We start from the raw sequence: 245,277 nt of genomic DNA, 5'->3' as shown, positions 1-245,277 counted from the left end.
GCTGTTTTAGGTGCAGGAAGTACATCCTTTGCTGCATTTTCTTCCTATGTAGGTTGTCCCTTTACCCAAAAGATACTTACTCTCAGAGTGTTCTAATTTATGGAATCGTGGTCCAGAGTTTATCAAAGTTCTTTCCTCTTTCAGGCTTTGAAGATGTCAGTATGAAATATTCTTTCAAAGAATGAATAGGCAACAGCGTGATATCATGAAAACAGCATGATATCATGGAAATAAGTGGTATGGTATAAGCATGGAAAACTCTGGAGCTCGGTACCTTAACTGCAGGTTTGCATTCTGCCCTGAGGCAGTTATAGCATCTTGGGCAAGTTGTGTAAACTTCTCTGGGAAAATCTGCCTCAATTTCCTTCTCTGGGAAGGATATTTCCTACCTCACTGGGTAGTTGCATAGGTTAAGTGAGATAAAGTCTGTGGAAGTACTTTGTAAACTATAAAAATGGTACTTAGCATTTGATTTTGTTATTTTCCCAATCTGGAAGAGCTTCTTTATCTACCTTAGATCGATTCATATGATAGTCAGATGGGAGTAGAACTCAAAAGTAAGTTTTGCTCTGGGCGTGGAGAAAATGCTTTGGGGACTACACATCCCTCTTTACCATGACATATCTTTCTTGGTATCTTACAGGTGTGGATGTAGGGCAGCTCACAATGTGATGGGTATAGAGTGCATCATGGCAGGTCCTGAAGTGAGGCCAAAGTGTACTGTGTGTGTTTCATGCCACTAACATAACTTGTCCTTGTTGTCAGAGTTAGTAGATGAATTTCAGTGGTCCGGAGCAACTTTCTTTCCCTGCGGGGGCCATCACTTTAGTGACCCAGCATTGTACTTCCCAGGAGGAGGCCCAGCCTCGTGATGAGGAATAGCAAAGAGAGAATTCAGCTCCAGTTCAAAAGCCCACAAAATCTGAGACTGTCACTGCTCTTGTAAGGTAAGTTGATCTAGCCATGCACACAAAGCAGTGGTGGGTCTCATGCCCAGCCACACTGTAAAGCAAAAGGCATGTATTGAATCCATTTGTGACTGTCTTGGAAGAAGGGCATTTTAAATTATACCCTCTCTCTGTCCTTGAATCATCTCATAGTGATTCTGTCTGGAGTTAGGTTTCATTATGCAAGAAATCTTGACATAATATTATTTAACTTATCTCTAGATTATTTTAGAGAAACTCTAAACCATAAAGGTTTCTAACATAATACTGTATAACCAGGAAGGCGGTTTTCTTTTAGATCTCTATGAAATTTTCTAGAGCTCTGTAAATTATCTCTAAAAGATCCTATCTTGAATCTCATAGTATATTTTTTAAGACTGATACATGAAAAGATAGTGCTGTTTGAGCCTTGGTTGGCATGGAGAGGATCAGGGGCTTTTTAAAAAAGCAAAACCAAGAGTCTGTTTACGAGCAAATGAACTTAAAACTTCTTAGCAAGAAAGTATTGTTTCTTAAAAAATAATCGCTTAGATGTTTTAGATTTTATAATATTCAGAGTTTCTTTAAAATTAGAATCTCAAATTACACTCCTTTTAATTTGGATAGAAGGAGTCTATAGAATGTAACTTATTAAAGTAAATTGTATTATTGTTGATATTGTATTGAAGTTTTCTCTCTGAGCTACCATATCCTATCGGCTGAAATTTCCGGCATCCCTGGGGGAGAGGAGGCCATCAGGGCAGACCTGCTATGGACCTGAAAGATTCGTCCCCAGGTCAGCCCTCCACCCCCACCTCCCCATGATTTGAGAATGAGAGGGAATAGCAGTCAGGAACAGGAGTGTAGGCCCCATTAGACTCGTAGTAATGTTGGACATCATCATGATTTGCTAAAATGTTGTGTAGATGTTTTTAAACTAATGCCACATAAGATTACTGCACCAACCCAAGAGTACTACAGTATTAGAAACATCTGTAGGGACTTCCCTGGTGGTCCAGTGGTTAAGACTCCGTGCTTCCACTGCAGGGAGCATGGGTTCAATCCTTGGTCGGGTAACTAAGATCCTGCATGCCGCATGGGGCAGCCAAAACAAAACAAAACATACAAACGAACAAAAAAATCTGTAAGTGTGAGTTGGAGTGTTTTTTAAAACAAAATTGTTAAACCAGAGGTGTTACTTATTTGTGTGTGTGTGTGTGTGTGTGTGTGTGTGTGTGTGTTTAAGTCTCAAGGTATATTCCTCAGTTAAATGTACTAATGAGCAAAATGCAGCAAAATTTTTGGCCAGCAGTTGAACCTTAACTTAATATTTGTTATTTCATAGAGACTCCGCCATGAAAAGCTTTTTATTTTGAATCACTCTACAGTTACTCTTTGATACTCTCAGTCAAGTCCCATTCCTAGGGGCTTGACTAGGTTTTATGAAAGCCCAGTACACCAGTTTGTTCATAAGGCAATCATCAGTCCCATTTCCTGACGCCACATGAAAAAAGGGGTCCATGTAGGATTTCATTTCTTCCTACACGTCCCAGGATAACTGCAAGTATTGTGATGAGGTGGAAATATATGTCTCTCACGATGGAATGCATCCCTTTCTGTTTAGCAGGGATCAGGGATTTAGGACAGAGAAAAGAAGAAAGCTCTCAATTAGAAACAGAGACATGTAATTACTTTGTAGTGGAGATGGCCCTTCCATCCTTAAGACTGGGAGCAGTTGGGGCTCATTAGTGAAGAGCTTCATTTTTCTTGTCTTCTGGACAGTGCTGTCTGTGTTATTGAAATCTTCTCTGTGGGTTCCTGGACCATGAATATTAACCATTGTCTCTCGGCCCTCCTTCTTCTTAGGATTCCAGCTTTCCCTCCTGGCCAGAAATGTTCAGCCTGGACTCATTCAGAAAAGGTAAGAATGTAATTGTGCTTGTGGCCTCAGGCCCTTCCTCCCTGTGACAGGCAGCTATGAAGGCTGTGAAGGTCCCTCACCAGTGTGTAGTCCTTGGACGCCCCTCTTTGGATGACTTTCCAAAGTCCTTTCTTAGCCTTCCTCTTGCGTGGTGTTTATAACCCTTGCCACCCCTTGTCTAGGCCTTTGTGTACATTAGCCACCCCTCTCCCTGAATACCCTCTCCTGCATATTCGCTGCTTATTGAAATCCTACTATTTTTCTGGGCCAGTGTTTTACACCATTTCCTCCGTGAGCCATTCTTGATTCTGTCAACCAAAGACCATTTCTCTTCTCTCTGATGTCCTCAGCACCACATCTGTACTTTCTCGTGCTTAGTCTATCTGAATTACTCATTGCATCACTATATTAGGAGCTCCCCACAGCCGGGGCCTGTTGTGCTCTTCTATCATCCATGGTACCTGGCATAGCATTTTGCACACGATAGAACTCAGTAAAAGCTGGTGGAAATGGATTGAGTCATTGTTTTATATTAGTGGTTAGAGAAATTGTGGCAAGTCTTGAAATCAGTACCCTCCAGCAGCTGAGGTGAGAGGATTGCGTAAGCAGTAGCAGAATTGAGACATGGCAGGGTGAGAGGGTAGCATTCAAGGGCTGCTTACAGGAAGAGATATAGGTGGTGAAGACTTGAAGGGGCCAGATCCCAAGAGCATTGTATATCTTAGATAGGAGCAGGACTTTTCTTCTTTAAGGGAATAAAGAGTAAAAGGCCTGTGTCACCTGTATTGAAGCTGACTGTGAGCCTCCTAAGCTGGGCACATTTTACAAATAAATGAGGACCATAACAGGCCATCCTGTTATGGTTCTGACGGATGGTCATATGGCCACAGTTATGGTCATAACTGCTGATGAAAAAGATCCTTCCAGTTGTGTCTCCTCTCCAACTTATGTTCGTAGAGGCCTGGAAAACCTTGGCCAGATGGTGCCCTGTGTAACCCACTGAATGGGGCCAGAAGGAGGCTGGATGTTCCAGGTCTCAGAGCAGCCTCTTCCTGTCTCCCTGTTTGTCTTCAGCCACTCGATCTGTTTACATATTGCATGAAAAAATTAATCTGTCATCCTCGTTGTATTGGTTAACTGTGTCTGAAAAGGGAAACATTGAACTTGAGTTTAGTGTGGATAGCACATTTTGAGCTGAAAATTAAGTACATTTAATTGCTCTGTGTTTATCTCCTCATCAGTGGGCTTTGTTGTCCACCCAGTTGTAAAAGGATGAAGACAGATTCTCTCCTGGTGGGAGAGTCTGAATTAACAGTACTGATTTCATAAAGAGATGGAGAGCCCAATAAAATCACAGTCCTCCTCCTCCCTGTGATAGGGAAATGGTATCAGATGAGAGAGTTTTCAGGGCAAAATTCCTTTCTAGCATTTGTGATTTTGCTTTCTAGGCTGGAAATTGATTTTTTCAAGAGGTTTTCCTTCAGGGGTGACACTGTCAGCACTCAGCTTAGTGGGAGGCAGCAGGACCTCCCTGAGCCAAAGATGCAGACCCAGATGCCTGGTTCACATCTCACTTCTGCCTCTCGCTGGCCAAGGAGGCTTGGGTGGTGCCTGAGCCTCGCTGTGCGTCCTTCCTTACTATTTAAGTGGGCATAGGGTTGCTCCAAGGATCAGATGAGTTACTATGTGTAAAGAGCTTAGAACAGGGCCTGACACCTGGTAAATTCACAAATCCATGGTATTAAGTAGCTTCAGGACATAATAATCGGACAGAGTCTGATTTGGGACCTCGCTTTCCACACAGGTAAATGTTTTGTGTTTCTACCAAGAACCGTTTTATGCTTGAAGGTCTCTGGGAAAACCATTAATCAGAAAGAGTTGCTGATTTGAATATTTTCCTTCAGGCAAACCTGTCTTTTCATGGCTGTAAGGCTGAATGCCTTCTCCTGTCTTATGAATGCTGGTCTCATTTGTGGTTTGCATCATGACCTTGGCAATTGGTCATGGGTGGCCTTGTGACACTTTATTGTTGTATAGGACTTCTTTATCTCTTATGGAGTTTTTATGTATTTCTTTGTTCCTCATGGTGAAATTATGAGCTCCCTAGGGCATTGTGAATCTTGAGAGAAAATTTAACATGGTATAAAGCTTGATTCAGACTGGCTAGGGTTCGAATCTGGTCCCCACTAACACTAACAAGGTGTTAACTTACCTGTTTCCCAGCCCCTGTCTTCAGGGGTATAGTGAAGTTTAGAGATGATATAGGAAAAGCACTTGGCTGTAGTCTGTCCCCAGCCCTTAGCCATGGGTTGGCAGGCCTTTAATAAATGATAGTAGGTTGATCTATTTGGGGTACAGCCCTGTAGTCCATGTTTTTCTGGAGAGTGACAGCCTGGCCTCAACATGCAGTGTGCTGTGTGGCTGCAAAATTGAGCACCTGCTGTGTACAAGCCACTAGGGTGGAGATAGTTGTGTTTCAGAGATGCTTTCTGGCACTCAGGGCTTTACGATCTTAATGGAATGGGCCATTTGATGGTTCTGAAGGTAATGGCCCTAGCAATTCCCTGCAGCGTTGTGGACGGTGGCCCACTGGGTCTTGGGGCTACCATCTTTCCTATTATGTAGTTAAACAGAGCTGCCAACGCCTCCCAACTAGAACACTTGTGTGCCTGGTAAGTTACCTGTTATTGCCTTCGCCAGCATCTTAACACAGGTTTCTTGTCTCTCAGCTGTAATGCCATCAGAATCAGGCCACAAAGAGCGAGCTGAGTCTTTTACAGTCGGCACAAAACTTTGAAAAATACTGTATCAACCATAAGAATGTGCAATTTTTCTCCAGCTCCAGTGGTCAGAAGTGGGCTCAGTGATGTTGTTGTGGAATTGTATCAACCTTCCCCCAGTTACTGAAAATGCTTAATGAAATAAAATAATCATCAAATCATTTATTCTCTTATTTTTCAAGCCAGCATCCTTGGATATGAATGAAGACCTTCCTCAAACAGGAAAGGAGAGGTTGAGCTGGTCATTTACAACCTTAGCTTCAAGGCAAAGCTGGAATTAGTTCCAAGATAACCTTGATCTTAGGCACTTTGTTCCAGAAGTAGCAACATTTCTGCTGTAACAGTACATACGTTTTCTGCAGAATCACACACCTGCAATGTTTTAAGAGGGCTTATGAGAAAAATAGAGTTGAGGCTGTACACCTGCAACTTTATGACCAGAAGATGACAAAAACAGTCATTGGTACCTGGGAAGGAGCTTTGGACCACCAAAGCAGGCAGCTCAGTGTGATGCTACAAGTGTACATTGAGCCTTCTAATGAGAATGGAGCTGGCAGTTGCTGAGACAGCGCAGGTGGAGGTGGAGCTCTGAGCCCGTGGGGCAGCCATTAATGAGTGTGTGCCGCTGGGAATGTGGGGGAAGGGGACCTGAGTGCAAGTACCTGCTTTCCCCTAACGTTTTATTATGAAAAAATTTCAGAAATACTGAAATGTTGAAGAAGTTGTATAGTGACCACCCATGTATCTACCACCTCGATTCCCTACAGGCACTTGATTTTAATTTTTAAAAAATACAGCTGAAGGGGCTTTTTCTTTTCCTGCTGAAAATTTTCATTCCACTCCTGCTTTTTAGTTCCCTTGCCTTAGAAAAATCAGATTTGAACCAAGGGTTCTTATGTTTACTGATATTGTTCCCCCATTTACCAATTGTACATGAGCTAATTTGCATTATAGAAAAGGGCATCATTTTAGCACTACAGGCTGTTGCTCAAGTGTGTAGAGTGTGTCTGACTGTCTCTCCCTGCTCCTCTCCTGCCCCATTTATTATACCAGAACGTGGGGCAGAGAGAGCAGAGAGCTCTTGCACCTTTTCCCCCAGACCAGTGATTATCTGATGTTTTCACCATTTCAGTGCTTTTAAAGACCTTAAACCTTTCTTAGTCATACATTTCCACCTTCCCATGGAACACTCAGTGAGTGTCTTAATTTTAGTTCATGTATATCAAAATTTTGGAACTCCTTAAAAATGTACTTTATGTACCCGCTGATGGGTAGTATTTAGTCTCCAAATGAATGGAAATATTTGGAATAGTAAATCATTAACTTTTAGAAAGAAGGAGAAGTCTGGTAAGGGTGGATCTGATACTGGCTCTTGGGGAGGACACCAGCAGTCAATTAGTCCCTCTCTCACCAGTTCTTAGAGGGAGAGAATAATTTGAGATCTGATGGCTTATCTGGGGAACCCATAGCAGATACAGGGGTAGCTTACGTAAGTGGAGGAAAGATAAGTGGAAGAACCCCAGTGATGTGCATGGTACCATGAGACTGTAGAGAAGCACATGGAATGGGCATTACACTCATGGAGGGTGGCTAAAAGAACAGGGAGAGTTTGAGGGCTTTTTTGAGAGCCAAGAAGGGATCTGTACGAGGCTGTCACGTATCATGTCTGTATAAGACAATGCCTTCTTTCTGTGTGGCATTGGTGGCACTGTTTCTCAGAACCTGTGACTGGCTCCAGATATGGTCCAGCAGCTCTGCTGCCCAGAGCTCCTCACGGGTGCTCTGGGGTGAGTCAATCCAGGTGTCTGTAACTGTGAGGGGTGAGAACATGTCACCCTGATGCCCTTTCTCTTTCCCCAGATCGGGCCCAGCACAGGCAGCGTCAGTGCAAACTTCCCCCACCACGTCTTCCACCCATGTGTGTCAACCCTTCCCCTGGAGGGACCATTTCTCGAGGTAAGGGAGGAGCCATGCCTCAATCACCAGGTTGGTCCAGGGACTCTGGGGAGGCGGGTGGCAGCAGGACCCCGGGTGCCAGGGCCATAGGCCTCTGGAAAGTGGGTGAGGAGTAGTGGGGTTAGCAGAGCTCTCGGAGCCCTCAGGGAGACATCATTTGGAAAGGTCTGGGTTTTTTCATGATGCTTGGCCGCTTGGCTTAGACCCTTCAGTCTCGTCGGGCCTCCTGGTGTGACCAGGAATAAAGCCTAGGCTCAGTCTGGGTGTCTGGCACCAGTGTGGAGAATCAGAGGGCTTGGACCTTCTAGGCAGTCTCTGGCTCAGGTGTCTCAGGAAGTTCAGGGCGCTTGCAGCAGGGCCAGAACAGAGAGCCCAACTCGGCCTAGTGCCCTCCATCTTGGAGGCTTTAGGGATGCCCGACAAATCACTTCCCTATCTCCCCCAGCACCTCAAAGCACTTTACTGACATTAGAATCTGTCTCTCAATCCATTTGGCAAGGTAGGCTCTCCTTTTGATTGGGGAGAATGTCAAAGCTCCCCGACAGGTGACAGCTGACCTCAGATCCCACTGGTACCCAGGGATGGGGCCAGTAATAGGACCCAGGGAAGCATCTCTGCCCGTGAGTGTCTCTTCTCTTCCCTCAAACTTAGATCTTTTCCAGGTCTGCTAAGACCAGTGCTCCTGGCGGCCTCTTGTCCTGACAGCTGCTCTTCCCAACTCCATTGGCCACCTGTTCACACGCCTCCCTCAGTTTTTTAGTGGAAGAACACTATTATAGTTCATAGTCTTTCCCTTATTTGGAGACAGCATGTCCACTTTAGGCTCTGTCTGTAAAGTGCTTTGAAGGTCAAGAGCTCAGGAAGGGTGCGGGGAACACACAGCACCTCAGTTTCTGCAGCACACACTGCTGCCGTGTTCCCATGTGGTTTCTACATGCACTGTCCTCCTGCCGCAGTGGCCCTGACTGTAGACAGCAGTATAGAAATAAGTACTTCTGGCCCCTGTGACCATTTGACTTAGGTATTAAAGAAATGCCACCCCCTACCGTTGCCAAGACAAGAGTTGATTGCCCTTTTTTCTTTCTTTCTTAAAATGCCCTGTAACTCGAAAAGGCTGAACGTTAACATTTCCAACATGGCAGGTGAGTGGCTCTGAGAGTGTCAGATGTGCTTTGGCTAAGCTTAAAGATGGTTAGTTGGGATTAACCAGGCAGCATGGCTAGGCAGTGCCTCCTTGAGCACATGCAGAGGAGAAGGCCGCTGCTCTTGGAAGGGGCAGCTGCTCCCTGTGGGGCAGCCCAACAGGCCTGCACTGTCTTCCCCAGAGGAAGACAGACACCCCTCACCCCCTGCCCCCCAGCCTGATTGTCTCCTTACAGCTCCACCTCCAGAAGGTATCTGGGTATATGCATCTTTGCCTTCTCTTTCTTTTTTAAGCTATAAAGCGTTCTTGCCTCTGTTCCTTTATCACAGAAGCAACAATCTCTTAGTCCACGTGACTCTTGGACCTTTCTGCCATGCTTTCTGATTCCCTGCAGGCTTTGCTGGTACCTCTGTCCAGAAGAAGGAAGTGCAGGGCAGAAACAATGTCTCCGGTGTTCAAATAGGAAAACAATGCTCAGAAAATAGTGGCCACTTAAATAGGTTACAGTGCCCATCAGAGTCAGATTTGGAATTGGAAAAAAATATCACCTCCTTTCCCAGTCTACCCTTCCCTCTACGGCCAACCTCTTACCAAGGCCACATTCCAAAGTAAAGGGTGAATAAATTAAGAAACTTGCCCCCAACCGTCCCCTGCGAATCTTCCCCACCCATGCAGATCTGAGATGTAGAGCAGCTAGAAAGCAACATGGGATAACACGCCTTCTGGCAGGATTCTGGGGACCACAGGACTGGTCCTGTCCTTTCCCTGATATAGACGTATCACCTCTTGGTGTGGTGGTTTACCTCAAGGGACCTTGGGGCTATACATACATGGATGGGAGAGCCTTGAGAATGTGTCGGGTGGTCAGGGTGGCCACCCAGCCCCTGCAGGTCCCCTTACCTTTCTTTTTCTTTTTTCTTTCTTTTTTTTTGTTCCCCTTACCTTTCTCGTTGCCAACCAGGTGGACCATTTCTTGCCATTTTGACCATCCATAAAATGTCTAACTATGATTAAGTTGACAGAACTTTGGCTGAGACGTCTGGTTTTTTCAGCTGTCAGTGGTCCCTCTCACTTTCCCTCCAGAAGTTCTCTGGTCTGCCCAAAGTCCATACTGTCTTGGGCTTCCTCCTGTTGCTTTTTCCTGGGGCCTCCAAAGTTTAGAATACTACAACATCCTCCTGTGTATTCAGAAGATCCTTTAACCTAATTCCATGCTTCTAGATGTCATTGTTTAGCACTTTGAGTACCAGACATTGTGCTTGATCCAGAAGTGATGGCGAGATCTCTGAGCCAGTAAACCCTTCCTTTTTTCAGAACTTCCCTTCTTTTTCACAGGCAGAGGAGTCAACTTTCTCTCCCCAAAGAATGGAGAGTGGAAGAGAAAGCTTAATGTTGGTGGAAAGGAACCAGGGGCATGCCTGAGCCTCTTTAACTTTCTTCAAGGTCCTCTAAAGCAGGAGTCAGCAAGCTTTCTTTAAGGATCGGAGAGTACACATTCCAGGCTTTGCAGGCCATATGGTTTCCCTTGCAGCTACTTAACTCTGCCATTATAGCATGAAAGCAGTAATAGATAATACAGAAACAAGTGAGCAGGGCTATGTTCCAATAAAACTTTATTTTTAAAAACAGGCAGTGGGTGGGTTTGGTCTTCAGGCTACACTTTGGCCACCCCTGCTGTAGACCAATGGGGAGATCACAGAACCAGAATGGTTCCAAGAGCTGGTCTAAGAGTTGCCCTCATTTTACAAAAGGCAATGAGGTTTGCGGAGGTGAAATATATGCTCAAGGTGACACCAGCTGTTAGAACCCAGATGAAGTAAATGAAATAGGAAAAGGGGACAAAGAGCGCCCAGAGAACCAATTAGTCGGTTGGCATCACCTGACCTTTTTTTTAATACATAAAATCTCAAATATCTGTTTGAAATATGTTTTCTAAAATAGAGAAAATAGTATAGTAAATCCCTATGTACCTATCACCTGGCTTGAACAATGAACAGCTCATGGACAATCTTACTTTGTGTGTATCTTTCCACTTTGGCCCCTTTGGAAGCAAATCCATGAAACCATAGCATTTCAGCCTTAGCCTAAGTGGCTGTCAGAGCAGAGTGCTATTCTGAGGGCTTCCTGAAACACCAAGATAGACCCAGGCCCTGCTTTCCAGATGAGGTTTAGGCTGTTGCCTCCTTCAGCTTTCAGACACCATAATTTTCAAAATTTGGCCTCAGCTACTGCTGCCACTCCCAAGCTTGCTGTTTCTGGATTCTTTTGAGGGAATTTGGGCTGCTAACAATCCTTGAAAAGTACTCCTGAAGCTGGGTGGATGCCTTAGGTTTTGGCAAATTAAAGTGCCACTTGGCCAAATTCAAAGCCTTTGTAAATCATGTTCTGCCCCAAGGGTTTTGCCATCCCTATATGGATGATCTGGGTAGGGGTGTTTGACATGGATGGTGATGTCCCTTTGTGACGTCAGACCATTGCTGCCAGGGCCACCTTCCCTTTTTTGCCCTTTCCTGGTTAAAAACCCACTGAGGAGGGAATGGAGGAGCAGGAGTTGAAGCTGCCCCATTTTGCTCTGGGTCTGCTTCTAAGGGACCTGTCCCCTGTTGTCTCAGATCTCAGAGGGCAGAGGCGTCTCTATCAGAGCACTCTGCAAAGCCCCCTTCCAAACATTCCGATTTTATATTAACCACAGCCATACCAAATGAGTAGAGCAAGTTTGTCCTAATTTCCCCCAGTGATAAAATGGCCCAAGGTTCACAGCTGGCACGTGGTAGACTTGGGTCTAAGCCCAAGTGTTATGACTCAAATCCCATGTTCTTGCCATAGGCCAGCAGTTCTGTGTGTGATCCCAGACCAGCAACCTCAGTATTATCTGGAAACTTGTTAAAAATGCAGATCTTGGGCCCTATTCCAGACCTAATGACTAAGAAACTCTGGGGGGGGGGTGGCTCCCAGTAATGTTTTAATAAGCTCTTCATGGGATCATCGGAATCACATCTAGAATTATAAAACAAACAACAAACAGCCCCCCACTGCCAGCTGCACCCCAACTGCACTGCCAACCTCTGACCAAGACCTCCTTCCAAGGGATTGAGACCTTGAGGCCCTTGCTGTCACCGCCGCTGCCCCAACACGCAGATCCAGTCTGATTCCCACCTGACCCAAAACCCTGCTCCTCAGTGCCAGAAGAGGAAGAGGAATGAGCCTGGCCAGAACCCAGGTGTAGTAGTTTGGAAGCAGAATTCCATCTGGCTTTCAAACAAGCATGGAACAGCAGCTTCAGACTTTCACTGCAGGAACAGCTCAATTCTTGGGCACAGTGTCCAAGTTGGGTACTTTACATCTTTGACTCCAGCTCTGGAGAGTAAACCTGGTTTGCTTATGTTCAAGAGGTCTTCTCTGTCCTGGCTCCAGATTCTTCACCAGGTTTACTTTGTAAGCCATTAAATGAGGTGGCTGTGCCCCAGCTTAGCAATGATCGTACGCTCTGCTGGCTGGGAGTGCAGACCAATTTGCAAGGGCATGTGGGAGGTATTTACCCGCAATGGGTAGGACCTAGAGGGAACTTCAAGTTCATTTCCTTGGATGGACATTAAGCTAAGGCCTGTACTATTTCCCAAGAAACCCCACTCTCTCTTCCTGCCTCAGCTTCAGATGACGAGTCTGTGGGTTGGATTTACTGGGGGAGTGATTTCGGCAGGGTTCCAGCCCTGGTCTGGTCGGCCTACCGGTTGACTGGAGCGTGCAGCGCTGGAGGCCCTGGGCTGCGTGGGGCGGGAGCCATCTCGGCTCGGTCCCGGGTCCGCCCATCCGGCAGGGGGAGCGCGGCGCCCGGGCCGCTCGCTCCTGTCCTTCTATCCTGTCCCTGCCGGGCTCCGGAGTCGCGGGGGCGGGCGGGAGCGAGATGGCGGCCGCCAGGAGACTCATGGCGCTGGCCGCCGGCGTCTCTCCGCGCCTGCGGCCGCTGGCTCCCTACACCCCCGGGCCACAGGGACGCCCGTGCGGCCTCTCGACAGGCTGCATCCACCCCGACCGCACGAAGGCGGCCGCTGAGGCTGAGGCGGGGGCGGCCCCCGACGGGCCTGGGGAAGGCGACGGAAGCATGGTGAACGGTGAGGGCAGAGGCAGCCAGGCTGCGACGCCCTTGACTTCGGGGGATAACAGAGCTAGGGGCGCGGGCTGGGGTCGGGCCCTCTCTTGTATGGCTGAGACCGCCATTCAGTGGCGGGCTGGAGCCCTGCAGTTGTAAAGCTCAGTGTGGCTCAGGCCCAAATGGTCCCCAAGCGCGGAGGTTCTGGGACTGGAGCGCTTGCACCTTGCAACAATAGGTGATAGGTGCGTACCACAAGGGAGTTGGGGAAAACAGGTAAACGTCCAGTTCCTGCCAGGTCGGTGGTCAAGGGTTAGAGCATCAAGGTTAAGCACATCCTCGCTGTTGTGAGAAAGGCAAAGAGCTCAAAATACACCTGAGACTTCAGAATCTCGAATAGAGACAGAATGATTGCTCTAGTGGACCCCAGCGCGGTGCCTCCTGAATGGTGCAGGAAATGAAACTGGTAAGAGCATCCCTGCCCATCAAGGATGGACAGAGAGAGCCAGCCTCTGCCCTATAGAGCTGGAGGGGGTACCAGGGCACGTCTGCTGTTATATGTGTGTCTAGTGGGCTACTTAAAGTTGGGTCGTCCTGTGGGATGGAACCCCTTGGAGTCTACTTACATACTGTTTCTCGACTACTCGATTCTCAGTTGCTTTACGAGTTAACATTTAGAGGGAGACAGGGCCAGGCAGACTCCTCCCTCTTGGCCAGTTGACACAGGAGTCTGCTCCAAGGAAATAGCCTCAACCCAGGCAGCAGAGCTACAGCAGAACTCCTGGAGGAGCTTTTTCAAAAAACAGACTTGCCTAACATCATTGCCATTCTCAAGTGCCCTGTGGGGATCAGGGTGGGCAGTGTTGTGAAGAAGCTCCCCAGGTGACTTATGATTGATGCATGCAGGTGCACAGGTGCATATATGTACCCCCTACAAAATTACTTTTTGGAGCTGAATTATAATGCTAGAGACTGGGGGTGGAGAATGAAAAGGCTTCCCATCCCTTCTGCTGGTCTCTGACTCTGCATCTCTTGAAGGTCCACTCTGCATCTCTTGAAGGTCCACTCTGGTGCTTTGGGGCTCTTCCTTTAGTTTTCAGCCACTCTCAGCAGGCTTCTTCATGGTCTAAGTCCTGTGTTTGGCACAAGCTGCTTCTAGGTGGACACCTCACCCATTTGTGCTCTGGGATTGATCCAAAGTGCAATCAACTTCTCACGGTGTTTGATGCATCCTGCCTCCACTTGGTTCACTGCAGTGAACTCCTGGGAGGAATATCTCATGCCCGTGTCTAAGCTAAGGAGGTCTCTAATCAGTGTCCCTACACATAATCTGGCTCTTGGGTGGCCTTTTGCATGGTGTTGAGGTAGAATTGAGGACTGGGGCCTGGTATTCAGACTCCGAAGCCAATCCTCCCTGTTGTGTGTCTGTTATTTTAGGAGGGGCCTTGCATTGTCTTGATCTCCACTGTGTGTGTGTGGTTGATTTTGTTTTTTGTTTAGTGCGTTCTTTCAGACATCAGATTGGTGGGGGGGTTGTTGCCATGTAGGCTTCTGTAGCTGATGTGTTAAGTCGGGAGCTTGGGTGGGGAAGAGGATCCTGGCTGGTTCCCCTCTGTGGTGTGGGGGCGTTGGCCCTTCTCTTTCAGGAGATGATCGTGCATTGGCTCTAGCCCCACTGTCCCCTGTAAACCCTGAAGTCATTCTCCCTCCTTTTTAAGATGCTCCTGGGTGGTTTGGGATCATGAGCCAACATCCTCAGTATCCAGTCCAGGGTTGTCCTGATACACACCCCATGGAGTTTTTAGAAGAAAAAGCACAACTATAATGCTTTTGTTCTTATTCTCTTAGCTTCTAGGGACCTATTAAAAGAGTTTCCACAGCCCAAAAATCTTCTCAACAGTGTGATTGGAAGAGCCCTTGGCATCTCACATGCAAAAGACAAATTGGTCTACGTGCACACAAATGGACCAAAGAAAAAGGTAACTCTGCCGGTGGCAAGGAGACATGTTGGTCTGATTCTCTGGAAGGAGACTGGCTGCTCCTTTCTCAGATTTCTTGTCAGGGAGGCCATAGAGTGGGTTTTCTGAATTGAGAATGGTCAGCAGAGAATCTCAGAGCAAAGCTAAGTCTGGAGAAGAGCCTGGTTTAGGGAAGGGGAACACGGGCAAGTGAAGTGAGATGTTCTCATCTTGTGTAAGATAGGCCTCTATACTGGGCCCTGGATTTGGTCCCTTCCAACTAACTGGAACTGTAGAGGGTTAGAGTTGATGATAATTCCTGCTCCTAGAGCCGTGTAGGTCCTGGGATCCACAGGAAGCATGCAGGCAAACCATTCTGAATGAAAAATTTTAAGGATAAAGATGGGTCCCACCTTGCCCTCTGGCTAGAACATGGCACTTTGAAGAAGCAAAACAGCTTGAGGTGGGACAATGGCTTGAGGGTGGGGGAGTCTGAGCCTTCCAAGGAGTTAATGATGGGATTGGGGTTCTGTCTTGCACTCAGGCCTGCTGCCATGAGGTCTCCAGCTTTGCTGTTGATTCTCCATGTGGTTTGTTATACCTTTGTAGTCTAGAGAGGCAGCGGTCCTGATTCTCTCTTCTCTTCCTCAGAAAGTCACCCTCCACATAAAGTGGCCCAAGAGCGTGGAGGTAGAAGGCTATGGCAGCAAGAAGATCGACGCTGAGAGGCAGGCTGCGGCTGCGGCCTGCCAGCTGTTCAAGGTGACCCTCCCCTAGTGAAAACCATGCAAACCTCCCTCCTGAGAGCTTCCTGAAGTGAGGTCTTTCTGGTGTCAGCTGCACCTAGGTTTAGGTTGGCAGGGTGTTCAACCACTCACCTGTCCTAAGCCCTTCCCACCTTGTGGTTCCTTTTTTGCTTCAGCCAGTGATGGAATAGATTAATATTATTTTCTTGCCACTGTAGTTATCTACTTTCTGTGGTTTCAAAAACCACAGAGAAGAACCCCTTTATGGAGAACACTCCCTCTGTACAGCACCATGGTGAGACTTCTATTTTGGTTTCTGTTTTTCTTTCCCTGTTATTTCATGTATTTAGGTTTTTCCTTGTAGCCACATAGTCCTCTCTTACTTACAACGGAAGAATAATAGTCACTTCTCTCACTTCCCAGTGGTTGGACGTGGGTTGCTTTGAGTTCTTGATTGCGCAGCATTTCTTAGACCTTCATTGTTGTTCCCAGCCTTTCTTTCCATCCCTAATTGGCTCCCTTCATGGCTGTGCCAACCTTGAATCTTCCTCACATTCCTAGGTCTTTGCTCTTGACAAGGACAAAGCTGTATTCCTTCAGCTTCTCTCCCACTCATGGTCTGCAGACCTTCATTGTCACTGCCCCTCCTGGGTCTGAGGAGGCAAGGTTCCTCTTCCTGTCCTGGTCTCCCACACGACCCTTCTCTTTTCTCTGTCCTCTCTGTCTCCTCCATCTTGTCTCCCACGCTTTTATTTAATTTTCAGATCTTTCCTCATCTGATTCTTTTCTGTAAGCATCAAAAATTCTTCAGTGTTGGGGAATTCCCTGGCGGTGCAGTGGTTAGGATGCCACACTTTCACTGCCGAGGGCACAGGTTCGATCCTTGGTTGGGGGAACTAGGATCCCGCAAGCGGTGTGGCACAGCCAAAAAAAATTCTTCAGTGTTCTAACCCCTTCCGCAGGCCCTGCTTCCCTGCACACAGCTCTCCGTGCTTGTGGTTTGCATTCTTTCCACTCCAGCATCATAGCCCATGCCATGGTTGCTGGTTCCCTTCACATCCTCATAGCGCCTGGTGATTGTTGACTGACTGGGGCAGCTTTGCCAGGCTCACCAGCCTCTCCTCAGTCCTTGCTCTGCTTGAATGGTCTGTGGCTTTGGCACTGCGGGGCATCTTTTCCTCAGCCCCTGGGTTATACCTGCTTTCCTTGTCTCTGGGTCACTCCAGGCTTCTCTTCCTCTCCCACTCTCTATAAACATCTCCTTTTTCTGTACTCCTTCTGCCTGGGGAAACCTTCTCTCTCAGAAATTCAACCATCCTTTCTGTGTTGAATGTCTTGGAAACCGCCGTCTCCCTTAGAGCACCTCTACCTCAGGGGTTCTCAATTTCAGGGGGATTTTGCCCCCCAGAGGACATTTGGTAATGTCTAGAGACATTTTTGGCGGCCACAAGGAGAAGAGTGCTACCTGGTATGATGCCAGGGATGCTGCTAAACGTCCCACGATGCACAGGCCAGCGCCTCACAGCAAAGAATTATCTGGTCCAAAATGTCTCTAGTGCCGAGGGTGAGGATGCTTTTCTGCCTGGATGTAGAAGTCACTTTAAACCAAGACCATGTGCAGCAAGTTGTGATCACATTCCTCCCCAGCCCGTTCTCTGTTCTCTATCTATGCTCATAGCCTTTTTTGTTTGTATGTTTGTTTAATTGTGGTAAAATACACAAAATATAAAATTTAGCATCTTAGCCACTTTTAAGTGTACAGTTCAGCATTAAGTGCAGCCACGTTGTTGAGCACCCAGTCTCTAGAACTTCTTCATCTTGGAAAACTGAATCTCTATACCCAGTAAACAACTCCCCATCCTCCCTTCCCCCCAGCCCCTGGCAACCACCATTCTACTTTCTATTTCTGCGAATTTGACTACTCGTCACATAAGTGAAATCACACAGTGTCCTTTTGTGACTGGTTTATGTCACTTAGCATAACGTCCTCAAGGTTCATTCATGTTGTAGCAAGTGTCAGAGTTTCTCTCTTTGTAAAGGCCGATAATATTCAATTGTATGTATATATCACATTTTGTTTATCCATTCATCCATTGATGGACTCTTGGGTCCACTTTTTGGCCATTGTGAAATAAGGCTGCAGTGAAAAAATATCTCTTCAAGACCCTGCTTTTAATCCCCAGAATTGGAATTACTAGATCATATGGTAATTCTATTCTTAATTTTTTGAGGAACTGCCACACTGTTTCCATAGTGTACTATTATACATTCCCACCAACAGTGCACAAGTGTTCTAATTTCTCCACAGCCTCACTAACACTTGTTATTTTCTTTCATTTTATTTATTTATTTTATAGTAGTCATCCTAATGGGTATGAGGTGGTATCTCATTGTGGTTTTGATTTGCATTTCCCTAATGATTAGTGATGTTGAGCATCTTTTCTTGTGCTTATTGGCCATTTATGTATCTTCTTTGTAGAAATGTCTTTTTAAGTCCTTTGCCCATTTTTTAGTCAAATCTTTTTGTTGTTGAGTTATGGGAGTTCTTTATATATTCTGGAGTGTGTAGCCCATTCATTCCTCAATATTTGTACTCAAATTTGTTCAGCTTTTTTCCTCCCAAACTAGATGTGTTTCTTAAGCATTGCCCTCAGGCTTGTTGTGAGGTGCTGGCAGCACAGAGGTGACTGAAGGTGCTCTTGGGGCAGCCACAGCCCAGAGAGGAAGCACCCATATGAGGGGAGAGGTGCACCTCAGCCTCCTGAATAAAGCAGGCTATTCTTGAAGAGTGAGTAGAAGTTTTCCAGGGACAGGGATGGAGAGGGCACTCCAGATAGAGGGCACAGAGGCATGGAACCAGGGTGCACGCGAGCAACTAGAGGATTGTGAACATGGGTCTGAGTGCTTGGCGATGGTGCGAACAGGTGGGCAGGAGCCAGAACATCAAGCCCTTAGGTGTCTCAGGTAGGAGTCTTGATTGATCCTGTGGATTCTAGGTCTGCTGACTGATGGTAATTGGTGGAATGACACAGCTGAGTTTGCCTTTAGGAATAGTCCCCAAAAGCAGTGGGGTCAGGCAAGACCAGAGATGGGGGCACAGGATAGGTGAGAATGCCAGTAGCAGCAGTGCAGGAGCTTTCTTCTGGGGATATTAAAGAGCTGGAAAAGACAGTGACTGGTCAGATGGAGGAGGGAGGAAGAGCGGGTTGGTGGGGAAGCATGAGCCAGCATGGGGAGCCCTGGAAGGGAAGCGGGTTGGGTGGGTGTTCATCATCAGGAACACCTCATGGCCTTGGGGGGCGGGTGTGAGTGGGAGGCAGGGAGGTAAAGCATGCTGGCGTCCTGGGGAAGGCCAAGGGGGAGGGTGCTGTATGTGTTTTCTGTATAATCAGATCGTCCTTGTAAGCAGGCGGTGACGTGACGCAGAAGCGTGGAGGCTGAGCCTTGGGCCAGGCACCCGTACTGCCCTGCCCTGAGTGACTGTGCTTTCATGCGTGTGGATGTGTGTGGCGTGCCCTTTTCACATTCTCTGTCACAGAATCCTACTGTTCTCATGCATCTGTGCTTCCACACAGATTTGACAATTTGTCAAGTGCCCAAAAAGTCTGTCCAGACTTTGATTGGAGTTATGTTACATGGGTTAATTTAGGAGGCTTTTGTCTCTTTACGCAAAAAAGTTTCATCATCAGGAATTCCCATATTTTGTGTCCTTTTACCAAGTTTTATACTTTTAAAAAATATGTAAATCTATTCCTTTAAGTTCATTTTAGGTAGGCTATGGTTATTGTTGCTGTTGTGAATAGAATTTTCCTGATTACATTTTTTTTTTTTTTTAGATTTTTTTGATGTGGACCATTTTTAATGTCTTTATTGAATTTGTTACAATATTGCTTCTGTTTTATGTTTTGGTTTTTTGGCTGCGAGGCATGTGGGATCTTAGCTCCCCGACCAGGGATCAAACCCACATCCCCTGCATTGGAAGGCGAAGTCTTAACCACTGGACCTCCAGGGAAGTCCCTTCCTGATTACTTTTTTTTTTTTAACATCTTTATTGGAGTATAATTGCTTTACAATGTTGTGTTAGTTTCTGCTGTATAACAAAGTGAATCAGCTATATGTATACATATATCCCCGTATCTCCTCCCTCTTGTGTTTCCCTTCGACCCTCCCTATCCCACCACTCTAGGTGGACACAAAGCACCGAGCTGATCTCCCTGTGCTATGTGGCTGCTTCCCACTAGCTACCTGATTACATTTTAAATTTTAGTTGGTTCAAAAAAAAAAAAATTACAGTTGGTTCTTTCAGAAATCTGAGGAGAGAGTTGTTGTTGTTTTTTAAAGATTTAATTTTATTTATTTTTGGCTGTGTTGTGTCTTCGTTGCTGCACGCGGGCTTTCTCTAGTTGTGACGAGCAGGGGCTACTCTTTGTTGCAGTGCATGGGCTTCTTGTGGTGGCTTCTCTTGTTGCGGAGCACGGGCTCTAGGTGTGCGGGCTTCAGTAGTTGTAGCACATGGGCTCAGTAGTTGTGGGTCTTGGGCTCTAGAGCGCCGGCTCAGTAGTTGTGGCTCATGGGCTTATTTGCTCCGCGGCATGTAGGATCTTCCCAGACCAGGGATCGAACGCGTGTCCCCTGCATTGGCAGGCGGATTCTTAACCACTGAGCCACCAGGGAAGTCCCTGAGGAGAGAGTTTTAAGAAGCGAGTGGTCACTCCTCAGCTTGTTACAAGTCAGTTGTGGCTGAAGCCGCACTGTGGCGCGGTGCCTGGATTCTGGCGCCTGCCGTCCACTGTCACATGGCTGTAATGTCTGAAACCCTCTTGATGCGCCTGGCTTACCCATGTTGTCTTTACCACTCCCAACTTGAATTTCTTGACCTTATGCTCTATTCACGTGCTACTCCTGTTCTAGCTTCTTGCCTATTTTTTTGTTCTTTAGACTCTGTTTTTCTGCATTTTTCTCCTCCCTCTTAGATTCTGAGCTTCTTGAGGGCAGAGACCAGGTCTCATCCCTCCTGATGGTGCCCAGGGTGGCAAGCATGTTGCTTTGTACATGCTAGAGACTCGGCAAATGTCTTATTTGATTTTCTCTAGAAAAGAATGAAACTGTAATATATTTTAAAATAATATTTTTGTATAATTGGCTTTAAAAACGTTTGGTGTGATTTCTAGAGTATGTTCCCAGCATAGGATTCTTGTGTCAGAGGTATATCTGTTTTATGGTGTAGACGACATATTTCCTAATTGCTACACTCACTGAAGCTTTCTAGATCACTTTGTGAATGCATCTGCTTCCTGTTGCCCTGTGGGGTTTTTCTTTGTTTTGTTTTGTTCCTTTGGTCTTTTGTCTTAATAGCTGTAAGAATTTACCTTGTCACTTTCATCTGTTGAAGCTAGACATGTTAAGTGCTCTCTCTGTGCCCAGTTCTGGACTAGGGCCTGAGGTGAGTAGACAGGTGAAAAAGCATGGCTCCCACACATGAGGGACTTATGGTGTAACTGGGCAGGTTCCGAGCAGCCTGAGGTGTGAGGGTGGTTTGGGCCCTCACAACGCCCCTTTTTTCCCCAGGGCTGGGGTCTGCTGGGTCCCCGGAATGAGCTGTTTGATGCAGCCAAATACCGCGTGCTAGCTGATCGCTTTGGCTCTCCGGCTGACAGCTGGTGGCGCCCAGAACCCACCATGCCACCTACTTCCTGGCGGCAGCTGAATCCTGAGAGCATCCGACCAGGGGGACCTGGGGGCCTATCCCGCTCCTTGGGCCGGGAGGAAGAGGAGGATGAGGAGGAAGAGCTAGAAGAGGGGACCATTGATGTCACTGAATTTCTGTCTATGGCCCAGCAGGACTCCCACACCCCACTCAGGGATTCGAGGTACAGCCAGGGGCAGGGAATACAGGGGAAGCTGGCTGCACCTTGACATGGGGTGGGGCGTGTTCCCAGGGAGTCTTCTCTGAGATGGGAGGGCCCCTGCCCCACATCTCAGTCCGTGTCTCTGTTATTCATTGGTACATCTACCTGTTCTTGGGGAAAGCCACTTGTGGCCATGTACTGTATGGCTGGGCTTTTGTGAAGCAGCAGCACGGACCCTCTCTCCAGCTCACACTTGGGTCCTTCAGAGGCCCAGTAACTACTCTGCCTGCCCCCTGCCGCTACCCTCCTATCTGTTTGGGGGAACTGAGGGAGTGCCAGGTGTGCTTTGTGTCTGTGAGAGGATCACAGGCCAAGTGGAAATGCCCCAGCTTCCTGCAACTATGCAGTATCCTAGCCCCTGGGTCTCAGAGCAGGTGAAATTGGCCCAGGAAGAGAGAGTGCTTTTTCACCTAAACTTTCGGTCCTCCCAGGGGGGGTTCCTTTGAAATGACAGATGACGACAGTGCTATTAGGGCTCTGACCCAGTTTCCGCTTCCCAAGAACCTTCTGGCCAAGGTGATTCAGATAGCGACATCGTCCTCCACAGCCAAGGTGAGCTGGGTCTCCTATAAGTATGTGTGACTGGGGAGCTGGCTTGGTCAAGTCTGGTTTTCCTCCAGACCAGGTGGGAGGGAGACTACAGGTGTATGGGAGGGCCGAAGATGCCCATTTTCCAAGCCCAGCCTGGGTCAGCTGGGGGAACTCCGGGTCCTTGGAGGGTTGAAGCAGCAGGGACAGATTGGAAGTCAGAACACTGGAGCACAGGGAGGGGGCTGGGGACTGTAGAAGTGGAAGACCTATATCTGTTCAAGGGTTGCGGGCAGGAAAGGAGGGTTTGGGGAGGGGGTGGCTGACTTGCTGAGGTTTTCATCTTTGTTGTCAGGCTGAGGGGCTTTGGTTAAGCACAGCTTCTCTCCAGGTACAAGGCCTTTTTGATCCCCCGGGATGTGCTTGGTTCTTAGCTTGTGTTGACAGCTTCACCCCGCAGCTGCCATCACACCTGTTTGCTTTGAAAGTGCTGAGAGGACAGTGGGCTAGGAGGGCAGGTAGTGGCATTGCCCAGATGCCGTTTCCTGCTGTGAAATCGTGGTACCACAGGAGAAGCAAGGCCAGGATCCGGGAGCTGCAGCCCCACAGAGCTGGCTTCTGCCTGTCCAGTGGCACTTCTTTTGTGGCTGATGCTTGGTACCTGCTCAGATGGGGGTTAAATCCATCTCTGTATCCCTTGGCATTCTGAGAACTCCTGGATGTTTTCATTCCCTGCCTTTTTGTAACCATCTCTCTTGCCCTTTGTGTAGAACCTCATGCAGTTCCATACTGTGGGCACCAAGACCAAGCTATCCACCCTCACCCTACTCTGGCCCTGTCCCATGACCTTTGTCGCCAAAGGGCGTCGCAAAGCAGAGGCAGAGAATAAGGCGGCAGCCCTGGCTTGTAAGAAACTGAAGGTGAGTGCAAGGTCCTTAGTGTGATGCATGAGATGTCTTGGAGCTCTCTGCTACCCTTGGCAAATGGTCCACTTTTCCAGGAAATGAAATCTACCACTGCCAGGCTTTTGGCCTGGGCACATAAGTATCTGGTGTCCCAGCCTTGCTTGTCAGGCTGTGGGGTGCTGTTTCCAGGGCTTCTCGACAGTCCCTGTGGAGGTGCTTTGCCCATGAGCTCAGCCGTTTCAGCACTGTTGGCTGGAACCTGGGTGAAGCCAGGAGGAGACATGCTCATCATTCTCAATGGTATGGAGCTGGAGAAATGATGTCTCTGTTGAGGGACAGACTTGGTATCTAGAAAGATCTTGATAACTTGGGCTTTGTGGCCAAAACAAACCATGCGACGTTCATCTAGGATGAATATTGAAGGGATCAACATCCAGGTGAAGGCAGTGGGGCTTACAGCTAGCAGTCATTTTGAAGTGGCTTTGGAGGTCAGCTGATAGCCCAGTTGTGGGAGTTACCTGAACCCGTGGGGGTCTGGTTTGCAGAATAAGAGAGGAAGGAGCCCCTGTTTACTCTGAATGGTCGGATATACCTTTGGTGTACATTTGGCTCTGGGAACTGAATTTTAGATAGAGCTGATAGTGAGGGGTAACAAGATCCTGGAGAACTGAAGAGGGATGGGCTCAGGTAAGTGGTGAGAGGGAATGGATGTGTCATTACCTGTGGCTCAAGAGGACAGAACTAGGGCTAATTGGGAGAACTTTGAGGAAGCCTGAATTTTAATTTGATAGACAAAAACAGTGATGAACTTGTTCCCAAGAACTCTTGTTTTAGGAGGGTATTTCCACTGTCCTGGGAGCATTTAATTCAAATTTGTGAAAACTAACGTTGGAATAAGATTGCACCTGTCACCATTGTTCAATCTGCTAAAGTCTGCATTTGCCCCCAAAAAATCACTTTTCGTTGACTGATTTTATGAAGCAACCGTTACAGATTGAAACTGAAAAATAAATGCATTGACAAAAAACAAAAACAAACAGACAAAAAAGTGATGAGAAGAAGACCCTCAGCATGTTAGAGGCCTGTCTCAGGAAGGAGCAAGCTTCTAGGTGGCAGCAGTGTTCTGAGAGCAGCTGACTGCCCCCGGTCAGAGAGGCTGTAGGTAAATTCTCACAGTCCCAGGAAAGGACAGAGGCCTCCCCTGCAGCAAGGTGGCCCGGTTGGCACCTCTTCTGTTCTGGCACGAGGAGGCGGGGGAGGCGGATTGGTCCCTGTGCAGGTAGACTTCTTAAAGGAGGGAGTGTTTGCTCTGGGTTTTGGAGGGTGTGCGGAATCCGGACATGACAGACTATAGGGGAAAATGACTGGTTTTCCACATTTGCCCAATGTGTTGGAATGCTTTGTCTTATTTCTGGTGGGGTGGCTTTGGGCATATAGGGAAATAAAACAGAGTTTCCCTTCCAGTGGTTTATTTTATCAAGTTGCATAAGTAGGTATTTCTGGGAACTTGCATGTACGTTTGTACGGTGGACTGGGTGTCATGCAGAGACAGGTGGAGGTGTGGCAGCTGGACGTGAAATGTGTCAGGGATGGCTGGGGTGGGTGGGCAGTGAAGGCACAGGAGCCTGCGACTGGGTTCCGGGGTGGCTCAGGGCCTGGCCTGCCTGTCTCAGGTGGGGATTCATGGAGGTGAGCCTGGGCTGCTGTGGGGACTCCGGCTGCTCAGGAGAGGATTCTTTGTGGCGCCCGTCTGCATGGGTGGGGGCTGTAACACTCAGACACTCCAGTTCTGGTTTTGCTTGAATCATTTTTAACAATTTTTTTTTTTTTTTTTTTTTTTGGTGGAGACCTAACATTTTCCTGGTTCCTAATTTCTCCCTCTTGCACCATATCGGCCCAAACCCAAAAATGTCTTAGAAAAGAGGTTGCTCTGCACGACTTCTCTCAAGCTCCTGAGCAGGTCTGGGTCAGTTCTGGAGAGATAGGCATAGACCAGCCGCCCGTGTCCCCTCTGCAGAGCCTGGGCCTGGTGGACCGGAACAACGAGCCGCTCACCCACGCCATGTATAACCTGGCCTCCTTGCGCGAGCTGGGTGAGACCCAGCGCCGGCCGTGTACCATCCAGGTGCCTGAACCCATCCTCCGCAAGATAGAGACCTTCCTGAACCACGTAAGAGAATCCCCACATTCCTCCTCACCTGCCCGCCTTCATCTACCCAGACCAAAAGCTTTCACCTGCAGCAGGTGGTAGTGACTCCCCGCTTTCCCCACTGGGGATGGAGCCTGGGCGCACCCTTGCCCTGAGCAGTCCTGTCTTGCCCACAAGGGTCCCAGGGCAGTTGAGGACTGAGTCCTGCCCAGCGGGTGGGCCATAGCTTCTGGCCAAGGTGAATTATGTGGAGGGGCTGGCTGGCTGTGGGTAAATGAGAAGAAGGTATTTCTCTTCACCATTTTGTTTGCCTCTCCCGTCCCCCAGTACCCCATGGACAGTTCATGGATCTCCCCAGAGCTCCGGCTGCAGAGTGATGACATCTTGCCCTTGGGCAAGGACTCGGGGCCGCTGGGTGACCCTATCACAGGCAAGCCCTACGTGCCCCTGTCAGAAACAGAGGAGCTGCGTCTGAGCCAGAGCCTGCTGGAGCTGTGGCGGCGGCGAGGGCCGGTCTGGCAGGAGGCCCCCCAGCTCCCTGTGGACCCTCATCGGGACACCATCCTCAGTGCCATCGAGCAGCACCCGGTGGTGGTCATCGCCGGGGACACGGGCTGTGGGAAGACCACGCGCATCCCCCAGCTGCTGCTGGAGCGCTACGTGACCGAGGGCCGAGGTGCTCGCTGCAACGTGATCATCACTCAGCCGCGCCGCATCTCGGCTGTGTCCGTGGCACAGCGGGTCAGCCACGAACTGGGCCCCTCCCTGCGCCGGAACGTGGGCTTCCAGGTGCGGTTGGAAAGCAAGCCTCCAGCCCGAGGCGGGGCTCTGCTCTTCTGTACAGTGGGCATCCTGCTACGGAAGCTGCAGAGCAACCCCAGCCTGGAGGGTGTGAGCCACGTCATCGTGGACGAGGTGCACGAGCGGGACGTGAACACGGACTTCCTGCTGATTCTGCTCAAGGGCCTGCAGCGGCTCAACCCGGCCCTGCGGCTGGTGCTCATGAGTGCCACAGGCGATAATGAGCGTTTCTCCCGCTACTTTGGTGGCTGCCCTGTCATCAAGGTGCCCGGCTTCATGTACCCTGTCAAGGAGCACTACCTGGAGGATATCCTGGCCAAGCTGGGCAAGCACCAGTACCCACACCGGCATCGGCACCACGAGGTGAGGGGATACGCCCGCCCCGTCCTGCCCACAGCTCCTGGGCTTTTCTCCATGGATTCCCCTCCTCCTTCCCAAGCCTTGGTTTCCTTGCTAGAAATGGGAATGATCAGGCCTGCTTGACAAGGGTGTGGTGAGGGTTGGAGGTGATGTGTCACGTGCCTTGACCTCACCGAGTCACGGTGGCCGTGTCCTGTGCACGACCCCTGGCCCCGGGGCTGTGACTGGCCTCTCTTCCCCCACCCCAGTCTGAGGATGAATGTGCTCTCGATTTGGACCTCGTGACTGATCTGGTTCTGCACATTGATGCCCGCGGGGAACCAGGTGGGTGCTTTCTCCTCTGCCCCGTGCCCACCCTGCTCTCCATCTGCCGGGAGCCACTAGCTCACACCTGCAGGGCCTTTTACAGGTGGGATCCTCTGCTTCCTGCCTGGGTGGCAGGAGATCAAAGGAGTGCAGCAACGCCTCCAGGAGGCCCTGGGCATGCATGAGAGCAAGTACCTCATCCTGCCAGGTGAGAGCATGTGTGCAAGGATGGTGGCCCCTGACACCAGGCTTGCCCTCTGTCCTGGGGAGTGACTCACCTGGGCTCAGGGCTTTGGGTTTCTTAACAGGCTGCACTACTTCTTTGCTGGCTCTGTGACCTCTACTGGGCATATTACTGATCTGTACTTCAGTTTCATCAAAATAGGGTCAAAATCCTTGCCTGCCCTCATATGGGGAGGTTTTGGCCAGAGCAGTGCCCGTAACCAGTGTGTTCTTGCTGCCTGCCAGTGCACTCCAACATCCCCATGATGGACCAGAAGGCCATATTCCAGCAGCCTCCCGTTGGGGTGCGCAAGATTGTCTTGGCTACCAACATTGCTGAGACCTCCATCACAATCAATGACATTGTGCACGTGGTGGACAGCGGTCTGCACAAGGAGGAACGCTACGACCTGAAGACCAAGGTGGCACCCATCTCCTGGCCCCGCCCCAGCCCAGATCTACCCTGGGCCTGTGTGTCTGGAGAAGGCCACACCTGTGGGATCTCAGTGTCCCTGCTGTGGGGGGCAGTTGAGGAGCTGAGTGAGGTGAAGGCCAGGCGCAGGGGAGCATGAAGGAAGGCGTGTGGTCTGTGTGGCTGCTCACCTGCCCCCTCCCCCAGGTGTCCTGCCTGGAGACCGTGTGGGTGTCACGAGCCAACGTGATCCAGCGCCGGGGCCGGGCGGGCCGCTGCCAGTCAGGCTTTGCCTATCACCTTTTCCCACGGAGCCGGCTGGAGAAGATGGCCCCTTTCCAGGTGCCGGAGATCCTGCGCACGCCCCTTGAGAACCTGGTGCTGCAAGCCAAGATCCACATGCCAGAGAAAACGGTGTGGCGGAGGTGGGCGGGGTGGGCCCTGGGAACATGCAGGTGGGGTGCGGGCTAACAGGCTCTGCCTCGTTCGTGCTGTAGGCAGTGGAGTTCCTCTCCAAGGCCGTGGACAGTCCAAACATCAAGGCGGTGGACGAGGCCGTGATCTTGCTCCAGGAGATCGGTGAGTGGGGCCGGGCTGGGCTGGGCTGCGGAATGGCTGTCAGGGGCGGGACTGACAGCTGAGCTTGCAGGGGTGCTGGACCAGCGGGAGTACCTGACCACTCTGGGGCAGCGCCTGGCCCACATCTCCACTGACCCACGGCTGGCCAAGGCCATAGTGTTGGCTGCCATCTTCCGTTGCCTGCACCCACTGCTAGTGGTCGTTTCCTGCCTCACCCGGGACCCCTTCAGCAGCAGCCTGCAGAACCGGGCGGAGGTGGACAAGGTCAGACCCAGTGCCTTTGCGTGGTCCTCTGCTCTCCCTTCCGGCCCTCCGGTCCCGAGGTGGCTTCCTCTGGTCCCTGCCCTCTGACCCTGGCACCCTCCTCCCCTCCCAGGTGAAGGCACTGTTGAGCCACGACAGTGGCAGTGACCACCTGGCGTTCGTGCGGGCTGTGTCCGGCTGGGAGGAGGTGCTGCGCTGGCAGGACCGCAGCTCTCGAGAGAACTACCTGGAGGAAAACCTGCTCTATGCGCCCAGCCTGCGCTTCATCCACGGTCAGCGGGTCCCGAGCTGCCCTGAGCCCCTCCACCCTTCCCACTCGCACTGGGCCGGTGCACCGTGAGCTGTGAACCAGGGGCCCTAGGTTCACCCTGACTTTGCCTCCCCAGGACTCATCAAGCAGTTCTCAGAGAACATTTATGAGGCTTTCCTGGTGGGGAAGCCCTCGGACTGCACCCTGGCCTCTGCCCAGTGCAACGAGTACAGTGAGGAGGAGGAGCTGGTGAAGGGTGTGCTGATGGCGGGTCTCTACCCCAACCTCATCCAGGTGCTGCCCTGGGGAGGGGGCCCCAGGCCACGACCTCTCCTTCCATCCCAGCTCCTTGCTCAACCCACCCACTTTCTCCTTCATCGTTGCAGGTGAGGCAGGGCAAGGTGACCCGGCAGGGCAAGTTCAAGCCCAACAGTGTCACGTATAGGACCAAATCCGGCAACATCTTGCTGCACAAGTCGACCATTAACAGGTGGAGGAACTGTCAGGCTGGGGCGGGGCAGCTCGGGTGGTTCAGCAGGGGGCCTCACCCAGCTCTTCGTTCCCTAGGGAGGCCACACGGCTACGGAGCCGATGGCTGACGTATTTCATGGCTGTCAAGTCCAACGGCAGCGTCTTTGTCCGGGACTCCTCCCAGGTGCACCCACTAGCTGTGCTGCTACTGACCGACGGGGACGTCCACATCCGTGGTGGGTACCTGCACACCTCCCGCCCCGCCGCTCCTCCTGCTGCTCTGTCTCCTCAGGGGTCCGGCCTCACTCACCCGGGCTCCCCGCGTCTCTCCCTTCCTCCAGATGATGGGCGCCGGGCCACCATCTCCCTTAGTGACAGCGACCTGCTGCGGCTGGAGGGCGACTCACGCACCGTGCGGCTGCTGCGGGAGCTGCGCCGGGCCCTGGGCCGCATGGTGGAGCGGAGCCTGCGCAGCGAGCTGGCTGCACTGCCGCCCTGCGTGCAGGAGGAGCACGGGCAGCTGCTTGCGCTGCTGGCGGAGCTGCTGCGCGGGCCCTGTGGCAGCTTTGACGTGCGCAAGACAGCTGACGACTAAGCCCTGTCTCCGCTGGGGCCATGTACAGAGTGCAAATGTTTATTTAAAATAAAGTTCTATTTATCCCTTGTGAGCATCGCTATCCGCTGGGGCTCCCCAAACCAAGAGGAAGAGTGAAGGCTCAGAAGGGAGGGCCCCAAAGTCTTAGGAGAGCAAGGGGCTTAGAACCCAGCCCTCAGGAGCTTGAACCACTCATGCGGGTTCTTGGCTTGTGCTGCTTGGCTCAGTCTAGTTGTCTTTGTCACAGCCGCGGTGGGAGGCAGTGTCCTTGCGTGTGCGGCAGGGCCCGCAGCGTGGATCCTCTCTGGCTGGCTGCCACCTGCTAACCCAGGCAAACGGGGGAGGGAAAGTTCCACAAGCAGCCTTAATCTTTGGTCACAGCCACAGATTCACAGACGAGGGGCTGAGGTCAAGACTGCACGCTGCACCCCAGTCCCTCGATGCGAGAGGACAAGCTGGGGGCTGTGGGGGCCTCGGATGCTGAAGACGTAGACAACCAGGATGTATACAGAAGACAGGGCCTGCGTGGTGGGACATACAAGCTTTATTTGTTCTGGAAATTGTAACAACAATCACAGATCAACATGGTTAACGGCTGAGCCATAAGCAAATGGGGAAGTACAGAAACGTTCCAGCCCCAACGGCTGCAGAATAGAGCACAGCACACACGGCCTCTGGTCCCACCTGTCAGGGCGGCCGCCTCAGCTTCTCTGGCTTGTGGGACCCTTCAAGGGAGCTGTGACCAAACCACCTTTCAGAACACTGACCACTCCAGCGCCCCCTAGAGTGCTCTCCGCCGGGGTCACCTCTCCCACCCCTACCTTTTGGCCAACGGAGTAAAAGGACCGAGAGCTTGTCCACCCCAGCATCAACACAGGTGCAGGTACCTTTAGGCCCAGCACTGTCACCCCACTGCATCTGGCACCCCACCTCCCACTGCTCCTCCCAGTTTCATCTCGCCCTTTCTTGCAGACAAAACACGGATGCCTTGATGTCCCTGGCGCCGTTGAAGCACTGTGTGGACAGTCTCTGGCCCTGGGAGCGCTTTTTCCACAAGACCCCTGCAATTTCTTGGTATGTGCTTGGGGAGCTGGTGTCGAACCTCCCTGGAGAAAATGCTACCTCAGAAAGGGAGAACACCTGCCCAGCCCAGACACCCTCCCTCTACATGGACTTCGAATCTGATCCTAGGTCAACAGCTCCCACCTTCTCAGTGCCAAGGGATGCCAGAGGAGGAGGTGGGGAGTGTGAGGGGCCAAGTCTGCACTGCAGAAAATGCTCTTCCAGAGGAGAAGCCTTGGAGACTCCCAGGCCATTTCACTACAAACTGTTAGGTTTTAATCCTTTATTAGAAACCATGCAAACTTTAATACAAAAAATACAAGTGCAATAAGAATCTTCGTGTCAATACAATTCCCGGGACTTATCATTGCAGCCACCCCAAGACCAGGCCTAACCAGGACACACCCCTTAGGCTGGCCTCGCCTCTCCTCTCTCCCCTCTCCAGTCAGGCCGTAAGGGAGCCTGGATGGCCCATCTCATGTACTTATTTTTAAATTTCCAGACTTGATTCCCCACTATCCACATGAGTTCTGAACACATCGGGCTCCCTGGCAACTGAGGGCTCGAGTGTCCTAGGTTGGAGGCTAGGAGGAATTTGACCTCCATGGCCCTTTCCAGCCCAACCTTGTCTCCCACCAGATCCCAGGGAATGAGACAGACATAGATGCCAAAACCAGCCTCTTGGTTAGAAAAGAAAAGCAGCATACACACAAAATGCCAGAACCACCAGTCCACACTCTGACCAGCCCCTAGCGGTCCCTGCCTGCCCTCTAGCCCACAGCCCCCCACTGCGCCTGCCCTGCCCACACCACCTCCGGGGCCGGGGGCCCCGAGCTGCCCAAGCCAGGGCAGCCTCCAATGCCTCACCTCCCGGTTGGAGGCTTCAGGATCTCCCCTCCCTGTTTCCTTTAACACCTACCAACGACTTTCATTCAGACATGGCTTCAACCTGCAAAACTACTCCACCGGTTTTCAGGTTATTAAAAAAAAAAAAAAAAAAGATAAAGTGTGACAGCAGCTAGGTAGGTATGGGAAGCAGCGGGGACAGGCAGCATTGCCCCTGACTAACTTGGGGGAGGGCAGCAAGAGGTGCCTGGCGCCACCTGCGAGGTGGGCACCACTGTGGGGTCAAAGGAAGAGGCAGTGGCTTAGCAGGCTCTAGGGTACGCAGTCAGCACCCAGCCATCACGTGGACATCCACTTCCACTCTTCCCTCCAGATGGACCAGCGAAGAGGGAGGGTATGTCAGTTTCTCTTGGGTTTGGTCCAAAAAACCCAAACAAATGAAGAGGAGGTTGGACTCCGGCTCCCCCCCACCCAGATCCCAGGAGGTCCTGAACTAGCCTCCCCCACCCCACTTTCCACCCAACCTTCTCCGCGGAGCAGCGGCGCAATGGTGAGGACAGGGAGCCAAGCAGGGAGCCGGGTCTGGGGCTGGGAGTGGAGGGAGCATGGGGATGGGGCTGCTGCCACCCTGGGCAAGTGAGGCAGGAGGGAGGGAGGGAGGGGTCTAGAGGGCAGCCCCGGAGAGGGAGCTAGGGGCCCAGGTGCCTGAGCTGGGGCCGCCAGGGAAGTGGAGGGGGGCGGGAGACAATGTCGGCCCCGTGGTCGGTGCGGGCCCTGGCGTTTGCCCGGAACGTCAGCCTGTAGGTCTCAATCTGCAGTGACACAGGAGGAGGGAAGGGAGAGGGTGACGGGGGAGACAAGAGGGGGAACACGGGGGACGGAAGACGAGACCAGAATGTCATCATTAGATGCCTGGAAAATAAAAGGTTGCTTCGTTAAAATTCAGGCCACACTCCGGTCAGAAAACAAAGGAGCTTCAATCTGCAGCCAGTGGCAGGGCCCCTGGCTGGCCCTTAGGCCGAGCCCAGCCACTTACTTGTCTCCTGGATCTGGCTGTCCAAGGTCTGGGCCTCCCTTTGGTCACCACCCCCTGCCAGGGTGGTGTGGCCACTGAGGCCAGTGGCTGAAGTGGGGGCGCCAGCTTCGGGCGCTGCCTCAGGGACGGCCAGCTCCTCCCCAGCTGGGGGGCCCGGACACGGAGGGGCCTCGCTGCCACCGCCCTCAGTCTACAAATGAAACAGTGGGGGAGACAGTGCAGGGTCAGTCGGGGAGGGCGTGGGATGGTGATGGTGGTGGGTTTCACACACAGTCCCCACCCCCGCTGCTGCGGCTCCCCATTGGCTCAAGGTACAGTCACCTGGGAGTCTAGACCAGGTGCCCCCGCCGCCACCGCCAGACCAACTCCTGGCCTGGGTGGCAGGGTGCTGGGTAAGAACTCAGGCTCTGGGGCAGTAGAGCAGTGCAGCCTGGCTAGTGACACGCTCTGAGAGCCTCCTCTGGGAGACGAAAGGCTTCGTGAAGCCTCTGACATGAGAGGTGAAAGGTGCCTGGCTTCTCAACAAGGCTGATGCCAGATCAAAACACTTATGACAGCAGATTGTTAGCAAAAAAACTAAGGAATGATCTCAAATTGTGGGTCTGGAGCCACTAGGGCTAGGGAGCTCCGGGAGCTTGAACCAGTTCCTGAGGGGTGCAGGCCGCCACCTCAGACCTAATGGATCCCAGGGCACTCCCTGCACATGCGAGTGTTCGGAGAGGCTTTCTCGGCCATTCCTGGGGCAGCGCTGCCCGTGTATCCATCATTCATGCGCCCCTGACACAGGCCTCCTCTGTGCTGGGCACCTTTCTGGGGCCTGGGGACACAGGAGGGAAGAAGGTGTCCAAGGAGGCGTGAGGGAGACTGTGGGGGCCTGGCGAGGAAGACCTTGTGGTGGCCGTGGACACCCAGTGTGAGTCCAGAGCACAAGAGGGAGGGCTGCTGGGAGGCACTGGCGAGCTGGCACACCCGTGCCGGGAACGCCCAAAGGCGACAACAGGAGAAATCAGAGCAGTGAAAGAAATGGGCCTCTGTGTTAGAAAAATAGTTCCAGAAGTGATAAGAAAGGGAGGTGATGTGAGTAAAGAAAAGACTTGCGGTCAGAAAGGCCCAGGCGTGAGCCCTGGTCTGCGTGCGCGTGTGGCCGGGGACAAGTGACTACACCCAAGTTAACGCCCCGGGGGTGCTGACCAGAGAACGGCCCCTCACAAGGTGTGGAGCATGTCCTGAGAGGCTGCGACAGAGGGAGCTAGTCCGGGCTTGAATGGAGCACTGAGGGGGGCGGGACAAAGTGCGGGCTGGGATGGAGCCTCGCTGCGGTCAGATGCAGGGGGAAGGCCCGGAGCACTGCTCACGTCCCCTCTCCCTCGCCCACCCCTCCCTGAGCAGCTGCAGCCACCCTCAGGCTTGGAAGCAGGCAAGGCGCTGCCCCCACGACCCCCACTACCCGATGACACTGAACAAAGGACAGACAGCATCTTGGCAGACAAAAGGTCTCACGGTACTGTGGAAGGAGCTCGGAGGGAAGAGGGGGAGGGGAGGGAGGAGAGGCCCAACCAGGATGGGAAGCCCGCCGCCCAAGTGCGCACAGGCCTCCAGAGGGGGTGGATGCCGGGCCTGCCTTCACAGGCAGCTAAAAATGCGCCATCCCGCTCCCAGGCCTGGAACAGAGCCTGACACAGAGCAGGTACCGAACACTCCCGTCTCAGGAGGTGCTGCGAGAACCGTACCACACAGAACCCGGCCTTGTGGGGACCTGCACTCCAGCCCTGTCCCTCTGAACATGGCTGAGATGGGCTCAAAAAGGCAGGCCACGGCTCTCAGGAGAACATTCTGTCTCCAGCTGGACAGGTGAGAGGTGACCGGGCTGGGGCCTCTTCACCTCTCCGGCCTTGCTCAGGACTGATGACAGACGATGGAAACAGCAATGGTGTGGTTGAAACATGACCCCTGAAGAGACTGAGGGGCGGTGACAGGTGCCCACCTGCTGGGACCCAGACTCCAGCCGCACAACCCCACCCCCCAGCTGTGTCCCCACCAGGACCCACTCACTACCTTCACGGCACCTCCTGCGGGCAGGTGGCCCACGTTATCAAGGGATCCCACCTTCGCCTGGGCCTTCTCCTTGAAGTTCAGCTTCTGACTTTCAATCTTGACATCTCCTCCACCTGGAATGAAACAGAAATGGGTCACTGTGGGTGGCAGAGAAATACCCCTACAGGCAAAGCCAGGAGGCTGGCCAAGGACTGGGATGTGCCCAGTATAGAAATAGGGAAAAAGTGACCTGCTCTGAGGACAAAGGAAGAGGCACAGTGAACACATGCTTTCAGCCTCATAAACACCCTGTTGGTCAGGGTCAGGATCCTGGAATCCTGGTTTTCCAGCTGCCAGCACTGATACTGGAGGAGAGGAGTGACTTGCCCAAAGTCACCAGCGAGCCAGTGACTCACAGGATGGAGTATGGTCTAGGTGAGCAGTTTAACTGAATCTCACTGTCATGAAAAGAAGGGAAGGCAAGAGGCGGGAACAGAGGGGAGGCAGTCTGTACACAGGCAACATTCAGAGCTCAGCCAGAGTGAAGCCACGGGATCAAGGACAAAAGCACTGTCACTGGCCAACTGGGCCCTCAGCTTGGCTTTCCCTTGAGCCCTTCTTCATTCTCCCATCTCCTCTTGGCTCATATCACCGACCTCAACACCTAGCTTCCTGCCAAATTCTCCAGGTATCCTACCCACTGGATTTCTGGCCCCTTACAAAAACTGGACCTCAAGTCACTCAGTGTCACTAGGGAAGGAGGTATCTCACAAGAGTGGATTTTCCAGATAGAAGGAAAAATGAAGGTTAGTTAAGGGCCAAAGTGTTTTGATCCTTTTAAACAGAACACCTTCTAAAATGGATGACACTTTTTGCTGAGAGGGAAGGGAGTTTCCTTTGCCTTCGCCTTAACTGGCCCGTGGCGTGGAGACTGATCTCTGAGACACCAGACCTGTCAGCCAGTGTGCCTGCCGCTACAGATACGGCCCTGCCCCAAATCTGCTGCTGACCCAGGGTCCAGGACACACGAGGCTCTTAGGGTACAGCCGAGGCAAGAACGCAGGCCCTGCTCAGACAACATTGCCAGCGGCTCACAGGCCTCCGCGGGGGTGCCAGGCCACCTGTGCTGCTGGCAGGAGAGTCTTCATTGCTGTAGTGGCAAGATCCACATGGGCAGGCCAAGGCGGCATTATTGAATGGCTCCCTATCTCCTGCTGGAGCTGGTGGTGGATGCTTCACTGCTCGGGAATACCCTTTGCTCCTGAGTCTGACAGGCAAGGCCCGGCCACCACTCTCCAGAGCTCCTTCAGCACCAGCTCCTGAACGCTTGCCTGGGAGGCCGAGAAGAGTTCTTAGCCCATAGCGCACCTTTCCCCTAGGCCTAGGTCAACAGTGCCATATGCACACGGCAGGTCCTCAAGATGCTGCTGGTGCAAATGGCAAACCTTACACACTGTTCCTCCTCCAACTAAAAGGTTAGTGCCCAGAATACCCCCTCCCTGACAGGGACTGAGGACTACGTTGTTTCTACTGCTGTGCCCTGGGTGTGTGGCTCCAGGAATCTTCATGGAAGGACAGAGACATAGGGGTGAAACCTGGGACAAGGGAGGCACCACTCACCAGGCTTGTGCTTAATGTTAGCCTTGGACCCACACTTGGAGGAGACCTTAGAGATGTCCACCTTCTTGTTCTGAATCTGAACCTGAGGAGAAAAACACATAAAAAAATGACTGCCTCAGAGAGAGAGGGTGTACTGCCAGGTCCAAACCCATGCTCTCTTTATAGTCTCCAAACCCAAGGTCAGAGGCAGCCTTCTCCAAAGCCTTCCCTGGCTCTAACCTCACTCCATCTCTTCTTCATACCACCTCTTGGAGGGACCTCACCATCAGCTGTACACTAATCACTTCATGTGCTCAATCATCATCTATAGCGTACCTACTACCATCAAAACAGCAGCCTCTACTCTGGCTCATCTTTCCAACAAGGCTGCAATTCTTCCTAAACAGGAGCTTGGGGAAATGCACTTTTCCCAGCCACAGATCTGGCAGCTGCTAAAGCAAGCCACCACGTGTCCTCGGCAACGGTGACAGGCTCATCTTGCACCATCCCTGAGATGACCTGTGAGGAGTCAACAGAGGTCACTCGCCACGGCTGGGCTCTTGCCAGGGTGTGTAGCCCACACACCTGTTGACAGTGTGCCCCAGCTGAACCTAGTCCTCAAAAATAGAATAGTTGATGAGGGGAAGTTCCGCCTTATAGATGTATTCCAGCCAATAAATGAAGAAGGGACAGCAGAATTAGAGTCTCACCACAGTGCACCTTCACTGAACTCATGGTTTTGGGCATCAACAGCCGCCAGCATCACGAGGAGCGAGACGACGAGAAGAGTGAGACATTATGTTTCCTGACAGAAACACCACTGCCTATGAACGTCTTGCAAAAATGTGGGGAAAAAAATCAAGTCTGAATCAATCTAAAGAAAACTGTGGGACTAACGAATATGTTAAGTGAAACCATGGGGACATCCTCAGCAGAATCCAAATTCTAGGACAAACCACTCGGTTTACTCTTGAAAAATATTACTGTGAAAAAAGAAAAAATGAACAGGGAACTTGTAGAGTAAGAGAAACCTAAGATCATAAGATGCAAATCAACCAATCACAACTTATGGACCTTACTTGTTTCCTGATTAAGCAAACCTGTTTAACATGCTATGGGATTTTATATTATATACATATGTATATTAGAGTTCTTAAAGTTACATATTAGAATATTTGCAGATAAAAGATATAACTAGAACTGGCTTCAAAATAACTGGGGTGGGCATTTATAGATAAGACTGGCCACAAAGATAATAAATGAAGCTGGGTAAAAAAGTACATCCAGTTCATGTTACCATTTTTTCTACTTTTGTATATGTTTGAAAATTTCTATAATTAAAAGTTTTAGGGACTTCCCTGGTGGCGCAGTGGTTAAGAATCCGCCTGTCAATGCAGGGGACACGGGTTTGAGCCCTGGGCCGGAAGATCCCACATGCCGTGGAGCAACTAAGCCCGTGCACCACAACTACTGAGCCTGCGCTCTAGAGCCCGTAAGCCACAACTACTGAAGCCTGCGTGGCCTAGAGCCCGCACACCACAACGAAGAGTAGCCCCCGCTCGCCGCAACTAGAGAAAGCCCGCGTGCAGCAACGAAGACCCAAGTCAGCCATAAGTAAATAAATAGATAAATAGATAAATATATATATATATATATATATATATATATATATATATATATATATATAAAGTTTTAAAAAGCTTAATTGCATCTCACTAAGTTAACAAAGCCTCTGAGACAAGCTCTGCCTTCCCAGGCTGGTACATAGAAGAGCCACAATCCGCTTCCAAAAGCCAAAAGATATCCCCAACCCGCTCCCCTAGCCACCAGCCTCCACTGATGGCTTCGGCTTTAGGGAGCCACGTGCTGCTGCTCTGGCCTAGGACGTGTGTTTCTCGTGCTAGCCCCAAAGTCGCCTGCAGTGACGCCTGGCAGCCAGCACCAGCCTGTTCACCACCAACCAGGCATTCCCGCACCTCGCTCCAGCCGTGTGCTCACGTGATCTGCCCCTGGCCTGCAGGCCACTGCAGGTGTCAATACTGCTGCTGAAGTGACACTGCCAACAGGTCTCAGAATCCATTAACATACACACCCCTCCTTGCAAGGGTGAAATGGAACTAAAACTGCTGCAACATTTAAACTGGGACCAGCCACAGAAGTAGCTGCTATGTTCTCACCCGATGGCCTCTCAGTTCTCAACAAGAGGCATGTTTATGTGTACGTGGGGACATGTGGGGAGTACTGACCAGTATCCTGTTCCAAGCCACGAATCCCTGTGGTAACCCCAGAATTTCTCTCTGGGGGGAAGGGGGGCCCTGTGGGGGAATGGGGTTAGACGCGTACGGCTGGCGGCCACCCTTCCTATACACAGGTATATTTATGGTGGCTTTATGGAGGGGCTGATGGAAGGCACGACAGTGCCTTAGTCCAGGCTGTTTACCCTCATCTTCCCACTGGAAACACTGTCACAGGCATTTTCCTAATGCTCTGCTGTTTAAGGAAACCTCCTAAAATGAAAACTCTTTTAAAAAGTATATTCCCTCACCAAAAAAATCTTGTTTGAAGTCATGTGTAGGCAGTGTGGGAAGACCATACTAGGTGACAGATAAACGAGGACTATTTTCAGAGCTCTGCCATACACCACACAACATATAGAAATGCATTTCTGTGTCACACAGACACACACACACACACACACACACACACACACACACACACACACACGCAACCCAATTCCCTCAGAATCCCTGTTCACCTTCTGTTTGCATCTAGGCCAAAGCCTGAGAGGAAAAGGTAGGGCCAGTGCCTACCTGCGCCCTTCACGGGTTGGATCTTTCTCACCTTAACCAGACACTGCCTTTAAAAGCTTCACCCACCTCTGCCTTTCCACACTGGGGTGGCTGATCTCTGGCCAACTTCCAAGTTGGCCAAGAACCGGCCACCCGAGTGCCAAGGATGCAGTTTCTGCCCACGCCAGGAAGAGCCAGTGGTGGGGAGATGACCAGGGAGGACGTGCAGTAGGGGAGTTGTGTGGGGGGAAGAAAGAGGGGTTCTATGTTTGCACCCTCACAGCAGAACTGCAGGGTCAGGCCCTCTGTAAGCCATGGGCAGGACGACATGACCACCGAGGGGGCGGGGGGACAGAGCCTAAAAATGAAGAGGGTAAGCAGAGCGGGACTTAATCCAGGTCAGGAAAGAGAGGAGAAGGAACTGAATGAACCCAAGGGAGACCAGGACAGGGCAGCTCTCTCCCTCTTGGGGTGGGAGAGAAGCGAGGGGAGAGGCGGTGAGGGCAGGGCTCTGTCACAGGGACGTGGCAAATGCAAGTGTGTTCTCCACATGCCGGATGACAGTGGTGACCTACCCCATCTCTCCCTAGACCAGGACCTCCCTGTGAGCTCCAGTCACCCGTGTCCCTAGCACAGATCTTAGGGGTGGCACAGAGTAGCAGCATGATAAACAGGATGTCTGGAGGGGAGAGGGAAAGAGCCAAAAAGAAAAGGAAATAGGAGGGAGGGGTTGGAAAAGGGAAAGAGTGGGGGAAGGAGAGCAGAAGGAAAAGAGGGGGAAGGAAGCAGGGAGAGGAGAGGAGAAAGAGCAGAGTCACAGAGATGAAGGGAGGGCACAGGAGGGGTGGGAGCACGTGGAACACAAACTCCCTGCTCTACAACAGCAAGGACTCAAGGATGGGCTCTGGACAAGTCCGGACACCTGTCTCCAGGTGAGGACCACTGCATCCCCAACAGCGGACTCGAGACAGACCACGTCCCTCAGACCAGGTCTCTGAACCCCTAAGGCCTCCCACCCACAGGGGCAAAAGATGCCAAGTGGGTGTCACCCAGCTGTCGTTTAGGGCTCACCAGAAACACTCAGTCTGAACACATTTGAGCATCGGGGTCCCCCCGACTCCGCTCGCCCGCCAGCGCGGGGCGGCCCTCTTTCCAGGGTGCCTCAGACGCCAGCGGCCCCGAGCGCATACTTACATTACCACCTCCAGGGACATGCTTAATATTGTCCTTGGAACCACACTTGGACTGAATATGGCTGTAGCTCACTTTTTTGGAGACTATCTGGACCTGGAGTGTTAGAGAACAGAAAAAACAACACAAAGGGAGAGGGCTGGTTAGAACCGACACGGGGCGGGCAGTGAGTACACACGTGACCACGATGAGCGGCAGGGAGTGCTGTTAAAACCCCACCTTCAGCAGAACAGCTGTGGAAAAGCACAGGCCAAGGAACTGGAAGGAGCAGGAAAGAGAGTGAAAACACGAACAAACAACACAAGGACAGAAGATGTCGCCAGAGCGCTACATGGGCATCCTCACTGCTCCTGGGGGCCGGCTGCAGTTCGCAGGGTGCAGACAGCAGTGGCCCCAATGCCCACTCAGCCACGGCCCACCCCCCGCCTGCTCTCTCCCCGACGCTCCTCTCTGCAAGGGTCCTGCTCATCCGGACCTGTCCTCACCCAAGGATGGCACTTCCCTTAAATCTGGGGCCTGGAATCCCTGCAGCCAGACCTGCTCTAGGAAGCAAAGGCTGTGTGGAGAAGCCCGGGGCCGCTGGCTCACGGCCCAGATCTGACGCTGATGGGAAGGAAGGGACCAGAGGCCGCTGGACCTGCTATGCAGAACCCTGGGCACCAGGGGGCACAGGCCGAAGCCACACTTCCACGCAGAGCCCACTTGTCTCAGGACTCAAGAAAGCACAGTGCAATTGAGGTTTAAGTCTAGTCTTCTTTTTGATTCCAGGGTAAAACCCCTTCCACAATCCTCCAGATGTCCAATCCTGTGCCCTGTTTCATATGTGAAGAGACTAGGCTTTGGGCAGGGCTGCAGTGAGGCACAATCTGGGGGGGGCACCTGCACACTGTGTTGCATATAAACAGCTCCCCCTGGAACGGAGCAACACAAAGGCTCAGGATCCAAGATCTGGGACAAAGAATTCTTTTTGAGCCTTCTCAAGAAGGAATAGTTGCCAGCGTCCTTCCTTCCTTTTCTTAGAGCACTTCACAAATGATGTCGCCCCCAAACTGAAGGGTTCTCCCCAGAGTAATCTACCCTGAGAAACTCCAACTGTTCTTGCCTTCTTTACAAAGTCAATGATGAACAACTGGTGAGCAAACCACTTTCCTAATGAACCAGAGACCTACAGGACCTCTAGAAGCTCTCAGGAACCATGGCGCAGCCTTCTCCACCTGCCAACCATACAAAGTCCTTGCCCTGGCCACCTATCTGCCACAGATAAGGGCAGAAGGTTCCCAGGGCAAGAGGAGGGCCCTGGCTCCAGGGTGTGGAGACAAGGGGAAAGAACCTAGTATTTCCCTGCTGCATCCAGGTGACGGTGCAATCCCTATGCTGAGTGGGTTTTTGCTGGGAATCAGCATCCTAACTTTCAGTACAGAGGTCCTTGGAGAACCAGGACAAATGAAGCTATCTCCACACCCAGAGGTGTTGAGAGGGGCCTTCAGTTGAACTTGAAGCACAGGGGCTCCAGGGTTCCTATTGCTGGAAGGTTACCAGTGCCATGTCTTACCGAGGAAGAAGCTGGGTACTCTGTGTGTGTTTGTGTACATAATGGGTGTGTTTCAGATCAAGGTCAGAGTGAAGGAAGTGACTGAAAGTGTTTGGATCCATTTTATCCAGCTAAATAAATATTCCCTAAAGGGCTAGTGGGCTCCTAGCTCTGTTAACTCTCAGGTTAATAGAGAATATTTTGTGATGCCTGAGTCATCAAACACAGAGGAAGGAACATGGGGAGAAGCAGAAACTAGTTAAGGATAGGAAAAAAGTGCAATAGAAGGGAAAGTGACTGAGGCTGGAAGAAACAGTTGACCAGCTTTTACCTTCAAGAGGTAAAAGTCTAAATAAAACTCACTTTCCCAGCAGGCGGTTTCTGTGCACTGCCAATTGGGCCGGCTGCTTTAGTGACTGCGTTAGGTTCAGGCTTTCGAGCTGGAGCAGCTGCCTCTGTTTTTTTCTCTACTTTGGCCTAGATGGAGATAAAGGGAGGGCAAATTTCAAACCAAGAGGACAAGAGCCCAGATACTAAGAAGGGAAGAAGGCTGAAGGGGACTCGCATCCAGGCCAGGCCACCATGCAGAAACAGGTCACCCTTGCTCCTAGAAAAAAACCACCGATTTGCCAGGGCAGACCAAGCTGGAGGGAGAGGGGCTACAGACCAGACTTGAGACACGAGGAAGAGTTCAAGACACCATTCGTGGAGAAGAGGCAAGAAGGAGGCTAAGTGAGCGATTCTCTTCTGAGTGTGTACTGGGGTTTTCAAATCACAATGTCCCACCCCCCTGCCCCATGTTCTGATATGCCCCAAGCAAGCTGCCATGGTTACAGGGAGCCACTACTCATGATGGGAAGTGCCACACCCTCAGGTACGTTGGAACAGAAAATACTTTCATCACCAGACTGAGTTACTCAACTCTTCACCAAGACCTCCTGCAACTTTTGCACCATGAAAACATAAGAAAAGCATGGGCTGGGTGGGGAACGGGCAGGCCATCAGCACCACAGCCCCAGATGCCTGGCTGGGTACGTTAGAGCCATAAGCTCTTGTCAAAAGCAACTCTTGGGCCCTTATCCCAGTTTTCCATCAGTGTCTTTCAACAGCACCAGGATTCTGCTTCATTTTGGACCCTCTTCAATTTTTTAGCAGCTCTGGATTGAAGCAATTTAAGTATCCTATCCTGAGTGGCGGGGGCGCGGGGGGAGGCGCACGCTGGTGGTGGTGGTTTAAGTGCTAGAGAATGAGGCAGGAGGTGAGAAGGTTGCTGCTCCCGGGACTTTGAACTTGGACTTTTGCCACCACCTTTTCACACATAAAATCCCCGTGGTTGCTAATAGTTAACAAATAATTCTGGGGTGGATGCACCCAGAAAGTCCTTAAAGTGAAGCGCTGTGGCCAGCCATGCTTCTCCATCTCAACACTCTATCAAGGTCCTTTGTTTAGGAAAGCCAGGGGCTTGCAGCAAGTCACCCTGGCCACAAGAGGACACTAGTCCTCGTTCAGACAGACTCTCCACCCAAGACACAGCTTAGAGAACAAAGAGGCGGTCCATCTTCTTTCTGCCTATCCTGCTGTTCACAGTGCAGGGGTAAGAAACAGAACAAACCAGGTTCCCGCCCAGTGTCTCTCACCTGTTCAAGGCTCAGAGGCCTCCTCTGTTTGTTTTGTAAAGCAGAACACTTTTTCCTCCAAAAATGTAAGCCTAAACCCCAAAATGCAGAACAGGAGAGGAGAAGAGAAAGCTCAGAGCCACCTGCTTGCTGCTGCTGGGAGGCGGAGCCCAGGATGAAATTCCCTGACACTGAATGCAACGTCCTGACTGCTCCCTGCATGGTGGGCCCCTTGAGCCGATGCAAGGACATGCCTGGGAACGGTGCTTAGATGTGGCAGGGGAAGAAGCAGGGGCCAGCCTGCCGAGGACCCCAAGCTCCCTGGACTCACCCGGCCTCCTCCAGGCTGATGCTTGATGTTTTCCGTGGAGCCAACCTTGGAACGGACATTCTTCAGATCAGGGGCAGAAGCATTGGTAGCCACGCGGCCCAGCCTTGGGGCAGAGGAGCTGGGCTTGGCTGACGTGGGCTTCTTGTCCACGGAAGGAGTCCCAGAGGGCCGGGGAGGCGTGGCTGTGGGCTTGACGCGGCTGGGAGTCACCCCTGCTGGGGGTGCCGCCCCAGGGATGGTGGCGCTTTTCTTCATGGAACTGGTGGAGGTGCTCTTTGGGCGACTCACGTCAGCTGCAAAGGTGGGAGTGAGAGATAACAGGTGTGCAGGGGAGACAGCAAAGGGAGCCTTAAAGCCATGGACGAGGTGGGGGTTTAAATCTGGGATCCATGAAGCGGCGGATGGAGTCTTACCTGGTGCAGACTTCGTAGCCATCTTCTTGATGTCTGCAGGTTTCCCCTCAGTCTTGACCGCTGCACAAATGTATACTTTTTAACATCACGATTAACAAAATAACCTACTGAATGGCTCATCCAAAACTGAGGTTCATGCATTCATTCAACAATTACTAAACTGTCTGAGCCAGGGGCTGTGCTAGTATCTGAGAACAAACTAGTAAATCAGACAGCCAAGTAAAGACCACGCCCTGATGGAACGTCCATGGTCAAGCACTGTGTCTTACTTTTTTCTGCAGTCGATAATGCCTTCCCTTCTACGTGGCCTTTCTCTGAATGGCCTATTTCTTATCATGAAAGTCCACGAACACAACGTGCTGGGTGCTGTGGCGTTACTAAGAAAGGAATAGTAAATTCTACCTTGGAATTCATGAGAATCCCCTTCACTCAGGATTTTTCTGGATACACATACTTACTAACCTCACATGGAGATCGAGGCTATTACTTTTCAACAGACCTCATTAAGGACTGGTGCACAAGCAGGTCTGCATAGCTGTCTGTGATGCCGGCTGGCGCTACGGCTGGAGCAAAAAGCCAAGGCCCCACCCTCCTCCCCACTGGTTCCTGTGGGAGGGAAGCGCAGTACTCACCAGTGGGCCTCTTGGGCAGGGGTGTAGAGGGGCTCCTACTGCTTGGCCCAGCTGAGGCAAGAGTGGCAGCTGCTGTGGCTTTTGGAACAGTCTGGGTGCTCTTGGAGCCAGGCCTACTGGCCAGGGCAGAGGACAACTTGGATGGCGAGGCTGGCTTGGATGGTGAGGCCCGCTTCTCAGGAATCTTTGCCTCTGCAACAGGCTGCTAATAGGAAAGTGGGAATAAGAGCTGCAGGTCAGCAATAGGCCGAGGAAGTCACGCCAAAGGATGGTTCCATATAAGCTTATGCCAGAAAGCAGGGGTACTGTGGGTTTGGCAGCCACTGATAGGAAATATATGTGGCTATATGATCAAAGTCCTCCACACAACATGAGAAATGGCCATGTAGGGTGTCGTGTGATTGGGGATCAGGAAACAGGGAGTCAAACCACCTGAATCCAACCTGAACCAGTGAGAATGAACAGCCCTGAAAATACCCCACACCACAAAGTATGTCTGCCTCAGGATCCACTGCATTAAATACTTATGTATTTAAGGTATTAATATTTGACCAGAGATCAAACAAATACATAAAACAAAAAATTTAAAATGTTCAGTCAAATTCAGCCATTCTTTTGGCTAAGATGCACCCAGTGAATTCCGAACAGGATGGAGCTGCAGCTGGAAACTGCATTGGCCAAATCAGTCAGGTCTAAGTTCCAGCCCCAGGCAGGCCTCCAACTCACAGTGTGATCTTGGGCAAATCACTGAGCCTCTCTGGGTTTTATTTCCTCATCTGGACAAAGGAGGCTGGAACAAAGGATCGCTACGGACCAGCCTTGATAATAAGTGATGTTAGGGATGGGAGGATGAGGATTCTGTAAGAGCACAGGGACAGTGAGAAGCGGCAGTGGAGGGTGCAGGCCTGACCAACAGGGGGAATGAGGAGGCCAATGCCACAGTTCTGACTGAAAGCAAAAGGGAAAAGCCTCTCAAGTGCAGACACAGGCCATCTGGGTCACTCTAGCTCCTCTTCCATGGAGGCTGGGCATGTAGTCACTATCAAGGAAGGGAAGGAATCAATACAGCCTGGTTTCTACAGGAATAGGCAATGAACAGACTGTTTTGATAAGCAAATATACCATGTTACTCAAGAGAGTAAGCCAAACAACAGACAAAGGGGATCCAGCTCTTATACTCCAAGAGAAATGGCCACACAGAGGGTAGTATGTTGGTGGCGACAAGCAGGATACTGCTTAAACGGAAAATCAGCTAAGGAGGTTCTCAGAAATTAAGGGCTGGCAGCCATTTAAATAAAATCTAACCCTGCAAATGCAGGGTAGTGACCATTCCTACAAACGAAGGGCCCAAGCATGGTGTTAAAGAACCCCAAGGTTGGAATCAGGGGAAGTGGTCCAGCTACCAGCTCTGTCTCGAGCATGTCGTGGGATTCCGTGCAGAGGGACTCCTGCTCTGTTTACTCTAAAATGTAAAGACTAAACCAGATGCTCTCTGGGGTCTCCTTCAAATTTTCAATACTATGAGTCAGAATAATCGGGCGGGGTCTTATATTTTGCTAGTAAGAGTAATAATAAAATAAGTTAGAAAAAAGTTGCTTGAGATAGAAATCTCTAAAGGATGTGATGTTCTTTAGACATCAGGCTTTTGGCCTCAGCAGGCTGCAGAACCAGCCTGCTCTCAGAGTTGGAGTCACTCTCCTGTTTTCTCAATTATATTTTCTCCTCTGCCAGAATCACAGATCTTGTTTTTTCTGAATAGTTTTTTCCCCTTTGTTTGCTCCTATAAATCTTTCTACCAAATAAGGAAAAAAACAAATTTCATTAGGCTTTAGTTTTATCCATCTCTCAAAATGTTTCCATCTGTTTCTTATCTAAAAGATAAACAACGGTAATCATTATGAGGCACATCACCTCTTCAGGTCAGCAGTATCTCAAAATGCTGTCTAAAAGCTGCATGGCAAAAAGACAGGAAACAAGAGTGTGGATAGAGGCCTTGCGCACCAGTGTTGGAGTTAGACCCAAGTTCAAATACGGGCTCTGCCGCTTATTAGCACTGGACTACAGAAATGTTATTTAACTGAGCTCTGAAATGAGGATACTAAAATCCACATTATGGGTTGTTGAGAGAGAGAATTAAAAGAGTTAATGTCTATAAAGAAACCACTACAGTATGCTTCATTTTTGTTATTATTACAGAGTGAACTTCACTAGACAGTACCCCCTCCTTCCCATGGCCTCCTCTGTCTCCCCCAGGATTTGTGTCAGGGAGGAGCTGCTGCCACGGCTCCAGCCACCTTCCCTCTGCCCTCTTATTCAAATAAATTGTTTTCTAAACATCAAGAAAAGCAGTGTCAACTGGGTAAATGAGGATCAGAAAGCTTTATGAGATTTTATAATTCCTAGTCTATACTAGGATTTCTCAGTTTCTTGGCCAGGGTTTCAACCTAGCCTACAATTCCTAGGTTCCACCAGTTTGCTTTACAAGATTAAATGAAAACACTGACATTTCAACATGGTAAACTATTCCTCATCATGATTTTAAAGAGTAATATCGGGGCTTCCCTGGTGGCGCAGTGGTTGAGGGTCCGCCTGCCAATGCAGGGGACGCGGGTTTGTGCCCTGGTCCAGGAGGATCCCACGTGCCGCCGAGCGGCTGGGCCCGTAAGCCATGGCCGCTGAGCCTGCGCTTCGCAGCGGGAGAGGCCGCAGCGGTGAGAGGCCCGCGTACCGCAAAAAAAAAAAAAAAAAAAAAAAAAAAAAAGAGTAATATCAGGCTGACCTAAAAGGCCCTTCTCAAAGAAAACAAGATGTTAGAAAAGGCAGTCACAGATTCCACCCACCCTCTCCTCCAAGAACAAACCTGTGAAGCTACTGCTGTTCCAAACTGACCCGTTTCTAAGCAATAATAACGTGTGGGTGACCCGGAAAACTGAAGAACTGCAGAAGGAGCCCAGTGAGAGGTAGCCTAATGCCAAAAGCAAAGTAAGTTACCACCTGATGCTGGAATCTGCTGGAAGATAAGCTGGAAGAGCTAATCACGAATCAACTAATGGAGGAAATTCACTTCTGCGGGATGATTAAGAAGAAAGACAAAGCATTGAATTTGACTGGGAATTTGATGGCGGAATTACACCAAAAATGAGTATATGATTGGCATGTGGAGTGGGGAAACTGGTTAACCAGTATGTAAACAGACGAAGAGTGAGGAGGAGCTGGGAGAAAGGAGGAGCCAGAGCAGAGGCAAGAGTGCCTCCAGCCAGGGCAGAAAAGGCACAAAGGAAAACAGGCCACCGAATTTCATGTCGGCATCAAGAGCTTCCAAAATGATCTGAGTTACCCTTCCCCCTTTGCCCTCTCCTTTCCTCTAGTTCCACCAGCCTGCTTCCATGTCTGGAAGCAACAGAGCCTGACTACCTGACACTCGGAGGGGAAAACTTTTCCCTGGCACGGTGCTCAGGTGACTACTTACCTTGGGCTTCCCGTCTTTTGAAGGTAAGGTGGAAGGCCTGGCAGTGGCAGCAGCTGGGCGTTTGGGTGGGGCAGCCGGTGCTGAGCCTGAAGCAAGGCTCATGGGTTTTTTATTCGACCCACCAAAGGTGGTGGGAGCTGGCTGCTTAGGGAGAGAAGTGGGCTGTGTTTTGGCTTTCGATGTTGAAGTCTTTGCAGGTTGAGTGGTGGCCAAAGGCTTTAAGTTGATTTGTTGTTTTTTTTTTAAAGGCCAACATCAAACACACAGACAAGAATAAAAACAAATTTAAAAAAAAGTATAAATTGCACAATTCAAAGCAAAATTATAAGCAATGAGGATAGATGCAACTGAAAATTAGCACTCCTTTCTTCTGAGCTCAGTAAATAGTGGAAAGATGCCAGGATGCAGATAAAGAAAACTGGGAATTGTTTCTTAATGACAGTGTCATAAATTCCAGCAGTTTGGCACCTGAAGATTTAAATTCAGTCATAACTTTAAACAATTAACTAACTTTTGAAGCCTGCAATAATTCTGTGAAGAAAGTCACCAACAGGTGATTAGGCTATTTAGTATCTGCACCTCTATGAGGCAATATCAACGTCCTGTTTTAAGCCCACACTAAAATGTGGTATTTGTACTTTGCAATAAGTACCAATAAATGTCTGGAGCTATGATCCACCTTAAAAATCTGTGCTCCTTTTTCATTAACAGAGACTTCAGAATGGATTTCTGAATAATTCTGTAATTCCCTTTATTATTGTTTTTAAGGGAAGCAGAAACAACATCTACAGAACAGATATTCAAGATAATATGGTCAAAAGCAAAGATTTAAAGGTTTGAGTTAGGCCACCATGGTAAAATGGGAATATAAAATATTTTCTAAGCATGTCCAAACTTGAGGAAGGACTCATAATAGCTCAGAAAAAAGAAATTTCATTTGCATGACTCAAGCAATAATAAGCAGAAGATAGTTTTTAAAAATTACAGCAGAAGACAACCCACCATTCTGGCACCTACCTTTGTTTTCTTCTCTGGGCTTGGTGGGAGCTCCTTGTTTGGAGGGGCGGTGATGTCATTTCCGGTCACACTCCCAGTAAGCCGTCCTTCTTCTAGTTTGGCTATTCCTAAAGGGGGAAAAGTTATGCTAAGCAAATGTTTTTCACACCCATTGCGAAAACACAAGTCTTTGCAGAGACACACCACTAACTAGCACTTCATTCTGAGAAAATCCAGAGCTATGCTGCTGAAAGTGGACAAGACTCCCAAGTCCCCCTCACTGTGACAAAGGACAGTTTTAGACTCCAGGGATTCAAGCAGCCTGTCCCTGTGGAAAAGCAACTTAACTAGGATTTGCACAAATGCTCAGTGGAAGGAAATGGCCCTTGAAGTTTCGTTTCCCTTCCCTGGAGACTGGCAAAGGGGTTCTGTCACCCAACCACTAACTCCCAGAGCACATAGGGGACAAAAACCACTTCTACTAGAGTTTATCTCTTGGAATAAAGGTTGCTGAGAGATGGGATAAGAGCCAGAAGATCATCCAATGTCCTCCCCTTCCTTCCTTTCCCTGTAAAGCACCACTTTATGGAGGATGTGAGAGGAACTTGATCTGGTTCTAGCAGTGACCCAGATTTCCAACAAGGCCGAGGAGACCCATGAAATCAGATCCAGGGCCAGAAATAAAGTCTACAGCCTAAGGCTACGCCCAGCAGCACCACTGTGGGGAGGTGACTCCAGATTTCAATAGGGCTATACCAGAAAGCATTAAAATACCATGAAATTTATAACCTGGGTGTGGAGAACATCTTTCTAACTGGCACAAAATCTAGAAGCCACAAAAGATAAGTTGGACTACAGAAAAATAAAAAGCTTCCACGTGCCCCAAAAAACAATACGAAAAGTCAAAAGGCAAATGATAAACAGGAAAAAAGTATTGAACCTCACATCAAAGACACAGAGCTTATTACATAAACTACTCCTACAAATCAACCAACTCCTATAAAGGCCAAAAAGAAAATGAACAGGAAAAATGGCTGAAAGAATATGAACACCGTTTACAGAAAAAGAAATACAAATCACTTTTGAAAATATGAAAAGATACCATTTCTAACCTAACATATTGTCAAAAAGTCCTAAAATCTCAAAGTAGCTACTGGGGATAATGTGAGGACATACGCTGCTGGAAGTGTGTGAAATGGTACAAATCAGATGCAGGGCAGTCTAGCAGTATCTCCGAAAATTACAAGTACAAATAAATTCTAATCCAGAATTACAACTTCTGGCAATTTATCTTAGAGATATATTCACATACCTGCAAAATAGCAAATGTGTATGGTCTTTCACCAGAGCATTGTTCCTAAAAGCAAAGGACTGAACCCAGAAGTCTGTTAACTGAAAACTGGTTAAAGCATATGGCAGAAGTATCAATGTTATCTCTGAATTTGAAAAAATAAACCATGACTGATAGGGAACGATCTCTACTCAGTGAAAAGAAAAGCAAGGCACAGAACAGTAGGTATAACATGAAACCATTGTCTAGAAAAGACAATACACTTCTATTGCAAATATACTTGTATGTGCATTTTTAAAAAGTCTTTGGAAGAACGACGATGAAACAAAACAATGGTGACTTAATTTTGGGATGGGGTGGAGGACCAGGCACAAAACTAGGGAGCGTTAGGAGGCTTTATTTTATTTTATTTTATTTTTTATTTTTTATTTTTTTTGCGGTATGCAGGCCTCTCACTGTTGTGGCCTCTCCCGTTGCGGAGGACAGGCTCCGGACGCGCAGGCTCAGCGGCCACGGCTCACGGGCCCAGCCGCTCCGCGGCACGTGGGATCCTCCCGGACCGGGGCACGAACCCGCGTCCCCTGCATCGGCAGGCGGACTCTCAACCACTGCGCCACCAGGGAAGCCCAGGAGGCTTTATTTTAAAACTTTTTGTTTTGAAGTAAAGATTCACAGGAAGTTACAAAGAAATGTACAGGGAGGTTCTGTGTACCCTTTACCCAGTCTCCCCCAATGACACCCTGCATAAAACTATAGTACACCGGGAAACTGATATTGGTACAATCTAGAGAGCTTATCAGACTTTTCCAGTTTTACATACATTCATTTGTGTGTGTGTGTGCGCGTATGTAAGCAGTTCTATGTCATTTTATCACATGTGTAGCTTTATGTAACCACTACTAAGAATCAAAACACATTAATTGTTCCATCACCACAGAGCTCCCTCATGTTACCCTTTTTTTTTTATAGCCACCCCACTCCCTCTGCCTTTCCAATCCCTTAATCTCTGGCAGCTATTAATCTGCTTGTCATCTCTAAAATATTATTTCAAGAATATTATATAAGTGGAATCACACAGTGTCCTACTTTTTGTAGCTGGCCTCTTTCACCCAGCAACACGCTTCTGAGGTGCATCTGTGTTGTACATGAGAAGTCCATGGTGTGGCTGTACCACAGGTTAACCGTTCACCTACTGTAGGACATTTTGGTTGTTTCTGGCTGTTTGCTATTATAAGTAAAGCTGCTACGAATATTTATTACAGGATTTTGAATAAAATAGGTTCATTGTTACTAAATGGAAATGCAATTAATGGTTTCTTACATGTTGATAGTGTATCCTGTGACACTGATAAACTCACTAATTAGTTCTAGGGGTTGTGAGGGTAGATTCCTTGGAATTTTCTACATAAACAATCATATCATCTACAAACACAGCCAGATTTTTTTCTTCCTTTCCAATCTATATGTCTTGTATTTCCTTCTCTTGCTTTACTGTGCTAACCAGGACCTCCAGTACTATGTTAAATAAGAGTGATGACAGCAAGTATCCTTGCCTTGTTCCCAACTTTAGGGTGAAAACATGTAGTCTTTCATTATTAACTATGATGTCAGCTGTAGGTTTTTTGTAGATGCTCCTTCTCAAGTTGAGGAAGTTCTCCCTCTATTCTTTGATGACAGTTTATCATAAATGGGTGTTGGATTTTGTTGAATGAATTTTATGTGTTTACGATTTTTCTTCTTTAGACTTTTGATATGGATTACACTGATTGGTTTTTGATTATTGAACCAGCCTTGCATACCTGGAATAAACTCCACTTGGCTGTTGTGTATAATCATCTTAATATACTGCTGGGTGTGATTTGTTAGTACTTTGTTAAAAATTGTTGCATCTAAGTTCATGGGAGATATCAGTCTGTAGTTTGTTCAGTACTGTCTTTGCCTGATTTTGGTTATCAGGATAATACAGACATCATATAATGAGTTAGGAAGTGCTCCTTCCTCTTATATTTTCTGGCAAAGAACGTGTAAAATTGGTGTTAATTATCCTTTAAATATGTGGTAAAATTCTCCACTGAAACCATCAGAAGCTTTTTAATTAAAAATTCAATTTCCTGGGCATATACCCAGACGAAACTATAATTTGAAAAGATATATGCACCCTTATGTTCATAGCAGCACTACTTACAATAGCCAAGACATGGAAACAACCTATATGTCCATCAACAGATGAATGGATAAAGAAGATGTGGTGTGTATATATACAACAGAATATTACTCAGCCATAAAAAAGAATGAAATAATGCCATTTGCAGCAACATGGATGGACCTAGAGATAATCATACTAAGTGAAGTCAGTCATAAAGAGAACGACAAATATATGACATCACTTATATGTGAAATCTAAAATATGACCCAAATGAACATATCTACAAAATATAAACAGACTCACAAACACAGAGAACAGACTTGTGACGGCTAAAGGGGAGGGAAGGATTGGGAATTTGGGATTAGCAGATGCAAACTCATGTATTTGGGATGAATAAACAAGGCCCTACTGTATAGCACAGGGAACTATATTCAATATCCTCTGATAAACCATAACGGAAAAGAATATTAAAAAAAGAATATATGTATATATGTATAATGGAATCACTTTGCTGACAGCAGAAATTAAAACAACATTATAAATCAACTATACTTCAATAAAATAAAAAATTTCAGTTTCTTTAACGGCTCTTCAGGTTACCTATTTCATCGTGGTTGAGTTATGGTAATTTGTGGGATTTAAGGAATTGGTACATTTCTTCGAAGTTATTGAATTTGTGAGGATAAACGTGCTCCTAGTATTCCCCTATTATGCTTCTAATGTCTGTAGTGATATCCCCTGTTCCTGTTATTGGTTGGTTGTGTCTCTTTTTCACCTTTGTCAGTTTTGTTAAAAGTTTATCAGTTGTGCTGGTTTTCTTTAAGAACCAGCTTTTGGTTTAATAAATTTTCTTTTCTGTTTTATTGTTTATAATTTCACTGATCTCTGCTTGTTTTGGATTTATTTCATTCTTTTTTTAGTTTCAGAGTGTTGATCTGAGACCTTTTCTCTTTTCTAATGTAAGCACTTAGTGCCACAAATTCCCCTCTCAGTACTGCTATAGCTACATTCAACAGATTTTGACATGTTCCTTATTCTTTTTCTTTGGCTGCTCCACAAGGCTTGTGGGATCATCCCCCAACCAGGGATGGAACCCTGGCCCCGGCAGTGAAATCGCCGAGTCCTAACCACTGTACCGCCAGGGAACTCCTGATACATTCATTTTCATTCAGTTCACTGTATTTTTAAAATGTCCTCTGAAAACTTCCTCTCTGACCCATGGATTATTTAGAAGTATACTGTTTAATTTCTTAGTGATTGAAGATTTTCCTGTGGTCTATTATTGGTTTCTCATTTGTTCCATTATGGTCAGACAATATATTCTGCATGATTTCAATCGTTTAAATGTATTGAAGTTTGTTTTATGACCCAGGATCCATCTTGGTGCATGTTCCACGGGCACTTGAAAAGAATCTACAAACAATAAATGTCGGGCTTCCCTGGTGGCGCAGTGGTTGAGAGTCAGCCTGCTGATGCAGGGGACACGGGTTGGTGCCCCGGTCTGGGAAGATACCACATGCCGTGGAGCGGCTGGGCCCGTGAGCCATGGCCGTTGAGCCTGCGTGCCCGGAGCCTGTGCTCCGCAACAGGAAAGGCCACAACAGTGAGAGGCCCACATACCGCAAAAAAAAAAAAAAAAAAACAATAAATGCCAGAGAGGGTGTGGAGAAGAGGGAACCCTCTTGCACTGTTGGTTGGAATGTAAATTGATACAGCCATAATGGAGAACAGTATGGACGTTCATTAAAAAACTAAAAGTAGAATTACCGTATGACCCAGCAAGCCTACTACGGGGCACGTACCCTGAAAAAACCATAATTCAAAAAGACACATGGGGCTTTCCTGGTGGCGCAGTGGTTAAGAATCTGCCTGCCAACGCAGGGGACACGGGTTTGAGCCCTGGTCCAGGAAGATCCCACATGCTGCGGAGCAACTAAGCCCGTGTGCCACAACTATTGAGCCTGCGCTCTAGAGCTCGCGTGCCACAACTACTGAAGCCCATGCACCTAGAGCCGGTGCTCCACAACAAGAGAAGCCCACACACCACAATGAAGAGTAGCCTCCGCTTGCCACAACTAGAGAAAAGCCTGTGCACAGCAACGAAGACCCAACGCAGCCAAAAATAAAAAATAAATAAATTTTTTAAAAAAAGAAAAAAAAGGGCTTCCCTGGTGGCGCAGTGGTTGAGAGTCCGCCTGCCGATGCAGGGGACACGGGTTCGTGCCCCGGTCCGGGAAGATCCCACGTGCCGTGGAACGGCTGGGTCCGTGAGCCATGGCCACTGAGCCTGCGTGTCCGGAGCCTGTGCTCCACAACGGGAGAGGCCACAACGAGAGGCCCGCGTACCAAAAAACAAACAAACAAAAAAAAAAAAAGAAAAGAAAAAAAAGACACATGTACCCAAATGTTCACTGCAGCTCTATTCACAACAGCCAGGACATGGAAGCATCCTAAATGTCCACTGACAGATGAATGGATAAAGAAGATGTGGTACATACATCACACACTGTGGTACATATATACCACATCCATATATGGCTGGAATATTACTCAGCCATAAAAAGGAATGAAATTGGCTCATTTGTAGAGATGTGGATGGACCTAGAGTCTGTCATACAGAGTGAAGTAAGTCAGAAAGAGAAAAACAAATATTGTATATTAACGCATATATGTGGTATCTAGAAAAATGGTACAGATGAACGTATTTGCGGGGCAGGAATAGAGAACGGGAGGGTGGGATGACCTGGGAGATTAGGATGGACATATATACACTACCATGTGTAAAACAGATAGCTAGTGGGAACCTGCTGTATAGCACAGGGAGCTCAGCTCGGTGCCCTGTAATGACCTGAATGGGTAGGAAGGGTGGGGCGGGGGGGGGTTGGGAGGGAGGTCCAAAAGGGAGGGGATACATGTATACGTATGGCTGATTCACTTTGTTGTACAGCAGAAACTAACACAACACTGTAAAGCAATTATACTCTAATTAAAAAAAAAAGAATATTCTGCTGTTGTTAGGTGGAATTTCTATAAATGTCAATTGGATGCTGTTGTGTGATGTTACTGTTAAATTCTTCTTTACCTTTACTAATATTCTGTCCAGTAGTTCTATCAATTGCTTAGAGTGGGATGTAGAAGCCCCCAACTACAACTGTGGATTTGTCTATTTCTCCTTTCAGCTCTACCAGTTTTTATTCATTGTATTTTGTGTGTGTGTGTGTGTGTGTGTGTGTGTGTGTGTGTGTGTATGTGCTGCATTGGGTCTTCGTTGTGGTGAGCAGGCTTCTCATTGCAGTGGCTTCTCTTGTTGCGGGGCATGGGCTCTAGCGTGCACGGGCTTCAGTAGTTGCAGCAGGCGGGCTCAGTAGTTGTGGCTCACAGACTCTAGAGCGCAGGCTCAGTAGTTGTGGCACATGGGCTTAGTTGCTTCACGGCATGTGGGATCTTCCGGGACCAGGGCTCGAACCCATGTCCCCTGCATTGGCAGACAGATTCTTAACCACTGCACCACCAGGGAAGCCCATAACTTCTATTTCTTTGCTGAGATTTTCTAGTTCCATTTATTTCAAGAGAATTCATAACTTCTTGAAATAATTTTATGATGGATTTTAAGAAGGGATTTTAAAATCCTTTTTGTATATTAGCAGGTAATCACTGTTTAAATTTAGTGTGCAGGTAGTTTCAATAACAATTTAGTTCCCAGGGTCCTTGTAGTGCAATACAGGCCTGCTGTGTTTTTCTGGTTCCATGAGGCTGTCACTCAATCCCTGTTGGTATTGCCTGCAAGGGCTCAAGGCACTTCCGTGGGACAGATGGTTTCATTGGGTGGGGGATGAGTGATGCTGGACCCATGGAATGCAGACTTTCTCCTGGCCTGATTTCTGGCTGCCTGATGCTGGTGGACTTCCTGTTTTGAAGCCACTGGGAGCAGGAAGCACCTAACTAGCCTGATGATGGAGGAAAGAGTGTTGGAGGAAAGAGTGTAGCAGGAAACCTACCTACCTTTCCTTCTGCTACTGGGTAGAAGGCTGGTGCCGCTGGTGCTGTCACCTAGTGGGGACGGGATGAGCTTCCCTGCCACTGTGGGTGGATCAGGCCTGCAAGTGCTGCCAGGTGTGAAGTGCACAACAGGTAGGCCCTGATGACCTCTGCTGACACTGTACGTGCAAGAAGATTGAGTCCACCAACACTGCTGGATATGGGGAGGGAAATAGGGCTTCCCCGTTCCTGGTCTTTGGTCAAAAGAGAGCAGGTTTTTCTTTCTTTCTTTTTGCCTTTTCTTCTTCTTTTTATCTATGCTTGTTGGTGATTCCAGGTTGTAGACACTCTCCAGTGCCCAGACCAGGACACATGGAAGATTAAAAAGAAAAGCCAGGGAACTCACTGCACTGTCCTTCCTCAAGGCCTGAGCCCTATCCAGCCTGCCCTCTCCCTTCTACCTTTCAGATTCCTTTTCTGATTATCTGGCGCATTCTTTCCAGAGTATCTAGCTGTATTTAGAAGAGAGGAACAGGAAACAGTGAATCAATGTCACCTTCCCTTGGAAGGAGATTTTCTAATGTATAGCATCTTGTACTTTTTGATGCTTGAAACTATATGCATTTCTAGTTGAAAATGGAATTTTTTTAGTTTTAAAAATATGAAGAAAGAAAACCACCCCCACCTTGCAAGGTATTGGTAACGCCTCTGTTCTACAGCAAGCTGAAAGAATATCTCACCAAATGTCTGACTTGCTGCCACTGGCCACTGGCCTCAGACCACCATGAACATTTTTCAATAAGCACAGGATTTTTCAGCAAACAACATGAACACTTCATGAAGTCTCACTGCTTATGATATAAACATGCAACATCTCAACCTGCACAAGTTAAGTGTCACCCAGTGAAAAACGCCTGACCACCACATAAGCAGAAACCATAGTCTTCCTCCCAGATAGTGCTTCTCACCATGACCCTCCTCCTTTGCTTCCGGGGTATATACCAGCCAACTGCTAGAGACCACCACCCAAATATCCCTACAGTTGCACAGAAGAATGTTCAAAAAGAACACAAAACTGCTCCCTTCTGTTGCATCTTTCCATTATTTGTACTACTACTCGCTGGAAAACCCAGGCTCAAAATCACAGCATCATTTTCAACTCCCCCCCCGCCCCCCACCCCCTCTCACCTTCCACACCCAGTTTTCAAGTCCAGTTGATTTCGCTTCTGGTATACTTCCCCTATCATGTCCTCAGTAGTTCACCTTTTACTACTACATGAATCCAACTGTCATCATGGGATTTTTTTGCCTTCAATCCTCTGTCTTCCAGTTTATCTTTTCTACTGAGAACAGGTGAATCTTCTCAAAGCCAAATTTGGGCCACTTTATTTATTGTCATAGGCAGTCAGGACAGTTTTTTGAACATGGGAGTAAGGTTTAAACAACCCAGGGAACAACTAAGCTTGGGTTCCAAACAACTTTCTAGATTTGTTATCCCATTATTTCTTGCCACAGATGTACAGATGGCTTTGGCATATTTGCTCAACCCATATCCTTCTCCAGAGGAGCCCCAGATGAAGTGGGCAGCTCAAAATGGCCAAGACTGGTGAAGGAGGCTTTGGTTCCTGGCACACAGGTGACTGGACCAAGCTGAGACAATAAGATATATTTATTCATTCTTTCCCTAAAAGAAAGAAAATATGAAAACTATAGCCAAGCAACCTTGGGTTCCTGAGATATAAAGTAGGGCACAGAACCCAAAACCATGGCAACCAATGTCCTGTACAGACCAGAGACACAAAAGAAGCAAAAAGTAAGAGACGGCAGAGAACAGTTTCCAGAAGGGAAGAGAATGGAACACATGTTCAGGGCAAAGCAGAGGTCCTAAGTGAGACACACAATGGCTGTAGCTGGGCTACACTTCCTGCAATAGGATTCCCTGAGATTGTCAACAAATAGCTTTTTATAAATTTGAGTTCCTATGAGCGTGTTTCTGTTCTTTGAAACTAAATAATAATTAAGAGAAGCCCCACAAATACTCGTCATTGTTCTTTTACCTAATATGAGCTGTCTGAGCTTCATACCTTTGCCTGGAAGGCTTTCCCTCCACGTTGTTAGGCTTCCAAGGCCACCTCCTCCCAAAAGTTTTCATGATTCACAATCCTCTCATACAACCCCCACCCCCTGACCCCTGCCACCCCAACTAGATCACAAGTCGCTCGAGGGTAAGGACAATATCCAGGGCCTAGGTAGTGGCATATGATAGGTATGGTGAACAATGAATCCTTATATAGCTTTATCTACATAGAGTTTAGCAGTCAGCATTCAAACATTTATTAGGTGAACAGATCAGGGAGGTTTGTCAGTCATCTGACATTTTTTTCCTACCAGCGTGAACTTCTCTTAGTGTGAACTAGGACAAACTTGTTCTGAAATCAACAAAAATCTTCACTCATTACCACCTAGAAGGTATACGGCACTGAACTGGGCACCTGGGGATCAAGCAAAAAAAGATGAGACAGTCCTATCCAGGAGGCCCTTACAGTTCCGCTACAGTTAGAAGGAAGCGACAGCATAGAACACCTGAGTCTTACCATCTTGGAGTCATAAGAAATCATGGAGGAAATATGATGCTTTTTTGCCCACCTCTATTTAAAAAAACAAACAAACAAAAAAAAACACATCACACACCTGCCAGTCTTCAAGGGTCCTTTCCACTTACCCTTACCCCTAGAAAATACCACTTCTAATATTAAGAAAAAATGAGTAAAACATTTTTGTAAATATGTACTGAGAGGTATAAATACTAGAGGGAACGGTTCCTAGGAAGAGAGGCTATTTTTATAACAAACAAAACACATATTGTAAATCTCCATTAACTAGCTTGTGAATCACGGTCCTTTGTGCACAAACTGGACTCAGGAAAACAAGCTTTTGTAAGACCACCAACAATAAGACCCGTGGAGGGCTGGGGGTGGGGAAGAGAAGAAAGGGCCAGGAAAAAAGACAAAGCGGCAGCCACAAGGACCGCAACATTTAGCTGTTTATTAACCACAAGTCTCTCCACTGTCCACTTTCCCCTTCTCCCCACAAATCCTCCTAACACACATACACAGAGAGAAAACTAGAAGCAAGACCGGGTCAAACATGAAGAACAGGAAAAGAATATTAAATAGCCAGCTTTAAAAGGCTCTTTTTCAGCTTGAACAAAAGCAAAACGTTCTCAAAAGCAAAACGGAAAACAGAGCTTGTACCCAGACTGCGCTACTTAATGAGAGGAGGTTAGTGCTGATAAAGCCATTGTGAATCCACAGTGACAGATTTTCAAGCAAGGAAATCAATCAGTTGTGATTGGATGATTTAGGGCTCGGGAATCATCTGGTTCAAACCAACAGGGAGCTGAGGGGTGGGAGGATGGGGGGAGGGATGGGCAGGGTGACATGAGGTCAAGTAAGGGGCTCTATGTCTTATGCCCACCCCTCTCTGATGGGATTCGGCCCACGCCCTCAGTCCACACCATCTGTCACACCAAGAGACGTGCAGGTTGACCCAGCTAGAGTCACTTTGTGCACTCTCTCGCTTCACTCTCCCCAACCTTCCGATGCAAGGGAATTCAGCTTTCCCTGGGTAGTCACAGGCTCCAAGCAGGAACGAGCCGCCTAACGCTCCTGCCGGTAATCTGTCACTTTGGTTCCTTCCTTGCTGTCTGCTTGTTCCCCATGGAGGCAAAATTTAGAAACATACCATCACGTGGGGTCTCTTCACACAGGAACGATGGAGTGCTCTGGGTTGTGGTGACCTCAATTTCCTTCTTCCCTGCCAGAACTGTCTGTCCTGGCCGTTTCTCACCTCCCCGGCAGACTTGGAAGCATGAATCTGCTCTAGTTTCACTAGTATCTTCTTGTCCTTTTTCCTTGCTGCTTACTTCAGGAATCTGCTCCAGCTTACCATGGAGATAGAACCCAGCAGTGCCCAGTTCCCTCTTCCCAGAGCTGCTGCTGCTGTTGTTGAAGTGGGTCAGTTCTTCTCTCCTCTTGGCCACTGGTTCCTCGCAGTTGAGAGGAGGTATCTCTTCAGTAGACAGAATGGGCAGTTCTCCAGGGTTCAGTTTGTGGCTGGCTGTCTGTTCCTCAGCCACCGTCATGGAGCGCCTGATGGCAGGAGCCCCCAGTTTTTTGGGTGTGGGACTCAGCATTGGGCTACTGGTGAGGGGTAGCAGGCCAGAAGAAAGCTCTTCTTGGGCGGGAAGTTCAGGATACTTATCTGCAAGGTTGACAGCTGGGGGGACTGAGAGATGAGAGCACTCAGACAGGGCCCGGCGCATTGCCTTTTTCTGCTGGGGGGCTTGGTCAAGCAAAGCCCCCCCCTCAGTAGAACTCAATTTCTCCAACTCCTTATCATGGTCTTTGATATGAGAGCTGGCATTCACATAGTCCGGGGTGAACTCGACCCTAGTGATTGGTGGAATGGCAGCGGGTGAGTGCGCAACAGTGGAGGCTGGGTGGGCTACAGCCACCGCTAAGGAGGACTCATATTCGAGCTGCCCAGAGCTATCACTCACCACCCCAATCACCCGGCAGCCAGCAGGGATGCCATTCTCCTTTCCTGGAGTTCCTTCCCTTGAGTGCTGAGGGTCTTGAGCCACTGACACTGGATGAAAGTTGGGGTTCCAAACACTGGTTTCCTGCTCCTTAACATACTGGGTGGGCATGTCAGCAGCCCCAGGGAAATCCAGATCTGGCTGGCTCTCTGTCTCCGGCACATTCTTCCCTGCCACCGTCCCTGGAACTATAGTGGCTTTGTTTTTGTCTGGCCCCTCTCTGGGTCCCAGATGTAACTCGGCCGTCTTCTGGTGCACCGAGTTCCCCTCCAAGGGATGGCAGCTGTCTGCAATCACATACCTGCTCGCAAGGTGACCCGAGGTGGCTTGATACTCCTTGTCCTGTGCTTCAATGCCGAGCTCTTTGTCTAGCTTCCCCTCAAAGAAGCAGTGCTTATTCTGCTCCAGGAAGCTGGCATTCTTCACAAGCCCGTCTTTCAGCTGCCCGTCCATGCTGACATTCAGCCCGATCTCATTCAGCTTGCCCTCTGTCCTCTGCCACTCAAACCCAGCTTGGCTCATTTCTTTTGTGGAATCCACCCAGCACTGTGTAGGCTGGCCCTGACAGAGCTGGCCGGGAGTGGCAGTGCGTGAGGCTGGCTGCCTGTGTGAGAGCGACATCGCCTCTTCCACGGCTCTCCCCGCCGCTCCTGGAGCTCTAACACCACCTATGATCACAGAGCTGGCAGTGACATCACACCAAGTCCCCAGCATTCATGACTAAACCTGTCTATCACCCAACACTCCTCTCTCCTCAAGCAGTTGGATGATAAATGTATTTACTAGTGTGAAAGGAACGAAGGAAGAAGGAAGGAATGAATGAAAAAGAAAGAGAAAGCAAGGAAACTGCTCCTTTCTGCACAATCGAATGCCACTGTTAAACTGAAAATGTAATTTCCTGTTAACTGGCACTCTGTTTAGATCTGCAATTTAAAACACGGGATGGTGCTAATCTGGGTACTGAGGATAGTAATGCTGCCGGCTTTCACCGTGTGTACCCACACACTCGCTTATGTGACACTATGCCCACACTTCCACTGTCACCTACTCAAAAAACTGTTTTAAAAATAAGACTCATTTGCCAATCCTAAGCCATAACCCTTAAAGAACAAAGACTCCAAAAAATTGCTGAAAATTTCACTTTAAAAAAGGAAACTTAATGTAATGTCAAAATTGGAGGCATTCATTTCTCAGAGGAAGAGTAGTTTTGCTGTCATAACAACTTATCAAATTCACTTGAAAACTGACATGAGTGAGTCCCCAAAGCCCAGTGAGAGCTCCATCTTGTAGCTCTGCATTGTGCAAGCATCTAATAAGCGGTTCATTTAAAGGTTTCAGTGATCAGCACTTTGGGGACATGTATCCAAGCTGTAAGACACTTGTGTGACAATACATGCTCGTACTTTTACTCCTGCCCCGATCCCTCTTAGTTTCTTGGACAAGATGTGTCTCTCCCTCCTGCACCAGCCCTGCCTGCTCTTTCCAGCCTGCTGATCACTTAGTTGCCACGGGAACACACTGCAGCAGTTCATCTTCCTCCAAACTCTAGGACTTAGGGACCTTGGCTATCTGTGGCTTAGGGTTTTAGCCGCCCACCAGAGCCCACTGCCCCCATTTAATTCAGCATAGTCCTTTGCTGCCCTGAGCTTTGAGTTTACAAACTGTACTTTCAGGATTGAGGGACCCACGAGAGAAAATTCTTGAAAAAAAAGTTACACTGAAAGGATAGGAAAAACTCTGCCTTGGACAAAGCTGATTTTTGTTGCCTAGCCTGTAAGTCACTAATTGAAGTAACATAGGATATTGTGAAATAGTCTATCAAGAATACAAGAGGTGGACTTCCCTGGTGGCACAGTGGTTAAGAATCCGCCTGCCAATGCAGGGGACACAGGTTCGAGCCCTGGTCCAGGAAGATCCCACATGCCGCGGAGCAACTAAGCCCATGTGCCACAATTACTGAGCCCGCGAGCCACAACTACTGAAGCCCACGTGCCTAGAGCCCGTGCTCCGCAACAAGAGAAGCCACTGGAATGAGAAGCCCACACACCTTGCCACAACTAGAGAAAGTCTGCGTGCAGCAATGAAGACCCAATGCAGCCAAAAAAAAGTGAAGAGATTACCAAGGCCCAGCCCAAGACAGCTTCCTTAACTGGAGCCTCTGTCCCCATTACTCAACTCCTCTACTTGCTATTCATACCCTTCACATAATTTTCTCAATTCCCAACTAGAGCGCAAGAACCAACCCTAATATGTTTCCTGCATTAGCATCAGTACCTAACACAGAGCTATGTTCATGGTCAGGAGTGGCAGTGTTGCAATGATGGAAAAAATGTGAACTTAACCTCTGTCCTGAACATTAAATGAACTCGTATACACCTCTCCTTCCCCTTGACCTTAAGTAGCTTAGCAGCAATACATGCGAAAGCACAATAAAGGTTCATAAGCAAGAAACTAGGGTCACCTTACTCTACAGCAAAGCTCTCACCAAGGAAAAGCAAGGAAGGATGTATAATAAAATGAAAAATGAAGGTGGTGCCAGGAGGGTCATGATTCTAATTAGTAATGGGAAAAAATAAGAGATGAGTCTTGGGTATATAAAGGCTTGGTGATAAAACATGGTCAAATTCTGGCTTTCAAAGAATGAGGAAGGTGTGTCTTATTCCTTAGCAATTGTCTGCTACTATTTTCCATTCTCAAATGGACTTACATTTATGTTGGTGTCCTGTTACAGTGCTCAGTGCTGTGAGCATCCCTTCACTGCTGCTTCTGAGTGGGCAAGCAGGTCCTCCAGCTTCACTAAGAAAACATGGAGATCCAGAGGCTTTTACAGAGGGGAGGGGACAGAGTGGCTTATAGTTTGATTACACGATTGCTTTGCAACACGTACCAAGGAAGAGATCACACGGAACAAGAATTAATGTGTTTATTTCTCTCCCAATGAGGTGACTGCTACCTGGATGGCAAACAATGAGAAAAATCTAGTACAGCATAATTAGTAAAACCTGAGGATGACCCTGTCAGTGCCCTAGTCCAATTCAGAATTACAAACACAATCTCACTCAGGAATGCACATTCACCCATGGGAGAGAGCTGCATCAAGGAACTCAATCCCCCCCCAGTCACTGTGATATTTTATCAAGTTGGCGGATGAGGAACTTACATGAAGTCTTAGAAAGCTGAGCGTGCCCAGGTAAAAAGAAATGTACTTAAGAACCTGAAGACTTAAATTCTAGACTCAGCTGCCACTAGAATTCCTTGCCTCTGGGTTCTGCTTCTACTCATTCAGAACTCACAGAAATGTCACCTCCTCTGTAAAGTCTCCTAGACCCCCAACTCCTGAACTGAATCCTTAATGTTTACACAGAACTGTACTTGTTCTACTCCTTCTTAGGATTTGGAAACTACACCATAATCTTTTCTGTATGTGCCTTTCCTGGAAGCTTCTAGAAGGCAGGAATAAGACCTGTCCACCTCTGCTATGCAGGTGCCCAGCACAGTGCTTGATACAGTGCTTAAGTAGGCTCTCAAAAAAGTTCTGCTCAAGGAGGAATGGACGGATTCCTTTCACGGACTTCTATCATTTGACCTGATCTCTCCCATCGTTAAACTCATGTAGACAGGTGCTGATTTGGAATGTCCTTTGGGCTGAAGGTTTTAAAGTTCCATTCTGTCTGAGTCTGAGGAAAGTGTATGGACTCCCATGTGTCTGGTCAGAAGGCGACCTCTCTTTTATCAGACTGTATAACAACTTGTCAAGCTTTCAAGGGCTCTGGCACAGCTTGCAGGTCTCTGATCTCAGCAGATGCACTGGCAGATGTTTCTGTTTTTGCCTTGTGCCTTGAGCTAGTACTCAACCTGTTCAGGGCCTTGGTTTTGATACCTCCACAACTGGTTTCTCTGCATTCTTTCACTTACCAAGGCAACAAAACTACTTTCCAGATTGACCAAATGTTCCCTGTTACTGTCTCCAGGAAACAATTTCTAATAAATTATCATTACAATGAAAGTCCATAAGTCTACTGATTACAATGATGGATGACACTCTACTAATAAAAGCTGAAGACTGTGAAGCTGCAATCTAGTTTCTTACCTGGAAGAAAATGATGTTTGTTTATACATAAATATACATGTATGCAAAAACATTTCAAAACCGTATTCTACTAAATCTTAGAAAAATTTCTAAGTACATGTTTAACTCAAGAAAATCGTGATTCTTCCTGATTAACTTTCAAAAGTTGGGAGGCAGACAGAATGAAAAAACTGAAGCTAGTAATCTGATTTACGTGACCCTTGATAAAGGTAATTCATTTACCAGGACCCACAAAATGGAGGCCGCCCCAGTGGCTTGGCCCACAAATCTAAATCTAAGTCAGCCTGTACTTCACTGTCAAGGAAAGCACCTCACTGTCAAGGAAACCTAAAACACACCAAACAATCCTACGACTCAGCTTCAGTTAGCTCACCTTACCCTAAAAAATTGGACCTGTTAGCCTTATAAGGAAACCCCAGGCCTCCTAGCCAGTCATGCCCTATTTCTCCCAGTTGCCGCTTATAATGCTCCATAAAACTCGCTCTTGCCCAGAATCCCTCGGTAAGGGCGGTCCACTGTTGTCTGCTGTACTCCCCTAATCCATGGATTGTTCTCCCTTAAGTAAAGGACATCACACTCATTACTAAATTGCATTATTTTTGTCATTTAACAGGCAAAAGCATTAAAATGCTTACAGATGAAAAGTCCCCCAAGAAGTACAACTTGGAAATTCCAGGCCTTTTGAGCACTGAACCTAGCATAGCCTCCCTGAAAAAGAAAAGAGATTCATGCAAGGAAACTAGGTAAAAGCCCAACTCCCTCCACCAATTACCTCCAGTGTAAAGTTTAAGATCCTCTGCTCATGGAGGTACACACGACTCTCAGGACCCTTGAAGAGCTTACCTTCTTTTCTCCCCAATCTTGTCTCAGAATGTTTCTCCCTGCTCCCCACATGATGTATATACCAGTCACACCCAAATGTTTGCTAGTCCTCAAATATTCCATGCACTTGCACTTCACTATGCCTCTATACAGTCTATCCCCTAGAATGCCTTACCCTGCTTATCAGCTCTTCAAACTTCCAGACCCATCAAATGTCACCTCCTCCGGTAAGCTTTCTTTTGCTCTCCTAAGAGGACTTACTTTCTGCTCTGTATTCCCATGGCATATAGCTCATCCTTCTATTATAGAACTTCTCTCACTAGAGTAAAATTATCTGTTTATGTGTTTATCTCCCCACTTTGGAATCCTTGAGGAGTAAAAGCTGTGGCTTCTTGATTGACCCTTAGAATGTGGGAATAATGTTACCTGGTGTTTGCTGAATGAATTAATGAACTAAATATTAAAAAATCCAAATCATGTTGAGTGTTCACTATCTGCAGAGCAATAGAAAATGTTTATATGACAATCAGCTTTTTGTCTAAACTTATACAAATTACATCATTGTTGAACAGTTTAAAAACTAGCAGTTTCAATCTGCTTATAGCTGAGATGACTTACTCAATGTCACAGGTAAAAATAAGCATGGATGTCCCCTCTACTGTCCACTTCATATTTTAAAGGAGTAAAAATTTCTGCAACACCAAAAGTAAGAAGCAAGTTGCTTTTGCTTTTCATTTGCTTTCTTTTTTTTTTTTTTTTTTTTTTTTTTTGCGGTACGCGGGCCTCTCACAGTTGCGGCCTCTCTCGTTGCGGAGCACAGGCTCCGGACGCGCAGGCCCAGCGGCCATGGCTCACGGGCCCAGCCGCTCCGCGGCACGTGGGATCTTCCCGGACCGGGGCACAAACCCGCGTCCCCTGCATCGGCAGGGGGACTCTCAACCACTGCACCACCAGGGAAGCCCCATTTGCTTTCTTAATCTTCCAGTGCTGTCAGCCAGAAGGTAAAAGTGAGGGAGTGTGAGGGGAAGAAATTCCTTTTAAAGTAGAACAACCAATATTTGCTGGACTTGTTTCACAGAACATTTAGACGCTCTGGCTCAAATAAGGTGAACAGTAGCACAGAACTGTTTGAGGGTTAAGAGTTTAAGAGAGTGCTGAGCATAGAGTAAGTTTCAATAAACAATAACTGTTTTTAGTTATTGAACATATAGAATCTCCCAATAAATTTCATTAATATACAGCTAGTAAGAAGAAAACAAGCCAGAGAACGAGAGGGTAAGTGGGAAGAAAGCGATTAGGAAACTTCACAAATGGCACTACATTTAAGATGTGGCGCAGTGGGTAAGAATCCGCCTGCCAATGCAGGGGACATGGGTTCGAGCCCTGGTCCGGGAAGATCCCACATGCCACGGAACAACTAAGCCCAAGCACCATAACTACGGAGCCTGCGCTCTAGTGCCCACGCACCTAGAGCCCGAGCTCCACAACAAGAGAAGCCACCACAATGAGAAGCCCACGCACCACAACGAAGAGTAGCCCCTGCCCGCGTGCAGAAACGAAGACCCAACACAGCCAAGAATAAATTAAAAAAAAAAAAAAAAAAAAAAGATATTACCAAATGGGCACTTCTCCAGTTGTAAGATTGTAGTGAGCTCTAAGATTACAAATGATTTTTTCATCTGCTGAGCATATTTTATTTATGTACAAGGGCCTTGAAACTGTTAGGATTTGAGGTTTATAAATTACTCCAAGTTTCACACCAAAAGAATTTCCCACCATAAACTGACATTCCCAGCTGTTGGAAGACTGTTGATGGGCTCAAGAAAACTGAAGAAAAAGAAATGAAGCCAGATAAAAGGGAGAAATGGCTCTCACTATGGCAAAGGGAAGGGCCTATCTATGGAGACCCATGATAACTGTCCCTCTCACAGAACAACATGCCAAGTGCACTGCCACTCACAGCTCTCCTTGGCTTCCTTCCAGGGGAGCGACTACTGTGGAGCCATCGCATATACCAGAGTCCAGTAAGGATCGCCCTTTCAACCTTGCTCTTCCCTGCACAAAACACACGGTCCCAAAAGAAGTCCTTTTCGGAGAAGTTGAGCTCAGATTTCCTGAAGTATCTCAATGTTCCCTACTTAGAACAATATGCATAATATGTGAAGAAACCTTCTGCTAAAGTTTCCCTAAACTTTAGACATGAAAAAATAACAGGAGAGGAATCATTAAGCTAGAAGAGACTTTAGCAGTATATTCACTTTCCCTACTTCCAAAGAAGATAAGCGTAGCAAAAGGTAACTCAATTATAATTTAAAAACTGTCATTAGACATCATATACAGTAAAGCTCTATGCTGGGTGGTAGGGAGAACACAGGAATAAATCAAACACAGTCTCTGCCTAGAGAATAAAATGCTAGACAGACTTAAAAGACCTAGATTCTAATCCTAAATTAGCCTCTGATTAGTTTTCTTTCTTTTTTTTTTTTTTTTGGCGGTACGCGGGCCTCTCACTGTTGTGGCCTCTCCTGTTGCGGGGCACAGGCTCCGGATGCGCAGGCTCAGCGGCCATGGCTCACAGGCCCATCCGCTCCGCAGCATGTGGGATCTTCCCGGACCGGGGCACGAACCCATGTCCCCTGCATCGGTAGGCGGACTCTCAACCACTACGCCACCAGGGAAGCCCCATCTTTTTATTTTTAAGAACCTAAAACTTCTGGAAGGTTCCTCTGAGGCAAGAATGAGGAAAGCATGGGCCTTAGAGTCAGAAAGACTTGGGTTTAAATTCTATTTCTGCCACTTCACTATCAGTGTGGAGAGCCTCCATTTCCTCACATGTAAAATGGAGAGAATCCTTCAAAGTACTGGTGTGTGTGTGTGTGTGTGTGTGTGTGTGTGCGCGCACGTGTGTGTGTGTACACGACTATCCACCTACCTATCTACAGACAACTAGACACTTAGTATTCACTCAATAGGTGGCAGATGCTATTATTTTTATGGACACCACTAATAATATCTTTACTGTCCAAACACTGAAAACCATGGGTAACACCATCCGACCACAGGAGAGTTAACATGAATGATTCGAAGTGAGGAACAAAAATAAAGTTTACCAAGGCCAGGTCTATTACCAGTCATGCATGAAACATCAGAGCCCATATGAACCCATAAGGGGTTACCCTGCCTAGTTCCCTATCACAAATCCAGGCACTCCCCACTGCACTCAGTCCCCTGCCTCAGAGCCCAGGCTTGCCTAAAGCTCTGCATCTGCACATTCGCCTGCTTTCTGAACATCTCTGAATAAGCATTATTAGAAACATACACGATCTTGGGAATTCCCTGGCAGTCCAGTGGTTATGACTCCGCACTTTCACTCCCAAGGGTGGGGGTTCAATCCCTAGTCAGGGAACTAAGACCCCACAAGCCGTGAGGCCAAAGAAAAGAGAACATACAAGATCTGCACAAAGAAAACACCAGCGAGGGACTAAGACACGTAAACCTGAACACGTGATGTTACTGAATATGGCATGTATTACATGTTGGACAGAAAAACTCAACATACGCAACAACTCTCCCTAGGGTAATCTATACATTTAATGTGATTTCAAGAACAAGACTGACTGGATTTTCCCCCCACAAACCTATGAGCCAATTGTCAAGTTCATATGAAATAATAAACAAGCAAGAATAGTCAGGAAAACTCTGAAAAATAGGGTGACATGTGGGGCTAGACCTATTAGATATTAAAATATATTATTAAGTCACACTGTGTTACTTAGAGCATGACAAAGGTGGCATTTCAGAGGGAGACAGAATATACAAATATAGTGAGACAACCAAGTAATCGTATCTCATATTTCATAAACAAAATACACACACACACACAGAAACAAATTAGCAAATTCTAGACTGATCAAAGATTAAAAATGTGAAAATTTTAAAATATTTTTATAAACTCAGAGCAGGGATGGCTTTTATAAACTGGATAATAAAGGAAGTCATTTAAGAAGTAAAACACAAAATACATTTATACCAAGTAATAATTTTTTACCTATTAGATCGGCACACCGTAACAAAAAAGAAAAACCACACTAGTAGGAGAAAGTACAGGGGAACAGGTACTGGTCTACGCTCAGGGTGGGAGTATAGTTCTGGTGCATCTCTGTGCCCCTGTGAGGAACAATTTGGCAACACCTACCAAAAAGATAAACATATATTCTTCAAATCAGAGGTTCTAACCCAGAGCCCCTTTTTATTATACAGATGTATTTGTATAAGTATGTACGTACGTAAGTATGACATTCTGTATATACAAGATTAGTTTACGCACCTTGTTTCTAATAGAAAAAAAAGGAAAACACCTCCACATCCATCAATAAAGAAGTGGTAAAATACGTTAGGGTATCTCCATACAATGAAATACTATACAGCTATTTAAAAAGACTGAGGCCCCTTTCTTTGTACTGATTTGTAAAGAGCTCTAAAATAATTAGGTTTACAAATCAAGGTACACATCAGTATGCATGATATGTCTCACTTTTATAAAATCAGGAAATATATATATCATTGATTCTTTATGCGTAAATTGTCTGGAAGGACTGTAAGACATTGTTAACACTGGTTGCTTGTGGAGAGGGAAACTTGGATGGGGGTTAACAGAGGGAGGCAGACTTACATTTTACTGCATATCCTGTTCTACCATGTGAATGTATTAACCTATTCAAAAGTTAATTTTTGAAAATCTTAATTTTACCTACCAAAATAAAAAAAGTATAGATTGTTCTTAGGGAAGGGGTGTGATAGAATTTAGAGAAGATATTTTGTCCAAGATACATCACTCCCTCCTCAGCCACTCTACAAGGTTACTCCTAACACATGTCGCTGAGGGTGGCCTGGTCAAGGTAGGAGCCCAAAAGTTCTACAGCACCTGGCTTGCCTCCTCAAGAATCAGAATAAATCCTCTTTCTACATTTTTCAGTAATACTGAGCTAAAAGAGATGCCTAAGTTTCAGAAAACTTACATGTTATCCTTTAATTACCACTGAAACCAAAGAACTGGTCTAGAACCTACAACTAATGAACTGGAGAGGGCTGGGAATCTTAATGAAAGCTGGAAAGCACCTTACATACAACATCATTTTCTGCCTTGGCAACAGGGTAGCTAATGGAAGATAAAAACCGAAAAGATCAGAATGTCTTACGCAAATAATAGCTTCTAGCATTCTCTACTCACACGACACACGTTCCTTACTGGGTACATATTCATGCATAGCACAAGCTTTACCCAAAACAAGTCCATACCATGCAGAACACCATCTCATGATGAAGCCTCTCCAAAAGCCTAACTGGCTACACCAAGGCCAACCAGTGTTTTTTCATTTCTGGAGTTAGTAGCTGCATCATGCAAGCTGGGAAACAGTGATTAAGTAATAGCATCATTTTTAGGCTGTGAACAACCTCAAAGGCCATGATTAGATGTATACTTTTCAGGGGAAAAAAAAACCTTAACATTTCTAAATCTTAAAGGAATCATCATCTTCTCAGTCTCCTCTCAATTACTTCAGTGATTAGAGGCAAAAAGGGCAAAATTATGAGGAATCCTATATGGGCAAGTTTTACAGACTTGCCCATGGATATGGACTATGTTTCATGGACATAGGCTATGCCCAAACTCTAACCCCTGTGAAACCGTGGGCCAATGGCTGTAAGCAACAAACTGGTAAAAGATAGAGCTGCATCACTGAGAGATCATTTCCCACTTCTAGAAACACAAATAAAGTCTGTGCCTACCAATCTGGGTGGAGGCTACCAAAAGGGGTTCATTTTCATTCAATCCAAAAGCAATTTGGATATTTAGTCCCACCAGCACAAGTTACATATGTATACTGGAAAAGAAAAAATCCCCCCCACACAGCTGGACATGAAATGTTTTCTTTCCTCTTGTGAATCCTTATACAAAATAATAATATGATTAAAATTTGGCTGTAAACTTTACACATAGGAGGCACACTTTTTTTTTTTAAATTTAAGAATATTGTGGATGGTGATAGGCTTTCTGCTAAACAATTTATTGTTTGAAATTCAACTTCCCCTGAAAGTCAAGGTTCAGTGCTGGGTAAAAAGGCATGCAACCAAGTCACCAGCCTCCCAAGCTGGACACAAGGCATGCCTTCGCTGCAGAAAACACATAATTAGCAGTTACAGGTCTTCATGCCAACAAACCAATGGTTAACAAGAATGATTAGAGTCTGGATGGAACCAAAGCACAAGCTCTTTGCCTTTCTGATGCTGACCAAAAGCCACAAGCACACACATTTCCCCACGGCAGGTTCATACCACTGGACTTGAGTTGCTTGGATCGCTCTCGTTCCTGGACTGTAGATTTTGGTAAAAGTGGAGTGAGTCCTCGGGACTTGGTGGGTCTCATGTAGCCTTTCATGGGTTCTGCTGCTCTGCTTTTATCTTCCTTCTTCCCTTGTCCCAGTGCCTTTGGTTCAGATTTTTCTGTCATTTTCTCAGGTGCCTCCAAGATCTTGTCTTTGGGTTCTGGGAGTTGAAGAGCCTTGGAAGCAGTCACTACTAACTCATCTACCACCCTTGAAGGAGTCACTTCAACTTTGCCATCTAAGACACCTGACTGGAGTTCTGGTGGTGCCAAGCAAACACAGGCCATTTCTCTGATTTCAGAATCCAGACTGATTTCTTCCAATTTATCCTTTTCACTTTCTGGAGGCAAAAGAGTCGTATCTACCTCCTTATTCAAACTATCTGGGCCCTGGGAATCTCTATTTTCAGCACGTTGGTCCTCACAGAAACTGGGCTTTTGTGCTTTGTCTCCCATTAGGTCAAGAATTGGAACTGGAGCAGAACCTTCCTCAGACTCTTTCTGTTTGTTTACTGGACATGTTGGAAGATTACTGCTATCTGCACATGCTTCTAGGACTCTGACCCCACCTGCCAGGCTTTGGTCTTCTATGAGCACGCCAGAAAGAAGGTGCCCCCCTGCTGGCTCTGTGGTTTCCTCTACTGAGTGTTTTGATGCACCACTGGGCACTGACTCAGATTCTCCTATCACATGCCCTTCGTCTACCCCTGCTTCATTTTTCATGGGACCAGCAAGCTCACCTTTATTCTGAAGACAGCTAACTCCATGGTTGTTAACTGTTTCTATGGCTGCTGTCAGAGTTAGGGCAACTCCTCCTGTGCTCGTAGAGGGCACAACAGCACAGGGAGCCTTGGGTCTTTCTTCATCTGGGACTCCAACTTTGCTGCAATTATCTACCTCTAATAATTTGGAAATCTGGGCTGGAGCTGTCTCTTGCCCGCTTTCTGCCAAGGTGTCTGGAAATGAATCACTTTCCTTTACTACCTGAAAAGTAGAAGGGGGCAGTTTTTCACAGGCTGCTGACTCCTGAGCCTCTAGGGGGACTGTCTTATTCATCAACCCTGGTGGTGTTCTAGGGCAGGTAAATGTAATATTTCTATTTTCATCCACATAGCCCATTCCTTCAATTCTGTGGTTCCCTATGGTTTCCATGGGAACATGTATTTTTGTTGCATCTATCTTATTCTCCAGAATGTGCTTCTCAGGGAAACTATTTTTAATCTTTTTGCTTTTTCCATCATTACTCCTTTTATTTGGTTTGTCAGCAACTGCAGTATGTCCCTTGGCCACACCTGTCTTATTCTCCTCAGATGGTACTGAAGGAACAAATCCTGCCCCCTGGATTTGGTCTTGGCAGCTCACATCTGTCACCTTGGTAGCTGGTTCAGTAACAGCAAAATCCTTGCCTGCGTTTGTTTTGTTCCTGCCAAGAGCCCCAAGCTTAGAAGAATTAACCTCAACATTTCTACCCTTTTGGTCAACTCCTTCCACTGTGGGTGTATCTGATATACGTGAGAACAAAGGGTCATGATTTATGGGGAAAGTAAGTTCTAATTCTCTGTTTTGATGGGGAGTACTACCAATATCCCCACCCTTCCCTACAAAAGGTGGGTTGAGGATTTCTTCCTTCCTCTCCATTCTAGCAGGCTGTGTGGAATAACTATTTTTAAACTTTTTGTTTTTGTCTTCACTGCCTCTTTTTGTAGGCTTTTCAGAAATCCAAGGAGCTGCCTCATGATCCACCCAAGGACATTTTTCCTCCTCGCTCTGGTTGCCGACACGCATGTCTATGGCTACAGTTCCTCTTTCTGTTCTAGCACCGGAAGTCTGAATCATGCCTGACCCATCTCCCAAAGGAATCAACGCCTGCAAGGTGCCTGCCATCCTCAGGTCAGTCATCTCCTTAGGGTCCCGCATCACCACTGCCTCAGTGAGCTCAGCCACGGTCCCTGGTTGCTCTGAAGAACCCAGCCCCAGCTCCTCGCTTTTATCCATTCTTTCCGTTTTAGGCGCTGGCTCACTTGGCACAAGAACAGCTCTGCTGTCCTTCTGGCTGTCCGCAAGCAACAGCAGCTCAGACCTTGCTCTCACCTTCCCAGAACTTGCTCTCATCTTCCCAGAACTTCCCTTTCCCTTCCTGCTTTTGCCATCACCTGCCATTCTCTTAAATGGTTCATTCCCTAGTCCAGGAACCTGAGCTAACACCGTGTCCTGCAGCTGCTCAGAAGCAAAGATGCTGTTCTCCTGTCTTTCCTTGAGAATACTTTCCTTTTTTAGTTCTTTAACCTCTTCAGCTCCCTCAGAAAACTCTTTCTGTTTGTCATTCTGCAGTTTAGTCATTTTACTTTCATCATTCCCTTCTTTTAGACTACTTACTAATGGATTACCTGCTGTCAAAGTGGGTATGGAATTAGGCAGTTCTTTTGCTGCTTTGGGTTTTGAAACTCCACCCACAGCCTCTTGGTCCAAGACAGGAGAGGAACCCTCTTTGGGTCTGATCTCCAAAGGAATTTCTACTTTGTGTGAAAAAACTTCTGTCAGGGGTCCTTTCAGATTGAGGGAGCCTACTGTCTGGTTTTTATCCACAGGAGTCTTGAGGTGGGGTGCAGGCTGTGGTTTGCACTCATCTTGCTGCAGCAATTTCTTGTCTTGGCTCTGTGGTGCTGACTTGTTACCTCTCACCTCTGCCTCTACTCTCAGTTTGGGCTGAGAATTTACTGCAGTTTTCGGGGGTTCTTCCAAAGGACACAAAGGAATGCTGAGACCCTGTGAGACAAAGTTCTCAGCTACCAGTTTGGCTGCTCTGGAGTCAATTTCACATCCCTTTTTCAAGTTTTCTCTGGATACCAGTCCATGTTCTGTGCCCACAGTGGTAGGCTGGCTGGGGGGAACACCTGACTTTTGTGGGTCAGTGGCAAAGGGATGACCTTTAGGCTCATCTGCATTGTCATCATCCCAAGGTCCCCCAGCCTGGGGCTGAGAGTATCTCTTTTGCTTTGGTTTCTTCTTTTTTTTCTTCATCATCATTGGTGTTCTTTCTATATCCCAGGACTCCCTGCCAAGATCCCTCTGGGGTTCAAGGAAGTCACCATGAATAGTTTTCCTCTGGTTCCCAGGCTCACCACAGGAAGACGAACCAGAAACCCAACCCAACTCAGACAAAGGGCAGGGGCCCAGCCCAGGATCAAGAGTCTTCCGTGGAGAAGAGCCTCCCAGCAGCTCAGGAGGGACCCTGGCAAGCCTGGGCCGGGCGGGCCGGGCGGACCTGCGATCACTGGGTCTGCATGCTTTTTTGGCTTGCGTGGGAAGGGTACCTGCAATACATGAAGTTGGCCAAAATTCCAAACAGAAAACCCCTTGTTATTGTTTCTTTAAGAAAGTGTCCATTTAGTGACTCATTTAAGTAGTCTATTTTCACCAACCCACATACCGATTCATTTAGGAAAACAGTTTTTTTCCAAAACATTTCTCACTCTTAACTGGGATTAGTAAATATTTAACAAAAATCAAAGATCATCATCTTGGGTAAAGACTTTTTTTTTTACAAAATGTATTTACAAAATATTCGAAACTTGATAAAAGAAATTCAAACAGAGATCTTCTAATCTGTATAATAAGCACCTACTGCCTATAAATCTCCTCTGATACTTATTTATATTTGTTATTATTTTTAATAAGTACATAATTCCCAGGATAGTAACAAGATGGTAAGCTCCTCTTTTTGGTGACATTGATTAATTGATTGAGTATGATTTTACAATTCTAAGAGTCTGTCACCAATACTATACTAATTACTTATCAGTATTATACCGATTGCTTGTTAAACAGACCAGAAGGACAGAATTATACTTCTTTTTTAAAAAAAAAGAAAGAAAAGATACTGAATTAGTATTTTGTCCAGAGAAAAAGTCACATTATTTCAGAACCAGAGCCTCCTACTTTGAAACACAAATGTACTAGATTTCAATGTTCTGTTGCTAAAGGTACTTCCCAAAAGACAGAGATATATACATAATGCCAAGTATAGGGTAATGAATTAAAACAATTAGGATGAGCACCCTCGGAAAAGTTTCAGGAAGTCAATTAGTCCAACCTCCTGCCTCTAAGTCAATGAATGCAGTATGGATCCAAGATCCTGGAAAGAGACCCGGTGAGAGCAGGTCTAGGACAACTCTTGTCAAGTTTGATGCAATAAATGACCTCACAGAATATTAAAATACTCAAATAGTGACTTCTGTCCTTATCTTTATCCCTCCAATGTCCTCCAAATCCTACCCTTTACTTAATACCTCAGGCCAATTTTTTTTTTTCCTGAAAAATTGCTAGGCTTTAGCAACCCACAGCATTTATAACATTTAACTTGGCAATTAATCAGCAGCTATTTGGTGCCATTTCTAATACTATTTAATTCAATTATTATATAAATCTTTGGTTTCAGAGTTCACGCCTGGGAACTTCTCTCACTATGCAGGCTAGAAAAGGACCAGGACCCAGGCCTAAGTATCTGTGTGCCTTAGCATGGTGTATACACAATAAGGACTTGAGAAATCTTTAATGATATGTTGAGTCACTAAAACAACATTTTAAAAATCATACATTTATTTAGCTCCCACTTGGTGCTAGACAGTGTTCAAAGCAGTAGAGATTCCAAGTGTAGTAAATCTTGGTCCCTGCCCTCAAGTTCACGATCTCACCACAATCACAGAAAAGGAGGCAGAGAATCACTAAGTTGATAATCACGTGCACGTGCTTCTGGCTTACCATCAAAAATGTATAAAGCTCACTGAAATCTGTTTAAGAAAGAGAGCTGTCTTCGTAAACGGTCCTGCTGATCACCACCTTATAACCAGGAACAATGTCTTCCACCATCTCCCCATCTTTCCCAGTTTAAGCGTTTTCAAACAGGCCACCTGGTTTTCCTGACATACCTGAGGTCTCTGAAGGAAGTTCAGAAGGTTGACTACTGAACGGTTTCTTTTGCTCTAGTTCCTCTGGCACAGAATCCTCATCTGTTGGCAAGTTGTGCTTTTGGCCCATGGCTGTGACTGCTTCTAAAGGTAAAAGTAAAAACCACACAGGTTTCAGAGAAGCACCATTTCAGCTACTTCTCCACCTTCCGGAAATTGGAAACGGACACAGTTTTTGAGGAATGAGGGACGCTCCTATGAGGGCAGGAGAGAAATGGAGTGGCATTTGGAAGGGGGAGTTGGGAGGGTTGGGTTTTTTTTTTAAAAGAAGGGAAAAATAACAAATGTTTTTATGGTGGTGGGAATGATCCAATGTAAAGGGGGAAAAACATGGTGAGAGGCAAGAAAAGAGAATGGCCAGGGCAATGTGTGTAAGCAGACAAGAGAAGACGGGATCTAGTGCAAGACAAAGATGCTGCCCCTCATGACTAGGAGCAGGGACTGTTTGCTGATGGCAACAGGAGGGAAGGCAGAGTCTATGGATAAAGATACAAGTAGTTAGGTAGATGAGCGAGTGGAAGTTTGTGAATGTTCTCTTTTATTGCTTCAATCATCTATAAGAAAAACAGGAAGATGAGCACAGAACAAGGATGGAGAAGGTGTTGGCGGTTGGAGGAGGGTAAAGGTGAGAAAGAACTGTTTAGGGGAGCAGGAATGTGTATAGACTTACGAAGTACAGTGTGACTGACTGTCTTTATTTTACCTGGCATGACGTTTGTCCCTTACCCTTCTGGAGATTACACCCTTGTAGACAAATACTGCAAGTAAGTGTAAGCCCATACCTGCTGAAATCATGAGAGGAGGTACAGCTGACTGTCCTTCATCCTGGAGAGATTCTAACTGGGAATCCTCACTTGTTTCTTCCTGTGTCCGTGCAGTTTCCACGTCCTTAACAGGAACTGGTGCCACCTCTGCTTCTGAGGATGCTGCAACATCCTTGGCTGGAGCCACATTGTTGGCCAGGGTCACATCCGTTTGTAGGGGTAGAGCCACATTCTTGCCCAGGGCCATCTCTGTTTCTGGAGATGAAACCATGTGCTTGCCCAGGGCCACCTCTGTTTCTTGAGGTGGAGCCACGTCCTTGCTCAGGGCCATCTCTACTTCTGGGGGTGGAGCCATGTCCTTGACTGGGGTGACTTCTGTTTCTGGAGGTGCAGCCATGTCCTTGACTAGGGCCACCTCTGTTTCTGGGGGTAGTACCATATCCCCAGTCAGGGCCACCTCTGTTTCTGAGGACAGGGCTACCTCCTTGGCTGAGGATATTTCTGTGGATGACACAACGTCCTCATCCAGTGGCGCCTCTATTTCTGAAAGTGATTCTACACCCTTGGGTGGGGCCATCTCTCGGTCTGTAGGTGGTATCATGCCCTCAGCTGGGGCCAAATCCATTTTTACAGGTGGTGTCCTCTCTGTTTCTCTGAACAGTAGTATGTCCTTGGCTGGGGTTACCTCTGTTTCTGTGGGCAGTACCATGTCCTTGGCCAAAGACACATTTGTTTCTGTGGGCAACACATTGTCCTTAACTGGGGTTGCCTCTGTTTCTAGGGGTAGTACCACGTCCTTTACTAAGGCCATATCTGGTTCGATGGATGATTCCATGTCCTTGGCCAGGGCCACATCTGGTTCGGTAGGTGGTTCCGTGTCTTTAGGCAATGCCACCTCTGTTTCTGTGGCTGGTGCCACATCCTTGGCCAGGACCATCTCTGACTCTCGAGATGGTGCCATGTTAGCAGGCTTCAGTCCCATCATCATTTCCAATGCTTTTGCTGGTGCTCTCTCTTCTGCTGATGCCATTTCTACCTCCTCAGCAGGCTCTAAGGGAAATAAATTGGACATTTAGGATCCATCATTGTCTGCTCATAGCTCTTCATTCAAAACTTACTTTCTTAGGGCATGAGAGTATCTGGCTTTTGTGACCATAACATCCTAAACATAACTAAAAAGCTGTCCACTTAATGCATTTGTGCCTACTCTTCGACAGTCCTGATACTTAGAAGAATAGAATACTGGCAGAACAAAGAGTGGAGGAGGAAAGGCAAAGGAGAGAAAAAAACACAGGTCCAAAAAACCAACACAGGTACACAATTAGTGTCAGGAAGGGAACCTGTGGGATATCAAGAAAACCCCCCAGAGTTCTAAATCTGCCCTGAATTACAGAGGGATTGTCTTTGCCCATTGGCCCTAAGTGTTATATTTCAACTACAACTTAATTCCTCCAGCTTTGAAATCAGTAATTTAAGTTTAGAAACATCTGTGACAGTTGTGAAAATTCTACCTGCCTATACTGCTGCACAAGGCTCAAAAATGTCTGATGCTTTATATTGATTATTGATACTGTAACTATTAAGTGATAAACAGGGATCCTAATAATGTACCTGCTGTAGGCTGCAAAGGCTGTGTAATGGCCTCAGGGGAAATGAAGGATTCTGAACGTGGAGGGTTTGGAGCTTCCACAGACCACCCCTGAGGAACAACAGCTGCAGGAGCAAATGTGTCACAGGGAAACACACCTAATATTGAAACACAAATACATTTTTCAGACTCAGTCAACACTGGGGAAAAAAGACATTTGATATTTAAAACCAGCTTTATATATTGCCATAAAGACATAGGCCAGGGCTTCCCTGGTGGCGCAGTAGTTGAGGGTCCGTCTGCCGATGCGGGGGACACGGGTTCGTGCCCCATTCCGGGAGGATCCCACATGCCGCGGAGTGGCTGGGCCCGTGAGCCATGGCCGCTGAGCCTGTGCGTCTGGAGCCTGTGCTCCGCAGCGGGAGAGGCCACGGCAGTGAGAGGCCCGCGTACTGCAAAAAAAAAAAAAAAAAAAAAAAAAAAAAAAAGACATAGGCCAAAAGGACCAACAAGAAACAAAGCAAGAAAGTTTTGAAGTAAAAACCGCTGACATTCTCCAGGTTTTGGTTAATTGTTAGGCTGTTGCGCTGCTGATTGACATTGACTGGCCACCTTCTACAATGTTTTACAAAGATTCAAAAACACCAAAGAATAGGGAGGGTGGGAGGGAGACGCAAGAGGGAGGAGATATGGGGATATATGTATTTGTATAGCTGATTCACTTTGTTATAAAGCAGAAACTAACACACCATTGTAAAGCAATTATACTCCAATAAAGATATTTAAAAAAAAATAAATAAAAAATAGCAAAGGAGAGCTCTTGCTCCTACATCACAACTGATAGAATGTAACATACAGTAAGGGACAGTGAATCAGTTTCCTCATCTGTACAGTGAGATTAACATACAACCCTTTCCAACATTAGAAGACACTTTTGTGAAAATGCTTTGTAAATTATTAAGAACTAGACAGATGTAAAAGCATTATTATTATGCTGTCCTCTGCCAGACCTAATATCACATGGGATTTAGTATCGCCTGGTCCTTGCCATCAAGATTATTACAATTTAGTAGAGAGGCAAGACAGACATATATCAAATAAGGTAAACTGTGTAGTATGGACTAAATGCTGTAAGAATTTCAAAAGAACCATGAGACCAGCACAGTCACAGAAGGCTTCAGAGAAGAAGCAAGAGCAGGAAGAAAGGAGAGAGTAGTCAATTTCAAGGATGGAGAGCTCACTGAGCAAAGAAAAGAACGAGGATGCCAACAGGACAAGAATGTTTCTGGCACTATGAGATTAGTCTGATTCAAACAGATCTTGTATACCAGAGAGGGAAAATGGGATTAGAACAAACAGTAGAAGAAAGAATCCAGAAAACCAGAGAATTTAAAGACAAAAAAGTGTGTGTGGGGGGGGTGCTGTCTTAAGGTCTTAAACATAAAAATGAGACAATGAATACAAAACAGGGAGTCAGATGATCAGGTATATTCAGATTTAATTTTAAAGGGGAGCAGGAAGCCTGATAGGTGACTACTGAGGTGGTCTAGGTATGAAGTGATAGGGGCTTGCACTGGGGTAAAGCAGAGGGAGCACAAAGGAAGAGAAGAAAGATGCTGTAAAGAAAGAAGTCAGTGCAACTAAGTGACTGCCTAGGTAGTGAGCTGAAAAAACAGGAGTCAAAGCCAAAATCAAATCAGGAGACTAGATGGATAGCATCAAAGTCAACTCATTTAACATCCCTCTTGCAAGAGATCATCAGGCCAAAGAAAAGCATAAGTGAAACATATAACTACTAGCCAGGATCTTTACAAATACAAAATTATATGCATTATTTGAAGTGGGACTTACTGATGATGGGTACTGAAGGAAACCAGAACATGTTACCCCAAAATATGCCCCTTTGACATAAAAATTTTGAGCTGAAGGCAATTAAGCAAACAGCAAATTGAGAAAAAGCTCCTCCCTTTCTGCCTAAAGGCAGGACATAAATTTTCCTTTCACTGGCAAGAGACACTTATCAGGCCAGACAGGGCACCAAAGGAATATGCAAACAAACCTGACTCCATTAGTTCCCTCCCATATACTTACCTTCCCGAAGTATGACTCTTGGAAGTATAAAATTGCTTTCCTTTATCCTGTCATTTCTCTACAAATTTAATATTCTTTGTTGAGGATGCTACACAAACTGAATTTCTTTCATTAAATAAATTTATTTATTTTGTTTTTTTATTTATATATTTTTGACTGTGTTGGGTCTTCGTTGCTGCACACGGACTTTCTCTAGTTGCAGCGAGCAGAGGCTACTCTTCGTTGAGGTGCGCCGGCTTTTCCTTGTGAAGCATGAGCTCTAGGCCCGTGGGCTTCAGTAGTTGTGGCACACGGGCTCAGTAGTTGTGGCTCGCAGGCTCTAGAGCGCAGGGTCAGTGATTCTGGCGCAAGGGCTTAGCTCCTCCGCGGCATGTGGGATCTTCCCAGACCAGGGCTCGAACCCATGTCCCCTGCATTGGCAGGCGGATTCTCAACCACTGTGCCACCAGGGAAGTCCCAAACTGAATTTCTAAGCTACACCTTTGAGTTACTTTCCTCCCATGTGATGTATGTTGCATGCGTTAATAAACTATTTGTTTTTTTTCTTATTAACCTGTCTATAGAGTCTCAACTGAACACCAAAGATGGGTAGAAGTAAAGTTTTGCCTGCCCTACAGTACCTTGGCCACATTCATGTCAAGTTATACAAAACCAGGAATGAGGAAACTACTAATTGATAACTAAGATCTGTTTAACGTTTAGTTTACCATGTACCAGAAACTATGCGAAGTACTTTTACATAAATTTTATTTCATCAACACCACATCTTTAAGGTAAGAACAAGTGGTGGCCCCATTTTATAAAGAAACCAAAGTTTAGGGAGGACATAACTTGCGGAAGGCCATGAACTAATAAAAATGTGGAGACAGAACCTGGCCCTAGGATATAGGATTCAAGATCCCATGAGAGGAGGTGAGCTGACCCTGAGCAGCCCAACTGTGAATTCTCTGTGACTAATCTAGAAGGAGCCTTGTCAGAGCCAGAGCCCCTAAACATGACTTTGCCTAGTGATTCACTTCAAAGGTGATGGGTGAAAAGCCAAATTAATTGATGGAGTTAAGAAATAAATCCAGCTGGAGAAGTCATACCATAACTGTCTTTCAGGGGATCATTTTGTTCTGCAGATGCTGAAGCACTGGTTGTTCCACTGGGGAGAAAGAGCAAATCTTCCAGGCTGTCATCATGGTGCATCTTAAAGGGATCTGGAATAAAGAAGGAATTTAAAACTCATTCCCAATGAACACAACTAGAAAGATTATCATTCCTTATTATCCTCTGATGAATACTGATTAGCTACATGTGTGTCGTCAACAGTGAGTTAAATATGTTGAGATAATATGTGACTGAATGTGGTAGGGAATCAAATATTCATTAATTCATTTGTGACAGGTTAAAAATACATAATCTCATATTCTCTAAGATTTAATTATCTAAATCAGACAGCCAACAAATACATAAAACTAAAACTACAACTAATGCTCCAGTCTATAATATATTAGGAGGTGAGAGTACAAATATAATTAAACTTTCAATATGTATTTACAGAGCAGACATTCATTTTAGGTTATTAAAAAAAAAAAAAAACACAGAACAAGTAAAAGAGACATTTTCACCTCCTGTGGAGAGCATGAAGAAAACTGCATTTCAAAAGCTGTCTGAGGGCTTCCCTGGTGGCGCAGTGGTTGAGAGTCCGCCTGCCGATGCAGGGGACGCGGGTTTGTGCCTTGGTCCGGGAAGATCCCACATGCCACGGAGCGGCTGGGCCCGTGAGCCATGGCCGCTGAGTCTGCGCGTCCAGAGCCTGTGCTCCGTACCGGGAGAGGCCACAACAGTGAGAGGCCCACGTACCGCAAAAAAAAAAAAAAAAAAAAAAAAAACCTGTCTGAATGAGACAAGGTGAACTGCTGGCACCTGGAAAGAATGAACTCTAGACTCAGGAGTTGGCATGAGTAAAGGCACTGAAAACATCAGGTAAACTCTGTACCTTCTTACATGAAAAAAGAGCAAAGCCATTCAGGCCAAGCAAGAATTCTGCTCTCCAAGGAGGCCATCTTGAAATGCAACACACATCTGAATTAGCGTGAAAGCTTATAAAAACCCACTGCTGGGCCCTAAGAATCTGCATTTCTAACTAGTTTCTCAGGGAATGCTAATTCCCTTTAGGCACTTCCACTGTCAGAGGCAGCTGCACTGAAGTCCAGGCTTTAAGTGAATGTTCATTCCTGTGGCTCTGAGGCAGCTGCCCCTCCCTCTTCTAGTAAGGGATTTCAGGCTTAGGGGAGAGCGTGGCACTGCAGAATATGAACGAGCAGAAAGGAAACTGAGAAACTGCTGGGGCTGGAGGAGGCCCCAGTGCTGCTGCTTCAGAACAGCAGAGGAGCTAGAATCTAGACAGATTAGAAAGCTTCATTCTCCCCAGTCTTAACTTGGTTTGGGGTACCTGCTACTTGCTCTGCCTCTCACACTTCTGCTGAAGGAAAACAGGACACTTAAACCAGCAATGAGAATAACTGTTGTATGGTTCGCACATTAGGAGGGGAAGAATGCTAAATCACATGTAAAAATCAAAGATTTCTACAAAGTTCTGTGATTTATTCATTACTATTTTACTAGGTGCATATGATATGGCAGACCCTGTGTGCTCTAAAAACCCAAAGATGTACAAGATCAGGGTTGAAAACATTTAGGAGATGGATATACTTTAGTTCAAGTCAAGGAAGGTCTTCACTTGACAAATACTTAATCTGAGCACTAAAGAACTGAGTGGTTGCAGGACAGAGGAAGACCTTTTCTTTTTCTACCTACATACATTCCCTCTCTTAGTGATCTCATCCATCTCACAGTTTAAGATTCCATCTATAAGATGATGACACTCAAATTTGTATCTCCAGTCATCTCAACCTCTCCCTTTATTTCCTGACTTCTGTATCAAACTGCCAACACTTAATGTATAAAATAAAGCCAAAATGTAACCTGTTTCCCCAATCACTCCTCCTACAGTCTTCCCATCTCTGATGGCATTCTATCTTTTTGGTCCAAAACCCTGGAGTCATCCTTGATTTCTCTCTTTCATACACCACATCCAAGTCGTCAGGAAATCCAGCTGACTTGACCTTCAAAATGTCCCCCAGGGGGCTTCCCTGGTGGTGCAGTGGATAAGAATCTGCCTGCCAATGCAGGGGACACAGGTTCGAGCCCTGGTCCAGGAAGATCCTACATGCCACGGAGCAACTAAGCCTGTGCGCCACAACTACTGAGCCTGCGCTCTAGAGCCCACGAGCCACAACTACTGAGCCCGCATGCCACAACTACTGAAGCCTGAGCTCCGCAACAAGAGAAGCCACCGCAATGAGAAGCCCGCACACCGCAACGAAGAGTAGCCCCCGCTCGCCGCAACTAGAGAAAGCCCGTGTGCGGCAACGAAGACCCAACACAGCCAAAAAATAAATAAATAAAATGAAAAAAAAAAGTCTCCCAGAATTTGTTTCTTCCCCACCTCCACTACAGTTTCTCACAAGGCTGCAGTGAAGGCACTGTCCAGGGCTGCGATCATTTGGAGACTTGACTGGGGCTGGAGAACCTGCCTACATGATGATGGCTTACTTACATGGCTGTTAACTGGAGGCTTCTGTTCCTCCCCACGTGTGCCTCTCCACAGCAGCAGCTATCGCCAGGGTGAGTAAACCCAGTGTGACCAAGACAGAAACTGTAGTGTCTTTTGTAATCTAATCTTAGAAATGGCATACCATTATTTCTGCCATCTATTCTATTGGTCACATAGCCCAAGCATGGTACAATGTGGAAGGTGACTACACAAGGGTGTGACTACTAGGAGGTGGGGATCACTGGAGCCATCGCCCTGAATTAGTAATTAAAAACTACTCACAAAGAAACGCCCTGGCTGAGATGGCTTCCCTGATGAAATCTACCAAACATTTAAAGAAGCATGAAAATGAGTTCTTCACAAACACTTCCAAAAATATGAAAGAGAGGAGGATACTTCCCAACTCATTGTATGAGACCAATATAAAACTAGACAAAGACATCTCAAGAAAGTAAAACTACTGACCAGTATCTTTTCTGAACATGGATGGAAAAATCCTCAACAAATGTTTACATATGTGCCAGCATATAAAACTCATTATATACCATGACCAAATGGGATCCATCTCAGGAATGCAACATTGGTTTAACATCCAAAAATCAATTAATGGAATACATACATAACAACAGAATTAAAAAATAAAACCACATGATCATCAACAGATGCAGAAAAATCACTTGGCAAAATCCAACACCCTTTCACGATAAATCAAACACTCAACAAATTAGGAATAGAAGGCATTTTCCTTAATCTCATGAACGACATCAACAAAAACCGCACAGCTAAGACCATGCTTAATGGTAAAAGACTGGATGTTTTTCCCTAACTAAGACCAGGAACAAACAAGGAAGTCTGCTCTTGCCACTTCTATTTAACATTGTACTGAAGGTTCTAGTCAGGACAATTAAGCAAGGACAAGAAAAAAAAGGCAGCCTGATTAGAAAGGAAGAAGTAAAACTTTATTGTAGAGGACATGATCTTATATGCAGAAAATCCTATGGAATCAACTAAAATACCATTAGAACTAATGAGTTCAGCAAGGTTGGAAGATACAAGATCAATATACAAAAACCAATTCAGATTCAGAACAATCTGAAAATGAAATTAAGAAAACAATTTCATTCATAAGAATAAAGAAGAATAAAATATTAGGAATAAATTTTACAAAAGGGAGTATAAAACTTACACTCTGAAAACTACAAAAATATTGCTGAAAGAAGTAAGATATAAACACATGGAAAAACATTCTAAGTTTAAGGATTGGAAGACTTAATATTGTTGAGATGGCAAAACTCCCCAGATTGATCTACAGATTTAACAAAATTCCTATCAAAAATCCCAGCTGATTTATTTTTCTTTTAATTAATTAATGTATTTATTTATTTTTGGCTGCATTGGGTCTTCGTTGCTGCATGCGGGTTTTCTCTAGTTGCGGCGAGCGGGGTCTACTCTTTGCAGTGGTTCGCAGGCTTCTCATTGTGGTGGCTTCTCTTTTGCAGAGCACAGGCTCTAGGTGTGTGGGCTTCAGTAGTTGTGGCACGAGGGCTCAGTAGTTGTAGGGCTCAGTAGTTGTGGCTCACGGGCTCCAGAGCGCAGGCTCAATAATTGTGGTGCACAGGCTTAGTCCTCCATGGCATGTGGGATCTTCCCAGACCAGGGATCGAACCCATGTCCCCTGAATTGCCAGACAGGTTCTTAACCACTGCGCCACAGAGAAGTCCCCCAGCTGATTTCTTTACAGAAATTCACAAGCTGACTCTAAAATTAATATGGAATTGCAAAGGATACAAAATAGCCAAAACAATCATCAAAAAGAAGACCAAAGTAGGTAGACTCGGGCTTCCCTGGTGGCGCAGTGGTTGAGAGTTCGCCTGCCAATGCAGGGGATGCGGGTTTGTGCCCCGGTCTGGGAGGATCCCACATGCCACAGAGCGGCTGGGCCCATGAGCCATGGCCACTGAGCCTGTGCGTCTGGAGCCTGTGCTCCACAACGGGAGAGGCCACAACAGTGAGAAGCCCGTGTACCACAAAAAAAAAAAAAAAAAAAAAAAAAAAGTAAGTAGACTCATACTACCCAATTGCAAAACTTACCACAAAGCCAACAGTAACCCTGACAGTGTAGTACTGGCATAAGGACAGACATACAGAACAATGGAACAAAACTAAGAGCTGAGAAACAAAACTGTATATCTATGGTCAACAAATTTTCAACAAGGATGCCAAGACAATTCAATGAGGAAAGAATAGACTTTTCAAAAAATGGAGCTGGGACAACTGGATATCCACATGAAGAACAATGAAGCTGGACCCCTACACCTTTCACCATACACAAAAATTAACCCACAGTGGATCAAAGACCTCAATATAAGAGCTAAAACTATATAAAATTTTTAGAAGAAAACATAAGGATAAATCTTCATGACATCAGATTTGGCGATGGAATCTTATATATGACACCAAAGCTTGAGCAACAAAAGAAAAACTAGATAAACTGGACATCATCAAAATTAAAAACTGGGCTTCCCTGCTGGCTCAGTGGTTGAGAATCCGCCTGCCGATGCAGGGGACATGGGTTGGAGCCCTGGTCCGGGAGAATCCCATGTCCCGCGGAGCAGCTGAGCCCATGCGCCACAACTACTGAGCCCACGTGCCACACCTGCTGAGGCCCGTGCACCTGGAGCCCGTGCTCCGCAACGGGAGAAGCCACCGCAATGAGAGGCCTCCGCACCACAGCGAGGAGCAGCCCCCGCTTGCCGCAGCTGGAGAAGGCCCATGTGCAGCAACAAAGACCCAACGCAGCCAAAAATAAATGAATTTAATTAATTATTAAAAACTTTTGTGCTCCAAGGACACTACCAAGAAAATCAGAAGACAACCCACAAAATGGGAGAAAATATTTGCAATCATAAATCTGATAAGCATCTAGTATATGGAATATATAAAGAATTCTTACAGCACAACAAAAAGATCAACCAATTAGAAAATGGTCAAAGGATCTGAATACACATTTCTCCAAGGAAGATATACAAATAGCCAATAAGCATATGAAAAGATAAAAAGATAATCAACATCATCAGCCATTAGGAAAATGCAAATCAAAATCACCACAAGATACCATTTCACACCCATTAGGTTAGCTACAGTTGTTTAAAAAGGGAAAACAAGTGTTGTCAAGGATGTAGTGATTACAAACCTCATACGTTACTGGTGGGAATATAAAATGTTGCAGTTGCTTTGGAAAACAGCTTGGCAATTCCTTAAATGATTAAACAGAGTTACCATATGATCAGCAATTCCAATCCAGGTTACATTCCTTCATCTACACAAAATCTTGTACACAAATGCTTTAGAAAGCATTATTTACAATAGTTTGAAAAAAAAAGGGGGAGACCAACCCAAATGTCCGTCAACTGATGAATAAACAAAATGCAGTGTATCCATACAAAATATTACATGCCCATTTAAAGAATGAAGTTCTAATCCATGCCAAAAAAAGCATGTACCTTGAAAACACTGGGCCAAATGAAAAAAGCCAGTCACAAAAGACCACATATTAACATGATGATTCCATTCATACAAAATGTCCTGAATAGGTAAATTTATAGAGACAGAAAGTAGATTTAGTGGTTGCTTAGGGCTGGGGTGGATAAGGAGATGGGGGTGAAATCTAAGGAGTACTAAGTTTCTTTATGAGGTGACAAAAAATATTCTAAAATGGACTCTGGTGATGGGTGTACATATATGTAAATATACTAAAATCCACTCAATTGTACATTTTAAATAGGTGAATTGTATGGTATGTGAATTACATCTCATTAAAGCTTTCTTCAAAAATTACGTATATCTGGGACAGCCAATGACTGGAGAGTGGTACAGAACATCAAGCACTAGATCATCTGGAACCAGTTATGGGCACCTTATAAGTTAGATAGCAAAAAAGAAACCATATATAAGTGGAAACAAATAACTTGAGCTCTCAATCTGATTAACTCTGGCGTGGAGGTATCGACTACTGCTTTGAGGTGCTTCTGCAGTCCGTCCCTCCCACCACTTCCAGCTCTAGGCAACTACAGGTAGGCTTTTTTTGTCTCTATAAATTAGTTTGAATTTTATACAAATTGGGTATAAGTTTTAGTTTTCTTTTTTTTGTCAAATGAGGATAATATATACTTGGCAGAGTTAGGTAAGAAACGCAGATAATATGTATATTGAGGCTCTAGTACTGTGCCTGGCACAAAATAGGCATTTGACAAATGGTGCTATTAGTGCTATAATAATGCCTTTTGGAAGAACTAAGGTTCTAAGGTACTATTGATCGTTTAGTCCTCAATGAATATGAATTTCAGCTTTTTACTCAAAACAGGTTTTGAAGGGGTACCTGCCTCAGAAGAAGGGATAAATAGAGAGGAGAAAGGGTCAACTAAATGTTCAGGGGAAATAATTATACCTTGGTTGTGCTTTACAAGCTATATTTAGGCTGAAATGTTTTATCTCATTTACTGGTGGGAATATAAAATGTTGCAGTTGCTTTGGAAAACAGCTTAAACAGTGGTGATTGTGGCTTTTCCATGTTTATGTCATAGTTCACATTCAGCAGTCACAAGCAAGCCTTGCACTTACCAGTCTGGATAGGATTCACCACTTGCTCGGGTTCAAAGCAAAAGTTTGTATTTTCTGGCCAGTTCTGGCTGTTCTGATATCCCTGGTAGGCCATTTTCTCTTCAAGGAATTCAGTTGGAGACCCTTCAAATAGAAACAGGAAACAAAAGTTATAAGGTACCACTGTTGACATCTGATTATTTTTGGCTTTTGTAAATGATGCTGCTATGAACATTCAAGTACAGGTTTTTGTGTGGACATACGTTTTCAATTCTATTGGGTATATATGCTCAGCAGTTGAACTGCTAGGTGATACAGCAATTCTATGTTTAACATTTTGAGGATCTGCCAAACTTTTCCATAAATGTATATAAATGGCTGTACCAGTTTATAATCTCACCAGTAATGTCTGAGGGCTTCAATTTCTCCACATCTTCACTAACACCTGCTATTATCTTTTTTTATTTTAGCCATTCTAGATATGGGTGTGAAGTGGTATCTCATCATGGTTTTGATTTGCATTTCCTGGATGACTAATGATGTTATGTATTATTTCATGCGCTTATCTAAGGTCACTTTTATGTTTTTCTTTCCCCAAAGAAAGGTTTATTCAAATAATTTACCCAATTTTAGATTAAGCTACTTGGTTTTTTCACTTTCTTTTTTTTTTTTGTGGTATGCGGGCCTCTCACTGTTGTGGCCTCTCCCACTGCAGAACACAGGCTCAGGACGTGCAGGCTCAGCGGCCACGGCTCACAGGCCCAGCCGCTCCGCGGTATGTGGGATCTTCCCGGACCGGGGCACGAACCCGTGTCCCCTGCATCGGCAGGCGGACTCTCAACCGCTGCGCCACCAGGGAAGCCCTACTTGGTTTTTTTATTATTGAAATGTAAGATTCACTTTCTTGATGATGTCCTTGGAACACAAAAGTTTTTAATTTCAACGAAGTCCAGTTTATCTACTTTTTTGGTCATCTGTGCTTTCGGTGTCGTATCTAAGAAACCATTGACTAATCTAAGGTTACAAAGATTTATGCCCATGTTTTCTTGTAAGAGGTCTTATAGTTTTACCTCTTACATATACGTATATGATCTATTTTGGGTTAATTTTTTATATGGTGTTAGGTAGGGGTCTTAACTTCACTCCTTTGCATGCAGCTATCCAGTTTTCCCAGCACCATTTCTTGAAAAGACTGTGCTTCCCCCATTAACTTATCTTGGCACCCTTGCTGAAAAATGTAAGAGTTTACATCTAGACTTTGCCAGTTTCTTAAACTGTTAAACTTAGACTTATCACATGACCCAGCAATTCCACTCCTAGGTGTCTACCCGAGAGAAATGAAAACAAATATCTATACAAAGACAATATATGAATGTTCACAGCCATGTTATTCATAATAGCTAAAGACTGGAAACAAACACAAAATTCATCAGCTGATGAATGGATCAACAAAATATGGTACATATATTGGAATATTATTCAGCTGTAAATGGGAATGAAATACTGATAAACACCTCAACATGGATGGATGAACTTCACAAGCATTAATAAGCTAAGTGAGAAAAGCACGACATGAAAGACTATATGCTGTATGATTCTGTTCATATGAGTTTTCTAGAAAAGATGACTATAAAGATAAGAAGCAAATCAGTGGTTGCCTAGACTGTAAATAGAGATGGGGATTGAGTGTAAGTGGACTCAAGATAACTTTAAGGGTGGTAAAAAATTTTTTTGAAAAATGGATTGTGGTGATGAATGCACAGCTCTGTAAATTTACAATGGGTGAATTTTATAGTATGTAAATTATATCTCAATAAAGTGGTTTAAAAAAAATCTAGGACTCCCAGGTATGTGCCTTTAGCATATACTTCCCTTGTTGGGGGCTATGAATTTTTGTGGAGAAGGGTATGGAAGTGAGTGAGGAAAGAAGTTTTGAAAGGCTGAATAGCTACAGTACGAACATGGTTGAAGCTTCCCTACTGCCCTGCTTCTGGAAAAAAGACTAGGACTTTAAAAAGATGTACCTGGGGGGCTTCCCTGGTGGCGCAGTGGTTGAGAGTCCACCTGCCGATGCAGGGGACGCGGGTTCGTGCCCCGGTCCGGGGAAATCCCACATGCCGCGGAGCGACTGGGCCCGTGAGCCATGGCCGCTGAGCCTGTGCGTCCGGAGCCTGTGCTCCGCAATGGGAGAGGCCACAACAGTGAGAGGCCTGCATACCGCAAAAAAAAAAAAAAAGATGTACCTGGGAGAAGGAGAAGGCTCAGCCACAGGGTACTTCAAAAAGATCCACATACCTGCTGCTAGTCTCAAGACAAACTTCGAGGGTAAGTGGCAGAACTGCCCCTCCTTTATTACTAGCTAACTCATCAGGTTGCCTTGAAGTGCAAATTTTCCCCTTCATGATTGTCCTTTATTTTCATGTTTCATAGAATCACCTAAATCTGATTTCAACTACATGAAGCGTTTGAGGAAAGAGGAGGAAGAGGAATGAAAAAAAAATTTTATCCTAGATTACATTCCCTGAAATGTTCCTTCAGGAACACATCCCAAGAGAATGTTAGATATCTGAGGCTATTTTTTTTTCTCTAAACATTTTTACTTAAGCATAATAAATCTGTGGACTTTAAGTTATCTTCCATGCCTGCAAGAATGGAAGGGGGATAATATACTGTATTTTTACTTAAGATATTTCAATTATAATTTTATAATTAAAACTCTTCTTATGTAAGTGAAATGCCTAATCTCTGAGAAACTTATCTGCTGAAGGTAGACTGTACATGACAAAGCCTCCCAAGTTCCACCTGGCAAAGAGAGCTTCTGGCAGTTGTTCTTCTCTGAAGGTTCCAGGCCTCCAGACCTGCATACAACTAAGAAACTTCTGCTATAAGTTATAAGAGAAGGAAGCAAATCAATTCTTCAGGAGAGACTTTTTCTAAAATTTAGGCAGTATCTGTCATGAATATCTTTTTAAGATGGAAACTGATCATCATAATCATCTTTCATCAATAACAGTTTACAATGGATGTAGAGGATGTTCCACACATAGCTATTCCCTAGGTCAACTATCAATAAATGACAAAGGTACAGAAGTAAATACACCATTAGTTATGGTACAACCTGGGGACAGGGATTAGAGAAAAACTCAGCAATACAGCTCAGCTATGGCATCTACCAGAAGGGACTTAAAACATCCTGCAATGTGGCCCTGGCAAACTCATGTCTAAGACCTCCAGAGGTTGAAATGCAACCTCTCCATCCCCTCAAAGCACTCCCTCCCTCCCCCTTTTGGTCTCTCCCCAGGATTCTTTCTCTTTTCTGTCCCTCCTTTGGCTTTAAGAGAGCCAAATTTAAATGGCATTTCAACACAAGGAAGTTCTCCATAGCTGACTATAGTCCAACTGGGTTAACTGTGTGATTTAATATTCGTAGTAGCTTATATGTACTCATCATTATTTCAGCAGATATATATATAGGTCCAGTTTGATATCTGCCACATTCTGATTTTTAGATGGTGCTGGAGAAAAAGTCGCAAGGCTGATGGAAACAAAAGACGTAAAATCCTCAGGAGAGCAATAAGACAGCAAGAACCAATCAACTGGTAATTACACAGCTCTGAATTAACAGCACCAAGAAATATGAAATATTGAAAAAAACAGAGATTGAGGTTCTTCACTTCAGTTTTCCCCAGGCAAACTTCCCACCTTTTCAATACTTTTTGATCTCTTTCCCTATCTGCTGTACACTGCTGGTGTACATGATTTGGGTTATTTACAGGGAGTTCAAAAAAAGAAACAGAAAAACAAGAAGCACCAATAAGAATTATTTTACTCTGAATTATTAATTGACAGATAGATTTCTTATAAACAGTATTAGTGGTCATAATTTGCATATTACTAACAAAAAAACAAATCTGTGACCACTTCTATTTCATGTCCTTGGCTCTTTCCTTATCCGTCCCCCCTCCCCTGCCCTAGCGGCAACCTTAGAATTTTAGAGAAGAAGGCACCTAGGAGATCACCTAGTCCAAGCCCCTGAAGTTTAAACCATATCTCATTCAATTATCTATTTAAGCACCTGCTATATGCCAGTCACTGTTCTAGGTATTAGTGATACAGCAGCAAACCAAACAGTGAAAGGTCCTGCTCTCACAGACACTGATCACTATCATCACCATTACACCATTACTTGGGCACTATGGAAACCGAGCAGCAAGTATTAGTCTAGCTGAGGGTTTAAGATATACCCAACAATGCAAACCTCTGCAAGCCTCAGTTTTCACATCTGGTACCTGCCTTACTTACTTCATAAGGCTGAGGGAGGATATGTGAAAGTGCTTAGAAAACTATGAAGAACATGATAGTCCCACAACTATAATGGGTCATATAGGATAAGTGTCTACAATAACACGTATTAAGTGTTGCTACTGGAGTTTAAAGGTCACATAATATGGTCATGGGATCATCTGGAATATTTTCCACAGGAGATTAGAATTTAACTGGACCTGGAAGGATAGTTAGGAGGATATAATTAAATGGAGCTGGGAGACTGAGAAAGAGACAAAGTGGAGAAGATATCCAGCAGAGGAAAATATGAGTTAAGACCACGGGCAAGAATGGGAAAGTAAGGAGCACACTAATTTGGCTGGAACACACTTACTGGGGGCAGCAGTTCTCCATAGACGGCAGCTACAGAATAGCTAGGGTGTCAAATGCCAAACAGTGGCATCCAAGAGTTGTCTGCCTGTATCCCATCTAAAGGGAACCACCCCAGTCCCTTCCAGGTGATCCTGGTATGGCTGTCCATCGTGGTACTTTGCTTTCCTGGCCAAACGAGTATACTTGTGATTCAGGCAGTCCCAAAGTCCTTTGGGGAAATCTGATATACAGACATTTTAGAACTTGAGCCATAAGGCTACACTACACCTGGGCTGCCAGTAATCATTCTTCCCACCTTGAAAGAATCTGCCTGAGAATGAAGCCAAAGAGGGGGCAGGGACGACAGAGGGAGAGAAGGAAGAATGGAAAAGAGGGAGGAAGAGAGGTAGAAGAAGAGAGAAAAAAGGGGGAGGTGAGAAAAGTAAGAGAGAAGAAAGAGACTTTTGAGCCAAATATGTTATTCTAAAAACTTTACATGTTTAAAAAAACCAAAAAACTAGCTGTAGGCAGCCAACAAAGATGAAAATGCAATGCCCAGTTCCTTTAATTGAGGAAAAGTCTAAAAAGTAAAAAATATGTATTTTGCCTAGAGCTGTCTAAAGGTTTCTTCACATGCTAGAAATCTAAATCAGAAAGAAATATGATATTAAAGAAAGAAAACTGGACTGCAAATCAGGAGATCTAGATTCCAGTCCTGGCTCTCCCACTTAACTTTGGGTGTGACCTTGAGACTTTTAGAACCACAAACCATTCATCTATAGTAAAACACCAAACCAAACCAAACCAAATCCACAAAAAAAACATGAAACACAATAGGGTTGTGCTATATATATAATTTTCTTTTTTTTTTTTTTTGCTGTACGCAGGCCTCTCACTGTTGTGGCCTCTCCCGTTGTGGAGCACAGGCTCCAGATGCGCAGGCTCAGCGGGCATGGCTCACGGGCCCAGCCGCTCCACGGCATGTGGGATCTTCCCGGACCGGGGCACGAACCTGTGAAGCCCTATAATCTTTAAAATGCATTTTAATTCTAAAATTAAATTTTAAGACCTTTGATTTATCTATTCATTTTTATATCCCCCCAAAACCTGGCAAGATACAATTTGCGCAAAAGTACTCAGCAGGAAGTACTGGTCATTTGCTTAAGCCAGAAAAATTACAATGAATCAAAGAACAAACCACAGTGTCACTGGGAAGGTTCACAAGCATATGGAGGAGGGAAGAAGAAAAAGTGGTAAAAACTTGGATAAATAAAGGGGAAGGGGGGGAGGGATAAATTAGGAGGTTGGGATTAACATATACACGTTACTGTATAGCACAGGGAGCCATACTTAGTATTTTGTAATAAACTATAAGGGAAAAGAATCTGAAAAAGAATATATACCTGTGTGTGTGTGTGTGTGTGTGTATATACACACACACACACACACACACATATATATATATATACACACACACAAACACACATATGTATAAACTGAATCACTGTGCTGTACGCTGGAAACTAACACAACACTGTAAATCAACTATACTTCAATTAAAAAAAAGAAAAGAAGATTGTCTGTCGGTTGGATTTCTACCAGGTCCCTGGTGTTTTAATAGAATATGCGCTTAATAATTCTCTTTGGAAACAAAAACGTGGAGAAATAAATAGCTCTTAAAATTAGTAAAAGTGGGACTTCCCTGGTGGCGCAGTGGTTGGGAGTCTGCCTGCCGGTGCGGGGGACGTGGGGGTTCGAGCCCTGGTGCGGGAGGATCCCACATGCCGCGGAGCAACTGGGCCCATGCGCCACAGCGGCTGAGCCTGTGCTCTAGAGCCTGAGAGCCACAACTGCTGAGCCCACGTGCCACGACTGCTGAAGCCCGTGCACATGGAGCCCAGTGTTCCGCAGGGGGAGAGGCCACCGCAATGAGAGGCCCGTGCACCGCAACGAGAGGCCTGCACACCTCAACAAAGAGTAGTGCCGCGGCTGGAGTGAGCCCGTGCGCAGCAATGGGGGCCCAGTGCAGCCATAAATAAATAAATAAATTTATTTAAAAAAAATTGGTAAAAGTGCTGTGGATAAGAATCCACATGCCGGGGCTTCCCTGGTGGCGCAGTGGTTGAGAGTCTGCCTGCCGATGCAGGGGACACGGGTTCGTGCCCTGGTCTGGGAAGATCCCACATGCCGCGGAGCAACTGGGCCCGTGAGCCAAAATTACTGAGCCTGCGCGTCTGGAGCCTGTGCTCCGCAACAAGAGAGGCCGCGATAGTGAGAGGCCCGCGCACCGCGATGAAGAGTGGCCCCCGCTCTCCACAACTAGAGAAAGCCCTCGCACAGAAACGAAGACCCAACACAGCCAAAAATAAATAAATAAATAAAGCAAACTGTCAACAAGTAAAAATAAACACTATTATATTTAAAAAAAAAAAAAAAAGAATCCACATGCCAACGCAGGGGACACGGGTTCGATCCCTGGTCCGAGAAGATCCCACATGCCGTGGAGCAACTAAGCCCGTGCGCCACAGCCACTGAGTCTGCGCTCTACTGCCTGCGAGCCACAACTACTGAGCCCACGTGCCACAACTACTGAAGCCCACGTGCCTAGAGCTCATGCTTCGCAACAAGAGACGCCAATGCAATGAGAAGCCCGCGTGCCACAACGAAGAGTAGCCCTCGCTCACCACAACTAGAGAAAGTCTGTGTGCAGCAGTGAAGACCCAACGCAGCCACAAATAAATAAAAAAATATATTTATTTTTAAAACTTTAAAAAAATTAGTAAAAATATTTTAAAAACAGTAATATTTCATAGGATTAATTTATCTCAGTTCTAAAATAAACTTTAAAAGGCTGTGATTCTTCTTACATTTCTTAACCTTTTGGAGAAAAGTAGTTTTTAATCAGAGAAGTGGGTACATTTTGCCTGCACATTCTGGAGAAGGAACATGCAACTCTGGTTATCTCCCCTCCATATCGGTGCCACAGCACAGCTTAGAGAGGCTCTCCTGGGAGCAGCATTCAGAACAGCCTCTGGCCAACAGTGTTATTAAACAGCATGTTTGACAGAGGCTCACTCCCACATCTTCATTCAGTGTTACTGACCTAGATTTCCTTCTTAAAACTCAAGCAAAAGCAGGAAAACTCCCTTGCAGGAACAACAGCCTTCAGAATAAATGTGGTGGGTTTTTTTTTTTTTTAGCATAATTGCAATCTACTCAGAGAGTCTATTTCAGTAAAAGAATGAAAAATGAAATTCAAAAAAAGAAGCAATTTACTTAACGCACTGGAAACAACCCTAGATACCCTGGTTCTCCTATAAATGTAGAATGGGAAAAAATAGTGGCCAGTTTCTATTTCTGTGAATTGGAAGCATTTAACAGAAGGGGCAAATGGCTAAATTTTTTTTTTTTTTTTTTTTTTTTTTTTTTTTTTTTGCGGTACGCGGGCCTCTCACTGTTGTGGCCTCTCCCGTTGCGGAGCACAGGCTCCGGACGCTCAAGCTCAGCGGCCATGGCTCAAGGGCCCAGCCACTCCGCGGCATGTGGGATCTTCCCGAACTGGGGCACGAACCCGTGTCCCCTGCATCGGCAGGCGGACTCTCAACCACTGCGCCACCAGGGAAGCCCTGGCTAAATATTTAAAAAGTATCAATTAATCAAGTAGTAATATCTGTATATATATCAAAGCCAGAATAATTCTATCAGGTAACACCCATTCCAAGTCTAAGACAGACCAAGAGATCTTAATATTTAAGAGAATATAAAAAGTTCATTGATATGGTTTCAGATTCTACATTGCAAATAACCTTTAAGAAACTACCACTTGTCCAGTTTTGATGTCAAATCAAAGAATATCCACAGTTATCGGGAAAAAAAACTATCAAAATACCCTTTCTCTTAGCTTACATATATATGTGAAATGGATTTTCTTCATATACTTCAACTCAAACAACATATTGTGACAGATTGAATGCAGCTGTCTTCTATTAAACCAGACAGTTCACCAGAACTAAACTTTTTAAAAGAAGTATACTTACTAAACTTTTTAAAAGAAGTATACTTATTGAACTTACTAAACTTTTACTAAAGTTTTACTTACTAACTTTAAGTTAGTAAACTTTTACTAAACTTTTTTTTTAAGAAGTATACTTATTAAAAACATTGGGGGGGGAATGTTAACATTAACGTATAATGAATTTATTGTTATTTTAACGAATACTTTTTTAAAGTCTCTCAGTTGTAATATCTAATTTGAAAAATATTGATAGATATAACCCATATAAACAAAAGCTCTTTGGGGTCCTTAAAAATTCTGTAAATAGATTTACTGAGGTACAATTAACATACAATAAGCTCCACATATTTAAACTGTATATTTTGATTAACCTTGACTATGTATGCCATCACCACAAGAGAGAGAACCTATTCGTCACCCTCCAAAGTTTCCCAATTTTTAAGAGTGAAAAGTGGTCTTGATAACAAAAAGTTTGAGAGCTGATGCCTTAAGAGTATTTAGAGACATTGTCCCGCTGGAGAATTCTGCTATTTACTTGGAGAGTCAAGTAAAAAGATAAAGAAGCAAAAAAGAGCATAGATTGGGGCAGCAGACTAAGGTTCTAGTCCAGCTCTTTGGAGAGACCTTAGTTATTAACTCATTTAATTCCTTCAAACCTCGATGTTCTCACCCACATCATCAAAACATTGCACCAATATCTGGTATCTAAGCTCCCTTCCACTTATAAAAGTCTATTATATTAGTCCACACCTCTCCATACTACACTGTAGGCTTATGTATTCCCACTATCATTCTTCTAGCCCCCTCCCCCAACACCTCCCCTGTCTCCCCCTGGAGTCAAGAAGTCGAAGACAAAGTTCAGGCTTCACTATGTTCTGTGATAGAAATTTAGCCATCTTAGAAATGAGAAAATAATACAATATCTCACTAAGGGCTAAACTGTACGATGGAGATGTTTAAAGTACACACGTAAAGAGAAGTAAGAAAATTAATGCTGGCAAGAGGGCTTCACAGATAAGACAGGAGGCAATCTTTGAACGTGATATTTTCAATTATTGTTGACACTATAATACATGTGAGAATGCCTTAGATTATTATTACAAATATAAAACAAAATTGGCCAGGGAAATAACGTGTATATCCATACACACATTGATTGTAGAAAGACAAAGCAGTTGTGGCAAAATGCTATTTATTGATTGGTGAATCTGGAAAAACACACAAAAGTTCTTTGTTTTATTTGTTCTTTTCTTTCATTTGTCTGTATATTTGCAATTATTTCAAAATAAAAATTTAAGTACTTCTATTTTCTAAAAACAGAAAAAAGAGTGACAGAAGAAAGCTAACTCCTTTCTCAGATTTTCCACCAACTCTACTTTCTTTAATAGATTTAAATGCTCATATCCAACTATATTAGGATGTCTTTCTCCTTTGTACTAAACAGGCAAAAAGCTCACCAACCTTCCTGATTTGAATAATATTTGACCATCCCTAAAATGGCCGGAGACTTTTTTTAAAGACTTCCAGAGCTCTAACAATATTTGAAAACAATGAAGCATTGAAGGTCTCAAGCAGGAAAGAGATGATGACTTTGAGTTAACAGTTTCTTTTCGGTTTGCTGTAAAACAAACCAGCATGCTTGTCTTGGAAATGTCATAAAAAAAAAAAAAAAAAAAAAAACCACAGTATGCTCGTTTTGCTTAAACAAGAAATCCTGCAGGATGCTCCCCAGAGTGGGCTCAGGTGAAGGATGCCACCATGAGGCCACAATACACCTTAAGTTAGCAACAGTTTAGCTATAAACACTACATTGTTTTCAGCTGTTCCTTTTACCTCCCATGACACTCGACTATCATACTGAATGTACACTGTTCCTATAAAAACATGTATCTCTACACAACTTCCTTTCTTGTTCTCCAAAGAGGTTGTTACATATACTCTCTTCTCCAGCATTTTCCATCCCAACATATAAACTTTTACTTTATAGAAAATAATATTCTTCCACTGCCCTGTCCTCTATTGAAAACTTACCTACATGAGTCCACCATTACTCCTTTCCTTCCTATTTATGAGAGGTATAATCTTCCACCTTTTTTTTTAATAATTAAAAAAACCCCTGCCCAACTAGAGAATATAAGAAATGCATTCTTATATTCTCCTTTCCAAGGACAGCATTTATGCAAGTATGCCCTTCATACTGTCCCTTGCCATTCAGTCCTCCAGCCCCCTAGACTTGCTTTTTAATCTCTATTCTCCTCCTCTGGTTATAAGCACAATTAAATCTCAAGCATCTTTAAAACATAAACAAAATCCAAACTGTGTTAAAGAAAAAAAATCCCTATAGAAGAATCTATGGATTAAAAGAACTTTAGATTCTAATTCTAACAAACCAGTTATTAAAAAACAAACAAGTGAGATAACTGGAGGAAATACTGGTGAATTGAATACTGACTGGACATCTGATATTATGAATTGGGGTGTGTGTGTGAATGGGTAATTATGTTTTAAAAAGGAATCGATTTTGAGAGATACAGACAGGTATAAAGATAGGATAATATGATGCCTGGAATTTGCTTCCAAAAAACATCTAGGGTTGGGTGAGGGACAGATTGCCCATCTGTTTGAAAAGTTAAACAACCAACTAAAGAGTCTCTGCCTCTAGTCTGACGCTCCTCTTCTTAGCATAAAACATGTTCATATTAGTCCCTGGTTTAAAACCCTTTAATGTTTCCCCATAACCTAGAGATTACAGAGCAAATTTATCACATAAGATCCTATATAAGCCAGTCTTAATGTTTCAGTGTCGTTCCCAGCTAACCATACTATTCCTTACCCACATCCCTCTACTCTTTCACATGAGCTGCTCTATCCATCTAGAATACTTTACTTTGCTCCCCCATACTGTCTGCCTGCCCTAAGCTTACTCATCCTCCCAGGGTCACCCTCTAGGAAACATCTGCGTGTACCACTCCTCTTAAACACAGGGACTTCTTTCCTCAGTGTTTGCATGGCAGCCTGTGCTTACACGTAAACACGTGATATAAGACATTGCTCAATGGCTCTCTGGCTGGCCAACTGAGAGCAAGGAGTGTGTCTTCCCATTCAGTATTCCCAGCCCCATATGCTGTGCCTGACACCTAGATGGTGCCCAATAAATGGTTGTTGAATGAACAAATTACTGCAATTTGGAGGGGAAAAAATTAATCTGGACATAAAAATACTGGTAACTCTGGTGGGCTTTTCTTAGAGATACAACCTTCAAATTAAGATTCTACTTTTTGCAATACCTTTGTTCCATTTAATTTTATTCACATTATATTTTTTGCTGAATACTAAAATATAATCAGTATATAACTTACTTTTTCTAAATGTTCAGGGCTATTAAACAATAGAAATTTATGTTAAACTAAATCAGCCTATTCAAAGACTTAAGTCTGCCTGGTCAGAGCAGATTAATACACTTGAGAGTAAAAACAGTACAATTAATAATTATGTCAGGGCAACAGACATCATAAACCATGACTGTTGTGTACCTGTGACATGATAGACAGCTATCCTAAGTAGAGAGAGATAAAAACTAGGCTCTTTCTTCAGACAAAATAGGAATTAAAATATTCCCTCAAAATAGCAATAACTCATAATAAGCCCCATTTCTATCTTCACATTCTGCTAAACAGGGTATATAAATGGAAGTATTTAAATTATTTTGGTTTAACGCCAGAAAACATTTTACAAGTAGCCATAATCAAAATTCAACTGTGGTAGAAATCACATGTGAACATTAAACTGCATTCATGTCCACAGTCCATATTTCACTGACTTCTACTCATCCTGCCAATTTGTTCCAGACAATTATGGATACTTGACATTCCAGCTCTAAACTGAGAATGAAAAAACACTTTCCCAAGTAGGGCAAATTATTCATGGATATTTAACATTCTCATTATAGAATATGATCTGGAACACTAAAACACACACAAATCAAGAAGGAAATTATCTTTTTTTTTTTTTTTTTTTTTCTGTACGCCGGCCTCTCACTGTTGTGGCCTCTCCCGCTGCGGAGCACAGGCTCCGGACGCACAGGCTCAGCGGCCATGGGTCACGGGCCTAGCCGCTCCGCAGCATGTAGGATCTTCCCAGACCGGGGCACGAACCCGTGTCCCCTGCATGGGCAGGCGGACTCTCAACCACTGTGCCACCAGGGAAGCCCAAGAAGGAAATTAATGTCCAAACAATTTACTCTCACTGTTGCTGGTTCCCTCAGATTCAAAAAGATTTCTTCACACTCTGATAACAAGTCTGTCAGCAGTGTGGGGTCTTGGAAGGGTTTGGTTTCCCACGACTTTTGTACCCCTTCCTCCTCCGGACATAGAGCTAACATGTAGTGAGACCTTCTATTGGGGCAGCACAGAGAGGCAGCCAGCTAGGTGCAGGATGAGGTGTCAATCCCCCTCCTCTCCACACACAACCGGAGGCACGTTTCTTTCCTACTCTGCCTAACTACCATACAACGACGAAGACAAGGGAGGCAAGGCCAAATAATCTGCCAGAATCCTCCTAGACCCAACACACCTCTGTTTCTTTGGTTTACTAATGCCTGATAAAAGGATTATCACTGCAGGCACCTGATGCGGTAGCTTCCTCTCTGCTCTGAAAAAAAATGCAACGAAAACTCACTTTTGTGCCCTCAGGTTGTAACTGTGGCCCATTCTTCTAAAGAAGGGTGTGTTAACAGTGCATGCAAACACACACCAAATCTTCAGAAGAGGGGTCCATCAGTGCCCTAGCAGGTGATCAATTTTCTTTAAGCCAAATGAAGGTATCCTTTAACTCAGCCATTCAGAATTTCACATTTAACCATTTCAATTGGTGGACCAGGTCAAATTACAGTTTTTCTTTAAGTGGAATGACTCAAACATAACAAAGATACCAACAATCTAATGTTATCTTGAGCTGTACTCGTTTATTCCTTCAACAACCATTTAAGTATCCATACTATGTTCCATGTTCCGGGGATAAAGCAATGAATAAAATGTGCCTGGTTCCAATGTGTTTTCTTCTCTTTTTGTTCCCGCAGTGCTCTGCTGCTGTGTGGGACACCGAATGGTGCTCACCCCCACGAGTTTCAGTGTCACCCCACAGGTGACCTTGCGTTAGTTCAGCTGTCACCCTGGCCAACTCCTAGTGAGTTTCCTAGAGAGTTTTGTTGGTACCCCAGCAAGTGGTAGTCCTCAGCCTGTGGCATCTCAGGAACTTCTCCACACTCCAGTGGACTTCAAAGATGTCTGAATCTCAGCCTTGGGTGGGCTCTCTTTTACATATATCCCTTTCTTATATACCCTGCCTCAGTTCCCATATCTGCTATTCCTCTATTCTTCAGAGTTCTCTTTACCCTTTAGTGGGTAATCTCTATGTGTTAGTAATTCTTCATATTAACTTTCCCTTGTTCAAATTACTATGTTTCTGTTTCCTGACTGGACCCAACACAGAATTGGTACCAAAAGCAGGGTGATTCCAGAAGACAGACTTACAAACATGGGATGTGGGGACTGATTTTTGTCACACCTTTGGGTTTAAATGCAATGCTAACGAGCACCTTACCAATGGGAAATAGGATGCTAAGTAATCCATGGCACACAGTGGCAATACAATTAGTTGAGCTATCAACTGTGATTGTGTTGAAGTGTAAACTAAAGCAAGTACCTGGGGAGCCCAACCAGCTGTTGTACTTGAATGTTATGGTGGCAACAATGACTACAATAACTGTAGTATGGATAGATCCTACTGCACACACTGAGTGCTCACAGAAAGAAAATGACAAACTCAGGTCTCTCAAGCCCTGAGAGTTAGCCTGAAAACCAGGCAGTGTATATCACAGCCCCAAAGAATCTCTTATTTCCTGTAGCCACAGGTCTAAAATTGTTAACAATAAATTTTTTTTCCTTACAAAATTTGTTGAACTCACAGTCTCACCAAGTTTCTCATGTGAAATTAGGACACTGACTGGAAAAGAATGGAATAATGACACTTGGAATGGAGACAACTAGTTATAGCTAGATGAAATTTATCACCTTGATGCCCCAAGTCACTCTGGGCCACACCAGAGAAGGAGCTGGCCCTTTGGTGCCTCGGATACTAGCCTTCCTGATTAAAATCCCTGAGAAAACTTCACCCGGGGCAGATGCTTTCAAAGAGGACGCTCATTTCCCTCGTCGCCCACCACAACCACCCTCTGTTGCCGGAGACCCATAACCAGGTCAAATCTCAGCATGCTCTAGGGCAGGGTTTGGTAAGCTACAGTCCATGGGCCAAATCCACCCAGCCACCTGTTTTTGTACAGCCCACAACCCAAGACTTTAAACTAGTTTTAGGTTCACAGCAAAACTGAACAGAAGGTACACAGATTTCCCAAATACCCCCTGTACCACCATCCACCCCCCTGCATCAACATCCACACCACTGTGGTACACTTTGTTACAATCAATGAACCTACACTAACATCATTATCACCCGAAGTCCATAGGGTTATTACATTTTTTAATGGTCTAAAAAATTAAAAGAGGAAAGAAAATTTGTGAAATTCACATTTCAGTGTCCACAAACAAATGGACACAGACACACTCATTTGCTTACGTACTGTCTAGGGCTGCTTTGGTGCTACAGCAGCAGAGTTGAGTATTTGTGACAGAGACCAAATGCCAACCCAGGACTAGGGAAACAGGTACACACTATGATCCTGAAGGAAATAGCTTGCACAGCAAAAAAAGACTCTGGTAATAATATATTGGCAGAAACCTGGGGAACATGTGTAGAAATAGATTCTAAGGACATTTGACCAAGGAGGGTAGAATATAATTCTATATTGGGCCTACTTTATTGATACAGGTTCACCTACTAGATATTCCAAATTTAATTAACTTATGCAGCTAGAAGTGGCTCTAACAGCTCACTCAGTTGGCTGACTAAAATTTGGACTTAACAGTGACCTACGTTTAATGAGAGAGAGATGCCAAAGTTTCCACGGCAGAGAATCCAAAGGCTTAGGAAGATGGAAATGTTCAATAGATTTTTCATCTGTGATCTAAGTTGCACAAGAATTCCCAGAAGGCACTGAGAAATACATTAGTCAGGGGGACCACCTGCATCCTTGAAAAGCTCTGTGGTTGTTCTCCTGTGTAGTATGTACCTGGTTCCCCTAGACCTGGGTTGGCAAACTTTATCTGTAAAGGGCCAGATGTAAGTATTTATGCTTTGCAGGCCATACAGGCGCTGTCACAACCCCCAGGTATGACCATGGGGGATGTCATCACTGAAGTGGATTCTCTGATTCCAATAGGGATCATGGGATCCTAGAATAGCAGAGGCCAAGTGGCAGCACTTACTTGCCAAAGACAAGGTGGGTACATCTGCCATAAAAGGCAGCAGGGCTGTATTAGTAATCAGAATGCCTTGGCCCACCAGGAGCTTTAGTGGTAGTTAATTGATTTCAGTGTTCCATAGGGAGCCTGCTAAAAAGTTTTTTCCTGTTGTATATAGATCGATCTGTATAATAGGAAAAAACTTTACCCCTGGTAGTAAAAACTGTTCTTGATAAGTCAGGATCAAGATCTCTCATCCAGTTTCCAGACCCAAGTCAATTCACAAACCCAGGACCCCTTAAGGAAGGATCCTGCATTGTTCCCACAAGTGCATACTGTGAATCCTGCCTCTACGCTTCCCCAAAGGCCACTTACAAGAGTGACTATTGATTAGGGAAAAGGAAATACCCGGACCTTTTAGGGATAACTAATTCCTGAGGTTCCAAAGTGCCACTGTGGCCAACCAGTCAAAGTGAGGGCTTATGGTAGTCAGGTAACAGATGGAGTGCTTAACTCAAGTCCAACTCACAGTGGACCCAATTGTTCCATGGACCCATTTTACGGTTATTTCCTTAGTTCCTAGATGAATAATTGAGAACAGACATAATTGACAAGGGTCTTTAAAATAGGGAGAGCTGAGTGGGAATCACCCAGAACATCCCCTCCCTACTAAGATATTAAACCAGAAGCAATACTCTGTACCTAGGAGATTTAAAGAGATTAATGTCACTATCACAGACCTGAAAGAAACAAAGGTGGGTGATATCTACCACATTCCCATTTAACTCATCAGTTTGGCCAGTGCAGAAGTTGGATGGATCTTGGAGAATGACTATGGATAATCCTAAACTAATTAGATTTTTCCATCTGGCAGCTGATACACCAGCACCTCTACTGGAGTAAATTAACATGGTCCCGGCACTTGGCATACTGCTACTGACCCGGCTAGTGTCTTTTTTTTCTATACTCATTTGCAAGGACCACCAGAAGCACTTTGCTTTTACCGGCCCTTTATATGCCTCTGAGTCTTGCCTCAGGCCTACCTCAGTTCTCCTATAATATAGCCCACAGTGATGCTGAACAAAAAATATCACACAGGCCCACTATATATTGGCATTATGCTAATTGGGTCTGATTAGTAGGACACAGCAAATATATGATCCAGTAGGTCCAATGATAGTTGAAGTGTCCATGGCAAATAGGGATGCTGAATGGGGTGTCTAGCAAGCAAAAATAACAGAATTCGAGAGCCCAAACCTCTACATTTTGGGAGAAAATCTATATTCTGCAGACAACTATTCACCTTTAAAAAAAAATAGCTTCATGCTTGCTATTGGGCCTTGCTAGAGACTAAATGCCTAACCATGGGGCATAATGTGATCACACGACCATGAGCTACTCATCATGAACTAGATGTTGTCTAACTCATGCAACCATAATGGTGGGCATGTGCAGTACCAACCCATCATGAGGAGGAAACATGTAAGAGACTAAATTCAAGCAGGTCCAAAGATATGAGTAAGTTACCTAAGCAGGTGGCTCAGACTCCCTCAACTCTGACTCCTGTTGCAAAGCCCCCTCTCCCTTAACCCACGCCAAGAGCCTCCTAAGAGTTCCATATGACCAGCTGAATGGGGAAGTCTGGTTTACACATGGATCTGCACAATATGCTGGTACAGATGCAGCACTACAGCCCCACTTAAAGGTAACCCTGGGGCTTCCCTGGTGGTGCAGTGGTTAAGAATCTGCCTGCCAATGCAGGGGACACAGGTTCGAGCCCTGGTCCGGGAAGATCCCACATGCCACGGAGCAACTAAGCCCTCGCGCCACAACTACTGAGCCTGCGAGCCACAACTGCTGAAGCCCGTGTGCCTAGAGCCCATGCTCCGCAACAAGAAAAGCCACCACAATGAGAAGCCTGCGCACCACAATGAAGAGTAGCCCCTGCTCACTGCAACTAGAGAAAGCCCGCACGCAGCAGCAAAGATCCAACGTAGCCAAAAATAAATAAATAAAATAAATAAAACATAAAAAAAAAAAAAAAAGCTACCTTCTAAAAAAAAAAAAAAAAAAAAAGGTAACCCTGAAGGACAGTGTAGAGAGAAAATCCTCCAAGCGGGTGGAACTTTGAGCAGCACATCTGGTTGCCCCTCTGCCTGCAGTGAGAGATGGTCAGAGCACAGATTTACATTGTTTATACTAACATATTTGTGCCCCAAGTGACTAATCATTAAAGGGCACTCATTGTAAAGGAAGCCCTTAATAACCAGGTTGACAGAATGACATGCTCTATGGATATCAGTCAGCCTCTTGCCCCAGCCACCAGTGCTTCCTCAATGGTAGGGAGAGAGGCTATGTATTGGATCAACATGGACTTCCCCTAAACCAGGCTGACCTGGCTAAAGTTACTGCCAGGTGTGTCTAATCTGCCAATAGCACAGACCCAAACTCAGCCTCCTATAGGGTACCATTCCCAGGGAGACCAGCTAGTTGATTACACTAAACTTATATCATGGGGGGGACTGTGGGAGCAGTTAGGGAGGGGCAGAGATTTGTCCTCAGTGGACTAGACATGTATTCTGGATATAGATTTGCCTTCTCTGCCTACCTTGCTTCTGCCAGTGCTCATAAAATGCCTGATCCACCATCATAACGTTTCACACAGCACTGCTTTCAATCAATAAAGTCATTTCACAACAAATCGAAAAAAAAAAAAAAAGGACTCAAGCCCATGGAATTAACTGGTATTGTCACACCCCATCACCCAGGACGGCTGGCCTAATTAAAAGATAGAATAATCACCTACTGAAGACTCAGTTACAGTTTCAGCTGGGAGACAACACCCTAAAAGAATGGGGTAATGCTTTGCATCAGAGACCCTTATAGAGTGCTGTCTCCCCAACAGCCATAATATGTGGGTCTGGGAATCAAGAGGAATAGTACTATATCCAATAACCCACTCATCGAATTTTCACTTCAACTCCTGGCAACTTTGAGTTCTGTTAGTTTGAAGGTCTTAGTCCCCAAGGAGGAAATATACCTACCAGCATATATAACGGTTCAACCAAATTAGAAAATGAGACTCCTACATGGCCATTTGGGACTCCTTATTCCACTGAACCAACAGGCAGAAAAAAGAGGGTTACTTTACTGGCTGGAATGATTGAGCCTCATTATCAAGGGAAAACTGGGTTGCTGCAACACAATAAAAGCAAAGAGGACTATGTCTGGAACCCAAGGGATTCTCTGAGGTACCTCTTAATACTTCCATGCCAATAATAAAGGTTCATGGAAAACTAGGGCAACTAAAAAAAGGGCCAGACTACTGAAGAAATGAAAATTTGAAATTCTGGATCATTTCACCAGGTAAAGAATTTCTACCAGCTGAGGTTCTGGCTGAGGGCAAAGGGAAACATAAAATGGGCAGCTGAAGAAAGAACTCACAGATATCAATTCTGGTCTCGTGACTAATTACAGAAATGAGAACTCTGATGGCTTTGTATATTTTCTCTTTGTTATATTCTGTTTATTTGTACATTCTAACCATTTTCTTCTTTTCTTCCTTCTTCCCATTATTATAAGTTGTCAAAGGTTAACTTTTCAATCAGTCTCTTGACAAAAGAATATTCAGTGGAACTGTGATTTGAGGAGTGATTAATATATCCAGCAATGAATACCATGACTACTGGTACTGAGCATCTCATTTTGGGGAAAGGATGAAAGCTGCTTCATCATATGAGAGACAGCTATATCTTGTTAGATGCAAACAAAAGAGTTGTTCTGTTGATATGTGAAAGCTCAAACATATGTAGACAAGTACATATGGATGCTAAGTAGCCAAAGGGGTAGATTGTGCCAGTTATCAATTTATTGCTTCTCAGCTCCAAATTGCCCCTTCACTACCCTGCTTGTGATAATGGAGCTGGACCCTGTAAACGTTTCTCCTTTGCCAGTTGGCATGATACTAAGGTTACTAGAAGGTGATGGAAGCAGGGGCTTCTCTTCCTGCTTCCAGCGTGCTTTTCCATCTTCTTGCTCCTGTGGTGCTCTGCTGGTACCCAATGGTACTCATCCCAACATGTTTTAGTGGGCACTCCTGTGAGCATCTTCTCAGGCAAGTTCTGCCAGTGACCCAAGCTGGCTTCCTGGTGATTCAGCAGCACCTCCATGTACAGTTTCCCGTTTGCCAACCTTGGTCTACATCTCCTCAGCAAACATCCAGTGAAGATATCCAAGATAAGAAACTGGCTTTGGAGGAGGAGGGTATTCTTCCAAATTTTTCTTTCCTTTGTACTCTGCCTCAGTCCTGGGGTAGTAACTGCTCCCCTGCCATTCTTGTATTCTTTAGAGTTCTCTCTACCCCTCAGTAGTTAATTCCCTGTTCAAACTACTGTGTGGTTTCTGTCTCCTGACTAGGCCCTGATTGATACAGATACTGAGAATTAAATCAGCGAGAGGGCTAAAAGAGTAAAAAGTTCTCATCACAAGGGGAAAAAAAAAAACTTTGTAACTAAGTGTGGTGATGGATATTAACTAGACTTTTTGTGGTGATCATTTCACAACATGTACAAATACCAAATCATTATGTTGTACACCTGAAACTAATAGTGTTTTATGTCAATTATACCTCAATAATAAATAAATAAATAAATAACCAACCTGTGAGATGACTTAAATCCACATTATAGGAAAAAATGGGGGAAAGAACGAGCGACGTTTAACGCAAAGAAAATAAATCATAGGGCACATGCTAAGCTCTAGTTAAAAGGCTATCGTGTGCATGAGAGAACACACTGCATCTTTGCTGCTCACGACCAACAACTACAGCAGCTGCAACAGCAGACTAGCTCTTTATTTTACATGGAAAAGCAAAGACCAGAAATATTAACTTTTACTAAACAGAGAGCAGAACTCTTCAGTGAAGACCTCTAAGAAGTCTAATGTCAATACTTAAATTTGTAATTTACACATCTTTGCATCTTCTCAGCTCATTTCAAGTTGTTGTAATCCCCACTGGAGGATCAGATGTCCCAGGTTTTTGCAGTAACAAAGTCCTAAATTAATTTTCTCACAAGGAACAAAACAAAGGCTCTTCCTTCAGTTTGCCTGGAATCCTTTAAAGTTTCGCCTTCAATTCTGTCCTCTAGAAATAGAGAATCTCCAAAGACAAAGGACACCAAACGCGCTCTAGTTACATCCAATTAAAATACTGTTATACACTCATTTAAATAGGAAAAGGGGCTGACGGCCATAAATAGGAAAAGGGGCTGACGGCCAAAGAATGATTTACTGGCAGAACTATATACTAGGTTGAACCCGTAAGAACTTTCTATGTGGACATTAATCATTATCCCAATATCATTTTACATTTATTAACCCCTTCAACCAGGTTACAAAGCACTGAAAATATTTTCTGTCCCTTAACACAAACAATTCTTTTATTACTCGTTCTCATTTTATAGAGGAAGAACTTTGGGCTTAAAGAGGGCAAATAACTTGCCTAAGAGACCAAAGCTATCAGGTGGTAGATCTAGGCCTGCTCTTTACACAGCTTTCTCAAATTTAAACAAACCACTAAGGGGATTTATTTCCAGAAAGACATGTACCAATAACCTGTCAAAAATTATTGCAATTATATCTGACCTTGCTCTTAACGTTCTTTGCCTACATGAGGCCTGAAACAAACAGAAAGAACCACCTACTCAGAGAAAAATGCTGGTGAAGAGAAAGGAAGAAAACATAATCAAACTGCTCAGGCAACTTCACAATATACAAAAATTTAAGCTAGATAATCTGTTTATACACAAGACAGCAAGGTGGCCCACTCCTCTTCAACGTTAAACAAAACAGCTGTTATGGTCTAGGACAAAAGTTTGTAATTTTCTCAATAGCACAGAAAGATCATAGCGCAAGTCTTTATTACTTTAAAAAGTTGTTTGTTTGTTTTTTTACCTCAGTGACAATGTTATAGCCATGAAAATGTATTAGGTAAAGAGGGAGATGGAAAACCATAACAGACTTAACATTGTCAGGGATACGAGAGTAACATCAGAGCAAATGGGCTGAATGGCACATGCTCAGGCTCTGCCACGGGAGAGGGGAAAGGATATGTCTGTTTCAAGGACAAATGTAAAATTCCCTGCCACGTCTCTTAAATGCTACAGAAACACAGCAAGGGATCTATGGGCCAAAGTCTTTTTTTTTTTTTTATAAATTTATTTACTTATTTATTTGTTTGTTTTATTTTTGGCTGCATTGGGTCTTTGTTGCTGCGTGCAGGCTTTCTCTAGTTGTGGCGAGCGGGGGCTACTCTTCGTTGCGGTGCGCGGGCTTCTCATTGTGGAGGCTTCTCTTGTTGCAGAGCACAGGCTCTAGGCGCACAGGCTTCAGTAGTTGTGGCACACAGGCTCAGTAGTTGTGGCTCGCGGGCTCTAGAGCACAAGCTCAGTAGTTGTGGTGCACGGGCTTAGTTGCTCTGCGGCATGTGGGATCTTCCCGGACCAGGGATCGAACTCGTGTCCCCTGCATTGGCAGGCGGATTCTCAACCACTGAGCCACCAGGGAAGCCCTGGGCCAAAGTCTTGATATGCTTTAGAATGACCCAGAAATCCCCTCCTTCACTGCTAGAGGGGCTCTGCCGTGGCTCCTCCCCCAGAGCTCCCCTCTCTGCTCCCATCAGTGCCTCCTCCCAGCCTTTCGCCTACCTAACTTCCATCTTAGGAGACATAACACTGCCAGTTTAGAACAGACTCCTTCCTTAGGACCACATTTCTTTCCTCCACCTTTTTTTTTAAAAAAAACAATTCAACAAGATTATTCATTCAATAGCTACTGTGCACCTACTCTATGCCAGACACTGGTCTAGGTGCTGGGCCACAGCAGTGACCAAAACAAAAGCCCCACCATCTCATAACATTTATCTTCTAGTGGGGAAAGTCAGACAATAAACAATATAAATAATTAATGTGTACAAATAATAAAGCGACAGGTGCCATGGAGAAAAATTAAAGCAGAGAAGTAGGGGAGAAAACTGGAAGGGGTACAATTTTAGGTAAGATAGAAAAGACCTCGCTGAGAAGGTGGAGAGCGAACTACGAGTATATATGAGGGAAGAGTATTCCAGACAGAGAAAACAGCTAGTGCTCAGAGCCCAAGGCAGGGGCCCACCTGGCTTGTCCAGGAACAGTGGTGAGAATACCAGTGAAGCAAAGTTAGCAAAGGGGAAAATCAGGAGACGGGGTCAGAGAGGTGACAGGGGTCACCTGTCCCATGGCCTTATGGTATCTGGTAAGGACTTTGGCTTTTACTCTGAAATAGGAAACTACTGGAAGACTCTGAGCAAAAGAATAACATGATCTATGTGCAGGACCACTCTGGGTGCTTTTGAGAATATACTATAAGGAGCAAATGAATGCAAGGAGGGAGACTAATTTGGGAGGTTACTGCAATAGTCACAGTGAGAGCTGGTGGCTCAAATCAGAGAAGAGCAGGAGGTTGGTGAGGAGTGGTCAGGTTCCAGATCTATTTTTCTGACAAAATAGATGCGGGATGCAAGATAGGGGAAGGCAAACATTCAGCCTGAGCAACTAGAAGAACATTCTATTTCTATTTAAAGAGCTGGAGAAGGTTTTAGTTTTTTTGTTTGTTTTAGTTGCAGGGGTGGGATCAGAAGTACAGTTTAGGACACCTCAAATTTGAGATGCCAACTCTACATCTAAATGGAGATTTCAAGCTCTAATTTCAAATTTTCTTAGTTCTCATCCAACCTCCTCACGGAATTTAGCTAATATTACATATGTTCTTACAAAATGTTCCTTTAAACTCTGGTTAGCATTTAAATAATGTTTATAAATTTGTGCATTTCTCCCTGCAACGGGAAAAATTAGAACAAACCCACAAGGCAGCTAACATATAAAGCAACACTTTAATTCTAAAGAGGTCTGTACGTACACGATGGTTAATTTGAAAGTCACCTTTTATTTTAAATGAGCTAGCTTTATTTATTTATGTCTACCATTTTAAACGTGCAGTTCAGTGGCATTAGGTACATTCACACTGTTAGGCAAACATCACGGCCATCCATCTCCAGAACATTTTTTTCATCTTGCAAAACTGAAATTCTGTACCCATTGAAAAATAACTTCCCATTCCCCCCCTCTAATTCCTGTCAACCACCATTCTACTTTCTGTCTCTATGAATTTGATTACTTATAGGCAGTACCTCATATAAATGGAATCATATTAAGTGGCATCAGCATTTGTCCTTTTGTGACTGGCTTATTTCAGTTAGCATAATGTCTTCAAGGCTCATCCAGGTTGGAGCACATGTTGGAATTTCCTTCCTTTTTAAGGCTGAATAACACTCCATTGTATGTATATATAACTTAGGTTGCTTCCACCTTTTGACTATTGTGAATAATGCTGCTATAAACAACGTTGTACAAAATCCCTGCTTTCATTTGGGTACATATCCAAAAGTGGGACTACTGGATCATACAGTAATTCTATTTTTAATTTTTTGAGGACCTCCCATACTGTTTCCTATAATGGTTGCACCATTTTACATTCCTACCAGCAGTGCGCAAGAGTTCCAACTTTTCCACATCCTCACCAATACTTGTTATTTTCTGTTTGTTTGCTTTAAAATAATAGCCTAGATCCTAATGGGTGTGAAGTAGTATCTCATTGTGCTTTTGATTTGCATTTTCCTAATGATTAGTGATGTTAAGCATCTTTTCATGTGCTTACTGGCTTATATATCTTCTTTGGAGAAGTATCTATTGAAGTCCCTTGCTCTTTTTAAATCAAGTTGTTTGTTTTCATGTGGTTGAAATGTAGGAGTGCTTTATATATTCTGGATATTAACCCCTTGTCAGATGTATGTTTTGTAAATATCTTTTCCCATTCCATGAGTTGCCTTTTTACTCTATTGATAGTGTCTTTTGATGCACAAAAGTTTTTAACTTTGGTGGAGTCCAATTTATCTATTTTTACTTTTCTTGCCTGTGCTTTTGGTGTCACATCCAACAAATCATTGCCGAATCTAATTTCATGAAGATTTTGCCCTATGTTGTCTTCTAAGAGTTTTACAGTTTTAGCACTTACATTTAGGTCCTTGATCCATTTTGAGTTAATTTTTGTATACGGTGTAAAGTAAGGATCCACCTTCATCCCAACACCAAGACTATCTTTTCACCATTGGACGGTCTTAGCACCTTTGTCTAAAATCATTTGACCATATATACAAGGGTTTATTTCTGGGCTCCCTGTTCTATTCCTTAGACTATATGTCTGTCGTTATGCCAGTACCACCACTGTTTTAATTACTGTAGCATTTTGTAAATTCTGAAATCAGGAAGACTGAGAGCTCTAACTTTATCTTTTTCAAGATTGCTTTGACTATTCAGGATCCTTTGAGATTCCATGAGTTTTAGGACAGATTTTTCTATTTCTACAAAAAAAAGGTAGTTGATATTTTAAGGGAAAAAATCCTTTGAAAAAGCACTTTTTTTCTTTTCCATAATGGTTCATTATAGGATATTGAATATAGTTCCCTGTGCTATACAGTAGGACCTTGTTGTTTATCCATCCTATATATAATAGTTTGCATCTGTTAATCCCAAACTCCCAATCCATCCCTTCCCCCGCCCCCCCCCCCTTGGCAACCATAGTCTGTTCTCTATGTCTGTGAGTCTGTTTCTATTTCATAGGTAAGTTCATTTGTGTGATATTTTAGATTCCACACATAAATGAGATCATATGGTATTTGTCTTTCTCTTTCTGACTTACTTCACTTACTATGATCATCTCTAGGTCCATCCATGTTGCTGCAAATGGCATGATTTCGTTCTTTTTTATGGCTCAGTAATATTCCATTGTATATATGTACCACATCTTTATCCATTCATCTGTCAATGGACATTTAGGTTGTTTCCATGTCTTGGCTATTGTAAACAGTGCTGCTATAAACACAGGGGTGCATGTATCTTTTTGAATTACAGTTTTGTCTGGATACATGCCCAGGAGTGGGACTGCTGGATCATATGGCAACTCCATTTTTAGTTTTTTAAGGAACCTCCATACTGTTTTCCATAGTGGCTGCAACTTACATTCCCACCAACAGTGTAGGAAGGTTCCCTTTTCCCCCATACCCTCCCTCTCCGGCATTTGTTATTTTTTGACTTTTCATCGATGGCCATTCTGACCAATGGGAGGTGGTAACCTCACTGTAGTTTTGATTTGTGATAATTAGCAATGATGAGCATCCTGAAAAAGCACTTTGAATCTTCTACCAGTGACTGATATTTCCCTACTGTTGCTGGAAGCTCATAGTTGGAATAATCATTTGTATACATCCTCTTATCCACACCCCAGAATTTTTCACAAGGCATTAATCCTTGAACAATGTAAAAAGCATATAAAAATTAGTATTATTCAAATTTCTCCTTAAAACATTACGATGGGAGCCCTAAAATATATGAAGCAAAAACTAACAAAATTGAGAAATAGATAATTCATCAATGATTGTTGTTGAAGACTTCAGTGCACCACTTTTAATACTGGATAGAACAACTAGGAAGAATACCAACAAGAAACAGAAGACCTGAACAATATTATAAACCAAGCAGACCTACCAGACATTTATAGAACACTCCACCCAACAACAGAAGAACATACATACACATGGAACATTCTCTAGGACAGACCATATGTTAGGCAATAAAACAAGCCTGAATATATTCAAAAGGATTGAAATTACACAAAGTTCTCCAACCCCATGAAATGAAATTAGGAAATGACAACAGTAAGTAATTTGGGAAATTCCTAAATATGTGGAAATTAACAACACCCTCCTAAATCACCAATAGGTCAAAGAAATCACAAAGGATATTAGAAAATACTTTGAGACGAATGAAAGTGGAAACACAACACTTAGGAAAACCAAAACTTATGAGATGCAGCTAAAGCACTGCTCAGAGGGAAATTTATACCTGTAAATACCTACAATAACAGGGAAGGAAAAAAAAAAAATCTCAAGTCAACAACATAACCTTCCACCTTAAAGAATTAGAAAAAGAAGAGCAAACCAAACCCAAAGCAAGCAGAAGGAAAGAAATAACACAGATTGGAGAGGAAATAAATGAAACAGAGAAATGAAATAAAAAAGAGAAAAACAGAGAAAACCAAAGTTGACTCTTTGAAAAGCTCAATGAAACTGACAAATCTTTAGCTAGACCAATCAAGAAAAAGAGAGATGACTCAAATTACTCAATTCAGGAATAAAAGAGAAGACATCAACGCCAATGTTACAGAAATAAAAAGGTTTCTAAAGGAACACCAAGAACTATGGTATGTCAACAAAATACATAACCTAATTGAAATGGACATTCTAGAAAGATAGAAATTACTGAAACTGATTCATAAAGAAAACATTAGGATGGAAAATTCCAAAACTAAAATTGTGGTTAGTTACACAGTCTCTAACAATTAGGCTTGGAAATTAGTTCCATGATAGATGGAGTTGAGTCAAATTTCCCAGTATAGAAATCAAAGATCTCATATTCCATGATAAAGTACAGGCAGACAAATCTTTTGTTGAATTAACCTCTTGGTTAATTGGACACCACTTGTGCCCCCCGCCTCTCACCCTTTAAATCCCATCCAACAGGACTAAGCTGTCTTTGTCCACAGCAGTGACTAAGTTAGTAATACTTTACTGTATTGGTCTTTCATCTTTCCGTTTTCACTTTTTGCAGTCTCCCACTCTTGTTTCCTGAGATCACTTCTCAAAATAAACTACCTACATGCAAAACCCTTGCCTCAGCCTAGATTTTCTCCCAGAAAATAGTGCCTAAGAAAGGCTTTAAATAGGCCTTCAAACTTCCGTTCCTTCCAACTACCTTTCTGATGATTAGTTAGCACTTAAGAAGATCCACTGAGACATGACACTGTGGTAGAAAGAGCACAGCACTTCTTCCCAGACTGGGTACAGCCTGGAGCTCTCTTATTAACCTAAGTTCAACCTCTTCAAATGAAAAATGGATACTGTTATCCATTCAAAAGCACTTTACAAACTCTAATGTGTTATACAAATGACAGTTACCCTTATTACTAACGAGATGTATCAGACAGAAGAATCTGTTCATGTCTAGATTCAGATAAAAATACAAGATCAACTTATAGTAGCTGTGTGTGAATGTTAGTTCTATGAGTAAAAATCTTCTGGACTCTGATAGAGTGTGGCTCTATCTACAATGCTTTAGTTTTTCTGAGAAAGGAGAATGTATTCATATATTACTTACCGAATTACAAATAAAGTATTTTACAAATGCCTTTTACATATTTACAAATGCCTTTTGACATAGGGTAGAGTATCATTCCACAAAGAGAAGCAAATTATATAAACGAGGTAACAGTTTAAAAAGTATTTCAGAATTATGGACTCACTCAAAGCTCAGGAAGAAGCTGTTTTGTTTCATTTAACACAAAACTCCAACAGAAATAGAAATCGAATGGCTCACAGTATAATTAAATGCTTTGCTTAGATGAAGGTTCTTAAGCTCAGTCCCTGAGCTGGTTTCAAGGGAGTCCTAAACGCCCTAGAAGTAAATATAACATGTGTGTTAATGGGTACATGTGGATTTTTCTGAGAAGTTTTATATTTTTACCAGAAAACAATAAACCAAAAAAGAAAAACTTTAAGAAACATTAGATGTTGGTATTTTACTGGTGTGTTTCCAAAATGCAACGCATATCTGAAAAAAGAAAGGAAAAAAAAAACTAAAGCTTTGTTTTCAGGATTTGAGGAGGGGCGGTGGGAATGGCTGCCTTGCTGTGTCTACATCTAGGAACACAGTGTGCAGCTTTATGTTCAGGCTTCATTTATGAGCTATAATGCCAGCATATGGGTTGGTTACAATAGCTGTTCAGAAACTCTAACATTACAGATTTTTCTGTTAAGATTTCACATTTTTGATGCCTTAAATTCTATCTAATACAAAATCCTTTGCATTCCATCTGATGATACAAGTGACAGGGATGAAACACCTAGGATACTTTCTGTGTCATGACATTCTAACAAAGCAGTTTTACTGTTTCACTGCTGTGCTGACCTGAGGGAATGATAACACATCCCATTCAGAAGAGTTATCACAATAAAAAGCCATGACTCTGATCACAATGGAAACCACCAGTAACGCTGCCATTTGTGGAGCACTTAGTGTACTGCATCTAGCCCCAGTGTAAATAACAGTAATTTGGCTCCATGGCAGCAGAGATGTTTATTTGTGGTTAAGTCTTGTTAAGCCTTCATTGTAATGAAAACAGCATCAAAATAAAATGGAGGATAATCCAGTTTTACGCATGACTTAGAAATAAAACTAACACTCTGTTCCTGCCCCACCAGTCCTGTGTCTTTGTCCAGAACACTCTCTAGTCTCCCAGCCCCACCATATTACCAGGCCAACAAGGAGGAAGAATCCACCTGAAGCCGGGTTTCATCTCACTTTCATCAAAATGAATACACTAATAAAACCCAACAGTTGTTCCCATCACCAAAAGTTTAATCCTAGGGTACCTATAAGGTTAGTCAAGATTGAGGATTATTCTTTACAGTACTTAAATTATTGTGCTTCAAACCTAAGAACAGATTATTGAGCTCTCTTAATGCAAAGAAACCTAAGAACATTAAATTGAGCTTTCTTAATAAAAAGAAATGTTTGCCAAGCTAAAAAAGTTCTTTATGCCATGCAAATTACCTTAGGTATTCAGTCTTTTAACGTCTTAATTCAGTCAACATACTGCGTTTGCAAATCTATCTACTGTAAAGACACACTAACCCACAATGGCTAGGAAATTGGGCATTCCATTGAATTCTTCCCAGATACAGCCTACTAGATTATCAAACAATAAGGTTACAAAATTAAAATGTTATTGAATGTAACACGTTTTATATATTAATTCAAAAGGCATTTTAGGAAGACTGTGAATGTGAATTTTAATTGGACTAAACAAAACATAAGTATAGTGTTAGAAAGTATCTAACAGTAATTGATACACCATGGAAACTGTCTTTTGGAATAACTTCTTATTGCTACTCTGCCAACTGTCTTTCTCATCAGATGCTATAAAATATCAAATAGTCATTTGGGCTTCTTAACTCTTATAGATTCCGGATAAAAGGGAGTTCACTCTGATAATCCAAAATGACAACGTAAGTGAAGGTGCCTGGCAAAAAGTAAAAAGCCCATATAATTATGGAATTACTATGAATCGGATTAGAAGCTTTGTCAGACCAAGAGCTCATGTCTCAAGGGTCTTTAATTACAAAACTCATGTTCTGGCCACATTATACTTCAATAATTAAGACCCCAACCAAAATCCAGTCCATACGGTGTTGGTGTAAGATGTTTATTAGTGTAATTTATTTAGCACAATGATCACATTAAAATGTCCCAATATACAAAACTGTTGAAATCTAAAGTCACAAAAAATACAAACTTAGGTGAGTGAATAAAGTTATAAAAATATTATTTAAAAACAAAGTTCTACATCTTCAACACTGGGCCAAAGAAGGAAAAAAACAAGAGAGAGAGAGAGAGAAAGAGAAAGAGAGAGATTGCACATAAGAAACAACACATTTCAACAGAGCAACCCTGACAGGTCTTGGCTACCTCACCAGTGAGATCCTGGGCCACTGGGTGTGACCATGATGGCAATACAGCATTTCATTGCAGGACTGGCTACTTCATATGAAGCTATATGTGAAACGTTACATTTATTTCCTTCAAAATGAAACATCCAAGTGAAACAGAGCTAACAATATACACTAAATTTTAGCTGGCTGATAGTAGAAATGTTCAACAATTCCATAAATTCAAAGAGAAACATTTGGAAAAAAACAAATTTCAAAGAGAAATAAACATGACAAAATGGAAATTAAAGTGGAATAAATCAATGTCAATAATGAAGTGTAAGTGTATGTTTCTGACCACAGCTATACCACAGGGGTCACACCCAGGCTTTTCTACCCACCTGTCACCTAGACAAACTGCAGAGATTAGTTAGAAGTGATGGAAGGAGGTCAAGCATGATTTTTTAAAGTTAGCACTAACAGTTGTGAAAAGTTCCTTGGCTAGGGAAAAAAAGTCACAAAAAAATATGAAACAACTACATGCCAAATGAAAAGAGCTATGTTTTATTTGATGGTGCGCTCTCCTATGGTATTTTTCATATTTTTCTCCTTTGCTAAGAGTTTTCGTATTTACCAACTGCTTAGAATGTTAGCATAAGCATTTCCCTCTAAAATGTGCCTCCCTTAGCGTCTTCTCTCCAGAACCCACAGAAGGAATTCCTGGCAGACGAACAAGCCACAGGACCACAGGAGGGAATGCTTCCTAAATTCCAGAAGTCATTGCAGGGTCTTGGTTTAAACTTTCATAATATTCTAACTTTCCCATCCCCAAAGTAGTTTTGTATCAGGGGACCTAAAACAATGTACATCTCAAATCTTCCTCAGAACATGGTGCCAAATATTTAATCTGAAATAATCAGTAGCTTAGTGATTATACAAACCTGCATAGTCAGTAAGAGGATAGAAAATTTTAAAGAGTATCTCACATTCCAGATCTTAAACCAGAACTCCTCTACAATTTCAAAACATGGCCCATGTTTTATATTCTATTTCTAAAAATCCGATCAAAGCTTATCATTTGAAAAGTTCCACAGTATTTGTCCCAGATGGTTTCAGATTTTTTTAGCTTTTAGTTTGGGAAAATGAGGAATGAGAAAAAGAAAGTCCTACTGGGACAATCCTCAGAATGTGTGAAAGTAAATCCTAAGGTTCGTGGTAAAGGACCTGACACACAGGTATTTATATGTGACCCACCAATCCCACCTCAGGGTGTACAAAGGCACCTCCACAGTTCACAGGGAGGCTAACACTGAACAGAGCTGGAGTCCAGTCAGATAATCATTTCATTAGAAACCTAATAATTGGTTGTAGTTCTTCAATGTGTTGCAATTTAACTTCATTCTCAGGTTGCTACAGAAAAAGTTATTTTCTATCTGTATCAACATCCCAGTATTCTAACAATACAGGATTCCATTTTCCTTAACTTCCCAATTATTATCTTGATAGTTCATGATCATGTTAAGAAAGTTGGGATATGAAATTCCACACACAATAATAAGGCTGTCAAATTTTCAGGAGAATCTAAGCCTGGACAAATAGATCATAATTTCGTAATAGAAACAATTTCAGCCCAACTTGCAAATAACAAAGGATGATTCCATTTCAGGAAATATTTTTCAAAGTTTAATCAGAACTACTCTAAATTAGAGAACTTTAAATTAAAATAGCTATCATTATTCAGATGTTAGTAAGGTAGAGAGAAACACAGGTAGCCTGAAAGATGAATCTACCCTAAAAGCGAGCTCACAGAGGGAGGGAGGAGGGAGAGAAGAAGGGAGGTTCACGGCAGTGCTGGTGGCCTCGATCCCTTTATGAAAGCACACCTTCTCATCTGCTGCTACATTACCCTGATTCAGGTTGAAGATCTGAAAACCAAATGAAAAAGGCCAACTAAAAATGTTTAAAGAAAAGAAAAATGTGAGACTGAATTAAATTAAAAAATGAGTTTTAAAAGAGAACAAGAAATAAAAGACATTAGATGACCTTCATAAAAATACTAAAATTAAAAAGAATTCATCTGGTACTTTGTGCTCACAAAGGGAAACGAGGTTCCATCAAGCCCTGCGGAGCACAAAAGGAAGCAGGTGGTTTGCTCAGGCATCAGCAGAAATGGGCCCCGAAGAACTACCCTCAGCTTCTTCTATATCGTGTCCAGGAAGGAAAGCAAAGCTCTGCAAAATGCTGAAGGTTTTACAAGTGTAACGGTGCTTAGGAAAGATCACTGGTCTGGTGTTGCAGCAGCCCCAGTGTTGAGAGACACGCTAGGCTTCTAGGAGGAGAAAAATAGAAAGAGAGGAAGAAGTAGGAAAGGGAAGGAAAGGGTGGAAAAGCACAGATCATTAGTAAACAGCAAGTTCAACATTGCAAGATGCTCATAAACCCTTTATACACTGTCAGCAGAGCGGGTCTGCTCTTAGGACTACAGATTAACACTCTGAAGGAAGCAGAAGTAGGAATTTCCAAAAGAGCATGGAGCTACATGCTCCAGTTAGTGATGGCCAAATTAGAATGATGTCACAACATGCTCTGAAAACATGCACTCTTGGCCCCCTCCCTACTCCTTTCCACCCCCAATGAAACATGCGTATTTTCAGTAAAGCACCTTCTTTAATATAGTCAAGAGGTCAGGCTGAGAACACAACATCTCCCCAGGTGTACAAACTATATTCTACACAATGGTGGAGAGGTGTCCAAGAGCAGAAAGACCTGCTCTCATAATGGCACTGGGCAGTTCATAAACAGCTGGGTTCTTTTTTGCAGCTAGAGAACTGAAGTCTTCAAACAGTAAGGGCCAGGCTGCATGTTCTTCCTGTTCTTTTTTCCTGCACAATTAAGCTGTGGCAGTGGGAAACAATTGCTACATAAAGTTTGAGTCTCCTCTGGTCAGACCTGACATCCTGCTGGAGAAGAAACCTACTCTAGTGTGGTAGTCATTTCCTTCCCGGATGAAAATGGCATTCATTCTTCCAAATGGCTAACCAAATCAATCCCTTCAAGCCATTCCTTCCCCTAGCACTGCCTCCTCATTAAAGAAAGCTGAATTTATTCATTTTTTAAAAGTTTGTGTTCAAGCTTCTTCTCCTTTCATCATGGGGATATTTCTACAAACATTTCCTTAAAACCAAAATTATATAGACCTTTGCTTTCAAAGCAGACACAGAAACAGTTAACACTACATACGAACTAAGATTATCAAAAAAACAAAAAAATTTCAGTTCACAAAACTGGAAGATAAATAAGGTCGCACTTCAGGTTGTTTCTAGCTTTTGAAGTAAAGAGTTCCTAATTAATGAGTTGCTAATAAGGATTTATTGTCACTGGGTAAAACTAACATTCACAACTAATAGAACCTAGTCATCAGTAAACCTAACATACAAAGATGTATACAACATTTCTAAAGGTCACAGAATAAAGAGTAAATCCTGGAATAACCGCTAGTGATAACAGAAGGCTTTTTGGAAGCCTTAGAAACCGAGAAATCCTATGGTGGCTCAAGGAAAGGCTTCTCAAGGCTAAGGTATGCGTGCAAGAAGAGGAACACAGACATGGCTAGCACTTGCCTCCCTGCAGTAATGTGAAGCAAATGTTATGCCCAGTTAAAAGTCTTTTCAGTTGGGTCAACAGTGTCAGCCTGATTGTGCACTTAAGCTAATTAAGTGCAGTTATTTTTAAAAATTCAACACGGCTCTCATATCAGCTACCTAAACAAAGATTTACATAGTATTGTATATCCCTATGGACGCTGCTAATGCTTCAAGAATTTTCCTCACTTCAGATACACTGGGGGAACCCACAGGAACTCAGTGCTAGCCCTGGTAATGGGCTAGGCATCAGAGACAGATTTCAAAAGTAACAGTTAAGGGGAAAATAAAGGAAAAACAGACTGAGGGCACAACAGAAAGGAAAGAACTTTTAATTTCCAGCTCACAAGTTTCCTAACATTGAGCCATGGAAAGCAAACTGAGTACAGTGTGCATTCAGGGATGAGACCTGCCCAAAGAACTGTAGCAGCCAAAGGACTCCATTATAATAACAATTTTTTGGTCATTCTGCAACAAAAGCATATTGTTAAGACTGATCCAGCGCCTATGTGGTACAACTACAAAAGATATTCAAGGAATATCAAATGAAATTCTCTCTTTCCATTGTTGGAAATGTTATGGGGCAGATGCCCTGGGTTTAAATACAACCACCAAGAACAAGAGTACCCTTAGAAATAATCCATACGCTTCCACTAACAATCCTCCTCAAAGGAGCTGATCAAGGTGTTTACTGTGACTGTTTCACCCACACATTTGGGGACTCCTGGAAATCACTTACCAGTGGCATCATTCCCTTCTATTCCGTGGTCACCGTTGGCAAGCACTGTTGCTTGAGAAGATGAAGTACCTGCAATGACCACAAAGAATAATTACCCACTGTGACAGATAGAAAAATGAAAAACAGACGCAACTACTGTCTAACTAGTAGAATTTTTGTCACTCTTCATAGCATTAGCTTAAAGCAGATAAAATCTGTCCAAAATTTAAAGATCCAATAAAAGGAAATCTAGAAACACAGAATAGAACTGAGTCATTGATTTCTATGGCATCCAAACTCTGATAAGCACCACGACTACAGGAGAAGCTTTCCTAATAACAAGTCTTAAGTCTTTCCTGCTCTGTACATTGTCAAGGGTTACTATTATACTCAATAAAACCATCATGAAGCACCATAGGTTTAGAACCTGTGATTCAAACCAAATGGTCCAAGGACACAGAGCCGTTTAAAACAACCCCCACGTGGGACTTGTCCAGTGGTAAAGAATCCACCTTCCAATGCAGGGGATGCGAGTTCAATCCCTGGTCCGGGAACCAGGACCCCACAGGCCGTGGGACAACTAAGCCTACGCGCCACAACTAGAGAGCCCATGAGCTCTGGAGCCTGAGTGCCACAACTAGAGAGAAGCCCGCACGCTGCAATGAAAGATCCCGCATGCTGCAACACAGCCAAATAAATAAATATTAAAAAAACAACAACAACAACCCATGTAGAAAGTCCAGGGCACCATCACTGCTCCTGTACATGAGGATTACCTGGAAGTCACCAGCAGCTCTGGAAGCAGAGGGCTTTTTTTTTTTTTTTTTAAGGTATCCTTATAGACTATAGTTGTATCTTATTTTCTAATAACTAAGGATGTTGAGCAACTTTTCACCTGTTTACGTGCCATTCTTTTATTTTCTTTGGTGAATTGAACAAATTTTTTGGACTATTTTTTTAATTGGGTTGTGTATTTTCTTATTATTGAATTTTGAAGATTGTTTGTTGTTCTGAATACCAACCGTTATCAGATGAGTTTTGCAAATATTTTCTCCCATAAACGTATTTTCCAAGAAAATACATCCAAGAAATGTATTTTTGTTTTCTTAACTGTGTCTTTTGAACAGCAAAAGCTTTCGATTTTGATAAAGTCTAATTTATCATTTTTTCCTTCATGTTTCCATGCTTTTGGTGGGATATCTAAGAAATTTCTGCCTAACCCAAGGTCACAGGATTTTCTCCTATGCTTTCCTCTAGAAGTTTTATAGTTTTCATTTAGGTTTCCCATTGAGGTCTATGATACATTTGGAGTTAAATTTTTTACGTGGTATAAGATATGGGTCTATGTTCATATTTTTGTACGTTGACATCTAATTGTTCCTTTACTCCACTGATTCCTTTGCACCTTTCTTGAAAATCAACTGACCATATTACGTGTAGGTCTGTTTCTGGACTCTCCTGTTCCACCGACCTATAAATCTATACATTTTGCCAGTACCACAATGTCTGGATTACTGTATTTGTATAAAGTCTTGAAATGATGTCACACAAGTCCTGCAAATTAGGTCTTTTCCAAAATTGTCTTGGTTATATTTTAGTGTCTTTGCTTTTCCATGTAAGTTTTAGAATCAGTTGTTGATTTATACAAAAAAATACTGATGAGATCTTGACTGCACTGATTGTATAGATCAATTTGAGGACATACAACCTTTTCTGAAAGGCTCTGACGATATCTAACATTTCAGCAACCTGCTTAGTCTGCAGTCAGCCTGCCAACCCAAGAGGTTCCTACAAATCACTCTTACTTAACAACCTCACAGGGATTTCCCTGGTGGCATGGTGGTTAAGAATCCGCCTGCCGGGCCTCCCTGGTGGCGCAGTGGTTGAGAGTCCGCCTGCCGATGCAGGGGATGCGGGTTCGTGCCCCGGTCTGGGAGGATCCCATATGCCGCGGAGCGGCTGGGCCCGTGAGCCATGGCTGCTGAGCCTGCGCATCCGGAGCCTGTGCTCCGCAACGGGAGAGGCCACAACAGTGAGAGGCCCGCGTACCACAAAAAAAAAAAAAAAAAAAAAAAAAAAAAAAGAATCCGCCTGCCAATGCAGGGGACACGGGTTCGAGCTCTGGTAAGGGAAGATCCCACATGCCATGGAGCAACTAAGCCTGTGCGCCACAACTGCTGAGCCTGCGCTTCTAGAGCCTGCGAGCCACAACTACTGAAGCCCGCATGCCTAGAGCCCATGCTCTGCAACAAGAGAAGCCACCACAATGAGAAGCCTGTGCACTGCAACGAAGAGTAGCCCCCACTCTCTGCAACTAGAGAAAGCCCGCGCACAGCAACAAAGACCCAATGCTGCCAAAAATAAATAAATAAATAAATAAATTAATTTTTAAAAAGATTAGGGAATTAAGTCAAATAATGCTTAGTTCCCTAAGATTAGGAGGAAAAAAAAAAACCTCACAGACATTTTTCATAAGACAAGTAAAAATCTAGAACATATGCTACTAAAATATAAAATGCAAGATTTTACTTTGGAAGACAGCAAACTACAATGTCCAAGCTTCTGGGTCCCACAAATCCAAGGCAGAAATCTTTCATATAAACTTATTGAAAAGATCATTCATTCTGTAATCTCAGGTAACAGAGGAACAACTAAAGAGAACAACCTAAAAGAACAAGGCAGACTGAAAGAAAATATCAACTAACTGGAAGAAGAAGAGGAAAATAAAGGAATGAAAGATAACAGACTTTTATTAAATACCCAGTATGCACCATGCTAGGGCTTCACATATTGTTTTACTTATCCAGAGAGATAGAACAAATATGAGCTAGAACACATTTGGCCTAAATAAATTCCCTTTTACCCTCAGACAGTAAGCTTATAAAATTTATTCTTCCTAGCTCAAGAAAAAATGCATATTTTCAAAACTCTGCCTCAGATGAAAATGCAAATTGCAAAAAAAATAAATAAAATGCAGACTATAGGAAAATGCGAATTACAAAAATGATACCGTCTTCTGGCCATGAGAGTGATAAAATCTTTTTTTTAATTTGATAATAGCCTGTGTTGGCAAAGGTGTAGGAAAATGGGTAATCTCATACTCCACTGGAGGAATATAAATTGAAACAACTTTTTTATGAGAAAATCTGGCAGTCTATCAAATTCTGAAATACCAGTTTAACTCAAGAATCCATTTTAGGTGCTGGAGAGGGTGTGGAGAAAAGGTAACCCTCTTGCACTGTTGGTGGGAATGATACAGCCACTATGGAGAACAGTATGGAGATTCCTTAAAAAACTAAAAATAGAACTACCATATGACCCAGCAATCCCACTACTGGGCATATACCCTTGAGAAAACCATAATTCAAAGAGTCATGTACCACAATGTTCATTGCAGCACTATTTACAATAGCCAGGACATGGAAGCAACCTAAGTATCCATCAACAGATGAATGGATAAAGAAGATGTGGCACATATATACAATGGGATATTACTCAGCCATAAAAAGAAATGAAACTGAGTTATTTGTAGTGAGGTGGATGGACCTAGAGTCTGTCATACGGAGTGAAGTAAGTCAAAAAGAGAAAAGCACATACCATATGCTAACACATATATATGGAATCTAAAAAAAAAAAAATGGTTCTGATGAACCTAGGGGCAGGACAGGAATAAAGACGCAGAGGTAGAGAATGGACTTGAGGACACGGGGAGGGGGAAGGGTAAGCTGGGGCAAAGTGATAGAGTAACAATGACATATATACACTACCAAATGTAAGACAGATAGCTAGTGGGAAGCAGCTGCACAGCACAGGGAGATGAGCCCCGTGTTTTGCAACCACCTAGAGGGGTGGGATTAGGAGGGAGACGCAAGAGGGAGGGGTTATGGGGATATACGTATGCATATAGCTGATTCACTTTGTTATACAGCAGAAGCTAACACAATATTGTAAAGCAATTATACTCCAATAAAGATGTTTTTTTAAAAAAGGAATCCATTTTAGGTATGTAGTTCACAAAAAGACATACAACACACATAAATAATCAGAAAAGGTGTGGGGAAAAAAATATACCAAACACCACTGGTAACTGCTAAGGAATGTAGTGCAGGGAAACAGAGATGGGGATAAAAAGGAAGACTTTCACAGATGTAAAGTCCTGTTTTAACTGAGCACCTTAAATAGTGGATAGATAGCCAACTGAAGCACACAGGCCAGCTTCAACATAGTATCACAAGCAGTTAGAAGCAGCAGGAAAGATTGCTAAAAAAATTAAGTAATAAAAGATCTAGAAATCAAGAAGGGTACCCCCCCAGTGGAGCAGAAATTACAAGGAATATCCAAGAAAATGAAGCAGATAGACCACACTAAGGAGAAACCCCAGTCCAAAGAAGGCACAGGAAAACAGGACTCCAAGGTACTCTAGGCTTAGAGACAGCAGCGATGATGGGACTCAGTTAAAAGCTGTCAGGTCAGTCCCCACTTCCCCCATGCTTTCCTTCCCTCACCCCACAATAGTCACCTTTGTGCCAAACCCAAGATGGGAACAGAGACTGAATGCTTTGGCACAAGAGGAAGCCAACTGGTGAATGGTGATACCCAGAGGAGTTGGGGGGGAGCCCCACACCACACCTGGCAGCACTGTCACACCCCTGCCAGAGGCATGTGGTAGAAAAGTCATGTTATCACAGGGAATCTCAAGTATTGCCAAATAACTGAGGAAAACTACTACCAAAAAAGAAAGGCATCATGTTCAAAGAGAATAAATGTCACCCAGCGAAACAATGTTGATACGGCAAATAGGAGACTTTTAAAAAGAAATACGTCATTTTCCTCTATGGATGAAAGAAACTATCACACATCTGTGAAACAAAAGCAAACCCCTAAACAAAGTGAATTATCTAATGACTAACAAATCCTTTCCAGGTTAGGTAGTTCTCAATTCTTTGCTTTTCCAGAATTCAAAGGGGTCATAATGTTTAATCATACTGAGTTACGGAATGCTTAGCATGCAACTCAAAGATTTAAAGATATTACCACAATAAAGCTTCCATTCCCACATACTTAGCTGAGTGAATAAGGTTTTTCAGCTATTATTATCTATAAAAACAATAGGACTAAATATTGTTAAAACCTTTCCATCCTAACAAAAAATAGTTATCCAGATTTATGGTCTAATCAAGGAAATTAATAGTCCCCATAATCTCATTAGAAAAACATTTCCAATCAGATTCAACTTTTATGGTTGTTAATAATTTGTCAAAAAAAAAACTGTGATCAACTGGGTACTACTAGTATTGATAATTGTGATGATAAATCTCCTCTGGACCAAGTTAATGCTTAGGAGCCTTTGGTTACAGAAACTTTTTAAATTAAAATTTAAGGGTTTTTTTTTTTGATGTGGACCATTTTTAATTTATTTTTTATCTACCTATCTATCTTTGGCTGCATTGGGTCTTCGTTGCTGTGCACGGCTTTCTCTAGCTGCAGCGAGTGGGTGCTACTCTTTGTTGTGGTGCGCAGGCTTCTCATTGCGGTGGATTCTCTTGTTGTGGAGCACAGGCTCTAGGCACGCGGGCTTCAGTAGTTGTGGCTCGCGGGCCCTAGAGCGCAGGCTCAGTAGTTGTGGTGCATGGGCTTAGTTGTTTCGTGGCATGTGGGATCTTCCCAGACCAGGGATCATACCCATGTCCCCTGCATTGGCAGGCGGATTTTTTTTTTTAACATCTGTATTAGAGTATAATTGCTTTACAATGTTGTGTTAGTTTCTGTGGTATTACAAAGTGTATCAGCTATATATCCCCATATCCCCTCCCTCCTGCATTTCCCTCCCACCCTTCCTATGTCACCCCTTTAGGTGATCACAAAGCTCCAAGCTGATCTCCCTGTGCTATGCAGCTGCTTCCTACTAGCTATCTATCTTACATTTGGTAATGTATATATGTCAATGCCACTATCTCACTACATCCCAGCTTACCCTTACCCTTCCGTGTCCCCAAGTCCATTCTCTACATCTGCGTCTTTATTCCCGTCCTGCCCCTAGGTTCATCAGAACCTTTTTAGATTCCATATATATGTGTTAGCATACGGTATTTGTTTTTCTCTTTCTGACTTATTCACTCTGTATGACAGAATCTAGGTCCATCCTCACTACAAATAACTCAATTTCATTTCTTTTTATGGCTAATATTCCATTGTCTGTATGTGCCATATGTTCTTTATCCATTCATCTGTCATTGGGCACTTAGGTTGCTTCCATGTCCTGGCTATTGTAAATAGAGCTGCAGTGAACATTGTGGTAACATGACTCATTTTGAATTATGGTTTTCTCAGGGTATATGCCCAGTAGTGGGACTGCTGGGTCATATGGTAGTTCTATTTATACTTTTTTAAGGAATCTCCATACTGATCTCCATAGTGGCTGTATCAATTTACATTCCCACCAACAGGGCAAGAGGGTTCCCTTTTCTCCACACCCTCTCCAGCATTTATTATTTGTAGATTTTTTGATGATGCCCATTCTGACTGGTGTGAGGTGATACCTCATTGTAGTTTTGATTTGCATTTCTCTAATGATTAGTGATGTTGAGCATTGGCAGACGGATTCTTAACCACTGCGCCACCATGGAAGTCCCAAGACCTACCACTTTAGTTTGCAGACATTCATTACTTGCTAGTCTGCACATTAACATAACCCAAACCTGAACAAAATGATTCTAGTTCAATAACAGATAAAATGACTTCAATTCAGTTTAACGAGCAATGATTGTATATCTACCATGTGCCAGGAGCAGTGATCTCTCTTTAACGCATATCTGACCATGTTTCCCAGTCCCACCTGATCTCCCCACAGACTGTGAGACTCTGCATGATGTCACTGGATGTGCTTCTCCATGTTCCACCCTGTCACTTGTCTCACTTGTCATTTTGACCTCTGTTTTCTTATCACTGTGCAACTTGAGGTTGCTGGTAAACTCTGAACTATTCTGTGCCTCTTTGCTTTTCCTAAATGTGTCATTCTGCAGGAATATAAAAATAAACAAAACACTATCCCTACTCTAGAGTAGCTTAAGTGTGAGACAACAAATAGCTTAACTATGACCTTACAAGTGCCATGAGAAAGGAAGGTTCACGGAAGAAAGGCACTTACCAAGGGGAAGACGAAAAGATAAAGGGGGTTGTGGGAGAAGATGGGAGAGGGAAGTCAGGGAATGTTCTTGGAAGATTACATCTAAATCCATTCGTAAAGGATTTTTTGTAGAAGACCACCTTTAGCCAATGCTTTATCATCAACCTCCCGATATGTATCTTTAGCCCAGAACTCTCCTCTCAATTCCAGACTCTTTTATCTAGCTGCCTACTGCTCTTGACTAGGTATCTTCTCCACTATCAGATAAGCTGAAATTCTTACCGTTCCCTCAAAATCTACTCCTTCTACAGCCTTCCCAATCTCACAAGATGACAATTCCTTCCTTTTGGTTGCTCAGGCCAAAACCTTGAGTCATCCTGGATTCATCCTTGGCAATGTATACCTTCAAAGGAGCAGCTGGGTGACATGGTGTGGGTTAAAGTCAGATGGGAGTGGGTTCAAGAGAGAATGAAAGGGGGGCTTCCTTGGTGGTGCAGTGGTTAAGACTCCGCGTTCCCAATGCAGGCGACCCAGGTTCAATCCCTGGTCAGGGAACTAGATCCCACATGCATGCCACAACTAAGAGTTTGCATGCCACAACTAAGAGTTCGCATGCCACAATTAAGAGTTCGTGTGCCACAACTAAGGAGCTGGCGAGCCTCAACTAACACCCAGAAAAACCAAATAAATCAATAAATATTTTTGTAAAAAGAAGAAAGAATGAGAGGAAAGGAATTGGGATTAGGGAGTAGATACACCTTTTTCAAAGAAGGAGCAGAATAAAAGAAAGTAAATGAGATAGACATAGATTGAGATAGGATTTTTTATGAAGGAAAAAATTATGGTATGTCTGATGCTGATGAATGGCCCAGCTGAAGAGAGGAACTGATGATGCAGGAGACAGAAGAGACAACTGCTATAGCAGTACCCTTGAGTGAGAGCATGAGCAGTTCACTCATGACAATAAAAGTAATAGCAGAGTAAAGGGCACAGATAAAAGTAGTTTAGGAGATGGGGGGTGCATAAACTCTCTTTTGATTGAGTTTACTGATTATCTGTTCTAAAAGTCATCAACTGAGAATATGAACAGGAAAGCAAGTGCTGGAGGTCTGAACAGAGAGAAGATGTGAAATAGCTGTCTAGGAAAGCGGAAGATTTTATAAATTCATATGAATTAGTAGCAGAGTCCTCAAGTACATGCTCTTCATGCAAATAAGACTCCCATTTACATTTCCTGAACATAATGTTTATAGGTCTAATAATTCTGCCTTTTGATCTAAATAAGTGAACATTTAGTTTTGAAAAATAGTTATCTATGAGACATTAAATCAATCAGAAAGTATGCATTCATGAAGATGGTAAGGGTTCACAGAAAGAACATGGGGTTTAAAAATCATAAGATCTGGGTTCAGGGCTTCCCTGGTGGCACAGTGGTTGAGAGTCCGCCTGCCGATGCAGGGGACACGGGTTCGCGCCCCAGTCTGGGAAGATCCCACATGACGCAGAGCGGCTGGGCCCGTGAGCCATGGCCGCTGGGCCTGTGCGTCCAGAGCCTGTGCTCCACAACGGGAGAGGCCACAACAGTAAGAGGCCCGCGTACCGCAAAAAAAAAAAAAAAAAAGATCTGGGTTCAGGTTGTGGTTCTGTCACTATAAACTAAATGATCAAATGCAATTCCCTTGTGCTCCCTAAGCCTGAATAGCCTCACCTGAAAGACGGGATAATATCTGCTTCCCATGGTCACCAAGAGGACTAAACACAGTAACACTGGAGGCAGCACCGTGGCAATTGCACAGTGTTAAGTACATGTTAACTATTATTATTCTCATTGTTGTTTAACTGTAGATTGATCAACTATATTGACCTACCTATAGAACAATTATAGATTGTTGACTGTAGATTGATCACTAAACTACAAAGTAACCTCAAGAGAACACTGAAATTAATTTACTTTTGCCTTATATAAAACCCATTTAAATGACATTACCAGACTAGGTAATAACTGCAAGACTAAGAAATAAGCAATTTACCAGAATAAAATAAAAGCAACACAAGGAGGTTAGAAGAAAATAAAAGGGAGATGGAGATTCTACCATACACATAACACCTAACGATCTCAAAATCTACGCTCAGAAGAGAAGAATAAAAACATTACAACATAAAAACAATTAGGTTTTAGAGTAGGAAAAAGCTTTGCATACTTCTCTGGAGATTAGGCTTGGGCTCTAATAATTGGAAATGATTAGACGTACTCTACTGGACATACGCAGTAGGGTATGTCCTCATTCGAAAGGTGCTATACTGTCTTCTTTCTGATATCCCAGAGGGACAGACTCCTATTTCATGAAGTGAAAACTTTCTCAGCTAAATACATACAGCACTGAAAACAACACAAGTTTTTTAAACTAATCACTTGCTCTGAGATATAAGGATATTGAAATTTACTTTTTTTTTTTTTAATCTCTTCTCCTGCAATCTCTTCTCTTTCCCAGCAGTGGGATTTCAGAGTCCCACCGCTGGCAAATCAATTTGGCAGAGAAGGGAAGTAGGAAGAAGGTGAGAGGGCACGTGTGCTGTGAAGAAGAGACACACAGTGAGTGCGCTTTGGGCAAAATGGGGAGGCTTCAGCATGGTCTCAATGCATGGCCTCCTTCTTGTGTAAAAGTCAGGCTTGTACCAACATCGCCCTCTGGTGGCCAATGAAGGTAGTTACAAAGCTCCACAACAGAAAGCCCCAGTCAGTTGAACAAGGAAAAGTTCTGTAGTATCTAGTTATAATCCTTCCCAGGACTTACTTAGGACCTTTCTCCAGGATCAAAGTTTCTCAGTCATGGACATGCATCCAAGTCACTTGCAAGGGCTTGTTTAAAAAAACAGATTGCTGGGACTTCCCGGATGGCTCAGTGGTTAAGAATCCGCCTGCCAACGCAGGGGACACCGGTTCGAGCCCTGGTCCGGGAAGATCCCACATACCGCAGAGCAACTAAGCCCGAGCACCATAACTAGGGAGCCTGCGCTCTAGAGCCCGCGCGCCACAACTACTGAGCCCACGTGCCACAACTACTGAAGCCCACGCGCCACAACTACTGAAGCCCACGCGCCTAGAGCCCGAGCTCCGCAACAAGAGAAGCCACCGCGATGAGAAGCCTGCGCGCAGCAACAAAGAACAGCCCCCTGCTCTCCCCAATTAGAGAAAGCCCGCGTGCAGCAATGAAGAACCAACACAGCCATAAAAAAATAGAAATTAAAAAAAAAAGCCAATTGCTAAGTCCTATCCCCAGCGTTTGCCTAAGAATTGCATTTTGAACAAGGTCCCAAGTGATATTGCTGGTCCAAGAACCACACTTTGAGAACCACTGTCCTAAGATTAAAACATTCTATAGAAATAAGTTCTTAGCCTCAAAAACCTCCTGGAATGTTGGGGAGTAAGTATCCTCTCAATATCATAAGTGCTCTATCTAAGCACGTGGAGTACAGAAAAATTAAGTGGCTTACCCACAAATTTGCCAACTATTTGTGTTTAAGGGTCAACAATGTATTAGATGTTCATTCAAACATCTGTGACAATGTTTTGAATGAACAAGAGTGACAGAAGTTATACTGTTACAGCTAAGAGAAAGCTTCTGTCTTTTGTCTTCCTAGCCTTGAAAACAGAGCCATACAGAGCTGATAATGAACAAGTATTCGGAAGATAACATTTCTGAAGGAAAAAAAAAGTAATACATATGTTCTGAAAAAGTATCTTGAGAATTGTTTCCCAAGGAGACAGGCATTTTTAGAAGAAGTTTAAAAACAGTTTCATTTCTAGGTATTTGGCTATTTAGGTTGTTTTTTTTTTTTTGCGGTACGCGGGCCTCTCACCACCGTAGCCTCTCCCGTCGCGGAGCACAGGCTCTGGACGCGCAGGCTCAGCGGCCGTGGCTCATGGGCCTAGCCGCTCCGCGGCATGTGGGATCTTCCAGGACCGGGGCACGAACCCGCGTCCCCTGCATTGGCAGGCGGACTCTCAACCACTGCGCCACCAGGGAAGCCCTATTTAGGTATTTTATGGCGGCAATGCTATGGGGAAATACTTGTAGACTCACAACTAAATGGGGGTAAAATGGGAAAGAATATAGTACAGAAAAGGTATCCCTAGCACTCACACTGTAAACTTGAAATATCATAGTTTCTTGGAGAAATCATTTTTTCCAGGCTTGGGGCAAGAACTATACCTGGGGGGAAAAAAAGCAACATTTCCTACTTTGTGCTAAGTGCCATAAAGGCAGTCTCACTTTCCTTCTCTCTCATTTTAAAGCTAAGGGCAATTACAGTAGGTGTATAATAATTAAAAGAAATAAAAACACCACTGCCCAGAGAGTTCCATTATGTGTAACCCACTTAACTAACCTTTCTATATCTAGATGCAGGAAGCTGGTTGATAAATTTCCAGTAGTTGGCCTAAGTTAGCCTGTTGTAAAATCATATCAAGAGCACCAGTGATGGGGCTTCCCTGGTGGCACAGTGGTTAAGAAGGTTAATTACAGGTTATTCAAATATTAAAAATATCAGCAGGAAAAATTTAATAATTTTTATAAGCAAAACAGTTTCTTAAAAATTCTCCTCCTCTTGGGTCAAGTTCAGGGTACATAGATCAAGTCACCCAAGATGAACCACGAGAAAATCTACTGCTACCATCTATCTCATTATCCTCACCCACCTAAGCTGAGTCCCAGGTGGTAGGAGCCACACACAGCTAAAGGAAGATTTTAAATGAAAAGGAGCAAGCTTCCTCCACCTATGACTGATGAGGGTAAGTTAATGCGGATGGGAAGAGTATCTTAGCCATGACTCAAGTTATTAAAATATTTACTCTGTACCATTTCCTTTCTTCCAACTAAAGTGTTCCTTTTAGGTTAATCAAAGGACAAATAACTCCACTGACCGTTACGGATTAAAAGAGAACAGACATTTCCATTTTCCATTAACGAATCCAATTTTTTTCTCAGAGTAAATATTTATACGGATATAATTTGATTTTAAACTCTCAATAATATTTCTTCTGATCACTTGTGGTTACCCTTCCACCCCCCAAATAAAGCACATATAAAAGAAGCAGGAGTTCCTCTTCCACTCAGGCTACAGAAAGCCAGAAGAAATGTCACTCCCACCCTATCAACAACAAAAAACCCAGATCAACTACAAAATCGAACTCAACTACAACTCAACTACAAAAACGAACTCACCAGAGAGCTGAGGTTTTAGGGCAACCAAGTAGTGTGGAATCCAAAGAAAGACATTCCCCTCAAGGAGTTATGGGAGGTAAGCAATGGTTCTCCTGTGTCTCATGTGCCATGCAAGCAGGTGAGAAGAATTCAACTCAAGAGTTTAACGATTTGCTAAAGGCTAAGTGAAGGCTAGCATGAGAGTAAAGGGTCCCTGGGATCCACAGACACAAAAGGAGTTCATACCCACTTGCAGGTTAGAAAGACTGGAGGCAGAGGGGGGACCAGAGAGCTGCTCTAGGTGGTGCAGACCTGGAAAAAGCTGCCACTAAAAGCAAAGGCAAGAAGCCCTGGGCCCTAGGACTCCTCTCTCCTAGGCAAACAGAAGCTTTAAGCTGCTGGGGGAGGAGTATCAAACCCTGTCAGCCCCAGGGCCCGGGTGAAGACCCACTGCAGCTGGGGAAGAAGTTAACAAGAAAACCCCCTCTTACCCTAGGGGAGGAGCCAGAAAGAGCCCTAGCCCAGGATCCTATGCCAATACCTTTTGAAAACACCATCCATGTAAGAGGGATAATATGATTGAGAAAAAGACTCAACCACAAGATGCACGCACACAGGCCTGAGCCTAAACCAAGACCAAAAAACAAAAATAAAAAAACTCCTGCCCGCTACCAAGGTATCCCTCTTCTGATAAGGGAGGGGAGAGCATGGAGAGAAATCCTCCTGAGGCACAGGTGCACAGCAGGGCCAAAAGCTAGGAGTGGAACAAGAACTTTGAGAAAATAACTTTTTTTTTTTTTTTTTTGCCGTACGCGGGCCTCTCACTGTTGTGGCCTCTCCCGTTGCAGAGCACAGGCTCCGGACGCGCAGGCTCAGCGGCCATGGCTCACGGTCCCAGCCACTCCACGGCATGTGGGATATTCCCAGACCGGGGCACGAACCCGTGTCCCCTGCATCGGCAGGCAGACTCTCAACCACTGCGCCACCAGGGAAGCCCCAGAAAAGAACTTTTGAGAAAAGCTTTACAGCATCTCAGTCCCTACTCTACGCACCAGAAATGGAAGAATTTGAAGCCAGTAGTGCACTGAAGACCATCATAGCAACAACAAAGCCCAACCCTAGCTCAGCCCTGCCCTAAATTGACTTAACCCTTTGAAAGTATTAATTAACTAGTAAAAGAAAAGAGTTGCCCATTGTTGGGTTGTACCTCGCAGGCCTACAAGGTCTGTGCTTGCCCAGCTCTAAAATCAAAGAAAAAGCCCAGAGTCAGCAACAGAGACATCAACGGTGTAATGGATGGGGGACCTTACACAGCTGAAGCAAGGTCCTGGAGCAACACCCCACCATGTGTGGCAGACAGCAGGCAGGACATGGTAGCAGTCTTCACTGCCGACAGGGGTTAGGGAGTTATAGGATTACCAGTTATAAGAGAATTATGTCAGGTGGGTTCATTAGTTACCAGGGAAACCAGCAGAGGGGCACGCCCCTCATTATGCCTTTGATAAAAACAATCACCAGCTGGAGCAGGGGCAAGAGTGTAGGAAGTTTGGGCATGTGAGTAGGGTACAGGTGAAGCAGGCACTGGTCGAGAAGGGAATGTACAGAGAGCAAGAGAACAGCCATCTTGAGTGGCCTGACCATACACTCATTTCCAGGCATAAATATTTTATTTCAGTCTCTACTGTTTTACATGTGAGGTCCAGCATTCACTCAAAAATTAAGATACACATAAAAAGTACCAGAAAAAAAACAATAAAGAGACAAAATAATCAGACTGAGAGATGACCCAGATGTTCAAATTACCGGACAGACATTTAAAATAATTATGATTAATGTGTTAAAGTCTATAGTGGAAGAGATAGAAATATGCATTAACAGATGGATAATTTCAGCAGAGAGATGGAAACTCTAAAAGTCAAACAGAAATGCTAGAAGTTAAAAACAGTAAAGATATTAAAGATAAAGAATGCCACTGAGTGCTCATCATTAGACTCAACGCAACCAGGAAAAAAATCAGGGAATTTGAAGATAGATGAAAAGAAAGTACCCAAAATGAAACATAGAGCATCCAAGAACTGTGGGACAATACTCAAAAATCTAACAAAAATGTAACTGGAATCCCAGAAGGAGAAGAGAGAAAGAAAGAGGCAAAGCACAGATCAAGCTCAGAGAAGCCAAGAAGGACAAATAACAAAATATCACCTAAACACAACACATTCAAACTGCTAAAAACCCAAGATAAAGATAGCCTTGAAGGTGGCGGGGGTGAGGGGAGAACAATGATCAAGATTGTAACAGATTTCTCATAGGAAACTATGCAAGTAGGACAACTAATTTTCCTTTAAATTACTGAAAGAAAAAACTAACACAGAATAGGACACCTAGCAAAAAGTACCTTCCAAAACTTAAGGTTTGTTTTTCAAATAAAACAAAGCTGAGATAATTCACTGCTAAGCAGGTTTGTACTATAAGAGAAGAAGTGTTACAAGTTTTTCAGGCAGAAGGACTATGGTGCTAGACAGAAATTTGGGTCTATACAAAGAAATGAAGAATGCCCAAAATGATAAAAATTAGAGTAAAGGTATATTTTCCCCATATTTTTATTCATTCTAAAAGATAATTGACAAGCTAAAGCAAAAATAGTAACAAGGTAAGTAACTAACATAAGTCGAATTATATGTATGACAATAACACAAAAAATGACAGAGGAACTGGACATTTACTATTTTGCATGGAATTTTACACTATACATGAAATGGTAGAATATTACTGGAAGGCAAACTGGAAGAAATTGACATACACAGTAAACTCTAGGTCAAATATAAAACAATTTTTAAAAGAAATATATATAATAAGCCAATGTTGGAGTTAAAACAGTATTTTAAAAAATATTCAGGGACTTCCCTGGCAGCACAGTGATCAGGAATCCACCTGCCAATGCAGGGGACATGGGTTCGAGCCCTGGTCCAGGAAGATACCACGTGCCGCAGAGCAACTAAGCCCGTGTGCCACAACTACTGAGCCTGAGCTCTAGAGCCCACAAGCCACAACTACTGAGCCCACATGCTGCAGCTACTGAAGCCCACGCGCCTAGAGTCCGTGCTCTGCAACAAGAGAAGCCACCACAATGAGAAGTCCGCGCACTGCAACGAAGAGTTGCCCCTGCTCACCGCAACTAGAGAAAGCCCATGCACCGCAACGAACCTCCAACACAGACAAAAATAAAATAAGTAAATTTTTTTAAAAAAAGCCTATTTTAGGTGGTTGCCAGAGGTGGGGGGTGGGCAAATGGGTGAAAGGAGTCAAAATAAATAAAATAAAAAAGTTATAAAACAAATAAGTCCTGAGGATACAATGTATGGCGTGGTGTCTATAGTTAATAATAACACTGTACTATATTTGAAAGTTGCTAAGAGAGTAGATATTAGAAATCCTCATCACAATTGGAAAAAAATTCATAACTATATGTGGTAATGGATGTTAACTACACTTGTGGCCATCATTTCACAATAAAAACAAATATTGAATCATTATGTTGTATACCTGAAACTAATGTTTTATGTCAATTATATCTCAATTTTAAAAAAATGCTTATTTTAGAAAAGAAATGTTTCAAATCAATTATCTAAGCTGCCACCTTAAAAAACTAGAAAAAGAGCAAATCAACTAAAAGTAAGCAGAAGGAAGGATATATTAAAAGATACAAGCAGGAATTGAAAACAGAGAGGATATGACAAGAGATCCTACAGACATTAAAAGAATAAGGTAATATTATAATTTTATCTCCATTAATTGGATGACTTAAAGGAAATAGACCAATTCCTTGAAAGATACAAAACACCAAAGCTCACTTGAAAAGAAAGAAAACTTGAACAGTTCTGTATCTCTTAAACAAACTGAATTCCTAGTTAAAAACTTGACATAGAAAACTCCAGATCCAGATGACTTCACTGACAGTCTGTCAAACATTAAAGAAAAAAACATCAATTCAACACAAACTGTTCTAGAAAACAGAATAGGAGGGAACACTTCCCAACTCATTCTATGACGTCAGCATGACCTCAGTTCTAAAACCGGACAAAGGCCTCACAAGAAAACAACAGACCAATACCCCACATGCACATAGATGCAAAAATCCTCATTCAAATGTTAGCAAATCTGATCCAGCAATATATAAAGACAGCAAATCTCTTTTAAAGGGTTTAACCCATTTTTTAATCCTGACCTAGGATTACTCTCAAAGACAGGTGGCATCTAACTCTGTTCCAAATTGTCGTGGTATAAATACAGAATTTAAAGTATCTAACTTTACAAAGCTACTTTCAAAGAAAAGGCACAGCAGACAGTTTAATTTAGGAAATTAAGAAGCAAATTATATAGCCATTGAGACACTACAGAAGAAACTTTAGGGTTAAGAGTAATCTACAGCTTCAAGAACACATACTCTACTGAAGGGTAATGAACCTACCTCCTTGGTTTCCAAGAAATTTAGATAAAGAGAAAGTTACTAGCCTATACTAAAAAACTCAGTTCAGTTTCCTCAAAGGTTTCTAAGATTATGACCCAAAGCGTAATCCCTTATCTACTTTCTGAACCTATCTATCCAGTCTGGCTTAATTACTTACCTTCAGCCTGGCTAGTGTCTGAGCATGGTTTCTTCTTTGACTCCGAATTCCCGGTTTTCTCATCAACATCCAGTAGAGGAATATAGTCTGTTTTTCCAACAGTTTCTCCCACAACATCATCAAAGGCCTCTGCCTCCAGTGTGGCAATAAAGTCCCGTTTTATCTCTTCCTCAATTTCTGGAGGTGGCTCTGTTAATGCATCTGCAAGACTGAGGTCTGCCATTCTGCACCACTGCAACTGCCTGGTTAAGGGGGAAAAAATGTTTCATATGATGAGAACTGCAAAGGGAAAAACATTCCTAGAAACTCTTGTCATCATTTTAAACAAAAAAGGAATTAAAATCTAAAATTTTAGAGCTAAAAGAGCCTCCCCCATTTTATAGATTAGAAAATCACAGCTCCGTAACAGACAGTCTTACCCAAGGTAAACACTTTTTCTTGCATCTCTGGGAGGTAAATAGAGCAAGTGCCATTTTGTCCTTTTCATTAATAAGAAAAATGAAGTGCAAAAAAACCCCTCTATTTCTCCAAGGTTACAGCCAGTAAGATTCAAATCAGGTCTTTTGATTTCAAGTCTTAAAACCCTTTCAACTATTCCATTTATCTTAATTTCCAAATCATGTCACAGAATAATTCTTAAAAATATATACAAAAGGAGGTCAGATTAGGTTATATTCCCATTTTTTTAAAAAAAAACGGTTAATTACTATCAGGCAAATGAAGTCACTTTTCTTTTTTTTTTTTTTTTTTGCTGTACGCGGGCCTCTCACTGCTGTGGCCTCCCCCCTTGCGGAGCACAGGCTCCGGACGCACAGGCCCAGCGGCCACGGCTCACGGGCCCAGCCTCTCCGCGGCATGTGGGATCCTCCCAGACCGGGGCACGAACCCGTATCCCCTGCATCGGCAGGCGGACTCTCAACCACTGCGCCACCAGGGAAGCCCAAGTCACTTTTCTTTACCAGGGAATAGGAATATGGACCTTATCTTGTAGGGGTAAGCAGTGCTTCATGAATCACTTGGACATGGCTCTGTCAACTGAACTACTCTTACTAGTTCCCTGCTGGCATGAAAAATACAGACAATGTTCTCTGAATTACCTAGGGGAGGCAGTCCCTCTCTGTGGTCATGTACATTGGCATCTTTGCAGAATACCAGGCTTTCAATTTTTAAACATAACCTAAAATTAAAAAGTATATGGGGGGGCTTCCCTGGTGGCGCAGTGGTTGGGAGTCCGCCTGCCTTTGCAGGGGACGCAGGTTCGTGCCCTGGTCCGCGAGGATCCCAATGCCGCGGAGCAGCTAGGCCCGTGAGCCATGGCCGCTGAGCCTGCGCATCCGGAGCCTGTGCTCCACAACAGTGAGAGGCCCCCGTACCGCAAAAAAAAAAAAAAAAAAAAGTATATGGGGGACTTCCCTGGTGGAGCAGTGGTTAAGAATCTGCCTGTCGGGCTTCCCTGGTGGCGCAGTGGTTGAGAGTCCGCCTGCCGATGCAGGGGACACGGGTTCGTGCCCCGGTCTGGGAAGATCCCACATGCCGCGGAGCGGCTGGGCCCGTGAGCCATGGCCACTGAGCCTGTGCTCCGGAGCCTGTGCTCCGCAAGGGGAGAGGCCACAACAGTGAGAGGCCCGCCTACCGCAAAAAAAAAAAAAAAAAAAAAAAAAAGAATCTGCCTGTCAATGCAGGGGACGCAGGTTCGAGCCCTGCTCCGGGAAGATCTCACATGTCGCGGAGCAACTAAGCCTGGTGTGGGAAGATCCCACATGCTGCGGAGCAACTAAGCCACAACTACTGAGCCTGTGCTCTAGAGCCCGCAAGCCACAACTACTGAGCCCGCACGCCTAGAGCCTGTGCTCCACGACAGAGGAAGCCACCACAATGAGAAGCCCGCGCACCACAACGAAGAGTAGCTCCCACTCGCCGCAACCAGAGAAGAGCCCGCACGCAGCAACGAAGACCCAACGCAGCCAAGACTAAAATAAATAAAATAAAAATAAAGAACTTTGCAAAGGCCTGACATATGTCAAAGGGTTCCATAAAGAGGAACTGCTTTTCCCTTTTCTATCTATGATAGCTATTATTACCAGTTAGCCTTTGAAAGCTGCTATGAACAAAAAACAATAAAGAATGTCTATAATTAAGCAGTTTCATTGTCAAAGAGAACTTGTAAGGAACACCTGTACCATCTTTAACAACATACAATAAGAGCCCAACAGATTTATTTGTCCTAGAAATATGTAATTATGACACTTACTTCATGCAATCTTCTCAGACTTTTCCTAATTTATGACACTGGTGAAAATACAGACAAAACCAGCAATTTTTTTTTTTTTTTTTTTTTGCGGTACGCGGGCCTCCCACTGTTGTGGCCTCTCCCGTTGCGGAGCACAGGCTCCGGACGCGCAGGCTCAGAGGCCATGGCTCACGGGCCTAGCTGCTCCGCGGCATGTGGGATACTCCCGGACCAGGGCACGAACCCGTGTCCCCTGCATCGGCAGGCGGACTCTCAACCACTGCACCACCAGGGAAGCCCTCAAAGGGCACCTTTTTATTCACTGTAATCTTTCCCCTCCTCCCCGCCTCCCAATCTCCCAAACCATTTTCTGGGCTGACATGTGGTTCATGGAATATGAACAGCAGCTTAAATTCAGCCTAAGAGGGTAAAATTGATAGAAAATTAGACAGCTGGAAGTGGGAAGGTCACTTGGCTCCCAGTACATGCATCCAACCACCAAGTATCTGTATCTCAAAACAGTTTAGCTATTCTTTTCATGTCATCACATATAAATAGAAGTATGATTTAAGCACACACACACACACACACAATCTACTTATGGAAAATGACCCTGTAAAAGCAATACTAGCTAGTGGAAGTGAAAATACTGGCTTTTAGCCAAAAAGCCCCAGTTTTCAATAAATTAAAGAGAAGACTACTCAATTTTATAGTTATTCTATTCTAAAATATGTGTAAGTATAATAAATTCCTTAGGTGCTCTACAGATCTGTTAAGCTGGTTCTGCAAGTGCTCCAGAATTGATCTTAATAACTTCATGACTGAATGTCATCCTACATTTAACAGAATCATTTAAGGTCACAATATTTATTCATGCCTTAAAATGTTTAGTTATGTATTTTATGGACAAACGGATTTGACAGTGTTCTTCTCAAATCTGGATATACAGGAAAATTCAAAAACATACCCTTCAGGAAAATTCAAAAACATACCCTTGTTAATGAGAAGTATCTACTTTAAAAAAAATTCTCTCATTGACTATTTATGCTTTTCCTCCTCTATTTGTATAGATAATAGAGAAAATTAACTGAGTTTGGATTTTTTAAAATTTAAGTACAGTTGATTTGCAATGTTTCAGGTGTACAGCAAAGTGATTCAGTTATATACATATTCTTTTTCAGATTCTTTTCCGTTATAGGTTATTACAAGATACTGAATATAGTTCCCTGTTCTGTTAACTTTAAATGGATTTGTTGATAGGAGGCAAGAAACGAAAGCCGGTTAAAGAAGTTTCCATGCTTCACTAGTTCAGTCTGATTCTCACTATCGTTTTGAGTGAGTCACCTTCCGGGGCTGAGTTCCCTAGGCTGTAAAATGAGAGTGGTATGTTAAACGATTCTTGAGGTTGACTATTCTATAAGCTACTTATAATTCAGTTTCATCACTTAAATTAGAAATAAACAAACAAAATTCATATAGATCCTCTGTGTGACTATTATTTTATACGTCAAGTACTCTCAGTTATAACTGGGTTCAGGTTTATTAAAAGGTAAAAAGCCTTTCGGCAAAGGGAGAGACTAAAAACCAACTACACAGTGCACAGTGCCTGCTTGAGCAAATCTGACTGGTGCTTAAGAAACTCCACCCAGTTCTGGCTAACATCAAAGGAGACTTGACACCACTCTGCCAGAAAATAAGCCCCATATTATTTAACCAGGCACCAAGAGCGTACCGTTTTCAAGCATAGCACTCTGGACATCTGATCTTTCATTCTGACTTCATGCCTGATGTGAGACTATCTGGTGAGAACGTTTTGAAAATACCTAGGTAAACCAAGGCAAGAGGAAATGACAGGACATGATGATGAAGCACAGAAGAGAATTTTGGCCTCTTGACTATTCTTTTACTATTAATAGCTATGTGCTCATAAAGAATAAATAAGAATACATAATGAGATCACAAGTGCCTTCTCTGTTGTATGGTTTTCTTCAGATCACAAACTCCAGAATTAATTACTGAACTAAAAATATTTTCTAGGTCTATACAGATTAAATAGTGTTCATATCTAACTTAAATGCACAGAAGTATGGGCAAGTTTTCAAACTCCCAGAAGTCCTTGTGAAAATTTTAGGTCAGTCATATCTCTAGTCACTCAGTTGGGATCTGTGCTCATTCTGGCTGATGAGAAATTAGCATTCTAGTTTGCAAATGGCCTGTTGTTGCCTGTCCTCCCTTACTAACCTCCCCGCATCCCCGCCCGACCAAAGGTGCTGCTTTGAAACTAAACTGGAGGAAGAAAACTCATGAAAAGGAAGAAGAGAAGCCTAATTCCCACCAACATACTCACACACTTTTCATAACCACTGTAATATTTTCATTTCACTCGGTCACATTAGCCAAATTTCTACCAAGATTCATTCAATGCAGCAGCCAGCATTCTCTTTTAAAGTACAGAATCTTATTTCACAATTTAAAGGGGGCAATAAAGGGACATACACCCCTTGAAGGACCATCATTCCACCTTATGTGAGTTTAGTTATCAAGTAGCTTTCCTCCTAACCCCAGAGATAAATTCCATTGGAAGTGTCTGAGTTTCTGGTTTTAGGATAAAAAGGAAGAGACATAATTTAGCAACATGGAATATTTCAGGGAAAAAAGCAGACCTGGATAAGGTACCAAAGTAGGGAGAAGGTATGTGGGCCCAGAGACCCTAGGAGGTAAGAGAAAGGGAGGTGACAATGCCAAAGGCAAGCTCAACACCTTTCAAAACACTGCCTGTCAGTTTTAGAAAAAAGAAAGAAACTTTCTTCTCAGTAATTGGGACTAGTTTAGAACCAAAATTATCATTTATAACATTGTTTATCTAAGGAAAATGTATTCTGAGTTCCAAATAACCAATTTAAAAAAGAAACGTTTAATAATAATTCTTAAAGGTAGGAGACTGTTCATAATACTCACTTAAATTGTACCCATGATGGATATTCTGTTTTGTTTGGGGTGTGGGGGTGGGGTGGAGGGGTGAGTTATGGACCAGACACAGAACTGTAAAGATATGTGGGTTAATATTTTCTTCTACACTTTTTTTTCCATGACAGAGAATTCTGAAGCCAGCACTAAGCTGTTATCCCAGGACAGTGCTGTGGCCAAAAATGCAGGGCTTGTTCTTCAAGCTTGGAAGAAACCCAGCATCCCAAACAGTCCCAGAGACCATTTATAATCTGACATGCTTAAAGGTATAGTCTGCATCATAAAGATTTCACATTCAACATGAGATTTTTTTAGTTTGCCTAGCAAGTTTTCAGTTACTAAATGGGGACTTTATTCCTCAGATTTGTTTTAATGAATTTCTTTCAGAGGCCTATTACATATCAAGCTGAACCTTATTTGTCTGGAGGCTGTGTTCTGTTTTTAATTTATTTAACTAGAACACCTTGATTTATACTTTCAAATGAAACAGTATTTCATTCGAAGTAAAACCAAATATTTATTAAGGACCTCTAGGGGTCCTTATACAGCTCACAGGCACTTATAATCCCTGAAGCTGAGCTAAATTTCTGCTGCTCCTCCCCAGAACCAGACTGGAAACAGCAACAGACAGCTCAGCAACATCTTGACTGTCCTAAGCAATAAACTCCAAACCCCCTGTCGAATATATTAACTTTCCACCCCCAGGTGCCTCCCTACCCACTACAAGGACAACAGCTGTACTATGACCAAGTGATGGAATTTCCAGGCTCAGCGGGGTTCTGTTCATCACCACCATTTGTCCTGCTCATCACAGGATTAGCAACAGGAGAGAGCCCTTGATTACTAGAATAGCTGAGGCCATCAACCAGTGACATTCCTATATGAAAGAACACACTGATACACATTACTTCCATGTAGTCCCCAAAACAAAGTGTTCCTTTTCCCACTGCTAGTTTAGGAAGCCCTGTCCTGTAAGTATAAAAACACTGCACACACACAAAAAAAAACCAAAAAAAAAAACCCACTGCACACACATGCACACACATATTCACATACCCAAGACCTTGCAGCACAAGGCTTAAAGCCCAGCTTACTTACTTACAGGGACTATTCAGGCAGCTTAGATTCGGTCCTGACTGAATGCATTTTGGATCTCTAAACAAGCACCTGCCACATTTCTATCCAAGTGAATTTGAATCTATTTCCCCAAGAAGAAGAATCTACACTAGATACCTCCCACTGTTAGCCATGTGATACAGATGGCATGATGTCTGCTGAAGTCCAGTTATATGCGCCAAAACAAGAGATGACAATGACACAGCACTTACATTTCTGTTAAAACTGTCCTCAAGACCAAATCTTCAATTTTATCTCAATTTTTTTAAAAGAAGAGCGAAACTTAAGATGATTCTCAATACCTAATGCCCCCAAATTTTGAAAAAAGAGAAAGTATTTTTTAACACTTTCATCCCAGTTAGTCTAACCTCAGTCTAACAGATAAAAAGTTATTCAGAGTTTGCTTACTCTTACCCATAAATTATTTCTAAACACTTAAGATCTCTAAAGGCTTTTTAAAAAACACCAGTTCAAATAATCTAGGATCCAATTCCCTCACTTTAACAGATGACAAAAAAAGAATCAGAGAAAATGAATCACTTATCAATGAAACCGGGATTGAGGATCAGGCTAAGAGGAGACCCAGTGAACACCAGACACAGATGCAGGGTGTGATGAAACTGGCAAAATCTTGGAATTTTACAGTCTCTGCTTTAACTTGACACAATGATATCACTATACTTCAAAATCAATTTTTTTTGCTCTACCTTTTCTTCTTAAAGGATGAAGGCAGTTGGGAAGACTCCTAATATCAGGAAAACATATCAGTTGATTTAAAAGGACCCCAATGCCTATTTAAAAACAAAACAAAACTCCTTAGTGTGATATCAAGGCCAAACAATCCTAGAAGACCCAGTCCTACCGCCTACTACAATCATCAGCAGTTTTCCACTTGGGGCTCCCTAAATTTTAGTCACATGGGACCAGCTGCCATTTTACAAGCAGACCACTGACTTTATCACTGTATACTCTTGCTCATATTGCTCTCTACACTTCAAATTCTCTTTACTTCCTCCTTGTTAGTCTTGAAATTGAGGTCCACATCCTATCACCTTTTCTCTGATTCCTTTTTAGAATCTGTTCTCCCAGTACCATTCAGAACTAATACATCGTCTATACTTCTTTTGTAACAAACAGTACAGTCAGATCTATACTGTAGTGAGCTGAATATACTAGCAGCTCCTGTAACCTACTAGGTCCCAAAGGGGAAAGACCATGTCTAAGTGATGTGTATATCTTCTCTTAGTGGATTACTTTATACAGAACATGGGCCAAAACAGCAAAAGCCAACAAAATGAAGGGGATAACTAAACAGATAGTTCTAAAATGGTAAATGGAAGTTAATAAAAACCATGTCTAATCTGAAATTAATCAGAGATGCCAAAGCTACAAAAAGTCAGAACTGGAAAAAGAATCAACAGCAACTTCCCTGGTGGCGCAGTGGTTAAGAATCCGCCTGCCAATGCAGGGGACACGTGTTCGAGCCCTGGTCCGGGAAGATCCCACATGCCGCAGAGCAACTAAGCGTGTGCGCCACAACTACTGAGCCTGTGCTCTAGAGCCTGTGAGCCACCACTACTGAGCCCGCGTGCCGCAACTACTGAAGCCCACGTGCCTAGAGCCCATGCTCCGCAACAAGAGAAGCCACTGCAATGAGAAGCACACGCACCACAAGGAAGGGTAGCCCCCGCTCGCCGCAACTAGAGAAAGCCCACGTGCAGCAACGAAGACCCAACGCAGCCAAAAATAAATAAATAAAAATTAATTTTAAAAAAAAAACTCAAAGAAAAAAAAGAATAAACAGATTAAAGGTGGAAGGTCATCAGTAATTAAGAATATTCACCTCATTTCTCCTACTTTCTAAACATGTCCCGTGCCAGAGCAATCATGAAAAAAAAGCCAACCGGGAGTAACCAGACAAGCCAGCTCTCCATGCTGGTCATCTTAACATTATTAGGCAGGGCAACAAAAATAGCTCTCTGCTTTTAGAAAAGCACAACATGATGCAATGTGACAAAAACAAATCGTTTTTTGTTCAAGAGATCAGCTACCACCATCATGTTACTATCACTTTTATAATTAAATAGCTTAAATCTCTATAGTATCAGCTCACATGTCTCTGTCAAGGAGTAACAAATATATTATAGAATTTTAAGCTACTTAGGCTTGGGGAAATTGGATGAAGTAATCACACTTGATCAGCTTTTAGCTTTTGAGAACTATTTTATTTAAGAAAAACCTCTCGGGACTTCCCTGGTGGCGCAATGGTTAAGAATCCGCCTGCCGGGCTTCCCTGGTGGCGCAGTGGTTGAGAGTCCGCCTGCCGATGAAGGGGACGCGGGTTCGTGCCCCGGTCTGGGAAGATCCCACATGCCGCGGAGCGGCTGGGCCCGTGAGCCATGGCCGCTGAGCCTGTGCGTCCGGAGCCTGTGCTCCGCAACACAACAGTGAGAGGCCACAACAGTGAGAGGCCAGTGTACCGGAAAAAAAAAAAAAAAAGAATCCGCCTGCCAATGCAGGGGACACAGGTTCAGTTCAAGCCCTGGTCCAGGAAGATCCCACATGCAGAGGAGCAACTAAGCCCGTGTGCCACAACTACTGAGCCTGTGCTATAGAGCCCGCGAGCCACAATTACTGAGCCCACGTGCCACAGCTACTGAAGCTCGCAAGCTCTAGGGCCTGTGTGCCGCAACAAGAGAAGCCACCGCAATGAGAAGCCCACGCACCACAACGAAGAGTAGCCCGCGCTCACCAGAACTAGAGAAAGCCTGCGCGCAGCAATGAAGACCCAACGTAGCCAAAAATAAATTTAAAAAAGAAAGAAAGAAAGAAAGAAAGAAAAAAAAAAACCTCTCCATCAAGTGAAGTTTCTCTCTGAAGTTCAGAGCCACAGTATGCCACACTTCATTGTAGAAAATGTCAGTGAAAGTGAGGGGAAATGGAAGATAGAACTAAGAGGAGATAGGGATTTGTGCTGATGCTTCTGTAATTATTTATCTACAATGTGTGTCTCTTTCAGAGCCCGCCTTGGACTCTGAAATAATACTGGACTCTGAAACAATACTTTTAAGTGAAAACTGAACAAGCAAAGTAAAAAGTCAAATGAATCTTTCAAGTTATTATTTACCATAACTTTGAACGTTTTACCTGAAATAGAGGAAAAGATCTGAGTTAAAAGTGAAAAGCCACTGGAACAGAATCAATCAGAGACAGAGTTGAGCAATTTCAGTTTTTAAGAGTTAATTCTGAAGGACACCCACAATTGAGAGCTACTGAATTAAGCAATAATCTACCTAATACACTAAAGATAAAGTTCATCAAAATGAAACATAAAACAGGGTTTGTAAAACTTAACACTAGAAAGAGATAAAGTTCTCCCTTGTCGGGAGGGTAGGTGCTTTAGATCCAGTTTACTAGAAGCAGAGCCTGAAACAGGGATTTTTATAGAAGTGGTTTATTGAGGGAGCGCCCTCAGGAGAAAGATGTAGAAGGAAGGGAGCCAGCACTGGTTTCAGCCGAGTCCCCCTCTCTGCCTCTTCCCTGGGAAGCTGTGGAGCACAACAGCAGCACTGAGTCAGTGCCGCCATGAGGGAAGGGGGCCGGGTTTCTGTAACCCTCGTCAAGGCACTCATTGGCTGAGGGACACACTGGCTGGTTAAGTGGATCCAAACAGGGTACCAGTAGCATCTACTGCAGAACATTCAACTGTGTAACAAAAAGGCATACCAGATTGGTGTATATAAATATCAAGCAAAATCAACTCTAACCAAAAACACTAGTAGAAATAAAATGACAAAAAGTTTAATTCACTAAGAGTTATCAATATTAAATATCAGGGCTTCCCTGGTGGCGCAGTGGTTGAGAGTCCGCCTGCCGATGCAGGGGACACGGGTTTGTGCCCCGGTCTGGGAGGATCCCACATGCCGCGGAGCGGCTGGGCCCGTGAGCCGTGGCCACTGAGCCTGCGCGTCCGGAGCCTGTGCTCCGCAACGGGAGAGGCCACAACAGTGAGAGGCCCACGTACCACAAAAAAAAAAAAAAAAAACCAAATATTAAATATCAAACTTGTACATACCTAACAACACAGATGTGCAAAAATACATAAAACTGATAGTAATGAGGAGAAACAGATGAATCCTCCTTCATAGGGGGATATTGTAATATACCTCTCCCAGCAACTGACACATCAAGTAGACAAAAATCAGCAAATACAATATAAGCTTTGAGCAACTCAGTATACAGGTTTCAACTACTGGACTACAGAGTACACTGGAGAAGACACTTTCTCTTCTAGCACACATGAAACTTTCTTTTTAAAATAAATGTATACTAGGAAATAAAGTCTCATATTTTAAAAATTATTATACAATCCACATTTATGAAACATATAAATAAGTTAGAAATAAAAACCTGAATTTTTTAATGTATTAGGAAATTTTAAAACACTACAAATAACCCATGAGTTAAACCATAATAGAAATGAAAAAATACTAGAACTGAATAATACCAAAAATATTATATAGCAAAGTTTGTGGAATACACCTAAAGAGGGAATTTAAGAATGTCTCTAGCCTTAAGTGCTTATATTAGAAAAGGAAGAAAAACATTAATTAGTTAACATACATCTTAAGAGTTAGATAAAAATAAATCTGAATAAAATCAAAGGAAGGAAATAAGATCATGAACAAAAATAAAGCACAAAGAAACAGAAGAGGATGGACTTCCCTGGTGGCGCAGTGGTTGAGAATCCGCCTGCCAATGCAGCGGACATGGGTTCGAGCCCTGGTCCGGGAAGATCCCACATGCCGTGGAGCAACTAAGCCCGTGTGACACAACTACTGAGCCTGTGCTCTAGAGCCTGCGAGCCACAACTACTGAGCCTGCGTGCCACAACTACTGAAGCCCGCGTGCCAAGAACCAGTGCTATGCAGCAAGAACCTACCTCAATGAGAGGCCTGTGCACCACAATGAAGGTTAGCCCACGCTTGCTGCAACTAGAAAAAGCCCGCGTGCAGCAACGCAGACCCAATGCAGCCAAATAAATAAATAAATATATTTTTAAAAAAAAAGATTGATCCTTTAAAAAAAAAAAAAAAGAAACAGAAGAGGAGATCAGCAAACCAAAACTCCTCTTTGAGGACTGATAAAGTTAACAAACCACTGGGAAGACTGACAAAAAAAGAAGAGAAGGCACAAATGAACAATTTTAAGAAGGAAAAAGAATAATGCCACAAATGCAGGAGAGAGAAAAAAAGATAATATAAAACTATGCCAACAAATTTGAAGATCAGATAAAAAACATCAATTCCTAAGAGTATATATCACAAAAACTGATCCAAAATATAATAAATAGAAAACCTAAACAGTACAAAATCAATTAAAGAAATTGAAACAGTATTTTTAAATCTTCCAAATACACACACACACACACAAACACACACACATATCCTACAAAGGGTTATATAGGAGTTCTACTAAATATTTAAGGTGCTGATCTAACACAAACTCTAGAAATTAGAAAAAGAATGCTCCCCAACTCATTTTATGAAACTAATATCAATATAAGTATAATGTAGTAGAGGCCGGGGTCCACACTGGACCACCAGAGGTTCAAATTTGGGTTCTACCATTTAGTATCTATGTGACCTTGGGCAAGTTTCTTAACTTCTTTACTTCAGCTTCCTCAAATATAAGTTGGGGATAACAGAATTAACTACTTCTGGATCTGTTAATATTTAAAATGTTAGAACGGTGCCTGGAACACTGTATGTGCTTTAGGTATTTGCTAGTGATTACTATATGATTATTGGTAATATACGCCAATATCAAAACCAGACAAGAATACAGTAATGGAAAATTATAAGCAAAAGTAAACTTATGAACTTAGATCGCAGGTCAGCAAATATTTTCTGTAAAGAGCCAGATAATAAATTGTTTAAACTCTGAGGCCCATATAATCTCTGTCACAAATACAGGCAGTCCTTGCTTTGCAAGGTTCTAACATCCACAAATTTCAATTACCATAGTTTAGGTAAATAACACCAGTCCTTCAACAACCTGTTTCAAGTTCCAGTTACCATGGTATATTAACTGTGAGTAATTGCATAAAGCACAAAATTTGCTGCTAGCTCTTCAGTCCACAAATCACTACATAAATAACAGGTGTGCATCAAGATCAGTGACCTATCACATCATAAAGTATGTTACTGACTGGTCACTGAGCATCTGTTATTCAGTTCATACACAAACAGTTGTGTTGCCTCGTCTCCCAGTGATAAACCCATGTGACATTTTGTAAAAAGGATAGTTGTAAGAGGGAACTGGTCAACAAAAACGAAAAGTGCAGCAAAGAACTAAAAAGGAGCAACATTGGAAGTGAAATCCAAATCGAATGTGAACGGAGTTACAGAAGTAACAGCTACGCTGGTGGGATGTTGACTCTACCGTCATTCAAAAGACTCTGGATATGGTTAAGAATCCACCTGCCAATGCAGGGGACACGAGTTCGATCCCTGGTCCAGGAAGATCCCACATGCCATGGAGCCACTAAGCCCATGTGCCACAACTACTGAAGCCCGCACACCTATAGCCCGTGCTCCACAACAAGAGAAGCCACCGCAATGAGAAGGCTGCGCTCTGCAACGAAGAGTAGCCCCAGCTCACCGCAACTAGAGAAAGCCCGTGCACGGCAACAAAGACCCAACGCAGCCAAAAATAAATAAATAAATAAAAAAAAAAAAAAAAAAAAAACTCTGGATATGCAGCCGGAGGAATTTAGTGAAGGTGAGCTTATCTATGTGTGTTTGGTGAAAAAGATGAGGATGTCCCAAAGGAAGTGACTTGGGCAAGAAACTTCACATTAAAAGAATTCTCAAATATACTTTGTGACACTGAAAACCCAAACGATAAAATCCTGGAAGCAGATCCAAACTTAGAAAGGAGTATGACAACATGCCAAGGCAGAGAAAAGATGCCCATTCCACATCATAAGTCACAAGAAGAGAAGACACTACTCTTGATAAGTTTTTTACTAAGAAATAAAACATCTTAATTCTCAAAGTTTCTAATGTTTTCAATTACAGTGTACTAAATATTAATCTTCCTATTTTTTTCATTTCCCTATGCATTTATAACAGGCAACAAGATAACTTTTAAAGTTTCTGGGGACTTCCCTAGTGGCACAGTGGTTAAGAATCCGCCTGCCCATACAGGGCACACAGGTTCAAGCCCCGGTCCAAGAAGAACACACATGCCGCAGAGCAAGTAAGCCCATGTGCCGCAACTACTGAGCCTGAGCTCTAGAGCCCACGAGCTACAACTACTGAGTCCACGGGCCACAATTACTGAAGCCTGCGTGACTAGAGCCCAAGCTCTGCAACAAGAGAAGCCACTGCAATGAGAAGGCCGCGCACCACAACGAAGAGTAGCCCCCGCTCGCGGCAACTAGAGAAAGCCTGCATGCAGCAACGAAGACCCAACACAGCCAAAAAAAAGAACAAAAACAAAACACTGTCATTATTTGCAGGAAACATAACTATAAAAATATAGAGAAAATCAAATAAACTGTTAGAATTAGTAAATGAATTTATTTAGCAAGGTTGTTGAACTCCAGGTAAATTGCTAAAACTCCAACTGCATTTCCACATACAGCAAAAATAACGGGAAAACAAATTTTTCAAAAATACCACTGACAATGGTATTTTTGAAAAAAAACTAAGAATAACTTTAATGAAAGATACCCATGACCACTAGAAAACATATAAAAAAAAAAAGAGAGAGAAATTAAAGACCTAAATAAATGGCAGGAGCTTCCCTGGTGGCGCAGTGGTTGAGAGTCCGCCTGCCGATGCAGGGGACACGGGTTCGTGCCCCGGTCTGGGAAGATCCCACATGCCGTGGGGCGGCTGGGCCCGTGAGCCATGGCCGCTGAGCCTGCACATCCGGAGCCTGTGCTCCACAATGGGAGAGGCCACAACAGTGAGAGGCCCGCGTACCGCAAAAAATAAAAAAATAAAAAAAAGAATGGCAAGATATATCACGATTATGTACTATATACTGGAAGACTCAGTATTTTTTAAAATGTCAACTATTTCCAAACTTATCTACAGAATGAACATTTCCAAGCAAAATTCCAATAGTTTTTTCTTTTTAATTCAAACTCAAAAGCCAATTCTAAATTTTATATAAAAATGCAAAAAGCCAAGAATAGCCAAGACAATGTTAGAGAACAAACTTAGAAGAACTTAAGTTACTGTGTATCAAAACTTACTACTGGATTGAATCATATGAAATTGCTAAAAATTGATGAACTAAAAATGTGCCCATTTCATATGCTTCAACCTACTACATATAAATACAATAATGAAGACACTGTGGTACTGGCACAACCACCAAGAAAGAGCCCAATACAAGAGAACAGTTTCAAAACAGAACCTCTACATATGGACACTTAACTTATGACAAATGTGACAATGCAGAGCAGTAGGGAAAGAACTGTCTTTTCAATAAGTGGTGTTGAGTCAACTGGATATCCAACTATTGGGGAAAATATATATTGAGTTCTACCTCACACCATACACAAAAATCAATTCCAGATGGATAGCAGGTCTAAATGTGAAAGATGAAACAATAAGGCTACCAGTCAGAATGGTCATCATCAAAAAATCTACAAACAATAAATGCTGGAGAGGGTGTGGAGAAAAGGGAACCCTCTTGCACTGTTGGTGGGAATGTAAATTGATACAACCACTACGGAGAACAGTATGGAGGTTCCTCAAAAAACTAAAAATAGAACTACGACATGGCCCAGCAATCCCACTACTGGGCACATACCCTGAGAAAACCATAATTCAAAAAGAGTCATGTACCACAATGTTCACTGCAGCTCTATTTACAATAGCCAGGACATGGAAGCAACGTAAGTGCCCAATGACAGATGAATGGATAAAGAACATATGGCACATATAGACAATGGAATATTACTCAGCCATAAAAAGAAACGAAAATGAGTTATTTGTAGTGAGGTGGATGGACCTAGAGACTGTCATACAGAGTGAAGTAAGTCAGAAAGAAAAAAACAGGGCTTCCCTGGTGGCACAGTGGTTGAGAGTCCGCCTGCCAATGCAGGGGACACGGGTTTGTGCCCCAGTCCGGGAAGATCCCACATGCTGCGGAGCAGCTGGGCCCGTGAGCCATGGCCGTTGAGCCTGCGCGTCCGGAGCCTGTGCTCCGCAATGGGAGAGGCCACAACAGTGAGAGGCCCACATACCGCAAAAAAAAAAAAAAAAAAGAAAGAAAAAAACAAATACCGTATGCTAATGCATATATATGGAATTTAAAAAAAAAAAGGTCCTGAAGAGCCTAGAGGCAGGACAGGAATAAAGACGCAGACATAGAGAATGGACTTGAGGACACGGGGAGGGGGAACGGTAAGCTGGGACGAGAGAGTGGCATGGACATATATACACTACCAAATGTAAAACAGATAGCTAGTGGGAAGCAGCTACATACCAGAGGGAGATCAGCTCCCTGCTTTGTGTCCACCCAGAGGGGTGGGATAGGGAGGGTAGGAGGGAGACGCAAGAGGGAGGAGATATGGGATATATGTATATGTATAGCTGATTCACTTTGTTATACAGCAGAAACTAACACAACATTGTAAAGCAATTATACTCCAATAAAGATGTTAAAAAAAAAATAAGGCTTCTAGAAGATAATATGAAGAGTATCTTCTTCATGCTCATGTGGTAATAAGCAAAGATTTCTTAAACAGGTCACACAATTCACTAACCATAAAGGGCTAGAAATGATAAATTGGACAACATTTAAGAAAGAATTTATATCCATCCAAATATACCATTAAGAGAGTGAAAGCAAACCACAGAGTTGAAGATGATATCTGCAATATGCAAAAAGAAAGAACTCATATATGGGACATATAAAGAACTTCTACAAATAAAAAGCACAACAAAACATAACAGTCACCTCTTATAGGAGCCTATCCAAAAATCCAATAAACATAAAAGGTGCTTACTTTTACTAATCACCAGGGGATAGGTAAATTAAAACTACTCTGAGATCCAATAAATACTTGCCAGAATTGCTAAAATGAAACAGTCAGACAATATCAAGCGTCAGGAAGGATGACCAGCAACTAGGCCTCTCCTGCACTGCTGTAAATTGATACAATCATTTTACACAACAGTATATCATTGTTTATAAGAATTTGTATATAAACTCCTGCATTCATGTACAAGAATGTGAAAGCAGTATTATTCATAATAACAAGAACCTGATAACAGCCCAAATGTACATCAACAGAGAACAGATTAAATTTTACATTAATACATATAATAAAATCAATATAGCATTGAAAATAAATTTACAGATATACATATCAACATGGTTGAATTTCAACACATAGTGTTAATGGAATCATACATTTGTACTCTGTATTAAAATAAACACAAAGATTAATTCCTAGTGATATGTATATTGTAAGATATGAATTCAGCGTGAAAGGAGTCATAAAGTGTGACACACTACTAGACCCATTCTTATAATCCTCTATGCATTTTATTTTGAATCTACTGTATTTAGCACAGAGTCTGGATGTGGCAGGAACATAATAAAACATTTATTAAATAAACAATAAAATAAACACAAACAGAGGCACAAATTCAGAATAGCAATACTCTCTGGCGTGGAGAAAATCAAAAAGGAAGAGACAATAAGGGGTTTAGAAAAGTCCAATTTCATAAGTTGGGTGGTAGATTCATAGATATTTATCTTTTTATTATCTTTAAATTTTGCACACATTTTACACACAAAAAGGTACATATAACATATCACAGCAAAAAAGGGGATGGGGGAGACAGGGATGATGGAGGGAGCAGAGAGACAGGGACAGAAGGGAGAAAGGAGAAAAAAAGAAAATTTCCCCAAGCACTGTCTACCAAGTTATGAGAAACAGATTTGCTTCTGATTTCTAATAGCAACACTGGATGCTAGAAAGCAATGGAGTGACGCCTTGAGAACTGAGAGAAATTATTTTGAACCTAGAGTTTTATACCTGACCCATCTATGCAGTCAGGACCAAAGCAGGAAATTCAAACATGCAGTAAATCCAAAAAGTTTACTTTCCAGACACCCTTTCTAAAAATGAACTTTCAGCACAGACTCCAGGAAAATGACAATGAACACAGCATCCTAGGAAAGCCACAGTATCAAAGTAATAGTACAATTAACCTATATGAGAAACAAAAAGAAATCCCAGGATGATGGTTATGCACTAGGATCTAGAAACAACTCTGTACAAAACTAATCTTTCCAAAAACAGCATAATTTTTGTCCTTTGTTTTTTTTTTTGGCCGCACCCTTGAGAATGCGAGATCTTAGTTCCTGGACCAGGGATCAAACCCATGCCTGCTGCAGTGGAAGCGCAGAGTCTTAACCACTGGACCACCAGGGAAGTCCCCAAAAGCAGTATAATTTTTAAAAGCTACAGACTTAGACATTTGGTACAGATAGCATATATTTTTCTGCCAACAACAAAAAAAGGCAACTGGGATTTCCCTGGCGGTCCAGTGGTTAGGACTCCGCACTTTCACTGCCAAGGGCCCAGGTTCAATCCCTGGTCTGGGAACTAAAAAAAAAAAAAAAAAAAAAGGCAACTTCAGGGAGGGGGCGGGTTTGATTTACCAGAGGGGTAACTACACAAGAAAGTATTGATTCACATACAGTGCAAACTGAACTGTGGCATTATTTTGAGATAATTATATATTTTAAGAAAAAAATGAATTTAATACTTAGGCTTACAACATTCTCATCAGATTTACTAACACAGGATGGATGCATGAGGAATGATATGCCTTGGTCTTAAGTACAAAATGGTATATATAATGGATCACAGAAAGGGGGTTGGTGGGGATAACTAAAACAGCAGCTGAAATCAAAGCTGAAAGGCTTTTGCTGACTCTAAGTTTAATCTTAAGTGGGCAGAAGGCAAAGAGAACTTTGCCTCCTCACTGGAATGTGCTTCTTTATTGGTCTGCAAGTCTGCATGTGCTGACCTTTAAAAGACAGTGTAAGGTTTCTCTGTTCTCCCTTCTGCTAGTGGGCTGACAGACTGAACATGGGTGGACAATGACTTGGTGGCTCTGGTGTTGGCTGTGTTCAATATTCTAGTGTATTTCTTGGATAAGCAATGGGAGATTTTTGCCATTGATGCATTTTTAATCCTTCAAAAATAAGCAAGGCATAGTGAGGTTTAAAAAAAGTTTAAGCAGAAATGAAATTACAAAAGAAAATAACATGATATAACCATCTTGGGGTAAAAAAACAACAACAACAACAAAAAACTTTCCTAAATATAGCAAGCACCAAAGAGTTTACAAACCAAAATAACAGAGTCCCAAACTAAATTTCTTCTAAGAAAATTTGGAAGTAAATTCTGAGTAATCAAAGGTACAAAAAGTAGCACGCAATAGGAGATTTTTGTGGTGAATACAGAATCTAAGAATGTATTATACAAACTGAATGGGAGTACAGCATAGATGCTCAATGCTCAACCAATCCCCTCTCTTCTTCCTAGGCACTCAGAAAAACATCTCCCACCCACCTCCCTTGCAGCTGAGACCATACTAGGTTCTAGACAGCAGGATTCCAGCTGAAGTAATATGCTTCCCCACAAAACATTCAACGAGATCTTTGTTGCTGGTGCTCTTTGTTGTCAACCAAATGAATGCAAAGGAGCTGGAATTCTTCAATCACCACATGAAGCAAGAAATAAACTTTGTGTTAAAGCACTGAAATGCTAGATATATTAGACAGCATTAGTTACACTAATACAGGGATCTTACATATCTAACATACTCATTTTATAAATAAAATGAGAAAGAGACTTTCCAAAAATTACTCTAGTTGTTGAAAGAACCAGGTTCTTCTTTTGTTACAAGACCACAGAAAAGGCAGTAATATAAACAGTTGCTCACATAAACATGAGGGGTCTTAAACTTCCTTTTAAAAATGCTTGTGAAAATCTCAGAGGCATCCATCCCAAACAGTATGATTGACACTGGCTCTCACATCTGACTTGTATCTTAAAATATGGCTGAAATTATTAAAAACTTTGTACACCACAACAGACTAATAAATTACATAAAACATTGTATAATTTGTTACTCTATTACCTCCTTATTTTCTTTTCTTTTTTTTTTTTTTTGTGGTGCGTGGGCCTCTCACTGTTGTGGCCTCTCCTGTTGCGGAGCACAGGCTCTGGATGCGCAGGCTCAGTGGCCATGGCTCACAGGCCCAGCCGCTCCGTGGCATGTGGGATCTTCCCAGACCGGGGCACGAACCCGTGTCCCCTGCTTCGGCAGGAGGACTCTCAACCACTGCGCCACCAGGGAAGCCCCTTATTTTCTTTTTTTTAAATAAATTTATTTATTTTATTTATTTATTTTGGCTGCGTTGGGTCTTCGTTGCTGCACGGGCTTTCTCTAGTTGCGGTGAGCAGGGGCTACTCTTCGTTGCGGCATGCGGGCTTCTCATTGCGGTGTGTGGACTTCTCATTGCGGTGGCCTCTCGTTGCGGAGCATGGGCTCTAGGCGCGTGGGCTTCAGCAGGTGTGACTCGTGGGCTCTAGAGCACAGGCTCAGTAGTTGTGGCACACGAGCTTAGCTGCTCCACAGCATGTGGGATCCTCCCGGACCAGGGCTCGAACCCGTGTCCCCTACATTGGCAGGCATATTCTTAACCACTGCGCCACCAGGGAAACCCCTTATTTTCTAAGAAGTAATTTTAATGTATACTATGTAAGTATACATTAATGTATACTATACTATACTATACTATACTATGTAAGTAGACATCATGTGAAAACAGTATTTGTGATCATTTCTATGAAGAGTACCGTGGGCACTAGGTCTACGGTCAAATACACAGCTTCAGGTTATGCCTTTATTTCTACAGGAGAAAGAAAAAATCCAAGCTTTTAACAGTATCTCAAGTCAAATTTAAAATAATTTGCCATTGGCAGATCATCTGGCCTCTCTTTACCTCAGCCATAAACTGGATAAAAGGTCTCGGGCAGGGCTTCCCTGGTGGCGCAGTGGTTGAGAGTCCGCCTGCCGATGCAGGGGACACGGGTTCGTGCCCCGGTCCGGGAGGATCCCAAATGCCGCGGAGCGGCTGGGCCCGTGAGCCACGGCCGCTGAGCCTGCGCATCCAGAGCCTGTGCTCCGCAACGGGAGAGGCCACAACGGTGAGAGGCCCGCGTACCGCAAAAAAAAAAAAAAAAAAAAGGTCTCGGGCAAATCACCTCCCTTTATTTGTAAAAAGAATTATCCAGGACTTCTCTGGTGGCGCAGTGGTTAAGAATCCGCCTGCCAATTCAGGGGACACGGGTTCAAGCCCTGGTCCATGAAGATCCCACATGCTGTGGAGCAACTAAGCCCATGTGCCACAACTACTGAGCCTGCGCTCTAGAGCCCACAAGCCACAACTACTGAAGCCCACGCGCTAGATCTTGTGCTCCGCAACAAAGAGAAGCCACCACAATGAGATGCCCACGCACCACAATGAAGAGTAGCCCCTAATCACCGCAACTAGAGAGAGCCCGCGCGCAGCAACGAAGACCCAACGCAGCCAAAAAATAAATAAATTAATTAATTTAAAAAAAGAATTATACAGAAGTCCTTTTTAAGCCTACCATTTTGACTATGATCTCACTCTGTTCAGGTCAACAAAATGTATTGAAGGGCTTCCCTGGTGGCGCAGTGGTTGATAGTCCGCCTGCCGAAGCAGGGGACAAGGGTTCATGCCCCGGTCCGGGAGGATCCCAAATGCCGCGGAGCGGCTGGGCCCGTGAGCCACGGCCGCTAAGCCTGCGCATCCAGAGCCTGTGCTCCGCAACGGGAGAGGCCACAACGGTGAGAGGCCCGCGTACCGCAAAAAAAAAAAAAAAAAAAAAATGTATTGAATATTTATTAAGTGGAACGACATAAAATTATTGATATTTGATTGGTTTTGGGGGGGTTAAAATATATTTATTTTTGGCTGCATTGGGTCTTCACTGCAGTGCATAGGCTTCTCATTGCAGTGACTTCTCTTGTTGCGGAGCATGGGCTCTAGGTGCGTGAGCTTCAGTAGTTGTGGCATGCGGGCTCAGTAGTTGTGGCTCATGGGTTCTAGAGAGCAGGCTCAGCAGTTGTGGCACACAGGCTTAGTTGCTCCGCGGCACGTGGGATCTTCCCGGGTCAGGGACGGAACCTGTGTCACCTGCACTGGCAGGCAGATTCTTAAGTACTGCGCCACCAGGGAAGCCCAATATTTGATTGTTTTTGACCTAGAAAAACTGCATTTTTGTATGGCTTAACCGAATACTAAGCACTATGCACTATGTTAAAAAATACTAATTTTTTGGGCTTCCCTGGTGGCGCAGTGGTTGAGAGTCCGCCTGCCGATGCAGGGGACACGGGTTCGTGCCCTGGTCCGGGAAGATCCCACATGCCACGGAGCGGCTGGGTCCGTGAGCCATGGCCGCTGAGCCTGCGTGTCTGGAGCCCGTGCTCCACAACGGGAGAGGCCACGACAGTGAGAGGCCCGCGTACAGCAAAAAAAAAAAAAAAAAAAAAACTAATTTTTTTAGGTGTGTATACAAATGTACATTTTTTTAGAAAAAAAACTAGTATGTTGATTTAGGGGCTCCTGACTGCTGTCATTAGATCTAAAGAGCAAAGTCTATACATCTGACCAGAAAAACCTTTCACATACTCTCTTCTCCTGAGTACTTATAGCTATGTGCTATTTACAAAGAAGCGACACAATTTCTGTTAATTAGTATACTGTATCAGAATACTAATTCAAATGTTTTGGCCAAAATTGCTGCAGTAACTGGGTAAACATAAATCCCACCTGTCTATTATTCCATCAGTTGAGACTGCTACTTAAAGATTTAGGATTAAGTTTGCCTTGTGAGGCTCACAGAGGATTAAATTACTCATAAATAGCCATTCCCATGAAAGACTAAGTCATGAATGCTCATGTTACAACCTAATCAAATACAAAAACTTTGGCAATCCATACAAAACAGGAATTTAGACTGGTCCTTAGGATAGAGATATGTTTATTAACCAAATCGCCTAACATCAAGATACTTTATTCCAAAGACAACACTTAGAGCCAAATGAACATATTTCTACAAAAATCCTACATCTGGGGACTTCCCTGGTGGTGCAGCGGTTAAGAATCCACCTGCCAACGCAGGGGACACAGGTTCGAGCCCTGCTCCAGAAAGATCCCACATGCCGCGGAGCAGATAAGCCCATGAGCCACAACTACTGAGCCTGCACTCTAGAGCCGGCGAGCCACAACTACTGAGCCCACGTGCCACAACTACTGAAGCCCACGCGCCTAGAGCCCGTGCTCTGCAACAAGAGAAGCTATCGCAATGAGAAGTCCGCACACCACAACGAGGAGTAGCCCCTGCTTGCCGAAACTAGAGACAGCCTGCGTGCAGCAACGAAGACCCAACGCAGCCAATAATAAATAAAATAAATTAATTTTTTTAAAAACGTCTTACTTTTCTGGAAGTAACAACCACTAACTCCTTTGGAGAGTTTTAATCAATGACATGAAAAGCTCTGTCCTGATACCTCTGCTTTAAGGAAAGAGCAAGAATGCATACTCCTATTTCCTAAGGCAGTAATCTAATGGTTTAAAATTCTATATATTACAGCTACAGACCACTAGTTTAATGGTATTTTACATAATACATATTTTAAGATTTAGTACTATATTGCAATAAAACCACAGCAAAAGGAGATAGACAGAAAAGAGAAAAGAATGGGAGAAAGAAGTCTAAATTAGGAACAAGCCAAAATATTTTCCCATAAATATGACATTTCCACTCTGTTCAAACACAGATAGGGACTTCCCTGGTGGCGCAGTGGTTAAGAATCCACCTGCCAATTCAGGGGACACAGGTTTGAGCCCTCGTCTGGAAAGATTCCACATGCCACAGAGCAACTAAGCCTGTGTGCCACAACTACTGAGCCCGCGCTCTAGAACCCGCGAGCCACAACTACTGAGCCTGTCTGCCACAACTACCGAAGCTCATGCGCCCTAGAGCCCGTGCGCCCCAACTACTGAGCCCACACACCACAACTACTGAAGCCTGCGCGCTCTAGGGCCCATGTGCTGCAACTACTGAAGCCCACACACCCTAGAGCCCACGCACCACAACTACTGAAGCCCACGCACCTAGAGCCCATGCTCCACAGCAAGAGAAGCCACTACAGTGAGAAGCCCCCACTTGCCGCAACTAGAGAAAAAGCCTATGTGCAGCAGTGAAGACACAACACAGCCAAAAATAAATAAATTAATTCATTTTTTAAAAACACAGATAAAGTTTAATTAAAATATTCAGGGGCATTCCAGTAAGCAACAAGCACACCTGGTGTCCAGGGCTTGGTTTCTAATACCATCTCTTACACAGGAAACAGGGCTCCCTGGAGAAATGACTAATTCTAGGACTGGGACAGAAAATATACAAGCAAAGCCTCAAACATCTTGTAATGCCAGAAAGTTAGGAAATGCTATAAAAATAATAATTAATTAATTAATGAGGGAATGTGAAAGGCACACAGGGGTCAAATGAAAGAGCTTCCAATGACCAAAGCTGGAAAAATTTGAGCAAGAAAATACAGTATTGGATTGTAACCCAAAATACAAAATAAGTATTCATGAATCCATACTGGTATAAATAATGATTGAATAAATTAGTGATGGAGAATAAATAAATCTACCATGAAGAAGAATTGCAAAGAATTAGTCTAGACATTCCAGCTTCTAGGTGGTAGAACTTAACCCTGATTGCTTAAGTGTGGGTGGGTCACATAGTGACCTCCTTCCAAAGAGTACAATATGAAAAGGGAGACAAAAGAGAAACCTGACAAACACTACCTAAACCAGGTGATCAAGATTAAAGTTAACAGTGATGAGTTATGTTGATAGTATGCGCCCTTGATATGTGATAAGAATGGCATTTTACCTCTATAATCTTCCTCTCAAAAACTGTAACCCTGGTCTAGTCATAAGAAAAAGATCAGATAAATCCCAGTTGAAGACATTCTACAAAATATCAGACTAGTACTCCTCAAAACTGTCAAGATCATGAAAAAAAAGATCATCAAAAACCAAGTATGAGAAACTGTCCTAGCCAAGAGAAGCCTAAGCATAACAACTAAATGTAATACGGTATCCTGGATGAGACCCAGAACAGAAAAGGGTTGTTAGGTAAAAACTAAATCCAAACAAAGTATGAACTTTAATTAATAATAATGTATCAAAATTGGTTCATTAATTGTAACAAATATACCATACTAATGTAAGATGTTAATAATAGGAGGAGATCCTAACAACTTTTCTGTAAATCTATTTTCCATAAGCTACAAAATTAATTTTAAAAATATTTAGATGGGCTTATTTACATAAAAATATTGACGCAATCATTATAAGTTGTCTTTATTTCTGAACATGGTCAAAATGTACACTTCCAAAGTGATCAGGGAGTTTGCTCTATGGCTGTAGGTAAGCACTTGAATGGCTAGTGCCGTTTCAGTATTTAACATTGTTTAAGCATCAAAAATCATGAACCTGGGCCTTATTTACAGAAATTTCTGAAATACAGAAAAATATAAATTGCCTACAATATATCCCCTATTTTCCCTAGGACAGGTATTCAGAAACAGATCTAAAGAAAAGAACAGCACAGTACTTATACAATCCACGGTCGGCTGAATCCATGGACATTGAACCATGGATACAGAGGGCTGGCTATGGAACTTAAGCACCAGGGGATTTTGGTATCTGAAGTGGGTCCTAGAACAAATCCCCTATGACTACCGAGGGACAACCGTATACAACGTCTGTCTTTAACATTCTAGTAACAAACTGTATTCACTTCCAACTTAAATCTGACCCATGACCAAAAACTGCACTCTCACACAATCTACAATTCCATGGAGAAACTTACTATGGAAGAAAGTCTGTATAAGTAACGTCCAAGTCTCTAATCACTGAAAACTAGCTGGCTCTCCATTAAAGCTTCAAATCTGAAGTTCTACCACTGGTACTACTGAAATAGGAGAGAAGGGAGCAGGGCATAACCTCTGAAAGAATGACATAGCCTGAGGACATGACATAAACGGATTAGAACCAAATGGGTCTAAGATGGTGGACAAGTCGACTCCCACTAGACCTTGAACCTCAGTATACGCTCGCTGTAACACTTTAGCAAGCTAAATGACACACCCACAGGCGCCATGACAGTTCTAAGGTGACCATAAGGATGAAAAAGTGGGCAGTGGCCCAATTCCTGGGAATCCCCACCCCTTCCCAAAATAGCTGGAATACTCCTCCCACTCACTAGCCTATGAAATTACCCACCACTATAAAAACTGACAACCCCATATCCTGGTTCCTTTCTCACCTTCTGAGATGGCCCACTCTCTCTGTCTGTGGAGTGTGTTTCTCTCTAAATGAATCCACTTATTACTTATCACTTTGTCTCTCACTGAATTCTTTCTGTGATGAGACATCAAGAACCCGAGCTTCATTAAGTCCTGAAACCAGGTGTGATCTCAGTTGGAAGACTGTGGGTTTTGGCCACGTTCAAGTCCCAGCCGCATGGGTTCAAGTCCCAATCTGGGTTTTGGCTGGGTTCGAGTGCCAACTGTGTGCGTTCAAGTCCCAATCTGAGGTGCACGGTTTCACTATTAATTCTAACTTAATTTGTAGATTCACAAACAGTGACCAACTCTAATAAGGACTTATTTATTACACTCAGAGAAACAAAACAAAATAACTTAGCAATGTGTGTCTGATATTTCCAACCAAATCACAAAAAAGGGGCATTTGAATCCAAACTCCTTATTTTATAAGTGAGAAAAGAGCCAAGGGGATTAACAAAGATACTTATTCAAGGTCATCTTGAATCTCAACTAGAACCAGGATTTCCTCTCAGCCCTATACTATTCCAAAGAAGGAAACAAGGGCAAGATAAAGAGTATTATAATTCTGACCATTTCCTATGCTAGGTTAGAAAGCTTTAGTTTTCTCAGAGGTCAACAAAATAAGCCAGCCTACCTATTGGAAATAGCACCAAATAGCTATCCTTTTTTTAAGTGACATGCCCTCCTGACACAGATTCTTGTCTCCTATTTAATTATCAATTCTTGAATTGTGCCACTATTCAATATCCATGATGTGAAAGTTGAAGCCTTGGTTAAAGCTTGTAAGTGTTCAACTTAATTTGGTACAAACAGAAGAGTGAGTGTATTAGTTTTCCTCCCAGTTATCCATAATAATTTTTCTTTTGTTATTGAGATGAAATTTACAGCACATACACTTGAGCATTTTTTTTTAAATTTTTTTAAAATATTTTGAAGTATACAATTCCACGGCATCAACCTTTCTTTAGTTTCAAAATGCCAAATATTTTTCATTAGAGATGCACTAATCCAAATGTAGAAGGACTACTGTTTTCAATTAATTCATCACATCTCAGAGAAGGCCTAAACCCAGGTTCCAACCTTAAGTGTGGCCTGAGCCCCTTTATCATTCTAATCTCTTTCCACACGTGGCCAGCCACAGTGCAGAGGTATTGTGCCAAGCACCTTTCACCTTCTTCCACATATCAGTAGTATTCTATCACACTCTCCTGCCCTGAACATACCCACAAAGTCAGGCTTATTGTGTGGTTAGCCAACCCGGCAGGCTTTTGTTTCAGCAAATACTTAAAACTTTGCAAACTAGTTAGGAAGGAATGATCTCATCCCACTGACCCAACAGCCAACTTTATCAAAAAAGCTTTTTGTTACAAGCTGTGATAACCTAGGAAACCAGATCTATTTTTACTGTACAGGCACGGAAAAGGAAAAGAAGAAATCATAAGGAAAAAAACAGCTCACATGTTGACCATTTTAAAAAATTACTTATCCTCCAGAACTTCCCCCATTCTTTGATATCTGGCTGCAAGTAAACAAAAAGACTTTTAGAATTTTTCAATGCCCCCCAAAAAATCATTATTGTGACAATTAAAAAGCAAACTTCATATTCTAGACCAAATATTGAATGTACCCTGGGTCAGATTTGTACAAAAAAATAAGGATTCCTCTCCAACATTACCTCAACATTTACTGAGTGCTTATGTTCCAGGTACTATTCTAATCACTTTACATACATCAATTCAATGAATATGTTGAGGACTTCCCTGATGGCGCAGTGGTTAAGAATCCGCCTGCCAACGCAGGGGACACGGGTTCAAGCCCTGGTCTGGGAAGACCCCCACATGCCACGAAGCAACTAAGCCCGTGCGCCACAACTACTGAGCCTGCGCTCGACAGCCCGCGAGCCACAACTACTGAGCCCCCGTGCCACAACTACTGAAGCCTGCATGCCTAGAGCCCGTTCTCCACAACAAGAGAAGCTACCGCAATGAGAAGCCTGTGCACTGCAACAAAGAGTAACCCCCACTTGCCGCAACTAGAGAAAGACCACACACAGCAACGAAGACCCAACACAGCCAAAAATAAATAAATTAAATTAATTTAAAAAAAAAAGAAAAAAAGAATATGTTGAACAATTCTAGTATGTAGGTACATTATTATCCCCATTTAAAATAGGGACACTATGGCACTTAGAGGTTAAGTAACTTGCCTGAGGTCACTTGCCTAGTAAATAGTGGACCCCCACTCTTAACTGTTACCCCACACTGTCTCTCGCAGCAACTTTTTAAAAAATAAATTTATTTATTTATTTATGGCTGCGCTGGGTCTTGGTTGCTGCACACAGGCTTTCTCTAGTTGCAGCGAGTGGAGCCTACTCTTTCATTGTACTGCATGGGCTCCTCAGTGCGGTGGCTTCTCTTGTTGCAGAGCACGGGCTCTAGGCGCAGGGGCTTCAGTAGTTGTGGCCCACGGGCTTAGTTGCTCTGTAGCATGTGGGATCTTCCTGGACCAGGGCTCAAACCCGGTTCCCTGCATTGGCAGGTGGATTCTTAACCACTGCGCCACCAGGGAAGTCCCTATTTTTTTAATTCTTAAAAAAAGTTGTGGGCTTCCCTGGTGGCGCAGTGGTTGAGAGTCCGCCTGCCGATGCAGGGGACACGGGTTCATGCCCCGGTGCGGGAAGATCCCACATGCCGTGGAGCGGCTAGGCCCATGAGCCATGGCCGCTGAGCCTGTGCGTCGTCCGGAGCCTGTGCTCCGCAATGGGAGAGGCCACAACAGTGAGAGGCCCGCGTACCGCAAAAAAAAAAAAAAAAAAAAGTTGTGATTCATCATCTACTATACACCTGGGTATTCAAAGCACATGGATGTGCCCTTTCTCTGCTTGGCCTCCAAGCAGCATACTGTCACAGATGGAGCTATGGCCAAATGCTGTGACACAGGGTGCGTACCTCCACAGCCTTGCCCAGGCAGTTCCTTCTGCTTAGGTAGTAGGTGATCAGCCTCTACTCTAAAACATTCAGGAAAAACAAATTAGATCAAGAGCACTATTTAGAGTGAATCGTCCTAAATCTGTATGTGTCAGTATGCATGTGAGAATCAGGTGACTAAAGGCGACTGATGTAAACAAAGGATTCTACAGCAGACAACTATAAGGAACAAAAGCTAACAATCTCTGATAGTTTGTGGAGCAGCTGTGGGACATTCTAAAGGTGAATGTTAGCCTACCTTAAGATAAAACAAAAAAAATGGTTACAAAGTCTACTGAGAGATAAAGGCTAAAGTTAGATTACTGGCCTAGAGCCTGAAAAGAATTCTAAAGACAGAAGTACACACAGTTTACCCTTCTGAAATGCATAAAGCTTTCCCCAGATCTCAACTAGACCTCCCCCACTGTCCTGGACTCTTAGTGGGTCCAAGTACATCTAATGAGGACAGTAATACAAGCACTAACATGAAATAAAATTTGAAAAGGAAACAAGTAAACTCCAGTAAAGAAAGTTCCAAGAGCAGGAAAGAAAGAGTGCCTCCAGAAAGAGGAAAGCTGTGATAAGAGCTATAGAACCTCCCTTAAGCTCCTCCTCCCTTAAGCTCCCTTAAGATCCCCATGCACTCGGGTGCTACACCAGAATGAGTGTAGGCAGTATATGAATAAGAGTGGATAAGTACATCACTACACTGAATTAGGAATAATTTACACAGATATATAGATATAGATATCAATTCTTCTTCTTCAGTCCTAAAATCATTCTCTCTCACTTAATAACTAAAATGCCATTTTTCTTTTCCACCTTTTCAAGGCCTACCTCTACTCTCTCAGTCCGTCTCTATGAAAGCCTCCATGGCTTCCAGAGCACTCTAGCTATATGATGTGTGCTACTAGTACACCACCAACCAACTTTATTATTTATATGCCTATTACCCACTATAAACTGTGAGCTCAAGAGCAATAATGTTCAGTAATCTCTGGTTATTCTCTAGCACCTATCTCAGTTCCATGAACATGGCAGATACAAAATAATGCAAAATATGTTACACATTTTTCTAATTCAGAGGCCTTCAATCTTTTTCTCTTTATATCACAACCCATGGGGGAAAAATCATTTCATAAAATGACCCATATTCACACACATACAGTTACACACACACACATACACATAAATGAAACAGAAGTATGTAAAATGTACTGATATCTTCTGTTCCTGCTTTTTAAGGGCTTCCTGTGAAAATTTCAATTTCTGGTAAAAATAATCTCTTAAGAGAAGCAGGTACACAATTAAAAGCAGTTTTCAAACTTTAATGTGGACATCCCTTGGGAAGATGGTTTAAAATAGATTACAGAGAACTATGCCCAGAATCTGATTTAGTAAGTCTGGGTAGAAGCCCAGGAATCTGCCTTTCAAATTGCCCCAAATCATTCTGATGTAGATGATAAAACTATACTTATCAGACACATGCCCATATAATTTAAGATTTAATCTCAAAAGACATAGTTTCAGCTCTTCCTACACTAGCTACAGGTTAACCAAACTATCTGCAAGAGGTTCCTGCCTTGCTAAGAGACTGGGTTTTCATCTGAAAGCTGTCTGGCTCAACAATCCTTTTATAGACTTTCTCTAATGCAACTGGTAAACCACTAAAATCTAACTGTTCTCTTAACTACAGCTCTTCGCACCAAGAAAAACAAAAGAATGATATGAATGAAAGGCATTTTTGTTGCCAAGTCATTTGCTTTATAACTGAAAGGGCTTTTGAAAACCAGTCACATTGGCCATACAAGTGGCATATGTAGTCATCAGTTTGGAACTCCTAAGTACAAGTGGCCTATAGCTCAAAAGTGATCACTAAATAACTCAAAGTCTGACCACAAACTGCCTGAAAGCTACTATACAAGCCTCCATGTCTTGTAATTATAAGCCAATAAGAAGACCCTTGATTCCTGAAAGTTTTAAATTCAACAAAGTCAATATTAAAATAGCACCAAACACTTGCAATGAACAATTCAAAAATGAAATTAAGAAAACAATTCCATTTACAACAGCATCAAAAAGAACATTTAACAATAAATTTAACAAAAGAAGCACAAAACTTATAGTACTCTGAAAAATACAAAAAATGGAGAAAGAAGATCTTCCAAATTCATGGATGGGAAGACTTAACATTGTTAAGAAGAGGGAATTCCCCATCGGTACAATGGAAGAAGGCAATACTTCTCCCAAACTCATCTACAGATTCGATGCAATCCCCATCAAAATCCCAAGTAGCTTCTTTGCAGAAACTGACAAGCTAAATCTAAAAGTCATATGGAGGGACTTCCCTGGTGGTGCAGTTCTTAAGAATCTGCCTGCCAATGCAGGTAACACGGGTTCAATCCCTGGTCTGGAAAGATCCCACATGCCATGGAGCAACTAAGCCCGTGTGCCACAACTACTGAGCCTGAGCTCTAGAACCCACGAGCCACAACTACTGAGCCCACGTGCCACAACTACTGAAGCCCGCGTGCCTAGAGCCCGTGCTCCACAACAAGAGAAGCCACAGCAATGAGACCCCAGCACACCCCAACGAAGAGTAGCCCCCGCTCACCACAACTAGAGAAAGCCTGCACACAGCAATGAAGACCCAATGCAGCCAAAAATAAATAAATAAATGAATGAATAAATAAATTTATTAAAAATTAAAAAATAAAAGTCATAGGGAAATTCAAAGGACCCAGAACAGCCACAACAATCTTGAAATAAGAACAATGCAGTTGGAAGACTCACACTTCCTCATTTCAAAACATACTACAAAGTCATAGCAATCAAGACAATGTGGTACTAGTACAAGCACAGACATAAAGATCAATGGGACAGAACAGAAAGTTCAAAAACAAATCTTCACATTTACAGTCAATGTTCAAGAAAGGTGCCAATACAATTCAATAGGGAAAGAACAGTCTTTTTGACAAACGGTGCTGGGACAACTGGATATCCAGAAGCAAAAGAGTTAAGTCGGACCCCCTACTCACACCATATACAAAACTTAACTCAAGATGGAACAAAGTGGGCTTCCCTGGTGGCACAGTGGTTAAGAATCCACCTGCCAGTGCAGAGGACACGTGTTCGAGCCCTGGTCCAGGAAGATCCCACATGCCACGGGGCAACTAAGCCCGTGTGCCACAACTACTGAGCCTGCGCTCTAGAGCCCACGAGCCACAACTACTGAGCCCATGTGCCACAACTACTGAAGCCCGCGCATCTAGAGCCCGTGCTCCACAACAAGAGAAGCCACCTTAATGAGAGGCCTGCTCACCGTAACTAGAGAAAGTCTGTGCGTAGCAATAAAGACCCAACACAGCCAAAATTAAATAAATTAATTAAAACAAAAGAAGATGGAACAAAGACCTAATTCAACTGCTAAAACTATAAATCCCTTAGAGGAAAACATGGGATAAATCTTCATGACCCTGGATTTGGCAATAATTTCTTAAATTTAGCATCAAAAGTGCAAGCAACAAGGGAAGAAGATTAAACTGGACTTTATCAAAATTTTAATTTTTTTCGCTTCAAAGGACACCATCAAGAAAGTGAAAAGACAGGGCTTCCCTGGTGGCGCAGTGGTTGAGAGTCCGCCTGCCAATGCAGGGGATACGGGTTTGTGCCCCGGTCCGGGAAGATCCCACATGCCGCGGAGCGGCTGGGCCCGTGAGCCATGGCCACTGAGCCTGCGTGTCCGGAGCCTGTGCTCCACAACGGGAGAGGCCACAACAGTGAAAGGCCCGCGTACCGCCAAAAAAAAAAAAGCTGAGAAGAAAGTGAAAAGACAGACACAACCCAACACAAAAACTAGGAGAAAATATTTACAAATCATATATCTATGATAAGGAACTTATATCTAGAATATATTTTTTAAAAAACTCTTACAAAGCAGTCATAAGAAGACAAAATAACCTAATTTTTAAATGGGCAGGGACTTCCCTGGCGGTCCAGTGGTTAAGACTCCGCACTTCCAATGCAGGGGGTGTGGGTTTGATCCCTGGTCAGAGAATTAAGTTCCCACATGCTGCAGGGTGCAACCAAAAAAAGAAAAAAATGGGCAAATAATCTGAACAGACATTTCTCCAAAGATGATATACAAATAGCCAGTAAGCACATCAATCATCAGGAAAATGAAAGTCAATACCACAATGAGCTACCACTTCATACCCACTAGGATGATGATAATCACAAGGACAGAAATTGGAACCCTCATATAGTGCTAATGGAAATGTAAAATGGTGTGGCCATTTTATTAATAGAAAACAGTATGGCAGTTCCTCAACAGGTTAAACATACGACCCAGCAATTCCACTCCTAGGTATAAGCCCAAGAGAAGTGAAACCCTATGTCTACACAAAAACTTGAACATAAATGTTCACAGCGGCATTATTCATAATAGCGAAAAAGTGGAAACATAAATGTCCATCTACAGATGAATGAATAAACAAAATGTGGTATATCCAAACTGTAGAATGTTATATGTCCATAAAAAGGAATGAAGTAGTAATACAAGCTACAAGACAGATGAACCTTGAAAATATTATGCTAAGTGAAAGAAGCCAGTCACAAAAGACTACATACTGTATCACTCCATTTATATGAAATGTCCAGAACAGGCAAATCTAGAGGAACAGAAAGATTAGTGGTTCTCAAGGGCTTGGGAAGAGGGGGTGCTGAAAAGATTAGGGAGTGATGGCTACAGAGTATTGGGTTTCTTTTGGGAGTGATGAAAATGTTCTAAAACTGTGGTAATAGTCACACATATCTGTAAATATACTAAAAACCATTGATTTCTATACTTTAAATGGGTGAACTGTATGGTATGTGAATAATACCTCAATAAAACTGTTACCCCCTAAAAAAGAGACACAGAGCACCAAACACATGAAACTAACATCTTCTTTCCTATGAGACTGCCCTTAATACCAACTTAAAGGATATTTCCTTTCTTGTTATCAGAAGATAGATATGTTATTTCTTTTCCAGTAAGTAAAATTTTTTTTTAAAAAAAGCAAAGCTTGCTTAAAGAAACATGCTTTGTTGTTAGATGCATATAAAAACTTCTGCAAGAAAAGGCTAGAGGGAACCACTAGAAGATGAAGAGAAAAACTAAACTTTCAACAGTTATGTATAGGCAGTCTTCATTTTGCATAGTGGTGTGAGACCAAAAAAGTGACAATGCAAGTTGAAACCATGCAAAATGATAGTAATAATAAATGGGGAAAATTACAATTGTTCTCTTATCTTTAAAAATTTTTGTTGAAACATTAAAGATTCTGTCATTTATAATTGTATAAGAATAAAAAACCAGGAAAACTAACATTTATTTAGTATGCTGCAAAAGATTGGAAACATTGAAAATTATTTATAATTTCTTTGAAAAAACTTATCAAGAGTAGTTAACTTATGATGTGGAATGGATCAGCTTCCAGCATTTTATCCTTTGTGTTTTCAATGTCACAAAGTATCTTTGAGAATTCTTTTAATAAAAGTGAAATTTCGGGCTTCCCTGGTGGAGCAGTGGTTGAGAGTCCGCCTGCCGATGCAGGGGACGCGGGTTCGTGCCCTGGTCCGGGAGGATCCCACATGCCGCGGAGCGGCTGGGCCCGTGAGCCATGGCTGCTGAGCCTGTGCGTCCGGAGCCTGTGCTCCGCAACGGGAGAGGCCACAACAGTGAGAGGCCTGCGTACAGGAAAAAAAAAAAAGTGAAATTTCTTGCCCATGTCACTTTCTCCTCTGGGATATCTTCATCTTTTTCACCAAACCATTTTCCTCATTTACATAGATAAGCTCACCTTCACTGAGCTTCTCTAGCTGCATATCCAGAGTCTTTTGAATGACAGTAGTGTCAACATTCCCACAGTGAAGTTATTTCTTCTGTAACTCCATTCACATATGATTTGCATTTCACTTCCAACCCTGGAAGTGAAGTTTTTGGTTCTTTGCTGCACCTTCTTCTTTTTTTTTTTTTTTTTTTTGCCGTGCGCGGGCCTCTCACTGTTGTGGACTCTCCCGTTGTGGAGCACAGGCTCCGGACGCAGAGGCTCAGCGGCCATGGCTCACGGGCCCAGCCGCTCCGTGGCATGTGGGATCCTCCCGGACCAGGGCACGAACCCGCGTCCCCTGCATCGGCAGGCGGACTCTCAACCACTGCGCCACCAGGGAAGCCCACTGCACCTTCTTCTTTGTTCTTTCTTTATTTCAATAATCCATTTTTGTAAAATGTCACATGGATTTATCACTGGGTGACATGGAGGCAACGGAACTGCATGCTTTGCTATTTGTGCATGAACTGAATAACACATGTGCAGTGAACAGTCACCAACAGGCTCTGAAAGAAGTGAGATGACAGATCACTGATACTGATGTACACCTGTTATTTACATAGTAATCTGTAGAGAGAAGAGCTAGTGGCAATTCTGTATTTTATGCAATTACAGGTAGTATATGTTATTAGGGAATGGGTGTTATTTAACTGAATCATGGTAAGTAAAATTTGTGCATATCAGAACCATGCAAACCAAGGAGTCCCTGTATATCAAATCACAGAATCTTGGCATTTCTAGAAAGCTCCCTCAGGGTAATCTAACCAAACCACCCTTGATGTAGATGATTGATGACCATCACGTGACACACATTATGTCAAAGGGTAGCTCTTCCACCAATGAACAGCTCTAATGATTAGAAAAATAAACCCCCAAGCAGTCAAGAGCACAGGTTCTAGAATCAGACTGCCTGACTTCCCATCCTGGATTTTCCTTTTGTAGAGCTAGGTAAACTTGGGAAAGTTATGTAATCTCTCCATGACTCAGTTTCCTCATTTGTAAAATAAAAATGTTATGACCTGCAGTCATGGGACTGTTATGAGAGTTAAATTCATAGACAGTACTTATTAATTCTAGCACATAAGTGTTCAATAAGTGGTAGCCTCTATAATTAATCATATCACCATCATGAACTGTACAGTGCTTGACCTTCCTCATTCAAACCCTTTCCGTCACCTGGACTCTATACCAGCCTCTTAACAGAGCCCTCAGACACAGTCTCTCACCCGACTCTCCATATGGTCATCAGAATTATACCCCTCAAAATCGAATCTGACCCTCTTCCCCTTGCCAAACAATTCAGCCTAAAGCATCAGGTAGGGCAGAGCAAAGTCAGAGTCCTTGTTTTGGGGTGGGGAGGGAGCCATAGTGGCCCAGAGCAGGGTGTCAAAGACCAAGTTAGGGTAAGGCAGGAATTCACATGGTAAGGTGGCCTGGCCCAATTTATTTAACTTATACGGGGTCAGAAGATAGCTACCATTTTAAAAGATCAAATGAATTTCAAAACTGAAGAAACATAAATAATAGTCCAAGGGGGAATAATTAAGCTTAACTTTAAAAAGAAAACAACTTATCACAAGTAGACAAAATGACAATACACAACTGGTAACCCTGATTCCTTGGAAGTAGGTTGGCATTTCAATGTTTGTTCATTATTTTCTCAGTGCCAGTGTTCACTGCATTCATTTTCAAAATAAAATTTCATTTGGAATGGTGGTCTCTCTTGAACTTGTTAACAAAAGGAAACTCCTGGTGAAGCCTACTCATCAACTACATAAATATTAGGTATTTGAAAAAATGCTAGGTCTTCAACAACACATCCCTGGTTTCCTGTCTCTTAAAAGCAAAGAGAGAGAAAGGAAAAAGCTAAAAGAAAAGGATGAAGGAGAAAAGAAAAAAACAAGGACAAAGAACAAGGCAGACAATAATAACTCTGAAACTAAAATAGGCTGTAGAGTTGCTCCTGAGCTGTATAAACTGATCATGATGCACTGATCCTCTCCCATTACACCAACACACGAAAGCCACAGGATAACAGAGCAAGCCATCACCTCCTTGTATTACAATCTCATACACTTGCTTTGGATGCTGTGCCTCCTAATCACACCTAGTTTAAGTAGCATCATATATCTGGCAACATCTAGTATTTAAGAACCAAGTAAAAACCTGAAAGGAATTACTAAGCAAGGCTGCATGGTACTATGCAAGTACATACACTTTATCGTCAAAAGATTGAGATTTGAATCTGTCTTTTTACTGGCTGTGCAACCTTGGGCCTTATCTTCTCTAACGTCTATCATTTCCAACTTTATAGATGAGGAAAGTGTCTACACAGAAATATTAAAAGGACTGAATGAAACAATACATGAAACACCCAGTACAAGCCTGCCTTGGACCAGACAAAAGTATGTCATAAAACTTCTAAAATCTGGTTTCCTAAACCACAGCAGCTTATAAGAAAAAAATTAGAAAAGAAAAATAAAGATTTTTCCCCCCACAAAATAAAGTACAGAGACAGAAGCACTACAAAGCAAGCACTCAAAATCATAGCCATGTGAGGTGCTTAGGGGTAAAACCTACACGATTCAACAAGTGTGAAGGATATGATTCTACATTATGAGCCATCATATTTGTTGTACGAAATGATGACTAACAAGTCACTGGAAAATATTATATTTAGGTTATAATAATCACTTCCTATATATGAATTCCTTTTTTTTTTTTTTTTTTTTTGCAGTACGCAGGCCTCTCACCGTTGTGGCCTCTCCCGTTGCGGAGCACAGGCTCTGGACGTGCAGGCTCAGTGGCCACGGCTCACAGGCCCAGCCGCTCCGCGGCATGTGGGATCTTCCCGGACCGGGGCACGAACCCGTGTCCCCTGCATTGGCAGGCAGACTCTCAACCACTGTGCCACCAGGGAAGCCCCTGAATTCCTTTTATGCAAAGTTCAAAATACATAGATTACATTTTACTTGATAAAACAGATTCAATTTAAGCATAAGAAATTCCCAAGTCACTCCTACTAGGATATATAAAAATAGGGAACTGGGCAATTGGGTAAAGAAAATGGACATAAATGGACAACACAGCTAAAGACATATTTATAATGCAGTCTTAGAAGAGATGGAGACAGCTGGCTGTGGAACTGCAGTTATACAGGAAGAAGAGGTGAATAAATAGGGTAAACAATGCCAGATCAGTGTTATTACCTTCTTGCGAACATGAAATTAGCATGGGTCATAATCCTTATGTAATATATTAAGTGGGGGGACTTCCCTGGTGGTCCAGCAGTAAAGAATCCACCTTGCAATGCAGGGGACGCGGGTTCAATCCCTGGTCGGGGAACTAAGATCCCACATGTCGCAGAGCAACTAAGTCCGCATGCCACAACTACTGAGCCAGTGTGCCACAACTACTGAGCCTGCATGCCTCAACTAGAGACCCTGTGTGCCACAAACCACAGAGCCCATGTGCTCTGGAACCCACTCGCCACAACTAGAGCCCACGCGCCCAAGCCTGCGCACCATGACTAGAGAAGAGAAAACCTGCACGCCGCAACTAGAGAGAAACCCACCTGTCACAACAAAAGATCCCACATGCCTCAACGAAGATCCCACACACCGCAACTAAGACCTGATGCAGCACTCCCCCCACCAAAATAATAAATAAATAAATAAATAAATGAAGTGGGGAAAGTTGAGAAATTATCCCAGAATACATGTGGATTTGCTCAGTAATGGGTTTAACTTATGCTTTACCCATATCAAGAACCCAGGTCACTTTGCATCTCCCTATCAATTTGATCCAGGATAGAACGTAGTAGTTAAGAAACAACAAAATTTAGGGGGATTTCCATGGTGGCACAGTGGTTAGGAATCCGCCTGCCAGTGCAGGGGACACGGGTTCAAGCCCTGGTCCGGGAAGATCCCACATGCCGCGGAGCAACTAAGCCCGTGCACCACAACTACTGAGCCTCTGCTCTAGAGCCCATGTACCACAACTACTGAAGCCCACGCGCCTAGAGCCCGTGCTCCACAGCAAGAGAAGCCACCGCAATGAGAAGCCCATGCACCGCAAAGAAGAGTAGCCCCCACTTGCTGCAACTAAAGAAAGCCTGCACACGACGAAGACCCAATGCAGCCAAAAATTAATTAATTAATTAATTAAAGAAAGAAACAACAAATTTTAAAAGTAATTAAATATAATTAAATGTAAGACCATACAGAAAATAGTCTTTGTATGCACACATGCAATAAAACATTGAAATTTTAAATGCAAATACAGAAAGTACAAACTTAACTGAAAGTAAAAAATTATGAATTTAAGGTATTTGAAGTTGTTTTATTATGAGCTGTCTGCTCTTTTTTTTTGAAGAAACTATAAAAAATAAAGGCACATCTATTAAAGGAGTTAAAATAAAAATACTGACTGTACCAAATGCCCGTGAAGATGCAGAAAAACTGGACTTCTCCTACACTGCTGGTTGGAATGCAATGGAACTGCCAATCCAGAAAACAGACAGTTTCTTCAAAAATCAAACATACCCTTACCATACAACCCAGCAATCACACTCTTGGGTATTTATTCCAAAGAAAAGAAAACGTGTGATCACTCAAAAACCTATACACAAATGTGCATAGCAGCTTTATTCACAACAAAACATGAGCCAACCCAAATAACTGTCAACAGTGTAAAGCTAAACACATGACATCCATACCATCTAATATTACTTAGCTATAAAAGGGAACAAATTATTGATACATACAATGGGCCACAAGGGCATTATGCTTAGTAAAAAAAGCTAATCTCCAAAGATCACATACTGTATGATTCCAATTTGATGTCATTCTCAAAATGACAGAGAGAGAACAAATTAGTGGTTGCCAGAGGACCAAGACAGGTTGAAGAAAGGGGTTCACAAAAACTACACACACACACACACACACACACACACACACACACACACACACACACAATGCAGGTTAAAAAAATTAGGGAAAACTGAAAAAGGTCTGCAGTGTAGTTAACAGTAATGTACCAATCAATGTCAGTTTCCTGGTTTTGATATTATACTACAGCTATTTAAGATGTCACTATAGGGGGAAGCTGGGTGAAGGGTACACAAGACTCTACTATTTTCAACTTCCTGTGAGCTCAAAATGTTTACAAATAAAAAGTTAAAAAATAAAATAAGGGCCTTTATGGATTCACTTTTTCATGGATTTACTTTCAAGTTCCACTGAAAAGCATTACACAGTGGCTAAAAGCATGAAGTGACCACCATTTACTGTTTGGTGATCTCTTGATACCTCAGTTTCCTCATCTATATAAAGAAGATAATTATTAAAATCTTACTAAATTTCTCACATGCAAACTTCCCTATCAAGAAGGCTCTCCAGAACTTATTACCTTTGTGTATATGGAAGAAATACTTTATTACTAAAGTTCAAAAGCCCAGAAATCAAAGTAAAATATTGAAATCTCATTTTAAAAACTAACTTAGGTCAAAAGGCAAACAACACACAAGGGGAAAAATATTTGTATTACAAATAATACATAAAGGACTAATTTTTATTATATACTAAGAGCTCTCACAAATAAATAAGAAAAATATCAACAACCCAATAGAAAAATAAGCCCAGGATACAAACTCTTCACAGAAATTCAAATGATTAATAAATTTATGAAAAGATATTCAGACTCTCTCACATTACAAAAAATACAAATTAAACAATGAGAAACCAATTTTCACTTGCCAGGAAGAAAGTTTCAGTTTTCATTTAATACTCCTGTACTAAATTTTCTTAGTATTGTTTGTCTTAATTTATTATAAACTTTTTAAAAAACACTCAACATGTACCACATTCTAGAAAAATTTTTTTTAAATTTGGAAAACTTCACATTTGTGAAGACTTTAAAAAGAGTTTAACTGAAAAATTCACTTCAATTAATCACTGTATTTTCTCTACAAGAAAAAAAGTTGTTATAATATCCACAAAATACATGTCTGACTTTTCTCAAAAATATATTACACGTCTGGTTTTTCTCAAAAATATTATATTACATGTCTGATTTTTCTCAAAAATATAATACATTTAAGGGGCTTCCCTGGTGGCACAGTGGTTAAGAATACGCCTGCCAATGCAGGAGACAGGGGTTTAAACCCTGGTCTGGGAAGATCCCACATGCCACAAAGCCACTAAGCCTGTGCGCCACAACTACTGAGCCTGCGCTCTAGAGCCCACGAGCCACAACTGCTGAAGCCCATGCACCTAGAACCCGTGCACCGGAACAAGAGAAGCCCCCACTCACTGCAACTAGAGAAAGCCCATGCGCAGCAATGAAGACCCAAAGCAGCCAATAAATAAATTAATTAATAATTTAAAAAATAATAATAATATAATACATTTAAGAGAGGGATTACCTTTCTTTAATCCTTCCTCTCACCAAACATAATACAGGACAAAAACTGACAAACATGGAGGAAAAAAAATGAAGACATAAGGGGAGAGAAGACAAACAGGTCTTGGATTCACGTTTAGTCTCATTAAATAGCACCACCTCTGGAAAGCACAAGATTTCAAAATACACACACATATCCTCTGCCAGTAAGCCATACCACAGCCAGTCTCTAATTTCATTTATAGGGCTGTTGAGACTTTTTAAATGACTTCCATTAAAATATTTTCTTTGAAACAAACTATAAAATCAGACCCTATGTACACTCTTTTATGCAATCATTGATTTTGGTAGGGTAGAGGAATTTAAGAGAGGAAACACAATCAATATAGCTACGTGGAGGCTGCCAATCTAGACATTCATTATAAAATAACTAAGAATCACTTTAGTTCAAACTACCACCACATATCTTTTCATTCAACAAATACGTACCAAATCAGGCTCTGGGCTAGGACCCACTGCTCTCAGTGAGCACATATTATACACTAAACTAGACTGAAGCTCTTAGGTCCCTAAGGTTCCCTTTTCTAGATTTGATATATAGATCTTACATGGAAAATAATGTCCTACTGCCAATGTGTGAGCTAAAAATTTGATCTGTAATTGTTTAATTCTCTTCTGGACCAGAGTTTCTCAACCCCTGTCCTATTCACATTTTGTACCGGATCATTCTTTGTAGTGGGGTGTTATCCTGTGCATAGCAGCATCCCTGGCCTCTACCCACTACATGCCAAAAGTACCCTCCCAGTTGTGACAATGAAAAACATCTCCAGACATTGTCAAATGTCCCCTAGGGGGCAAAACCACATCTCTACCCCAACCCCCACTGAGAACTACTATTCTATAGACCACCAAAACCATTTGAGAAACTTTTGTTTTTAAATTCAGATTCTGCAACTTCACACCCTCTAGGATAGATATAACCAAAAGACAGATTAAGTGTTGACAAGAATATGGAGAAACATGAAGCCTCATATGTTGTTAAAGGGACTGAAAAATGGTACAGACACTTTGGAAAACCAATATAGCAGCTCCCCAGAAGGTTACACCTAGAGTTACCATTTGACCCAGCAATTCCACCCCTAAGTACATACCCAAGAAAAATTAAAACAAATGTCCACACAAAAATGTGTACTCAAATGTTCACAGTAGCATAATTCATAACAGCCAAAAAGTACAAACAACCCTAATGTCCATCAACTTATGAATGTATAAACAAAATGCAGTATATTCATACAATATTATGTGTCCATAAAAAGGAATGAAGTACTGATACATGCTATAATACAGATGAACCTTAAAAACATTATGCTAAATGAAAGAGGCCAGTCACAAAAGACTACATGTTGTATGATTCTATTTATATGAAACATCCAGAATAGGCAAATCTATAGAGATAGAAAGTAGATTAGTGGTTGCCTAGGGCTGGGGCCCAGGGGTTGGGGGGCAGATAGAGGAATTAAGGGGGTAATGGCTAAGAGGGGCAGGGGTTTTGTACGGTCTAACAAAACCTTCTAAAATCGATTGTGGTGATAAATACACAACTCTGAAAATACTAAAAACCACTGAAAGGTACACTTTCAATGGCTGAATTGTAAGGTATGTGAATTATATCTCAATAAAGCTATTTTTAAAAATTCAGATCCTAGACTCCACCTCAGATCTAATAAATGAGAATAAAAGGCAGAAAGCCAAAACTATTTTAAAAGACCCTCCAGGTGATCCCAATGAAGCTGGTGTGGGACATTTGGGGTTCACTACCAGATAGTGATGAACATCCCAAACCACAAGCTGCAGAGACTGGCAAAGAGGAAACAGCTTGCTGAGCACTTCTCAATGGTAAACTGCTTGTAAAAGAATATGAAAACTAGTAACTTGGTTTTTTTTTTTCCTTTTTCTAAATTTAAATTTTTTTTCATAGCATTACTTATCCCTTCTGGAAAGGAAAAAGTAAATAAATATGATTATTAAGTTTTAAAAATATGATCAATAACATCTCAATTTCATGTCTAATTAATGACTCCATGCTAAGTTGAAAGATTGCTTGCTAAACAAATTATGACATATGCACCTTCATATTTCAAGAAATAGAAACTAAAACAACTCTATATATTACAAACTTCTACATCTATGCTCATTTGTAAAGTGATTTTATAATTATTAGTTTCAGTTTGACATACAGTGCAACTATTCACATGATACTAAGAAAAAGATTATACAAAGTGGAAAAAAATGAAAGAGTAATAATTTTTAATTAGATCTGCTACATGAACCTGGACATCTAATACTAAAAGTTCCAATCTATGAAATTTAAACTTCCCAATAAATCTGAACATCTGGAATTATACTACACAGCAATTAGAAAAAGTTGCACTATGGAAAATGATTTAAATCATTCTGGCTTATGTTTTGCAAACTCCAGCAGAAAACTAATGCTAGGGTTCACTGAAACAAACACTGCTGGTATCTCCTATTTCCTCCAAGAAAAAACAAGAAAGCCATTATTATCTCTGATTTTCTCCTGAAGAGTATAATGACCCCTCTTATGACATAATGGAAAATATGAACAAGAATTTTAATCAAAATAGCATTTATAAAGACATGTGGATACTTTTAAACTTTAAAATCTAAATACCTACCCATACACCCAGAGTTTCTGAAACTAATGGCTAAATCTGGTTTACTTCAGACTCCCTTTTGTAAAAAAGCAATGTCTAAACACTGAGATTCATGTGAAACAGTACATCCTTTATTTGTACAGGAACTCTCAGGTACTTAACCTAGCAGAGTAATACATACGGATCACCTCCTGAATGTGATTACATTACAACTTAATTGATACCACAAAAAATGGCATTATATGTAAGTATTTATTGACAAAGAATGATGCTTATAATAGTTAAGTGGAAAGTTCTTAAATAGTATAAACAATTCATATTTTAGCAAGAAAAATATGTATGCATATTCACAGAAAATAGCTGAAAGAATATATGTCAAAATGTTGTTATTCTTTTATAATTTTTGTATGTTCTAAATTTTCTACATTAAATATATATTCTCATAAACAGAAAAATAAATATCATTTTAAAAACAATATAAAAACTTTTCTGCTTTTATGAAAACAGAGAAGATCTACCTTTTCCTCTTCCTTCCACTAGGTACAACTAAAAACCCTGGACATTATACATACATAAAACAAACGTTAAGACTCTGAAAGGTGGAGAGAATAAGTTAGAATGGCAAGGGACCTTGGGAACCTGAGGAAGAAAAAAGTGATGAGTTCCCTGGGTTTCCTTTTTGCCTTACAGATCTCAATATTGGAAATGACGAGCCTGGCAACCTAGAAACACCTAAGAGTACAGACAAGAAAAACTCCAACAAAAGCCTGCTCTCTTCAGCCAAAGGACCAGGAAAGGGGCAGCTTAGCAAGATAGAAAACTTTTAGACAATAAACATTTTACTCCAGCCAAACACCACAGAAAACACAGTGGGCCCAACACCACCCATACAGTAAAGGCCAAGCCCTCTCCAGGCTGGAATGAGGCACTCAACACCCTCTCCAGGGTGAAGTCAGAGGCCAAGGAGGGGAGCCAGGACTTCACCCCTGCAGTCGGCAAAGGCACCACAGTGTCAGTGAAGACCACTTACAGAGCCTGGACTACCACCATATTATATCAATGTAAATGGCGTTTCTCTAAAAACTAAACATGCAACTACCATATGACCCAGCAATTACACTCTCAGGCAAACTGCCAAACTGTTTTCCAGAGGAGCTGTACCATTTATTGTTAACTGTTTCTATGTCAATACCCTGGTTGTTATACGGTTTTGCAAAATACTACCACAGAAGGGAAACTGGACAAAGGGTACAAGGGATCTCTCTGTATTGTTTTCTTACAACTGCATATGTATCTACAATTATCTCCAAGTTAAAAGTTTAATTAAAAAACAGAATTTAAAAATTATATAAAAAACTACTATTGATAACTATGTATAAAGTAGATAACTAATGATAACCTACCGTATAGCACAGGGAACTCTACTCAATGCTCTGTGGTGACCTAAATGGGAAGTAAATCCAAAAAAGAAAGGATATATGTATATGTATAGCTGATTCATTTTGCTGTACAGTACAAACTAACACAACATTGTAAAGCAACTATACTCCAATAAAAATTAATTTTTTTTAAAAACTGACAAATATACTAAATATCTGGACTTCTTAAGGGAGGACTTACATAGTCTTATAGCCGTAGCACCTAAACTGAACCTAGAACATATCAGACACTCAAGAAACACTTATTGGGGAGTTCCCTGGTGGCCTAGTAGATTAGGATTCTGAGCCTTCACCACCGTGGCCTAGGTTCAATCCCTGGTCATGGAACTGAGATCCCACAAGCTGCACGGCATGGCCAAAAGAAAAAAAAAGAAAAGAAACACTTATTGAATTAGATTGAATAATATAAGCAACATTTCAAAAATAAGATGCTTAAAAAACCGAACAGTTCCATTTCATTGGCTTTAAACAAAACAACCTTAAAACAAGTGTCAAAAAAAAAAAGTCTCTTTCAAGAAAATAAAGTATCCTGGAATTTTTCCACAAAGAGAACAGTGACTCAGACTTAGACTACAATGAGCTAGAAAGATATTACCTCATCATTTTAGTCAATTTATTGCTGGCTTGTTAGGGAAAATAAAAACAAGAAGAAAGAGAAAGAAAGCTTGCAGGGCTTAAAAGTACCATGTATGTCCACCCCAACGCTCATAGCAACACTATTTACAATAGCCAAAGGACTTCCCTGTTGGTCCAGTGGGTAACACGCCATGCTCCCAATGCAGGGGGCCTGGGTTCGATCCCTGGTAGGGGAACTAGATCCCACATGCATGCTGCAACTAAGAAGCCTGCTGCCACTACTAAGACCTGGAGCAGCCAAATTAAAAAAAAAAAAAAAACAGCCAAGACATGGGAGCAACCTAAACGTCCATCGACAGATGAATGGATAAAGTAGATGCAGTACATATATACAATGGAATATTACTCAGCCATAAGAAAAAGAATGAAATAATGTTATTTGCAGCAACATGGATGGACCTAGAGATTATCATACTAAGTGAAGTAAGTCAGAAAGACAAATACCATATGATATCATTTATATGTGGAATCTAAAATATGATGCAGGGCTTCCCTGGTGGTGCAGTGGTTAAGAATCCGCCTGCCAGGGCTTCCCTGGTGGCGCAGTAATTGAGAGTCCGCCTGCCGATGCAGGGGACACGGGTTCGTGCCCCGGTCCAGGAAGATCCCACATGCCGTGGAGCGGCTGGGCCCGTGAGCCATGGCCGCTGAGCCTGCGCGTCCGGAGCCTGTGCTCCACAACGGGAGAGGCCACAACAGTGAGAGGCCCGCGTACCGCAAAAAAAAAAAAGAATCTGCCTGCCAATGCAGGGGACACGGGTTCGAACCCTGGTCCAGGAAGATCCCACATGCTGCGGAGCAACTAAGTCCATGCGTCACAACTACTAACAGTCTTTGTTTTTTGTGTTTTTTTTTTTTTGCGTTACACGGGCCTCTCACTGCTGTGGCCTCTCCTGTTACAGAGCACGGGCTCCGGACGCGCAGGCTCAGCAGCCATGGCTCGCGGGCCCAGCCGCTCCGCGGCATGTGGGATCTTCCCGGACCGGGGCACGAACCCACGTCCCCTGCATCGGCAGGCGGACTCTCAACCACTGCACCACCAGGGAAGCCCACGTCACAACTACTGAGCCTGCGCTCTAGAGCCTGCGAGCCACAACTACCGAGCCTGTGTGCTGCAACTACTGAAGCCCGCACACCTAGAGCCCGTGCTCTGAAACAATAGAAGCCACCGCAATGAGAAGCCTGCGCACCGCAAGGAAGAGTAGCCCCCACTCGTCACAACTAGAGAAAGCCCGCGTGCAGCAACGAAGATCCAACACTGCCAAAAATAAATAAAATAAATAAAATTTAAAAATAATATATGATACAAATGAACTTATTTATGAAACAAAAACAGACTCACAGACATAGAAAACAAACTTATGGTTACCAAAGGGGAAAGGGGGTAGGGGAGAGAACAATTAGGAGTTTGGGATTAGCAGATACAAAGAACTATATATAAAACAGATCAACAACAAGATCCTACTGTGTAGCACAGGGGAACTATATTCAATATCCTGTTTAAACCATAATGGAAAAGAATATGAAAAAGAATATATATATATATGTATAACTAAAATCACTCTGCTATACACTAGAGACTAACATAACATTGTAAATCAACTATACTTCAATAAAAATAACAAAATATAAACCTAAATTGAAAAAAAGAGTACCACATATGAAATTTGAAATTACCATATAGCAGAGGTTCTTTAGAAACCAAGAAGCACACATAAATACTATGTATACCCACCCACTTTCAAATGTCCTTAGGCCAAAAACCTCATTCTACTCGCCTAACTCTTCGTCAGTATGTCTGATTTTACCTGGCCTGGCTAAATGGGATGTATCTTGAACAGAATGTCTTTAAGATTAACTGTCACAATTGGTGACCATCTCCTTTTACCTGACAAAACCGTCATTTAATAACAAAACAGTCTCTTATTCTACCAGAAAGACCCAATCAATTCATTAATGAAAGGAAAAAAATGTATACAGGGACCTGTGTTGTCACTTCACTTAAAACCAATAAAACAGCCATCTTTTCTGACATAAGTTCCCCTGCATGGACACCTGATCTGAAAATAAAGGTGCAGCATCAGCAGCCTTCATGATTAGTAATGAAAGTGAAAGTAGAGTTAACAGCCAATTAACAGACTTCATGACTGAATAATGCAAGTAAAAGTACAGGGTTACAGCCAAAACTACATAAACTAAGTTGATAAAGATAAAAACTACCTAGGATATCAACTTTAGAATAATGGCCAACTATCCTTACTTTGATTCTTTATGGTCCACTAAATCTATGGACATATGAAGCCTTAATTATTTCAGAATTAAACTACTCTTGAATGTCTCTCTCAAACCTCTGGTCTTTAAAATCCCAATCATACAGCTTTTTTTCTTTCCCCCCCAATCATATAGTTTTTAATATACAGAGGTTCAGGAAGTGTCAGTTTGCAGCAGAACTCTGCAGTAAACAATAAACAGTTCCATCACCAAAAGATACCTGGGTCACATCCCAACTAGTACAAACTCAGGCATTCATAACATTACTAATCCATTTCCTTTGGAATGTTATACAACACAAGGCAAGTCATTATGCTGACCTTCCTTGCCTACTAAAAAGTCTTAACAGTTATGCTCCTGAATGCTGCAGAAACTGCAACAGAACAAAGTCCTAGAGAACCCATCAAAACTAAGGAAGATTAGGGAATTCTCTGGAAGTCCAGTGGTTAGGACTTTGCGCTTTCACTGCCGCGGGCCCAGGTTCAATCCCTGGTTGGGGAACTAAGATCCCACAAGCCGTGCAGCACAGCCAAAGAAATTTTAAAAATAAATTAAAATAAAATTAAAACTTCTGATTTGCAAAATGGGCTGTTAAGAAAATGAAACGATAAGCTACAGACTGGGAGAAAATTTTTGCAAAACACAAATCTGATAAAGGACTGATACCCAAAATATACAAAAAACTCTTAAGACTCAACAATGAGAAATGAACAGGGCTTCCCTGGTGGCACAGTGGTTAAGAATCCACCTGCCGGGCTTCCCTGGTGGCGCAGTGGTTGAGAGTCCGCCTGCCGATGCAGGGAACACGGGTTCGTACCCCGGTCTGGGAGGATCCCACATGCCGCGGAGCGGCTGGGCCCGTGAGCCATGGCCGCTGAGCCTGCGCATCCGGAGCCTGTGCTCCGCAACGGGAGAGGCCACAACAGTGAGAGGCCCACGCACCGCAAAAAGAAAAAAAAAAAAAAAAAGAATCCACCTGCCAATGCAGGGGACACAGGTTCGATAACTGCTCCGGGAAGATCCCACATGCCACAGAGCAACCAGCCCATGCGCCACAACTACTAAGCGTGTGCTTTAGAGCCCGCAAACCACAACTACTGAAGCCCATGTACCACAACTACTGAAGCCCAGGCACCTAAAGTCCGTGCTCCACAAAAGAGAAGCCACCTCAATGAGAAGCCTGTGCACTGCAATGAGGAGTAGCCCCTGCTCGGCGCAACTAGAGAAAGCCCATGTGTAGCAACGAAGACCCAATGCAGCCAAAAATAAATCTATAAATAAATAAATAAATTTATAATTTATATTCCCTGTGCCACCAGGGAAGCCCTATAAAAAATTTTGAACAAATAGATTTTTTAAATGGGCAAAAGATCTGAACAGACACCTCACAAGAGAAGAAACATAGTGGCAAATAAGAGTATGAAAAGATGCTCAACATCATGTCATTAGGGAATTGCAAATTAAAACAACGAGATAGCACCAAATATCTGAAAGGCCAAAATCCAAAACACTGACAACATCAAATGCCGACTAGGATGTGGAGCAACAGGAACTTTCATTCATTGCTAATGAGAATATTAAATGGTACAGCCACTTAGGAAGACAATTTGGCAGCTTCTTACAAAACATAGTCTTACCATCCAATTCAGCAATCGTGGTCTCTGGTATTTACCCAAATGAGCTGAAAACTTACGTCCATGCAGAAACCTGCCCGTTAGTGTTTATAGCAGCTTTATTCATAATTGTCAAAACTTGGAAGCAACCAAGATATTCTTCAATAGGTGAATTTGGTTCCTCAGAATCAGAATCTCCATTATAACCATATCCTCTATATACACACTAAAATCTGAGAAGCCCTAATCTAGAGCTTCAGTTCAAGGGCCAAGCAGAGCAAGGGAGACAGAAATCAGGGCCCTCCCAAGATTAAGTCTTATAAAGAGACATCGCACTTTACCTCTCAAGGTGAACCAGATTTAAACCAAGACCCAATTTTCCACAACCCCAGGGGACACAGAGAAGCCTGCGGTAGTGGCAAAAGAACCAAAAATTCCTGAGAAATTATTGCCACAGAATATCCCTTATATGCACTGGCACCCAAGGTTCTCATAATCTGGATAAGCCAAGTACCCTCAAATTGTACACTTTTAGGTAATCAACTACTAGGACTGCCATAGAATACTTGACAGAAAAGAACACCAAGAGTAACTTCCCAACAGTAATAGTGTAAGCCAAAAGATAATGGAATGACAAATTCAATATGAAAGAAAATATAAGCAAACATACAATTCTATTCCCAGAAAAAGTACTTTTCAAGGATGAGAGCAAAACAGACATATGCATACATAGAAGGTGTTAGATTCTCAAAGGGATCTGTACTCAATAATATTAAAAACCACTTACAGGGCTTCCCTGGTGGCGCAGTGGTTGGGAGTCCGCCTGCCGATGCAGGGGACACGGGTTCGTCCTTATATTTTTAATCCTAAGAATCTATAATCTTTATGCTTCTGATTGCCTGAATAATACCATCTCTTAATTACCACCCCAAGGCCAAGAAAGAAGCATTTGAAGTACTGTTTTAAAGAATAGCATATTTAACTGTATGATATCACTTACATGTAGAATCTAAAAAATACAACAGACTAGTGAATATAACAAAAAAGCAGACTCACAGATATAGACAACAAACTAGTGGTTACCAGTAGGGAGAGGGATGGGGGGAGGGGCAAGATAGGGGTAGTAGATTAAGTGGTACAAACTATTGCATATGAAATAAGCTACGGGACTTCCCTGGTGGCACAGTGGTTAAGAATCCACCTGCCAGTGCAGGGAACACAGGTTCAAGCCCTGGTCCGGGAAGATCCCACATGCCGCAGAGCAACTAAGCCTGTGTGCCACAACTGCTGAGCCTGTGCTCTAGAGCCCGTGAGCCACAACTACTGAGCCCATGGGCCACAACTACTGAAGCCCGTGCACCTAGAGCCCGTGCTCCGCAACAAGAGAAGCCACCGCAATGAGAAGCCCGCGCACCGCAACGAGGAGTAGCCCCCGCTCGCCGCAACTACAGAAAGCCCACGTGCAGCAACAAAGACCCAACGTGCCAAAAATAAATAAATAAATAAATAAATTGAGAAAATAAGCTACAAGGATATACTGTACAACATAGGGAATACAGCCAATATCTTATAGTAACTATAAATGGACTATAAGCTTTAAAAATTGTGGGGAAAAAAAAGTTTAACAACATAGCAAAAAAAAAAAAAAAAAGGAAATTCTCTGGCAGTCCAGTGGTTAGGACTCGGTGCTTTCACTGCTGTGGCCGGGGGATTCAGTCCCTGGTCGGGAACTAAGAGCCCTCAAGCCACAAGCTGTGGCCAAAAACAAACAAACAAACAAAACAAAACAAACAAAGAATTAAAATAAAAAAATCACCTGCTGCACGTATCACAGTGCTATGCACAAAGAAGATAACAGAAGTACCTGTGGTATTAAGCTGAACACAGTAAAAAGAATGCTAGAGATTAAACTTCAAGTCCTGACTCAGCTACAAATGTCGCATGTGACCTTAAAGAAGACAATTATTCTGGGCCTCAACGTGGTTTCATGAGTCCATGAATTTCATGTTTCACAGCCAATTTACTATATATATGATAAAAACGAAACTTAGAGACAATGTAATTTCCATTGAAGACACCAATACACCACTAATTCCATATCCACCAAGACTATACTTTGATATGAATCACTAGGCAATATCTCACTAGCATTTTAAAGGGTACTTTCCCATTCACATATCTCTTAATTCTCACAACAACCCTGTAAGATAGACTAGTTGAAAGGCACCCCTATTCCTGACTGATGAACTGGCTTGTTTGCCCCTGAGGCATTTCAGCAAGCCTCAGCTACACTATGCATATAAAATTGTTCAGAATATCCTTCAAACATTTCTTTGTCTCCATTATTAATGTTACCCCCATTTTAGTTTGCTAAAGAAGAGCTGTCTGGGTAGCCTGCTGACATTCACCTTAAATTATACCCAACCCAAGAGAATCACACTAAAATGGACAGTGATTGAGTACTAGGCAACCAGCTATTTCAGAGAACCTCATTCTTAGTGATCCAATCTTACCCTTGATTATTAGGTATATGACTATGCAATACTTTTTCTGTCACCGTTTAAAAAAAGACAGATGTAGGGCTTCCCTGGTGGCACAGTGGTTGAGAGTCCGCCTGCCGATGTAGGGGACAGGGGTTCGTGCCCCGGTCCGGGAAGGTCCCACATGCCGCGGAGCGGCTGGGCCCGTGAGCCATGGCCGCTGAGCCTGCGCGTCCGGAGCCTGTGCCCCGCAACGGGAGAGGCCACAACAGTGAGAGGCCCGCGTACCGCAAAAAAAAAAAAAATAAAAATAAAAAAATAAAAATAAAAATAAAAAAAGACAGATGTGATTAAAACAGTGAGATTTTTCCTATTTAACCTATTAAATTAGCAATTTTTAATGTATAATTTTTTTAATGATAAAATTTTCTTAATGATAATTCTCAATGCTACCAAGGGTATGATGAAATGAGCGTTGGTAAGAATGTATAATTTTCCAGAAAGCAATTTTGCAAAATGTATCAAAAGCCTTAAATTTACACACTGTCTGACTCAGTAATTAAATATATATTTAAGAATCTAGGGCTTCCCTGGTGGCGCAATGGTTAAGAATCCGCCTGCCAATGCAGGGGACATGGGCTCGAGCCTTGGTCCGGGAAGATCCCACATGCCGCGGAGCAACTAAAGCCCATGCGCCACAACTACTGACCCTGCGCTCTAGGGCCCGCGAGTCACAACTACTGAAGCCCGCGTGCCTAGAGCCCGTGCTCCACAAGAGAAGCCACTGCAATGAGAAGCCCACACACCACAAGGAAGAGTAGCCCCCGCTCACTGCAACTAGAGAAAGCCCGCACGCAACAACAAAGACCCAACACAGCCAAAAATAATAAATAAAATAAATGAATTTGAAAAAAAAAAGAAGAATCTATCATAATTTTTTTTTTTTGACCATACTGTGCAGCTTACAGGATTCTGAGTTCCCCGACCAGGGATTGAACCAGGGCCCTCCGCAGTGACAGTGTGGAGTCTTAACCACTGGACCACCAGGGAATTCCCCCAAGGATGCTTTTTTAAAAGAATTTCCTGGGAGTTCCCTGGTGATACAGTGGTTAAGACTCTGAGATCCCACTAACGGGGGTTTGGGTTCAATCCCTGGTCAGGGAACTAAGATTCCACATGCCAGGCAGCACAGCCAAAAAAAAAAAAATTTCTTCATGTCTGGTAATGAAAGGTAGACAAAACAATAACAAAAGAACAGGGGACTTCCCTGGTGGTCCAGTGGCTAAGACTCCCAATATTGGAGGCCCAGGTTTGATCCCTGGTCAGGGAACCAGATCCCACATGCATGCCACAACTAAGAGTTTGCATGACACAACTAAGGAGCCCATGGACCACAACTGAGAAGCCCACCTACCACAATTAATGAGCTCACATGCCACAACTAAGGAGCCTGCCTGCCACAACTAAGACCCGGTGGAACCAAATAAGTAAATAATTTTTTTTAATTAAAAAAAAAAAAGTAATAAAGTCAGAAGTAAGGAGAAAATAAAGCATAAAGTTTAATTTCTAATTACCTACTACTAGGATCTGATCTTGGCATTCTCTAGGTGAATATTTTCTTAATCTATTCAAGGAAAAATAAAGAAAGAACATATCAAAGTTATAGACATAGAAAGGATAACAAAGGCAAAGGATAACAGAATCAGAATTCCCCTTTGGGACAATGGACAGAAATCAGGAGTTACAGAAGGAATATAGGAGTGTAAAAAAGTCCAACACATAGATTCAAAAAACCAACCAGGGGCTTCCCTGGTGGGACAGTGGTTAAGAATCTGCCTGCCAGTGCAGGGGACACGGGTTTGAGCCCTGGGCCAGAAGATCCCACATGCCGCAGAGCAACTAAGCCCGTGCGCCACAACTACTGAGCTTGCGCTCTAGAGCCCGCGAGCCACAACTACTGAGCCCACACGCCACAACTACTGAAGCCCACACGCCTAGAGCCCGTGCTCCACAACAAGAGAAGCCACCGCAACGAGAAGCCTGCGCACTGCAACGAGTAGCCCCCCCTCACCACAACTAGAGAAAGCCCACGCGCAGCAACGAAGACCCAACGCAGCCAAAAATAAATTAATTAATTAATTTTAAAAAACCAAACAAACAACCAACTGAGGACAAAGACTTGGGTTAATAGCAGTTCTAGAGAAAAAAAGACTTACAGTTGCCCTTACTACCAGACAAGTATAAACTAACACTGAAAAGTGGATATTGAAAGAAAAAAGAACCTAATTTATTCTAAAGCAATATTGATGGAAACTAAGCTCCCCAAGGGCAGGGATCATTTTAAATTCCTTAATCACTTTACTTTCAGGGCCTAATACAGTAGTATCTGGATCAGAACATATGTGACAAACTGACAAACTGTAGCATGTCCAGAGGATGATGCCCAACATGGTAAAAAGTTTAGAAAGCACATTTCAGAAGAGGTGGCTAGAAGGAAAGAACTGTTTAGTCTGGAAAATAAAAAATTTAAGTGGGACAAAATAACTGTCACTGAATAGCTGTAAAGTGGAGATTGGAGCTACAAGGAATAACTGTAGACAGCAAAATTAGAACCAGTGAATAAAAACTGCAGGGACGCAGCTCTGAGATAATTATCAAGGAAGTCTTTCTAAATGACAAATTTGCAAACCTGGAATTGATAGCCACCAGCTGTGAAGTCCCTGTCTAGGGGAATACTTCCTAAAAGAGAGGACTGGATGAATCACTTATACTGTGTGAAAAACTGCACTAGATTATCTCTAAGATCTCTACCAAGTCTTGATTCTACAAGTAGGAAGAAGTCCAGTAAAGGAATTATTTTTGCTCTCAACACTGCCAAAGTTTAAAAAAAAACCCTAAAACCCAGGAATTTCTTTAATTTAAAGGAACAATCCCACCAAGAAGGGATAAAGGTTGACCTATTGGTCAAGATACTTGATATGAAGAGACTGCTTTGCTTGGGATTAAGCTTTTCATTGGGAGTGAGAATAGGTCACCAATTCCAGCTACAGTCACTCACTTCCTGTTTGGCCAGGGGCAAATGACTTCACCTCTCCAGTGGAACTGAAATATAGTAATTTAAAATACCAATATTACAGGAATATAATTTAAATTAGTTAACTGCAAAATACTTTAGAATTTACCTTATGTGACAATTAAAACTGTATTTTCCACCTGAAACTAACATAATATTGTAAATCAGTTACACTCCAATATAAAAAAAAATTTAAATTAAAAAAAAAAGAAATACTAAAAAAAAAACCCTGCATTTTCCTACTTTACACATACACTACGGTTGAACTATTAAGTAAATCTATTATAAATAATAAGAGCCAAGTTTCTCACTGACAGAGAAAGAAATTACACATAAGCAAGGAGGTGAATGCTAGAATGAACTCTGTGGTGCTGGATTAGAGTCAGAAGAGACCAGTATGAACCCATGTTTATATTTATATACAGACAGATACAGAAACAGATCTGTGTAGGGACTTCCCTGGTGGTCCAGTGGTTAGGACTCTCTGCCCTTTCACTGTTGAGGGCGCAGGTTCAATCCCTGGTCGGGGAACTAAGATCCTGCAAGCTGCGAGGCATGGCCAAAACAAAACAAAACAGGTATGTGTATACCTGAGTCAGTATACATACATATATTTCCCAGCTCTGTTCCCTAAGAGTGCCAGGAAGCAGTGATATCCCAATAGCAATGAGTACACCCAGTTCATTTAGAAACCAGACCTTGGTTTCTAAATATTCTTCTACAATAAAAGAAACCAGAGCTCCTTGAAGAAATGGTTGGTTCTAGGGCCAGGGCAGGGGAAATAAAGATGAGACTGGAGCATCTTGCAGCACCAGAAAGTAAAAATGTGATCCAAAAAAAAAGGGGGAGGGCCTCATGTCAAAAGAACATAGGTGGCAAATGGCCAAAGCTATAAGAATTTATGCAACAAAATATAGTACTGGATTACAATCCAAAGGGAGAAAAATATTCATGAATCCATACTGATATAAATGATAAAATAAATAAATGGGGGACAGGCACAAATCTTCCTTACAGAAGAATTCCAAATAATAAATGTAGGAGGAATGAGGGAAACAGAAAATCACCACTAGAATAACACAATAATTGCTGCTGCAGGCAAGTTTCACTGCCGAATGCTAAAATTAGTGGATGAAACTTTAAGAATATCAGATCTTTGTTTAGCCTCACAGAGATATTTACTAATTACTGTGGGTGGTTTTAACTTTTGCTCACAAATTCTTTGATACTCATCCCTTCAGGAGGTGGAGCTTAAATTCCCTTGCCCTAGAGTGTGGGCTTGACTTGGTGACTCATTTCTAGCTTCTAACAAATGAAGTAAGGAAACGGGAAAAGAGTCACTTTATTGAAAGCAGGCAGCCACACGACCTTCAATCAAGCTACCAAAGTTAACATCAGTAATAAATCGTGTTGATATCAGATATCCTCTGATACGAAATATGATGGGACAAGAAGGGCATACATACGATCTCTCTGGTAATCTTCCCTAAAATGCCTAACCTCAGGCTAATCAAGAGAAAACAGAAAATGCAAATTCAGGAACACTTTACGAATGACCATTATTCTTCAAAAGTGTCAAGCGTCCATATATATGGAATTTAAGAAAAAAAATGTCACGAAGAACATAGGGGTAAGACAGGAATAAAGACACAGACCTACTAGAGAACGGACTTGAGGATATGGGGAGGGGGAAGGGTAAGCTGTGACAAAGCGAAAGAGAGGCATGGACATATATACACTACCAAACGTAAGGTAGATAGCTAGTGGGAAGCAGCCGCATAGCACAGGGAGATCAGCTCGGTGCTTTGTGACCGCCTGGAGGGGTGGGATAGGGAGGGTGGGAGGGAGACGCAAGAGGGAGGGGATATGGGAACATATGTATATGCATAACTGATTCATTTTGTTATAAAGCAGAAACTAACAACAACAACAAAAAGATCCTTGCTTGTGACCGCACAACTGATAAATGACAGAGATGGATCAGAACCTGGAGCTCCTGAGCCCTAACCCCTAGTCCTGCTGTCAGATCCTTTCCCCTTCCTACTGGACTCAGAGTGTGCCCATAAAGTAATTAAACTTCTTCCATCGGAAAAAAAATAAAAATAAAAAATAAATTAAATAAATAAATAAATAAATAAATAAATAAAGTGTCAAGCGTCAAAAGCAAGGAGAAACCAAGAAACTGTCACTGGTTGGGAGAAACTAAGGAACCATGACATCTAAAGTGCAATGTGGTATCCTGGATTGAATCCTGTAACACAAAGAGTACCAGTGTGGAAAAACTGGGGAAATCAGAGGAAAGTCTGTAAGTTAGTTGATACCATTAAACTAATGTTGATTTCCTGGGGCTTCTCTGGTGGCGCAGTGGTTAAGAATCTGCCTGCCAACGCAGGTGACACGGGTTCGAGCCCTGGTCCGGGAAGATCCCACACGCCGCGGAGCAACTAGGCCCATGCGCCACAACTACTGAGCCTGCACTCTGGAGCCCACAAGCCACAACTACTGAGCCCGTGTGCCACAACTACTGAAGCCCGCGTGCCTAGAGCCCATGCTCCGCAACAGGAGAGGCCACCGCGATGAGAAGCCCGCGCACCGCAATGAAGAGTAGCCCCCGCTCGCCACAACTAGAGAAAGCCTGCGCGCAGTAACAAAGACCCAACACAGCCAAAAATAAATAAATACATTACTGGGGGCTTTCCTGGTGGCGCAGTGGTTGGGAGTCTGCCTGCCGATGCAGGGGGCGTGGGTTCATGCCCCGGGTCCAGGAGGATCCCACGTGCCACGGAGCGGCTGGGCCTGTAAACCATGCCTCTGGGCCTGCGCGTCCGGAGCCTGTGCTCCACGGCGGGAGAGGCCACAGGAGTGAGAGGCCCAAGTACCACAAAAAACAAACAAAAAAAAAAAAACTAATGTTGATTTCTTAATTTTGATAAATGTATGATGATTATATAAGATGTTAACATGAAGGGAAGCTGAATGAAGAGTATACAGAAATTGTGTACTATCTTTACAACTCTTCTCTAATCTAAAATTATCTCAAAATAAAAGGTTTTTTTAAATTGCATTTACCTTGTAAAATTAGGGAGAGTGAGGAAAGGTTATAAATACATTTCAGGACTTCCCTGGTGGCACAGTGTTTGAGAGTCCGCCTGCCGATGCAGGGGACACAGGTTCGTGCCCCGGTCTGGGAAGATCCCACATGCCGCGGAGCGGCTACGCCCATGACCCATGCTCGCTGAGCCTGCGCGTCCGGAGCCTATGCTCCGCAACGGGAGAGGCCACAACAGTGAGAGGCCCGCGTACTGCGCAAAAAAAAAAAAAAAAAAAAAAAATACATTTCAAACGATACTTAAATTCAAACTAACAAAATGGATTTTACGGGGCTTCTCTGGTGGCGCAGTGGTTAAGAATCCACCTGCCAATGCAGGAGACATAGGTTCGAGCCCTGGTCCGGGAAGATCCCACATACCGCAGAGCAACTAAGCCCGTGCACCACAACTACTGAGCCTACGCTCTAGAGCCCACGAGCCACAACTACTGAAAGCCCACGTGCCACAACTACTGAAGGCTGCGTGCCTAGAGCCTGTGCTCTGCAACAAGAGAAGCCACCTCAATGAGAGGCTGACGCACCGCAACGAACAGTAGCCTCTGCCCTCCGCAACTAGAGGAAGCCCACACACAGCACCAGACGCAGCCAAAAATTATTTATTATTTTTTTAATGGGTTTTACGGTGAGAAGATTAACTTTTCAACCTGTAAAGAATCACAAAAGTACATTCAGCTGACTTTCAAGCTTAAAATTTTAATGACATACAAATTAGTTCCCCTAAGGTCTGCGTTGAGAAATTAGCCTACAATGCTCTAAGAAGGTAGTGTGTACAAACCCCTCATATATATCAGTTTGCTCTATCCCCTTTCTTGACACTCACTGTCCTCAACATACTCACTCCTAGCAATAAGGCCACAGTAACCTGGTTCTAAGAGTGCCATTTAGAAGGACCAAGTGAAATCAGTTGATATCTACTCGGTTTCCTTTTCACACTGAGCAAGTCAAATGAACTACACCAAGATGACTTCAAAATGTTCCTCTCAGATTTCTTGCTTTTTAAAGAAAAATGAAACCTACATATCAACGACTGATGCTTAATATTTAAAAAGGAGGAGGAGAAGGAGGAGGAGGAAAATAGCGATGTCAAAAATTTGAAGTATCAACAGCAAAAGTTTACACAGCCAAAGGACGGACCATCAAATTCAGAAACAAGATTAGGAAAAAGAACAAGACCCTAAGATCAATAGGAACCATATCTCTAAAACTAAGCAACCTATCTTGATGTAGGTGGGAGGTTCAAACCACACAAGGGAACACTCATTCCCACCCCCACCCTACAACCAAAATTAAAACTGCAAGCAAGGGCTTCCCTGGTGGCGCAGTGGTTGAGAATCCACCTGCTAATGCAGGGGACACGGGTTCGAGCCCTGGTCCAGGAAGATCCCACATGCCACGGAGCAACTAGGCCCGTGAGCCACAACTACTGAGCCTGCGAGTCTGGAGCCTGTCTGCAACAAGAGAGGCCGTGACAGTGAGAGGCCCGCGCACTGCGATGAAGAGTGGCCTCCGCTCTCTGCAACTAGAGAAAGCCCTCGCACAGAAACGAAGACCCAACACAGCTAAAAATAAAAAAATAAAAACTGCAAGCAAGTATCTTTCCTTGTTCTCAAGCCATTTTGAAAAAGTATGACAAACTTGTCCTACTCTCCCCTGAAAGCCAATTAATTAATAAAAGTTTTCATACCCTCTAAAAAATAAAGTTAAGCCACTAGTCATAAGAAAGACAGGTGTTTCCTTCACTGTCAGCAAACAATGGAAAATGCCTTTTTTAATATGTAATATAAACTTATTTATAAATTTGGGAATTTTAACTCAAGTAAGTATATGCTGGTATGACAAATATATGAAGAGACGACTTAAAAAACTGAGACAGTGGGGAAATGTGTGAGAACCTCCCCAGCACTGTCCAACATAAATATTCCATAAGTTACGGAAAAAAACCCAAAGGAACTTTTTGGCCAACCCAATAGGAGTTTGCATAGTGGAGAAAGAAAGCAGACCCACTAGGTTTCTGTGACTTGATTAAAACATCCCCTAAGAACATACAGTGCCCTTAGTTTCAATTCTATAATCAACTGCATCCTTATTACTGATTTGGCTGCCCAGAAACAAAGGAGGTGCCCTGGCCAGTGGATAATTAATTCCCATGTGCATATGGCACTTAAAACTTTGCACATAAATAAATTTTTTTAATTTTTAAATATTTATTTATTTTGGCTGCACTGGGTCTTCTCTGCGGCACGCGGGATCTTCATTGCAGCATGTGGACTCTTAGTTGTGGTATGCATGCGTGCAGGATCTAGTTCCCCAACCAGGGATTGAACCCAGGCCCCCTGCATTGGGAGCACAGTCTTACCCATGGACCACCAGGGAAGTCCCTGACGTAAATAAACTGATATCTGGCTTATCAGTCTCCAGTGAGATTACTCTGCATGAATAAATTCTTAAGTGCTTGAATCACCCCTGTGTGAACCAAAAATGTCCAGTTTCTGAAATGTCCAGTTTCTGAACTACTGTGGGAGTCAGAGGGACCTTGGTGTGGATGCCACTTTATCTGTGTGACCTTGATTCCTGTCAGTCTCAATTTCCTCATCTGTAAATAAACACCAACAACTAGTGCCTGGAAGATGGCAAGTGCTCAAAAAGTGATAGCTTTATTATATTTAGGCAAATTTGAAAGGAAGTGTATAATTGAGGTAAAAACATTTCATTTAAAAAGCAGCGGTATGGGACTTCCCTGGTGGCCCAGTGGTTAAGAATCCGCCTGCCAATGCCGGGGACACGGGTTCGAGCCCTGGTCCAGGAAGATCTCACATGTTGCGGAGCAACTAAGCCCGTGCGCCACAACTACTGAGCCTGCGCTCTAGAGCCCGCGAGCCACAACTACTGAAGCCCGCACGCCTAGAGCCCATGCTCCACAAGAGAAGCCACCGCAACGAGAAGCCTGCGCACTGCCACGAAGAGTAGTTCCCGCTCACTGCAACTAGAGAAAGCCCGTACGCAGCAACAAAGACCCAACGCAGCCAAAAATAAATAAATAAATTCATTTTTTTAAAAAAAGCAGCGGTATGGACCATCAAACCACATCAATTTAAAAGACATCCCCTGACAAGAGATGTCCCATGCAAGAGAGTTGAGAAGCGCAGTTAAAATGCTACAAGTAAAGTACCCCCTGCACTGTACAGATGGAGTCTCTTGCTTAGCAACTCTAGTGTTGTCTACCAAACACCCAGCCCATAATAGTTAGAGCATGACAACTGTTCACTCTAAATCCATGTGCTCAACTTGGATTCAGAACTGACTTATAAAAATAGCTGCTGCTGCCGCTCTTTGAATCTCTTTGAGCTGATGACTGGGCAGTGTTACCCTATAGGTCTAGAGCAGCTGTATTCCCTCACCACACCCATTTCTCTGTCTGCCCAGCCGAGCTGACGGCACCCCCACCCCACCCCACCCCCATCTCTGCAGCATACTATTCTCCCTCTTCCCGGGCTGAGTGAGCAAATTACAAGCACAAATATCCCCTGATGCAATGCCACAACCATCCCTGGGAAAGAGCAGAGGCAGTTGCCAAAAGCGCAGCAGCAGGAAAATGGGCGGGAGACACACACACGCAGAGCAAGAAACACTGCAATCCTAGGGAGCCAGGGAGAGGGAATCGAGAGGCCCTGGGGAGCAATACTGTAACTGGACCGAAGAGGGTGAGGAGAAAAGGGGGTTCCCAGGAGAAAGCTGGGTAACACTAACCATTCCGAGAAGCACGTTTCACTCTAGGTCTGGGTCCTAAAACACAGACCTAAGCGTAATCACTGTCTCCTCCCCAAAGCAGCAAATGCATTTAATTTACCCATTCCTGGATGGAAGCAAAACCCTAACATCGCCCCCACCCACCCCCCAACGGGGTAATTTCACCGAAGAGCTCAAGCAACATACCAGCGGAGAACCTGGCCCATGTGCTGAATCACAATCTCTGTTCTGGGTAACATTTCCAACTGACCCCCAGGTGCCTGTCCTATCCTCGCATCCCCACCCTTTACAGCGAGCGACCCCTGCGCACTCCCGCAGCCAGAAACTTGCTTAGTCCCAAACAGTGCTAGGGCCACGCACGCAGGGAGAGCCCTGCCTGGGGCCCCGTTCTCCCGACCACCCTCCAGCCCCTCCCGTAACCCTTGACCCTGCACCCTCTCTAAGGCTCGCCTCAGCCCCACCTCAACTGACCCCCAAAGCCTCACGGGACAACCTTTGAATTTTCCTACGTCCCCGAGCCCCACCCAGGGCCCCAGGCTGCAGCCGACCCTCGCTCCCCAGGCTCAGCCCCATCCCGCGCCCAAGGCGTGCCTGTCGGCCCCACCGCTCCAGACCCCAGCAGCTGGAACTCTCAGCCCGCCCCGCCCGGCGGGTCCCCGGATAGCGCCTCGAAGACTTGGAAGATCACGCCCGCAGGCCCCGCGCCCGGCCGCCCCCGCGTCCCGAAGCCGGCGGCCACCGCCCTTCCCCGCCTCGGGCGGGCCTCGTGGGGTCCCGGGCGGCCGCGGGGCGAGGCTCGGGCAGTCCCGAGGGCAGTGGGGAAGCCAGCCCTCTGATCGGGCCCCGTCTGCCGCTGCACCTACCTGCCGCCGCCGCCGCGCCGGAGCCTGAGCCGGAGCCGGAGGGAGCCGGGAGAGGGCCGAGAGCAGCCGGGAGGAGCCGGGAGCCAGCGAGCGAGCCCGAGGGGCGGGACGCAGGGAGAGGCCGCTTCCTCGTCGCCCTCTTGAGGGCCGGCGCGAGGGAGGGACGCCGCCACCGCCTATCCCGCGGGCGCCGCGGCTCCGGCCAATAAGCGAGGTGAGGGGGCGGGCGGACGACAGAGGCGGACCAATAGGCGCCGGCCCCGCCGCCTCGACCCCGCCGGGGTAGCGGCCAAGCGGAGGGCCGTTGGGGGCGAGGTACACACGGGGGCTTCAGACGCCCGCCTCCCGCCCGCCTGCTGCCGCCAGAGTGGCGGGAGGACAGACCGGCCTAGTCCGCTGCTCTGTGCATTGATCGTCGCTTCCTTTTAGAACTTGGTGCCTGGAGCGGGGAGGATGTGAGCGGCGGGACACACGCGGCCGGGCCTGTGGCTCCATGACGTAACCTGGGAGGGGCGCGGGGCGGGGCCTGGGGCGCTGGCCAGCTGGTCGCTGGAAAGAACCCTAGCGGGATGAGGACGCAGCTGGGGGGCCTCTCCTGGGCTGCTCTGCCACCAGCCACAAGTGACGTGGCTGTTCCAAGTTGAGATACTTTATAAGTGTAGAATACACACCGAATTGCCGAGACTTTAAAAATATATAAAATAGCTCATTCATAATCATTGATTACAATTTGGGTCATTACAAAATTGATTGCAGGTTTGAATATCTTTGGTTAAATAAAATACATTTTAAAACAATTTCATGTTTCTTTTTTACTACTTTTTAAATGTAACTACTAGAGGGACTTCCCTGGTGGCGCAGTGGTTAAGAATCCGCCTGCCAGTGCAGGGAACACGGGTTCGATCCCTGCAGAGCAACTAAGCCCGCGAGCCACGACATCTGAACCCACGTGCCACAACTACTGAAGCCCGCGCGCCTAGAGCCTGTGCTCTGCAACGAGAGAAGCCACCACAATGAGAAGCCCGCGCACCGCAATGAAGAGTAACCCCTGCTTGCTGCAACTAGAGAAAGCCCGCGCGCAGCAACAAAGACCCAATACAGCCAAATAAAGAAAATAAACAAAATGTAACTACCAGAAAAAGTAGAATTACTGTTTGGTTCACGTTGCATTTCTGCTGGGTAACGCTGGTCCAGAAGTTAAAAGTGATAGCTGACACTGTATTGAATGCTCACTATATTCCAGGCACTCTAAGTATGTGATACCTAATAACTCATTTAAATCATCACAACAGTCCTATATGGTTGGTATTCATGTTTTTATTATCATTTTACAGATGAGAAAACAAACAGAACTTTAGTGACTTACCTAACTGGTGGTTGCTAGAGAGGAGGAGGGTGAGGAGTTGGGCAAAATAGGTGAAGGGGATTAAGAGGTACAAACTTCCAATTATAAGTAAGTCACAGGGATGTAATATACAGCATAAGGAATATAGTTGATAATACTAAATACTGTAATAATTTTGTATGGTGAAAGAAGGTTACTAGACATTGTGGTGATCATTTTGTAATGTATTTAAATGTTGAATCACTGGGAATTCTCTGGTGGTCCAGTGGTTACGACTCCACACTTTCACTGCTGAGGATGCGGGTTCAATCCCTGGTCGGGGAACTAAGATCCCACAAGCGTTGGGGTGCGGCCAAAAATAAATAAATAAATAAATATTGACTCACTATGTTGTACACTTGAAACTAACATAATATTGCATATCAACTATACTTAATAAAATTAAATAAATTAAAGGATAAGTGGAAAAGGGATAGCACTGCGAATTTGGAGCCCTGGAAAGGACTTTAAGCCAAACACAGAAAACTGAAATGACTGATCTGGATCACACACCAATTAATAAGACAGGTGTCTTGGCCCAAACCCAGAGATTTCCCCCTCTCACCTTACCCAGACTCCAAAGTAGGGGAACTACCATTGGAAGCCTGAATTCATTCATCCAACAGATGTTGACTGAGTACCTGCACATCAGGAAGGGCCACACAGTGAGCAGCACATGTACAAAGATAAAAAAGATAGGTTTCCTCTCGTGAAATTAGCATTACTTCACACCAAAGCCCACTGACTTGGTCTAAGCAGGAACTTACTATTGAAGAAAAACACACAGGTGGGAGCTAAAAAAGTTACTTTGCTCCTTCTCCCTGCTGCCTGGAATAACCAGCCCCTAGGCCTATCCCAGGCTTTATGAATAGAATTGGCTTTGAAATCCTTAGAAGACAGATGGCTAGGAAGATTCAAAAGTGTTGGAATCCTCCACTTCTTCCTTAATGTAATAGAGTCACCATGTTCTGTGTATCCCAAGCTAGACAACCATCTCAGTTATTCCCTTCCTTCTCCCTTCTCAGGCCTACCAGATGCTCCTCCTGCCTCAGAAACACCTCCATCAACACGGATGCTGTTCCCTGTTCTCTTTCCTGTATACTGCCATGGCTACTTCCAAGCCCTCTGCCAAGCTTGACAACCTTCTGGACAGCCCCCCTCCAATTCATATACACCCTCCTGCACCCCTTATATACCTCTCTATTAACAGTACTCACCACATATGTGGTAATTATTTGTGTAAACATAGATCTGCCCTAATTGTTTCTCAAGGTATAGGTACTTTCTGTTTGCACACCTGCAATAGGAAAGAACATTCCCTTCAGTTCCAGGGTCCCCAGGATGAAAACATAGAGCCCCAGGGAATTCCCTGGCCGTCCAGTGGTTAGGACTCCGAGGTTCCACTGCTGGGGGCTGGGGGTTCCACCCCTGGTTGGGGAGCTAAGATCCTGCAAGCCACACGGAATGGCCAAAAAAACAAAACATAGATCCCCAGCATCTCAGAGTTGGAAGGGAATCTTAGCAAACACCTAGTCCCATGTCTAAGGATATATATATATTTTTTTAATTAGATTTATTACGAAGAATACTTTCACGGGTATCAAGTTAAATCACGTTTATTTGTTGCTGTTCACTGTAGTTTATGCAGCGTGAGAACGGCATCATCTGTTGAGACGGGTACGTGCACCACCCTCCCACTTCTTTTTTTTTTTTTTTTTTTTTGCGGTACGCGGGCCTCTCACTGCTGTGGCCTCTCCCGTTGCGGAGGACAGGCTCCGGACGCTCAGGCTCAGCGGCCATGGCTCACGGGCCCAGTCGCTCCGCGGCATGTGGGATCTTCCCGGACCGGGGCATGAACCCGTGTCTCCTGCATCAGCAGGCGGACTCTCAACCACTGCACCACCAGGGAAGCCCTAAGGATATATTCTTGAAGCTCTACAAGTTCACAAGAAGACATTTTAGGGTTATCCAATATATTTATTATCCATGAAAATCATGCTTTATATTTATTCATCCAATTTTTTTTTAAGGCGCAGCCAGGTGGCACGTGGGCATGTGGGATTTTAGTTCCCCGACCAAGGATCGAACCCAGCGCCCTGCATTGGAAGCATGGCGTCTGAACCACTGGACCTCCAGGGAAGGCCCTATTCATCCAAATTTTGATCAAAATGTTGGCCAGGACACAAACATGGGCAGAGTCCAATGGCTTACTACAGAGCCTTCCCTCTAGTTTTAACCTAAACTACTTCAGTAGCTTTCCTTTGCATTACAATCTTGAAAATGGCTTCCAAGATCCTGTGCAATGATGCTGTCTCTGTTACCCCTCATCATCTGCCTTGTTTCTCAATATGTCCAGCATTATCTGCCTTCTTTGTTTCCTGAACTTTCCCCTCTCAGGACCTTCCTCAGGCTGTTTTCTCTGCCTATCCTGATTTGTAGGTAATATGAATTTCTGCATAGAAAATTAGGGAAGATCTACAAACTATTAGAATTAATAAGAATTCAGCAAGGTTACTGGATACGAAGTTAACATACAAAAAGGAATAGCATTCCTAAATACCAAAAATCATCAATTACAAAATGGGATAGAAAAAAAATCTCATTCATCACAGTGAAACAATAAAATTGTTATGGAACCTAGGAATAAACCTAACAACAGAATTGTAAGACTCCGATAGAAAAATGTTATAAAACTTTACAACTTTTAGAAGAAAATATAGGGAGATATCTTGATGCGCTCAAGGTAGGAATCTCTGGCTGAAATTTCTTGGTACCAACATTTGTCAGATAAATACACAATTTTTACATACCAGTTTTTATCATAATTTATGATGTTTATGTTAGAATTCCATGAGGAGAGGGAAATATAATTATGCGGATTCAAATTCAAATAGGATAGAGAAATAGAACTTAGGAGCCAGAAGGGTCTTTTGGGGTCATTTAGCCCAAACCTTTTTCAGGTGAGATAATTGGAACATGTCGAAGACCCACAAAAAAGTGGCAGAATCCAGACTTAAACCCATTTTCCGACTCTCAGGCGGGTGCTTTTTGCCCCCACCCCTTCTTTCATCTTTAAAATGGTGTAGCATAGTGATTCAGCAAACATACGTATGTATGTGTGTGTGTATATATATATATATATATATATATATATATATATATATTTAAAACATGTATATGTACATACATGTATACTCATTAATCTATATTACATGTTATATATAATACAACATATTAATATGTAACATAGAATATTTTATATATGTTTATATATATTATATAGAGCTTTCAGGTAAGCCTTTGTAAAAAGGCAAACTCAGCTGCATTTCTTCCACCTGTCCAGAATATGGACACAGCCATCTTATGACAAAAAAGACAAAAGCTATGGGTTATGGGCTGAGGGTGAAAATAGGAAGACAGGAGGAGACTAGGTCCTTAACATCTTCCAGCAGCTACACTAATCTTTGACTGCCCACCTCCGGACTTCCTGTGAAGTGAGAAAAGTAACCCCTATCTCTTAAAGCCATCATTAGTCAATAAATCTCCATTGGTATAAGCCCCCATTGGTCTATGCCATTTGCAGTGAAATGCAACCCCAAATGGTACATAGAGTAAAAGTCCTGGACTCCAAATTGAGAAACCCCGTTACAGTCCCAGCTCTGCCAGGAACAAGCTGTATGGCCTTGGGCTAGCCATTTCCCATCCCTGGGCCTCAGGTTGCTCATCTCTATCAGGGGAAGTAGAACAAGATGGCCTCACCTCTCTCTTCACTCACTTGCATGCTGTGTAATGTACAGGATGGGACTTCCTCTCCCTTGAAATAAGACTACTTCTTTCAAGGTTCACTAAGTGTTTCCTTGTTCCTGTGACCTCTGGAGTAATTACAAGGGCCTGTTCCTTTTGAGTGCATGTGATACAAAACACAACTTTGGGGTATTCCCTGAACACAAAATCCCCCTAGCTAGGTCCTTGCTCTCTCTTCCTTTGGTGAGTTTCATTTACCTACAACTAGAGGGAGCACAAAGGGGATTTTACTCTAAAACTAATGGAGCACTGTGCCCACCTCTGCCCTACAGTTGCTGTGTAATTTCTCCTCTTGGGGTCTCGAATTCATCGTTTATGATATGAGAGGGTTGCAGATGTTCCAAGGGCCCTTCAAGCCCTGACATTCTAACACTGCATTACACCTTCTGAATTTCATCTCACATTGGGATGGTCCTTCCCTGGTTGCTAAATGATTTGCTCTCTGGTATTACAGTTAAGCTTTCTATAACTCTGAGATAGGCAGGGCTAGTATCATCATCCCTATTTGGAAACTGAGGAAACAGATTCAGGGATGTGGAGTGATATGCCTATCATCAAACACTTAGTAAGTGGTAGATCTGGAACTAGAAGCCCCATCCTTTGATTCCTTGTTCAGTGCTCTTTCCACTACACCTTGATTATTTTGTTTCCTCTTTCATTTTTCTCTCCAGGATCCACTTCCTGGCTACAAGTCAAAACTGCTCTCAACTGTGACCCTATCACTGTGACTGCTCAGAGTAATGCCCTCAGTTCCAGGCACTTGGCCACCTCAGCAGACACCTGGATTTCCCCCAATTCTTCTTCCATTTTCCATTCTGAACCCTCAGTCTCAATAAAACCTCCTAGCTTCTCCCCAGCTCTGACTCCAAGCATCATATCCCATCTAGAGTTCCACCGGATATATCACCATGTTGAACCAGAATCTGGCCCTTTGTCTCAATATGCTTGAGACAACTCTCATCCTGGTTCTGATATTGCTTCTTCACCTCACTCTTCACTCCATCCAACCTCTTGTTCAGCATCTGAAGCCCCTAAAGAGATAAGCCACGGTCAGAGAAGATGTGAACTGGAAGGCCCTTAGAGATCTTCCAGTCCAAAGGCCCAGCAGAAGTTGAAAATGAGGAAATTGATTAGTCACAATATAAAAGAGTGGGGTGGGGACCGTGAGGAGCAGGAGGGTGCTGACCCCAACTCCAGCCAATTGCTGCCTGTTCCTGGAAATGTGGGCCCAGTGTGGTCACACTGGAGCCAAGCGTTTATGTACAGTATCCTGGTTGTTGAGTGTCGACAACTAATTAAGCCTTTTCGAAAATACTGTCGGGCTTCCCTGGTGGCGCAGTGGTTGAGAGTCCACCTGCCGATGCAGGGGACAAGGGTTTGTGCCCCAGTCCGGGAAGATCCCACATGCCGCGGAGTGGCTGGGCCCGTGAGCCATGGCCGCTGAGCCTGCGCGTCCGGAGCCTGTGCTCCGCAATGGGAGAGGCCACAGCAGTGAGAGGCCCGTGTACCGCAAAAAAATAAAAATAAAAAATAATACTGTCTAGGCCAAACACAGCTGTGGACCAGTGGCTCTTGGATTGCCAATTTGCAACCTGTGCTCTGGTCCAAATCCTTCACCCACAGATAAGAGGCCAACATCATGCACCAGATCAGCAGGAGAGGAGGGGGCAGGACCCAGACTTCAGACCCTCTATTCAGAGCTCACCATCCGTCACTCTGAAGCCAGAAAGCAGTTTTGGCCAATTTAACAAGCCTCTGGTGAGAGCCTGCTCTAGAAAGATGTTCTGAGAGGAGACAAAGATGAAGGGATTCTTTTAAAAGATGCCGGCCTTAGCTCCATGGCACTTCTTCACTTAGCTTGGGATCAAAGATTTGGCAGGTTGGGACAAACTAACTTATATTTAGGAAAGAGCTGCCCACGTTCATGGAATTCCTGTGGGCACAGTCCACACTGATTGAATTAGGATTCCGGGGACTTTGCGGGGGAGCATTTTCTGAAATTTGTATTTGGAAATAATTTCAAACATACAAAGTTGCAAGGATAAAATAGTGCATAGCACTCTCATGTACCCTTTACCAAAATTCACCTCTTTTTCAGATTTGTCCCATTTGCTTGATTATGTGCTGCACACACACACACCACACACAAATAATATATTTGGAGTTTGAGTGTAGATCACATGCATCATAGCTTTTTACCCCTAAATAGTTCAAACATGTGTTCCTAATGATGCTATTTCTTATAACCACAATACAGATTTCACCTCAGTAAATGTATTTATTTATTTATTATTTTTAGTTGCGGCATGCAGGCTCATAGTTGTGGCACACAGGTTTCTTAGTTGCAGCATGTGGCCTTCTTAGTTGCACCATGTGGACTGCTTAGTTGTGGCATGTGCACTCTTAGGTGCGGCGTGAATGCGGGATCTAGTTCCATGACCAGGGGTCGAACCCGGGCCCCCTGCATTGGGAGCGCGGAGTCTTAACTACTACTGCACCACCACGGAAGTCCCAACTTCAGTAAATTTACATTGACTCAGTTCTATCTAATCTACCATTCATATTCCAATTTTGTCAATTGACCCAGTAATGTCCCTTAAAGTATTTTTTTTCTTCCTCCAAAACAGGACCCAGTCCAGGATCAAACATCACATTTCGTTGTCATGTCTCTTTAGTTTCCTTTAATGTGGAATATTTTCACAGCCTTTGTGTGTGTGTATATGTGTATGTTTTTTAATGACATTAACATTTTTGAAGAATACAAATTCTTCAATATTCCCCTTTTTTTTAATTAGAATGTATCTCATCCGGGGAGTCTGATGTTTTCTCGTGGTTAGATTCAGCTTATATCAATACATCCCAGTCAGAATACTGCATGAACAATGGCATGTCCTCAGAATATCATACTAGGAGGCATGCTGTGACCATCTGCCCATCACTGGTGATGTTAATTTTGATCATTGAGACAAGGTGTGTTCTGATTTCTCCAGTGTACTGTTACTATTTTTTCCCTTGCAACTAATATGCAATCTGTGGAGAGATGCTTTACCACATGCTCAGATCCTGCTCCTCATCAGTTATTCCCCAGATTCGTCATCCATTGATGAGTCTTGCCTAAACCAACCTTTCCTATGATGACTGCACAGTGGTGTATTTTCCATTCCACCTCTCCTTCCACAGTTACCTGTTGACACTCAGCATTTTGTTGTCAACTATATCCGTCCCTTCTGGATGGGTGCAGTGTTGATCTCTATCAAGGTAAGTGAGATCTGGAGTTCCACTAGAAAACAATCATTCATAGCCAACATTGCCCAGCCCCTAAGAGCAGATAAAGGTGAACTGGAACAGTAACTCCAAGGGTTTCAGCTAAAGGAGCTGAGACCCTCAGAGAAGTAAAGTGGCACAGAGATTCCTCTATGCAGGGGCTTCACACAAACAGTGTCTGTTTCAGGACTTCCCTGGTGGTCCAGTGGGTAAGACTCCACACTCCCAATGCAGGGGGCCTGGCGCAGCCTAAATAAATAAATATTTTTTAAAAAATTATAAAACGAAACAAAACAAAACAAAAAAACAGTGTTTGTTTCAAATTCTGTCTCTGTCTCTTCCCCTCACCTGCTCTGTAACCTCCAACAGCTCACCTAACTTCTTTCAGCCTCTGGTTCCTAATTCTTACCTTAGAGGCTCATTGGGAAGATTAAGAAACAATGCTCATCTTACTGGGCCCACAGAGTGCTAAATGAGAGGTACATATTATACGGAATATAGGAAAATTAGGTTGTGCTTGAATTATGTTTCATTTCAACAAACATCTGCTGAGAATCTACCACGTACCAAGGCACTATGGTGGAGGCTAAAGACTAGCCTAGAGGTAGAGACTAAATATATCAGCCCTCAGAAAGCTCACAATCTAGGGCTTCCCTGGTGGCGCAGTGGTTGAGAGTCTGCCTGCCGATGCAGGGGACACAGGTTCGTGCCCCGGTCCGGGAAGATCCCATGTGCCACGGAGCGGCTGGGCCCGTGAGCCAGGGCCGCTGAGCCTGCGCATCCGGAAACTGTGCTCCGCAACGGGAGGGGCCACAACAGTGAGAGGCCCGCGTACCGCAAAAAAAAAAAAACACAAAAACTCACAATCTAGAGGAAGAAAAAGACAAACTTAATTCCACTCCTAGTACTTACCCCCTCCCCAAATTAAAACATACATCCACACAAAAATTTCTTCAAGAATGTTTATGGCAGGGCTTCCCTGGTGGCTCAGTGGTTAAGAATCTGCCTGCCAACGCAGGGGACACCGGTTCGAGCCCTGGTCCGGGAAGATTCCCACATGCCATGGAGCAACTAAGCCCGTGTGCCACAACTATTGAGCCTGCGCTCTAGAGCCCACGAGCCACAGCTACTGAGCCCGAGTGCCACAATTACTGAGGCCCGCGCACCTAGAGCCCACACTCCTCAACAAGAGAAGCCACCGCGATGAGAAGCCCGCACACCGCAACAAAGAGTAGCCACAGCTAGAGAAAGCTCGCACGCAGCAACAAAGACCCAACGCAGCCAAATATAAATAAAATAAATTTATTTTTAAAAATAGATGGATAGCAGCTTGGAGAGATGGACAGATATGTGATAAAACAAGGATGATAAAGTGTTAACGGTAGAAACAAGATGTCAGAGAAATGGGAGTTAACTGGAAAATTCTCTCAGCTTTGCTGTACATGTGAAATATTTCATAATAAAATGTTGGAGTGGAAAGCCAGTACTGTACAGTGTGAGTCAGAGTTTGATAAATGATGTGGTAGAGAAATAACCAGTTTTCTCTGCTGTGGGAGTGAAGAGGAGAAAGTGATTACTTCTGCTGGGAGTGGATGGTGGCAGGGGTCAAGCAGAGTCTCAGAGAGGAGGAGTCCTAGGAAATGGGCCTAAAAGATAAGATTTTAAACGCAGAAGAGGGAAAGGGGGAAAAGGGCATCCCAGTAGATAAAACAGGGTAGCGTGAAAATGCTAGGCTCTTTTGGGAAGCTGCAAGGGAGCAGAGAGACTTTGGGGGCAGAATGGCAAGAGAGGAGGCCGATGAGTTGAACTGTGCTCAGGCTGGGATGGGAATTAAAAGACAGACAAGAGCATGTGGTTTTGACTCAGTAAACAATGGGAAGCCACTGAGTGTGTGTATGTGTAAGGCTTTGACATCTGACAGCAGGAGTAGAGGAAGGCAGTGGAGACAGCCGGCAATGCGAAGAACAGCCAGCAGTGGGGAGAACAGCAAGTCAAAGTTTTCTATTGCTTTTATTAGCCAGCTGACAAGGGGGGCAATTTTTGTGACAGAAAAGTGGTCAAGACATGACCTTCCTGGAGGTGAGAAGTCTGAAAGTGAATCAGGGAGATAATTCAGCTTGTCTTAATTCCCAGCTCTCTAGTAACTTTGATCTCCCTAAAGACTTCCTGTTCCCTTTGAAGGTCTAGGCTGCCCGTTGACCTCCCCTCTGGCCCTCAGCCACAGCCCAGAATCTGCAGCTCACCCTCAGCACCCTCCGGAATGAACACACTGGGAGTCGGGAAGCCTGCTTTCCAGTCCTGCTGTTGCCACCATCCCTCTCTGCGGCCCAGATTCCTCACCTGTAAATCAGTTGTGCTCTCCCCACTGTTCCCTGTGGTTCCTTCCAGTTTGGAGACTTCTCTACTCCAGTCTTTTTCTTTTCTTTCTTTCTTTTTTTTTTTTTTGGCTTTGCCACGCAGCTTGCAGGGTCTCAGTTCCCTGACCAGGGATCAAACCCATGCCCCCTGCAGTGGAAGCACGGAGTCCTAACCACTGGAATGCCAGGGAATTCCCTACTCCAGGCTTCTTGCAACCAGCCTGCCAGGCTCTCTCTCAAATGTTAATTTTCCCCTTGATGTGCAGGTGTCTTTCTGATCACAGCCCCCACTGTCGTTTTCCTATCTTACCTCTTTCCTCCCCGGTCAGGGGTGTCACTGCGGTGTCCAGCTCCAGCTCCTGGCTGATCTGGGCTGACGCTTGAAAGAGCTCTGCTGGCAGGTCAGGAGCCTCTGAGCTTCAGGGGCTGAAAGTGTGAAAGGGGTAACAATTCCCACTGCCCTGGTTGTAAGAATAACAAGAAAGTGATGTGTGAATGCACAGCCTGGGGACTTATCTTCTCTCCTCCACACCTTCCCTCCATTTCCCCAAGTTCACAGAGGACAGGTAGTGACTTACCTGAAAAGGATACAGGACAGTCACAGCCCTCCTTGGTCCAGCACCCATGACACCTGTTTCCAATCTTCACACCAGCCCTGCAAGCAAGACAGGACAGAAATGCCCCATTTCCCCAACTCTTACTGAGTTCTAGGAAAAGCTCAAAGTTTCACACACATAATCTCCTTTAATTCTCACAGTGAGGCTGAGGTTGGTATCTGTTCCCCTTCTGACAGTTAAGGAACTGAAGGCTCAGAGAAGCTACATAACTTGTCCAGGGTCACACAGCCAAATCCCAGAAATTCACAACCGAAGTATCAAAAGGAAGAATTACTTGGTGTCCTATATGCCCAGCACCGACTTTTAAAAATATATACTATATTGGGCTTCCCTGGTGGTGCAGTGGTTGAGAGTCCGCCTGCCAATGCAGGGGACATGGGTTCGTGCCCCGGTCCGGGAGGATCCCACATGCCGCAGAGCGGCTGGGCCCATGAGCCATGGCTGCTGAGCCTGCGTGTCCAGAGCCTGTGCTCCGTAATGGGAGAGGCCACAGCAGCGAGAGGCCCGCATATCGCAAAAAAAAAATATATATATATATATATATAAATATATATACATACATACATACTATAATCCCCACAGCTAGAGTCCACTCAGGCCCTGAGAAGCCTGCCCCGGGGTCCTGGCGCACACATGGGAAGGTGGGGGTGGGCAGGGTTGCTCACCAGTCTGGGGTGGCAAAAGGAAAAGGCCTAGAGGTGGCATTTGCTGTTTCCTGAGGGACAGTAGGACTTCCCCCAGACTCATCCATTCACTAAGCTAATCCTGAAGCTTCACCTGAGAGTCAACTGGTGGGAAAGAGGCAAGGGAGGGCCTTCCAGGGTCTCTCAAAGACGCAGAGTCAGCAAGCTGAGAAATGGCAAGGCACATGCAGGGCGGGCATGTTCAGAGAAGTAGGAGCAGAGAGGAGAGTAGACTCCCTTTGGTGGGTGGAGGTCCCTCTAGGCCTCGGCTCCCAGGAGCAGCTTCCCATGCTATCTGAGCAGGTAGGCCATGTGCGGTCAACCTTCCACGGATAACCCCAGCACCGCACTTGTGGCCTCAATAAAATCTTCGGAAGAATGCAGCTCAGATGCCACCCCTGGCGGCCCTTCCCTGACTCTACTCGGGGGAAGAGGTTCATGTCCTCAGGTTATGTGTTCACCAGAGGATGAGCACCTTCTGCCCTGGTCCAAGCCACTTCTGATTCCTCCATCCACAGCAAGTGGTGCTGTGTCTTCACTGGGTTGTGTACTTATACTGCCTCAACTACTGCCAGGGCTCATGGTCCCCTAAATAGATGACATGCGGGCAGGACTGCTTGATCCCCATGGGAGGCTGGGTCCCTTGGAGTCCCACTCAGCTCGGAGAGCCCATGACTTCTGAACAGACAAACCTTCCCATCCTCATTATCTGTGGTTACTTAAAAATATGTCCAAAAATTCTTAGACACTTTTCCCTTTCAAAGGTGGAGACTCATTCTTCTCCCCTTGAATGAGGGCCAGACTTAGCGACTTGTTTCTACTGCCTAGAATGTGGCAGAAGCGGTGCTCTGACTTTGGAGGCCAGCACACAAAAAGTTCTAGCTTCCTCCTGGTTCCTTCCTCTTGGACCGCTCACTCTGGAGGACGTCAGTCACCATGTCTTTAGGACACTTATGCAGCCCTGTGGAGGAGCCCCTGTGGGAAGGGAGGTCTCCCACCATCAAAGCCAGCACCAGCTGGCCAGGTGAGTGAGTGAGCCCCGTGGAAGGGGATGCCCCAGCCTTAGCCAAGCCTTCAGATGACTGCAGCCCCTGCCCATGCATGATCACAATGCTTGAGACTTCAAGCCAGGACTGACCAGCCAAGCCATTCTCGAATTCCTGATCCACAGAAACTGTGAGAGATAATGAATGTATCTTGTTGAATTAAGCCACTAAGTTTAGGGTAATTTGTTGCACAGCAGTGGATAACTAAGACATTACCCTCCTCCCCATTGCCTCTCAGAAAGCTCCCTCTGCTCCAGCCATACTGAACCACTCCATGTTCAAAGCAACACATTTCCGCTGAATACCTTGTGTGCCAACCCAGGCCAGACACGGGATAGGGCAGTGAACCGGCTAGATCAGCATGGCCACTGTCCTGAGGAGCTTAAGGAGTCACACACTCCAAACATTTACAGATCCTGCTTTTGCCCACATTGTGCCCTCACCCAGAAAGCTTGCCCCAGCCCACCCCTTATAGCTAGATCCTGAACATTTTTGAATTGACCATTCTCCTTCAGCCCTGAACCTCCTCCACGAAGCCTTTTCTGATTGCCCCATTGGAAATGAGCCTTCTCATCTCTGAACTCCTATAAAGCTTTATCTCAACCTTAGCTTGATCACTTAACATCTTCCTTGTATTATGATTATTCATATTTATTACCTCTCAGGTTAGCTGCTGTAGTCCCCTTGGGGAAGATGTCTTATATGTGTCTGTATTCCCCACATAACTAGTATACAAAGTGTCATGTGCATAGTTATCATTCAAGAAATGTACATTATGCAGATGAACATATGAATGAAGCTTTCCGAACCCCTCCTTTAGAATTTTTATGGAGGCTGCTTTACACAGATGGGATCTATTAAATCTCTGGCGATTGATTCAACCTCCAGCCCCTCTGCCTTCCCCAGAGGTCAAGGGGGTGGGATGAAAGTTCCAACCTCTAATCACCTGGTTAGTTTCCCTGGCAACCAGCCTCCATCCTTAGGTGCTTTCCAAAAGTCACTAGGTTGATGTAAACTAGGGTGTGGTTGACCAGAGTTTGTTATGAATATCAAGATATCTTTATTGATCTTTCTGCTTAGGAAACTTCAAGAGATTTAGGAGCTCTAATGGAGTTCTAATGGAGCCAGGAATGGAGATGAAGGCCAAATATATATTTATTATAAATCACAATATCACAGTGAAAAGTCTCATTGGGCGGTGGGATTTCAAACAAGTACAGAGCAGCATTTTACTTGCCAAACTTACTTGACAAAGTAACAGCTTATCTTCCTGAACTTTCTCAGTGGTAGAGTTTGGATTCAAGCATTAAGCTCTCTTAACACATTTTTTTAAAGTTATTGTAAAATATATGTAGCATAGAACTTACCATTTTAATAATTTTTAAGTGTACAGTTCAGTGTCATTAAGTACCCTCACATTCTTCTGCAACCCACACCACTATCCATCTCCAGAACTTTTTCATCATCCCATATTGGAATTCTCTACCCATTGAACACTAACTCCCCAGTCTCCCTGCCCCAGTCCCTGGTAACCATTGTTCTATATTCTATCTATGAATTTGACTACTCTAGGTATCACATATAAGTAGAATCATACAGTATTTGTTTTTTATGGCTGGCTTATTTCAGTTAACATAATGTCTTCAATGTTCATCCATGTTGTAGCATACATCAGAACTGCATTCTTTTTTTAATGTGTTTTTTTAAACATCTTTATTGGAGTATAATTGCTAATGTCTTTTTAAAAAGAATATATATATTTATTTATTTATTTGGCTGCACCAGGTCTTAGTTGCAGCACTTGGGATCTTCGGTGAAGCATGCAGGATCTTTCAGTTGCGGCATGCGGGATCTAGTTCCCCAACTAGGGATCAAACCCGAGCCCCCGGCAGTGCAAGCATGGAGTCCTAACCACTGGACCACCAGGGAAGTCTCAAATGCTTTTTGATAAAAATGATTGTGTTATGAGCATCCTTACTTTGAGCATAATGCGTGTTTCTTGATGCTTCAGTGTTGACATGCCGAATCCTTCTACCTCTGTCAGTGCCTGTTTCTCTCTACAGTGAAAGGGCTCACTTGGGTCTTCTTTATAGCTATGACTCTGGCTTTTGCCTTCCTTGAAGTCTTGGGCCCTGACTCCATCTGTCCCTTGGGCAGGAGTGGGTGGACTGTGTGTTCTCTAGACAGAGAAGGGATATGACCTTGGTCAGCACATTTTCTTGGCCTGGAAAGCCCATCGTAAGGGGTGGGTAAGCACAGTATAATAAATATAAACAAGAATATTGTACTATCATTATAAATGAGATAAATATTGCTGTATCAGCAATCATATCACAATATCTAAATGTATCAAAGTAACACCTTGTATACCTTAAAATTATACAACGTTACACATCAAATTTATTCAACTAAAATATTTTTTAATAATAAAAATAAAAGGGTGCACAAGAGAGTCGAAGGAGATGAACTCAGGGAGTCTGAAGCCATAGCTAGGAACACACATCTGACTCTTGCATCATGACAGGCCACACCCCTCTCTGCTCAAGCAGGTTGGTGAAAACCACCTCCAGGCATTTCTCCTGGCACATATCACCCCAGAACCCAGCCAGAGATCAGCACTGATGTCAATGGGGAATCCCAGGCAATCAGCATGCCCAAGACCCAGCCTGAAGAGAGGGACATGGCAGCCTAGTCTGGCTCTTCAGGACACCCAGGTGAGAAAAACACTGCCTAGAGGCATGGTTAACAGTTTATGTATGGAAGGAAGCCCCTGCCCCAGAAAACTTCTCTGAGATCCCACAAGGGGATACAGCACACACATGCTGTACCTGCCTGTCCCAGACCTGAGACTCATGGGTGTGTTCAGCATCCTTCCTTAAAAGCATGGGAGGGCCTCCCTGGTGGCGCAGTGGTTGAGAGTCCGCCTGCCGATGCAGGGGATACGGGTTCGTGCCCCGGTCTGGGAGGATCCCATATGCCGCGGAGCGGCTGGGCCCGTGAGCCATGGCTGCTGAGCCTGCGCATCCGGAGCCTGTGCTCCGCAACGGGAGAGGCCACAACAGTGAGAGGCCCGCGTACCACAAAAAAAAAAAAAAAAAAAAAAAAAAAAAAAGCATGGGAGATAAGTATGACGCTGTACACGCCAGCATCACCCTGTTTCTGGGCTCCAGTTCTGGCTCCTTCATAATGAGCTGTGAGGACTTTAGATGATGTATGAAAGTACCAGAACCCAGCATGCCCTTGGTAAGTGGAATCAAGGCTCATCGTCATCATGTTTCAGCTCTATTGGAGGGGAGAGTAGGTTGACCATGAGAGGTTGTGGGTTTTGTCATCTACAGCATGCGAAAAACCAGAGAAGACCGATGGAAAGGAACACAGTGAGCAGGAGCAGAGAGCTGTTTCCAGGCTGCCATGGACCTGGGGGGGCAGGTCACACACTCACCAGTCCAGTCCCATGCTCAGCAGTCAGAAGAAGCTCTTGCCCAGGTCACTTGCTCAAGCTGGGGACTCACCTGCCCAGTTTAGACTGGAAAGTCACTGGAGAAGACCCTGTTCAGCCAATGGGCAAGAAAAAGACCCACACTTTGTTCCAAGAAATAACCTAAGGGGGCTGTGCTTCATGCGACTCCCCTGGCTCTTCCCTGGGTGCCGGTGATGTTGCTCACATCATCAGGAATGAAGCACTGCACAAGTAATTTGGGGCCAAAGCACCTGGCTGTGAGCACTGTCTTTGTCACTCACCAGGGAGTGATCTTGGGCAAGTCAGTTAAGTCCCATAAACCCCAAGTTGCTCATCTATAAATCAAGCACAGGGTTAGTGAGAGGGTCAAGGGAGATAGACAACACATGAAAGTGCTCTGTAAATAATCAAACTCTACACAAAGGATAGATATTATTATTATTAAATAACTCCATGGCCAGGATTCTGGATTCTGGTATTGGCCCTGCCTTTACCTAGAGTAAGTCCCTAGCCTCTCTGCCCATTTAAATTGTTGGGCTAGGGACTTCCCTGGTGGTGCAGTGGTTAAGATTCTGTGCTGCCAATGCAGGGGGCCTGGGTTCAATCCCTGGTCTAGAAACTAGATCCCACATGCATGCTGCCACTAAGAGTTCGCATGTCACAACTAAGGAGCCCTCCTACCGCAACTAAGACCTGGCGCAACCAAAAAAATAATGGGGCTAGAAGAGTTTCTTTATTTGATTCAGTCTAACAGTCAACAAGATCAGAGTAGGAAAGGCAGGGGTTGTGAACCTTGTGTGGGAGGGCCATGCAAAGGCAAACGGACAGCAGCAACCAGCACTGAAAGACCACAGGAAGAGACCTCACGTGGGGTGGCCTAAAGTACGGCATTGAGCCAAGCTTCTGGCAGTGCTGGGTTTAAGCAGGGAGACCTCAGCTCAACCTCAGTTTCCTGAGCAGCTCCAGGACAAAGCTGGCACCACTGTTTGGAAGGGCCACTCCGTGCAGGACTGGTGTCTGCAGGCCAGGCAGACATGATGTCATCTGTGCATCTGGAAACCACAGACCAGCCCTCCTGGGTCTCCAGCAGCTCTCATGTTTTCTGGCCAGGATCCCCAAGTTCCGTTCTCTCTATATCCCCAATCCTTTGCATTCCAGGCTCCCAAGGAACTGAGCTAGGACCTCCTGGGCTTCCGTCCAAGCATCTAGTTCCAAATTCCCCCACCCCTTCGTCCCTTGGGAGTAAACAATATAACTTTAAACAAAGACTGCTGCCTCAGCCTTGAGGAAAATACTGGGCCAGTTTCAGTGCTCTGCTGACTGTTTATTTCTTCATACCCACACTTAGTGCCAAGATAGAACCTGAGGGGCTGTGTTTATTGAGATTCTCCTGTCTCCTCCCTGGACTTCCAGGTGCTGCGAAAGGTGCTCACATGCACAAGGTCCACACAAGTGCAGCAGGTGTGTTTCAAGTCAGAAACTTGGTTGTTCGATCCCAGCTCTCTCCTTTCGTTAACTGGCAAGTCTGTCAGCCTCTCTGAAACTTAGCGTCTTTGTCTGCAAAATGGGGCCAATAATATTGATGTCACAGGTTGCTGTGAGGATGGTATCATTCCGGGCATGTCCAGTGGCTGCACACAGTGGGTGCTCAACATCAGTGACCTTTCTGCTCTCCTCTCCCCCTTCCATTAGACCATGGTTCTCTCTCCCCTGGAGGGGAGCTCAAGTTCCCATTTCTGGGCCTCACCACCACAGTATCTGATTCAGCATTTCTGAGATTTGCATTGCTAACAAGCCCCCAGGGGCTGCTGCTCCGGTGGTCCAGAGGCTTCTCTTGGAGAACCCTCATCTCCCTTGTGAGGAGGAGGTGGAGGGTCTCTACTCCCAGCCTGGCACACAGGGGAGCTCCAGGATGGACTTGTCAAAAGTGAAAGACTTCAGGGCTTCCCTGGTGGCGCAGTGGTTGAGTCTGCCTGCCGATGCAGGGGACACGGGTTTGTGCCCCAGTCCGGGAAGATCCCACATGCCGTGGAGCGGCTGGGCCCGTGAGCCATGGCCGCTGAGCCTGTGCGTCCGGAGCCTGTGCTCCGCAACGGGAGAGGCCACAACAGTGAGAGGCCCGCGTACCGCAAAAAAAAAAAAAAAAAAAAGTGAAAGACTTCAAGTATTTATTATATTATAATTGACATATCAAAAAATTCACCCATTTTAAGGTGTACGGTTTGATAAGCTTTAGTAAATTTACAGAATTGTGCAACCATCTCCACAATCCAGTTTTACAATATTCCCACCACTCCAAAAAGTTCTCTTGGGCCATCTGTGGTCAATCCATGTCCACTCCAAGCTCCAGGCAACCACTGGTCTGCTTTCTGTCTCTAAGTTTTGTTTTTACAAGAAATTTCACATACATGGACTCATATAATTTGTGGTCTTTTGTGGCCAGCTTCTTCTGGTCAGCATAATGTTGTTTTTTTGTTTTGTTTTGTTTTTTTTGCGGTATGCAGGCCTCTCACTGTTGTGGCCTCTCCCCTTGCGGAGCACAGGCTCCGGACGCACAGGCTCAGCGGCCATGGCTCACGGGCCCAGCCGCTCCACGGCATGTGGGATCTTCCCAGACCGGGGCATGAACCCGTGTCCCCTGCATCGGCAGGTGGACTCTCAACCACTGCACCACCAGGGAAGCCCCAGCATAATGTTTTTGAAGTTCATCCATGTCACAGCATGTGTCAGGAGTTCATTCCTCTTTACTGCTGAGTACTATTCCATCGTGTGGGTGCATCACAATTGGTTTATCCACTCGCCAACGATGGACACCTGAATTGTTTCCAGTTTTTGACATTATGAATAATGTTGTTATGAACATTCACACACGTGCCCTTGTGTGGACATGTGTTTCCAAATGCTGTCTTTAAAGGTAAATCGTAATTTACCAAGTCTCTCCTTCCCAGTCCTTGGAGCGTCTGCAGCCAATACTGTTAGCGACTAAGGGCTAATGGGAAGCCCAGGCTCTCCTGTCAGCAGCTAAGATCAAACTCAGACCCCTCCCCAGGCCCTGTCTCCCTGCAGCCTCACCTTACCCACTAGTCACGGCCCTCCCCCCCTCCATTACCCCAAATGTCATGCCTTGATTTAGAACCGGTGATTAAAGGATTTTGCCTTTCAGTTAAATTAAACTGCTCAAAGCAGCCAGCAGGGAAGAGAATGAAAACAGGATTGACCCAGATCTCTTAAAAGTCCTGGGGTTTCTCATCTCTCCTGAGCATCACTAGGACTAGATGTCCCCATGGATACAGCACTGTCTGCTCCAAAAGTAGCATCCTCTGTATGTGCACAGCGGTCAGAGCAAACCGAGGACCCAGACACTGGCCTTCTACCCCAACGCCCCTGATTCTTGCTGCTATTTGGCTCCCCTTGGTTTGGCTGACTTCATGTCTGACACACCTAGACTCTATTCCTTCTCTCCCAGGGACATCCCAGCCGCTGTACGGGAAAGTATTTTTCCTGCTCCACTTCCGAGTCCTTCCATCTGCCACACGAGGGGGGCACCAAAGCTGTTATCCTGGACACACACACTGTCCCTTGCAAGGGCCCCAAAAGAATCGATTGAGCAAAGGCTGACTGCCTAAGACCCTTTGCCCTGAGCCAGTTCCCCTCCCCCATTCCAATAAACCTCTCCCATGTCCAGGTAGTTTCCGGGCTCAAATCTTAAGCCATGCCATTTGGTAAAGGAGGTTCTGGCCTCAGGGCTCAAAGATCTGAGTTTGCATACCTGTGCGGACTTGTGGCAGCAGTGACCTTGGGCTCTATACCACGAAGAAATTGATGTTTTTCATCCCGCCGGCCTCCGGGTGCAGATGAGATAACAGGAAGAGATTTGTTGGGTGCACCGCTCTGGAAACCCGTGGGGCACATGTAGGCCCCAGGTCAAAAGGATTCAGAGAGCAGGAAAGACTTCACTCCTGTCACCAGTGAGTGTAGAAACAAGGACCTGTTCAGAGAAATGGCCTCTCAAGACCTGCCATCCTTGACTTGCTCTCCGGATTTGCCAAGTCAAATGGTGGCCCTGACAGGAGTTAAAGAGGTGCATCAAAGTGGTGGATTATAGTTGTGTTTTTATCTAGTAATGAGAGGTTGGGTGACTTAGGTTGGGAAATGTCTGTGCATATACTGCAGAAGGGATTATAACGAGTAGCTGAGAATGAAGGCCTGGAGTGTGAATCCTAGCCCTGCTACCTACTAGCTGTGTGACCTTAGGCAAATTACTTAACATCTCTGGGACTCCGTTTCCTCATCTATAAAATGGGAGTAGGGCTTCCCTGGTGGCGCAGTGGTTAAGAATCTGCATGCCAATGCAGGGGACACGGGTTCGAGCCCCGGTCCGGGAAGATCCCACATGCCGCAGAGCAAATAAGTCCATGCACCACAACTACTGAGCCTGCGCTCTAGAGCCCATGAGCCACAACTACTGAAGCCCACGTGCCACAACTACTGAAGGCTGCGTGCCTAGAGCCTGTGCTCTGCAATAAGAGAAGCCACCGCAATGAGAACCCTGTGCACCACAACGAAGAGTAGCCCCCACTCGCCTCAACTAGAGAAAGCCCGCGCGCAGCAACAAAGGCCCAAATGCAGCCAAAAATAAATAAATAAATAAATAATTTTTTTTTAAAAATGGGAGTAATCATCTTACAAGGTTACTGTGAAAATTAAGTGAGGGAATGTGTGTGAAATTCTCAGCTCATTAGTTGATAGTGTGTCAAGAGTGGCAATTTTCTTGTTTATGTTTTATTTTTAATAAAGCATTTCCTGAGTGCCTCTTATCCATTCGGTCATCCATTCGTTTGTTCATTCATTTGTTCGTTCATCTAGTCAGCAGAAACCTTCAAGTGCTAACAGTGTGCCAGAATCTATGAAATGCACTCGAAAAAGAAAATAATACAGTGCTTGACCATTTTTAAAGCTCTTTTACATGCATTGCCTTGTTTTACCTTCCCACTACCTTCAGGGCGACGTTAAGAGAACAGAGGCTCTGAGGATGCGGTGATTTGCCTAAGATACCAAATAAACAGTGGCACAACTCCCTCCAACTCATGTTTTCATTTCTTTTTTTCAATTAAAAAAAATTTTTTTTAATATTTATTTATTTATTTATTTACTTTGGCTGCACCAGGTCTTCGTTGTGGCATGCATGTGGGATCTAGTTCCCTGACCAGGGATCGAACCCGGGCCCCCTGCATTGGGAGCTTGGAGTCTTACTCACTGGACCACGAGGGAAGTCCCCCAACTCATGTTTTCAGACATTCAATCCAGTTTACTTTATAGGACACCTCACTGCCAGAAGGACAGGGTCATTAATAAATGAGTAAGACGGGGCCTCTCCCTGCCAGTCTCCATAGTCTCTGCTCCCAGAACTCAGGACACCTCCCCTCACTGTAGTCTTTTCCCCGGGGCTCTATTAGAGTTGCTTGTTCTGATTTATCTCCGGACACCAGGAGTCTGCCCAGAACACGGTATGGCATCTGGATGATGCCTGTGTCCATCTGGGTTCTCAGCTGCCAATAATGGGGCAGGGCCCAGGGCCCAGGTGGTGCCCCAGCTGTAAAGAGTCTGGTAAAGCTTAGGTCTGGCTTCTACCTGGAGGAGTGGGACTCAGAGTGGGGGAGTCCACAGCACAGGAGAATGTTCAAAGTTTCTGGGAAGCCAAAGAGAATCCACGTGTACTGTGTCCTGGCCTGAAACTGAATCTGGGTGGCTAGGGAGACCTATATACGTTTAGCCTAATTAAAGAGTAAGGAATCCTTCCAGCAGAGCCTCAGTGACTCTACGGGGGCTTAGGGCCAGGATCCAAGACTTCTGATGGCCAAAGGTATTCAGATGGATTCCTGGCCAAGGAGGCCTCACGCTGCACAGGCTCACAGACACACAGCCTCCTGGCCTTGCCCCACCTATGTGCAGGGGCAGGATTCACTGGCATGTGGCCACTCCCAGGCAAGGTGGGAACCTCAGTAATGAGGGGCCCGAGGCAGCTCCTTCCTGGACACCAGCTTTGGGAGCAGTCATCGAGTCTGACCCTGAGCATTCCACAAACTGCGTCCAGCTGAGCTATGGGTTCCAGGGGTGATCCCGTTCTCCATGCTCTGATACCCTACGATACCCTAAAAAGTACACAACTCCTCTACCCAGCTCAGTTTCTCTTAGGCCAACTCTGTTGAGAATAGGGAGAGCCAGAGAAACACAAAGAGAATAAGAGAAATGGCAGCTAAGATAAACATGAAATAAGTGCATGGAAAAGCCCCTGGGAGAGCAGAGAAGAGCTGATTAATGCTGCCTGGGGGGCCTGAGAATGCTGGGGAGGAGGACCGAACCCAGTGAAAAGGATTGGCAAAGCGGGGGAAGGAAAGGTCTTTCATGAGAGGGAACAGAGTTCAGGAACATAGATCTGTGAATAGGCAAATCACTGAGGCTCGCTGAGGATGCACGGGAGGCAGGAAGCAGGCAGGAAAGGCCAGCAGGGCAAACCGGAACGTGAGACCTTGCTGTGACCTTCAGACAGAGACCAAACTGCTTGGGAAGTTGAGGCATTTGAAAGGAAAATGAACATTTTCCTTTCCATTTCCAAGTTTGCATTTGAAAGGAAAATGAACATTTGGGCTGAGACATAAAGCTGTGTATGGAGTGCCTCCTCTGTGCCCAGTGGCTTACAGGCATTTTCTCCACATCACGCAATGTGCACATTTTACAGGGGCATACACGACAGAGCCATGGTTTTTCTACGGTATAAGCCCTGTCCAAGGAGGAGGCAGGGCAGAAGGGAGCTCGGCAGAACCATAGCAGCTCCTTGAGGGTGAGGACACCCTTACACGGAAGGAAGCAAGTTGGAGCTTATTAAAGAGTTCACTCTTCTGATCTTAAGACCTGAAACCTGGTCCGTACTCTGGGCCACCATAACGCTGTCAAGGTCACCACACCCAACACCTTGAATGAGCCACCTGTCAAGAAACACCCACACTGAGGCTTCTCAGTGGCAGGGCCCACGTGCCTGGTGCCTGGCAGGTGCTCGGTGATAGCTGTTGGATGAAGCTTTCTGTAAAGAATTATCTTCGTTGTCTCCTGGCTTTGGCCAACACCTCAGGAAGTAACTCCCAGTCTCTCTGGTTCACCAAAGTCATTCAGAAGAGGAAGGGGCCCTTCCACTTCCACGGGGCCGCCCAGCGTGGGAGTGCTGCCAGAGCCCCGCAGGCAGCTGAGTCAGGGTGGGGGGAAGACTTCTTAGAGTAGGAGGGGCCTAGGTGACCCCACGGAAGTGGGGGGGGGCGGTAAGTGGAGGGGGCAGTGGGAGGTGGGCTCAGGAGTGAGGACGGGTCTGGTGGAGGAAAGAATGTCGGCGCCCTCCCACCTCTCAGGGCCGTGTTTTCCTCTGTGAACAGCAGCTTCTCCTGCCTCAGCAGCCTTCTCCAAGGTGTTGGAGTTAAGGAGAGGGTGGAGGGAGGGAAGGAACCAGCTCTGCCTGAGCCGGGGTATGGACTAGGTCCTCTTGCTATGTGCCAGCCTCAGGTGTTATCTGTGGTGACTCACAGCCCCTCCCGGCCTGTTTACCCATCTACAAAATGGGCTCCATTATGGGGTTTCCTGAAGGTGTTAGGTGATTTTTGTTGCTCTCTTGATTTTGTCTGTTGTTTTTGAGTTCTGTGGAGGATAACAGATGAACCAACTGGACCCTCTGTGTTGGACTCACCACAGTCAGACCTGGCATTTTTGAGTACTTGCTGGAACTATTCTAAGTTCCTTATATGTATTGTCATTTCATTCTCAAACCACCCTGCTATTATCCGCATTTTGCAGATAATGAATGTGAGCTTTCCATCCACCCATTCCCTCACCCAGCACGCTCATCAGGTGCCCAGTGGCCTGGGCTCCAGGTCAGCCCACACTTGTCAGCACACTTGGCCTTCCGAGACAGCCAGATGTCTGGGCAGGACTTGCAGCTCTTAGTTAGACCTGTCGTCACACCCTGTTTCAGCCCCGACTGGCCTCCTTCCCTACCTGCCTGGGTAGCTCGGCAGCTGCCAAGGCTTGTCATGCTTCCCCCCCAACCCAGTTGTTTGGGTGCCGGCAAATGCCAGGCAGGTGAGGAGCCCCAGCTTCCACCAGCCCAGCTGCCCTCGCCTTCCAGGTGCAGGGTAGGTGTGGGGCAGGGAGTAGGGGAGAGACAGGGTGTCTCCCAGGCTCAGAATTGTTGAGACGGAACCTTAACTGAATCACAGTATTAACTCGTCTAGAACTGGGGCTCAGGAAAACAAAATACCTGTGCGTGTACAGGGAGAGACCTGGCATTCTAGTAACATGAGTGGCCAGGAGGTGTCCTCCGCCCAGGTGCAGGCGCAATTTACTTCCCTCTTCAAACTTAAATCAAGTGGTCCCAACTTCTCCCTTTCTTCAGAACCATTTGTTCAGGACCCATCACGAGCCCAGGAAAGAGAGGGAAAGTGGGGCTTCCTGCATAAATTAGGAAATTAAGTCTCACAGGAATCCAGCAATGTTGCAGTCACCCAGAGGTGGCTTCTGGGCTCAAGAAGCTGAAGCCCAGATCCAGAACTGATGGTCTTAGGAAGGGGGCTTGGACGTACTAGGAGAAAGTCAGGAAAGAGTCTTGGACTTGGAACCTGAAGCACAAACGTCTACTCCCACCTCTGCTGTTTGGTGGCCAAGTAAGCGAAAGTGACTCACCCATCAATGAGCACGAGTGTCCGCGTCCCTGAAATGGAGGCAACCCCACCTCATGAGAATCTAGCGAGAATGGCCACAGAGGAGAGAAACCAGCGTCCACAAAGCCAGTCCTCAGGAACCCAGCTCCATGGAAGAAGTGCTCTGTGGGTAAATAGGTTTGGAAAATGCTCTCTCCTCTCCTGAAATGTGTGCCACAGGTGAAGGATTCAGAGAAGCCCTGCAATAAGGAAAGCAGGTGGAAATTGTTTAACACAGCGTTTCCCAAACTTGGCCCAGGAAAGAAGTGTTCTGTGGGGTGGTGCTGTGAGTGCCCTGAACGTGAACATTAGGTGGCTGTGGTGTTTGGAAAACGGCAAGTAGCCCACTTTCGTTGGGGAGAGGATTCAACCAAGAGAAGGATGACAGCAATGTGGAAACCAGGTAGGCCTTCAACACGCTCCTACACAGTGGGTGGAAGTGGACATGCACATGGCTGCGTTGAAGACAGTTTGACTACACTGATTAAAATGTCAAAGTCTCTACCGCTTGATCTGGTAATTCCACTTCTAGTAAATTATCTTGCATAAGTACTTGCACTTAATTATATGTACAAGAATGTTCACTGAAGCATCACATGTAAATATAAAAAGAAAAAAAAGAAGTAAACAATCTAGACATCCAGCCCTAGGGGAGCATTTGAGTGATGACTGTCTGTGCATATGGCAGCCTGGGTCGCTACCATGGATAAAGCGTGGCTGCGCACTCTGACATGCAAGACCTCCTAGATATGCACTTCAGCAGAAAAATAACTTTGTTTTCCTCTCTCTCTCTCTCTCTCTATGTATATACACATAGATATAATATATGTCTGGCTTTTTATATTTATGAATAACACTTCGGTGGACATTCTTGTACATATAGCCCATGTAAGTATTTATATATGATAAATTCCTAGAAGTGAAATTGCCATATCAAAAAAAATTTAAGATATATATATAGAGAGAGACAGAGATAGACATATAGATACGGATGCACGTATGCATCCATATATCTACACATATTTATATGTGTAATATGTATATATACACATATGTTATATATAAACACACATATACACATATGCAAATGTGTATATATACATGTATTTATACAAAGATATATGGGTGTATATGTATCTAAATAGAAATGACACATCCATATCCATATGTACCACATATCATATATTATAAATACATAGAAAAGTGTCCAGAAAGGGACATGACAAAGTTAACAGGGGCTTTCTCTTCAGAGGAATGTGGGATTAGGAAGAAGGGTGGGAAGGACAATGAGACTTACCAGCATTTCCATGCTGTTTTTATTTTTTACAGTGAACGTGCATTACTTTTGAAATTTTGAAAAATATGTCTTTTATTTATTTTTTTTAAATTAATTAATTTATTTATTTTTGGCTGCATTGGGTCTTCATTGCTGCATGAGGGCTTTCTTTCACTGCAGTGAGCGAGGGCTACTCTTCATTGCAGTGCATGGGCTTCTCAATGCGGTGGCTTCTCTTGTTGTGGAGCAAGGGCTCTAGGTGTGCGAGCTTCAGTAGTTGTGGCACGCGGGCTCAGTAGTTGTGGCTCGTGGGCTCTAGAGCACAGGCTCAGTAGTTGTGGCGCACAGGCTTAGCTGCTCTGTGGCATGTGGGATCTTCCCGGACCAGGGCTTGAACCTGTGTCCCCTGTACTGGCAGGCGGATTCTCAACCACTGCGCCACCAGGGAAGTCCAGATGTCTTTTAATTGGTAGAAAAAAACACTAAAACAAGGCTCAGGAGGATGGCTTTTCTTTTGTAGCCAACTCAAAGCCTTTGTTTTTTTGTAACCTGAAGCCATGGGTGTTTGTTATGAATATAAGCACTGAATGACTATTGGATCCCCAGATTCACTGCTTTTGGTTTCAAAATAAAAACACTTTTTTTTTGCTTGTTTGTATTTGAAAAATACTGAAGATTGCAATAATGTATAACATACCACTTAAAAAATATCTTGAAAGAAAGATGTCAGAGCTACTTTGGTTAACCTGACCAGTCCTCTCTCTGGAAATAACCCTAGTAATAATCTCCAGTGAATGGGGTGGTGCAGATTCTGCAGTGGATTTTGAATGGAAGTATTGTGATGCTGTGGGGCACCCTCAGAGTCAGTTTGTCTGTTTTTCGTTCATAGTCCCTGGTCTCTGGAGCACACAGCCTAGAGGGGGCATGTGAGCCAGCAATGCCCACCTACCCTGTTCCCACACTCACATCTGTATGTTTATTATTGTGCTTTTCCTCGGATCCCTGACCTTCTGGGATCCTTTCCCATGCTTTTGAAGTGTATCCTTTAGAAGTTCACCTAGTTCAGTTCTCTTGGTGGGGAACTCGTTTCTTTTGTTTATCTGTGATTCTCTTTGTTTTACACTCGTTCTTGTAAGGTGGTTTTGCCAGTTACACCATTCTAACTTGACTTTCAACACGTTGTGCACAGCCTCCCAGAGTCTTAAGTCTCCCATTGTTGCTGGTGAGCAGCTGCTGAGTTGTCCCTGTGTTAAGGGCTCTAGTCTTTGATTCAATGTGTGCTTAAGATCCTTTGTCTTTGGTGTTCTGCCCACATTACATGCCCAGCAGCAGATTTCTTCTTATTTACTCTGCTTAGGATTCATGGGGTTTTCTCGATTTTGTGGATTCCAATTTTTCATCAGGCACTCTTTCCTTAAAAATTAACTTTCCTCCATTTTCTCTATTCTTTCCTCTGGGACTCAAATTTGATGTAGAGAGACCTTTCCATTACGTTTTATTTCTTCTCTCTTTCCACCTCTTTCCTACTCTCCTGATCAGTGTTATGATAAGTACCTGTTTTACAGTTACATTCTAAATAATTTCCTAGCACATTTCTCCAGTGTATTATCTTTTCAATTGGGTCTAATCTGTAGCTTAACCTATCAACTGAGTTTTAAATTTCAACAATTATATTACTCATTTTTACAAGAATAAATAAATTCTCTGGAAAAAGAAGGGCATTCCCCAGAGGTGTCAGCAAAGGTGAGAACATGAGTGCAAGAATGGGAGAGGAGTCCTGGGTTGGAGGGATGGGGGTGCTATCCAAGCCCATTCTTTATTGATAAGAACTCTGAAGTCCAGAGAGTCACACAGGGGTCACACAGCTAGCTAAGGGCAGAGCCAGGATTAGAACATAGGCCTTTTTTCTTTCTTTCTTTTCTTTCTTTCTTTGGCTGCATCAGGTCTTAGTTGCGGCATGCAGGATCTTCGTTGTGGCATTTGGGATCTTTCGTTGCGGCACGCGGGCTTCTCTCTAGTTGTGAGCTTCTCTCTAGCTGCCATGCGAGGGCTCTAGAGCGCACGGGGTCAGTAGTTGCGGCACCCAGGCTTAGTTGCATGTGGGATCTTAGTTCCCCCACCAGGGATCGAACTTGCGTCCCCTGCATTGGAAGGCGGATTCTTAACCACTGGACCACCAGGGAAGTCCCCGCCTTCTTATTTCTTGATTAGAGTCTAGCAATTGGTCAGAACCATCCAAGAGGGAAGGAATTAGGTATTGAAAAGACTGAGATGGATTCCACCCTGTGTCGTCCAAAATAAACTACGAATGAAGTATAGAGAAACGCAACAAAAGTCAGTTGTTCTTCCATAATAACTACTTTGACGTATTTATTAAAAATATACACTGATAAACCACCCGAATCCTCCTCTTTTTGTTTCCCTTTTTGGTGCCCCTGCTTTGTGGTACATGAAGCACACGCTCAAACTAGGCTACTGGGAACTGCAGCCTGAAAAAGAAGCCACAACTTTGCCTGCACTGGGGCAGGCAGGATGTCCTTGAATGCAGCTGTAAGGCAGGGCGCGGTGCGGGGCTCCCGCGGACCCCCCCCAACTCCTCCCAGTTGCTGATTCCGGGAAGAGAGGCTGGAAGGCAGATGCTTGAGGAGGCTAACCTTGGGGCACCGTCGCCACCTGGTGGCGTACTCCGGTTCTTGCAGTGGTCGCGCCTGCAAGCGCCGCGAGGCGAAAGGAGAGAACAAAGAAAATGAGGGCGGAGGGGCCAGGGTGGGCTATTTGACTTTGCCCGAAGACCTGACCCGCTTTGTCCATCACTGGAAGGTGATGCGCCCCCCGGAAGGGCTGAGCTCCCTGTCCTGAGAGTGTGCAAACAGGGAGCCCTAGACTGGGCTTTACACTACTTCCAGGCGTCATCACTTGGAAATCAGAAAGGCCAAAGTCTTAAGATATTAGAATCATCGAGGAGGTAATCCCAACTCCCACCCCTGCCGCCAGGTCACAGTCACAAGGGGCTGAGAACTGCCCGAGATCACTCAGCTCCGTCTACTCCTCCGCCCCGCCCCAGTGTGGGCAGCCTTTGTTCATCAAGGTCTCAGAGACATTCCGGCCACAGGCAGCGGAGTTTACCTTATCTCTGTGATCCTCCCTGGGGCACTTGGCCTGCAGCTCCACGCCCTCTCCTTCCCCCTCTCCCTGAGATCTGACATCCCTCCCGCCTCTGGCTCCCCTTCCCTCGGGTCCCCGCCCCCACTGGGACCTCTCTCCACCTGTCCCTTCAACTGCCATTTGCATGCCTGGGACAAGTTGCTGTCACCAGCCTGGATATTTCTCCAGAGCAATCCCCTCACGTTCATCCCCTAACCACCCAGGAATCTGGACAGTCCACTGTCCAAACCCCGCCCTGTCCACTGCTGTCCCCTCCTCCTAAAATGTTTTCTTTTGAAATATCGTACTTACAGAAAAGCTGCAAGAATAGTACAAAGAACTCCCCTACCCACTTTACCAAGTCATTTATTTTTTAACATTTGCCTCATTTACTTTCTCCTCTCTGTTTGTCTCTATTACACACACACACACACACACACACACAGTTTCTTTTATGAAACCATTTGGAAGTAGGTTACATCATAGTCCTTAACCTTAACCTCAGTGTGTTATTTCCTGAAAATAAGGATATCCTTCTATAATTATCAAATTCAGGAAATTTAACATCAAGACAATATTTTAACCTAATCAATAGTCCATATTTCCACTTGGTCAGTTGTCCCCAAAATGTCCTATCTAGCACTTTTTGTTTTTTTGTTTGGTCCCAGATCCCATCCAGGATCACATATTTCATTTACTTGTCATGTCTCTTTTTTTTTTTTTTTTTTTTGCGGTTCGCAGGCCTCTCACTGTTGTGGCCTCTCCCGTTGTGGAGCACAGGCTCCGGACGCGCAGGCTCAGCGGCCATGGCTCACGGGCCCAGCCACTCTGCGGCATGTGGGATCTTCCCCTCCTGGGGCACGAACCCGCGTCCCCTGCATCGGCAGGCGGACTCTCAACCACTGCGCCACCAGGGAAGCCCTGTCATGTCTCTTGAGTCTCCTTAATCTGAACAGTTCCTTAGCCTCTCCGTTGTGTATGACACTGACATGTGTGAAGAATCTAGGCTGGTAATTTTATATAGTTCCTCAGTGCAGATACTTCCTTTCCTCCTGCATTTTTTTGCTCTAAGTGCCAAGGATCTACCCAGTTCCTTGGGTAGGAACCTAGATCCCTCCCTCCCTCCCTCCTGCCCAGCCCTCATCAGGTCCTCATGCCCACTGCCCTTCTCTTCAATGCCCTCATCATTCCTCACCAACCAGCCATCCTCCACCCTGCCATCAGCAACTGTACTGCTTCACACAAGCTAGCTGTTTAAAGTGTGGTCCAAGGACCTGCAGCATCAGGAGCTTGTTAGAAATGCAGAATCTCAGGCCCCAGCCCTACAGAATCAGAACCTGCATTTTAAAAATATATATATTTTATTTATTTATTTATTTATGGCTGCGTTGGGTCTTCGTTGCTGTGCGCAGGCTTTCTCTAATTGCAGAGAGCGGGGTCTCCCTTCGTTGCGGTGCGAGGGCTTCTCGTTGTGGTGGCTTCTCTTGTTGCGGAGCACGGGCTCTAGGTGCGCAGGCTTCAGTAGTTGCGGCACGTTGGCTCTAGAGCACAGGCTCAGTAATTGTGGTGCACGGGCTTAGTTGCTCCACGGCATGTGGGATCTTCCCGGACCAGGGCTCGAACCCATGTCCCCTGCATTGGCAGGCGGATTCCTAACCACTGTGCCACCAGGGAAGTCCAGAACCTGGATTTTAACATGTTCCCCAAGTGTTTCTTCTGCTAAGTCTGAGAAGTCCTGCTCTCAGAGATCCCTGAAGCAGACCCCTCAGCTCCATATTGAAGGAGTGTCCCTCTCTACCACCCCTGACCCCCGAACTTCATTCTTACCTCACCTACATTCATGAGGGTATGCTGTCACCTTTGTACCATTTAGTCCTTCTTCCTGGAATGCCCTCTCTCTCCTGAGACTTCTACTCGAGATTAGGCTTAATGGTCACTTCTGTGGTGTGCTTCCTGCCACTCCTCTTGGGCACCATTTCCTCTGAACCTGCCTCTTATCCTAGCTTCAGTTACATGCAAGTGTTACTCCCAAGAGCTCCTGATCTTTAAGGAGTTCCTCCTCCCATTAGTTGGTGAGCTCCTTTAGGGAAAGCCTGCATCTCACACACCTCCTTATCTGCAGTGCCTGGAACAATTCGAATGTCTGTTGAATGGGCATGTAAAAAACAAGCTCTTCTTCCACAGAGGTACTTCTTCCCAGTAGATCCTGAAGTGGGTACTGGGGTATCCAAAGGGCCATCCAAATACCTGAGCCACAGAATGTTAGGACAGGGGTGGCCACAGGGAAACATCTACTTCAAATGCCCTTTGTGATCCATGAGAAAAGGCCCCAGAGAAGGAGAAGTGGCTTACTTGCAGTTTCGTCCCCTGGAGTGGTTGGCCCAGCGAGTCACTATTGACCCATGTTTTGACCTTCCTGGAGCAAAGTGCCCTCATGTGGTTTAGTGTGAGAAGCAGAGTAGTAAAAACCAGAGTTGCAGATGAATGCGCACAAAATGGAGAGACTTATGTAGAAGTTTTAAACATGAAAAACTATTCTGTATCTTCTTGCTTAGGAAAGTCATGCCAGTGAAGGATAATGGTTACCTTGAGGAGGATGCGGGAAGACTGGAGGGTTTATAACCAAGCTGGGGTAGGCAGGGGGCTTCAGCCATGCTGTTTACTCTTAAGCTGTGTGTGGAATATGAGTGTTGAATTATTTTTTATACATACTTATGTCCTTTAAAAATTCTTATCTGAACCAAGGGATCATGCCTTGCACACAGTTGTCCTCAAATTTTTTAATGAGTTTTCTTGCTGAAGGTTTTCAGTTAACCAGCCCTCAACCTTGTGGGTGCCCATTAAGTTTTTTGTTTTTTTTTAATAGTAAATGTAAACTTTCTGCATGGCAAGCTTCCAGCTCTAACAAGCAAAGTTCAGAGGGCAGGGTGCATTCTGGAAAACAGAATACCACCCTGCTATTGGAGCTTAAGATGAACACAAATAAGGCTGGGATTATATCTTAGCACATGGGCTAGAGTTCAGGCTTCATTTTATAGGCAAAGAAACACTAAATTCTCAAGGAAGAATGGTTTGAACGAATTATTCATTTTAGCAAGGTGACTGTGGCAACAACGGGCCAGACAGGAGACCAGCTAGCTTTGGCAACAATCCAGAAGTATTACCTGCTCAAAGTAAATTTATTTTATTTTTTTTTTGGCCACACCGTGCAGCTTGTGGGATCTTAATTCTCCAACCAGGGATCGCACCCCTGCCCCCTGCAGTGGAAATGCAGAGTCCTAACCACTGGACCACCAGGGAATTCCCTCAAAGTAAATTTAAAAAGCAAAATGGGGTGAGGTGAAGAGAAACAAGACTTGCTCTGAGTAGATGTTGAAGCTGTGTGATGCACAGAAAAGGGGCTTCTTATTCTTTTATGTTTGAAATTCCTCATGATTAAAAAAGGTAGTGGGGCTTCCCTGGTGGCACAGTGGTTGAGAGTCCGCCTGCCGATGCAGGGGACGCGGGTTTGTGTCCCGGTCTGGGAAGATCCCACATGCCACTGAGCGGCTAGGCCCGTGAGCCATGGCCGCTGAGCCTGCGCGTCCGGAGCCTGTGCTCCGCAACGGGAGAGGCCACAACAGTGAGAGGTCCGCGTATGGAAGTCATAAATATACACTGACGTGACAAATGAAAAAACCCTAATTACAAGAAAGGATAGTTGGTTTTGGCATAAAGTTTTTCATAAATGAATTAGAAAAGTACTGTTCACCTCAAATACATGATACAGAAATAGCCCATGATATAGAAATAGATGTTGAAGAGTTTAAATAACAATTCATTCTGAAAGACTGAGAAAAAGCAGCATATCTAAATTAACATTTATATACTTTTAAATGTGTACAAATAATATATTTATAGCTGTGGTAGATATTTAGCTATTTCCGCCATGAAACTTAGTTTGTGGTCTAACTAATCAAAACTTTCTAATCTTCTCATTAGGAATATGGAGTCTTGTCTTTGGGAAGGTACTGTAATATGGGATGGGTTAAACAGAGTACAGCCATGTGATTTTATATGCAGTTGAAAATCACCTCTAGATATTATTGTACATAACTCTTTATATATGTACATGTATATATACCTACATATATATACTGTTTAAAAAAATGGTGACAAAAGTTGAGTGGAGAGTAGGGTGGCCGTGCTTAGACATGCAGTGTCTCTTTGGAAGGGTTAATAAACCATCTGGGAGAGGAAGTGGGGAGATGAAGGAGATAGTGCTCTCTCCTCCAAATCTTTATGAGCACGTTAACAGTAACACTCACTGGAGGTTGGTATCACAGGGGACTTCCTTTCTTCACACATTGTCTTATAATTTTTTTTTAAAGGCTGGAATAATGCCTCTATTATAGAGGCAAATCAGAAGGGAACTATGTCTAAATGAAGCTTGAGGGAATTCCCTGGTGTCCAGTGGTTAGGAATCTGCGCTTTCACTGCTGAGGGCCTGTGTTCCATCCCTGGTCGGGAAACTGAGATCGCACAAGCCACGTGGTACGCCCCCCCGCAAAAAAAGAACACAGATTACTTGCTGTCTCGGCACCACTCTATTTTGTAATAGACTTTTGCTCGAGCTGGTATCCGTTGTGGCAATAGCCCCCAGCATTACAGGTCCAAGTTTCTCTGGTTGCATGTGGGCCCGTGACTCACCATCTGCCTGATTTCCTTCTGCAGTATCCTCTCTGGCTCCTTCAGAACACAACTGAAACTCCTATCTCCTTTACACTGGCCCCTCTTTTGGTCTGTTGCTCAATCCTATGAATTAATACATCTTGTAAGAGAATGTCAGAGGTTCAGGCAGGCTTTTCATGCCCCTACTGCATCTTGTAAATCAACCTGAATCACAAGTTTGTTTTTGGACTCAGAGTAATAACTGAAGGTCATCTGGCCATCCCTGACGCCAGGCCACATGACAGCTCTTTGGCCTCTTAAAGAAATGTCGCTGTCCCAGCCTCTGGTTTTTAGTCAAGTGTGGTCCCAGAACTTTTAAAGGGACTCACAATACCCTTTAAATACATTATGAAGTAGGCAGAGAGCATGGGTTCAAGATTGTTTTTATTTTCAGAGCCTGCAACAGTTGGTTACCAGTGTTACTAAGCTGGTACATTCTGAAGGCCATCCCACCTCCCTTTTCAGGCATTCAACCAACAGAATCCCTACAAACAAGATTACAGACTAATTAAGATGTGTCTCAATGTGTGTGGGGGAAGAGGCCTTCTCCCCCTGCTCCCCTCCTCCCCACATACTTTTTCTAACAAGATTGCTTTATAGTCAAATGCAACTCAAACCCATAACACAGCAACCAGTCATCTCCAGTATCACTGATTCTCTCCCCGCCCCCAGAACAGGAAGCCGGGGCAAGAGGGGAGACGGAATCTGCTGTATAAGAAAAACTTCGCTATACCCCAATGGAGCAAAGATGGTGAGGAAGCCAGTGCCTAAGGGTGGGGATGCGCAGGAACCAAACAGGCCTGTCTAGAATCAATCAACTCAGCCCCAGCTCCTTGGGAGGTGTTCCTTTGAGACCCCTACTTCTGTGGGATGAGATGAGGGGCAACTGGTGATAATCCATCTCTCCCTGTCCCTCAAAACATGATAAACTCAAAGTTTTACCTTCAAAATCCACCACGCTGCCTCCTGAGAAACACATTCTATAGTCATCTCTGCCAGCACCCACTCCCTTCTAATGCCCAGGGCTTCCAGCCCCTCTCCCCAACCTTGGGTGGCCCAGCCAACATTGATTTGATACTCCTTGACTCATAAAATGACTATTTTTAAAAAATTAAAATAGAAGCCATCAAAGAGTATCAGAGTAACAGAAGAAAGACGCTCAATATATACTCCCTTCCCTTATCTGGTAGAGCCCCCCATCCCTGCCCGCCTACACTGGGATACCTGCTCTACCATGTTCCAACACTGACCTGGGGGTGGCCCAATGGAAGCCGCCTCAAGTGCTTTCCTGACCATGACTCCTAGACCAGCAACATCACAGCGAGCAGGGTCACCCCAGTAGATCTCAGGGGCCTTCGAGGTAGGTCTGGGAGGTTTAGCTTATGTCCTGCAGCCAAGCCTGAGTCTGGGGCCTGCTCCCACCAGTATCTCAGTCCTTGGCTGTAAATAGCAGCAGCCCCAGTACTGCAGCGCCTCCTGGGGGTGACAGAGTGCCTAGTTCTCTGTCCCACAGTTCATGTCCCTCTTCTTCCCCCTCCCTTTTTCTTTTTTTTTTAAAAATTAAAGGCAGAGGTAGTCCCTGGGATGATAAAACCCCACCTAGGATGGCAGTATTGTAACTTAAAGAAGCAGTTAAATAAAAGTCTCCAGGAGTTGATTACAAAAAAAGAAAGAAACAAAAGTGACTGATAAAGTTGAATAAATTAATGATATGGGTTATCCCACAAAGACCTTTCCTTCGCAGGCTGTCTTTGGTATTTGGCCAGCAGCATTTGTGAGTCTTCTCTCCACTCGGACTCTCCTACCCCTCCCCTCAGGAAAGAAGGCCATTGCCCAAAGAGGCCCAGGCGGCTCATCCAGCTGTGGGGGATGAGGAGTCAGAACATCTTGACTTGATACTTGGAACTGTGCTGTGGCACTTGACAGCCTTGGCAGACTGTCCTGTTGCAGAAGGAGGACAACTTACAGGGACAGAAGAGCCAGCAGGATGCTCTGGGTTCCAGCCCTGGGAGAGTTGGAGGTAGGTTTAAGACATGGAAGCCTCAGGCCTTCTCTCCAAATGTCACACAGCTGGCCCCTTTGCTCAAGTTTCTCTATAGCAAACAGGGGAGGGGGGCAGGGAGGGAGGCTCAGGCTGCTGCTGTCTGGCACTGAGACCCTCAGAGCTTCTTCAGACGGCTATACATCTCTCTCTTGCTCTTTTCCCCGGCCCAGGTCCGGCTCTTGGTGCGGAACTTCTTCAGGTCTTCTTTAAAGTCCTTGTGGTGCATGGGCCGGTAACTGGGGGGCTCGCAGTGAGACTGGCGGGAAGATAGGACGAAGTCAGGGCACACCTGCTTCATAAGCACACTCCTGCGCCCTCCCTGCTGGGGGCTGCAAAGCTCTGCTCAGCAGGTTCTAGGGCCCTTCTGTGTGCAGGGCAAATCCCCAGACCCCTGGCAAGAAACACCCATGACCACCAGACATCTGGGTGGAGAGGAGGCCCCTGCCCTTCAGAGAGTCCATCTTACCTGGCATTTCAGGAAGAACTCCTTATATCCGCCCTTCAGGACATATAGCTCCGGGTAGTGGAGTTTGGGGTACTCATTACCAAGCCGATCTCTCTCTCTCACATATCGGCACCTATAAAGGGGAAGGAAAGCCAAAGCATGGTTAGCTCTACACAGTGAAAGCAGTGTTCCTTACACACATCTCCCCAACTTTACCTTCATTCTTGGAAACAATCAGTGTCGACTTGTGATTTGCTGGCCACCTGTTATCTTCAGGAATAGTGTTCACAGCCAGTGCCACTGCCTCGTATTGGCAGGTAGATGGTCTCTTCCCAACTTTTCAAGTTAAACAGCCCTAGCAACTGATCTCTGCCCAGCATCTTCCCTGCCACCACCAGCACCTAATCTTCGGTGACAGCTTCTCAGCCAGCTTCCCTCTGCATTCTCCACCCTCCACAACCAGTGTCTCTCCCTTACCTCCTTCTGAGCTTTGTTCCTGTCTCAGGGCACCTACTTGCATCCTGTACTAAAATGGACTATTGTGTAGTGTACTGTATACTCCTGTAGTTATGTGTGTGCAAATGCAGCAAAATATCACCAGTCGATGAAATCAGGGGAAGCATGCACTCTTTCTGAGCTTGAAATGGTTCCAAATAAAAAGGTGGCACAAGAACTTGAACCCAGCCCCATGAGAAAAGTCTCTCTTGGAACCTTCTAGTGAAGCTGCACTGCTCCCTGCCACCTCTGTCCCTGTTTGCTCAGCATTTGTCACAACCATCTTCCGTCTCTCCACTGGGACCTCCCCTGCGGCAGGTCAGTCCTGTTTACTCACTGCTGTACCTTCATTGCCTCAATAGCCCCTGACACGTCCAGGCTGCCAGTCCTTTCTGAAGGGACCTAGCACAGATGGGCAGCTGTTTGGCCCTCCCCCTAGCTTTTTAATACCACCACACACTTCTGACCACATTTTCAGAACCAGTCCTGTCACCATTAGTGAGAGTGTGGAAAGATGTTGTTAGAGCATCAGTGTTATTTTAAATCTGAAGTGATGTTATTTTATTGTAATTATACTTTCATTTATTTTGGTATAAAACTTATCTTTGTAGTAAACTATAACAGGGCCTTAGTCAACAAAGCCCTAACAGAAGTTCTTATTAATAAGGAGTGGGGATGGGGGGGCGGGCGGCATTTCTTTTCACCTCTAATGTGGCGATAACGTGAAGGTAACATAACCCACTCCTTTGCAAATGTGGATTTGACAAGTGTTCGAGAGCATCACATCAAGTTTTTCAGAGAGGACATCACACTTTTCTGGCATTTGCATAAGGAGCAACCACACTGTACCTGAAGGATGTCACCTGAGAACAGTAGCCCCATAGGTAGAAATAAGGACAGTGGGGGAAACTGGAAGAGCCAGAGTTTAATTCAATACAAAGGAAGGTTGGACAGTGAGCCATGCCCAGCAGTAGCCAGGACTAACTCAGGAGTAGGGGTGATGAAGCAGAGGCCAGATCCTCGGGGGATGTTGCACAGGGAACACCTGTGTCACAGGCTGGACTGGGGAAGCCAGAAAGCCCTCCACGATGACTACTGTGAAACTGTTAGGGCAAACCTATAAACTACACTCCAGGAAGCTGTTCATGAAATCAATTGACTGCAAAACAGGTAAGGATTTGAGAGAATACCTGTTACACGTGAATTGATACTTTTACAAAACTAGGTATTTACACACCATTTGTGTAGGCTAAGGCATGGAAATGACATTCGATGTGCAACACGTGGTCCCACAAAAGCATCACGGGGGCCATGCCCTGGAGCCCACTCACATGCGAGGGCCTCGCTCAGAAGAAAACTCGCAGTGGAACACCACGATGACACGCTTGCCATCCGTAGGTACGATGGGCTTCTTGAGTAAGAAGTCTTCAACCTCCTCTTCCATGTGCAAGTTCACTGCACCCTGTGAAGGCACCAGAGACTCTTGTTTCACACTCACAGTAATGATTCTTCGAGAGTGGTCTTCAAATGGGCACCCCAAATTCTGTTATGACTGTGTGCACTGTATGAGTGGTATTTGTGAATGCCCGGGACTTTCACAGCCATGACAGTGGCAAACACTAACACTGTATTTAAAGTACCTCCTTACCGTATTTCAACACTATATTATTGGTTAAAAGATTAAAAGGGCACAACCAATTACTTTCTTCCTGGGAAAGTATGTTCCAACACCCACCTAACCAGGCAACTATAAATGTAAGAGGCATCACTAGGCTTGGCACAGACTGGAACATGTTGCCAGAGACTGGCTTCTCCTCATGGCTTCATGTCCAGGCATGGCTTAGAAGTCAGTGGGTACCATTTAGAAATGCCTGATGGTGATAGTGATGGCCTGAGGGACAGAACAGGAAGTAGTTGCCATACAGTGTGGTAGAGATTAGTGCAGACCAGGGAACATTCTTTCAGTGCACCAGGAGTCAAATGCCTTTCACGCCCACTGCTTCTTTTTACAATTCTCAGAACCAGCATGTGAGCATTATAATGAGCAGCCAGGTGTCACCTCCCCCTTTAAAAAAAAAATCACAGATGCTGTCCAGGGATCCTGCTATGCCTCCAACAGCAGGGCTCGCCCACAAGCCTCAGGAATCCATACCTTGATGTGCCCTCCCTCATATTCATATGGGTATCGGCAGTCAATGATAACAAACTCTTTAATGAGGTTGGCAAACTTGCCACTCAAAACAGACGCTATCTGTGGAGAGAAAGCCAAGGAGAATCAACTCTGGCTGCCAGGAACACGTAGATTCCATGTGTGGCAGGTTCCAAAAGGATGACTTACAATTTCTGGAGAGATGTATTTCAAATCCTGATGCTTTCCAGCAACTGTATGAAAGAGGTAACACTTTAAAAAAAAGAGAGAGAAATACTTATGTTGGTTACTTGTCTAGGCACTTCATTAATATCCTGACATTGAATTTTCACACAGACCTATAAGGCACATTATCCCCATTTCCATATGTCAAAGCTAGGTACCTTGTCCAAGGTTAGCCAGCAAGTAAGCCAGACTTGAATACAGAAACCTCAGGTGATTTCCCTTTTCTCCCGCTTTTGTTAGGAACCCTCACCTCAGCAGCCAGACTGTGTGCAGCACATAAAGGACACAGAGAGGAATGACTTCATTGTTTACTGAGCACCTGCTATGTCCAGCATGGTGCTAGACACTGGAGGTGGAATGAGTGAGGCTGGGCTCAGACTTGAGGGGGAAGGACAGGCACATCAGTAATTACTCACTAGGGCTGACTGGCCGAGTCAAGTGCTCACCCAATCCCATGGCCGTATGTGGGGTTATTATGACAAACACAACCAACCACAGCTTCAATTCAGGTGCAAGCTTCTACCGGCAAGGACACACCACACCCAGGTCTTGGCTTGCTCTTCCCTTCAGACTAGAACTGTCTTCTATTTTTTAAAAAATTTTATTTATTTTTTAACATCTTTATTGGAGTATAATTGCCTTAAAATGGTGTGTTACTTTCTGCTGTACAATGAAGTGAATCAGCTATAGGTATACATATATCCCCATATCCCCTCCCTCTTGCGTCTCCCTCCCCCCTCCCTATCCCACCCCTCTAGGTGGTCAC

General features: G+C 44.2%; 3 protein-coding genes across 6 annotated transcripts in view; 1 reads left to right on the top strand and 2 right to left on the bottom strand.

Moving 5' to 3' along the window:
* Positions 1–1,697: 1,697 nt before the first annotated feature.
* DHX30 (DExH-box helicase 30) lies at positions 1,698–29,345 on the top strand (the record flags this gene model as incomplete). Of its 3 annotated transcripts, XM_079712476.1 has the most annotated exons (22): positions 1,698–1,722; positions 2,793–2,847; positions 7,488–7,583; positions 8,697–8,725; positions 14,666–14,796; positions 15,427–15,537; positions 21,090–21,391; positions 21,862–21,982; positions 22,729–22,878; positions 24,881–25,033; positions 25,340–26,176; positions 26,422–26,497; positions 26,583–26,687; positions 26,948–27,123; positions 27,321–27,527; positions 27,611–27,692; positions 27,763–27,956; positions 28,069–28,228; positions 28,343–28,500; positions 28,593–28,696; positions 28,774–28,913; positions 29,019–29,345. In XM_079712476.1, the coding sequence occupies 22 exons, from the start codon at positions 1,698–1,700 to the stop codon at positions 29,270–29,272; spliced, it is 3,666 nt and encodes a 1,221-aa protein (XP_079568602.1). In that variant the 3' UTR covers positions 29,273–29,345. The 3 variants fall into 3 exon arrangements, with proteins under 3 accessions (XP_079568602.1, XP_079568603.1, XP_079568601.1); XM_079712477.1 differs by lacking the exons at positions 1,698–1,722; positions 8,697–8,725 and having other exon boundaries at positions 2,820–2,847; XM_079712475.1 differs by lacking the exons at positions 1,698–1,722; positions 2,793–2,847; positions 7,488–7,583; positions 8,697–8,725 and adding an exon at positions 12,632–12,839.
* A 1,257-nt stretch (positions 29,346–30,602) lies between these two features.
* Positions 30,603–141,916, bottom strand: MAP4 (microtubule associated protein 4; the record flags this gene model as incomplete). Its single annotated transcript, XM_079712600.1, is given in 18 exon segments — positions 30,603–31,910; positions 31,912–31,992; positions 34,272–34,384; positions 35,871–35,952; positions 39,833–39,925; positions 41,724–41,837; positions 43,308–43,600; positions 43,721–43,780; positions 44,353–44,554; positions 47,822–48,037; positions 48,839–48,945; positions 77,055–77,177; positions 77,876–78,907; positions 79,469–79,603; positions 82,625–82,738; positions 89,761–89,883; positions 124,760–124,828; positions 141,694–141,916. Coding segments are annotated over 18 exon segments (3,246 nt in total). The 3' UTR covers positions 30,603–31,844.
* Positions 141,917–241,312: 99,396 nt separating this feature from the next.
* The window catches only part of CDC25A (cell division cycle 25A), a gene marked incomplete at both ends in the record, with an annotated part of 23,619 nt that continues 19,654 nt past the window's right edge, over positions 241,313–245,277 (bottom strand). For both annotated transcript variants that reach the window (XM_079712839.1, XM_079712840.1), the window contains 5 exons: positions 241,313–241,453; positions 241,664–241,775; positions 243,469–243,599; positions 244,290–244,388; positions 244,476–244,538. In XM_079712839.1, the coding sequence (XP_079568965.1) occupies positions 241,313–241,453; positions 241,664–241,775; positions 243,469–243,599; positions 244,290–244,388; positions 244,476–244,538 (546 nt within the window). The remainder of the gene's footprint in view (positions 241,454–241,663; positions 241,776–243,468; positions 243,600–244,289; positions 244,389–244,475; positions 244,539–245,277) is intronic.

Source organism: Hyperoodon ampullatus, assembly GCF_949752795.1.
Source record: "Hyperoodon ampullatus genome assembly, chromosome: 10".
Classification (NCBI taxonomy): Eukaryota; Metazoa; Chordata; class Mammalia; order Artiodactyla; family Ziphiidae; genus Hyperoodon; species Hyperoodon ampullatus.
This window is presented reverse-complemented; position numbering and strand designations above follow the sequence as displayed.